Below are 288,358 nucleotides of genomic sequence, written 5' to 3'. Positions count from 1 at the left end.
TCACCTCTTTTGTGAGATTGATTCCCAAGTATTTTATTTTTTTCGATGCTATTGTGAATGGGGTAGTTTTCCTAATTTCTCTTTCTGAAGATTCATCACTTATGTATAAAAATGCATTGGATTTATGAGCATTGATCTTGTAACCTGCTACTTTACTGAATTCACTTATGAGTTCTATAAGTTTTCTGGTGGAATTTCCAGGTTCCTCTAAATATATAATCATGTCATCAGCGAACAGGGATAGTTTGAGTTCTTCTTTTCCAATTCGTATCCCTTTAATTTCTTTGGTTTGTCTGATTGCTCTGGCTAGGAATTTACAAAAAGAAAGCCAGCATTACAGAACATTCTCAGCAAAATATTCCATGAGGAAGAGATGAAAAACAACGATGCAAATCAGCAACAGGAGGCGCTAGCCTAAAGGAATAGCCAAATAAAGGAGAAACCAAATCATGTCAAAAACAAATATGAGTCAATTGACTGGGAATACAAATCATATCACAATAATAAACCCTGAATGTTAATGGCCTGAATTCATCAATCAAAAGACACAGACTGGCAAATTGGATTAAAAAGAAAAATCCAACAATATGCTGCCTGCAAGAGACTCACCTCATAGAAAGAGACACCCATAGACTGAAGGTGAAAGGATGGGGAAAAACATACCATGCACACGGACACAGCAAAAAAGCTGGAGTATCCATCCTCATCTCAGATAATGTGGACTTCAAACCAAAACTAATCAGAAGGGATAAAGAAGGACATTACATGCTGCTTAAGGGAAGCATAAATCAGCAAGACATAACAATCATAAATATCTATGCCCCGAACATTGGCTCATCCACGTACGTCAAACAAATCCTTCTCAATTACAGAAATCAAATAGACCACAACACAATAATACTAGGCGATTTTAACACACCTCTCTCACCACTGGATAGATCGTCCAAACAAAAATTGAATAAAGAAACTATAGATCTCAACAACACAATCAGCAATTTAGACTTAACGGACATATATAGAATATACCATCCAACAAAGAACGAATACACTTTCTTCTCAGCAGCACATGGATCCTTCTCTAAAATAGACCATATTTTATGCCACAAAGCTACTGTTAGCAAATACAAGAAGATAGAGATACTACCTTGTACTCTATCAGATCATAATGGATTGAAATTAGAAATAAATGACAGAATAAAAAACAGAAACTTCTCCAATACCTGGAGACTAAATAATACACTATTATATGATGAATGGATAACAGAAGACATCAGGAGGGAAATAAAAAAAATTCTTAGAAGTAAACGAGAACAAAGACACATCATATCAAAATCTCTGGGACACTATGAAAGCAGTACTTAGAGGAAGATTTATTTCATGGGGTGCATTCAAAAAAAGAAGTAGAAATCAACAAATAAACGACTTAACACTACAGCTCAAAGCACTAGAAAAAGAAGAGCAGACCAATACCAAAAGTAGTAGAAGACTGGAAATAGTTAAAATCAGAGCCGAAATCAACGAAATCGAAACAAAAGAAACAATTGGAAAAATTAACAAAATAAATAGTTGGTTCTTTGAAAAAATAAATAAAATTGATAAACCCTTAGCCACACTAACAAAGAGAAAGAGGGAGAAAACTCAAATTACTAAAATTCGGAATGAACAAGGAAACATCACAACAGACACGAGTGAAATACAAAACATAATTAGAAGCTATTTCAAAAATCTATACTCCAACAAAACAGAAAACCTCGAAGACATCAACAAATTTCTAGAGACATATGAACTACCTAAACTGAACCAGGAGGACATACACAACTTAAATAAACCAATTTCAAGCAATGAAATAGAAGAGGTCATCAAAAGCCTACCAACAAAGAAAAGTCCAGGACCAGATGGGTTCTCAGCCGAGTTCTACAAAACCTTTAAAGAAGAGCTCATTCCAATACTTCTCAAACTATTCCATGAAATAGAAGAGGAGGGAACCCTACCAAACTCGTTCTATGAAGCCAATATCACCCTGATACCTAAACCAGACATAGACACATCGAGGAAAGAAAATTTCAGACCAATATCCTTAATGAATATCGATGCAAAAATTCTCAACAAAATTTTAGCAAATCGCATACAAATATATATTAAAAAGATAGTGCACCACGATCAAGTGGGTTTTATCCCAGGGATGCAAGGTTGGTTCAACATTCGGAAATCAATAAATGTCATTCACCATATCAACAGACTTAAAGTTAAGAATCACATGATTATTTCAATAGATGCAGAAAAAGCATCCGATAAAATACAGCATCCCTTCATGCTCAAAACGCTAGAAAAAATTGGGGTAGTGGGAACATTCCTAAACATTATAAAGGCAATCTACGCTAAGCCCATGGCTAATATCATTCTAAATGGTGAAAAACTGAAAGCGTTCCCCCTAAAAACTGGAACAAGGCAGGGATGCCCTCTTTCACCGCTTCTACAATTTTTAAAAAGTATACTTTATATTGAAGTCTCCCTAAAGTATAGTTTGATATATTTAAGAGATTGGTTCTAAATAAAAATTTCTCTGAATAATAATGTTTCCAAGTAGCATAAAACCAGCTCTTCATTGCTGATCCTGAACATAAGCAGTAATGATTTTCACTGGTGCTCATATTTTGTAATTAATACACATCAGTTCTCACTGCCTTGTCCTGGCTTTCCTAAAAACCTTTGATTTCTTCAACAATAAGACAACACATTATTCTCAACCAGGATACTTTAAGGCATGTTTGTTGTGTATACCCAACTATTTAACATAACCCAGATACATTAATACCCCTAAAGTTAAATCTTAATATCATTAAATATCCTGTCTATATTTATGATTTTCTGATTGTATAAGTTTCTAACATTTTGAATCAGGAAGCAAATATAATGTACTCAATTGCAATTTGCTAATAGGTTTCCTACATTTCTTTTAATTACCTTTTCATTTCTTTTTCTTGAGTTTTTTTTTTTTTTTGTTGTTGTTGTTAAAGAATTTGCTTTGTTCTGCATGATTTCCCACAATCTAGATTTTTCATATTCTGTCTCCAAGGTTTTTCCTTCCCTTATGTTTTCTGTAAATTTCTAGTTAATTCACAGCCTTTATTTTATGTTTCCTTTTGTTTTCTGTTTTGTAAGACTCCTCCACAGTCGGTCGGTATTCTGTTTATATGAGGAATATATTATGTCTGATTGTCACTTTGTGTGATATTAGTAACTGTTGATGATCATTGTCTAGATCCATTATTTCCTTAATGTGTGTCAAATTAAGATGTTGTATCATTCCTTTTTCAGTTTTTAGCTAAACACTTGCATAAATTCTTCTGTAGATGTTTTTGGTTACCTTGAGTTGCAGTTCCTACAAGAGTATGAGGGTAAATGGCTTCTTTTTATTTATCAAGTTTCAAAATAATGTAATTGATGTACTTGTCTATCATCATCTCCTGGCATCCTTCAAAGTAGCCAGTGAAGATTTTTTGCAGTATCAGTATAATGTCATAGATCTTACACATTTGATTTATTTTAACTCATTTCTGTTATTATTCTTATAATAATTCTTTAATAATTATTCAATCTTTGGCCAATTCCCATTGGAATTTGATATGATTTTTGTATTTTTTTATATAACTTAATAATTTTTGATAGTTCCTTGCTGTCTTTACAACAAGCTACTCCAGATTCGTTTTGGATGTTTCCTGGACAGATCTGGAATTAACCATGTCTCCAAGGGAGTTTGGCTGATTTTGGTGCAAACTGACTCTTCACCTAAAAATGTAAGTAATGCTTATGGAGATGGTATTTGGTCATTGTTTCTTGGTATTTAGGGTGACAGTTCCTCTGGTTTCTTCATCATTATCCTTAGTTTTCTACACTTATACTGATGTGTCAAGGGTCCTGCTGTGAATATTGTGTCTTTTCTCTCCATTCTGTCCTGAAACCCCTCTTAGATGTATTTTAGACCTTCTTATTCTACAAATACTATTTATCCTCATTTTAATATTTTTGATCTCTTTACCTTTCTGTACTATGTTCCAAGTCATTTCTTCTGTATTCCAGTTTGCTCATTCTTTTTAACTATTTATCACTGTTCCCTTGAGTTTTTAATCATTGCCAACTTTAAAATTTTTAGAAGTTATTTTGTTAATTTTCTGTTCTGCTTTGTTCATTTTCATTCATGGCTTTCCTCCCACAATTTATCATTCTTTAAAATCTTAATGATTTTGAAACTTTATTTATAGACTATAACAGATAATTGGATTATCTGAAACTCCGAGTGTCTCATCCTGCTATATGGCACCTTCAGAGAGGTTTTGCATGTGCATCTGCCAGTCAGTGTGGGTGAGACCCACCAAGACTACTTTGAGTTTTATTTCTCAGTTTAAGGTTTCCTAAGTCATGTAAGTTGTGTAAATTTTAAACCCTAACCTACAAGATGATGTTTCCGTGGTTACAAATTCTTAGGGGAGAATTTTTTTTTTAATCTTCCCACCAATGCCTAGGTTAAACCCCAAAAGTTTCTGACTTGTTACTTTATGCTGGTGGGCAAATTTATCATTTTGAGGGTCTTAGCCTTATGTAAGGATTTCATCTTCAAGTCCCCACTTAACAGGGGCCTAAGGTTATTAAAACACTGGACCATGGAGACCATGGAGTCTTTCTGCCACCAAGCTTCCATGGGATTAGCCTATTTGTTTATCACACTTGTCAATTTTCTCCTTCTTTTTGACCATTGATAATTTATTTTCATTTTTAATTTATTTTTGTAATCACTATACATTAAAAGGATGTTTTTGTATTTTATCTGAAATTTCTGTGTGTTCTCTATTAGAAGGGATTTAGGTTATATAATTTGGTATGATGCCAGATACAGAAATCCAAACTGCTTTCATTTTTTCCAAAAACCCAATCTAAATTCATAGTCATCTATAGAGGGCAGTCAAAACATCAGGTTTTTGATGGGAAAATATCGGTGTAGGCTGTGGCTCAGATATTCTGACTGATGGTTGATTGCTTCATAAGACATTATGATTCCTTTGTGAAAATAATTAAAGGAATTCTTGAAAGTGAAATTGTTCATTCTTAGCGTGCATTTTACAATCTGGTGTTGATTCTCAAAATATTTATGCTCTTAATAGCATATCAGTACCCGATTTCAACAGACATAGCTCCCAAATTGATCTTTTTGTAGCTACCTTTAGTTCTACTACAGTGGTTCTCAGGCTTTGTTCCCACAGAACACCACTTCTAGCAATCTAAACCATAATGTTCTTCCACTAATATAATGACAGTTTATTTCTAATTTTCAGAAAATATTTAGCTAATGAACATGAATTTCTCAATTTAAAATTTTTTCTCTAATGCTTTTCTAATGATTGTGAAACCATAATTGCTTGTTGGGTACTGCTTAAAAATGGATGAATTAGTATGAAATGTGTACTAATGGAAAAACTCAGAAACATGGTTTGTTAAGGATATTGTATATACTCTTCTTTGATGATGCAGAAAACTGCACAAAATCTTAAATTCTTTGTTTCCAAAAATAAATGTTTACAAAAAACTTGGGTGTTTCTACTTCTTTAATGTATATTCCAGCTCTCAAGTTCCATTGAGCTCTTTCCACTCCACTGATAATTTATTCTATGAGGATGTTTGACATATCATTCTTCTAGGAATTCCACAAAGGGCACTGTGCTTTCCAGATGTTCTGACCCATGAAAATATCTAAGAAATATTATCCCAGAACAAAGTTTCTCAATTTTTTGTCATTAGTGTAATATATTGCAAATGAGTGCACAAAATTGGAAGAAGGTTGGTAAAATTATGCTGTTTTAAACATGTACCTGTCATGTTTATAAATTGGCCATCTGTGTGGTCTAGTTTCAAAGTAGTTTCTCAATCACAGAAACCTAATCAGGCATCCAAAAAAGTCACCCCAAAATAACTCAAGATGTTTACTTCTCTTTTGAGGGCATATTGAACACATACCTCTCAAAATTCCTCCTTCATCTCTCATCCACTTTCAGCATGTGCAGCAGCAACTCCCACAACTTCTTTTCTCAACATTCCCCAATCCTCCCACAGCCCTCACTTACCTTCCTCTTATTCTCCTCACCCTCCATTTTTCTGTCCAATTTTGTACATAAAAACCCAACAGGATGGACCATCAGGAAAGCTGGGACCTTCCTCAGGCGATTATCAAGAATACAAGCAACAACAGGTGTTGGCGAGGATGTGGGGAGAAAGGAACACTCATACATTACTGGTGGGGTTGCAAATTAGTGCAACCACTCTGGAAAGCAGTGTGGAGACTCCTTAGAAAACTTGGAATGGAACCACCATTTGACCCAGCTATCCCACTCCTTGGTCTATACCCAAAGGATTTAAAATCAGCATATTACAGAGATACAGTCACATCAATGTTCATAGCTGCTTAGTTCACAATAGCCAGATTGTGGAACCAACCTAGATGTCCTTCAATTGATGAATGGATAAAGAAACTGTGGTATATATATACAATGGAATATTACTCAGCTATAAAGAATAATAAAATTATGGTATTTGCAGGCAAATGGATGAAACTGGAGAATATCATGCTAAGTGAGATAAGCCAATCTCAAAAATCCAAAAGACGAAAGATTTCACTGATAAGTGGATGATGACACATAATGGGGGGTGGGAGGGGTTAGTGTTAGGGTTAGAGTTAGGGTTGGGGAGGGGGGCAAGAATGGAGGAAGAAAGGAATGTATAGAGGGAAAAGAGGGGTGGGAGGGGTGGGGGGGAAGGGGAAAAATAACAGAATGAATCAAACAACATTACACTATGTAAATTTATGATTACACAAATGGTATGCCTTTACGCCATGTACAAACAGAGAAACAACATGTATCCCATTTGTCTACAATAAAAAAAAATATATTATATATATAATATATACTATTATATATACTTTTATATATAATTATATATAATAGTATATATATAAAATACATAGTTATTTATATATTCTTCTTAGTTATGTACAACACCAGGACATACCCTGGCATTATCGTATAAGTATGAAACACAACCTGCTCCAATTCAGTCCCTAGCACTTCCCCTGCCCCCAACCCTGGCCATGCCTCTCTCTCCACTCCACTGATCCCTCTTCAATCCATTTACAGTTTACTTTTTCTGTTTTTAAATTAGTGTTCTGTGGATACCTCCAATGCTGGGACTCACTGTGCCACATCAACAAGCACATGCAAAAGTTCGGTCAGAACTTCCCACAGTTCTAACCTTTTCCTGTCCCTTCTTCCTCCTCCTTAATACCCTTCATCTACTCTACTGATCTTTCCTCTATTTTGATGATATTCCCTCTCCCTTTTTTTTCTCTCTTTGTTTCTATTTCTTAATGATGTCTTGAAGGTCAAATAAGTTCTCACCTTTATGTGGGATCTAAAAAAGTTGATCTCATAGAAATTGGTAGTTGACTGGTCACAGTAGCACATGCTTGTAATTCCAGAGGCTTGGGAGGCTGAGGCGGGAGGATTGGGAGTACAAAGCCAGCCTCAGCAACTGAGCAAGGCCCTAAGCAAGTCAGTGACGCCCTATCTCTAAATAAAATATTTAAAAGGGATGGCGATATGGCTCAGTGGTTAAGCACCCCTGGGCTCAATCCCTGGTGCACCTCCATACCCCACTAAAAAAAAAAAGTTGAAAGTAGAAGGCTGGAGAGAGTAGGCAGCTAGATGGGAGAGGCTGGTCAGCAGGTACCAAGTTACTTAGGAGACATTAGTTCTGGCATGCAATTGCACAGTGGGGTGACTATATCAGAAAAGCTAGAAGAATTTCAGATATTTTCACTCTAAAGAAATAATAAACATTTGCTTACCCTATATAAACATTACATATTGTTTATATGTATTGGAACACTGCATGGTACCCCATAAATGAACTATTTTTATATGTCAATTAAAAATATAAAAATGAGATCATACATTTGAAGCATTTAGGAATAGCTCATGGTCCACAGTAAAGAGTGGAGAAGTGTTAGTAGTTATCGCACCTTGGGAGTAGTAGTCCACATACATATGCCCATAGTAACGCTGTGAAGATTCAGCTTATACTGGTTCATAGGCAACAGGCAATCCGCTTTAAGCAAAGGTCTGGGAAAATAGCATAGATAAATATTAGGATGGTAATGTTGGCAGTGGGAGATAGAATGGAATTTTACATCCTGCTTTGTAAGGACTTCTTTATTCAAACTATGATACGACTGTGATATACTATTTGCCTATCAGTTGAAACACTGGTATGATAATTTCCCCTCTAATTTAATAGCAGGCAACTAATATTGAGTGTTTACAATGTGCTAGAAATTGCTAAAAATTGCATTGTACTAACATATTAACTACAACAACTGTGAGACAAGTTACTATTATTGTCCCCATTTTCCAGGTGAGGAAACAGAGGCTTCAGAGAGATTCTTTAAGAGCAATGAGGATATTTTTCTTTCTTTGTGTTTCTGTTTATTCCTGGTGCTTCTCACAACCTGAACTTATTGAAGACATTGAATAGATGAGAATAGGAGTTATACTTTACCAGTCTTAATTTTGATCCTGGACCTTACATCTAAATCAGGTTTTCAAAATCAATTATGAAAACAGACACAACCAGACTTTAGGAACAAACCAATTCCCAGTCCATTTCAGGAGGGGAATGGAGGATGAAAGGGTGAAACAATATAAGCACCCTGGTGGTAGAATGAAATAAAATGTGCAGTTATTAAGGTTGCCATGGAAACCACATGAGGATGGATATCCAGAGTCACAGAGGATATCATTCTACTTTCTGAGCTATCAGTAAGGTCAAATTAGAATCAGAGATGCCATCCTGCTTTCTTCATGCTATTCTTGTTTGGAGGACCAGTACCCAGTGGCTTGGGTCATTCAAACTACTGACATACAGGCACACACAGCTCCTGATGCTGTCACTCAAAAGTCTTAGGAGGAGGTCAGGCCTAAAGGTCTGGGTAATCAGTAAGGCAACCCAGGGCTTGTCCACAGGTCAGACAATCCTGTTCCTCAGCCCCCATAGGGTCTTATGCAGTGGGCCCATCCAGTTTATCCACTGCTGGCTTCCTTTAAAGAAACAGATCCTCTTTCCTTGAAGAGCCACTGAAATAGTGATTCTTAAAGTGATCTTGAGCCAACAGCAGGTGTGTCATTGGGATCATGTTAGAAGTAAAAATCTTTGCCGGGCCTCCTGAATCAGAGATGGGGATAGGCCCAGTGATCGGTGCCTTCTAGATGATTCTGATGCCTACTAAAGTTTGAGATCCCCTTTGCTATGTGATTAAGGCCAGGAGAATCGAATTGATTTCAGAAAGCACTATTCAGAAGGGAAGGCAATGGTGATATTAAGAGCTTCTTCCCTAGCTGATCTTGCTGTTTGTTTGAATACATATTTTGGATGGCCATAGACCAGTTGGATAATTCTCAAAATTGCAATTTTATTACTGAGGCTCAAGATTTAAATGAGAGGGAATGAGGTCACAAACTCTAGTGGCCTTTTAAGTAGAGGAGTACGGACTGACATTTTGTTGAAAATCTTGTTAGAAAAAGATCTGCCACTATCTGCATGTTTTATATGACTGCAGTAGAGACTAAAAATGAGACAATTTGTATGAAGATGTTTTGAAATTCTAAAACACCACACAACTGTCAGTGAAAGGCTGTTGAGAGTTTTGGCAAGAGAAAATGAAGAGTCCTATATAGATTATGAAAAAGGGGTCTGGAGCTTTTCATTCATCCACTCATCAACTATTATTTTTTAGGTACAGAATACATACCAAGGACTGTGTCAGGCACGGGGAATAACAGCACAACAGCACATAATAGGAAACTTTCTTAGGTTGGTGGGAGAGGGCATGAAGAGGGACAGAGGGAAGTTCAAGAGGACACAACTGAGACCTGAAAGCTGAGTAAAGGTAAGTTAGGTCTGCCTGGAGGACGAGGGCTCCAGGAGGAGAACCCTTGCAGAAAGGCAGCGTGGTGCCTTTGAACAGCTGGAAGCAAGCCAACGTGGCCATGCTGAAGAGCATGGGGTAAGAAGGGGTGAGAAGAGGCTCATAACCCAGAGCAGAGGCCAGACTACAAAGGGCCTTAACAAATCTTGTATGTATCAATTAGAAATTGAATTTGACTCCAAGTGTGGTGAGTCTAAACATAGAAGGATTTTGTTCTCTCATGCAGAAGTCCAGAAGTGGACATTCAAGGCTTGTGTAGGGTTCTACTTGGTCATTAACCCAGGCTCTTTTCATCTTTCTGCCTTACTACCTGTAGTTTTAGTCTCCATCCTCAGGGTCTCACAATGAAGGCTTGAGTGTCAGTCATCACAACCCAATTCCAAGCTTGAAGAACCAAAAGGGCAAGGATGAAAAGACTCTGCTCATTATTCCATTTAACTGGTTCTGCTTACATCATATAGGTTACTCCTCTCTAAGGGAGGTTAGGAAACATTCATGTGTGTGTGTTTTGGAAGCACACTGCCAGCTCAATAATTAAGACCCATGAGGAGGAAGAAGAAAATGGATATTGTGGAAAGGTGTCTTTGCCACATCTTTTAAAGGATGTGGGTCATTTTTTTCCTGTGTCAAGTGGAAATCACTGCATAGTTTTAAGGAAAGATATGATTTGATAAGCTGCAATGTGAAGAAAGAATGGGGTTAGGAAAACAGAGAGAATGGGGAGGGAGCCATTACGGTGATGGCCATGGAAGGACTGGGAATCATGACTGACTTGAGAGACATGCAGGAGGTGGAAGAGACATGGCTTGATGGTGAGTTAGGACTGGTGAATGAAAGAGGAAGGCATGGAGCATGGTACATGCTGGATGAATATGATGTCGTTCATTGAAATAGGGAACACAGGAGGAGGAGTAGGTTTGGTAGGGAAGGTCATGAACTTCCTTGGACAAGCAGATGAATGCTTCCAAGTTGGAGATTTAGTACATAAGCGGTTGGGCATCTGAGTCTGGAACACAGAGCAGTGATCTGTACTAGAGATACAAGTTGGCATCACATAATTATTAGTGTGATCGATAATGATCACCTGGAGAAGTTGCATAAAGTGAGAAGTGTCTAGGACTGAGATCTGGGGCACACAAGCATTTAATAGAAGTAAGGGGTTGGGGGAGGCAGAAATGGAGAGAAGAAGAAACAGCCAGAGAGGTGGAAGGAAAACTAAGATGTGGTGCCCCAGAGCCAAGGAATTCTCAGCAAGAGGGACCATGTCAATGCCAATGAGAAGTCAATGAGATGAAGACTGAAAAAGGTTTTTTGGACTTAAAAGCACAGAGACAATTAGGGATCTTAGTGTTCTTTGGTGGAATGTTTGGGCTAGAAACCAGATTGTTATGAGCTAAGGAGTTAGTGAGGTATGAAAAAAATGGCAGCAGTGAGTGCATAATTTGTTAAAAGATAGACTCTGAAGAAAAGGAAGAGAGAGAGAGAGAGAGAAAAAACTAATGGATCAGGGACATTTCTAGGCTTTTGTATGGAAATATTAGATAATGGAATAGGCCTAAATACTGATGGGAAGGGAAGGAGCTGATTGAAAAGAGAAGAGGGATAATCAGTCAATATAAAAGATTCTGGAAAGGTAAGAAAATGTGAGATCCAAAGCATGGGTTATGAGGTTGAGGAGAAGGTATAGTGAAAACTGGAGGACAGATAGGATTGGGGACCACAAAGTTGAATATTGCAGTTCACGATGACAATCTCTTTACCATCTCAAAAGTGCATGATCTTGGGGAAACCGAAGTCATGCAAGTATTTTAGTCTTTAGGAAATGCACTTAGATTAAAGTTATCATAAAATGTTAGGTACTTCTCTTTCATCTTTCTTTTAGCCATCTAGTTTAATAAGATCCCATTAAAATACTATAGTAGGAGATAGAATTTCTTGGTCCTTTGTGAAATTATGAAACCCTTATAATATCCCTGTGAAGTGGACACTATTCTAGACTGAACTCTAGAACTGAGGAAACTGAGGTTAGGGGGTTAAATATCTGAACTGAGTTCATTCACTAGTCCATGATAATGACAGGATTCAAAGCTTTACCAGAAGAATAAGATCTGGTGATCCATTGCACAGAATGATGGTTATTACAAACAACAATATATTGTGCATTTTAAACTTGCTAAAATATTTTAAAAGTTCACCACACACAAAAAATGACAAAATATGTGAAGTGAGGGACATGTTAATTAGCTTGCCATGAGCTCTTCACTGCATGCCTCATCAGAAAAGGTGCTGATAGACAAATCAATCTGACATAACCAATGTGAGAAGGGAGGCAAGTGTCATCCCACATAAATGAGAATCTCTGTTTGTGACTCAGAGGTGACTCCATACTAAGTTTTTCTTTTCTCAGACTGTCACAGAGTGAAAGGAAATAATTATGAAATAATAAGGATGAAAACCCAGAGAAATGAAACAAAAAATACCACTTAAGAAGGGAACTAGTTTATTTAAGGTTAATCTACACAAACAGAAGGACAGGTGTCTGTGTGACCTTACAATGCTTGCTCAGGCCCCTTTGTAGCAAATGAAGCTTCCAGGTTTCTGCTTTGGGATTCCCATCCTTCATTGTGTGCCTGAAGACAAATCTCTTGTGGGACAGAAAGGCAATGTCTTTTCAGTGTCATCATAGACTACTTCACTTTCTTCTGTCCTGTGATCTTTTCAGAGAGGTTTGCTTATTTCAAAGAAATGCCATCCATAACCAAGAGGTGACCAGAACTACCTTCTGTTGGATATAGGAAGCTTTCTGGAGAAGCAATGGCTGCCTGATGGTTTTCAAAATGGCAGGTCTTGGGTCATTTTCAATGGACCTAAGTGAAATTTGACCTGTGGGTAGAGGTTACCTGGCTGTGTGCAAGTGTGAGTTTACTTCCCTCTCTTAAAGCTCCAGCAACTTTCCCAGCAAAGAGGAGGACAGAACCGTTGTCATGCTGTGCTGGGGGCTCTCCTGGGGAACTTCAGGACAGTTGCTTTTCTAGGGAGAAAAGAAGCCTCTAGGTTGGGGAGTTTCCATCCCTGCTGTGGGAAACCCAAAAGTGCTTTAAACCTCTCTTCTTCTTTCCTTCCACTCTACCCCCCCAAACAGAACTTTCCCCAAACCTATACACTCTGAAAGTTTTAAAAGAAAATACAAATAACAATTTTGTTGAAGATTCTTCTTTTACTTCAACTTCTGTTGGAAGGAATTCATGGACTTTGCAAATTGAATCAGGAAAATTCGGAAGATGTGTAATTATTCAGAGTGTGCTTTTGTTCAGAGGATGTCTGAGAGTTGACTTTGGGATCCCACAAGGCTGCAAATTTAGGACAATAAAGAGCAAGTGATAGTGACTACCTCACAAAACAATCCACTTTCTCCAGTGCTCTCTACAGAAGGGATATGGAATATGAAATCCCTTGACATCATTTACTCATAATCTTATGAGGTATAAGATGATGCCTGCACTAGTTTGTTCTTCAATTTAAGATTATTGGAGAAAAATCTGGATCTAGGGAGAATGATTCTTCTGACTTCTTGCTTTACAACTTTTTTAAAGCAAACTTTGCTTCACTGAATTCATGAGTCTTTAAGTTTTTTTTTTTTCCTTTAGAAATTGAAATTTAACTGAAGTGAACTGGGGATGAGAGTGATAGAAGTAAACCAGGAACTATTTAGTATTAGTGATTATTGAACACATGACAATACTATTAATAATGGCCTACATTTTCCAACCATTGGGCTAAGATCCTTAAAGGAATTACTTATTTTAAAAATTGCAATAACTCTATAATAGTTGTACTATTATGTGCTTATTTTATTCTGAGGAAACTGAGGTTTAGAATGAAGAAACTTGCTGCAACAACAGGAGCTCCAATCCAGACACTGGGTCTTGACCACCTCACCAGGAAATGTCAGTCCTTTGCATGAATCACCATGCAGAGAAGGAATATGGCCAAGCTCACTGTGGGGAAAAGGGGCAAGGAAATCCTTGAATCCAAAGCTGGAGAGAACCCTTTATCCCATCTTTTTACAATCTCAGAAAACTCTATGGATTCCTTTGTCTCCTTCCTCCATGAAGTCATTCCCAAGCTCTCCCCCTTTCAGGGATGTCTGCCCACTGCCAATTCCCTGCAGTCTTTCCAAGGAATAAAGTTCCTTAACGAATTTCCTTACAGCTTTTAATAACACATTTATGCAGTTACTTCATTTGATCTCCACTGAACCTTGTGAAGTAGGCCAGGAAATACATTCAATTTCTTTTTTAATATTCCTTTTCTATAGACTAGGAAATCAAGTGATTCCAATCACCAGAGAGGAGAGTTAACTTGCCATGGGCACTGAGCTAGTTTGGGGTAGGGCTAAAACCATTACTTGGGACTTCTAGCTTTTAAGACCTTACTTGTTCCATGTCCCTCCCTTCAGCATTAAGAGAAGTTTTCCCAGAGCCTGCTCAGTATAATTCCTGAGCAAAGCACTCTGGATAGGAAAGCTATCCAGATGTGGTTTCTACCCTGGGAAGGATTATTATTCTCTTTGGGAGATGGCCCTAATTCTAACCCAATTAATAACCACATAAGTAGCTCCTTGCTTATTTTTGAATTATTTGGCAAGCACAGTTGGTTTTACACTTCCTTCTATCCCCCTGGGGATTCTGTATGTTGCCCTGCGCCCAGTCGGTACTCTCTGTGTTCGTGTCAGTGAAGGCTGTATTAATGACTAATAGTGGCAGCTTGGTACAAAGAGCTGAGATGTTGGAATCAGGCCAATCTGCACTGGAGTCTTGTCTCTGCACTTTATGGTTGTGTGACTCTAGGCAGGACCTAAGGTATAGTGCCTGGGGCACCTCAACTATGAAAGGGAGGTCACAGTCCCTATTTCACAGAATGAGGCAAGGACACTGAGAAAATGCAGCTTTGGTCTTGAGTACCATCTCTGGCATGGAGTTTGCATGCAGGAAATGTTCACCCCGTCGTTTTTATTGTTATTAGGACGTCTGCCTTATCACCTTCCTAATAGAGTTTCGGCTTATCATCTCAAGTCTGCACAGCTTCCTCTGTGTATTTCAACACATGCTTCTGTTGAATCTGTAATTGCAGGTGGTTCTTTTTTATCTTCAAACAAGGAGAATGATCCCATTGAGAAGGAGCACATTCAAAGTCCAGGCAACTGCCACTTTGCACTGTAACTTCCTCAGCTGAAGGGATGCATATTAATAGCATCAACCTGGGACCCTCTTGGCAGCTGTCAATCCCCACCTTCCAATCAAGTTCACCCAGAACACAGGTTGAATTTGGAACACGAGCCTTTGTATCAGATCCCCCTTGTTGCCATTGGCACCCTTAACCTAAATGCAACTGTTGGGAGAGCTGAACTGTAGTGTTCTGAGGACTTCCAACAAGGTCCAAGACCACGGGGAACCCAGTCGATGCTTGCTCAAAGCAATCCTGGAGCTCCCTTAGTAGAGCACGTTAACATGGACCAGTGATTTCCTGAAGCACTGATCCCCCTACTGCATGCCCAAGTTGGATGTAGCAGCTCCCTGAGTCAGTCTGCAGTCTCACAAGGTGACTGTGAGGCAATGGTTCTGGCTCAGTCACGTCAAATCTGCCTTATTGTCCTAAAGCTGCCTAAGAAAAAGGAAATGGGGCCCATGTTAGAAAGAATTAAACTCAGCTCCACTAAAGCTCAGGGTACTCAACACTCTACTCTCCTCATGTTAGACTCTACAGCAATGAACTCCTCCAGATTTGCTACCTGGAGCTCTATCAACGTGTATGTCTCCAACTTATTTACCCCCACAAGTGGGGGGTAGGAGTGGGCAACAGATGGTCTTAACTTGACTCATCTCCCACCTTGGACTTCGAGGCTCAGAAGCAAGCTGTTTTCCATTTCTTCAGTTTTGTTTCCCTCTTTCCTTCTCCAGTACCGAGAAACTGGAATGGCAGAAGGGTCTATTTCTATTGTAAACTATCTCTAAATAAAATACAAAATATGACTGGGGATGTGGCTCAGTGGTTGAGTGCCTCTGAGTTCAATCCCTGATACCAAAAAGAAAAAACCCCAAAACAAACAAGCAAACAAAACAACAATAGTTATGTACTTAGCATAAAATACTTAAAACTAATTTGACAGCAGCTTAGTTGAACCTGGGATACATCCAGATGAGTCTCTTGAGTCTAAGATGCTTTGTTCCTCCGTGGCCTTTTAAACAATGACTTTTCTCAGTGCTGAACCTACCTGTTGCTAACCTTGAACTTTTATTCTGTGCAGGCTCTTGAGATTTTAGTCTATGCAGGCTCTGCCCTGAGATGTACTTTCATGATCTCCTTTAAGGCAGACAAGGACCTCATGAGGGACACTTGACTCTTTTGTCCATTTTACTGCTAAGAAAAGCAAGGGAGATGAAGTAGCTCTAGGCCCAAGTTGCTAGTCTCTCTGTTACAGTGCCTCGAAGTTATAAAATGCTGGGGACTTCAAGAGAGGAAATCACCTTGAGGGTGGAAACCAAGTTCTCATTTTGTGCCAAGTTCTTAGTTGGGTCCTCACTCCAGGTGGATGTTTCACAAATTAACAGTCAGTCCAATTCTTTTTTTTTTTTTTTTTGTCACGCCTGTATGAACACTCCATCAATAGGTACTACCACAATGCACCCGTAAAAAAGAGGGAAAAAAGAATCACAAAGTCACTGAGGTAACATGATAGGGGAAAGAAAGAACCTCAGAGGCAAGCGGACCAAGAGGTGTGAGCGCCAGTGTGCTGAGCGGATGAGACCTTGGGGACAACTGTGCAAAGAAGACCCTCTGGTGGACGATTTGGCCAGGTAATGTGAACAGGGGTCCCTTGGGGGAAAGTTGGGGGCAACAAAAAGTCCAAATGAATGAGTTTTTCTGGGAAACCGGGGAAAACTTCTTAATGCAAAGGACAGATGGTCCCGGCAAGTCATAAACCAGGGTCCTGAATCACCTACCCTTGGCCTGTATCTGCAAACTCAGGTGATTTGAAAAGAAAACCTCAATTGTTTTTGGTAGGGCAGTGAAATCATGGCCCCAGGAAGAAACGAGAAATGGAAAGAGACCATAAGGAAGGAAGATAAGGATGAATAAGAGACAGGAATCGAGGGAAAGGCAAATCGGGCAAATCTTGTTTTCTCTTTCACATACCTTTACAGATCTCCGTCCTTGGTCAGGGGTACATGTGCTTCTTGGTGCTTACATCTCCTAACTGTGCACTTTTTAAAAAAAATTTATTTTTATTGTAAACAAATGGGATACATGTTGTTTCTGTTTGTACATGGAGTAACAGCATACCATTTGCGTAATCATACATTCACATAGGGTAATGAGGTTTGATTTATTCTGTTATTTTTTCCTCCCCCCCCCCTCCTACCCCTCTTTTCCCTCTATACAGTCCCTCCTTCCTCCATTCTTGCCCCCCTCCCACCCCCTATTATGTGTCATCATCCACTTATCAGTGAAATCATTCGTCTTTTGAATTTTTGAGATTGGCTTATTTCACTTAGCATGATATTCTCCAATTTCATCCATTTGCCTGCAAATGCCATAATTTTATTATTCTTTATAACTGAATAATATTCCATTGTATATATATACCACAGTTTCTTTATCCATTGATCAATTGAAGGACATCTAGGTTGGTTCCACAGTCAGTCCAATTCTTAGCAAGGATTCATACAAAGCCCTTATCTGTTGAAAGCCTTCTAGGTTTATCACAGAATCAAACCCTAAGGTAGACAAAAGCATAATCTGGGGAAGATTAGTTCTTATGAAACGGAGAAATCAATAAATATTTAAACTAAAAATAAATATTTCAGCATCCAGAGATTGGAAAGACCAGAATCATGGGGATTGGTGGGATTTGAGCTGTTCCTTGAGGAAGGAGGCCCATGTCAGGAGATGGAAGCAGGGAGAAGGAGGGATAGGGTGTGAGTGAAGGCAGTCTCAGGGGAAAGAAAACAGTGAGGTGGCCTGTAACGATCTTGTGTACATTGTGATTTCTTTTTACCATCACACCTGGCAATCCCAGAAGACTTACAGAGTCTCTTCTAGAGATTAAAAACAAAACAAAAAACAAAACTTTTCAGTTCAACAAGCAGATTTTCCTCCAGGATCTGGGGAGGGAAGCAAAGGATTTACATGGGATGGGTTCCAGAGACAGACGGGAACCCATCTCCCTCCTGTTCTCCCTTGTCCATCCTTTTGTACTTCCAATTATCTTCTCTGAATTTAGTTTTTGAAAGCTGAATACATGGAAGCTTCATGAGTGGAATAATGCAGTCAGAGCCAGCACCCCAACTCTGTCACCCCCAAGTTGCCTATAGTCTCTGAGGATGATCATCGAAAAGCTTGGTTCAGCAAGTCTCCTGCGAGGGGATGTGCGAGGCGTCTGTGTGTGTTAACTCACTAAATCTTCATGAGAAAGGTCATTCATTAACTATCACCACTCCCCCTCTTTTATAGATACCATGGAGACAGAAAAATTAACTAGCTCCCCAACTGCTGCCCATACCTGAGCTGGGACTCTGCCTGCGTCTGTGTGGCCTCCAAATCTGTGCTCACTTGGCCTTGCTTCCCAAGTTGTAGAACTTTTTGGAATACAAGTTTCTTCATTTGTAAAATATTCAAATATATTTAATAAATATTAAATAATAAATTTAATAAAATATTCATAAATAGTCACCGCCTGTCCCACAGTGGCAAATAGTGAGGAATCCTGTGATAACATGCACAGAGCATCTTGCAGGTCCTCAGATCTACTGGGTGTTCAGAGGGGACATCAATTTGTTTTCACCATTCAAAACCAGTGAAGGTTCATGCTGGCATTCTCCTGTTTTGTGCCCTCGCCCTTCTCTGAGGATTACGTAAGCACTCAGGAAGTACTCTTACATATTCTTGGATCTTTCTCAACCTCTGTGATACCGAAAGGCCACAAAAACGGTCAATTATTTCTTTTCTTCCCTTTTTCTCCTGGTCTTGTTTTCTCTTTCACATACCTTTACAGATCTCAGTGAAGCTGAAACTAGGAAAGTATCTCCTCAGTGCTGAGTCTGTGGTAAGGGAAGGTGGGACAAGTCTCTATTGTCCTCTGATAGGGGTGGGTGAGCCTGGGTGCCCTCAGGTAAGGCATTAAATACTGTTTGACTCAGACGCTCACATACTGGGCAGGTGTTTGAGCAGGTGGAGAGGCCTTGGGGAGGATGCGGGCTGTTGCCTACAAGAGGCTGGTGGATGTATTTAGACCTTTGTAAAATGAATGCTGGACTCCTTCCATGCTGTGTCATGCCTGTGAGGGGCTAAAATAAATATTTTAATCAGTTTCATCTTCCAAAAGTGTATTAGTAGGTCGGAACCTGCCTCCTGCAGGGAAAACACTTTCAAATTCCACCAGCTGGCCACAAATCCCTCTAGAACAAAACCTAAAAACCTGAAATGTTTCTAAATAAATAAGGGACAGTGCTTCTCAGATACACAGCTTCATTTTGCATTGGACAGGTTGTAGTGACACAATCTTGGGCAAAAATGAAACCTCCAGATCCTCTACCCTTTAGCATGAGCTGTTGAATGTCAACACTAAAGCAGAGGAGAAGTCCCAAATCCCAACAGCCCACCCCTTTGGTTTGTTTAAAAACAGGTGAGTCCCAGGGAGTTGAAGCTACCAAAGACAATAACCAACTCACAGTGGATTCCAAATAAGGTCTCCTTTTCTTTTTTTAAGTGTCCACGTGTTGGGTACTCTCATTCACAACTGTCACCCCCAGTCAGGGGGCACTTGTACTCCTGTTCTACACATGAGGTTCAAGGTTGAGACCTAAGCGACTAGTCCAGCATCACAGCTGGCCAGGGATGGGCTTGGAATCCAGTGGACTGAGTGTCCCACTCCTAATCTCTCTAATGTCCTGGGCCACTTCAGAACAATCAAAGGCAAAGTCCAGCATAAGCATTAAGAAAAAATACTTTTACCGAGAAACCCCAGAGTCCCTTCAGGCAATGTCCTCACTTTATTTCTACACAGGCCATTGTCTCTTTAGTTCACATGAAAGGGAAAAGGAATCAAGCACACTACATTTCCACCCATACGCACTCATGGCTCTGCATTCATTCATTCAGCAGATACGTATTAAATAGGCCCTCTTTGTTCCAGGTATGGGACACATCATGAACCAGTTTCTTCTATAATATTTCTTTTAGTTATAGTGACATTGTTTAACTCCTAAGCTTTGGGTTGGGTTTTTTTTTTAATTATTTATTTATATTTTTATTTTTTACAGACTGCATTTTGATTCATTGTACACAAATGGGGTACATCATTTCGTTTCTATGGTTGTACATGATGTAGATTCATACTATTTGTGTAATCATACACGTACATAGGGTAATGATGTCTGTCTGGTTCCACCATTTTTCATATCCCCCCTCCCTCTCATTTCCTTCTACATAATCTAATTTGTATCTTTCCCATGGCCATTCATTAGTATAAAAAATTATCTAATAGAAATATCTTCCAAATTTTCTAAACCATAAGGCTTCAGAAAGAATTTCCTCTAGACTGAGTTTTCCATAGCAGAAATAGTGCCTTATTCTTCTTGTAACATTTTTTTACTGGTACATAATGAACCTTAATAGTGGGTTTCACTATGTCATACTTGTACATGGTCATAATTTGATCAATTGTATTCTAGGACCTTCCCTTTCATTCTCCTCTTACCTCCCCTGATCTGCTTGCTCTACTCTATTGCTCTATTTTAATTAGTGAGTACAATTGTGCATGTGTGTGTGTGTGTGTGTGTGTGTGTGTGTGTGTATGTGTGTATAATACATATATATATTCAGGATTCATTGTGGCATATTCATACAAGGACATAGCATAATTTGGTAGATTTTATTTAAGAGAAATTCTTTAAACATCTTGAGAGGTGCTGCCCAATAGAACTTTCTGGACGATGGAAATGCTATAGCTGTACTGTTCAATACTGTAGTGACTTGCCACATGTGGTTACTGAGCACTTAAAATGTGCAACTGAGGAGCTGACATTTTATTTCCTTTTAATTAATTTAAATATAAATAGTCATATGTGGCTACTCTATGAGACAGCACAGACCCAGGGCAATGAGGGATACTCCTGGGGACAAAAACTTTTCAGTATTCATGGTCTGTCTTGCACAAAGTCCAAGAGAATGCACCATGTCTACAGGCAGAATCAAAGACATCCACAGTAGACACCCTTGTGCATGGAGGTGAATACAGAGTGGATATGCGCAGGGGCACCAACAGCATCTGCTAAAACAATTAGCCTGTACCAACCAATGCTGTTGCCCACATTTAATATTAGGCAACTGACCCTAAAAATACAAGTTTTTGACTTCTTTATAAAAAAGAAAATGATGGTCACATGAAGTCTGCCTTTCCATATGGCAACTATTGCCTGGGGCTGACTCGTGACTGCCACCTTAGGTGGGGAAGAGTCTCTGATGCTCTGTAGTGCCTGCTATGGTTTGAATGTGTCCCCCAAAGTTCATACCCTGGAAATAATCCCCAGTACAACAGGGCTGGGAGGTTGTGCCTAATTGGAGGAGTTTAGGTCATGAGGGTATGAATGGATTCATGCCTTTATCAAGGGAGTGGGTTTGTTACAAAAACGAGTCTGGTCCCCTCTTGTCCTGTTTTGCCCTTCTACTTCCTTCCGTGGGATGATGTAGCAAGAAGCCTCTTGCCAGATGCAAGCTCTTTGGTGTTGGACTTTCCAGTCTCCTTAACTATGAGAAATAAATCACTGTTCTCTATAAATTACCCAGTCTTTGGAGTTCTGTTATAGCAGCACCAAATGGACTAATAAAGTCCCTGCCTGCCCCCAACCTACTTTGCTTCTTTGCATTTCCTTGCAGTTGAATTTTCAATCTGTAACCCCAGGCCTTCTACTAGGTCAATACTTTGGTGTTTCCTCTTCCTTTTCCTTCTTTCTCAATCCAATTGCATTTTCTACCCTCCCAAATTCACTTTGAAAGTTGCTTAAAATGTATCTTCTTTTTTTTGGGGGGGCGGTCTGGGGCCAGGTACCAGGGATTGAATTCAGGTGCACTCAAACACTGAACCACATCCCCAGCCCTATATTGTATTTTATTTTAGATTAACTTAGTGCCTCACTTTTGCTGAGGCTGGCTTTGAACCCAAGATCCTCCTGCCTCAGCCTCCCATGTGCGCCCTGCTAACATGTGTCTTCTTGATGAGACCTTCCCTCACTGCTTTCTTTAGACTTCTGTGGTCACCTAAGAGCTGTGCTGTTTCATATGGTAATCTCTTGCTATTTGTGGCTATTAAAATTTGAATGTAAGAAAATTATTGTTATTAATTGAACTTAAATAAAAATAAAACATCAATTCCTCCATTGTACTAGCTACATTTCTTTTTCTACCACTGAACTACACTCCCAGTCCTATACTAGAAACATTTCAAGTGCTCCATAGCCACATGTGGCCAGCACAGTTACTTATATTAAACAATATATTGATATTCCATAAATTGGATAGCATAGATATCTTTGCATACTTATAGAAATTCTCTTGGGCAGCATTGATCTATAGAATGTACCATAATTCTTAGTTTTGGCATTTCTTGTAGTCAATCTTGCATTTTCCATGGGTATTACCCCTTAAGGTGAAATCCTCAAAAATGGGAGTCAGTGTGTTCTGCATATCTTGTGTTCTTTCTACCATCAGGAACCTAGGCAATTGCTTAAAGTAATAATGTTAATTCTTCTCAAGTTCATGAGTGAGTTTCTGTATCAGAGTTCCCTGGGTCCCATTCAGGGAGACACTGCATACTCTTCTGCCCCCTTCAGGTTCACACAGAAGCCTGAGGAAGTTGTTTAGTGTGAAAAGAAAAAGGGAAAAATCAGGTGTGATTTCAACATGATTTATCTTCTTAGGATTGGAAGAAAACTCATGAAGACCACTTATTGCTTTCCACTTAAAAAGTAGTTAACCCATACTTTGGTGATTTAATATTTTTTTGATTTTACAATTATTGACACAGTATAAGGCAAAACGTTCTGACTTAGGACTTTGACAGACTGGAGTGCGATTCCAGCTCTGACACTTAGCTGTGGGACATTGCACCATTTTCTTGCCTCTATAAGCCTCAATTTATTCTGAGAGGAATAATAGTAATACCTTAACTCATGTCATTTTTTGTAAACAGTTAAATGCCATGGGAATTATAAATATCAGCAAAAGAATCAAATCTAGGAAAATCATCAAGGTAATAATAGGATTCCAATTGTGCACCTTGTTGGAAAAGACCAAAGCAGACTCAGAAAATTCTCTCCATAGAAACATTTACAGAGTTGTGGGGGGTTATTTTTCTTGGAAAATTTTAAGTTATTTCCACTAGTCTAAACAATAGGGTTTTTGAGCAAGCATTATACCCTCCCCCTACTCTAACTCTAACAAAAAAAAGTTATATCTCAAGTGGAAGTTACAATGTGGTGGAGAAAAAAATGATGGACATGGGATTACCAGGAAGAGGACTAGGGGACTTCAATCACTCCATTTTAGGTCAGAAAATACAATTATTATGAGAAATATCTAGTTATGGTTTGGATATGAATTGTCCCCCAAAAGTTCATGGGTGAGACAATGCAGCAATGTTCAGAGAGTAAATGATTAGATTATGAGAGCTTTAACTTAGTGGATGGATTAATAATTTGAATGGATTAATGAGTGGTAACTGTAGACAGGGAGAGCATGGCTAGAGGAAGCAGGTCACTGGGTATGTGCTCTTGGGATTTATATTTTGTCCCTGGCCAGCAGAGCTCTCTCTTTCTACTTTCTGGCTATCATGAGCTGAGCAGCTGTCCATGATGTTCTGCCTCACCTTAGGCTCAGTGCTATGAAGTCAGTCAACCATGGACTGAACTCTGAAACCCTGAGCCAAAATAAACTCTTCTTCCTCCAAGTTGCTCTTGTTAGGTCATTTAGTCTCAGTGACACAAAGCAGACTAAAACATATCTCTTTTTGGTCTTCTCCATTCAAACACTTTAAATATCTAGAAAAAGAACATTCTGGAGGAGATTATTGTCTTCTTTCTCCATCGAGGTGAACAGTGGCTGGAAAGGGCAATGTTCTCAAATACCTCTGAAGCGTAATATCTTCCTCCTCTCACTGAGCTGTGAAAAACATTGTGTTGTCAATAATCTAGTTGAGAAATGAGTTAAAGGAACTTCTGGCTGAACAGAACAGATCATCCTAGGCCAACCTGAGAATGGCATTTTGGCCAGGAACCATGAGGTCATGATGAAACCTGACTTGGGTAGAGGCTCAGATGTGACATTTGATAGATTTCCATTCTTTACTGTACTAATATTTTGTTAGAGAAATCTGTTGAAAAGTAAAACAAAGTGAATTACAAAAGAGAATGTGTGTTAAAAGAATAGGAGACTAGCTAGAGTCTGACGAGAGATCTGTTCACAGTGCACAGGGATTCATAAGAAAAGGAATTTATTGGAGGGACATAGAAATTCATAGAGTATCAGTTAGTTACTACTGCATAACAACTCTAAGCTTAACAACTCTAAGCTTAGTGGCTTTAAACAATCAATTCACTTAGTTCAATTAAACTAGGCCTATCTTTCCTATGTATCCAAGGGCAGCTGCGTGTCTACTAGGTGGTTCTGCTTTTCAGAGTGAACTGATACCCCTGGCACTCTCCAGCAGCATAGGACAGTCTTGCCTTATGGTGGCACCAAGGTTCTGAGGCTTCCAGAAGTCAAAGCTTTGAGCCAGCACACCATCAATCCCGTGTCCCCTTTGCCCCATTCTATTGGCCAGATGCAAGGGGTAAGGAATTATACTCCAACTCTTGATGGGATTCCATCTCTTGCAAAGGGTATGAATATGGAAACCATTAATTGGGACCATCAATGCAATCAATTTTCTGTAATAGAATTAAAGGTAAAGATGAAGGATTATCCTCAGAAGGTTCAGCACCCAGAGATAGTCTAGGTGTCTGGCTGATGAGAGCAAATGGGTGATCTCATTTGGGTTCCCCTGTCAATATAAAGGAAATCCAGCATTTTTAGTCCCTGAAGACCACTTACTGAAACCTAACTTTGTCACTTGTCTACTGCTTTGCCAGTAGAGGATGTGACATTGGGATTGGCCGATTAACATTTGGGCAGGCAGTCCCACTAGAAGTGATACATTCCATTGATTGAGGGACTGTCCCTCCACATACAGGTGTGGCTCTTTGAAGAATGCAGAAGGAATGTTGGGTCATCCATATGCAAGTGCTCTTCTGGGACACTCAAGCATTATCTGTGTTTTGGATTCATGGAAGAGATTTCTCTTTTTGTTTGTATGTATTCCTGAGATTTCTCCAAAGCACACGTATTACTTATATAGCATTCAAAAAGTTACAGAAAATGTTATAAAACCCCCACAATTTTGGGGGCAGTATAGGTATAGAGGAAAGGTGTTACTACTTCACATATTTTTGCCTGTTTCCTCCCTCATGAACGCACGTGCGTGCGCACACACACACAGACACACAGACATACTCTTTCCATCTTATTCCAAAAACGAAACTGCCTTGAGTCTCTTCTTCTCATTTATAAAGTAAGAGGAGAGGAAATTGTTTCCAAAATAACTTTAATTTATGAATAATGGTTGGGTACATAATTCTGATTTTCTGTATTAAATATCTCTATATTTTTCAGTGACTCAGGAGGCTAAGGCAAGAGAATTGCAAGTTCAAGATCAGCCTCAGCAAGAGTGAGGTGCTAAGCAACTCAGTAAGACAGCATCTTACTAAATAAAATACAAAATAGGGTTGGGAATGTGGCTTAGTGGTTGAGGGTCCCTGAGTCCAATCCCTGGCACCCCATGCAAAAGTATTTCTATATCTTACTTGACATTTCCTCTTTGATTATCCCAGTATGCCATATTTTCGCTCTAGAATTTTCATAACTTCTCTGAAAGCACATGGAAGGTTTTTCTTCTGCTTCCTCTTTTGTGGCCCCATTAGCAGATGCCGCTATGATAGGCCCTGGAAGACTACAGAGATCTAACAGATGTTGTTCATTCCTGGGAAGGTTCAAGGCTTAGTCCTTACAGATCAGAAATATGTCCTTGAAAATAAAATCCCTCCTCAGCTTCACACTGGAAACCCATATATAATAAAATGAAAGTTAACCCCTGTTCCTTATCCTGCACAAAAATCAACTCTAAGTGGATCAAAAAACCTAGGAATTAGACTAGAAACCCTGCACATACTAGAAGAAAATGTAGGCCCAACATTTCAACATATTGGCTTCCTTAATAAGACTCCTAAAATGCAAGAAATAAAATTTAAAAATCAATAAATGGGATGGCACCGAACCAAAAATTTTCTTCACAGCAAAGGAAACAAGAGAGTGAAGAGAGAGTTTACAAAATGGGAGAAAATATTTGCCACCTACAAGTCAGATAGGGCATTAATTTCCAGGGTATGCAAAGAACTCAAGAAACTTAAACCCCAAAAAACAAATAACCCAACCATTAAATGGGAAAAGAAACTGAATAGACCCTTCTCAAAAAAAAAAAAAAAAGAAAGAAATACAAATGATCAAATATATGAAAAAAATGTTCAACATCTCTAACAATTAGAGAAATGCAAATTAAAACTTCACTGAGATTCCATCTCACTCCAGTCAGAATGGTAACTATCAAAAAGACAAGTAATAACAAATGTTGGTGAGGATGTGGGGGAAAAAACACACTCATACATTGTTGGTGGGACTGAAGATTGGTAAAACCACTCTGGAAAGCAGTTTGGAGATTCCTCAAAAAACTAGGAATGAAACCACCATTTGATCCAGTTATCCCACTCCTTGATATATACCCAAAGGACTTAAAATCAGCATACTACAGTGACACAGTCACATCAATGTTTATAGCAACTCAATTCACAATAGCTAACTATGGAACCAATCTCGGTGCCCTTCATCAGATGAACGGATAAAGAAAATGTGGTAAATATACAAAATGGATTATTAATCAGCTATAAAAAGAATGAAATTATATCATTTGCAGAGTTGTGGTTGTGGCTCAGTAGTTGAGCACTTGCCTGGCATGTGTGAGGCACTGGGTTCGATTCTCAGCACCACATAAAGATAAATAAAATAAAGGTCCACTAGCAACTAAAAACTACAAAAAAATGATGGCATTTGCCAGTAAATGGATGGATTTGGATGGAGACTATCATGCTAAGTGAAATAAGTCAATCCCAAAGAAACCAAAGGCCAAATGTTTTTGCTGATATGTAGAAGCTGAACCACAATAAAGGGTGGGGAGGGGAAGAAGTGAAGTTCAGTGGATTAGATAAAGGGGAATGAAGGGAAGGGAGGAGGGATAGAAATAGGAAAGACAGTAGAATGAATCTAACATTATGTACACATATGAAAATACCTAAGCGAATTCCACCACTGTGTACACCTAACAAGATTACCCCATGTACATGTGTGATTACACGAATGGTGTGAATCTACATCATGTACAACCATAGAAATGAAAAGTTGTACCCCATTTGTGTATGATAAGTAAAAGAGAATGAGGTACTAATTAGAATAAGATATATTCCATGCTTGTATAATTTTATCTAAATAGATTCTACAGTCCTATGTAATTAGAAAGGACCAATAAAAAATAAAATGTGGTTCTAAATTCAGAGGAAAAATAGTTCTTTTTTCTTGCTTTTATTTTCCCTTCATAAAAGTACAGTTTTTTTTTTAAAGCAACCAACATATGAAGCAAATGAGGAATATAATCTGTCACTGGTAGTACAGGGAGGTCAAGCAAGATGTCTACAGTTCCTTGGATACTCAATATTGGGAGTGTGTAGTCTTGGTTTATGTTACAAATGTTCCATCTGGAAATTGGTAGCCACCTTTATGGAAAAACTACATATATGTCCTGCTTTATGCATCAGATTGTTGCATGTGAACCTCTACAAGCTCATTACTATGTGTCTCATCAATGAATTCCATTGCTGGCATGCAGGGCTGGGAGTTAGATCTCAGAGGGTAGGAGAACATGAAGATAAAGTCAGGACAGAGTCTTAGCAGATTTCCCCTACCCATGTATCTTATGACTTTCTAACATACCTTTCTAGCTTCAGTACATACTTGGACACCTTGACACCTTGGAGAAAAATAAATCAGAAAAAATTTGCCGCTGTGGGTTTTCTAGGATAAAGTAAGCAAGCTATTTCTATAGAGATATCTAGACTGATTAATTAATAAGGGTAGGTATCATTGTTCTAAAATCCTTAAAGCAACGCCAGAAGTAGGTACAGTAGATACTATAATCATTATTTTTACAGATGAATAAAATTAAACCCTAAAGAGATTCAGTAACTTACCTGAGGTCACATAGTTTAAACACAGGCCAGTTTGGCTCCAAAACCTTTTTTCTTCTACTCTACTATGCTATGTTGCTTTTATTTCTATGAATTTCAATAATAACATTGCGTGTCAAATCCAGCCCATGGAGTAATCTGAAATTAGGCAATATTGTCTCCCAGCACTACTTTGTTTTAAATATCGTGACTTTGAATATCCTGAGTCTCAGCATCCATGTCTCATTTTGTCATAGTCACCGCCTCTCTTTATGGTTTTACTTCTGCCTCAGATCACATGTTGATGTTACCTGCCTGGCTGCAGTCTTAGGGGAATGTCACTGTACTCTCAGGGATTTCAAATAGGAGAGAAAGCTATAGAAAATGAAGGAAGAACTTGAAATTAGAAAAGACTTAGTTTGAGGATAATTCATGTTTTGTTGATATGTCTAGCATAGTAAGAATTCTTGTATTAGTCAGGGTTCTCTAGAGGAACAGAATCAACAGGAAGTATGATTATTAAAAGGGGATTTATTAGATTGGCTTATGAGTCCAGAATCTGGATAGTTTCCAATGGCTGTCTGCAGGCTGGAGGGATGGAGGAACCAGTAGCTGCATAGTCCAAGAGGCTGAAGTCTCAGAATAAGAGGGATCAACAGTGCTACCCTAGTCTGAGATCAAAGGCTTCTGAAAATTCCCTGGAGAATCACTGGTAGAGTCTGCTTTGGAAGGGTGAAGGAGCCAGAGTCCGATCCCAGCAGCAATCAAGAACTAGTTTAAGAAGAGTCGAGTTTGCATCTGCTGCTGCTTCCATGTTCTTCCAACTTTTATTCCATCCAAGCCACCATCCTATTGGATGGTGCTGCCCACACTTAGGGAGGGTCTCCACTTCAGTTCACTATCCCACATGCCAGTCATTCCTAGACACACCCTCACTGACACACCCTGAAGCCTCTTAATCATTGGTATCTCTTAATCCAATCAAGTTGACATTAACCATTACAACTGTTTCCTCCAGACTTACAATCTGCCACATGCAGAAAAGTTAGTGATACATTATAGGAGGAAGTTATGGAAAATGTACTCCAATTATGTGCCCCAAATAAACTCCTTGAGATCTCCTGTAAATGAAGGAATGGCAAAAGGAATGGTAGTTGTTTTCCTCTCAGTCACTGTACTTTTGGACAAGATTCAGTGTAGCAGCTACTTGATTTGTTCATGTGCTCCTGACACTAATGAAGGTGGTCTATTTTTGCCTTTATTGACAGGGAGGAAATGGAAGGCAGGCAGGTGGTCACAACACTAACCTATGAAAAGGAAATTCCTTCTGTCTTTGTCATGGGTGGGATGTTTTAGTGATAGAACTCTATTCTTTGCTTATGTTTCCTAAATAGGACCCAACTTAATTGTCAAAGTTACAAGCAGACCTACTCACACACCTCTTGTTTACATTCTTTCCAGCCAGAAAACATGGACTCTAGATCAAGTTACCCCATTTCACTTTTGTTTATCTATCAGTGCTGTTTTAAAATAATAACTCATTTAGGCCTCCTGTTAACTGTATGAGATAGGACCATTATCATTCCCATTTTATAGATGGGGAAACTGAGGCACAGAGTGGTTGAAAAATCTTCCCAAGTCTCAGAGCTGATAAGTGGCAGAGTTGGTACTTTTGACCACTCTGTTCCCTCACCTTGGCTATAGCTGACATAACATATAGCTCTTGTCTATGTCATTGTTAATTCTCCTGATTACTGTAAGAAATACATTTTTCTGAGTGGGAGAGGTAGGAATGGGGGTTCAGGGGAATACATCCTGAAGGTGGAATGGGAAAGGTAAAATAGCATAACAGCTCTGTTAACCTTAGGACAAAGTTGAAATCAGTTGTCGTCTTAAGGAATCAAATTACTGGTTCCCAATTGAAGTTTGGAGCCATTTCAAAGACGGTCAGGCAACCTCAGAGAAGAAACAGCACTTTAGTTGCTGTCTCATCTGAAATTTGGCATCTATGGATCTGATGTTAAGAAATGCTTTGGATTTTGCTGAAGTCATGGATAAAGGTTATGAAATCTTTTTTTAATGTTAAAAAAACTTCCTCATGTGGAGGAGGTATTACTATTGAATGCATGATAAAAATATGGTGACCATATGTATCATAAAATCCAAACTGGGACACATTTATGAGTAAAAGGAGGTATTATTAATAATTATGCAAAGACAATTGGCATTAAACCAAGCTTAACTGGGTAAGTCAGGAGGTACAGTCAGTCACCCTTTGATTAAAAAAGAATTAGAATCTTCAAACTATGACATAGGTTTTACTCTGGGTAAGCCTGACTAAGCTATCATGCAACACTCTTGCTGTTCTTGTCCTGGGTTGGCATCGATAAGCTAGCCAGGTTGTGTGTGTGCTGTGAGAGCTCACCATGGTATTCTGATGAGAAATGAATAGGCATCCTGCACCTGCTACTGGCCAGCCCTGAGGTAGTCCTTCAACAGAGCACCTGACAACCTGAAAAGTAAGGCCAAGTCTGTGCACAAATACCATGGACATGCACTTGCTAATGTTTAACAGATGACCAGCTGCCACCCACACTTCCTGATGAATTTTTTTTTTTCTGAATTCACTTGATACGCTCAAGTGCAGCAAAAGGTGGCAGGATGTCAAGAAGACCTGAAAACCTGCTAGCTAAGTGGCAACTGAAGGAAATGGGTACATTTAGCCTGGAGAAGAGAAACATGGGGATCTGAAGAACTGGCATCAGCTAGCTGACATGCTGCCACAGGCAAGAAGGAGTGGGCATAATTATCCTGGGCAGCCCTGAGTGCAGTGCAAAAGGAAACCCTGGGCAATCCCACTTCAGTTCAGTGCATATGATTTCTATTTGTATTTTTTCAAAATTTTTGAGAAATGTTTTAAATGATTAAAAATAGCATATGCTTTTTTTTGGATATGAGGTAATTTTTAAAAATTTTTATTTATTTTTATTTTTACAGACTGCATTTTGGTTCATCGTATACAAAAGGGGTACAACTTTTCGTTTCTATGGTTGTACACAAGGTAGACTCACATCATTTGTGTAATCATACATGTACATAGGGTAATGATGTCTGTCTCTGGCTTTTTTAAAGAAAAAATATTTAACAAAATGTTAAAGGTGGAAAGTGGGGGCTTTGCTGGGCAAGGTGGCACATGCCTGTAATCCCAGTAGCTCGCAAGGCTGAGGGAGGAGGATCACAAGTTCAAAGCCAGTCTCAGTAACTTAGAGAGGCCTTAACCAACTCAGTGAGACCCTGTCTCTAAATAAAATACTAAAAAAGGGTTGGGAATATTACTCAGTGGTTAAGTGCTCCTGGGTTCAATTCCCAGTACCCCCCCCAAAAAAAAGAAAGTGGGGGCCTCCTTTTCCCCACTTAGTTAGTCCTACTCTCTAGAAATATCTTTAATATTTATCTTCCCATGTCTTTATCGGTATACATACAAATGCACTTTCTGTACAGATGCCTACAATTTTAATTTGATTTGCCTCTTTTTTTTCTTTTTGAGAAGGATCTTGCTATGTTGTCCAGTCTTGCCTCAAAGTCTTGGGTTGACTTTGAGTCTCAGCCTCCAGAGTTGCTGGGACTACAGGCCTGTGCCACCATACCCAGCTTGATTTGACATGTGTCACTAAGAAAAAAATTAATAAGTGCCTCAAGAAATGGAAATGTTTTGTTCTGAGTCTTCTCCAGAGGAAAGAAGTTTAAACAATTTAAAAAATGGATTAGATAGCTAACTAGAAGTTTTAGTCATACCTGTGTGCAGGCAGAAGCTGTTTGACAAGTTGGCTAGGAAGTTGCAGAGGAGATTAAAACCACAGATGGGGAAGTGGAGGGAGCTGAAGTAGGAACTTCCCAAGGTCCATTTCAGTGCCCTGCTTCCCTAACTGACTGCGCATGCTCACCTGGGCAATGAGATTGCAGGTGCAGCCAGCTAACACGAACATCCTCATAGTCTCACTCCCCACTGCAGGAACAGCCAGTGTATACTCAGCCTGGCTGATTCTGGAGGCCACCCATGGATAATGTGGCTAGGTAACAGGAGTGCAATTCTTGTTCCAACCATTCTTTGGGCATTCAGAGTTTCAACTTCAGTACCTGGATTTAGAAAACAAATTCCTCTCTATATGTTGCAAGTTTTCAATTCACAGCAAATAAAGCACATTCTTAAGAGCCTGGTAGGGCAGGAAATTCCACTTTTACCCGTCTCCCATTTTGATATTTCATCAAGATGAAATTTAGTGACTAGAAAAGGTAATATTAAGATATTTTACCTTAAAAAGGAACGCTGGATGAAATCTGCAATATCCAGAATCCCCTCTGCTGGTATTTGGGTTGAGTAGACGTGTTTCTTTCCTTTTTATTTGGCAAATATGTGTGTGTCTATATACATATAAATGTATGTGCAAATATGTATGTGTATGTATATAGAAGTAATCTACTTATATATGTGTATATAATCTCCCCCAGAAAGTTGCAAAAGAACATTAAACACCAGTATACTTTTACCTAAAGTTACCAATTATTAACATTTTGCCACATCTGCTTTATCTCTCTATATAGTTATGTATATATTACTAATATTACCATTATTGCTAGTAACTATTTGAGGTAAGTTGCAGACATCATGATTCTTCCCACCCAAGCACTTTGGCAGGTGTTTCCAAAGAACAAAAATACAGTACAATGATTAAGTTTAGGAAATTCGACACTGATGTGAACCTATTATCAAACATAATCAAATCTAAATGTTGCCGGTCTAAGATTGTCTTTTATAACATGTTTTCCCAGCCCAGGTTTGTGTATTTACACGTAGCCACCATGTTTCTTCAAGCTCTTTTACTTTGGAATGACTCCTCCACCTTTGTAATTTAGTATATTGGCATTTCTGAAGAGCTCAGGCAGGTAGTTTTCCAGTTGGGTTGGTCTGGTGCTTCCTTTTGATGAGGTTCCAGTTTTATGTACACTGTGTCCTTTTCAGAGAGTCACTTTAGGAGCCTCCTCATGTCAGTGTGCCCTATTGGTGGGGACACGAACTGACCTTGTGGCTGAGCTGGTATGCTGAAATTCATGTGATTTCTCCACTTTAGGGGATTCTTTCCCCTTTCTAATAAATCATCAATGGGGAGATATTAGTAGTGTCACTTGGATTTCTTCAATCAAAATACTTCCCATTTGTTGTAATAAATGATCTGTACGAAGATACTTTTTGATTGGGTAAATAGCTTATTTACAAACAAATGGGTTTAGCATTCATTGACACTTGCCTGAGTTGATTATACTATTAGCATGGTGAATGGATGTTTTTGGAAAAGGGAATACTATAATACTGAGTTTTGTCCCTCCCTGTTCCCCTAACACCAAGAGGGACACCCCAGCCAAAGCACTTGAGCCAATCTATGCCAGCTATGACTTAATGATCCTGACAGCACCTTCTCCCCAGCATCCCAAAGTCTGAGGAATATATGGAGGATAAGGATGCTCTGTTGTAGCAGAAAGAGCCTCAGATTGAGAGACAGAGAGCTGACAATCTGGCATCTCCACTGTTGGAGGTTTCTGTAACCAAACAAGTCCTAGACTGAACTCCTTATAGATTCCCTCAGACCTCTGCCTCTGCTAGAGTTCCACCACCATCTACCCAGTCCTTCGTACCATAAATCTGAGCATCAGGCTGAATTCCTTCTTCCTGACTCTCATCAACTAGTCAATGGCCAAGTCCTGTGTGGCTAGAACTTCCAAATAGCTCCTCTCCATCTATATTGCCATCACTTGCTCTGGACTACCATGGCCTCTCACCTGGTCTTCTGCACCAGCCTCCACTTCTTAGATTTTCCATACTGTAATCCATTTTTCTCATGTAAACCAAAGTGACCCAAGTCCCCTTCTCCATTATATCCTTTGGTAGACAGTCATTGCTCTAACGATCATTTGGCTACATGGATCATTATAAACTCCTTTGCATGGTGTACAAGGTCCCCACAGCTTACAGTTGGCTCATGTCACTAGAAATAATTTTCATCATAGTGCCACCTCTCACTTACTGGTCTCGTTTCAAGCCAAACGGATCAAGATAGTCACACATCTGGAATATGTTCTTGCCACTTGGTAAAGTGCACATGCAAAGCAATAATCCCTTAACAATCATGGAAGCAACCTTGACCTGACCATATCCAGGAGTGTATAGAAAGCTGCCCCAAATGTGGATCCTCTTCTGGGTTGAGACAAGCACCTACCAGGCGGTAGTTGCTCTTCAGGGCCAGTGAACCCATTTGAAAAGACGAGCCACCAGAGGGCGCACCATGACCCCATAACAGCTTGAAGAGGCCTGGGCTCCACATGTATTATATCTCAAAATATGTATGTATGTATTGGAAGAAAGTTAAATATATTTGCTTACTCTTTCTGACTACCATGTGCATCCCAATCGTAGGGCAGTCACGTTCCTTTATTTTTATGCTGTATCCATGGTTTCAGGACAAACATGCTAAGAAAAACTTTCCCCATCACTGAATGAAGAGAAAAATATGAAAGTATGGCTATTTTTTTTTTTTCTCCGAAAAGACAGACTGCATTTTAAATAGTCTCTCCTTAGGCCAGAACTGTTGATTCACTGAAAACTCTGTATGACACATTGTTTACAAGTATTAGAAAGTTCTCCAGAATATTGAGGGTCAGGCCAAACGTAAAATGTCATTACCAGCTGCCTCCTATTGGGCATGTGCTGTGCTCCAGGTACTATACTACGACTTTTACTTGTATTGTAAATGACTATAAATGCATTTAACTCACATAATAATCTTCAAGGTTAAGTATGACTGTTTCTGTTTTGCAAAGAAGGAAATGGAGGCCCCAGTACCTCAGCAACTTGACTAAGATCACAGAATTAGAATTTGAATGAGGACTATCAGTTGTCAAAGTTGGGGCTCTTCAGGCTGGGGAGATAGCTTAGTCTGTAGAGTGCTTGCCTTGCAAGCACAAGGCCCTGGGTTCAATCCCCAGCATCACAAAAAAGAAAAGTTGGGGCTCCTTCTGGGTGTACTCTGTGTCTAGGCAGTCTCTCACCTTTCTCTTTGAAGCCCACCTCCTCCATCGCAGGGTCTTTTCTTTCCCTTCCTTCCATGAGTACACATGCTTCTAGTGTCTAGAAGCCATCTACATACTCTAGATCCAAACTGTCCGCCTACTTTCTAGCTTTTACTTCCTATTACCAATCAAAAGAAGCCTAATCTGTGTCTCATTCACCAGATTCTTTTCTCCTGCTACCCAAAGCACAAAAGCACATGTTAAGCCAGAATCTCAGAGACCTTGGGAGACTGAGGTAAGCAGAACCAACAACTCACATAAAACATGTAAGATGCTCAAGCAATTTTTGTGAGGCTTTAGGGTTGTCACTACAGCATAGTCTACAGTGACAGGCCTTATGTGTCAGGTAGATTAGTTACCCTTCCTGAGTTTCCATTCCAAAGTAATTTCCACTTCAGTTTTTATAAAGACTATCAAGATAAGTGTGTGTAAAGCTTTGAATAGGTCTAATACACAGTAGATGCTTAGTATATTCTTCCCCTCCAAAGGGGTAAAGAGAACATCCTAGAAAGAGAATTAAAAAAAAATCATATCAAAGTGGCATCAAACTTTCCAAATGCAACATTGAATGCTAAATATCCAAGAAGCAATGCTTCCCAAATAACGAAGGAAAAGTCTATACTCCACTCAACTATCTATTCACTAGAAAGTCAAACTATCAATCAGGTATGAGGTCATTTTCACGAAATTTTATGTTATGACCCTTTCTCAGGCAGTATTCCACCAAAATGAATGAGTGATTCATTTGAGATCAATTCATGGGTCTGAGAAACAGAAGAATTCAACCCTAGAGGGAGGGAATGCCCAGGAAGGTCCTTCCCAGCTTGATGTTTGGACACAGCCTAGTGAGCAACTGGACAGTCTGGAACTAGAGGATGGAGCTCCATGGGTAGGAACAATATTAATTAGGAATTCTAATGTAATGGGAAATAGTTTTGAGAGGGGCAGTGCATTCGGTTGGTTTGAGAAGAATTAACGACAATATGTGAATAACTAAGGGAAAAATACCTAAGGTAACTATTAATTCCAGGAACAAGAAAAAAATGGAAAAAGAAAGGAAATTAAATCCTATCTACTACTTGACTCAGCAGAGAAGTATACTTATAACGTTGTAATAATTTATTTGCTGATTATTGGTTTAACTAAAAAAAAAATTAACTCCCAAACACATGTAGGATGGGGAAAGCAAAATCAGGGAAATGCTAAATCTTCATTTCCAAAATTATAAAATCAATATCTTATGCCTAAAGTGGATAAAATGGCAAATGTAGTGTCAGCAGATTATTTAAAAATACAGGGACACGTGTCAGAGGAAGCATGTGACAGGTTTAGAAGCAGGTGCTTCTGAAGAGCTGTATCCTGGTTTGAGACCATGGATTTGTTATAAACTATGTAGTGATATTTGGCTGTTTAAAACATGGACATGTATTACTCTGAGAGGAAGATTAATTACTATTTAAAATTAATAAATTCATACCTAAATCCATACTTATACTTGGCCCTGGGTTCCAGTCCACATCAGCCAATAGCAAGTTTTGTGACCCCAGGCAAGTCCTTTCACCTCTGGCTCTCTGCTTTTGCATTTGCAAGGGAAGGTTTGAACTCACTGGTATTTGCACTATTATCAGATGCACTATTTACACTATGCACAATTGGATTAATGCACTATTACCCAAATGCACACTTGCATCTTGAAATAGACCACTCTGCAGTTTCACAAACACATTGTTTTCCTAAATAATATGCTAAAACAAATAAAAGCATTTCATTTTTTAAAAATACTTTTTAGATGTTGACGGACCTTTATTTTATTCATTTATTTATATGTGGTGCTGAGAATCGAATCCAGTGCCTCACACATGCTAGGCAAGTGCTCTACCACTGAGTCACAATCCCAGCCCCAACAAATCATTTTATTACAAAGAAAAGGGAGTAGAAAGTCTGGGATAGCCACATGTCGTCAGGTCATACTTTCAGTAGCCAGGCAAGCTTCCCAGGAAATGTACTCTCCCTTCTAGGCAATATGGAGAGATAAATATGACCTTGAGCATTCTCATTTTCACCTGCCCCATTTTTGCCCTGGGGACAGTTTTAGTAGTTACTAAGCCAGAACCCGACATCCAGATAAGCAGCCAGGGAGCCATCTTCCCACTGAAGAGCCCCTGTGTGTCCCCTTTCTTTATGGAATTAATGAAGCACTTTGATGGTTCAGAAATTTTCACTGGAGAGAATTCATTCTCCACTCACCTCAAGCTTCTTGAGCCATTTCCCCTGCTGTACTTACCCCCCAACAAGGAGCAGCAAAGAGTCTTTTCAACAAAGGAGAGAAATGAAAGTCGCAGCTACTCCAAGGCACCATGCAACCTCCAGTTCTGCGGGCTGCTGCATTCTCTTTCTTCCTTCTACTCTGTTCTCTTAGCTCAGGCCACCCACACAGCCTGTTGCAGATGGACATGGGGTTCCAGTGACTTAACCTTACTTTCTCCCTCTGGTCCCTTTGGTATGATTTGTTCTTTTCAGGAGTCAGAGTGCACTTTTCCAGCACCAGGTGATATGGCTGTGAGCAGGTGAAGTTAGCTGGGTCTAATTTTCAAAGAACCATTTCTTTTTCTATTGAGATCAAGCCCTAGTGATCTATGGGCATTACAACCTCAATTCAGAGAAGTGAATCATATGGCTCCAGACTTGTGGCCTCAGAGATCTTGATTAATTTCTGTGCTTAGAGTTCAAGGTGAGGAGAAGAAACACTCTCCTGGTAGGTTATTGCAGGTACATCTGCAGGCAATTACTAACCTTTCTGCTTACTCAGGTTTGTGATGTTCTGCATGAGCTGGATCACTTAATACCTTGACAAACTTATTCTCATTTTGCAAGAGAAAATACTGAGGCACAAGGAGGTGAAATAGTTTGCATAAGTAGGAACTTGAGTTTGATTTGAACTTGAGGTCTGTGTTGCTTGGAAACTTGTATCTTTGGTATTTGGGTCCTTCTCACATTTCTCCAGAAGTACTGCTTGCTCTTTGCTACCAACAGTGGGCTGAGAGGGTAAATGCGGGTTTGATGCAGAGGGTCAGGTGTATCTGGGCTTTAGGGAAACCTAGAGAATTGGTGAGTGGACGTGAGCCATTCCTGCAAAAATATATTCAATTATTCTTGGTCTCCTCATCTGTTTGAATCCCAGAAATAGGTTGAGAAGGGTCTACAAGTAACACTTTGGATACATCATTCTTAGAATGCCAGTCTGACCTGGTCTAGCTCTGTGTATGTGTGTGTGTGTGTTGCTGAGGTTTTGGACATGTGGTCTTGGGACACAGAGTGACCTTACTGCTCTTCAGTTGTCTGCCTTTTCCCACCTACCATTTTCATCCCTCCATCTGCATCTTCCTACTTGTTGTGGATGTCTCTGTTCTCTGTTCCTGAGACTGGTCTTTGGTAGTGTTTTGGCCCTCTTGGAACCTGGTTTGTGCTGTTCAACCCTCTCTTTTGGAAGAGAACCGACAGGACACAGTCTTCCAAGCAGGAGGGGTGGCCCCCTCAACTAATGTGCTGAAATTTCTGGGTTCTTCTGGATCCTGTGATTCCTGCAGGTGCAAGAAGGCCCCATGTCTTTGGAGACTGCATCAGAAAGGGTATGACCTCTGCTGATTCCTAGGTTGGATCTTATACAACTGCCTGTATTATTTACTTTCTTATAAAAACCCTGTTGAGGGCTATACGTGTTTATTTTAAAGTAACGTCTGAGAATATTTGGAAGAGGTTCAATTACATAGTCATTGTAGAAAATTTTAGAGGTGGGACTAAGGGAGAAAAGAACATTTTTTGAAAAAAAAAAAAAGAAATACGAAAACTAAATATGTCCTAAAATTTCATCCACTGGAGAGAACTTTTTGTTTTATATTACTTTCTCTAGACCTATCTATGTTCACTTTTAGTAAAAATGGAATTATACTGTATTTGCCTGAGGCTAGCCTAACAGGCCTTTCTCTTCCTTCAGTGTTTCCAGCCAACCCTGACTTTGTTCTGGTGTAGGTCAGCCTTGTGCCTGAGGGAAGGTTGGGACTTCTCCAGCCTGAGAGAATAAAGCTAAACGGATCTAGACCATTCTGAATAATGTCACTCCCCTTGTCAGTGATTGACCTGCGAATAAACATGTGACGTTATTTTGGTCAAAGAGACATGAGGGATATCTGCAGGGAAAAATCTAGAAAAAGTGTTTTTCCTTGTCAAAACAATCTCTGGGCTCCAACCCAGACCAAATGAATTATAATATTTGAAGAAAGGGCTTTGGAATCATATTTATTTACATTTTTATTAAAGTTAATTTATATCCAATAAAATTCATCTTTAGTGTACTGTTTTGTAAATTTTGTTAAATGCACACATGAAACTATCACCACTGATACAGAACAGTTCCATGCCCTTCTCATAGACTCCTGGGCTCCTTTGTAATCAACCCATTTCCCCGCCCCTGGCTCCTGGTAATCACTGATCTGTTTCCTCTTCCTATAGTTTTACCTTTCCCAGAATGTCATATAAATGGAATCATATAGGATGTAGTTCAGACTTGTCTAGTAAGTCACGGATGTGCATGCCCTGTGATCCAAAAATTCTATTCATTAGGAGCTACATATTAGACATTCATAACTACATTCTCTGCAGTAAAAACTTGGAAGTAATCTGAATGCCTATCAGTAGGAGAATGAAAAAAATGGACATGATCTACCCTGAGGCCACTTGGCTGTCTGTGAAGAATCCCAGTCTATCCTATTGGATAAGAAGTAAGAAGGCCCAGATATCACCACAACCAACCAGAAGACATGAGTGAGGCCATCTTGGTCCTTCCAACTCTGCCAACTCTCCAGGTGAATGCTATATACCCACAGAGGACTCCTCAGGTAACTCACAGGATCACCACACATAATAAATCTTCCCTTTTGGACTGCCATATGTTAGAGTGGGTTGTGTTACAGCAAAATCTGCCTTAAACTAGAAGTTTTTCAGAGTTACACTGACTTGTGACTTGCAGTTTGATGTGATGTTTTTTGCAGATCACATGACACTGCTATTACTGTATTGTATTCTCTGTCAAATAGTCATTTTTAAGCACCTCCTGCATGGAGTTACTGGCTAGGTGCTATGAAGACTACAAAAAAGGGGCTGTTGGTAGCTCAGTTGTAGCATTGCAAGTACCTGTAATCACATCGAGAAGACAAAATGCAAACTATAGAAACTTAAATAAGAACACACTAAATTTAAAAATACAGTCAGCCCTCTCCTTGTGGGTTCTACATCTGTGGATTCAACAAACTGTGGGTAAGAATATTTGAAAAAATGCATCTGAACATGGTGTTTTTGTGTTATTATTCCATAAACAATGTAGTCTAACATATTCATGTAGGGTTTACATTATATTAGATAATATAAAAAAATTTAGTGGCACTGCCATTTTTAAATTATTTAAATTATTATATAAGAGGGTATGCATAGGTTATATGCAAATACTATGTCATTTTATATAAGGGAACTAAGCATGCATGCACAGATTTTGGTATGGGGGTGGTTGTCTTGGAATTGATCCTCACAGATACCAAGAGGATGACTGACTGTCCATGCTACGCAGAAAATGCTCACATTTATGAAGTTCTTCCTATGTAGCAGGAACTATGGCCCAGTTCATTTAATTATCACAACTCTATGAGCAGATGCAGTGATAATTTCCATTTTACAGATAAGGAAACTGATGCACTGAAGTTAAGCTGCCCGGAATCACACAGACTGGGGCCCACCAGCCTCACTGTAAAGCCCGTGGGCTTACTCACAGTGTGTTTATGGGACTGAATGAATGACAGAGAGAGTCAGAGCTGAGGGGATGCACTGTAGGTGAGGGATGCCATGAAGACCCCTAGAGGAGGTAAGATCTCAGCTGGCCTTGGAGGATAGACACTTGGGGTGGCATCATGATAGGGGGTTTTCAGACAGTTTTGGGGAAAGAAGAGTGGGGGGGGGCAGGTGGAGCATTGGTGGACCCATGAACACCTGTGCCCAGTTGTGATCAGGACCTTCTTCCCTCCCATCCAGGATGCTCATGACTGTCCTTGCTGCTGATTACATCCCAAGGAGACCTCTACTGCCTGACTAAAGAGAGACCCAGGAGAGGGGACTGGGAGGAGCTTGGAAAATGGCAGTGTCACTGGGTGGACTATGGGACAGAGTCAGAAAACAGGGATAGGAGGGTTCCAAGGGCCACCTGAGAGTCTCCCCATCTACTGGGGTGGAAGGAGGCAGGGACTTCGCTGGAGATGTCTTCTAGCTGTCCCATGGAACACCATGTCCATTGACCAGGTTTGGTACCATGCCTGAAGAGAGACGGAGAGGAGGGCCGGAGGACAGCTGCATTGGCATTGGCATAAGGGGACCTGCAAGGTGGAATAAATCATCATGGTCTTGTGTACACTGATGCTTAAACAACCCTTTCTTACTCTTATGCCGCCAGTGTCAAACCTTGTCCATGGCTCTGGAGGAAATGGTGTGCTCAGACATGCTTTTGAAATTGCCGCTTCTCAATAATCTCTGAATTTTAATAAAACATGTTAGTATGTGGCCAGTTCTTATTTGTTGTATGTATTTTGGGTCAAATTATGTATCTTGACCTAATAAATGATCGTTGTACCTTTGGAGTAGAGGTTGCTCACCATTTGCAGATGTGGCCCTATTCAGGAAGACTCTGGGGGCATACTGGGAAAGGTAGGGTGGTTGGGAGGTCTTGTCTGGCTTTCTGACTCCCTCCTTGGGAGCTCCCTCTGGGGAGCTCGGCCTATCAGGCTTCAGGAAAGGCTCTGAGAAAGGAGGCACTGAAAATGGGCAGATGCTGATAGGTGAGGCCAGAAGGAGAAGGTCCAGCAGGTGGTGAAGCTAAATGGAACGAAATCCTGGAGCATGGCACGTGCAGGGAGTGAGGAAGGAAGAAAAGGTCTCATCAGGTTAAGAACGGGACATGGTAAGTAGAGTAGGATGAGGAAAATAAGTTGATCCAAGTAGTGTTGGGAGTGAGGCCTCCACCAAGGACAGTTTGGACACATGACACTTCGTTCTGAAACAAATATGTCGAGTGAAAGCTGCAATTCTACCTGGCTGGTTCTTCATTTAGCCTTATGGCTGTAAGGTAACAGCAAATGGGTAGAAATCATATCATTATGACAATATGCTGTTTGATAAGATTATAGGCTCTATCTAAATTAAGATTTAAATGCAAAAGACAGAAAGTGCATACTTCAGTAGACTTGAAAAAAAAAACAGTAAAGCATGGTTGGGTAGAAAAGTTAAGAATATAGATGAATAAAAAAGAGGGAAAATATTGCTTATAATTCTACCATCCAGAGATAATCACTTCAAGGTATATCTTTCAGACTTTTACCAGTATATGCATATATTTGTGGCAGAAATGAGCTCACACTATTTAAAAACCTACATTAAAAAGCCCAGCAATGTATTGTGACTGTCCTTCCATATCAATATAGTCCTCAGCATTATTTTAAATGACTGCTTATTATTCCATGATGAAGAACATCTTGAGCCTTTTCCAATCCCCCACTGCTGTTTGTATAAAGCCTAAAGTGTATCTATTATAAGGAAGTGTTCTTAGCTACATGCGCTAAAGAAAATACTTGGAAAATAAATCCCTGTGTTACTATTATTGTTATTATATTAATCACTACAGAGCTCTTTTCAATGTGCACACTGACGAAGCAGCTGCAGTCTTCCAGATGAGTCTCTGGGTGGTGCTATTGGATGGTATAGTTCCCACAGATGAGATGACTCATTGGGGAGTGTGTGGGCCACTTGCCTCCAGACTTGACCCCTCCTTGCTGTCTTTGTGTATTTGTATTAACTTCAACTCCCTCAAAAGGAAATGACAAGAATCAGATATTTTGCAGTGTTTGTGATCAACGTGCATTCTTGAAACATGGTTGGCTTTAACAATTGTAATATATTCTGCAAAGTTTTATGAATAGACTAAGCAGAAGAAAATGCCTATCCTACCAGAGCTCTTGCAAAGTCACCTTCTGATATCAGATTGGCCCCAATAAAACAGTAACGCTGATCTGCAGTGTGCCTTCTGGGATTGAAGAGTACAGTCTTCACTAGCACCATCCACACAGCATAAAGTACAGTTCTTAGATATGAGCATCTTTAAAATGATGATGTTATAAACAAATAGAAATTTGAATCTTGCAGAATGAAGCATAGGGACCTCACTGCCTCCCTCTAGTGGTCATGTCATGTTTCATTGGACTTCACTGATATTTGGGTCCTGTCCTGGGAATTTTGGCACCCTCCCATGGAGGGCAGGAGTGGGCCCCTACATTTCTGAGATTGCAGACAGGCTACAAAGAAGCCAGCCAACAGCAAAATGAGAGAAGACAAACTGCACCTGCCCCAAGGACTGTTAAACATCGAATTATCTCCACCAGGGCATTTGGATATTTTTTCTCCCTCAAAGATTTCTTAAAATCAGAATTGAATTCTCACTTACTATTTTATGACGATTGAATCGTAAGTCTTTTTTTTTTTTAATTGACTCCCTTTTCTTGTTCAATTTACCCTGTGACATTGGAACATCCTCTTGGATTTAACTAATTTAAGAAGTATTATATTGCTTCATTTGTCAGATGTGGCCTGTGGGTAACGGGACAGCTCCAGAGAGAGCTGATTGTGCAACACTTGAACCACTCCTATGGATTAAGCTTGATATGACTGGAGCTATCTTGAGTTGTAACTGTCATGATTGCCTAAGAGTAACCCAAGTTGGGGTTCTTGCATAATTTTCCAGAAAACTATAACATAGTATATGGAGCTTTATAACTGAACCATGGAGCCAGCAATGTGCCTGATTCTTTGATATTAGCTTAAGATAACCTAGGCATATTCCACCTAAGATGAAATCACTTTTGTCTTAACCAATATGTACACCCTCCTTCTGATTCAGGTTGCAAGGATATACTTGGTCTTGCCACCACCCAGAATCGTGCTTCGCTGTTAGTAACTCCCCAGATAAACTGTCCTCTGTGCATTTCTAGATCTGTCTGCCTCCCTTTCTTTGGTCTCATACACTGGGATCAGGTTCTTCCAGAATACCATTAAAATGTTAGGTTTCACAGATAGAAATTTGGGTCCTGGGGGTGTAGTTCAGTGTTAGAAAACTTACCTAGCATGTGCAAGGCCCTGGATTCTTTCCTTGTACCCTAAATGGATGAATAAACAAACAAACAAATAAATAAATAGCTGTCAAAGCTGAGCCATACCCAGTGATCAACCTACTTGTTTCCAATGCTGGTTCTATCCTGTGTTTACAGTGAAGCAGACAGGAACCTGACTGAACTTCTCTAAACCTTTCCTGTAAAATGAGGATAATTATGGTTCCTACCTTGAAGGATTGTGGTCAGGATTAGAGGAGAATTTGTGAGGTGGTTAGCACAGCACCTTGCTCCTGGTACTCAGCAAATGTTAACTATCACTATTATATAACTAGGAAGATGAGAATGTTTCTAAAAATGCATTATATTCTTCACTGCCTCCTTAAACAGAGTACAATGTCCGATGATAACTATTTTCTTGGAAACTCAGACTTTTCCATTTAAAAACTGGCTCTGCCCTATAAATAAGAGCTGTAAAGTACTGAGAAGCTGCTGAGATCTGAGTACAGTTCCCCTGGTTTTTTCCACTATAAAGATGATGGTCTAGATGTGAGCCAGCTTCAGCCTGCAATGCTTTCCAAGTCCTCATTGCTGCTTCCATTTTTACCTTCTCTCTCAATAGCTTGCCATCTTCCTCCAGCACCACTCTTAACCCCACCCTGATTGCTAACTTGCTGTGGAATCATAAGTGAGGTAACCTAGCATATTAGAATTCTGCTTTATCCAACAGATTGTATACACTTCAGCCGAACACCTCAACTGTTCTCTTTGCGGAGTACACTATCTTTTTTTCTCAATACATGCATGCCATTTAGTGCCACATACTATATACCCAGTGTGTAGGAAAGAGAGGACATTCAGCTGAAATGACTCAGGCACCTTCGTTCTCTATGTAAGCAAACCAAAACCAAACTCAATATAAACAGTAAAACAAAATCTAAGCTTAAACAACCAGAATCTGTCAACTCATCTTTAACTAGGGACTTTGTACCTTGATCAGCAAACATATTTTCTTTGTCTTGCTTCTGTGAACAACTTATAAAGGCTTCCTCTCTCATTCTTACAGTGAAGCTATGAACCATCTGTGATCTGGTGATGCCCAACTCATAAATCATTGAATGCTTAAATAAACTTTTAAAAATCTTAATGGGCCTCGGTTTATCTTTTAACATACTGTTTATAAGCTCTGGGATATTGTACTATTTATTTTGATGGTCCTACATCCTGCCAATGCCTTTATAGACAATCACTTTATAAAACCGTTCTAGGACTAGGGGTGTAGCTCAGTGGTACAGCACTTCTATAGCATGTGTGAGACCCTGGTTTATATCCCCAGCATTGAAAAAAAAATCCTGAAAAACAAACAATTATTCTCAAATGATCCAGATTGAGTCAATCTTCTCTTGCCTTGTGGGTCCCTGACAGACAGATCATAAGAAAACCATGACGCCTAATGGCATTTTAAAACCTATTTGTTGGCTGATTTGTCCTTTGTAATCTCTTACATTGAGCAGAATCCCACTGTCTGGCACATTAAAGGACCTAGTCTTAGATAAGGTTTCTCAGAAGCTGACTCTGAACCAAAAACGTGATTGCACACGATTTATTTAGGATTGCTTCGGGGTGGGGGGGGCACTGTCATGGGAGGCGGGGCAGATAAAGATGAGGGAGAAGCCAAGCAACAGTGCAGTGTCAAAAGAAAGCCTCAGCTTCAGCCTGATTCACATAATCACTATGCATAAATCACACCTCAGAGTGTTCCTTCTTGAAAAACTAGTATCTTCAATGTCTCATCCCACAATACCAGGCAACCAATAGGAGAGATCAGTGGGGTGGGGTGGGGTGGGGGGACATGCCAGGCGCTTCACTCTCCAAATGGACAAGGTAGCTTTATAAGTCATAGTTAGCACTCTGAAGAAGGCAGAGCTGTGAGAAGTTAGCGGCAAAACACACAGACGCTGCTGGATCTGTGGGGATCCAGGTAGGAACCAATGATTTCCTTGGAGTTCTCATTAGATGTGTGGTAAGTGAATAAATGAATGTTTAAAGGCCCAGAGAATTCCCTTCATGTAGAAACAGTTGTCTAACATGAGAGCATCATTTTTCATTTTATTTGTATTTTCATGCTAATTGCCTTGTGTTCATAGATTAAACATTACTCGAATAGAAAACTAATTTTTCCTTTTCCAGGATACAAAGGATATGAGTTGGGGTTCTCCAGAGAAACAGAACCAATGATGGATAGATGATATTTGATAGACAGATAGGTGATAGAAGAGAATAGATGAAAGACAGATTGATTGACTTAGCATGGGAATTTGTTCACACAACTTTGGAGACCAAGAAGGTCCACAGTATGTTGTTTGAAAGCTAGAGAACCAGGAAAGTGGTGGAGATCTGTTCAAAGCTATAAGAACAAGGGGGCCATTGGTGTAAATCCTGTAGTCCAGGAAGTACAGTTCTAATGTCCAAGGGCAGGAAAAGATGTTTGTTTCAGCTCCAAAAGGAGGTGGCAAGTGAACCCTTCTTCCATCTTTTTGTTTTACTTGGGCATTCAGTAGACTGGATGATGCTGCCCACATTGGTAAGGGTCTCAGTCTACTGATTCAATGTTAATCTCTTCCAAAATCATCTCCGAAGACAAACCCAGAAATAATGTTTCATCAGCTACCTGGGCATCCTTCAGTCTGGTCAAATTGACATATAAAATTATTCATCACACTGGAGTTATAGTAATAAACCCTCTCATAGCTGAAGCAGGAGTGAGTCTATTGCCAGAGTCAGAACTCCTAAAGAAATGGAATAACCACTGCATGACCTGAGAGGGAGGATAATGTCACCAATAAGGTCATGAAGTTCAACTACAAATGGACAGGCTGGAATTGTCTTGAACTGCAGGCCTGCACTAATAAGCTAATGACCAAATGGAAAATGGGACCCTGGGAATCCAGACATAGGGCAGCTAGAAAAAGGTAATCACGAGGAGGACACTGAGGACAACGTGGAGGAGGGAGGAAGAGATCAATGTGAGTACCCCTGTGAAGAGCAGGCCCATCTGCAGCAGGAATAGTCTACAAAGTAGTTTTCAGGGCAATACCTCTTCTACCTGACAATGAAGAGAAGGAATGGACATGTGAACGAAAACCCTCAAACTCAGATTAGATGATGGCTCTGTCCTAGCCACTCAGAACAGAGAGATACATTATTCCCATTACCCTGGTGGAAGGAGTAGAGATTAAAACCAGAATGACTTCCATTCATGATGTCTATTTTAGTTGAAATATAAAATAATATAAAGTTAATTATTAGAAATCTTACACATTTGCCTGTAGGGAAGTGGCTATGCTCAAATAATGAATGTTTTCTTTCTTGAGTTCCTGTCGAAAGACCCTCCCATCTGGTACTGTTGGAGAGATATGTGAATCTGCATGATAACTGCATGTGGCTCTGGTCTAAAAGATTGGGTAGACACTGTTATAGAAATTGCACCCCAAATAAAATCTTGGTATACAGACTTTGTTATAAATCTTTTCTGTTTTAGAACCTGAGAAACAAACAAGGAAACCAAAAATATTTATCCTCATTCTTGGCTATCTTTCCAGTAGTTGGGGGTTCAGGATAAATGTGCTATAAAAGGAACATTTCCTTTCCACCATGTTTGACTCTGGAAGGTCTGGAGGCATCGTGTGTGCTTTCCACTGTGGACAGGTGCACATTGATTTAAAGGATTAAGACAAAGACTGAACTGACCCATGTCACACTCTCTACAAGAAGCAGAAATAGAAGCCCTGACCACAAACTTGGGCTGGCTTTTAAGGTTTGAAAATGTACAGCTAATCCAGACTATTATTACTTCTGACCTTTAACTCATAGTAGTAAAGTGCTATAACTAAGGAAATTTTCAGATTCTAGAGCCCAACCTCTCAGTGTAAAATAATTGGAACTGAAAATGAATTCCACCCACTAAACATTCATCAAACCCTGTGGTATGCCTTGCTCTGCATTTGGGTACAGTGGTACAGAGGCAGGGGTCTGGGATTTTAAAAACCTGTGATGGAACCTCTCTGGTCCTAAGAATATGAGAAAGAACATTTGTGCTAGAAACAAAGGGTGTCTTAGTCCATTTAGGCTGTATAACAAAATACCACACACTGGATGGTTTATAAACAACAGAAACCCACTTCTCACAGTTCTGGAGGCTGGGAAGTCCAAAAAGAGCAAAGTAGCAAGAAGCTGGGGGTCTGTGAAGGCCTGCTTTCTGGCTCATAGAAAACGCCTTCTAGCTGCATCCTCACAAGGTGGAGGGGGCAAGGCAGATCTCCAGAGTCTCGTAAAAGGACATGGATCCCTTTCATGAAGGCTCTGCCCTCCTAATGGACTCACCTCCCAGTGACTCCATCTCCTATCACCATCACATTGGTGACTGGCATTTCAACATATGGATTTGTGGGGACACAAACCTTCAATCTGCAGCAATGGTCTAGTAGGGAATTAAAATCATTATGCAGGCTGAAAGTTTGAGATGAAGCTGTTAATAGCTTTCTAGAAAGAAATTTTCTACATATTCAGAAATATGGTGTGGGTTGGAAAGCCACAACTGAGTTCATCCTAGTCTTCTATATCCTGCATGTGGGTGGTCACGGACCTGATCTTGGGGAATAGTTATCACTGCCAACAATGCTGTTCAGTGAAACCTATAGTGACAACATCTTGAGAGGCCTTGTCCAGACTCTACTCACCAAACAGTGTAGTAACTGTGCTGCACTAACAAAGGGCCCAAAGCAGACTTCCTTGGAGTTGCCCCATGCTTTGTTTCTCTCTATCCGTGATCCCCTAGCACTACAGTCCAACGAAGGCCCATAACACCTACCCATTCTGTGAAAACTACTCCTCCTTGGGAACAGCTGTCATGTAATTAGGGCTGGAGCCCCACTCTGGCCAAAACCTTCTACAAAACATATTGTGACAGCCTAGGTGTTCATCAGTAGATGAATGGATAAGGAAAACGTGGCACATACACACAATGAAGTTTGATTCACTCCACCAGCATCCTTCATCGTGAGAGGAAAACAGGTGCCTGTGTGTCCCTTGTCCTCAGCAGACCAGGAGCTGCGCGAGTAAATGCCTTCAAGAGTTATTTGAGTAACAAATTGTGAAAGCTTGATGTGTACCAGGCCTCTGGAAAAAGCATTCAAAATTAGGTCTGGTTGGTTTGCTTTGTAATCTTTTTTTTGAAAGGAGGTTATTATTTGTTTGTGTTTTGGTACCAGGGGTTGAACCCAGGGGCACTTAACTATGAAGTCACATTCCCAGTACTTTTTAAAAAATTTTTAAATTTTAAGCCAGGGTCCCACTAAGTTGCTTAGGGCCTTGCTAAATTGCTGATGCTGACCTTGAACTTGTGATCCTCCTGCCTCAGCCTTCCGAGTTGCTGGGATTACAGGCGTGCACTGCACCTGGCTGTTTGTTTTAACATTGTGTTGGCCAAGTGAAATATAAACTCAGTCTAAATTCTGAATTCATAGGTCACCAGTGTGTAACCCCGATGTGGCCCTCCTTTTTTTTCAAGGGATAACTTTTAAAGTGAGTTTATAGCATTGATGTCCTAGAGAAGGGATTCTGGGGCTTAGTTGTACATTTGAATCACCAGGGAAGTTTAAAAAATATCCCCATCTTCCCCGAACCAATTAATTCAGACTTCTCTGTGGTAGGGCCTGGGCATCATGTCTTTCAAAATCTTCCTCATTGAGACAACTGTGCAGCCAGAAGGGAGGACCTTAATCTCTGGGCTGACCTCATGCTGCTTTCTAAATTCAGAGAAGTCAGGGCACTGGTGAGAAACAGGACATCTGGAAGAGCCCCACTAGCCTTCCAAAATGCCCTCCCAATCCCCCTGGCTTGCTATGGAGGAGTTGCTTGTGGGTCTTGCAGTTCCTCCAGGTCTTTGCAAACCTAATCTATTTCTCTAGATCTGACTGGAATCAATTTTAGTCTCAGCCTTGAGAACTGTACCTATTTCTTTCCCTACAACATTTCCCCCTTTTTCTAACTACTAACCTCCAACGATCCTATCCACTATCCAAGTCAAATGATGAGCATTAGATCTTGACCTTCAGCAGGGCAGGGATCCAGTCCCTTGGTGGTTCCAGAGAACATGGTTTAAAATGAGTGTGGTCGGGTGTGGCCAGCAGAGGAGAGTTAGAAGGAAGGACATATAAGGAAAGAACAGAAGGACAAGAAGCTTGGCTAAGTTGCAGCTAAGGGCCTAGCTCAACCACAGTTTTAACTTAGACTATAAAATTCCCAGCTTGGTTATGTCCTAACATGGTCACAGTGCATTGTTTATTAGTGTCGAACTATTAATGCTGCTTAATCAAAATAAAACCTGTTATCAACTTAAGGCTTAAAGTGAGTTACTTCTTCTTAAAATATCTGGAGTCCTTTTAGGGCGGACTACACAGAAGTAACTTAGTGAGGAAGCTTAATAGAAAAAGTCCTTTGTATCTTGAATTTGAATTTAAGACTGAAAGAAGTGATAACCCAACTTCCAATTTTTAAAAGTGAGGAGGCTGAGCTTCAAGGAGGAGAAATGGCTTGTTTGAGATTATACTTGTATCAAAGCTGGAGGTGGTATCAGGATCCATCCTTGATTGCTGTATCCACCACCTACTGTTATTAAAGGATTTAAACTGCCATTTCCACCCCAGGTCATCAGTAAAAATCAGAATAAGCTGGGGGTGTAGCTCAGTGGTAGAGAGCTGGCTTAGCACCTAGGAAGCCCTGGGTTCCATCCCCAGCACTGCAAAAATAAAAAATGAAATGAGAAGTTGAAGGCATTTCAATTCCTTCTTCATAGTTCTGGAAGCTCATTCCTAGCCTCTTCATTAGTCTGCACCAGAAGTGCTGCTCTTCAGCTTGGCCACCACCTTGACCCTCAGGGTCAGTCATGGGTTTGCCTCTTCTTTCTGCTGTGTCTTTCTGGACCACAGGAAACAGAAAGCCCATGGGCATTAGACATGATCCCAGCCTCGAAAGGGCATCTCTGCTCCCTGCTCCTCTTCCCAGTCTCTGCTTGATCCTTCCTGGCCACTTGACCTCCTTGATTACGCCCTCATCTCTCTGTTGCTCCTCCCTTGGGTCAGTGTCTCACTTTACTCAGAATCATTTTGTGGGACTGGGGTTGTGGCTCCGTGGTAGAGCACTTGTCTAGTATGTGTGAGGCACTGGGTTTGATTCTCAGCACCACGTATAAATAAACGAATAAAATAAAGGTCTATCAACATCTAAAACAATTTTTAAAAACAATCATTTTGTTCCCTCAAAAAATAGTCCCTATCACATACTTTAACAATTATTGACTTATCTGTTTTCCCAGACAGCTTTGCACTTCCTAAGGACAAAAACTGTCTTTATCCTTCCATACTTTCCGACATCCACTGTTGTTCCCATTATGTGGTCACTAAGTCAGAGAATGAATGAATGACAGAAATAAGGACGAAAATACAACAAGCTGTTTTACCATCTTTGTTTACGCTGATGTTTTCTTTTCTGAAAGGGAAGCAGATATTTTGTCCAACTGTGGCTGTGAAAGCACAATTGGAAACGAAACATTTCAAAACTCCAGGTTTCTTCCTGCTGCTTATGCGAAAAACAAGGACTCAAAGAATCTAAAATTAACGTTGAAGGTGTTGATGTTGAAAGTGTGTTTATTTGGTACTTCTCGGTGATTTCAATCAGCTAACTTCCAAAATACGGGCAGTGGAGTTACATGGAATCTGTTCTCATGAGAAGAGTCAAAAAGAAGAAAATCCCAAATGCCCCCCCCCAAATCTCCTCCCCTGATTTGCCACAGAGCCAAAGTTGTTGGCATTAGTGACTATTTTCTATAAATTTTTGAAAATAGTAGTTCAATAGTCAGATATTGAATGCCCGTGAGTCATTAGATAAGGGCATGTTATGCAGGATCTTTCTCCCCTGCAGGCATTGCATATGGAGTGGCTGGTAGAGTGAAGCAGGTTGTTCACCTGAATAAACACCCCACCAGAGGTGGGCGGGGTGGAGGTGTGTTTCCTTGTTTCTCTGCTGGCCTTCCTCCATTAGTGGGAATCTCCATCCAAACTCTCATTTCCTGATGGCGCCTTCTGTTGTCAAATGTGGGATCTGTACATCTGGAAAAAGATTTTCACCTTCTTTAACAATTCAAGCACATATGCATGGATGTTAGAGTGGAGAAGCTCCCTGGTAGGAGATGTTTCACACAGCCCTCAATGGGAATCTCTCAGGACACCGGACATTTGCAACTCATTCATTAACAACTTGCTTCTTAAAAAGCTTCATTCAGAGTAAATATGTTGTCATTTTCCTCAGAACTATCTAGTTTCTTTAATACTCACTGTGAATTCTTTGACTTCTTTGAAATCCCAAAATAGCCTTGTGAAAAAAATCCCCTTTTCTGATTTGATCACCAGAAAATTAATCCTTAAGCAAGTAATGTGTCTCTTCTTTGTTAATTTTCATACTGAAATGACTCTCCCTACTTTCCAAAGTGTCTCTAAGTAAGTACTATAAGTGTACAGACATATATATTCACAGGCAAACTCACACATGGTATATTAATCTGTCTTCTGTTGCTATGACAAAATACCCGATGTTGGGTACCTTATAAAGAAAATATATTTATTTGGTTCATGATTCTGGTTGCTGCAAAGTTTAAAGAACATGGCACTGGTGTCTGGCAAGGGCCCCCTGGCTGCATCACAAAATAGCAGATGGCATAATATGAAGAGGAAGAAATCAAGAGACTGGGGAGGGGCCTGATTTACTCTAATAATAATCTGCTCTCAAGGAATCTAATACACTCTTACTTGACCTAACCCACTCCTCAAGACCAGCATTAATCCCTCCCAAGTGTGTTGCCTCCATGACCTAATCACCTTTCATTATACCAGGCTTCTCTTAAAAATATACCAGCTCTCAATACTATTGGATTGGGGAGAAGCTTCCAGCATAGGGGATAAACCATATTCAAACCACAGTACATAGTAACTTGCAGAAGTCCTAATCTGCTAATAAATTAAAACTGCTTGATCTACATCCCAAGTATCTCAAATGACAAGTCTGACACTTTTAAACAGTAATCTTGAGAAACCATTTACCTCCTCTGAAATTAGATTATGAGAAGGAAGGAAGAAAACTTAGAAAAGTAAGTGATCACTAGGCCAATTGTACAGATGACACATGTTATAAAAATCACAAGGATATTATTGAGTATGGCCATTGTGGATATTATTGATTTGCCTGCAGAGGGAGTAAATGTCTCAGAATATATGAGGACCTATCCTTCCTTTGTTCTCCCAGCTTTGTTGTCTGAGATATGAGATGGGGCTCTCTGATATTTTAAAATAAACATAAATGTGGTTGACATTTCACAGCATACAGTTCTCAGGAAATTAATACTAACCTCCTTCCCTCCGCCCCTCACACAAATTGTTAACACAGATGAATTTCATTTAAAAAATTTTCAAGTGCTGCTCGATGGGCACATCTGTCATTCTTGCTTCTTGGGAACCTCAGGCAGGAGGATCATAAGTTCCAGGCCAGCCTGGGCAACTTAACAAGACCCTGTCTCAAAATAAAAATAAATAAATAAAAAGGCCTGGGGGATGTAACTCAGTGGTAGAGTGCTTGCCAAGACTGCTCAAGGTCTTGGGTCCATCCACAGTCCCAAAAGGAAAAAAATCTCCAAGAAACAGCACCTCTGCCCAATTGCTTTCTGCCTCCTCCTCCTTATCCTCCTTCAATTGACTTGAATCTTATATACACAGAATGTCACCTAGGCTTTGAAAATCTATTCATTGTCATTTGACTTGATCATCATGTTAACTGAGAAGAAACCTCCCTACAAGGACTACTTCATGGAGATGTACCCACACTTCAATAGCCCAAAGAAATATTTTCCAGTGTTCCTTCTTTAGAAGTTTACCCAGTTCTATATATACAACCATGATCAGCCTGTTTTATGATGGCTGGTACTGACTCAGGCTACAGAAATAAATAATTGTTGGTAACCATGTCAACCTATTGTGAGACTCAGGCTCCACTTGATACACACACACACACACACACACACACACACACACACCCCTACACACACACACGCACACACACACTGAAGCTGGGAATCTTCACTTTGCAGGTTGTAAAATCCTGAGTCATTTAAAGAGAGAAATGTGGTTTTGTAATAACGACTAATGAAATTTTATGTGGCTGATGATTTCATCAGTTACCTCAGTGTTTGACAACTGTGTTAAAACTGCTTTCTAGAAAGGGTAGATTCAGTTCAAACTTTCATCCTCTTAAAATTATAATAAGCTGCTTTGGTGAGCATAGTAACTTTATATAATCATCAAGTTTCTCTATAATGATTACATTTATATTTCTATAAGATTTTTGGCATGAATATGAGCAGTAAGCTTTGAATAGTTTCAGAGGGATTAAGTATACAAAATGAATTCATTCCAGGCAATAATTTGGAAAGATACATTTGAATCTTTAATTAAAACAGTAAATCCTACAATTTATCTCAGCCAATAGCATGCCTTTATATGAATCAGTTCAGGGATGTTGCAAAATCCAATGGTTCTTTTACATCGTGGTCTAGAAGAAGTAAGGTACACTTTTCAACTTCTCACCTTTTATGAGAAAACCAGCTAGTGCTTAGAACAATTTCCCCCCAAATGGTCTTCCACTGGACAGTGGTTCTCAAACTTGGGTGAACATTGGGATTGCCTGTAGGACTGTTAAAACACGGATCTCAGGGTGCATTTCTAAAAATTACCAAGATGATGCTAGTTCCCAGGGATGCACTTCAAGGATTACTCAAAATTCCATATCTATCACCTATCCATTATCTATGCATCTATTGTTATATAGAGAGGTTCTGATGTGATTTCTGAATACATATTCACACACACACACACACACACGCACATTCTGTATGGGTAGTGTGTGTGTGTGTCTGTGTGTGTTTGTGTGAGTGTGTGTGTGTAAATGCAGTGAAATGTTATAATTGGTGAATCAAAATGACAGGTATTTAGGAGTTCTTTACTCTTGATGTAACTTTTTTCTGTAACTTTGAAATTATTTAAAAATAAAAGTTAAAATTGATCTATGAAATTAACTTTTCATACATCTGAAAAGAAAAGAAGAAAGGAGTTTAAAAAAAAAAGAAATACCAGCATGAATGTAGTGTCCTTGGGTACTTGTCTTGGTTTTGAACTTGCCCAATACTTATCAGTCACCTGAATTTCTTCTCAGTGCAAGATTCATAAATTTGAGCACATAGAAGGATTGCTGAAGCAGACGTTTGGGTAGTGATTACAATATAAAATTTAGATAAGACCATCCTGATTGTGATTCCCAATTTTGTCATTCACCTGCTCAGTGAAATTGGGAGTCACTTAACCCAGGTCTGCGTGCAGCATTGTGCACCAGAAGGTTCCATTTCAAAGAAACAAAGCAAACAATGTTCTCTGTATTTGTGCTGTGCCCTGGTATAACCTTTCTGAACCTCAGTTTCCATATCTGTAGAATAGGGATTGGTATGGAGCTTAAAAAACTATGCTTATAAAGAGTTTAACACAGTTGCCTGATCCATAACAAATACTCAAGAAATGGTACAGTATTGAGGAGAAGAATAAGGCCACTATGGATTCTCTTGGAGGAAAAATGGTCTCTATGGTTCCTTCCAGTTCCAGGGTTATAATCCAATGGCTGTTCCATTTAATAGAGTCCATAGACTTTTAATTATCATTGTTATGCTTCTATTACTACTTTTATCTCCTGGAAGATCTTGATGAAAATTTATGACTAATACTTTAAAAATTTTAGTTATTCCACTACTGTCAAAGAAATACATTCTGATATTTCTACTCCATAAATAAAAATGGTGTTTTCTTTGTAAGTGGGTCACATGCCAGAATGGGACCATCAAGACCCAGAACCTTGCTGATGTGCCTCTGCATGCCTTATTATTCCTCAGACATTGTGCCCTGAGGATTTTGAGGAAATAAACCTTTATCAGTTTGCTATCTGAGGAGCAAACAGGTTGTTGTTGGAAAATCCATGCTGGGCAGAAAGTCCCAGCATGAAAATAAAATCAGAGAAGCAAAAAGTTGATGTGAGAATGAAGGTCAGTTTGGGAGTGGGAAAGAAGTTGTTCAGAATTCCATCCCAGCGTGGCAGATGTGTGTTGGCATCCTGTTTCTGGTAGCACACAAAAGCCTGGGTTGTCAGGGACCTTTCCAGACTCAGCTACACCTCTGAGTCCTCAGCAGATCATTTAACCCCTGGTGTTCCACGTCCTCTTCTATAAAATGAGGGAGCTGGATTATATCAGAGGCTTTTCAAACTATTTTTAATTCATGGAGTCCTTTGCTAAAATCAACTTTATGAGACTCTTCAAATGAAAATCAAATAAACTCTGAAGCACTCTGTGGAAGCTGGACTGGTAAGTCCAGAGGTTCACTAGACTCACCTCTGACCCCTGGCAGCTCCAGAGGGAAATCAGAGGGAACCTGGGGGCTCCATAGAGCACAGATTGAAAACCACTGAACTGAATGGAGTGCCTTCCAGCTCAAACACTTCACTCTCTAGCTTTGATCTATTTCCTCAGAGGAGTGACCATACTTAACATGACATTCCATAAAGTTTTATTTCTCCAAATCCTTTCATAGGCACTTTTATCTTCTGACAGCTCTGCATGGAAGCCATTATTAAGCTAACTTTGTTCATGGATGAATTTTAACTCTATTTGCCCAAGGCTTTTGAAGGAGACAAAGGTCAGGGCCAAATTTTAAAAGGAGTGAGTCTTGTCTCTGGTACATAGACTGAAATAAGAGACTAGTTTTGACATCTGTTCCAATAGTTAGCACTGTAACTCATGCTGATTTTATTTGATCCATAGTTTTTTTTTTTTTTTGAGACTTTTAAATTGTAACTTTCTATATAACTGTGTTTCTAGAGCCAGAAAGTATGTATGGTGAGATAGCCATCAAAAATCTCACATGATTTTATAGATTAACAGTAGAAAAGTTGCTGGAAAGCTTGAAAGGAAAACAGATGGTTAAAACAAATACTCTGTCCTTGTGAATTTGAGGTACTTCCTCTAAGAAATCGTAGAGGATTATATTTTCCTTTAGTCAGACATGGCACGAGACAGGGAACAAAAATGCTAGAAGGTTCTCACAGCAACTGCTGGAGACCCTTGGCCCATTTGTTAATGATGAGTAGTGTAATCTCTAGGTCAAAGGTGAGATTATAGGCACTCTTTATAACTACACAACACCTACAGCTTTTAAGCTATTAAACTGGCACCTGTTGAGTCCCATTGTCTCAAAAGCAACCTCCTAACTGGGGGCAGGGGAGTAAGAGATGTCCAGGGAAACAAAGTATTGCCTTTTCTTCCTATACGTTTTGAGTGAAATATGTGTGAATAATATAAGAACAATAATGACCAGTGAATGTATCATTAATATAGGGTTTCCCCTTATACAACATCTATCCGATAAAGTAGTAACAATCCATGTAAACACAATCCTTATAAACCGGGCTAATAATCAGTTCCTTTATTTGTATTCTATATAAAAGTCTGATGGCCCTGTGGCTAAGAGCATGTGATCTGAGTTGGACTGTCTAAATTCAAATCCCAGCTCTGACACTTATTAAGCAGAGTGACCCTAAGTTATTTGACTTTGCTGTTTCTCAGTTTCCTTATCTATGAACATGGGAATAACAAAGTCATTTAGCACACAGGATTAAGAGGATAATGTGAGTTAATGCATGGAGAGGCCTTGGAATGGGGTAGGTGTTCAACGCATGGAAAGTTTAGTGAAAGGTTTAGCCCTTTTGCTATTAGTTAATTTTTGAAAGGTAAAAGTTACCTGAGGTGGAGAAAGAGCAAAGCAGTTCAGTTTTTACTATTATGCAGCTCTAACTCTTTCTTAGCCTCAGTTTCCTCATCTGAAAGACAGAATACTATACCTACCTGTTGTGGTTGCCATGGAGAGGTGGACCTCCTATCTTCCAAATGTGGCAAAGATATTGAGCCTGGGGATGCTGCACAGACACCATGAGGGCATGGAAAAGTTTGTAACTCTCATAAGAAGGCTTTCTGGGGAGTAAGGTTGCCCCAAATAGGTCCAAGAGTGGTGTAAGTTTATGGGGAAAGAAAACTGGTTTTAGGATTTCAGGGAGGTAAGGGGTGGGGCAGGGAAGAGGGTTCCCCTTTGCAGGTGAGGTTAACATAGTTTGAACTTTCTGCCAGTGTGGAAAGAGAAAGTACCAGTCTCTTTCTCCTGCTAGGCCAGATGTCAGGCGGAAAAGGAAGGGCCCACAGGGTTTGAAGGCTGTCAGTGGTGAAACATCAGTAACGAGGTCTGATTCTCTCTTACATCACTTTTGGGAGTTGCATGAGATTACACACATACAGCCTGAGGCTCTGTGGATAGCACACAACAGATGCTTGGTAAATATTGCCCTTTAAAATAAACTTTGTTTCTTTAAAGAAACTTAACTTTTAAAATTCCCCCTAAAAATACAAGAAGCAACACCTGCTTTTTTCTTGTTTCTATTTGTTTATACTAGAGTTTTTTTTAAACCCTCAATATAATCCCCACATGTGAAGAAACAATTAATAGCAGTCCTCCGGCAATGACAAGCTGTGCTTGCTGCCTTCCATTTTAAATTGATGGCCCCTTGGAGCACTCTTTCCCATAGAAACGATGTTATAAATAGAGCTAATTCCCAAAGGGACCTTCACATTCTTCCTAAACTGTAAGACAACTAAAACAGTCCTCAATGGAGCAGGGAACATGGAATCCTACCACACCATCTGGGCCTCTCAGCACCTTGGGGCCCCCAAGTCAAGGTGACCCTTGGTGAGATGGGTAGTTAAGATTTGGGGAGATCCTGTGGGAGGTGCTGCTGAGGAGTAGGAGCTGACCTGACCTGAGCATGGAGTGGATATACTTCCTAACAATCCCTAAATCAGACTGTAATGGGAGTTTTTCAGGACTTAAGGCTGTCCTGTGGGAGTGAGAAGTGTTGGGGCCCAGAGAAGGATACCCCCAAATATGGTATTTTTTTTAGCATGCTAAGTGATTTGATCTAAAAAAATTAAAAGGCCTTAAAAACATTTTTGCTCCTTCACCCCAAGCCAAGGGAAAGGCCCTGTCTGCAATTTCCCTTAACTGCATTATGAAATGCAAAGGGAACAGAATTCCATTCCATCCTCACCCCAAAATCCCATGATCCAGCTCAGAAAAGACAGAGGACTGGATGGACTTCACTTACAGAAAGATGTCAGTCCCTAGGGCACAAGTGGCAAAGAGACTCTCCTGGAGAGTCATTGCCCTAACATTCACAATCCCTCAAAATTGCCCACAGTCCCGTTCTCCCCTCCCCTTCAGAGAAGAGGTACGTAAGTTTCTGAATCACATTAAGTGAGTGATCACGCTCCTGTGATCGGCGCCCCCCAGTAGTGGGGTTCCCCTTTTGCACTTTACTGAATTTGTACGCCTTGTCTCCTACTTGATCCTTTTTTATCCCAGTGAATCTGGAGAAGGCAAAAGGGAGAAATGCAGCCTCCCAAGTCATAAGTCCTGACCTTACGTCCTACCAAAGTCTGTGCACCCCAAGGTGATAGGCTAAAGAAAGATGACCCCTGGAAGAGAGTTGGAATAAACACAGAACTTCGTTTTCTGGTTGTGAGGTTGATGTAGGATAACCAAGGCTTGGCCTATGTTATCAATAATTGGTTGCCATTAATAAGTCATTAAATAGCTGTTATTAGTATTCTCCTTGGGGACAGTGGCTATCTATTCCATGATGGCAGTGATCTTGTTTGTTTTCTTCACTGCAAAATCACAAATGCTTTTTAGTCCAGTACCTGGCACATAATAGAGACTTAATAAATATTGTTAAGTACAAAATAACATAACATTAGGATAACTAATCTACTCATGCATCAGGAAATTGGTGGACATGAGGACTGTCTTGACTTTACTTCTTTGATCCATTTAAGTTCAATTCTTCCCAAGTCCTCATCCTTCACTATCTCCTACTTCTATCCCTATTCTTTCCTTTTGGACTTCTCCTTCTCCTTCTACTCCTTCTCCATCTTCTTCTTTCTTCTTTTGGTGCTGGGATGGAAGTGAGGGCTTTTAGCATGCTAAGCATACCACTGAACAACACCCGAGTCCTAAACTTTTAATTTCTTTGGATTTTACCAAGGTACTCTCTAAGGAGTGTCAGCACTGGTTCTTTCTTGACTAATTGCCCAAATATCAGAAACCACATCCCACATATCACCTTAAGAACACAGTCTAGCCAGGCATAATGGCCCACGCCTGTAATCCCAGTGGCTCTGGAGGCTGAGGCAGGAGGATTGGAAGTTCAAAGCCAGCCTCAGCAAGAGCGAGCAACTCAGTGAAAATACAAAATTAGGCTGGGGAATGTGGCTCAGTTGGAGATGTGGCTCAGTTATCAAGTGTCCCTGATTTTGAACCCTGGTATCTCTGTCCCCAGCCCCAAAGAAAAGAACAAACTCTACCACCAGCCTCACTGATTTCTTCAACGGCATTGCAGGCACTGTGCTGGACCCTGGAGACACATGGTGAGGAGGGCCTGCTCCCTTGCTTTTGTGGGACTGGACTGTCATCACCATGCTATTTGTTCTCTTAATTTATTGATACCCCGAGGTGGGAGGAAACAAAGCCAGTTCCATCCAATGATCAGGCTACAGGGCCACGAGGAGCAAGAGCATGCCCACACTAATGAGGTACCCAGCCCTGGCTTTTGTACAATATCCTTGCCCAGTCAAGGACCCTCCCTCTTGTTGCTTACCTTCCAGTGGTGCCTTCCTGTTTCTCTCCTGTGATTTGTCTAGTGCATGTGTCGTGGACCAAGATAGAATTGCCCATCTTTTCAGAGGGAATTTTCTTTTTTGACAGCCCCAACATTTTGAGTTGCTAAAAGAAGAATCAGAAGGTTGTTATTCTTTGCTCTCTGTATGCTCAACCCTAGGCATCAGGGAACTATGGTTGCCCTAAAGAACTTGGAACAGTAGGGCAATATGGTCCTCCTCTGGCCAAGCAGCTATTGTATTTATCTTCTTTAGGATGCAAAGGCAAGAAGAAAAGAAGCAGCTAATGATCAATCACATGTATTTGTGACTATGGTCATTGTGTGGCAGAATTATTTTTAGACAGTGCAATGAATGAAATGGTGGTTACTTCCTTTCTAAATCTGTGAGTCTACACTGGAGAATCCCCTAGAAGTCTTTCTAAAATGGATGGCTGTGCTCCACCCACAGAGTTCTTGATTCAATAGGTCTGGGAGAATCTGAGAATTTGCCTTCTTAACTGAAAAATCACAAGTGCCTCTTAATCTAGTACCTGGTACCCAATAGAGACTTAATAAATACTTAAATGTTAAATACAAATTAACATAACTTTAAGACAAAGTAATCTACTCAGTCACTGGGCACTTGATGGACACCAGAACTGTTTCAACCTCATTTCTTTTCCTTGATCCATTACATGTCAGTTCTTCCCAAATCCTGATCTTGACTGGCTCCAGTTTCCATTCCCATTCCTTCGTCAGGCGATGCTCATACTGTTGGTCAGGAGATTGCACTGTCCTAGATAATTCTATTTCCAGTTCCTCTCTAATATAAAAACACTGACCTGAATTTGCATATTTTTTGTGCCCTTTGCAATTTTTATACCTTGGTAAATATCAGGGATATTTATTTTCTATTCTGAGGTCTTTGATGATGATGGGATGTGTGTGTGTGTGTGTGTGTGTGTGTGTGTGTGTGTGTGTTGTAGAGGCTGGGGATTAACTTCAGGGCATCCCTGTTAGGGTATGGATATGAGGTGTCCCCCTAAACTCACATGTGGCACAATGCAGGAATGTTCAGAGGTGAGATGATTAGATTATGGGAGCTGTAATCTCATCAATGGATTAATCCATTTGGTGGATTAATAATCTGAATGTGTTAAAGGTGGTAAATGTAAACAGGTAGGGTGTGGCTAGAAGAAATGGGTCATTGGGGGCATGTCCTTAGGGATTATACTATCCCTGGCTCCTTGCACTCAAGTTCTCTCTGCTTCTTGGCTACCATGAATGGAGCAGCTTTCCTCCATCCCTTCCTTCCACCATGATGTTCTGCCTCACCATGGGTCCAGAGCAGTGATGTTGGCCAACCATTGACCAAACCTCTGAAAACATGAGTCAGAAAAACCTTTTCCTCCTCTAATTTGTTCTCCTCAGGTATATTTGTCACAGTGATGCAAAACTGATTTACACTCATACACGCCAAGCATGTGCTCATTGCTGAGTTGTAGTCCCAGGCCTTAAGTAATGCTCTGATCACCAAATGATGCCCACCTGAGAGCCCAGTTGAGTTGTATTTCAATCTCTGAGGACCAGCACCCCATACCAGGCTTTTTTTCCTCAGAAATTAAATGAGGCATTGTTAAAAGTTAATTCCTGTAGAAACTCCACAATAAAATCACAATATGCCCCACAAACCCTTCCCAGGTTTCCTTCGGTGCATTGATTTCAGTTTGCTTTTCTAGACATTGGGTATTTTAGAAGATGGCATCAAAATTCTACCTTGTCATAATTTTACCACCGTGAATAAAATACACGACTAGAATTTTGAAAGCTACAAGTTTCTACTTGGCAAACAATTATTGAAGCAAACTCTGAAATTTGACTGTTGCTCTCCATTTCCTGTGGGTTCCTGTGTTAGGGGGTGGCTAGGGAAGCATGTTAAAAATAGAGCACTTCAAAGACTTTAAATTTCTTATAAAGGAAATAAACACAATTTGAATATTACAAAAGAAAAAGTGCACATTAATAACCATAAATCATAGTAACATTTTCTCTAAACTCTGCAATTTTATAGAATTATATGAAACTAAGTATAGTTTTTACCAATGAATCTGTTTAAAAATGAGATGCCCCTGGTTGTCTTTGCTTTCCCAGACTACCTTTCCTCAGGAAGGGCACAAGAACTAAATGAAAACCTTCTCTAAATGTCAGGCATTTGTACAACACTGTCTATTCATCACATAGAACTTACTGTGTCCCAAGGACTGCTTTATGACCTTGACATAGTTTAACACCCTCACAACAACTTTGGGAGGTCGGCACAATTCTTATCCTGAGGAAACTGAGGCACGGAGATGTTTAGACATGTTATGCAATGTCATACCTTCATGATATTTGGCATAACCAAGTATACCTTGGCTATTAGGCACTTACTTTGTTTTTAAACTTGACTCAGTTTTTTAAAACTTAAATTTATTTTGAAAGGAAACTTAATGTCCCTACTGTAAACGGAAAATCAGTGTCACTTGCCATAAATAGGAAAAGTAACTATGAAAATGAATATAACAAATGCAAAACAATGTTATTAAATTCTGTTTTGGTTTTCTTGCCTGCCAAAGTTGGAGATTTGCTCTCTGTTAAGAGGAAGAGGGGCAATGGAGGAAAAGCTAGTGTTGCAGAGGTGTTGAAGACCTATTAAAACTAAAACATAGGGACAGAAAGGTAAAAAAGAATAAATTAATAAAATAAAATAAATATAATATGTATTAATACCAGAGTGAGACTTTCTCAACGTAGTTATAATGAAGGGAAGATTTTTTAGACATAATAATTTTTTATCATTTGATCTGGCTCCTAAATCTGATTGTCTCTTTCTTGTCCTGTGTTATCTCACTTCCCTGAGCCTTAGTTTTCTATCTGAAAATTAGAATGACTTCTGAGGTCTAGATATAATATACTTGGAGCCTAGTACATAATAGGGACTTGGTAAGTCATTGTGATCAATGTTTGTTTGCTTCTTGGGGTAGAGAAAAGGCATGCCGGATACCTTGGCCAGACACTTTCTATTTGGGATCCTGCATGTTCTTGCTTTGCTCTAGAGATCAACAGAGCAGGAGCAGGTGATGGGGGCGGGATCACAATTCACATTCAGCAGTGACAAAGAATAATAAGGTAAAGACATCTGGATGACTGTTGATGGAAGGAATCTGCTCATCTGCTGCTCATCTGCTCATCCTAAGTGTTTGGTAAGGAGACATGGGAGACTTCAAATTGAGCATCTTAAAACTGTAGGAAAACAAAGGAGATCACAAAATCTAGCCTCTCACAGTTTATGGGTAAAACCCCTGAGCCTACAGGCTGCAAGACCCTGCAACTTCATGATGATCCATAAGCAAAAATAGGCAGTCAGACTCAGTCCATACATACCTTGACTACAGGTGTTGGCCCTCCCGCTGCACTGGGACCCTCCTATCAACCTCCTTGTCATACACCAGGCTCTCTAGACTCTAGAAAGGTGGAAGTCATTAGAGACCTATAATTCACATTTCCATGATCTAGGCCCCAGGATCTCAAGTTACAGAATAATTATTGGCTTTCATGCTATCTACTAATTTGCTAAACTGTTTGTAGTCTTCCTTAGAAAAACAGAAAGAAATGTGACTCTTGCCAAGCGATGATTACATCAATACTCCAAAACACACAGACACACACACACACACACAAATACATACAAAGAGAAAATAGTTCTACTTGGGACTTTGGTGTGCCTCATGGGAATTTTTTGTCCATGAGACAGTGCCTGCTGAGCTGCATGCTGTGGAAAAATGAACTGGCCTTTACAGCCCAGCCTCTCCAAAAGAGAAGGATAAGGACAGCGAAAACAAAATTGGAGCTTGAGTGACAGATTAAAGACTTAGTGCTGAGTATTATAACTAAGGGCCAGAAACATCAGCGAGGGGGGTAGGTGTGGGTGCCCATGGATTGGTCAAGACCATAGGAGGAAGACTTCTTCCAGTAGGAACAACATAATGAAGTGGTGTTTGCTGTAATTCAAAGTTTGGGAACTTAAATCCCTAATACTTATTCCTGAAGCCCTTTATTAAAAAAGCATTTGGAACCTTTTGGTGGAATTTTTTTTTTTTTTTTTTCACACAGAAGCAGCATATAAAGGCCCCATTGGGAAGGCCAGTGATAGAGAGCGTATTAGTCAGATTTGCATTTCTATGACCAAAATACCATATAAGAATAATTTAGAGAAGGAAAAGTTTATTTTGATTCATGGTTCAGAGGTTTAGTCCATGGTGGACTGTCTCCATTGCCATGGACCCAAGGAGAGGCAGAACATCATGGTAGAAGGACTTGATGAAGAACACCATTCACGGTGACCAAGAGACAGAGGGAGAAAGGGGATGGGAGCACAGGACATGACACCCCACCTGCCTACAGTTACCACTCAATCAGTCCATTCAAACTAAGAAGACTAATTAGCTACAGCTCTCATAGTCCAATCATTTTACCTCTGAATATTTCTGCTCTAACACAGGAGATTCTGTGTTACACCTCACACCCAAATCCTAACAGAGATCAGTCAGGCAGGGAAGGAATGAACTGAAAGGCACATGATCCTTTTAAAAGGCAGCACATGTGCAGTTCCTGCTGATTATTACCATGTGTGAACAATTGCCAAATGTGCTGTTGTGATCCTGTCATCTACTCTCTACCTTCTACTCAGTGAGCTTGGGGCCTTCCTGTTAGTTTCTGCCACTAGGTAGCACTAGAGGGAGAAGGGATGGCAAAGGTCAGGAAGAAGGAACTCACTCACTCCTTCCTATTTGTTGGACTCTTCACCATCACTTCAGTAATTACTTTCTCCCTGGCAGCAACAACTGGTTGGGTTTCCTGGTTCCCTGCATGTTCCCAGAGCCAGCCTTTTCACACTCCCTCAAAAGTACCTGTCACTGTCAGGTGGTTCCACCCCATACCCCTGGGGCCTGAGTCCCAGCTCTGCAGTTCCACCAGGCACTTCCCTCCACTGAAGAAAACTACCTTGCTCAAGAACAAGACCCTTCCCAAGGAACAACCTGTGCCCAATGACTGGTTGATGCCGGGTGACAGAGGCCTGGCCCTTAGCTACAACCTGGGACACATCTGGAGGACCATTCAACTCAGAGCTTCCTGTAGGGTTGACTAAGGCCTCTGGGTTTCAGTTCCATTATGGGTCAGCTTGCCCCTTGCCCAGTTCTGTCTTTTCACCACCCTGTTGGTGTACATCTCTAGTGCACTCCCCAAGAAATCTGCTGCATGCAGCCCTCCCATCTTGGACTCTGTTTCCAGGGAGCCAAAACTAAGCCAGGCTTGCTGTAGTTTGATGTATAGAGCCTACTCTCATACATGAAGTCCATAAAGTAACAGAAACACAGCTAAGTTTTTAAAAAAATTCAACTGGAAAGAGGGAGGAAAGGAATGAGGGTCAAAGAATAAAGGGAAACCAAAGAGAGAGGAAGAATATTTGGGAGTCTTCATGAAATATTAAATGGTGATGAAACAAAGAGTACCTGGAAACAGAACAGCCTCTAAGGGCATAATGACTTCCCTGGAACTTTTCCGAGAACCTCACCGTGTGTCATTCCTCAAAGCCAAGAAGACACAGAAGCCATCTCAGCCCTCTCCATCTTCCCAAGGCAGACAGAGCAGGGCCTTGCTTTGACTGACACTGAGATTGGCTCCACCAGCAGAGGCCTCCTGTGGCCTAAGTGCTTGTTTTGCTTCTGCATCTGGTCAGTGACATGAGATAGCAGCAAACTGGCCTGTGCTCCCTCCCTGTCAAGCAGTGTTGGAGTGACAAATGACATGGGTCCTGCTGAATTCCCAGCTTCTAGGGAGGATGCCAGACTTTGTCCTCTTTGACACCTACCCATGCAAGCTAGGAGGGAGGACTGGCTGCAGCAGGAAGCAGTCTGTACTCCCACTGTTGGCTGCATTGGTTGCTGCAGAAAAGGAGATGGTTGCTGGGAAGGGTCGGTCTTCGTGCTTCTCACAGGATGCAGCACATGAACCTCAGTAGCCCTTCCCAAGATAGTTCTTTGGGGAATGTGCAACTGCTTTTTTTTTTTTTTTTTTTAACAGTCCCTTTCCCTGCTACTTCCCTCTGCAGCTCAACCATGTTTGTCTGATCAGCAAGACTGATCAGCACAAGTCGGAAGCACGTCATAAGGGTAGGAGCTGGGAGGCAGGGTCAACCACGCTGTAATATTTAACTATATTACTTAAAAGCAACTAGAGGAGTCTCATTTTAATATTCAACTTCAAAGAGAGGCCAAGGCCAAGGGGATTATCATAATATCTCCTGGGGACGTAATGGAGAATAACATGTTAAAGGGCATGAAAATTTTAAAAAATGAGGCCTGTATAATCAGAAGCCAGTGGCTTTGCTGGCCCCTGTCAGTATGTAGGTCTAGCATGGGTCCAGGAGCAGAAGAAACAGATACATAATGAATGGCAATAAAAGTGTGAGAGAAGGTCACACTACTTCAGTTGGCACTATGTCACATCTATGATTGTATGTCCTGACTAACAGAAAAACAGATATGTCAGATTGAGAGTGAACCCTTGTAAGGATTTGATTTGCCAGGATCTCACAGTTACGTGGTGGGAAAATCAGACTCCTAGTGAAGACATGTGAACTTCAGCCGGAGTTGATAGTCCTTATTGGAACTGTTAAATAGGTCCAAATATCCCTGAACATTTTAAATGGCAACAGTCCATCAGGTGTCCTTCAAAGATATAAAATTACTATTGCCCATTGTAATGATATAAAGAAATGTCTTGGATTCCAATACCTTCATTTGTCTATTCACTGGGTGATTTCAACACAACTCTTTCACCAGTAGATAAGTAATCCAGACAAAAAAATCAGCAAAGACTCTTCAGACCTATTACGATTTAGATGTGAGGTGTCCCCCAAAATCTCACATGTGAGACAGTGCAAGAAGGTTCAGAGGAGAAATGATTGGGTTGGGAGAGTCTTAACCCAATCAGTGAATTAATCCCCTGATAGGGAATAATTGAGTGGTAACTGAAGTGGTAGGGTGTGGCTGGAGGAGGTGGGAATTTGGACATGATTCAGGGGTATATATTTGTATCTGGCCAGTGGAGATCTCTCTCTTTCTCTGCTTCTTGATCATCATGTGAATCATACTCTTCCACCATGATGTTCTGCCTTACCTCAAACCTCGAGGAATGAAGCCGGCCTTCTATGGACTAAGACCTCTGAAACCATGAGCCCTTAAATAAACTTTTCCTCTTCTAAAATTGTGCTGGTTGGTCATTTAGTCACGGCAGTGAAAAAGCTGACTAAAACAAGACCTAAAAAAATACTATAAATCAAATGGACTTAACAGACAGCTACAGAATATTTCATCCAACAACTGCTGAACTCACTTTTTGCTTAGTTGCTCATGGAACTATTTCCAAAATAGCCCAGATTTTATGACATGTCTTAAAAATACAAAAAATTTTACATAAACCCTTGTATCCTATCAGTTCATAACAGAATGAAATTAAAAATAAGTAACAAGAAAAAACATAGAATTGCATAAATACACAGAGGTTGAACAATACATTTGCCATCAAGTGTTCTGTGAGCTATAATCCCTAGAATTTTGAATGATGAATGGATCGGAGGGAAGATTAAGAGAAAAATCTAAAAATCCCTATAATCAAATGATCAGCAGGATTAAAGAAGAGAGATACAACATACCAAAATTTTTGGGTCTCCATGGAGGCAGTTCTAAGAGGGAAGTAGATAGCAATAGTACCTACATTTAAAAGAAATCAAAGACAAAACAAGAGAAAGATCCTAAATTAATGTCTCATATTACATCTCAAGACCCTAGAAAATCAAGAACAAATTAATTACAAAACCAGAAGAAGGCAGGAAATAATCTAGATCAGAGATGAAATTAATGAAATAGGGAATAAAAAACAATACAAAGGATCAACGAAACAAAGATTTGGTTCTTTGAAAAGATAAACAAGATTGATAAGCCTTTAGCCAAATCAATCAGAAGAAAAAGAAGACCCAAAATTTTGAAGAATTCCTGGAATATAGAATGAATATAGAATTGGATAGATTGAGCAATGAAGGCAGAAGAAAAAAGAGCAAAGTACAACTGTCAAGGTCAGTGCAATCTTATACACTAATGTGCAAGAGGAATTCCAAGCTCATGGTTAACAGGTGCAGTGTTGCCAGGGGCCTTGTCAATAATTTTGGTCAATAAATGTAAAGCTCACACTGTCAACTGCTGGGCTGGTCATGGATCCTCCCATCTCCCTCTTATGCTGAACTTCTAGAAGGACTGCTGTTTATTCTCATGTGAAAACCTCAATAACTGCTTTAAACCATGATCCTGGAGGGTCTCCTATCAAAAGGTCTAACTCTGAACTGAGAAGCCATGGAGACCTTGACTCCATGCAAAAAGAGCTGGGGTGAGGAGAGGTTAGAAGGGAAAGGAACCGTGGGTTGCTTCTGACATGAGGTTCCGGGCCTCTTATTCTCGGGAGAGCACACTCACATGCCTAGGTATTCTACTGCACACCTGCAAGATTCTACTCTGTACACGCTAGAAGCTGGCTCTTGGTCAGAATTAATTCACAGGAATGACCATGACAGTGAGGAGACAGAAAAACAACCATGTAAAAGTAACTACCAAACTTCCAAAGTATTGAAAACCTAATCCACTGTTACTTAAAAATTGGACTGAATATACAAATGGACACAGATGAATATTAAATTAATGAGCTGGGACACTGGGCTGGGAGGCTCTTTCAGAATACAGTGCAAAGAGAAAAATGGATTTCCAGAAACTCAAACATCCATCAAAACAGTTTGGAAGGAAGGGAACGAAGGGAACAGTCAAAAGGACATTCAGAAAATTAGAGATGACTTTCTCAATGCTGAAGAAACATTATGAACTTGGGATTTTAAAATGCATTGTTTCCATTCATTTCAGTCTTCAAAACTTTGGCACTCAGCTTATCTCACCTTGGGCCTGTGCAAGTTTCTCAACCAGCGGCAATTTTGAGTTCCAGAAAATGTTGAGCAATGTCTGGAGACAGCTTTGATTGTCATGATGAGACATCTAGTGGGTAGAGGCCAAGTTTGCTACTAAACATCATACAATGCACTGGAGAGTCCCCCCAAACAAAGGATTATCGAACTTCTATGTCAATAGTGCTGAGTTTGAGAAACGTAGGTGACTGGGTACCTTCGGCTTGACCCCTTCCCTTAGGCATGACCCTTGCAGTGTGTGTTCATTTCTTTGCATTTTGGATGCTCATTGTTTCTCAAAAAAATTTTAGTACTAGGTTATATGCACTTTTCAGAAAGAGAAATAAATCATGAATTCAAAATGTTTTTAAAACAAATTTAAGACTATGTAGATTTTACTTAAATTCTTTTATTTGCACCTTCTTACTCTTATGCTGAAAATCCTGGTACATGCTCATGTTGGCCTATTTGGTTTATCCTGCACAATATATATAACATTTGAAAATCATGCTCTACATTCTTGCTAACAGTAAGACTGCTGAAAGCCTATTAGGATTTATTTGAAATTTTTGTTTTACATTAGGGTCTTTCCCACTAAGTGAAAATACTGTGTTTTAAATTTGCTTCAAGTAATTATTTCCTTTGTGGTATATAATCAACCTGATAAAGGTTAGGTTTATTTGTTTCCTTTAAAAAAAAAAAAAAAGAAAACATTTTAGGGATTGCTTTGGTTTTTACACTTGATTTAATGTTTTAATTATTTAAAATATGTAGATAGTTTCAGTGTGAAAACTTTTTTTATTTTTTTGTTTTTTTGGTACTGGGGACTGAACCCAAGGGTGTTGTACCACTGAACCCCATCTCTTTTTGTTTTGTTTTGTTTTGTTTCTCTTTTGGGGGTACCAGAGATTGAACTCAGGAGCACTCAACCACTGAGCCACATCCCCAGTTTTATTTTGTATTTAATTTAGAGACAGGGTCTCACCGCTTTCCTTAGTGCCTCACTTTTGCTGAAGCTGGCTTTGAACTTGAGATCCTCCTGCCTCAGCCCCCTGAGCCACCAGGATTACAGGAGTATGCCATCATACCCAGCTGAAAACTATTTTAAAAGTCACAATTAGACAAATCTATCTTTCAACCTCGTTCCTTCTACCCTGCTCTGTTTCTCCTAAAGGTAACCATATAAAAAATTAATTTTGTTTGACAACTAAGTTGTTTCTTTTTGAAAATATAGGCATATGTTTGTATCCCTCCTTTTTTTTTTTTTTTTTTTCACTATAAACTTTGTTGTTTACTTTGCCTTTTTATGTTATCACTGTATCCTGGAGGTCAGTCTATGGTCATATAGAGATATTGTTCATTCTCTTTTACAACTATATAGCATTCTGTTATTTGGATGGACCTGAGTTTATTATCTGGCCCCTTATTCTTGGCCATGTGAGTGTTTCCACTCTTGTGTAATTACAAACAGTACTGTTGCAATGAGAAGATCTGTACATTTATAATTTTGTATTTTGGCAGTTGTCTTTGGAATAGGTTTCCAGAAATGTGATTTCTGGGTCAGAAAGAAAATGCAAATATAATTTGGCTAGACATTGCATTCCCATCAACAACACAGAAGGGAGAATTTCCCCCCCCCCCAGCTTTGCTAGCCAAGCATGTTGTCAATCTAAGAGTTTTGCCAATCTGATAGGTGAGAAATTATGTTTTAATGTGAAAAATTATGTTTTAATGTTTCTCTTATTGCAAGTGAACATCTTACCTTCTAAAGGGTTACTTTCATTTGTTTTTCTGTCACATCTTTGCCTACTTTGCTCATTTTTATGTAAGGTGAATTCACTTTTGGGGAAGGAGGGACAATGGGAGAGCGCAGCATATAAAAACTTGTGGGATTTGGGTCAAAGTGACACAGGAGAAAATGTGTGGCTCTAATTATATTTATTAGAAAAGAATTGAGATCAGAAATAAACATTCCACTGAAGAGTCTACAAAAGAATGACAAAATCAACCATTAAAAGTAGACTGAAGAACTCATTAAAGATAAAAGCAAAAATGATAAAACAAAACTAATAAAAACAAAACCATTAAAAAATTTTCTGATTTGCAAGAAGATAGCATTAAAAGAATGACAACAACAACAAAAGACTTTCAAAGTAGACTAGAGGAATTATAAATGATAAATGCAGAAATTGTGAAATGTGAACATATAACAAAGTTCTTTTGGAAAAAGGCCTGAATAATAATACCAAATACTGGCTCTTAGAGAAGAGCAATATGTGAACAAGCTTTGAAAAAAGCTAATAAAGTAGTTTTGAATAGTCTAACCAAAGAAAACAAGTAAAGGCAGTAAAGGTAATGTTAAGAATTGGAAATTTGACATAGGAGTTTGAGGAGACAAACATTTTTGTTCAAGACTACATATAATATTATAAATAAGTGCTACATTTATATCTATATAGTATACTATATGTATATTGTATATATTGGTGGGTAAAAAAATGGAATATGTTATGGTTTAGATGTGAGGTATCCCCCAAAAGCTCATGTGTGAGACAATGCAAGAAGGTTCAGAGAAGAAATGATTGGGTTAAGAGAGCCTTAACCTAGTCGGGGAACTAATCACCTGATATGATTAATTGAGTGGTAACTGAAGGCAAGAGGGGTTTGGCTGGAGGAGGTGGGCATTAGGGGTGTGGCTTTGGGATATATGTTTGTATTTAGCAATGGTGATCTCTCTTTCTCTGCTTTCTGATCATCATGTGAGCTGCTTCCCTCCTCCATACTCTTCCGCCATGATGTTCTGCCTTCCCTCAAGCCCTGAAGAATTGAGCTGGCTGGCTAAGAACTGACACCTCTGAAACTGTGAGCTCCTAAATAACCTTTTTCTCCTCTACAATTATTCTGGTTGGTCTTTTAGTCACAGCAATCAAAGAAAGCTGACTGAAACAGAATGTTTCCTAGGAAATTGTAACTCATCAAAATCAATAGATGAAGAAAAGCTAACCTAGAAAAATTTGCAAAAGTATTAAAATTTACTCAATATTCCACTTCTTTGAAGAATGCAGAAAGTTGAAAAAAGCATTACTTTAACTCGAATAGTAAGAAAATCTATCAAATCATAACTTTCCTTGACTCTATCAGAAACTGAGGTAATGAGCAATCAAATATTCTGAAGTCTATGGAGCCTCCAAGAGAGGCTGGGACAGAAGCCCTGGCCAACAGATGGCAGGGCCCAGGAAAAAGAGATGTGTCACCACAGCCAGTAGGAAGAATTAAGCTGAGATTTTTGAATGAATAGTTAGATGCCAAATGTGGGCTAACATGTGTGTAGAACTACTAGGAGCTGCAGACATTTCTAGACAAAGGGAGTTTGTACCCATTTCTATACTCTTCTCCATGAATCTCCATCAAGCTGTTAGGGATGGGGTGGGGGAAGGGGAACAAACTTTTTTCCACCAGTGCACAGGTGAAAACCCATGTGGCTGGGGAAAAGTGAAAACAAAGAACCCTCTGCTTCTAGAGGAGGGTTAGGAAACCACTCTGAGGCCTGAATACTAGAGGCAGCTGGTTTTGGATAAAGAGTATGCTCACTGAGAAAGGAACCCCAAGACCCAGGATCACAGGGCCCTTATAAGACTGAGGTGGACCAGCATAACAGAGAACCTCCCTTCCCCTACTACCCAGCTAGCAAGTATCAGGCCACAAAAGTCTACTCCTAGGAAATGGGCAAGTGTGTGAAGATCCACTCCTGAGGTACAGGTACTCAGTGAAGATCCAAAATTGAGAGTGGAGGAGGAACATTGAGAAAAACCTTCCATCAAGCCAACCCTCCCCTCAAGTACTAGTGAACACAAGAGAAACTTGAAGCTGGGAGAGTGTTCAGGCAGATCATATGCACCATGAGTCAGTAAATATCACTCACCCTGGCTCAGCCAGAGGTGCCCCCTAATTTGGTCTACTATGACCTCTGCATGGGGTCCATGGTCAGCAACTGACTGATGTAGCTCTGCACTTCAGTGGAAATGTGAGAGCAAACCTAACCCCTTGCATGTGGGACCTGCTCCTTCAGCTGCCAAGCAGTTGTCCCTTTAAAAGGGAGACACATCATGACCATAGAGAACGAAACTCTGTCTCCAGATGTTCACCATGGGGTGTTGTATTCTTCCTGCCAAAAGGTTTTTGGGGCACAGTGTGGTAGTGCTGCAAAACATATTCAGCTCTGCTTAGACATGAACCTGCCACCCAGGCCAAAGTCACAGAGCTTAACGTTTCCTGGGCATCCATCAGGATGTTCGCTGACTTCAGATCTCTGTGCATGATGCCCTTGTGGCAGTAGCACATGGTGCATATGATCTGCCTGAACACTCTCCCATCCTCCTTTCTGTCAGCTACCTGGCTGCAGGATGTGGTGCAGTAGCTCTCCCCCACCTGCATGCTCCATTACGAGGCAGATGTTTTCAGTGGATTCAATAACATGAAACAGTTGGATCACATTTGGGTGTTCCACAGTCTCCATTACATCCACTTCAGATGTGATGATGGGGAAGTTCTGCTCTGCCTGTGGCAGGACTTTCATGGCTACCTCTGTCCTGATGAAGATCTGGCAGGTCAGTTTCACCTGGGCAAGTTTCCCTACCTGATGTCACTCAGGACACTATCATGATTAGTGAGGATCTCCTCATAGTAAGAGATGGCAAAGAGGCCCTGCCACACTCTACTCTGACTACTCTCACTATACATCCTAAGCAGTAACACCACCTAAAGATGGTAGCTTAAAAAATAAATAAAAACAAAAATACATTAAACAAACAACAAACAGAAGAGTCCCAAATCAAAAAAGCCAATGTCAAAAGAGCAAAACCAGAACCACCAAACCATCTAACTAACTATAAGTCTGACAGGTTACCAACTGAGAACTCCCCTTGCTTAGAGACAAAACCCCAGTTATAAGCAGGGCCTTATATGGGTGGCTTGCAACTTGCTCACGCTGGCTCCTTGTGAGGTCAGGTAAGAATAGTCCAGTCACTGCTGGTAATAACTCACACTGCCTCAATTTTTGACCCTCAGAACTTTTCCATTTTAATAGGAAGAATAATAAAGGACTCCAGTAGTTTTTGGCTTTAGTGAATCATGGAGCCTGATGTTTACTTGCTTAAAAATTAAAACCTGTAGGAAGCTTCAGTGGCCTTTTCATTTTAAGTATGAAAATCTATAACTTTGGCTTCTAAAGAGCATAGCTACTCTCAAGGTAATCAATTCCTCTTTCTTTCAACTTGGAATGATTGGTGTCAAAAGGATGGTAGCCTTTCATTCAGGTTGTGATTCTATGACACAATTCTCTGTTCCCTAAGATATCATAGGGGCTGTTAATACCTATGGGGCTCAGAGGAGGGGAGCTTTCATCATAATTTCCCTATAAGCTCCTCTTTAGATTTCTCATTAGAAATCCTGGAACCCCTAAGGCAGAGGGTTGATATATTTAAATTGAACAGGACAAAACCTGTCAGTCAAGAATCTTGTGACCAGCAAAATTGTCCTTCCCCATGGACCTACCATTTGACCCAGTTATCCCACTCCTCGGTCTATACCCAAAGGACTTAAAATCAGCATACTACAGAGATACAGCCACATCATTGTTCATAGCTGCTCAATTCACAAGAGCCAGACTGTGGAACCAACCTCGATGTCCCTCAATTGATGAATGGATAAAGAAACTGTGGTATATATATATATATATACAATGGAATATTACTCAGCTATAAAGAATAATGTAATTATGGAATTTGCAAGCAAATGGATGAAATTGGAGACTATCATGCTAAGTGAGATAAGCCAATCTCAAACATCCAAAAGAGGAATGATCTCACTGATAAGCGGATGATGACACATAATGGGGGGTGGGAGGGGGGCAAGAATGGAGGAAGGAGGGACTGTATAGAGGGAAAAGAGAGGTGGGAGGGGTGGGGGGAAGGAAAAAATAATGGAATGAATCAAACATCATTACCCTATGTAAATGTATGATTATGCAAATGGTATGCTGTTACTCCATGTACAAACAGAAACAACATGTATCCCATTTGTTTACAATAAAAATAAATTAAAAAAAAATTGTCCTTCCCATAGGAGGAAGAAATGGAGGTATTCCCAGATGGCTTGGTCCCTTTGTGTTGCTGTAACAAAATACCTTAGACTGGGTAGTTTTATTAACGACAGAAACTGACTTCTCACCATGCTGCAAGCTGGCAAGTCCACGGTCAATGTGCCAGGAAATTCAGTATGTGGAGAGGGTGGGTCTTCTCCTTCCAATGTGGCACTTTGTTGCCGTACCCTCTTATGGTGGAAGGCGTAAAACAGTTGAACTTACTATTTCAAGCCCTTTTCTTTCCTTTCTTTTTTTTTTTCTTTTTTTGGGTGCTATTGGTGATTAAACCCAGGTCCTCCTGCATGCTAGGCAAGTTTTCTACAACTAAGCTATATTCCCAATATTCTCAGTTCTTTTTACTTAAAGACAGGGCCTTGCTAAGATGCTCAGGCTGGTGTTGATGTGGGATCCTCCTACCTCAGTGTTTCAAGTAGCTGGGGTTACAGGTGTGGGCCACTGCACCTGTTAATAAATGTACCTCTGTGTGTGTACAATGCTGGGATCAAACCAGGGTTTTGAGCATACTAGTACTCTTGTGTAGTACTCTTTTCTAAAGACTCATATCCCATTCATGAGTTTGGAGTCTCATGGCCTAATCACCTCCTGAAGCTTCTATGTCTCAATACTATTGCATTGGGGTTCAAGTTTCCACAGGAATTTTGGAAGGATACACACATTCAGACCACAGCACCAGATAAAGAAGAGTTGCGGAAGGTGGTCACCAGGAAACATGCCCTGTGTAGTTGAACTGAAGAACTTTAGGCAGGAACTCAGAGGTCAAGTTCTGGGTGCTTTCTTCAGTTTTAAGGACTTGCATGGGCACCTGGAAGGCACAGGAATGGTGGTGGGCATGCTGAGTTTATGGCCAGGGAAGAGGGGACACTCTCTGCTGTAGCAAGTAGGGGGGCTGCAGGTTCTGCTACTGCTTCCTGTGCTCCTGCATCTACCTGTCTGCTCACCCATGGTCTAACAAGATAAGTGAGGTACTGGAGGAGCTTATTGGAGGCTTGGAGGTCTCTGATGCCCCCACAGAACTGCTCTGTTCTCTCAAGATGATCTGCCCCTGATCTCTGAGGCAAAGTGCTACCACAGCCATCCAGAGCACTGGGACACAGGCTAGTGGTAATAGACACGGCCAGCTCCTCAGATGGCCCCCACCAGGTGCCCTGGGGAGAAGGGTGACTCTTCAGTCCTGGGAGGTTAGAGGGCTGGGAGGGCTGGGAGCAGCAGTGGCCTGCTGCCCTTTGATCCCTGGCACCAGGGCTCCTCCACAGTCCAGGACTGCAGGAAGTGAAAAGTCTGTGCCCTTCCTGGCATCTCTGTGTGCCTCTTCAACCCCACTGCATGGACTGTTGTCTGCTGGTACATCCCTCCCAACCTGATTTTTTAAACATTACTTGAAAATATGATCTGTCTTGATTACTAAATTTTTGTCCCTCTCCTCCCCCGACATTTTACATTCTGAGCAAATGCCTCAGTTCTGTCCTTGCTCAGAATCTGTTCTAGACACCTGCTGGGCTCAGGGCAGGGTGACTGGGGGTCTCGCTGACTGTCCAGCACCCCTCCCACCTTACTATGCTTGGTGCTTTCTGAGGAGCTATTTGTGCCTTGTGAACCTCAAAATCTCTTCACTTATACCTTCTCCTGAATCAGGGAAGGGGAGAAGAGAGGTGACGGGAAGGATTCAAAAGCAAAGAAAACAAGAGAAGGAGGAGGAAGTGGCCAGTGTTCAGTGAACCTTCAAGTGTGAAAGGCTAATCCAGAAATCACTCAGTGATCACCACCATGAAAGCAGATGGGGGTAGCCTCTCCTATTACGCAGATCCTCGCCCTGCCCACCTGCCACAAAGTTTCACTTCCTGAACCCAAATGACCTTCTGAAATCTGCCACTTTGCCTCAGTTCTTGGCCCTGTGCCTGGCCCATGACACAGCCTCTGCACACCATTAGCTTCCTTCCAAAGTCCCCATTGACTTCTCATTCAGAGACCTGTGCTTTTCCTGTTTTTCAAGAGAGAGGCATTGGCCCATGTGCCCGGTAAACAGAAACAAGTGGAGAGGGCTGGAAGAAGTTCCAAGAAGGCATTTACATGTTGCACTGGAGAGTTTGAAAAAAATGGTGAGGTTTCAGGGGCTCTGATGTGAACCAGAGGCCACACCGTGCTTGGAACTCAGTAGCACACAATGTTCAGAACAACGCTCATGGGTCCGTTATGCTCAAAGAAACGGTATTGAAAGAATCCTTATGTTTTAAGATGTTGTGCTGACAACTAAATAGCACATTATTACCTATGACCAAGTCATACACATTTTTGTTGATTGGAGAATTTTCTTCTTCTTCTTTTTATTTTTTTTTTTTTTTTGTATCAGGGATTGAACTCAGGGGCACTTAACCACTGAATCTATTTTTAAAATTTTATGTAGAGACAGGGTCTTGCGGAGTTACTTAGGGCCTCACTAAGTTGCTAAGGCTGGCTTTGAACATGCTTCTCCTGCCTCAGGCACCCGAGCCGCTGGGATTACAGGTGTGTGCTACCATGCCCGGTGATTGGAGAAATTTTAAGAAGAAGGAAAAAGACCGATCTAAAAGTAAGAAATCATTTCCTCGTTGGATCTCTCATGGAGAGACTGGGAATAGGGATGGGAGTTTAACTTGACCCCCATTAGTTCCCAGAATGCCTCTCTCTGGGGGGATGAGCAATACTTTTCCCTAGGTATCCCATTTGTGCCCTGCTGTTTTTGTGGGCTCCAGCAAGCCCATCTCTCTCCTGCCGTTTCCCCACCTTGCACAGCCCCTCAGTCTGTCAGCAGTGCTGGGTATTTGCAAGGAGGGCAAGAACAGGAATGCTGGCCTGGGAGAAAAGACAGGATAAATCTAAAGAAAGCACTGCCAAAATGCCAAAGCTCTCCTGAAATGGACTCTTTATGGCAACTTCTTGGTGCTGGGGTCTTTATTGAATCCTCTTTATTTTACCCATCCCTGGAGATCTGGCTGCGTTTCTCTTCAGTCATCATAATTGCTCTTCCGCTTGGGGTTTCTTCTACTCTTTCAGATGTCTGAGGAACAGGTGCTTCCTCTCAGTGTCTGTGATCGTTCACTATCATTGAAGTCAGCAGACATCTGCTCCCAGTTCTTTTTCAAAAATATTTTTCCTGCTAGTGACTGTGGGGAAAGAGAATATACCATAACATAAACAATAAGAGAATGCCAAGTAATAAGAATTTTGCATTTCATTGGTTTTAGTGATCCTTGGTAGTTTTTGAGGGATGAGTGGGGAATAATGTTTATAGAGCAGTGATCCATTGTGGTTCAGAACTGACACAGAATCACAGTAAAAATATGTGTGTATAATTATTTAATATCATATTAATAATAATGAACATAAATACACAAAATGACCTCAAAGTCACTAGCATTTCTTAGTCACATGTCTCCAGTGACACTTCATATTTTCACTCGTTTTCTCTTTTTCCCCTGTACTTACTCATATTCTGCTCTTTCTCCTATAGCTCCCCTCTTGATGCCCCTCCTTACCTCAAATAAACTCCTCACATACCCCAGCCTGGGAGCTTGCTCTTTATTTTATGTAAGTTAAAACTGAGTTCTTTCTTCCATCCATACTTCCTAGATTTTGCTCTTTCCTACTGAAGTTCTCAATAAAACACCACCAACACCATCCACAAAACACTGCTCTGAAAGACTCCTTAAGGGTGCTGGAGGGGAAGAAACCTACCTGTCAAATTGTTGAGTCAGTGGTTATAGTGTCCCTTACTAGTACTGGAAGAGGGAAAATACAGAGACACTTATCTGCTCATATGGTCACATGATCACAGGAAGGCGGCCTGAGTTATCATACTCCCCAGTCTAATTTTTCCCCCATTTTGGTCTGAAACAAAGATGTCAAACTTCCTGGGTTCTCTTCAAGAGTGCTTGTGCACCTTTATTCAATGTTTAACAGTAGCTCTGGCACTTTATCATCTACCTGTCCTTGGGACCCAACTCCTAGTACAAATCTTTCAGTGAGGAATTTTGGTTCTTTTGTAGCTTTTTGGAATTACGGCAATGATGATAATAATAATGGTGAGGACATTATAGTTAACTTTAACAGGGCACTTGCTCTGTGCCAGGTACTGTGATAAACACTTAACATTGATTATCTCCTCTGATTTCCAAGTGCTAACAGAATTGTTTTATTTGTCTATTGCTATCTAACAGATTGCCACAAAACTTAGCAACTTCAAGTAATATATATATTTATTATCTCATAGTTTCCGTGAGTCATGAATCTAAGCATGACTTAGAGTTTATTTCAGGGTCACTCAATCAAAGTGTTGCTTGGGATTATAGTCATCACACGTCTCAAATGGGTGAGGAGTTGATCCAATTTCACATGCTTGTTGACAGGGTACAGTTCCTCTTGGGCTGATGAACTAGCGTTTCTGCTCTTCACTGACCATTGGCTAGAAGCTGCCCTTGGTTCTTTGCCGCACAGGACTTTGTAGTATGGCAGCCTCTGTCTTCAAAAGGAGCAGGCAAAAAAAAGCAATGTAAGGAATCTGTAAGCAAGAGGGAAGTCACCACTTGGGTAAGCGAATCACAGAAGTGACATCTCATCACCTTTCCATATTCTCTTGGTTAGAATGAAGTTAGTCCACACTCAAAGGCAGAGAATTACTTGTACATGGATATGGTTACCCAGAGGCATAGATCATCAGGGATCATCTCAGAAAGGTGAAATCTAAACACTATTTGGAGAAGAAAGGAGAGTTGTTTTAGGACTGTAAAGACAACATCAAGTCCAGAAGATGGAAGTAGTGCGGGGTTGGAATTGAAGCTCATAAAGGGAAGGGTTGGAGAGTGGGATATGGAGAAGTGCCTTATAGGATTCTTGATCCTCAGTGTCTTCCTTTCTTAGCCCTGAAATGAAGGTGGATCTAAGGAGATGGCAGCTCTGAGACTAAAGAGTATACGTGGAACAACTAGGGCACTGTACAAAGAACCCTTGTTCCCACGGGGTAAGCAGATGGAAAATAAGGCGAAGAAGTCGGATGAAAAAGAAGAAAGAGAAACTGAAGACTACATCTCTGGGCAAAAGTGACTCAAAGTCCTTCTGGGAAGGAGACTTTGGGCAGGGATATGCCAAAGCATCAAATAAAAAGGAAAAGCATCAGGGAATCAGCCAGGTCTATAATAATGTACCTGCAACCAGAGACAGTCAAGATGAAGGTCATAAATCCCAGACAGAGAACAGAAGCCTCGTTCTGGAAAGATTTCTTAAAGCAATGTTACATAGCACAGAGATAAGGGAAAGGGGCCAGGGAACAATTTTTTAAAAATATTTGGGGAGTGAGAGAAGAATGGGGGAACTTTAGATTAGGTAGAAGGAAATGAGAGGGAGGGGGATATGAAAAATGGTGGAATGAGACAGACATCATTACCCTATGTACATGTATGATTACATGAGTGGTATGAATCTACACCATGTACAACCATAGAAACAAAATGATATACCCCATTTGTGTACAATGAATCAAAATGCAGTCTGTAAAAAATTTAAAAATAATTAAAAATATTTGTAGTTATAGATGGACACAATATCTTTATTTATTTTTGCTGAGAATCAAATCCAGTGCCTACAATGTGCTAGGCCAGCACTCTACCACTGAGCCACAACCCAGCCCTTAGGGAACAATTGTTAAGCAGCATCTCCTAAAGTAAGTTTCATCTAATATGTATTTCATTAGGGGAAGATTGCAGGATTTGTCAGAAACTCAGAAGTGGGCAGGAGAGAAGGAGGCGACCCAGTAGTCAGCGCTTCTGACATGTGTTTGTTTTGCATGGAGGTTGCAATATGCTAGGCACTTTAGAGAATGTTCTTTTATCAAATGCCTATGGCCTCATTTGAGAACAGGAAAGGAAGAACCAGGTTTGAATACTTCTAGCAAACCAGAAATGGCAGCCAGTGCTTGAACAATTGGGGAAAAAATATTCAACCCACACCTAAGTGTTCAACAGAAGTGACTGTGGGATCACAATATTCATTGAGGGAGGAAAGACAATGATTCCAAAAGCCTTGAAGAAATGTCTTTAAGTATAGAGGAGAAACCATGAAGGAAATAGTCCATGGAGGAATGCTAATTTCTTTAGCTTTTAGTGGAATATTACCCACTGATTAAGGGAGGATTAAGCGACCAGTGCCCTTGGAATCCAAAGACAAAAACTGGATGCGGTGGCACAGGTCTGTAATGTCAGCCACTCAGTAGGCTGAAGTCAGAGGATGGCATGTTGGAGGTCAGCCTCAGCACTTTAGTGAGAGCTTGTTTCAAAATGAAATGAAATAAAATAAAATAAAATAAAATGCAGCCCACTGGTAGAGCACTTGCCTAGCATGTATGAGGCCCTGGGTTCAATCTCCAGTACTACAAAAGAAAAAGAAAAAAAGATGAGGGACCTCTCTTCAATACCTTGGATCAATTGAGGGTCCCACCCACCAACAAAGAGCAAAAGGCTACGTGAAGCCATTCCTCCCTGCAGTACACAGTGTTGCATTTTTAGGTTCACCCTCTGTGGATATTACAGTAACTTTCAGTGGTTAATGAATAGCTTCACAGGGCCTGCTTGGTTTATTGTCCAAAGGCCAGTTGGTCCCAGAGCACATAAAGCTGTGAGCCGGGTAATGAGCACATTCTCTTGGGGCAAGCCTGGAAGCAGAGGAGTGGCAAGGTCAGGGTGCTGGATCCAGAGGTGCAAGGATGCAGAACAGAGCTGGCCTAATTCTCTGCACTCTTGCCCTCCTGACAGGCTTCCTGATGATCTGCCTGGGGGCCTTCTTCATTTCCTCCGACTCTATATTCCATTGTCAAAGAAACCTGATCATGGCGTATTCACTTCTGCCTCTGGGCTTTGTGATCCTTCTGAGTGGAATTTTCTGGAGCACCTACCGCCAGGCCAGTGAAAACAAAGAGGTGTTCAGCCATGCACTCAGACGATACCTTGCTCACGGGGACCTGCCCCTGGCCACAGTGGACAGGTAGGTGCTGAGAGTTGGAGGGAGCAAGAAAGGCTGAGGCTTGGAAAATTCTATGGTGGGGTCACTTACATGTCGTATGGGGATGTGTGTCTGGAACCAAAGCTTTATTGTTGTGAAATTACTCTGGTTAGTCATTAGGAAGATGCTGCTACCTCTGGGGAAAACCATGAAGGAAAAGGAATTTTCTTAGAGAAACACCACCCTCACCCCCACCACCACCCCTGGTGAAAACCCACCCAAGCCAACTTAAGAGGTCCAATGGCAAAGCTCTTTTGTTAGACCATGGGGGTGTCATGAGTTAGAGGGAGGAGATGATTCATTTTTCCCTAAAACCTGGTTACTAAGTTATAAGGAAAGTAAGTCCCAGACTGAATGTAGCCACACAATCAGTGAGCAAACAGATATAAAATTAGTTCTATAACCTCTGTGACTGGGGCAGTCCCAGCTATACTGTTCTTTGAGGAGTTCTGGTCTCACCTCATATGAAAGAGTCATTCAAGGCAAGAAGAGAATGTTCTAGAGTAACGTTCAGTTAACCTTATCACCTCACAGGCAACTGTTATCAAAAGAACAAAACAAGTATTGACAAGGACAGCAAGACATCAGCACCCTTGTGAATTGCTGGCAGGAATGTAAAATAGTGCAGCCACTATTAAAAAGAACAGTATGGAAGTTTCTTGGAGTAATGTATATAGAATTGCTATTTAATCCAGTGCTTCTATTTCAGGTATACACACAAAAGAATTGAAAATAGGGACTCAAACAGATGCGTATCTACCAATGTTCATAGCAGCATTATTCATGATAGCCAAAAGGTGGAAATAACCCAAATGTCCATCAATTATGTATGGAGAAATACAATGGAATATTACCCAGCCTTACCAAAGAAACGAATCATGGCAACTGCAACAAGAATGAGCCTTGAAAACATAATACTAAGTGAAATTGGCCAGTCATAAAGGACAGACATTGTGTGATACCTAGAGGAATCAAATGTGTAGAGACAGAAAGTAGAACAGTGGTTATCAGGGCCCACTGGAGCTGTGGTGGAAAATGAAGAACTATTGTTTAATGAGAACAGAGTTTCAGTTTGAAGTGACAGAAAATTTCTGGTGTAGGTTACACAACAATGTGAATGTACTTAATCCCACTGAACCGTACAGTTAAAACGAGTACATTTATGTTATATGTGTTTTACTATAAGACAAAAAAGATTCAGTTAAACTTATAATTAGTTACCTCCTAATTTTTGGACAGACAGGACCACTTAGGGATAAAATCTCAGGTATCATTCTGAAGGCACAGGCTGCAAGCATCTATAAATTCTTTCACCCTCTTCATGCAACAGTGGGGAATAGTAAAGTGTTTTAGTGATTCGTGTGCCTTAGATACATGTAATCTTAACTACGACAGTGCATTTGTGACATCCTTTATACAAATTAATCAGATACTAATTACAACAAGAAAAACCTATTTTCAATGCTCATCAGACTAACCAACCAGCATGGTCTCTGGGTTTGATTAAAAATTAAGATAACTGAAGTAAGTATAGAAGAGGCTTTCACAGTGATGATTTTGGGTTTTGGATAAATGTTAAGTGACTAGCTCTAGAGTGTGAGTTCTGATAGAAGTGACCATGTACCTTTAGGGTATAGTTTAAATTTGCTAACACGTGCATAATGTCACGCTGTGCTGAACTACTTGAAAGTCAGTCATGAATATCATGACATCCTAGTTTACTGCCTTTTCCTGCAGCACTCTGAGATGCACAGCTCACTCAGAATGGACAGCTAATCAAATCACGAAGTTATGTTTCTCAGAAGCTTTGCACTCAAAATGGGTACCTAGGTAGAGGGATCAAAGCACATTTCTCCAGTGGTAGAGTCCAGGGCCCTGGGAATGTGAATGGCAGCGCAGGGAGGGCGGGATGGGGAAAGGCAGATGGGATCTGCGGGCTGGTGGTAATCATTCTGGAGCCTCTCAAATCACTCCAGGGGACAGTTCACCTTTTTGTCCTCGGCACCCTTACGTGTACGTCCCATGACTCAGCCATGGCTATTCCAAGCTAAGGCTGAGATTTATGCCGTACAGTAGACAGCTTCTTTAGCTATTTGGCTTTGGGCCTGGTAACATTTTGGAATGGAGTTGCGGCCACAAATGGCAGTCCCAGTTCTGTTGTGGTTACACACCATAAACACTCCTTGTCGACACTGGACAGACCCGCTCTATAAATACACAAGTCAAACAAGCTCAACCCATCTCTCTTCCTCACCTCACTCTCAGCCCCAATCCCATTCATGTCAGAGAAGCCAGAAGGATTTAGCAATTAGCAAAGTTGGGAAGATCACCAATGAGACCTGGCATGAATGGCTCCTTTAGCCATTGGCCTATTGACATAGAAAGGACTGTAGCTGAAATCTGCATAAAGTTGTCAGTTGGAATGGTTTGAGAAATGAGTGAGTTTGTATGCTCCTTGGGAACTAACCGCTGAGACTTCAAAGGGTGTCAGAAAAAAAAAGTGGTGGCATCTGGTATAGTTAAGGGACCTGCACATAGTTGATTTTCATTCATTATTTTATTGACTGTGAAATTCTGACACAGCAAGGGCAGTGGAGTAGAAGATAATGGGTGTGAATAGGAACAAGGATGTGAATGAGCAAGTGCTGGCTTGAAAGAGGTCCACCATCAAAGTCCCCGTGTCCCCTCCCACTGGTAAGGATCTCATAATGAATGGCCCTGATTCCATGAGTGACTGAGCAAGAGAGAATTCATAGCCTGGAATAACAGGCTGGGAAAAAGCCAAATGAAGGATGCATTCAATGGCTGATAAAGAGAATCTTCTGGAAGGGCAGCACATTTTTTTCTAAAATGGGTGATGCCAGAGGAAGACCATCTGTTTCAAAAATCAATGTTTCTTAGCAGTTTAGTTTCACACAATGTGAGTCGAGAGAGGCAGACCTATGTCTCTTTGGCATTAAGGCTTAAATGACATGCATTACAATGTTTGTGGCATTTTGTCCCGCAGGCCAGACTTTTACCCTCCAGCTTACGAAGAGAGCCTCAATGCCCAGAAACATCCCTGTCCTGCAGAGGGAGAGGCCTTGGACATTCCTCCACCTCTGTACACAGAGACGGGCTTTGAACTCCAGGGTGAAAATGATGCCCACCCAGAGTCCCCACCATCCTACCAAGCGTCTGTAGCAACATCAGAGGATGCTGAGAGGCCCAGCCCAGCGCGGACGGCAGGACACACCCTCGTGGGAATCAGCTGCTAAGGAGCAAGGCAGCCTGGTTCAGTGGGAGGAAAAGAGGCACCGTCGGTAGCCAGGCAGGTGCATTTTGGGGCCTCTGGCAGAGTGTGGCTAGCACCAAGCAGACATTTCAGAAAACTAACTCCCACTCATCCCAAACCTTGGGAACCTTGGGGCCAGACAAGTTAAGGTGGTGCTAAGACATTTCTGCTCAGAGCAGCAGTTTGGTGGGACTATTCTCTCAACCTCAGTCCCAGAGAAGAATACATGTGGCTTGTTGGGACAGGTATCACCTAAGAATCAGAGAGGGAAGTGTGCTGGGAAGGAAAGAGCATTGTCATTTAATTTTTGGCTCAGCAATTTTTGTTAGCTGGCTTCACAATGACTCCCATGGACCACCAGAGTGACACAGTAATTCACACTGTGGGAGATAAAGCCTTTGGAACTCGTGACTCTGATTTTGCATGATTTTATTTTAACTTTGTGTATTTTTTCTATATGAAAGGAAAGCAACCAGAATACTCACTTTCAAAATGTTCAAACACAAAACGTTAAGTGAGTTATTTTTAAAAGAGTTTCTCATAGAAGCAGATAAATAAGATTTCTTACAGACTCAAATTGAATAGAAGAACACTTAATTCAGAAAGCACAGAGTTGGGGGTGGGGTGGGAGAATTTGTACCAGCCATAGATGGTATTAATTACAAGTTGATATAAATCTTGTGAACTTTTCAAAATATTGATGTGTAATCCAAGGAATTCCCCGGTAAATCTTCAGAATTTGAAAGATCAGAGCCTATACTGACACACCAAGATTACCAGGAAATTCTTTGTGTCTAAAGACAGAGATCGTGACTTCTAGGCTTGGGACACTTATTTTAAAACCCAATAATTCCTCCTCAGCTTCATTATATTTTATGGTATTTTTGATCCAAGAGGATAAGTCAGGTGGCAGAGTGCTGGAAAGAGACACAGCCTGATGCTTTTGAATTTGGATGAGGATATTGGTCCCTTTGGGCCTCAATTTTCCCTACCATGTGAGGTTTTTGTGCTGGGATTAACCCCTGACAGTTCTGGCATGCTTTTTATATGGCAGGCTCTGCTATGAACTCTTGTGTGTTATATAGCCCTCATTCCATCCTTGAGAAATAGGTGCTATGATTATTCCCATTTTACAGATGCATAAAACTGAGTCTGTGAGAAGTTAAGAAAGTTGTCCAATAATACACAGCATGTTCCAGGAGGGAGGGTGAAGGAGAATCTACAGAGAAAAGTGGGAGGAACTACTCTCTTTAGACTTCTGTGCCAGGGTAGCTGTGTCTTCTTTCTCTCCTTCCAGAGTACAGTTTGGATTTCTCTTCCCATTCAGAATATGGGCCATAACAGAAAATGGAGCTCTGGGGACTGACTGCAGTATCTTCCAGCCCTGGTAGAGGCCTCAAATGTGGCTTTAGGGTTAATGGACTTCTCAATTATAAAGTAAATAAGACTGCCTTGTTTTCTGCTGGGACCTCATCCAAGTGTGGTTTTCCTTCATCTGGTCATTATGCTAATGACGAAGGATGGCATCCTGATGGGTGACAGCCATGGTTACTGGCACAGGAGAGAGAGGCTTTGGATGGTTGAAAGGAAAGATGTAGATCTTTCAAGGAGGAGGGTTGGCAAGATGGGATGGCCAACCATGGCCTCCTTGTCCCCATCATTACCAAGTACACAGGGCAAGTATATCCTCACAAATACACAGGAAACCACAGAAAAGGAAACACTCATCCGTAAGGCATGGAGGTGGGACTGCGATTTGAATCCTTGACAACAATGGCGTAACTAGACATGAGGGTCATTCATGGTTGTCCAATAGCAAAGCAATTTATTCTTTCTTTCTCGTCATCTCTTTCCATCCTTCAACTAAGGAACTTTCCCTGAGAGTCTAAGCATGTTTACTGACCTGAATAAGCAATATCACTGGGCTTTTACCCACAGTTTGCATATATAATAAAGGATTTTTTTCCAACTATGGGAATCAGATGGAACAAATGTTAATATTAGTTTACAAAAGAAATTGTTTTAATCTCTTTATGGCTATAGATTTTGTACTCATTTTCTTTTTTGGTATTTTTTTTGTATCAGAAAAAATTCAGTAGAGGAACATAACTCAAAGTGCCATTCTTCATGTGAAACTAACACGGTATCAAGATGAGTTAATCAGTCTGCAAATCCAAACACAATTGAACACCAACTGTTGATTCGGAAAATAATCTGGATGCTTCTATTTCAAGAGAAATACTACAAGATATTTACTGGTATTTAAAAACATATGTACTCTGACTCAAGTGTTAAGAACATGAGTATCACCTAAAGCAAATCCAATATTTGTGATGTCTAATTATTAAAATCCACTGGATAAATCAGATGAAGGTGTCCTATTGTGGTGGATAATAATACTTTAGTCATTCCCTAATGAACTCACTCAGGGGTAATAGATATTGTATCTAGCTTTCCTTCCCAAATTTTTGATACAATGCCTGATGATGGATTGGGAATTATAATTCCATGAAGGGCATTTAGACTGTGAGAAAATGGAAAGAGGAAATCTCCTTATAGAAAATCTTTGCTTGTTCCTCTTCTCAAATGTGAATGGTAGGCTCTCTGGGCAATGGGAAAGGACAGTTTTCAGAGCTGATGATCCTCCAGTATTATAATCTCATGTTTCTTTGAGGAGCAAGTTTAAATAACTGCCACCACTACTCAGAAGTCGAGGATGACAAGATCAGTTATAAACTATGCTGTATCTTTTGCAGATCTGAGATGCACTGGGTTCACCTCTTCATGTGAAAACTCATGAGTGCTTCTACTAAGAAGCTTCAAGATTCTACTTAAATATATTATCTTTGATGAAGCAGTCCTCCTGCTCTAGCACGCAGGAAACATGCTAGGTGCTAAAAGACAGAGAGAGATGATCAAGACTTGGATTTATATTTCATGTCTTCTATCAAGTTCCATGACAACCTAGGCTGACTCACATACCAGTGAGTTGTCAACTGCATGAAATATTTCTTCTCCAGCTGGTTGGAGTGGAATAGGCATTCTGCTAAGCTCCGCTGCCTTGAGTAATCTCTTGCTCTTAGTAACTGTTGAAGGTCCAAACACTGATTTATCAGCAGTTACATTACATCATTTCCAAAGGCACACAGTTTCTCAGACCCTTCTACACTCAGGAATGGAAATCTCCTCAAGGCACAGGTCTGGGATTTCAGCCTCCACCTGTTTTGAGAGTACCCAGAACATAATCCAGCAACGGGACTGAGTTATCTGCTATGTCATTACCCATTTCTGCAAGTGCTTTCCAAATTCCCCACACCTGTCATAATTAATGAATCTGGCTGCCAAAGCAAATTTCATGCCTTCAGTTGACCCAGGGGTGGCCAGTCAAGTCACCATACCATGATCCTTGTTGTGGCTCAGCATAGCCAGCTCTTAGCCCAAGGTGCCAACCTGGGATTGTACACCAATCTGAAGCTTCCTGTGCAGGAGGCATTCATGGCATGTCCAAGCCCTTCAGCCTATAACATGTAGTATCATCCCATAAATACTGTGGATGTACCCTGTACCTTGGATCTGTAAGATTTGACAAATGATCTCACTTTAATGAAGGCTACCCATTTTTTAAATGATAGTTAATAAACTCATGAATCCTAGGTAAGGCAAAACTCCTTTTGTTCTGGGGAACTAGCTGACACACAGCAGGGTATTGAATGTCTATGGTTCCCTCTTGCACACATTGCATTTCCAAACCCCTCCTGAGTGGGTGGGGATACTGCCCTGATAGAGATTGACTACATTATGTATATTAGGGCTTGTCACCTTTCTGGAGGCACATGTTATAGTGAGTGAACACTCAGTGTTATTAGATCACCAGTGTGGCCCTAACAATCACCATGTTTCATCCATAGTCTCTTCTGAAATTGATTCTTGGGATTCACACAAAATTTCTTGGATCTCTCAAGTCATTTACTCATAAAGACTAGTGGTTGGAGTTCCATCTCTAAGAACACAAATAACATTATGCGGGGGACTGATTTCCTGTCTTCCACCTCTCCTGAGAATAAGGCAACAGAAGCTTGAATTTTATGTAAGGCAGAAATAAAAACTTGGCAATGTGATATTGAGTAGGTTCTAGAAAGAAGCTGTCATCCTAAAACCACTGAAGGACCTTCCCTTTGGCACTATAGCTGAGAAAAAAACTTTGTAAAAGTAGATGGTTATGGACCTGCTTCTTTCTATGGCTGCGCCCAAGTGCTTGCTCTCCGTGACACATCCCCGGGTTTACCTCAACCCAGCCATCCAAGCCGATCTCCCACCAGACTCAAAGCAAGTCTTCTCTCAACCAATCCTAGTTCCCAGTTCTGGTCTTTCTCCTTGCTCCTTTCACGCTAGTGATATTATATAAATAGTTACAAATCCCAAGAAGCCCTCTTCTTCAGGAAAACACTCATTCCTTGTGTCTTGTCATCTGTGAATTCCCACAGAATGCTTCATATGTCTCTATTATAAACATCTATGTCTACCTGATTTTCTGTGATTGTCACAGCCTCTTCTTCCTGACTTACTAATTTATAAGAGCAGAGTCTTATGCATCTCCCTACTGCACCTTAACCAGGGGTCTGCCTGAAGTTGTTGCTCAACCAATGCTTGCTGAATGAATGGATGAGTGAATGAGTGAATGAATTGAAGGGTGGACATATATTTGAGAAACACAATTCCATGTTGAAGTAAAGGAATAGAATATTTGAGTGGAGACTACATTTGAACTAAAAAGTTAGAGATGATCAAAAGTTCATCTTTGAAAAAAAAAAAAGTTTCTCACCCAGAATTCCATATGCTTAAGAATGCATCTGCCTGTCCTGATCAACACAGCACAATCACAATGAATGAATGCATAGATGCTTATTGGGAAACTGAAGACACAATAGGAACATAAGCTAAAAGGCAAATTTTATTCTATTGGTGTATTTCGTAACTGCTTCTTTTAAATCTCTTTTCTATTACTGTGAAATGAAGGCTGTTACCATGAAAGACTAGAGGCCATCTTAGTTTTTGCTGACTCCCAAAAGCAATCTTGAGCAATTTGCTTTTGCTGTTCCATTTATTTAATAAATTCCCTAGGTCATAATGATGAAAAGCAACCCTTGTAAGTATTCCAGAAGACAGATTTATCAGCACAGGTGACCACTCTTGGAGTTTCTCAATGGTGAAACAAATGAGCTGAAACCCATAATCCTTGAATAAGGTTAAAATAAGAATTTCTTTTTTTATTGGCTACTAAATGTCCTAGCAAGTTTTTGACAAAAGCACAGATAGAAAATGGAAACAAATGCCTTGCTGGGAATGTTTCCTTGCTCGCACTAACCTTGACTACAGCAATAACACATTGCTTAACAGTCAAAGTGCACTAGGTCACCTCGGCAAGTGACACCATCAGGATCAGTGAGCGTGCCGTTCCCAAGGAAGCAGATATACGCAAACAGGTCCAGGCCCAAGTGTCCTGGCTGAGTGCAGAGGCGCCTGCTAGACCTGCAATATTCTTTTCTCAGGCAAAGGGAGCCAGATGTGACCCTGTTTCCCCAGAATCCCAACTCTCTCCTCCATCTCATCAGGCCATACTGTCCACCAGTGACATTTTCTTCCAGAATCCATTTCACTTCCTACTTTTATAGCACTTCATTCTCTCTCTTTTAATAGCCATTACAAGTAAGATCAAAACTGGGTTTAAACAAATACATTAAAATAGGCCCTTACTGGGAAAGCCAGAGAGAGCATGCACATGGTGTGGTGGTACTTTTGTCTCCTTGGGAGGAATTTACGTAAACTCATGTATTAACCTCTGATGTCATTGGCAATGGGCCCCCCAGATTTAAGTATCTGTTTGCAGAGTCTTGTCAAGAAACTCCTTGCCACCTGCACAACAAATGACTGCATTCGAAGGAATGCCACCAGCTTCATAACTAAAATAACATTATGTACAAAATGAGAACCACCCTTTGATATGTTTTGTTGGAAGTGTGCCACTGTGATTTGTAGGAAGCTCTAGAAGATGTGAAAGGTGTGCAGGGGTGTTGGGGAGCATGCGCCATTAGGTGTTTGGTAGGCGTGAGGTGGGCTGTTAGGAGTTCTGACACCTTGTCTCCTTGTAGATCTAACCTGGGATGAAAAACTGACCCCCGCCCCCAATGCTGAGGAGGTCTTCTTCCTGCCCAGGAGCCCCAGTGGCTTAGGGTCAACTTAATTCTGGCACTGCTCTTTCTTGTGTGGTTTTATGACCTGTTCTCACATGGCACCAAAGATGTCAAGAGTTGTGATTAATGGGTTCCTTGTCCGCTTATTTTTTTTTTTTCTGCAAAGGGGAGGCCCCTTTGTATGATAAGATATAGATTCCAAATGATAACATGGCTTCCACAGACCACTAAAGATGAATTTGGAGGAATTGGACAAAACCAAAATGAAATGAATATTTTTTTCTTTTCCCACTCACCCCTTACCCCCCAACAGCAAAATATGTTTGTTTGTTTGTTTCCAAAGTCATAAGAGGCACAAACAGGTAGCAAGAAAGCATCGTGAAGCATCTCCGGCTGAGTGCTCTCTTTGGCCCTGGTGAGCGATTTCTCCTCCACTCAGGTGATGACAGTGGGTCCTCTGCGGCCAGTTCGCTCATGAATCTGGGATATTTTCAGTGCGATGGCTATGAGAGGGCTCAGCACTGCCTGGAAAAGAAGCAAGGACACTGTGAACAGCTTGAACCAGTCACGAGACAGAGTCTTGGGATGGATTTCTATAGCATCTGGCTTCAAACTCCAATTTGCTGCTCACAGGCAGCCATAGAGGGTAGGACAGCTAGCTGCCCCCTCTGGATCTTTGTTTTCTTCACCTGCAAAAGAGACTGGACTACTCAGAGCAGAAAATTAGGGTCAGAAGATGATGACTCCCAAAGTTTTACCAGCTCCAAAGAAAATTTACCCAATATAGGGAAGTGCACCAGCCAACCCTTAGAAGAACTTGAGAGCATTTAATGAACAGAGGATTGTGAATAAAGGAAGCTCAGAAAACTCCAGTGTACCTCTGGTATGACTCCTTCCCAAGTATATCCCCATCCTCCAGCCTCCACACACATGCAACTTGAGGATAAAAGTTTATCCTTCATCCTAAGGCCATCCTAGTAACCCAATGGTTCAAAGAAGATGGGCCAATGCATTGGCTAGTGCTACAGAGCTTACTGATCATTTCTTCCCATATTATAACACATGGCTCACGAGGCACCTTTATGCTTCCGAAGAGGAGGTGGGGGTGATATAGAAGCCTAAGGACCAGGTTCTTACATAAGCAAAGGACATAAAGAGGAGTAAGAATCATTTCTTGCCCTTTAGTGCTAATCCTACCATGGGAGTGAAGCACTGTTTTCCAAAGTGTGGGGCAAATACCACTTGTGATGATTTTAGATGGTGCATGGACACAGTGTTACTTGAAAAAGAGAGAAAGTTGGTCTCTTTTTCTTCAATCCTTTGCATTTCAACAAGGAGAAACTTTTTGTTGTCTTAGGACTTGCAAGACAATGCATATCTCAGGCAAGAATTACCTAACTAGAAGATCCTGTCAGTGAATATTTTTATTGAATTTGGCTTTATGGTGTGCTTATATTTATCAAGCGGTATTTTTTCCACGTAGAGCACTGATGTAAACATTCTACAGTAAATAAACAGATTGAAGTGAAGATGAAGTGAGTCAATATAAAGACAAATACTAACAGTGATGGTATTGATAGAAAAGAAGTTTGGGTATTACAGGGTAAGGGAGCAAACAGAGACTCCATGATTCCAGAAAATAAAGCCTGTGCTGGGAACTGGGGTTCCACCCATTTTCTAGAAATCACAGTACATCCTTAGATTTTGTATGACCCAAAGGAGTCTTGGGGAGAGGGCCCTCAAAATGCCCAAGACTGAATTTTTGCTAGCCTTGTGGAATGGGAACTTCAAGTTAACCTTCTATTTCTTTTTATTTTTTAATTAAATATTTTTCTTTTTTTTAAATTTGCTCTAGTTATACATGACAGTAAAATGCATTTTGACATATTATACATAAATGGAGTATAACTTCTCATTCTTCTGTTTGTACATGATGTAGAGTTACACCAATAGTGCAATCATATATGTGTGTAGGGTAATAATGTTCAATTCATTCTGCTATCATTCCTATCCCCATTCCTCTCCCCTCCCTTCACTCCACTTGGTCCAATCCAAAGTACTTCTATTCCTCCCTAGCTACCCCCTTTATTGTGAATTAGCAACCACATATCAGAGAAAACATTTGACCTTTGGTTCTTTGAGATTGGCTTATTTTGCTTAGCATGATATTCTCCAATTCCATCCATTTACCAGCAAATGCCATAATTTCATTCTTTTTTTTTCTTGTAATTCTTTTTTAATTTTAAAAAATTTGTTCTAGTTATACATGACAGTAGAATGCATTTTGACACATAGTACAAAAATGGAGCACAACTTCTCATTCTTCTGGTTGTACATGGTGCGGAGTTACACCACTGTTAGTGTAATAATACATGTGTAATAATCCACCGTCCTTCCAACCCTGATACCCCTTCCCCTCCTGACACTACCCTCTGCCCAGTCCAAAGTTCCTTCATTCTTCATCCCCCATTGTGGATCAGTATCTGCTTATCAAAGAAAACATTCCATCTTTGGTTTTTGGGTTTGGCTTATTTTACTTAGCATGATATTCTCCAGCTCTATCCATTTACCTACAAATGCCATAATTTCATTCTTCTTTAGAGCTAAATAATATTTCATTTTATATATATACACATATATACGCATATATATACACATATATATACATATACATACATATATATGTATACATATATATACATATACATATACGTATACACACACATATATATATATATGTATGTATATCACATTTTCTTTATCCATCCATCTGTTGAAGGGCACCTAGGTTGGTTCCATAGTTTAGCTATTATGAATTGAGCTTAAGCTTCTATTTTTAAGGATGTTAAAGCAGAACACTTTTTCTTCCTCAATCACATAGCAAAGTAAACACACATGTGTTGGAATGTGTGACCAAACATGAGGGCAGGAAATTTGATCCACTTGGGGCTAAGAATAGTGTTCACTGCTTAAGATATTCAGTACATATTTGTGAAATACATGATGATACATGAGTTTGATGTAAAAATGGCAAGGCAGATAGACCTCTACAGACACTCACGAAGGACATTCAGGACGTGTCAGAGGCATGGCCGTACTGGACTCTTACTGTCACAACTTTGATTCATGTAAATCCCTCACACTTCTCTCGCGTCATCAACCAGGCCTCATGGGAGGCGGTGTTGATTTTCCTGAGGTGACTGGAGAGACCCTTGGAATGGGGTGAAATAAGAGGGGTTAAAGCCTTCACATGAGAGTCTTCTCAGGTGAAGTGGGAAGTAAATGGTTTGAGAAACAGAAAAGTATGTGGGATGATCTAGTTTGTTTCCTTCATGTCAGACAAGAAAACTGAGATACAGAGAGGAGACAAGAGTGACTGAGGATGACACATCTGCTTAGTGGCTGAGCTGTGATGAGGTCCCCCCTACTGTTCTTTCCATGGTACAATTCTGATACAAGTTCTGTGAGTGACAAAGAAAACTAGAGAACACAAAAGAACCTAAGGGGAGGACTTCGAGAAACACCAGACAAGTTCCACGTTGGCTGCAGAGTTGGCTAGGACTGAGCAGCCAAGCATACTGACCAAGAACAGATGGAGAAGAGGAGTTCCCAGGTATGTGGGTCATGGTGAACTCACTGAAAGTTCTAAGATGATTCCCATGGATACAGGAAATAAATTAAGAGACTTTAATCAATTATGTTGGGAATAAAGACTTTTTTTTCTAATTCCAGTGCTTCTTAGAGACCATAGTTCTTCCACATTCAAGAATAGAAACAGTGAGTTTCTTGCTCCAAACCAAGGGACAATATACCCATTCAACAGTATTTACAATGTGACTCCAGGGTCCTTCTTCCATCTTGCAGGGTTTGTCAAATGCTTGCTGTCATCTCTAATTTATAAGCAAATCAGGCCACAGAGGGAACTGGATTCTATTTAAAAATTTGATATTTATCACAGATTTTTTTGTACTGTTTCTTAAATACAATATCTAAAAATATTGTATTGGGATATTTATCTGATTACTGAGCAATTTGATGCCTCTTCCCTTTATATTTTCCACCTAGCTAACCTCATCTGTTGTGGTTTGGATCTAGAAATATCTCCTGAAAAGCCTGTGTTTGGGAAGCATGATCCCCAATGCAGCAAGGATCAGGGATGGGACTTCTAGGCAATGATAAGAGCTATAACTTCATCAGTGGATTAATCCCTTTAATGGATTAACAATTTGGGTTACTGGATGGTAACTGTAGGCAGGTGGGGCAAGAGTGGAGGAACTGGGTTGCTGGAGGTGTGGCTTTGGGGACTGTATCTTGTCCTAGCTCCTTGCACTCTCTGCTTCCTGGCTACTATGAGCTGAGAAGCTTCCGTCTACTGTGCCTTTCTGCCATGATGTGCTGCCTCGTCTGGGGCCTAGAGCAAAGAAGTCAGCTATCTATGGCCTGAGATCTCCAAAACCATGAACCAAAATAAGCTTTTCCTCCTCTAAGTTGTTCTTGTTGATTATGTTGGTCATAGCAATGACAAACTGACTAACACATCATCTTAATCCTAGTCCTATATTAGGTTTTAACTTGTTCAAACTTCCTAAAAAGACAGATTTCTCCTTTTTACCTTTTCTTCATCTTCTCTCTTGTTGATGTCTTAATCTATAGTGGTCATGTCAATTAGAGCCATGAAACAAAACTGACAAACTGAACTTCTTATTCTGACAGCAACAGGCAGGATGGATGCAAATGAATGGACCGTCACAAGACTCAAAGTAAATAGTTTAGTGATTTAGGGGAGAAAAACAAAACCATACACAGAAACATAATCACTTACTTAAGCAAGATTTGTCATAATTTGTGGAATGTAGCGCTAAGCTGGTCTCCATGAAGAAAGCGCACTTTGAGGACCAGGGAAGTATCTTGATGGGGAAGAGTGGGTAGGAAATGGTGATGAGAGTGGAGAATGGGTGGATAGTGATGGGAGTACTTATCACAGGATATCTTTGAGGCAGGTAATATAACCCAGACGATGCTGATCTTCCTGCAACACAAAACACTGACATCCCAGCATCTAAAAACTAGGGCTTTAAAATAAATGCATTTTCCCTGATCACTAGAACTGAGTAACATCAACACTTGGGTTCAAACCTACTAAACCTAGCATGCCAGATTTTCTCTCAATTTCATTCAAATCTTTGGTTTTTATCCATATGATATTTGCTTAGTTTAAAGCAGTGGTTCTCAAACTTGGATATGCACCAGGATTGCCTTAGAGGGTCTCTTAAAACGCAGATGCTAGGCTCCTCTTCCTGATTTTGTTATTCATGAGGTCTAGGGTGGGGTACCTATTGGCAATTCTAGCAAGTTCCCAGGTGATCCTGATGCTGCTGGTCCAGGGACCAAACTCTGAGGACCACTGCTCTAAGGCACTGGGTATTCCAAGGGTACTATGCCTGTGAAATGCTTTGCTCCAGGTAAAGTCTAGGTTTCCCTGTTATAGTTCATGATTCTAACCTCCTGGTCACAGCTGACTCTCTTGAGTTATAGGCAGCCAACTCATAGGCCAGGTAGCCACCTACAATACAGCCTGGGCAAAAACTTGAACTAGATGATGGGATTTTTTTCCTTCATGGATTTGAAATGGTAAGAAATAGGAGGTTAGCAGTGGGAATTAAATTGTGAAGTTACAGTTACTAACCATCATGGCACAAAGTTCCTTGGCAATCCAGGCATACATACACGAAAGGAGAGACTGAGAGAGACAATAAAAATTACAAAAAAGGAGAATGAAACCAAGATAAGTTAAGAATTAAACAGAGCAGAGAAATACTGGCATGAATTCCAGTAATCTCTAAGGTAAAAATCCATTAACTCCTGCTGTGAGGGCCTGAGTTGATAACTATGCCTCAGGCTAGTCTCTATGACTTGGTCCAAAATTGACCCACTCATGGATTTCTTCAGCTAACTTTAATTTCTTTGTGCACTGAAATAAACCATCAATTTAAAACAAATTAAAATAAAATTGAATAAAATAAACACCCAAAGTGTGTTTATTATTATTATTTTGAGGAACCACCACTCTTTTTTACTACCAGTAAAGAATTTTATTTCCCTTTTATAACCTCTTGCAAAACAAAATTAACTTCCCTACCAACCCAATTCATGGTACTATATTCTCTTTTCTGCTACAGGTTAAGTATCCCTGGTACAAAAAATGTTTGGGACCAGAAGTGTTTCTGATATCAGATTTTTTGGATTTTGGAATAGTTGCACATATAAGGCCAAGTTTAAAGATAAAATTCATTTATAATTCATATATCCTCATAAACATAGCCCGAAGGTAATTTTGTACAATATTTTTAGTACACCTTTATTTTGGCTCCAACCCATCACATGAGGTCAAGGTGTGGAATTTTCCACTTATGGAATCATGACATGCTCAAAAGGTTTCAAATTTTGAAGTATTTTGAGCATTGGAAATTTGGATCATAGATGCTGCACCTGTCCTAGTAGATCCCACCAAGCTCTCCATCAGCTTGGCTGGAAGCCCTCTGGTGAGTCTTTCTCTTTTCCACACATCCAAGTAGTTGCCAGAGCTTCCAACTGTGTTCCCACAATGGCTGCCCATCCACTTTCTCCTTCTCAGTCCCAAGGTTTTTTCCTTAACACAGTGCTCTACCATCTCTGGTTTGCAGGAAACTGCCAACTTCTCAGTCTCAACTGTGTAAGCCTCTTTTTAAAAGGAAGAAATTCATGTGATCCTCTGATGTTGAAGTTTTGGGTGGCTTCCCAAAACTTATGGTCAGCCATGGTGAGCAGGGTTGTCAGGGTCTTGAAACTGGATTTATATCCAGTGGGTAGGAAGAAAATGGCCACCAAAGATATTGGGTCCTAATCCCTCGACCTTATTGGGACAGAGATTTTGCAGATATGATTAAGTTAGGATTTTGCAGTGAGATTATTTTAGATTATCCTGCAGGGCCTAAATGCAATTACAATGAGTCTTATAAGCTCTGAGGGAGGTCACATACACACAGAGAGGAGCAGACCATGTGAAGATGGAGCCAGAGGTCAGAGTAATGTGGCTGTAGCTGTGGGATGCCCGTGGTCACCAGAGGGAGGATACTCCACCAACCCCCGGGTCCTATGCATTACTGCAGAGGGTCCCTTTCACTGTTTTGCACAAATGAGCCCTCTAGGCGAGATGCTGCCCAGATCCCACATGGCAAAGATAACCAGTGATTTAAAATCCATTTGGGAAGCACACAGAAGACAGACTCACTGAAAACAAAATTAAACACATTTTCGCTAATGCAAATGCTAGGTACTGCTAAAGATCTTAATTGTGAGATGTACAACCCTGATTGTAACTTTAATCCCTTTTCTATGTCACAAATCCAAAATGATCCAAAATGGATCTAAGATGGATCTATCTTGATCCAAAATGGATCTAAAATTAACCAAAACAGACAAATTGAAAAATGTTCTCATAGATAAGCCAGAAATCAGAGGCCAACACTGGGAGAATTGATCTATCCTGTCAATTAAAAACAAGGGGTGGAGCCTCTACAAAAACTCTCTTGTAAGGGGGAATAAGCCATTCCAAACGTACATAGATGAAAGTGTGTGAAATATTACCAAAGGGGTTCATCAAAGCAAAAACAAGCCAGCATCTTGGGGCGGCAGTGCCCCTAACAGAAACCACACTGACCAAGCAGGTTCAGTCTTCTTGTCTACTACCCTCCCCACTTCTATAACTGATTCAGCTTTTGAGAAGGTGAAGGTGGCATTTAGATGGCACATCCAACATGAAAAAGAGGAGTCAGGAAGTCAGTTTCCTATTTATTCAAACGTGAGCTTCACTGGGCTCCATACACAGAAGTCTCATGAGGGGACAGGGCATGGGAGTGAGCACATGTGGGGGCCAGCCTCCGTAGGCACAGCAGGGAGGCATAAGGAAGAAGCTCTGTGCCCTTTCAGTGTCCTACTGTATAAGTACAAGCCAATGTGCAAGAGTTCCCAGCTTAAATTTCATAGAAATGCTTCCCTGGTCACCATTTGCCTTTTCCTCTCTTCTCTCTGTCCCCACAGCTCATTCCTTCTACCACCAAGAACATTGCAAAAGGTTGGGGTGCTGCTAATTGGTTGAGAACCCTGTGTCACTCAAATGTTCCTGACATGTCTTCACATTTGTCTTCACTGGGTATATCCACAACAGACTTTGAAGGTTTCCTTCATGTGGAATAAGCTTGCTAGTTTAATGGAAAATCAGCGCCCCCCCCCCACCCTCCACTTACAAAATTGTTAGCAGAACCAGAATGGCAAGATTGAAAACAGAGGTTAAAAAAAAAAAAAAAAACTAAAGAACTATTGTCTTTCTAGTTTGCGTTACTTGGAGAAATTTTCATTCGCCTCCTCTTATTCTCTTTGTTCCCTAAAAGACTTCTAAAGTCAAGATCTAGATTATCAGTCATCACTGTCCTGAGTTCCTCCAGTTGGAACTACAATGTGATTTAGCTTGTCTGACCACTTATGGATCCAGAAAGTCTTCCTCCTTAAAGATGAAGTAAAAACATTGACAGGTTTTCCAAAGAATGGAACGATATATGCTACCTGAGGACCACCAGGAATCACACAAGGATACTGGTTGTGGGCTCTAGCCACAGAGATGGAATATTCAGTGTGCCTGTGGACCTAGCAGGGAATGGGTAGGTCTGACAAGATCCACAAAGTGATTCTGATTCTTAGTCTGGTCTGGGAACCACTCTTTCAAAGTGTTGTGCTCCTTATTCCAAGTCAGGCAGTATAGGATAGTAGTTAAATTTGTGAACTCTGAAGCTGAACTTCCTGGGGTAAAAGCCTGGCTGTATTCCTTAGGAGTTATACAATCCAGTAAGCCACTTGAGTTAGTCAGCTTAGCATGACTATGACCAAAATACTCAACAAAAACAACTCAGAGGAGGAAAAATTTATTTTGAGCTCACAGTTTCAAAGGTTTAGTCCATGGTCAGCCAACTCCATCACTTTGGGTCCAAGGTGAGGCAGCATATCATAGCAGAAGGAAACTACTTACTCATGGTGGCCAGGAAGCAGAGGGAAGACGAGAAGGAAGATGAATCCTTCCAGGTCATGTCCCTCCTCCTCTAGCCATGCCCCACCTGCCTACAGTTACCACCCAGTTAGTTCATTCAAACTAGGATGAACTGATTAGGTTACAGCTCTTGTAGTCCAATCATTTCACCTCTGAATATTCCTGTACTAACACAGGAGTTTGGGGGTTGTGGGGGGGACATCGCATATCCAAATCATAATACCACTTTGTCTCTTTAAGCATTAATTTTCTTTACATGAAATGGGGACCACTTACCTCAGAGCAGTTGTAAGGATTAAATTAACTGGTGAATAGGAAACAGAACAGTCTCTGGCACATGGGCAGGTATATAAACTTCTGCTATTATCATACAAACCAGTGGTGGGATGGAGCCAACACTTGGAACATCTTCATTGCCTCCCATAAGGCTAGCTCAGGGCATACGAATTGGTAGTCTAATGGCCACAAGGACCATCCTTCCATTCTTTATTTTGGCTGTTATAAAATCAACACATCCTTCTTCCAATGTCAGACCAAATATCTTTAGAAAGCACTCCAGTTTAAATGAATAACTTTCTATTCCAGATGCCCAGCTGACCTCTTATCTCAAGTGTGTTATCAGCCTGTCACTTGAATTTTTGACCCCCAGGGTTTACCATGGGTACCATGCTTTGCAGTCACCCTGGCATCTTCGTGGGAAGTTAACCTGTGTGTGATGTGGTGGGTGATGTGTGTCAGTGGTGCAGGGGTGATACACACCCATGGGGCTGCTCCAGAGTGGGTACCAGAAAGCTCCTGACCAGAAAGCATCTGAGCTTCTAGGTGGCCTTGAGGCAGATGTTACACCTTCCCCAACTGGAGAGGCAGTTGGGTTTTATGGAGACACAGTTCATGATTTGGTGTGTATATTATTTGAGTTTGTATGCCCAGGGTTCATGTGTTGAAAGTTTGGTTCCCCAGAGTGATGATGTTGGGAGATGGACTTTTAAGAAGTGAAGACTAGTGGAAGGTCTGTATTTCAAATGAAGGTGTGCCTTTAGAAGAGACTGTGGGACCTCAGCCTCTCTAGCTTCCTGTCTGTCTATGTGATACCTTCCTCTTGTACATACTTCCACCATGATGCCCATGAAGTCATCCTCCATTAGGCTCTTGCCAAAGGCTGAACCAATGAACAAATTTTGGATTTTCAGCCTCCAAAATGGAACTAAATATATTTTTTATTTCATAGGTAGCCTGCCTCAGATATTTTTGTCATATTGAAAAACTAACTAATATAGCCTGGGATCCAATATGGAACCTGTACAAGGACTATGGGGTATCCCTGAGGATCAGTGATTCTTACACAGAGGCAGTCATGGATTTTTCTCAGAGTGTACTTCAGGATCATAAAACCTAGCTTGGAACTACAGACAGGCCTCCCCATATTTCCTCAAATGTGTATTATCTATTTGACTTCATAATTCAATTTGTGTAATAGAAATTGAACACATTCACATACTAGTTTACATTTATCCAAATTAACCCTCCAAAAGATGAGTTGCAAATATTAGTTCCACAGCTCTTGTTGGGCTCAACTTAGAAAGACTATTCAAATAATAAATGTGGGCTGGGACTGTAGCTCAATGGTAGAGTGCTTGCCTTGCATATACAAGGCACTGGGTTTGATCCTCAGCACCACATAAGAATAAATAAAGATACTGTGTCTATCTACAACTAAAATTTTTTTTAAATAATAATAATAAATGTGAGCTTCCTTTCTTTCATGGCATTACCTAATCTCTGTGATAGTCATGTCTAGTTTTCCTCTTGACGAGTTTCTAGGCCCTCCCATGGCCAGAGTCCCTATGACCATTTCTGTCTAGTGAGTTAAGAGTAGAGAAGATGTGATTATTTTCAACCAAAGTTCTTCTTCTCCTTCTGCACAGTGATTGGCAATGTTCCAGGCACTTGTTTCATGATCCTGGAACCTGGGGTAAGAGCAACATGGAGAAGAGCACCCACCCACAGTGTGATGATATAAATTGTGAACCAGAACTAGACAGCATCCTCGGCAGTTCTGGGCTACTGAAATTTGTGTGTGTGTGTGTGTTTTGCTTGTTTGTTTTATGTTTTGGGTACTAGGGATGGAACCCAGGATCTCACACATTTTTACCATGTGCTCTGCCACTGAGCTATATCCCCAGCTCCTTGGCTGTGAAGATTTTGGGGTTGCTGGTTTCCATGGCATTATTTAGCTCACACTGATTCATGAAAACACTACTTACTAATACTAAGTGGGAAAAGTCATTTCAAAAAGATTTTCCAAATCAGAAGGTATGAAGAATGAGACTATGCCACTCTATGCCACTAAAGTATCTTTTGCTTTTAGACATGGAGAGTTAAGAGTAGTGTGTTGGAGTTAGGGTTAGGGAGGGGGGCAAGAGTGGAGGGAGGAAGGAAGGACTGTATAGAGGGAAAAGAGGGGTGGGAGGGGTAGGGAGAAGGGAAAAAATAACAATGAATCAAACAACATTACCCTATATAAATTTATAAATACACAAATGGTACGCCTTTACTCCATGTACAAATAGAGAAACAATATGTATCCCATTTGTTTACAATAAAAAAAAGAGTAGTGTGTATTGGATATACTGAAGTCAACTGCCAATTTATATGTTAAATGACCCCAAAGATCTATGTATTAAAGGTTTGGTCCTGAAGGTGGCACTATTGGGAGGTGGTGGAAACTTAGGGAGATGGGGCCTTGTGGAGGACATGCACTTCAAAGGGACCCTGGAACCCAGCCCCTTCCTTTCTTCCTCTTGTTTTCTGAAAATGAGGTGGGCAGTTTGCCATATCATGAGCTCTCTGCCATTGCCATCTGTACTCCCACCGGGGACCTAAAAAACAATGGATCCATCCCAATCATGGAACTTCCAAAACTGTGAGCCAAAATAAACCTTTTCTAAGTTAATTATCTCAGGTATTTTATTCTAGTGATGTTAAACTAACTAATACATTAAACAAAATGTTAAGAATAATATAGCAGTTTTAAAACATGACTGCAAATTCTTTGGAATTATTCTTATCAACCGATGAATGGATAAAGAAACTGTGGTATATATACACAATGGAATACTATTCACCCATAAAGAATAATAATATTATGGCTTTTGCAAATAAATGGATGGAATTGCAGAATATCATGCTAAGTGAAATAAGCCAACCCCCAAAAACCAAAGGTCGAATGTTTTCCCTGATAATTGGAGAATGATATACAATGGGGGTGGGTGGGTGGGGGGTGAGAGAAGAATGGGGGAACTTTAGATTTATGTAGAAGGAAATGAGAGGGAGGAGTGTATGAAAAATGGTGGAATGAGACAGACATCATTACCCTATGTACATGTATGATTACACGAACGGTATGAATCTACATCATGCACAATGATAGAAATGAAATGATATATCCCATTTGTGTACAATGAATTAAGATGCAGTCTGTAAAAAATTAAAAGATAAATTTAAAAAATGATATATATACACACACACACAAAGAGTTGGGGTCTCTTCCCCTTCCCCTTGAATATTGGCAGGTTTTATAAATACCAACCAACACAGTTTAGCAGAAGTAATGTTATATGACCTCTAAGATGGGGTCACAGAAAGTCATGAAACTTTTTGGGGTTCCTGGTTTCCATGGCATTATTCTGAGTGTTCTGAGCAGCTATGCTAAGTCTAACTATCCTTAGACCAAAAGGCATTAGGTGTGTGAATGAAGAAGCTTCCAGAAGATTCTAGCTGCCACTGTTTGAGTCACTCCTCATCTTGCTAGTTTTCCATCAGATCCCAGACATCATGGAGCAGGGTGGTGGGGTAAATCATCCCACAGAGCCACATCCAAATTCCTAGTCAAATACCTTGATTCATGAGCATGCTACAATTGTTCTTGTAATGCCACTACATTTTGAGGCAGTTGGTTAACAAGAGCAAAAGGTAAGTAGCCTAAATAGTACTTCAGGGGGACTTATCGCTTGACTATTTGCTAGATGGGGAAAGAGCTAAGGGTTAAATGAAGTGAGAAATCCTATAATATGCTGGTTGAATGCATGACTTTCTAGCACCTGGGTGTATTTCCATCTCTAGTACTAACTAGACAAGGTTCCTAAACATCTTGATGTCTCACTTTTGAAATCGGGAAGCTAATGATAGTTTACAGGGTTGTCATAAACATAAAATGAGATAATACATGTAAGCACTTACCGACATGCTGTCACATAGTAAACACTCAGTTAATGGTAGGTATTAACAGTATTATTATTAAGCAATCCCAGTCAGTTTTAAATCATGATGTTTTCACTGCCTGACTATTTATAGGCATCAAAGCAACTCTCAGACACAGAATCTGTTTGCTTGGCTTTTTTCCCTACAGACCAGCAATTAAAATTCAAATCTGAAGGCCATACCCTGTCTGCCCTTAAATTGCCACCAAGCCACATTTCTGAGCTGTTCTTGCAAATTAGTGCTAATGAGCATAGAAGAAGGGATCTTTTCTCCCTCATATCATCACATGGCAGGGGCCCTCTTCATTGACACATTCCACAGCTGACAGCAGCATTCAGAAACAGGCGACACAGTGGTTATGAGGCAGGCAGATGTACAAACAGCTTGGCCCTCAGCGGCATCCCCAGCCTACATTTATGCCTGTCATGGAAGGCGGCTAGGCAGCCTACTCTGGTAAATATGCAAATATGTAGCATGCACACGTGAACAACGAAGACATTCTCCCTTTTGCTCAAGCAGACCTTGCCATGTTTTCTGACTCGTGGTAGGTCACAGGCAATACAATTGACTGCACAGTAAGATAGAATTGATTTTCTCACTGGCTTGCCAAGTCCTAGGAAGAGGAAATGCCTTTTCTTGTCCTCTATGCCTTGGGTCCTGAAGCTTTGATTCTTCTTTGGCAAATTTTATTAGATGACACTAAATACCAACTTTGTGCCAAGCAATACTCCAAATTCTTGTATTATGCTAATCTTAATAATAGCATATCAGTAGGTGACATCATAGCCATTTTAAAGATAAGGAAACTGAGACTCAGAGGCATTGTCAGAGGTCACATGGTTAACAAGCACAAAGCGGGATCTCTGAACACAGTCAGTGCTGATTTTAGCTACTCTTGATGGTTCTTATATAGAGAGAAAAGTCTTCACTTTCTGAAAGTTTAAATATTTGTCTTATTTTTGTTGTAAAAGGTTTCTTGGTAAATTTGAAACTGCCTTTTTAGGAAGTGTGAAGTAGGTTGGGTGCAGGGGTACGCAGCTGTGATACCAGCAATTCAGGGAGCTAAGGCAGGAGGATTGTAAGATGGAGGCCAGCCTCAGCAACTTGGCAAGACCTTGTCTCAAAACAAAAAATTTAAAAGGGGTGGAGCTGGGGATGTGGTTCAGTGCCCCTGGGTTTAATCTCCAACACTACCAAAAGAAAGAAAAAAAAAGAAGAGGAAAAAGAAAGAAAGGAAGGAAGAAAGCAAGTGATGTTTTGGGCTGGGGGCATAGCTAAGTAGTAAAATACTTGACTAGTATGTATAAGGTCCTGGATTCAATTCTCAGTATGACCAAAGGAAGGGGGGCAGGGAGAAAAAGAAGTTGAACCAGAATAATCACAGGAAAGCACATACATACTTGACATATGCAAAAATGATGCTGGTACTTCTGAAAACAGCCTAGTAGAGTTTTAAACAAACCCATCAATTTTTTTTTCTTGTTAGCAGAAATACAGTCAGCACGTATTGCCTGCATCTAAGAATTTTTATCAGAAATCCTACGTGAGATTGAAGGACTTCTCTTAATTCCTTTTGGAAGAATTTTGTCATGAATAAATGTTTCATTTTGTCACATACTTCTTTGTGTTCATTTTGCCTTTTACTTTCTAACTTAATAATTCTTATGATAGCATCCTTTATTATATCATTCCTTACTAGATAGTTAATTTTTTTCTTTTTCTTTTTGTTATATATTTTGATATATTTATACAAGCACAGAATATATCTTATTATAATTAGGATCCTAGTCTTGTGGATGTACTTGATGATAAAATTCAATTAGTACAACCACTCTGGAAAGCAGTATGGAGATGCCTCAAAAATCTAGGAAACGAACCACCATTTCACCCAGTTATCCCTCTCCTCGGTATATGTCCAAAGGAGTTAGATAGTTAATTTTTATATATATTCCTTGTGGCATGAAAATAATTTTACACTGATGTTGCTTGGTATACTATCTATATGTCTATTAAGTCAGATATTTTAGCTAGCTGTTTAAGTATTTTTAGTAATTGTTGTGTCTGCTAGTTAAAATACAAAATATTCAGGAATTATTGAGGATTTCTCTACTTTTCTCTTATATTTTTGTCAGTTTTTGCTTTCCAAATTTGAATGTCTTCTGAAGGAGCTAAACCTTTTATCATCTTGAAGAATTTCTCTTGATCTTTTTTTTTATTTTGGCACTGGGGATTGAACTCGGGGCACTGAACCACTGAGTCACATCCGCAGCCCTTTTTTTGTATTTTATTTAGAGACAGGGTCTACTGATTGGCTTAGTGCCTTGCTAAGTTGCTGAGGCTGGTTTTGAACTTGAGATCCTCCTGCCCCAGCCTCCCGAGCAGCTGGGATCTCTCTTGATCTTTAGCAACACTTCTTATACCTTATTGAAATTAATAAAGCTTGTTTTTTGGTTAAAATTGTGTATATCTTTCCTCATTTTTTGAACTCTCAAATTCTGTACCTTTTTTTTTTACAATATCTTTTACATCAAGCTGATAATTGTTTTTTCTTAAAATCCACACTGTCTTTTCCCTGAACCATTTAGTTTAAAATAATAACCAATATATTTTGAATTTAAAATATATCTTATATTATTTTTATATTTTCCTGTCCTAAGAGTACATGTTGCTTTCTTCTATTTTGTTGTGGTTACCTAGAGATTACAACGTGAAAACTTGGTCCAACAAAGTGTAATATTTATGTAGACCTTTATTTTCCTCCAAATATGCAAGATATGAGGGTAAGGATCTTACCTTATCTATGACTACACTCAGTGCTTGTAGTTATTGTGTTTGTTCATTTACTTCTCTACACTATTAAAATGATACATATTCTCAGCACCTCAAGACATAAGTATTAAAGTTTTATATAACAGATATTCATTGAACTCAACCTCTCTTTTAAACATTTGTTTTTATTCCTTTCTGACTTTCTTCCAAATACCCCTATGGGATAATTTTCCTGCTATCTGAAGACAATCCTTCAGATTTGTTTTTGTGTGAGTCTGTTGGTCAACTATTCTCAGTTTTTATTTGTTCAAAAATGTCTTTTCTTTCATTTTACAAAAGTTTCACTAACTTGAGAATCCTAGGCTGTCAGTGGTTTTATTTCAGTTCTCTGATTTTTAGTGCTGCTATTGAAAAATTAGTTGTCCATCAAACTAGAGCTTCTTCATTTTGGATTTTCTGTGAGTTTAGTCTTATGAGTCTAGATGCGAAATTATTTTTTTCTCTCTCACTTGGCCTTCTAGAGTCAGTGGATTGATTTGCTTTATCTGTTCTGGGAAATCTCAGCTATTACCTTTTTAAGTTCTGCATGTACTATAGTCTCTCTCTCTTCCCATTTAAAGATTAAAATTAAATTATGTTAGACCTTCTCAAGCATCCCTCAAGTCTCTTATCTTCTGTTGTATCTCCCACCTCCAGCTGCATTGCATCAGTTTCTTCTGACATATTTTAAGTTCACTCATACTTTTCAATTGCTATTAAACATATTTATTATGTTCTTAATTTCAGTTTTTTTCAGTTCTTTAATTTCACATCATGATATCTTTTTATCATTTTCAGTTATTTGCTGCTGTCTTTTATACTCAGTGTTTTATTTCCATGAACATAGTAAAAATATCTGTTCTGTAGTCTGCACTGAATACACTTTTTCAGTATCTGTGGATCTCTTGGTCATATATGTTTCTGTTGATTCTGGTATATGATAACTTGTCTTTTCAAGTGCCTTGTAACCTTTTATTGTTTGCTGGCCATTTTGTTTGAAAAATTACTTTTGGAAGTAACTTGAGATGAAGAATATTGTTAGCTTTGCTCATTTTCCTTAGACTTCTGATGGAGTTAGTAGTTCCTAGCCAGTTGTTCATAGATTTATAACCCTTTGGATGTAGTCTGTACTTAACCTTTAGAGTGGTCCCCTTTGGGTTTATGATCTAGGACAGAGGTCGTTATGCCAGGGTCTCTACCTTCGGTGAATTCTTAATATTAATGATGCCTGAACCTGCCACACAGGTCTGCCTCTCAGTGAGTCTTTGGCTAATCTTCTGGGCAGCAGAACCAGTCCTCCACCTGCACCCACTGCTGATCACTACACCTGTGTAGTTCACCAAAAGCACATTCCTGGACAGGCAAATGTCCTAGGGTAGAAAGTGCCCTGGATCATTTCTCTGAGCTCCATCCTCCTTCTTGGTCTTGTTACTATTTCATTAGATCATTGGTCCTTAGGCTTTTAAAAAAGATGTGTTTATATAGTTCTGTTTCTTTTTTCTTTTCTGTAGAAGGTTTAGTTTGAATCACCTAGACTACCTTTACTAGAAGTCCTTCACATAGCGTTTGTTTTATTTTATAATTTTATTACTAATATTTAAAAATAAAATTTTATGTGAGAATCCAAGTATTTGCTTCTTTTAAAACCAGAAAATTTGGCAACCTTGAGCCCATATATTATCAGCAAGGCAATAACTGGAGTGAGCTATGTCCCCAAAATGCCCATTATGTTCCACTGTCCTACGCTCACCCCAGTCTAGATTTACTGCCTCTCCTGGTGGGCATCTGAATTTATAACCACTGAATAAGCAATATTTCTTAAGATTACATCTCCAAAAATCTAGAACATTCTAATTTATCTTTTTTGGATACAGAGTTTAAACACCACTGGGGAGGGCAGGCAGATTATGTAAGTAATCCAGAAATCTTTTGGAGAGGAGAGGAAATGGGATCCCAAGCTCTATTCCCAGTGATGCAAACCCTCAACATGAACTGGACTGACCAAGACTCAGGTACAGAACTAGAATCTAGGAATGGTCTGCACTCAGTCCAGCCTTCTTGGAACACATTGCAGCCTGCAGAACAGCCATGTGAAGGAGGCTTCAGAGCAGAGATGCTCAGGGCTCAGGCCCATTTTGACAGGGAGAACTCCGGGCTAAGTGGATTCCTGAGAGTATGGCCTCTTCTCCTCCCTCCCTAAGGAACCACCAGCGCCTAGACTGGACCTCCAGTGGCCAGAAGGTGGAGGCCCAGCACCTCTATCTCCTTTCAGACCCACTCAGGTTGAGGCCCACTGGAGGGGTCCTGTTTATCTGGGGAAAGAATCAACAGGCTACTGGATGATTACAAGTAGCTCTGTGGCATTAAGCTTCCAGAGGATACAGCCTTCTAAGTGAAGGCTAGCCCTGTGGATGGGATTTGACGACATAAAAGGGAGTAGAAGGTTTGAAGAGAGACCTGACTTCCCTTTGGTTGGAAATTGAGCAACTTGAGGATTACATCTGAGAACAATCTTGAAGGGTGGGTTGTGTTATGTAGTTTATATGCCAGACTGAAGATGACCACCCTGGGTACTCTAATTTATTTTCTATCTTCAAATAAGTTGACCTTTGGTAGAAGGCAACGATCCCTCTGGCTTCAGCTCCACTGTCCATAAAATCAAGTGTATATCATCATTTCTGATGGAAGATAAAAATAGATTAAGAATGTCAGTGTGTTCTCAGCTCTTTGAGTGAAAGCCACCCGAAGTCACTAAAATGAGAGGCAACTCCTTTCTGCATCAATGGGCACTATCAACTCAGGAGAGCAGGTCTTCATGTTTGTTTGTGTGCACTGGTCCCCTATATCCAGCTAGAGGAAACGCAATCAGGTTCTGGTGGGATCAGACAATGCTGAAAACAGAAGGAACAGACGTCACTGCATTTGGAACACATTTTAAGGGCACACCAGTTTCTAAAGCAATAGCCAGGACTGTCACAGGGAGTGGAATTAGCAAGGACTGCCACTGTTGAGCACAGAGCTGAATAGCAGAATTGAATAGAAGAAGCAAATTGGAAAGAAAGAGAACTTCGTTTGCAAGGGCCACCTTAGTCTTGTGAAGGAGGCAGTTCAACAGGACAGTCCGTAATGCCAGGTATTAAAAGCTGGAAATGAGCCCTCCATAGGAAGAGAGCTTCTCCCCTGCAATCTAAAGACCATTAGTGGAATTCACTGATGGTTAGTACACATTTTCTGAGCGCAGTTTTGCCAAAAAAGCATGTTCTCTCATGTTCTTTGCCTTTCAGATTCAGTTGCCATGTAACCCATAAGTGTTTTAAATAATTGGCCTTTTCCTGTTGTGCTAGACAGTCTACCCACAAATTTAGAAGGCTTCATGTCTTGGAAAAATCAAATTAGAACTTCCTTTACTTCATCCAGGGGTTATTTTGAATCTCTCAGCTCAACTAGGATAACTGTGTGAAGAAAACAGTCTCACACTGCTGAGTTGGTAGTGAGGTAGGGTTTCTATGGAGATAAAAAGTGAAACAGATTTTTTTTGTTTCCCTTTTTGTTAACTGACCTGAGAAGCAGGAATAGCCTTCTGAGGTCATTTCTTTGGGTTATTTTCTATATTTTTGGTGATTTTCCAGGAGTGGGAAAGAATAGCAGAAGCCAAGTGCCCCAGTACCCCAACTGCATTCCAACTAGTTGGTTTGGCATTAGATTTTTCTAGTTTGGAAGGAAAGCCAATCCTGAAAAGCACAGATAGAAATGAGGATACCAAAGTCAGCTCCAGCAAGATTTCTCAAACTTTAATATGTACAGAAATCACCTGAGGACCTTGTTAAATTGCAAAATGTGATTTTGCAGGTCTGGAATGGGGCCTGGAATTCTGTATTTCTAGGGAGCCACTAGACCATGCTGATGCTGCTGATCCAAAAACTACTCGTTAGGTAGGAAGAGTTCAAAGTAGTGCTACAAGTAATATAAAACCACTTTAAAACTTTTTATCAGATCATAGTAGTATAATGCTTTAAAACTTTTTATCCAATTGTATCCATTAAAAGGAAAACGAATTTGTAATGATTATAAATTCTGAGTAATATTAGTATGATATATACCCTGCTAACATGAGTGGGATCAGCAACTTGATTTGCCAATATAGAAATACCCATTGTTCAAAGACAATGTAAAATTATTGCTGGAAAATCTTAGTACTTTATCATCAAGGCATCTTCATATTTTTTGGACAACGTGCTGACCCTCCTAACTGTAGTTCCTGAGGATGACACTAAAAGCAAAAAAAAAAAAAAAAACCAGAAAGCACAATGGACTTGTTGCTTCTAGGGAATGTGGTGCTGCCTTGGAGGGTGAATTTGAGGGTCAATGTTATAGCAGGTGACATGCAATAGTGCCTTGGCACCAACTCCTGGAAGCCCCATTCACAGCAGAATACCCTGGCTTGGGGTACCTGCTTAAGAGGTACCTATTTGCTTCCCCACATAGTAAATATTTACTGGAGAGCACATTCATACTTTTATTTGTTCATCCCATTTATTTCCTTTTCTTCAGGCATTTACCTTTTATTTTCAGTGTTGCTCACCTGAAAATCATTTGTAAGAACTGCTTTAATTTGGAAAAAGAAAGAAAAAGAAGAGAGAAAGAAAGAAAGAAAGAAAGAAAGAAAGAAAGAAAGAAAGAAAGAAAGAGAAAGAGAGAAAGAAAGAAAGAAAGAGAAAGAGAGAGAGAGAAAGAAAGAAAGAAAGAAAGAAAGAAAGAAAGAAAGAAAGAAAGAAAGAAAGAAAGGAAGGAAGGAAGGAAGGAAGGAAGGAAGGAAGGAAGGAAGGAAGGGGAAAGGAAAGGAAAAGGAAAAGAAAAGAGAGGAGGAGGAGGAGGAGGAGGAGGAGGAGGAGGAGAGGGAGGGAGGGAGGAAGAAAGACATCTGAAAAAAAATGATCTCATGAATAACAGTCATACCTTAAGACATTTTCCTTTCATGTTTGGTTATAATCGAAAGTTAGAAATTTCAATCTCAGAAGGCCAAATCGGAGATTTCCAGAGATGTTTTCTATTTTTTTCCTAAAACCTTGAAACACATCCATATAAACAAACACATTTGAAAACAAATGTGATTCTACCTTTTACAAAATGACTGTTTGGCCAAACTCTTTTTATTTAATTTAATGTATGGATCTCGGAATGTAATGAGAAATTGTACATAATGTGTCAGTCATATTCAGAAACATGTAAGGCAACTGTTAACATGTTAGAGTTCTTGGACCAAACCCAGGTCTCCACTTGGTTTGTGTACAGTCCATGAACTAAGAGTAAATTTTATGTGTTCAAATGATTAAAAGGAAGAATCTAAAGATTTTTGTGACATGTTAAAATTATTTAAAATTCAAATTTTAGTGCCACACATGTAGTTGTATTGGAATAAAGCCTCACCAATTAGTTCATGTAGTATCTGTGACTGCTTTTGTGCTACAAGAGCAGTTGAGAACTTGCAACATAGGCCATATAAATAATGTTATAGATTAAATTGTTCATTCTGCCCTCAACTTTTTTATGTCGAAGTACCAATTGCCAGTATGTCAGGATGTGACCTTATTTGGACATAGGGTCTCTACAAAGGTAGTCAAGTTAAAATAAGGTCATTATGGTGGACCCTAATCCAATGATTTGTGCTATGCTTTGGATCTTAAAACCTCCCTTCCCCCATAGGCCCATGTGTTAAAGGCTTGCTTGCCAGTCTGTGGTGCTATTGGAAGGTGGTGGAACCTTAGGAGGTGGGGCCTAAGGGAAGGAAGTTAGGTCTTTGGGGTCATGCCCTTCAAGGGGATATTGGTAATTGAGCCCCTCTCTCTTTTTGCTTCCTGCCTGCCATGAGGTAGGTGGCTTTTTTCCATTATGCATCCCTGCGATGACTGTCTCACCATAAGCCCCCTAAAGGGGCAAACTGACCATGGACTGAAATGTAAATGTGAGCCAAAATAAGTCTGTCCTCTTTATGATCTGATTATCTCAGGTTTTTTTTTTTTTTGTTTGTTTTTTTACAGCAACAGAAAACTGGATAATACAACTGATGTTCACCAGAAAGGGGATATTTGGACCCAGCAACACATTTAGAAGGAGGAAAGAGGAGAAGACAGTCAATCGCAGATCAGGGAGTCCTGGAGCAGAACACCTAGTTTTCAGACTTCTCTCCAGAAATGTGAAACAGTAAGTTTCTGTTGTTTAACCCACCCAGTCTGCAGTGCTTTGTTACATCAGCCCTAGCAAACTAATATAGTCAGCAAAGCCTAACCTATTTATTACCTGGACCTTTACAGGAAAACTTGCTAACCCCTGCTTCAAGGGACTGATTTTTGTGTTCAACACTTTGAAACTATTAAGCACACACCTCATGGCCAGCAACAGAGACTCCAGAAATCCTTTTTTCAAGGAACCTGTTCTTCATCTCACACCTACTCTAGTGTTTAAACAACTCCCCTCTGCCATATGTCCCTGGAACAGTCTGGAATTGCACATTATCTTGGATAAAACAGGATCATGAAACAAGCCCAACTCAGTGCATCTACTCCAAACCAGGAAGAGAGTGAATTTATTCCATATACTCCACGAACAGGAGTCCTAAAGGATGGGAGGAGTGAAAGAAAAAGGGAGAAGGGAGAGAGGTGGAGAATCTTTAGCTCATTTTTGAACCTTTCAACAGTTTGTATATCTAGATGCCATAGCACAAAAGACCTGGCAGCCTGCTTAAAAGGCCCGGGTATTTAGAAGCTGTTAGTTCTGCTGGTAATCGTCCCATAGATTCAGTGAGCTTAGATGTTAATGAGAGAGGAACAGATAAGACAGGTTAATTCTATTAGTAGTGGCTAATTAGTCTGCAAATCTTTTATCCTCATGGGAGCAGAAACTGATCTACATTGTTAGTAATAAAAAGAAAGGCAAGAGCAATAATATTAATGACAACCAACATGTATAAGTATTTATTCACAGGCCAGAGATTGGGCAAGGCGCTTTATATGAATGTGATTTAATCATTACAAAAATCCTATAAAAGTATTTTTAGCCTCATTTGACTGAGTCACTGAAGTTTGGAGAAATTAAGTTGTTCAAGACCACAGAATTGGAAAAGTGGCAGAACTCAGGCACAAAACCAGACATCTGATTCCAAGCCCAGAGGCCATCAATCCAGCACTGATGGTATGTGAAAAAACAAAATCTTGTTGGTTTATCCTCCTAAATGTTAGCCACCAGAAAAACTGGCAGTGGTTTTATCTTTTCCTCTCTGTATAATCATGTCTGTCTCTCACGATGCTTTCACATGTTGGGGTCTTGCTGATTCTAGAAGGAACCAGATCTGGAGAGTTAGTTAATTCTTAGAGGTAGCCAATAATTCACCAGGAGAGGGAGGGTGCTTTTCTTATGAAAACTAACCCCTTTATCAAGTTCTCGCTGGGTTCTCACACTTGGGTCAATATTTTCCTCCCTAATCCTCCCCAAGATCAGGTACCGACAATAAGAGAAATCCCCTGTGCCCAGACCCTGCTGCAGTTGCTCTAATTAACCAATCCTAAGCCTGCCTTCCCTGCCTCTGCCTAGTTTTCCCCTCAGAAACCATAATAAAGGCTTTGCTCAAAATTTGCCCTTGCCTTTTCTGCCTCCTGGCTGACCCTGGTGCTTCCTCAAGTGACCTGGTGGGGTATGCCATGCCGCCTCCTCTTGGGAACTGAGAGTAACAATTATTTTTTTAGTGACAGTTACTCCCTGGCCTGCTGGCCTCACCGTAGCTGAATAATATCAAAACTTACATTTTAAGCCATTCTCACAACCTCATCCTACTTCCAGCCCCACATCATAAAGTAGGGAGTACACAGGCCCCAGCTGATCAAACAGATCTCACATGGTGATTTCTACCAACAAAAATCACTCAGAAATGAGACCCTCAAAAGAAAAATAAATGCAGAATTTCATCAACCTTTCACAGTTCCCCCTTCTGCCCAAAGTTCAAGCATCCTGATATGGAAATGCAGCTCTCCCGAGTCTGTCACACCTGCCAGCATTCCTGGGATGCAAAAACTAAGGACAGGGCACTCTCTCCGACCTGCATCATGAACCAAAGTTCTCAGGGTGGGACTAGGACGTCAAACTTAAGACCAGCTCAGAGTAGACAGGAGAGTAAACACAGCCAAATTCCTCCCCAGAACAGCCCACATTCTGTGTTCCCCCTGCAAATGCAGCATGACCATGATAAGCAACCCAGGCAACGTCGCTCCAGATGCAGCTGATTGCAATACGAGTCCAGGGCTTCTGACCGTCATAGCCAGAGTTCACATTCACTGTCAGTATTCATTTGCTAAGATACACTCTTGTTTATGCGCAAAGCAAATGATTTACTACCCAACAAAAAAGGGCACTACTTCAAAGAAAAGCCTGAATCACTACCAGTCAAGAGACCAGAGTAGCTCTCTGCTGAAAGGCATGGAACCTTGGTTGTGCATCTGGGATGGAACAAAGAGAATGCTGGAAAAGCAGACTGTGCTGGGTACAGCTTGTCAAGTCCATTCTGCTGGCAAGAGGAGTTGTGAGCAGTGGCCCTCTGTACTTGTGTGACCAATGCAAAATCATTCATGCTCCCTTTTCAGGCTGAGTAAACAAGATCCAGCCAGACTTGGTGATTTGTGGACATTATAGTGCCGAGTCAACCAAGAGCTGACTGTGCATGTGTTTTAGACATAGGAAAGCGGAGGTTCCACAATAAAATATTTTGGTAAGAAATTGATATTTAACATTTTAGAAAAGCAGAATAGCACCATAAGAAAAAAAATCAAAATATTACATTTTATTACATATGTTTTTAAAGCTAATTTTGTTTTTATTTTGAATTACATCAAGGACGTAGGGAAGGGAAATCAATTTTTTTCAAGGTTTAGAGTTTCTAAGTCTTAATCTGAACTCAACCCCAAATCAGATCAAGGTATAACTTCTAGCTTCTCACTGTTCTGTTCTTAAGGCCACTAGGTTGTAGGAGAAGTTGGTGATGCCAAGATATTCTTACAAGATTTGGAATAAGGGTCCCTTTTATAGATAGGGTCCTAAAGGCAGATTTGAGATGGGTTCTGTCTGTGAAATGGACATGAGTGGTTTACAGTGGCAGACACCTACTTCCTCCCAATCCTGGGAAGTGTCCGGTGTGGTGGACAGGACGGTCCACACATTGCAGGGAGTTCTGCTCACACCCACCAGCTAAGGAAAGGTCCCTAAATAGCCCTGGTTGCAATAGACACTGGTCCCTGGGAAACAGGTGCCAAATTCTCAGCCCAAAGGAGTTTTCCACTCATCAATAGAGGATCCACTACCCCAGGGAGTATCCTCAGCTCAGTTGAAAGCAACCTGCACAATGCAGACTGGGAGTCCAGGTTTCAATATCTAAGCAAGAACAAGGAGGACTGTTGTCCTGTGGGGGTTTTTCAGGAGGTAATTTACTTAAATGAGTAGACATATGGAAAACCTGTGCATGTTTGTTGCTTTCCCAAATTTAATTCTGCTAGAATTTGTGAAAACACAGCTGTACTGAGTTCCTTTCTGCACCACTAGAGGGAAATCTAACCCACCTGACTAGAATTTGTTCCTTTTTTTTTTTAACATTGGCAGTATCTACATTTTTTAATGTTCTGAATACATACAAAGTCATATTTTCTTATAAACACTACTTGTTTTACCAAAAGGAAATTGAATTTCCATTTTTCTTCCATTTACTATTAGTCTTTCTAGATAAGAAAAAAAATTATAATCACAAAACTCACATTTTAAGGCTAAAGTATTTTAACCTTAAAATCCTTTCACCCTTGTCTATTTTTTAAAAATTATTTGAATCTATGTGGCCACAGAACCTTCTAGAAAAGTATAAACCAGCTATCCTAAGGGATAAGAAGCCTTCACAAATGAGAAACTGTCCTAACAGACACTCTGAATCCCTTCCAGTTCAGCTTGAGTTTATTTCCTCAAATTACATATTCATTAGCTATGGAGAACAGCTGGTCATCTTTCTCCACCTCGTATTCCTTTTTAAATTCCTGAAGACCTCCGGGTCATGCCTCTTTTCCAAGCAAAATGAGCCAGCTCCCTAACTTGGCCATAGAGTTTAGAGTCCAATCCTCTTGCCACATGTTTCTTTTCTAAACTCTGTGTGTATCATTCCAGATTACAGCAATACAGACTAAATTCTAAGGAGAAAAATAAAACGAAGTATTTCCTCATGGTTTTCCTCGCATATAGAGCTATAGAGATATTCCTGTGCAGGTTTTTTTTTTTTTAAAGAATATAACAACGTTTTTGATATATATTTAGCTGGTATGACTTCAAAATGATGCTCACTCTCTCGCACATGTAGACGTACATATGTCCACATACATGTACATATAAGCTTTCCTCTTGTCACTTGAAAATGGAAATACTAAATGAATGTCCTTATATGTGTCACTTCTGAACTCCATTATGTTTCTAACTCTTTCAGATCACATACATTGTTTCCATTTCTAATTCTATTCTCCAAGTTTTTGATCTATCATTTCAGATACCTTAATTATAAAACGTAACCAGTGGGCATTTTGAACTTTATTCTTTTAACATTTTTTAAACCTATCTGTTGCTAATTCAAGTAAGGAAGACAAAACTAGTCATTTATTCCTTTTTATAGGCTTGGAATAATAAAAATATATATTTGTTTTTGGCACAAATCAAAACTTTTGAAACTTCCTGAGTGATGAGGGTTTTTTTGTTATTCATATTTCAAACATTCCTGATTTATGCTAATGAGGTGACTCCTAGTGAGTCCCTCCATGGCTTCAGGTTGGTGGCTGTCTGACCAAGGATCCACCAAGGTGGTCAGAGAATTGGAACTTTCAGTCCTATCTCCTGGTCTTCAGGGAGTGGGGAGAAAAATCTGGAGACAGTTCAACAACCAAGGACCAGTGATTTCATATTTACATAATAAAAATTCAGTAAATCCCCCTAAACAATAAGGTTTGGACAAATCAAGGATCTGGGAGTGTGTCATGCTGGAGAGGATATGGAAATTCCACATTCCCCTGCCAGAACCTTGCACTGTGCATCTCTGCCATTTGGCTGTCTGGGTTCTGTTCTTTATAATAAACCAGTAATAGTTTAGTAGTGCCCTCTCCTAATTTCTGGTAGTTATTCTAGTGAATTATTAAACCTGAAGAAGGGTCATGGGAATGCTGGAATTTGTAGTTGGCCAGGCAAAAATGTGGGTACCCTGGGCATTTCATTTGACATCGAAACTGGGGCAGTCTTATGGTACTGAACCCTTAACCAGTGGGATCTGGGTTAGCTCCAGATAGGGTCATAACTGAACTGAAATGACCAGAGTTGTCAGACACCCAGTTGATGTCAGAGACTCAAAGACGTGGTTAGATGAGAAGAAAACCTCTTAACAATAATGCTGAACTAAGGCTCCAAACGTAGCCTTGGACTCAGACTCTGGTAGGAATAAATTCTTTCTCCTCTGGACCTTAAATGTTATTATGAACAACATGGGTTTTATTATAAGAAAGACCTAGTGTAACCCTCCAATGGGTATGAATCACTCCCTCACTCAGCTTCTTTGCCTACCTTGAGGACCATGGGAATGATAAGAAAATAGATAGGTGTGAACTACCCAGAATGGAGTACAGTACATTGTAAGTACCTTAAAATGGCAATTTATTTTATTCAGCTCCCCCAACCCCCGCATGACAGTAGGTTCACACCTACTGTCATGTTCATACCAAGGTTCACACTGAATACAGAATATTCCAGTTTCCCATGTGACATAATCAGTCAAGGGCATTCCAAAATATTTAATACTCAACATTTCATTCATCAGGCAAAATTTTAGTGGGCATTTACCATATGCCAGCTGCTATTCTGGGCACTGGGGATATAGTAAGCAAAATCAACCAAGTCCTGGCCTCCTGGTGCTTTCATTTTACAGGGTAGAGACAGACTACAAAATCCATAAAGAAGTAAATATAATGGGAGATGAGAATAAATGCTATAGAGAAAAGTAAAACTTGGCAAAAGAGATAGAAGTGCCTGGGTGGGAGGGTTATTTTATATATGGTGACCAGGGAAGCTTCATTGAGAAGTGGGAGAAATACCATGCAAATATCAGAAGGAAAAGATTTCCAGGTAGAAAGAACGGCCACTACAAATTCTATGAGGCAGAGTGTTCTTGGTGTGTTCAGAGAACAGACTGAAGTGGAGAGAGAAACGAGCAGAGAAGTAGGAGATGAGGTCAAAGGTCATTTCCAGTTGACTGTTCAAGGACATGTGAGGGTTTTGTCTCTTCTTAAACTGAGATGACAGGGGGATTCTAATAGAGCAGTGAGGTGTTCTAACCCATTTTTAAAAAGTCACTGTGGTTGCTGTGTTGAGAACAGGATAGAGTCAGGAATGGGCTAATGTGGCAGAAAGGGGACATTTAAGAGACTATCCGGAGGACAGAATAGTGGGGTGGCCCCAGGTGAAAATGGTGGAGGTGGTGAGACAGGGTTGGATTCTCCATGTGTTCTGAAGGTCACATTGATGGGAGTTACCGCTGGAAGTGGGGCATGGGGGAGGGAGAGCTGTCAAGGACACGTCATAGGGTTATGTACTGAACCAGTGGTGGAATTGCCACTGAGTGAAGTGGAGATGACATCAAAAGAGGCAGAATGTTTGGTGGTGGTGGTTGTTTTGGAGGGGTAGCATGAAGAGGCAGATGGTTCAGTTTTGCATGTGTCAGGTGGTGCTGCCTATGAGACACACAAGTAGAGTCAGATAGGCAGTGGAGATTCCAGTCCAGGGGAGAGACCAGCCTGTGCAGACACTAGAAACAGGTGTCCCTCATTCCACAGTTCTCATACAAAGTCCTGATGCTAGGACTTTGAAGCTCATCTAACTCTTTACTCTTCAAAGCGTGACTCCTGAACCAGCAGCACCCCTCACCTGGCAGCTTATGAAATGCAGAGCCTATGGCCTTCCTCATGCTTGAGTCAGAAGGGCACTTTAGCAAGATCCTCAGGGGCTTAGTACAGAATTAAGGTTTGAGAAGCCCTGGTTTAATTAGGATCGTCTGGGAAATTTTAAAAATTAATCTCCAGGAGGGGGGACCTAGGGCTGGGTATTTCTATCAATCTCTTCAAAAGGTTCCGATGTGTGTTATGGGCTGAGAAACACTAAGAACTCTTTCACTCCTTGCATGTTCTCTCTTCCTCAGAAACCCATCTCTAAGGAGCCAATGAAGTTCTACAAGAGGATGAAGGCATGTAACCAGAATAACCAAGTCTCCTGGTTTACTGGGGACAGTCTCAGTGTATTCACAGTGCCCTTCCTCACTAACAAAGGTATCCTGGTTTCCAGAGTAAATTATATATTATCCCTTCATGAAATAAAATGGCTCTCTGTACTTTCCATTTCTGGATCGTTAAGTCCTAATAAGAACAGGTAGAACAAGATTGCAGATACCCTTAGGACTAACAGATGAATCAACTCTAGAAGAACTTCTGGTACTTAGATATTGGTACTTAAAAGTCTTCTAGGTATAAATTCCTCAGTTGGAAGGAAGGTTGGGGAGAGTTAGGCTTCTCCCAAAGACTGGGGTTGGATGGGGTGTGGTTTTATTCTACAATGAAAGTATCAAAGCCAATAGTTGATTAAACCCATGCTGATTATCAGTCTGTGATTACCCTAGCCCTGAAAAAGAAACAAAAACAAAAACAGAAGCAAAGTTTCCTTCCATTTCTCTTTGGATCTTCTATTGTTCATTAGCTATTCTGCCCATGGGCTCAGAAGTACAAGAGAAAAAAGTGAATGAAAACTTTATTTAGTAGTGCCACTATTCAGTTGGGTGGGAAAGAAGACATACCCAATCCTGCTGTTTCTGGTTACCTGTGAATTTAAAGCATTTTGGCTCATCCCTTTTCCCAAATTACTACCAGGTGTTTTGAGAGCTCACTGAAAAACCTCCTGATTTCCAGTAAAATTAATCTTGTATTTTTAAAACTATGAAATCTTCTAGCAGTTGGCCTTTGGATACTTCCTTCCTGATTTGCCTAGAATCCAAAAGGAGGGCAAAGCAAACACCTTCTTATCTCCTCCCCTTACCACCATGTCAAAGGTAAATATGGATAAAATATTTTTAAAAATGTTTTCATGTAGTGCTAGGATTGTGACTCAGTGGTAGAATGCTTGCCTAGCATGTGTGAGGCAATGGGTTCAATTCTCAACACCACATAAAAATGTAAATAAATAAAATTAAGATATTGTATCCATCTACAACTGAAAATATTTAATTTTTTTTATATAGGTAAGAAATTACTTGACCTCAACTTATGGAATATTCATTTACACAAAAGGACACAAATGGAAAGTCCACATGTAATTGATCCAGGTACATATTGATTATATCACAAGTTTTCCTAGTTGAATCACTAGGTTAGTTCTAAATATTTCTGCAAGGCAGCCAGTGTAAATGTCTACAACATGCTCTGTTCACATGTGTTTAAGATGTCTGGAAAAGAAATGATCCATGTTTAAAATAAAATAGCCAGATGCCAATAAGCCAATTGACAGGAACTCTATCCTTTTGCAAAATGACTAGGATGTAGATGGCAATTTAGTTAGGTTGCGCAAACATTAAAAACTACCTATTGAATTGGGATAAGCTTATCAATGGAATCTCTGCAAAGTACAGAGTTAATTTAAAAGGTGTCTGCATGTAGGCATATGCACAGGGTGGGAGCAGAGTGGGTTGAAGGGATTCTCTCTGCAGCTGAGAAAGCAACACAAGCTTGTCTTTCCCTGTTGGGCCTGGATCAGCAACAACACCAGCAGCCTGAGAACATGTCTTATCTTTGATCTCTGTTAAGAGTTAACCAAAGGTCTTTCCTTCCAGAGCTCTTGAATGGGAGAAGTAGGTGGTCTTGTAAAGTAACTCTTAAAGGGAGCCCCCAAACACTCCAGCGCAAGGATCTAGGTAGAGCTGAGCAATAATTAACACAGGGAGGCCTGCTGAGAGAAACTTCTTCCCTTTTCTTAGGTATTTAGATTTCTTATAAAAATTTTACTCCATCTTACCTTGACTTATGCAATAGGACTTAAGTGGGTGAGTCAATAATGTGCAGCACTTTAACAAGAAGTTCTATTTTAATATAAAAATTTTAAGTACATCATGTGCTAAAAATTCTGAGGCATAAATAATTAGGCCTGGGAAAACTCTTACTCATGATTAGAAAGCAAAGTAATATCAGCAATCAAAAGAGCAACATCAACGAAGGAATTCCCCAACCATTCAATTTGCAAACAATTTAAACCAACAAGATGCAATAGTTTCAGTAGTGGGGAATAAAATGGGCATTATTTAGGTTTTCTTTACCCATACAACCTTTTAAAGACAGCCTTTGAAGGTTTTGGCTTCAAAAGGTAGTACATTGCTTTTATGGACCACCTCATAGAGAAACTCATCTGAGTATAGAATTATTTTTATGCATGTCTAGTGGCCTGGACTCAGGGAGGAAGGTAAATAGAAGTAAGCAAGTATCATAACCATTTATCCTGTGCAAATAGGGAAAAGAATGTTGAGAAAAAATAGCCCCAAGTCAGAATGAGTCAGAGTGGGGAAGGCCAGGAATATCATTCCTCACCCTGTACGTAGCTGTGGACTTCCAGGCCTTGCTTCAATCTCCCTTCCCAACATGGGATGTAGAAAAGTGTTTTATTCGGAAAGAGAGGGTAAGCCTCTATCTAGCTCTTGCATGATTTGGTACTATCTTGGGCAAAATGTACTCACCAGCAAATTATTTTGGCAGAACATGGCCCCTCCGCTGCATGGAGAGCCTGTGATCCTGAGAGGAAGGGCCAAGGGTTTAATGCTGGCAATGTGTCCTGCCCACTCATGTTCCCAGTGACCCTGGAAACAGCTCTCTGACCTTCCTTCTGCATTTGGGATTAGTTTATTCCAGATAAATGTTTGGGCGATAAGCTCTGGTGCAAGGATCTATATAGCACCATTATTACCAAGTTCCTTGAGATTCTCCAAAGACACCATAAAAAAACAAATGAACTCAATGAATGACAAAAAAAGAAACCCCTCCCCACTCTCTTATTCCATCCAAAGCATATTATAGTTGGAAATTCTGAGCAACTCCTCAATGAGAAGCAGTATTTCTCTGTTTCTCTACTTTTCCACAAAGAAGTACTGCAGATGTTTCAGCTCAAAGAATCATCTCACTGAAGACACTACAAAACCCAAACTGAAGCATAGAACCAGGAGACAGGAGCAGTCAGCAGCAAAGCATGTTCCCAACCTCACAGTGGGTTATTTCTGGTACTAATCAATATTTTCTGGCACGTATGACTATGGGAGTAGGGAAACTTATGGTTGAGCTATTTGTGATTGCTGCAACAGCCTCAGAGAGGAAGCTAAGGGTTGCATCTACACTGGTATTTCTAGGTTATGGTCCAACTCAGAGTTTTCAAAACACACAAAGATGCATAATTTATACAGCATAGTTAGGCATTCAATTGAGGAGTTCAACTAGTTTGCCTCTACCTCGAAATTTTTTTTTAACATCTATATGAAGTAACTTCTGAATATCACCCCAATTAAACTGCAGAACAGTCAAGAGAGGCAAGTTGTTTGAGAAATAGTGGTCTGAACTCAAGATACTAGAAAGCAATTTTTCTGTTTGCCATCACCTGAAACTTTCAACATGCCTTCCCACTAAAGGCCCACAGGAGCTCTTTAAATTTGTGAGGAGTGGTGAGACTTGTAGTATGGAGAGGACAGCTCTGCTTTTGTACCTGTGGTTCCTGGTCGTGACCGCTGGGATCCCTCTCGTAGCTCTCTGCGTACAGTCTGATGGTGGCTCGCACGCCACTGGAGGAACTGAGCCTGAAGATAAGCCGAGATGCATCCGAGAAAATGATCCTCAGGCCCTGAGACCAAGGACATCCAAAATGGATCAGTGAACAGACGATCAAGCAGATAATAGGTAACTCAAACCCACTGTGGAAATCATCATGCTTCTATGATCTAAAACCATCAGGGTCATGACAACTGCTAATTGGCTTTGCGTGCTTACTCAAGTGGAACAGTATGACAAACCTAAATGCTACCTGAAGTTGTCCATTTGCCTCTTTATTCTATTTCTGTTGCTCTGTGGTTAACATTGGTGAGGGATAAGGGCAAAACTATGAACAGATACTTAACTTCCCCTGGTCTGGTGATGTGAAAATCAGAAAGAAGTAGGGGTAACAAGGATAGGATGATATTTAATAAATGTTCTTGGGGCCAAAGTGCATCTTTTACCAATCTTCTGGATGCAGTGGGGGTAGCAGTAGGCATTTTACCTATTTCAGTTAGAAAACTTGCCCATGTTAAGGTTACACCACATAATTTTAGATTTTGCTTTAAGCATGTCTCTTTGTTTTGTTTTGGTTTTTTTCCTCATACCCACATGCTTCTGGTAGTAGTGGAACCCCAAAATAAAATGCTTAGGGCTGGAGCCTCAGCTGGGCTCTGAGGGTTGCTGAGCACACCTTATCCTCATGGTTCTGTCCTTTCTTCTCACTTCTAAGTCCTGGCCACCAGGGTAGGGTAGGGACCTAGTTGTATCCACACCTACTAGTGCTGCCCAACATTAGTTCATTTTTGGTTCAGAATGTCCCTACTGTCTGTATTTCCTCTTATTTTTGGTAGGAATATTTAAAAATTATGACCATAAGATCACATTTTGACTTTTGCTGAAGGAAATTTGTTCTCCTAAGACAACTGATACATTATTGTTAATAAGCAGGTTGACAGAGGCCAGGGAATAAAAGAGGAGGGAACAAAATGGCAACTTGCTGCTTCTTAAAATGTGGCTGTCTCAGCAATTTTGCATCAGGCTTTCTCCCTAAACAACTTATCCTTGAAAACTCTGGCCTCAAATTATGCCTGTTAAAAAAAATAAGGCATTATTAAAATTATATCATACCTGCTGCACAAATCTGATTGCCAACTCCTTACCCTTGGCCCCATTTGGTGATATCTGATGCGGGGGGTGGATTATAGTTCCATCTGAGTGGTTTTCTGCTTCTCTAAGTTTAACAAGCATATTTTGTTTCATCCCCAAATAAAAAGCTTTAGTTTCTTTTAGAGAGGTTCAACAAAACCAACAAGGAACCATCTCCCTTGGTGGCAACCAATTACTCTATTGACTTTGCAAGCAGGGTAATACTGTCTAGGATTCACTCATTTGGAAAACCTGTTAGGGTGGCCTCTATGGATTAGGTCCTGAATTAAGTCCTGAGTATATGAAGATAAAGACACAGTATTTGCTAGTTTATTAAAATAATTATACACAGTTTTCTTAACTACCTTTTGTAGCTAGAATGGTAAATGGTCAACAAAATTCCAGTTGAAGCAAATAAACTAATTGTCTATGATCCTGAAAACATCACATATCATATTATATTCAAACTGACAATAAAGTTCCAAAGGTTCACAGTTGTGTTCACACTGATCTTTTCACAAACTGGTTTGAAGCTGTTATTTACTTTCAATCTTACATTCCCATTGTCGCTATGTATGGAACTCACTAATATGAAACTCACTACTTGGGACTATGGCTTACACATCAACTGGTTTAAACAATTCTAAAGCTGAAACCCTAAAACATCTGTTTTTGCAGATTCCAGGTAACTTGGATCCACTTCTTCCAGTGATCTCCCAGATACAACCCTTTAAGGTCACTTTCATTATATGATGAACCTCTTAGATTAGTTTATGGCCACTGGGAGATAGTTAAGAATTCAAGTCATAACAAACCATCCACATGTGTTATCTGCTCAAAATGGACTTTACATGATGATATCATCCTATTTTTTTCTCGAGGGTACCCATAATAACCCATGGTTATACTACATGGTGTACTCATAGAAGATCCTTAGAATCTACATCTGGTAGGCAAGAATAGATTTTGCACTTGAAAAAATAAATGAGTAAATAGCAGACATCAGCCTACCAGAGATAGTTTGATATCTTCTCTCTTTCCTAGGAAACCAACATGAGATCTAAATTGAGAATCCATGTTGTTTAGGAGACCATTTCAGGTGAGGAATATCACAGTTCTCATTCTCCATATGGAATGCCAAGTTTTTTAGATCCAGGCCATTCCTGTGCTGCAAAATCTCATAATTATGTCTTTGATGTGTGATTAGTTGAATAGGACTGCTTTGAGACTGCATGTTTCTTAGATGAGTCTAATAGTGTAACCCAAACACAAGCCATGTTCTTTCCAGTATGAGTCACCACCTGCTATCCCTTATGCTATGGGGTCAAAGTCACCACTAACCAAGACTTGTCAGGTTTCTAACTCTTAATTTCAACAAAATATCAATCATATAATTTGTCTTTATTTTTGAGGTTACACCGGGAGTTGGCAATATACTAGCTGGAACTGGAATTTGACCTGTCACCTATTTCTATAAATCAAGTTTCAGTGGAACTCAACCATGCCCATTCAGTTATATATTGCCCATGGCTGCTTTTGTGCCACAATGGCAGAGACCAACAGTTGTGACAGAGGGCATCTAGGCCAAAAGACTGAAAGGTACTACCTAGCCCTTTACATAAAATGTTTGCTATCTCCTGGTGTAAACTATTACATTATTCACAGCATAGAATATTTAGCCTTCAACCCTACACCAGACAATAGAAAATAGGACCATTTTCCTTATCAAATCTCAATAGAGAGAAATTGTGTTTATGACAAATATTATCAGGGTATCTATTTCCTCTATTTCCAGATATTCTACTTCCTAGCCATAGGTTCATTTGGACTATATTTGGTCAGATCAACCTCTGATCACCTACTTTTGACTAAAATGAATTTATTAAATTGCATTTTAGTTATATATTCTCACTTTTATTGCAAGGTGCTGCAAGGCACTGTCTTACAAAATTCACTTTCATAGTAACTATAGGAAGATTGTTAGACTATGTGAAGCTCTATATAAGATATTTCCTGAAGAGCCAAGTGTTAGGAAAGCCTTTCCTTCCCTAAGGAACTGGTCTTCTTTTTCTTTCTGATGACAAGTACTTTGTAATTAACCATATTTCCCTTTTCAATATGGCTGCCAGGATACTTAACACTGAATTTGAGGTTCAGTCCAAGTGGATCCTTATGACTTGCATAACTACAAGCTTTTCTTTTTCTTTTCTTGACTCTCTAATTTATATATTCCCTAGTCTTGATTTCTATTTCTTGTTTACATTCTAACAACTTCATTATGTTTTTGCTGCCACAATTCCTCTTGATGAAACAAGTCCCACAGTAAATGAATAAAATGAGTTCCCATTGCAGCCTTAACCCTAAAACGTTGGAATTGCTCAGTTTTCTCTTTGGATCTCACCTCCACTTTACCTGCCTAACCTCACACAATACCTGGCACACAGTAGGTCCTCCAAAAACACTTGTTGAATAAACATCACTGCATGTTCAACACCTGGTGTGAGTGCACAGAGGCCCCACTGAGGCAGTCTCTGAAGGCCTCCCTCCACTTTTAGCAAGGACTCACAGGCCAAATGAAAACACTCATGTTTCTCATGGTGAATTGGGGCAAACGTACCCACCCCTGAAAGGTAGTTGTGGACAATAAAATCATAGAAATTACATGGCATATCATTATGGCAGATACTCTAGTATATCTTCCCAGTCTTTGTTTCTTAAAATGTCCTGAAACAGGTCAGATTGAGCTTAAAACAAAACAAAACAAAACAAAACAAAACAAAAAACAATGGAAGCTGAACCAAGTAGCTTCCCATTACTGGTTGCATGATCTCAGACAAATTGCAAACTTTGCTGGCTGCACACTAGACTTAGCCAGGAGGGTATTTTTTAAAATGGTGCTGCCAGGCTTTTGCCTCAGGCATTGAGGTCAATTTGTATGGGGAAGGGGTATGGAAAGGGCCCATCAGTTCCGGCCCATCAGCATTCCTTTCCTTTTGAGTGCCTGTGGTGTATGCCTCAGTGATGAGTAGGCTTTACCCACCCTGGATTTCTTGCAATGAAGAACATAGTTAAAGGAATCCCCTGTCACCTGCAGCTATTGCCACACAATGACCCTCAGGTCTGCTTCCAGTTGTCACTATAGCAATTCTTTTCTTTCCCCTCAGATTTTCCACTCTTTGATTTACCATTTATGGACAGTTTGAAAGTGGTACAGGAGTAGCAAGAAGATAAACCAGGCTAGGATTCTGACTCAGACACTTATTAACTAGTGGTCTTGAGTAAGTCATGTAAGCTTTCCAGCCTTAGTTTCCTAAAAATCAAATGAAAAAAATAATTTAACTTAGCTTGTTGAGTTGCTGGGAGCATCGGATCAGAAAATGTATGTGAAAAGTTGCCTTGGAAAGTTATCAATCACTATACAAATATTATGATTGTTCCTTTGCTAAACTTTTAATGAAAATGGTGCTATGTTCCAAGTTTTCCAACCTTGCAGATTTTGCATATGTTGCTAAATAAAACCTCAAGGCTGATGGTTTATGATGCAGTGGTGCATACTTACTTTAAATTAGGCAATATAAGATGAATTTCACCTTAGGAATGTTGTCATGCCCTCTGAAATCACTACTGACCTCATGGATCTCTTACCATTTTTCTTCTCTGTCCCTGCCACTGAACTGACTTCCTAGGCAATAAAGATCCTGAAGCAATGGACCCAGACCTCCATAATTGGTCAGTTTAGACCCTGAAGTTCCTGAAAGAAGGATCTTTGTGTCAGCCAGGCCATTACTGAAAAGTGTCAAAAACACTTATTCAATGAAACATGTTTAGTGAACACAGGATCTTGGTCTTCTGTTTAGGCTTGTAATCTGATGTTGGTCCATATGAAACTGTTGAAGTTCATCCGTGGCCTCTCATGTGAAATTGAACAATATCTTATGTGTTTCATGGTACCCAAAGTTGGTTCTAAGCCTTATGTAGAGTAAGTATCTGATAAATGTTTGATAAATGAATGTTAGGGTTTTTGTTGTTTGGTTTTTTAAGCCCCTGTGTAAATCAACGCAGAGAAATCTGCAAGTTGCTAAATACATGCAGTGCTGCCAGATGTTAGTTTGGAGACTTAGGACATGTTGCAGCCAGGCGGGAAGGAGGATCTGTACATTACCAACAGTTACTTGGCAGCATCTGACCTAGTCAAATACCGATGTAGGATTAATTCCAGGGGAAAACAGCATATGGCCCTGAAATCTGGTATAATGTCGCTTATACAGTCAGTTGGCCACACCAGGCATGTGAACCTGGAGACAGGACAGCCTTGGAAGAGAGAAACTCTGTGAGCCTAACTTGGATATTTTCTCCCACAGGAAATCCCAACAATTTATCTGGAAAGCTTCAAGGTGAAAATATTACTATGTAACATCTGAACCATATTTTGTAGAAGAAAGCATGCAGCCCATAAGGCAGGGGATTTGGATTGAACAGACACATCTCTCCACACACACAAAATTTTATGTAGAATTGCCCATTTTTCTTTGTTTAAGTCATAGAATTAACTGCAAGCATGAGTTCAAATGCAGTTGAGCAAGGGAGCAGTTAGTCCATGCAGAAACTTTGTATGAATTACAAAAAGGTACCTCCTCTGGGTGGACAAATTACCCAAAATCATCTTTCCTCTTAGCTAGCCTGGACTTCAGTAACTCTTCCCCCATTAGACTAAGTGCCTTTGTGCAGTGCACTAACTGCACCTCCATACCCAGCTGCCCTGCTGTTAGGAGATTTTTGTAATCGTTTTTTTGTCACAACCGCCAGCTCTCTTGTGGCCCAAACTTAGAAAGACCTATCTGGGGAAATCAAGCTTTTAAAATGTTCTTTAAAAACATATACCTAGCAAACAAAACAAAATAAAACACACACACAAAAAAAAGAAAAACAAAACAAACTTTACATGATGAGAGGGCTACTGAGGAAATAAAGACTTAAGAGTTTATTCCTTATCAAGATTCCCACTATCAAATACGGAACAATGGAAAGAGGTCACACACATTCTATTTTCCCATTTTTTTTTTTTTTCACCAAAATGACTTCAGAATCCTGTTCACATAACACCTGCCCCAGTTCTGGGATATTCTGGATTCTGACACCCTTGACCCAGATGACAGCACAGCTTCCTCTCTTAGTTCCTGTGATAGTTTGCAGCTTTTTCCTTTTATATTTGTATTTCCTGGTGATGGTTACCCTCCTGACTACACAGACATGTTAGCATTTCAGTAGGAAGTAACTGATTGCAGAAGGCTTAGGTAATTACTAAGATAGTCCTTGAGCAATCAACTTAGGCCAAGAGAACGTAATTCATTACAATACAACTCCAATTAATCAGAAGCAGGGGAATTAGGACTTCCCACTTAACCAGAAACAGCGTCTCCATTACTCCATTTTCAAATCAGTCAGTGGGCCATTATAAAGCACTGATTATGTGTTTGACCCTTAAAGGATAGACAGAAAAATAGTGGTTATTAGAAAATTTTTTTAAATCCAAGGTTTTCAAGATGTCATGCCAAGAGGAATATTTAGTACAACACATAACCTAATTGTCTTTATTTACCAATTGAGTAGACAATTATAACCATTTCTATCATAACATGCCCTGAGAATGCCTATAGGAAATTCTGGCTCTTTATCTGGAAAGCTGAACAACCACATTGACCACATTTAATTTTGGAATAGTAGGTAGCCTGATAAGGTGGTTTCACCTGGACCAGCTCCTCCTTATTGTTCCAGGCACAATTCAACTATCACCTCTCCATAAAGAGCTCTCTAGAAATCTGGTCTGGATTAGTTCCCCCTGAAATGCATACCCAAGTAAATTCTTTCTCTGAAATACTGTTCAATAAACTCTATAGCAATTATAAGTTTAATATCAGTTTGTTTTCCCTGCTAAACTGGAAGCAGAGGGCAAGAATCTCAACCATTCTGTACGCTGTGGATCCTCAATCCTAGAGGGCAGACTGTCTTATAGTAAGTGTTTGATAAGCACTTAGGTGAACACATAAAAGAGTCGACCTTCACCATGTTATCCTACATTAGAAAAGGAATGTATATTTATTACATAATTTTTTTCAACATCACAATTTGCAAAAGAAAATGAATTTTTTAAGCCCACATTCATGCATTCAATATGCCTGTGATAACATCCCACACCCTAAACATTTCTGTTTTTCAACACAGAAGGACTTTATCTGGGTACTAACTTTGGGATTTAACTAAACTCAATATGGACTAATCAGTGTGACCGAAATGACTTCCAAATTTCTGCTTCTAGATGCACAAACCACACACCAGCAAATGGCACATGATAGAGACAATCATAAATTATTACTGTGCAGTCTCTCACTCGGTTCATTGATTAAGATGTGATCAAAGTTGAGGGCTGATGGTTGACCAGTGAAGCCTGAAGGGAGAAGACTTCAGCCTTGAAGACCCAGACTCCCCAGCTGACCCCATTTGGTGGCCTTTATAGGATGATGACACCTCACTCAGTGAGCTTCTCTGTATCTGCTGACCAGGAATTGGTGGCACCAAGACACATGTTAAAACACCATGTGCTGAAACTAAAATGTGATTTCCAGACAGCCGACTTACTTACTTTATTATTTCTAAATAGTGAAATTAAAAATTGCAGATACCTTACTGCATATTAAAACAACTCCAAAAGCAAACAGGCTTTAGCATGAGTCTTCAAAGTGTGCTTTTTGTTTGAACTCGTTTCAAATGGTTCTTTTTTTCCAGGGTGAGAACATCAGAATGTTTCCATGCGGTCCGCATAACTTGAAGAGGTATTAATATGCCCAGAGTTAGCCTGACATAATCAAATTGGACTTGGTTTTCCACATCAGCTAACTGGCATGCATTTATTTTCGTCAGGTTTTTTTAATATCAGCTGAACTGTTACTTTGCAAATGATTTAAGCACTAGTGGGATTTCATTTTCGAGCTTGCTAAAAAGAAATATAGGAGTTGGACTAGTCATGAAAAGAGACTCAATTACTTCACTTTTGCTCATGAAATATCGAGGTTTCTCATTTCAAAGCAAATTTTCAAGATATAGGCTATAGTTCTGGATTGATACCATTATGGTGATACTAGGCCATCTCTCAGTGTGGTACCACTTCTGTCAGACTGTCCTTCATTCACAACAAGATTAGAGGGCTCCTTCTGTAAGAGCTGGGTGAGTCTCATAATTGTGGATGTTGAGTAGAAATTCCAGGACTTAGGCTCCAAGAAGGAGGTGAGAAGGTGTATTAGTCAACTTCTTGTTGCTGTGACCAAATAGCTAACAAGAACAACTTAGAGGAGGAAAAGTTTATTTGGGGCTCAGTTCGGTCCATGGTTAGCCAATTCCATTGCTCTGGGCCTAAGGTGAAGAAGAACATGATAGAAGAAGGGTGTGGCAGAGGAAAGTTGCTCAGCTCATGTGGCTGGGAACAAGAGACAGCAAGTGAGGTACCAGGGATGAAATATAGACTCTGAAGTCACATCCCCAGTGCCTACTTTCTCCAACCATACCCAACCTATCTACAGTTACCACTCAGAACAATAGTCTTTTCAAATAATTAATTCATCAGATGGATTAATCTACTAATTAGGTTATAGCTCTTATGAAATTTAATCATTTCATCCCTGAATATTTCTGCATTGCCTGTCAAATAAGCTTATTGGGGTACACCTCATATACTAACCATAACATTCCACCACTGGTCACCAAAAGTTCATGCTTATCTCATAATGCAAAATGCTTTTTAGTTCATCTCTTAAGAGTCCTGCAGTCTTAACAGTTTCAGCATTACCCTGAAGTCCAAGTCCAAAGATTCCTCTGAGACTCAAGGGAAGCTCTTGGCTTAGAGCCCCTATAAAAATCAAAGCAAGATACATATATCCAGCATACATCAGAACAGAGTAAATATTTCCATTCCAAAAGGAAGGAATATGGGCCTAGAAAAAAGGAATGAGAACAAAACAAGACCTAAAACCAATTGAATAAACAAGTCCTATATCTCCATGTCCAGCATCTAGGGCACATGTTAGTGAGATGTGATCTCTAAAAGAATTAGACAGTCACGCCCCTTTGACCTTGCTGGTTGCAGCCCACATGGCCTTTCTCTTAGGCTGGCTGTGTATGCCACCAGCAGCTTTTCTTGGCAGATGTTCCTCTTTGCTGGCATCTCTTAATCCCTGCAGTCTCCATTTTAGTCTTGAATTCCTTCTCACAGTTTCACCCATGCCCTCTCAAGAGGCTGCCTGCAGGTATTTTAACCTTGCTATACTTCGTCTGGTTCCCTTAATCTCGTTTTGAAATCTCAGTGGAAGCCTCTATGACTTCCTAACTCCAATACCCTGCATTCATGCAGAACCAGCACCACATGGACAATGTTAAGATCTGCAGCCAGTTTAAGCAGTAAGTTGGTCCCCTTGGGCCACAGATGCAGTGGCCTCTGAGATCCCAGGCAGCCAAGTATAGTGAAACAAATCCTGGGCAAACAATTTCCTAGCCCTTCCCCCATGTAAGTAGGGTTTCCCCATGGTTTCTTCTCCAAGGAGTTTTAACTTTTCCACCTGTAAGTCTGTCATGGATGTAGTCTTGCTGATTCCTGAGATGCACACAAGGCATCTTTTCTATTGTTTTTGGGTGAAATACTTAGCTTCTCTTCAGTGCTGATAATCTCTTTATCAACCACAAATTCCTTGGCCCCAATATGACATGTGCTCCTTTTCAGACCAAACTTCAAGTTTTAAAAATCTTTCCTCTTTGCTTTTTGCTCTTAATTTTCACAGTAAACCTTGCTGAAATCTAGAACACCCATGCCACTGTGAGAGCGCTATGTTGTCTTGAAATTTCCTCTGCGATTTTTAATTTGTCCATCACCTTTAAATTCAGCCTCACAGAGGTCTTAAAACATGGGGAAAATGCAAGTAAGTTCTTTGCCAGAATATAACACATTTCCAATAGATTCCTCTACCCATCTGAAATCTGATCAGTCTTTATTGTATATATTTTTATTAGCATTTTAGTTTTCTGAGTCCCTAAAAGAATCACCCATTAAGTTCTGCTTACAACATTATAAGGTTTCTCCAGCCTGCATCTCCAAACTTTTCTAAATTCCTTCTACAAACCAGTTCCAAAGGTTTCTGAATCATATGGTCAGGTTAGTCACAGCAACAGTCTCAGGCCTGGTATCAATTTCTGTGCTAGTCAGTTTTTTGTTGCTGTGATCAAAATACCTGACAAGAGCAACTTAGAGGAAAAAGAAAATAATTCTTGGCTCACAGTTTCAGATGTTTAGTCCATGGTCATCAGACTCCTTTGTTCTGGGCCTGAAGTGAGGCAGAACATCATGGCAGAAACTACTAAGCTCATGGCATCCAGGAAGCAGAGAGAGCAAGCAGGTACCAGGGACAAAATATAAATCCCAAAGGCATCCCCACCTGCCTGTAATTACCACCCAGTATTGTTATCCCTTCAAATGATCAATCCATCAAATGGATAAATTCGTAGGTTACAGCTGGCATAATCTAGTCACTTCCTATATTGTCTATCACATGAGCTCTTTAGGGGACCCCTCATATACAAACTGTAACAGGAAGGGACAATAGTAAGGGATCACCTTGGTATTGGTAATGTTTCTTAACATATTGATGGTGGAGGAAGTGAGAGACTACCTGGCACAAAGGAAGCCCAGGATGTTTGTACAACTGATTCACCCTTGAAGAAAGGCTGCCCTTCGGGTCCCATGGAGTTTCCTAACTTCCCTTATCTTTTTCATCTTGTTACAAGGCATAACCTGGGAACTTCTTAAAGTAGTCAGAGATTTGATCAAACTATTACCCTACTTTCATATAAGCTATTGGCTTATTTTTCCCACTCATTTGGAGCATCAGCCACTCATTCAGATTTTACCTGAGAATAAACAGTGAAATATCCTCATAGAAATAAAGAAATACAATGGAATCAAGCCGTGTTAAATTGCTATTTCTAAATCAGTCTCTCTTGCACCCTATTTAACGGAACACATGCATCAACTCCTCTCTGGCTCCCCAAGGTCACCCAAATATCAGACACTTGGAGGCAGTCGTGGTAAATGCCATGAAACCCAACAAGCCACAGTATAGCTGGAAAGATCCCAGGGAACTCACATCAGGGGTTGAGTACTTCAGGGTTTCCTTCCTGCTCCTTGAATGACCCTCATAGGGTCTCGCAGGATAGCCTTCCCTGTATGTTTCCATGCCAGTGGGGTTAGCCTGGGGTTTATCACCAGGACAGGATTTTAATTTCATTTTTGTTGGAGAAGCATTTCTGCTTTATCTCTAGAGATGTATGTGAACCAGCCTTTTCCATGATCAGTTTCCTGACTCTGACCTCAAATTAAGGACAAAAGAGAGACTAAGCTGCCTTAAAAAAACCTTTCCCTTTCTACATCATAGTGTGTGTGTGTGTGTGTGTGTGTGTGTGTGTGTGTGTTGGTGGTGGGGTGGTGAGAGAGTGGGAGAGGGTTCTATGGGGAAGACAGGGAAATGTGAGTTTGAATCAATGCACAGATGAGTCAGAAAATATGAGGTCTTCTCATATCTTCACATGACAACTTGCAAAGTTGTATATTTCCCCCCTGCTTTACTTATCATATGAAGTCCATTAAATGCCAGAATCTTTCTTTCCCAAGGATGCTCTTTCAACAAACTAATTTTAGTTAACCACTTACTCATATTTGTTATGTGCCAAAATTTTCTGTATGTATTTGTTATTTCACTTAATTCTCCCAATGGCTGTAAGAGCTGGCCCCAATTATTATTGCTCTTTCCTCAGTTAAGGACAAGATGGCACAGGGAGGTTGAAGGACTTGCCCAAGAGGAGCAAGGAGGTGACAGAGTTGAGACACATAGCCAAGAATTCCTGACTTTAAATGTGTACATTTAAATGTTGCTCCCAAACTTTGCGGTAGCACCATAAGGCATGGGATGCTCTGGAGCAGAATGTTATGCTTAGAGATAATTTCTAGATAAAACAGGAATATCAAAAAATTGTTTTAAAAAATTGTCACTGAAAATCCTGTCATCTTCTCTTTTTTTTTTTCTGCAGTAGATAGAATTTAAACTAAACAAGAGGTAATTAGGATTCTCCCACTACCTTGAGACCATAAATCTGAAAGTCGAATTTCACTGCAAAGTATTTTAAAGATAAAATAAAAGATTTGGGGGGAATATTTTCTAACAATATGGTATATAGAAGACAATTTTCAAAAATGTATACATGTTGTGTGTGTGTGTGTGTGTGTGTGCGCACGTGTGTGTGTGTGCGCACGTGCGTGTGCGTGTGTGTGAGGGGGAGGGGCAAAATGGGAGAGCAGAAGAGAGAAATTTACCCTCTCATCCTTTCCTGACACTGATAATCAAGCTAAGAATCCCGATAAGGGGAAGGAACTAATATTTCCTGAGCACTGGTTAGGTGCCAGCCACTGTACCTGGGATTTTCTAGAACTTTCTCCTCAAACCTTCCCCATTACCCTTCATGGTAATTATTACCTCCACCTTTCAGGTTGAGGTTCAGAGAAAAAGTTGCAAATCTAGGAGAGTAACAAAGCCAACCTGTCTGATTGAAACACAGCAGAACACTGAACTGGACCAGAGCAATCAGTCTCCAAAACCAACCCAGACCTGTGGTCCTCTGTTTCCTTTTGGTTGTGCTAACAGAGAGGCAGGCTTCTGTTTTTCCTTGTGGAGATTAAATTTCCTTCTGTCTTAATTTAAAAATAATTCATAATTTTGTGTGTTTTTTTAAAGTAACAATATTCTACAAAAACAAAATAACAAGACTTAGCAAAGGTGTGGGAAAACCGAAATCCTCACATGCTGCTGGTGGAGATCCTCAAATTGATTATGTTGATGTCCACACAATTTTCTAAATATAGAAACCATGAAAGAGTACCCTTTAAATGGGTGAATTGTATAGTGGGTAAATTACATCTCAATAAGGCTGTTATATATTTATATTAAAACTGGACTATGGAAAAACTAAAATTACATATTTGCTAGTACTTGTCAATGAATGCGCCAAGGTAATTTATAACTACTTTGAAATGATCCTAATAAATTTAAATTCAGATATGTCTTTTAGAAATCCATAGTCAATAAGTGTGTGCTTATTTGCACAATATTACCTATGGTATACCCCAGACTATCCCTGGGATTGGTTACTGATACTACTGATATTCTGAGTGCCACACATCCTCTTTATGCAGTGTGTCCCTGCCTAGGCAACAGCATCAACTGTGGCGTAAGAACCATCTGTGACTGGCTGATCATGGAGATGCTGCTGGTGTTAATTCACCCCTTAACACTCTCAGTGAGCCAAACCCAGACCTGCAGAGGAGCTCCAGTGTGACTCAGGACCACCAGCCAATGCAGATGTCACTAGGGTCCCAAAATCTGGAGAGATAAATAGCGAAAAGGTCCTGATAACACTTATCTATTTACAGTCGCATTTCCACTCAGATGAAGGAGTATGGAGAGGAAAACAATTCAATGAATTCCAGAGTTAAAAATGGAAACCAATCTCCATGGTTGCGGAGACAAAGGGGAGTGGAATAAACTGATGTCAAAATTTGAGATTCAGTTGTGAAATTAGCCTGATGTGAATGTTTTAAAGAATATCCTGGGGGAAAGTATCTAAATACTGATTGTACTGAGGAAGATAAAAGGTAGAGTGATATTGGATTAAACAGCAAACAAATCATCTCAACATACAAGCTTCTCAGATAAAGTCCAGAACCTGGCATTGACTAGACCAATCCCTCCAAGGGATGGTTTCCAAGTTTTCCTCATCAGTGAACAAAAACTTCCCAAGGATACTTTAGAAAACACATATTTTATGTCTCTTGAATCCTGCAGTTACAAAAACAAAGTGAACCTTGGATTTGGGGGAAGTTTGTCTGGAAAGCCCTGTATAAAATGGAAATGGGAACGTGGTACGCAACTGGAAAATCCACATCTAAATACAGGTTCAAAGATGCCAGCTAAGCTCCCAACTCTCCAAAGATTGATTCACTGATGTTATTTCAGAGCAAATGTAATCCAGTCCTTGAATAAAACACAACAGAACTATAAAAATGTATTGAGTACTTTTTATAGAAGGGATAGCTAGGGGCTTTTGTGTATTTTATTTCATTCTATTTCTAAAACAATTCTGTGAGGTAAGTACTCTATAGATGAGGAAGAAACTATGGCCCAAAGAAGTTAAGCACTTTCCCAAAGTCACAACTAGTAGATGGCAGAATGTGATTCTGAGTCTCCAAGCTACTTATCCATTATTTTCTCTACGACCCTCACCTTTCCAAAGTAAGGTGGCAATCAGTTTGCTGCATCATCAAAGGGCTTCTATAATGAAAGACTGATATTTTCATGGAGACAAAATATCACTATCAAACTAAGTAGACCTTTGAGAGTACCCAGAGAATAGCAAGAAGGTATCTGAATTTACTGCAAGTTGGGAAATCATATGACGAGGAGGGTATAGGGAATTCTCATTAAATTAAAACAGCAGTAACTACATTATATTTAGTCCCCAAAGACCTGCAGTTTCTGCCTTGTTTTATTGTCTGTACTTATAATGAATGTATTAAAAGCTAAGATTTTAGGAATTTGGAGGCTGCACTTCTCTTAACATTACTCAGGGTGTAATTATAAATGTTAATGTCTATAATGTGCTCCCAGAGGGGACAATATTTGCCATAGCCAATAAGTAAACAAAACTGAACAGAAAAATAATTGTAGTAGCTATCAATGTTTCTTACACATTTCACAAAGAGGAGTCCACAACAGAAGTTGTGGTTGGTTTTGCCACTTATCTATTATAATCATTCACAAACCTTCCTTTTGGGAGGTTTTCTGGGCAATCCTTTCTTTCCTTTGAGGGGTGCCAAATCCATCTGGCTAAGTTCCTGTGAGTCCTCAATGACGTAAGGCAATAGAAGGTGAAACAACCCTGCACTCGGGGGTCCAAAGGACAAGGTTTTTTGCTCTTGGAAACTTCTCTGCATCTATCACCAATAATGGCACTGCATAGGAAGACCTCAAGGCTGCAAACATCAGAGTCGGAAATGCTGGGTCTGTAACCTATTTGAGGCATTGAACCACCAGTTAACAAGTGGGAAGAATACTGGACGGAGAGCGTGCATACTCTGGTCCACCTCTGCCACTAACTAGTAAGGTGACCTTCACCAAGTCCACCACCTCTATCCTGGATGCAGAGTTCTGATGTATATGATGAAGGGCCCAGAACAAATCATCCCAACACACTTCTGCAGCTCTAGGACTTTGGCCACCAGCTCTACCCAGGTTATGTTTCAGGGATTCTCTACCAAGTACCTGTTTCTTGGTCACGGTGCCATCCACAGGGTCCACGTATTCAAAGCTGTCTGTCTTTGCCACACTGTAGATATGGCTCCCCACAGCAAACTGCTGGCCAATGAAGGACTTGTCTGTGACCAGGGCCTCCAGGTCCCTCATGATATAATATGTCGCCTTGGGCTCCAGCCCCTCATAGTCAAACCTAGTAGGGGAGGGCAGGACACAGGATGAACACACAATCAGAGAACCAACCACCAGGTGGATCCTTCAAGCTCATCTGATCATGGCTTCTGATTTCAGGAGAGGAGAGTGCAGTTCAAAAGGGAGACCCACTGCTTATACCCTTGGTGGGTCCCCCTTTTGCCTACTGGCCCTTACAATCCAGTTCCCACATAGAGGCCAGAATGGTCTTACAAGAATCAAATCGTGTCACTCCTTTTTTTGACTCCCTCCTGAAACACTTATCATCTTGAGAACAAAACTCAAAACCACAGCCTATCAGGCACTGTGGGATCCATCCCTGCTCCACTTGACTTGTTCCACTTTTCACCCTTGTCACTTGCTACAGCCACCATGGCCACTTCCCCAGTCTATAAGGCCCCTTCGACCTCTCCTGCCTCCAGGCCTTTTGCCTTTGCTGTTAGCTCCCTCCACCCCATGTGCTCATACATGCCTTTATACCTGGTGTTCAAAGAGCTGGTTTGTCCTCTTCCTTCAATCTTTCTTTCTTTCTTTATCTACTTTTTGAGGTACTGGGGATCGAACCCAGGGGCATTTTAATGCTGAACTATATTCTCAGTCCTTTTCATTTTGAGACAGGATCTTCCTAAGTTCCCCAGCCTGGTTTTGAACTTGCAATCTCCTGGTTCAGCCCCCCAAGTTGCAGGGATTACAGGAATGTGCCATTGTACCCTGCTCTTCCTTCAATCTTTAAACCTATTGTCACCTCCAGAAAATGACTTTCCCTGACCATCCATCGAAAATAGCTTCCCCTCTCCCCTTCTCTCATTATCCTTTACATTTTCTTTTGATAGTTATACAATCTGTATTTATCTGATTGGTTTATTTATTGGTTATCTGTCTTTGTCCACCACAGGGACTCCAGGAGGGTACAGACATTTGCTTTCCTGTTCTTTGTTACTTCTAGAACATAGGAAGTGCTATGCTAGTAGTCTGGAAAGGAAATGGGGAAAAGGAAAGAAGCAGTAAACAAGGGAGACGGGGGAAAGTAAACCAAAATACTATAAAACTCTCTCAGAAACATGGAAGAAATATCACAATCATTCCATTCAATAAGTTCTCCAAGCCAAGAGTATCAAAGGTAACAACAGGAACAGAATGTGTTTAGAATAAAAAAGGGGCTAAAAGTAATACTTAATCTCATTTGTTATTGTGGGGTTTAAAATATAATGTATACTGAACAGTTGGCACAGGGCCAGGCACCAGAGCTTAAAACTGTCAATTACTTTAATTCTCAGTGAGTATCATAAATAAACTGTGTTCTCTCTCCCAGCATCAGACAGTCTTGACCAAGACCTACTGGCATAAACATCTGTTTAAGGAGGAAGTCCAAGGAGGGGCAGCTCTGCCCCAATGGCTGTGCAGGGATCTCACATTTGGGCTTCCTGTAGCAGAAGAAAGATGTGAGTTCTCAAAGCAAACTGAAAAAAAGGAAGCTCTGAATAGCCATTACTGCTTTTTTCCACTGAAGACTTTTTAAGACTCCCAGTAATCACCAGCATATTAACAGAAGGATACCATGTCTGGCGATGGGTCTCTATATTGATATAGCCCTTTCTTTTATTCTCTTCCTCATACACGAGGTGTTTTTTCTCCAACCTCAGAAACAAACAACAGGGACCTCTTTAGAATATTCTCAGTACATGTGTTCTAAGACTAGATTCTCTTAAAAAAAAAAAAAACAGTCATTTGGGGAAGGAAAGACACAGCAAGCAGAAAGAAGGAAGATTAGTAGGATAGTCTCATAGAAGTTATGGAGGCGTTGAAAGAGATTCAAGAGTTGAGAAAATCCAGTAGTAGGACATATCATATTCAGTCTATGGCTGAGATCATGTTCAGACCAGCCTGCCCAGATGTCCATCTTCATTTACAAGGAGGATGCAAGTCCCTCCACCGCCTTCCCCTCAGTTCCCTACATGCCCCTTCTAGCCACCACCATCAACAGCAACACATTTCAGGGAACAAAACCTTTAAATAGAGAATTTCTTCTGGGGTCAACTCAAACAAGGAAAATTGAGCTATTTTCTCAATACAACTTCAGTCTCAGTATTAGTTAAACTGAAATTGTTTTATTATTTCCTCCTTGCCAAGAAAATTGTCTGGCTAGAAATCATTTTATTTCACAAACACCTTTCAACTTGCCGTTTGCTGGGGTTAAAGGAAATGTTTATCTTTCATTCTACCTATTCCCTCTTCCCTTTTTCTTTATCTCTGTGATCTTTTTGGATAGAAATCTGAAACATAATTCAACATCCTACAAGAAATTAAATTCCCATTGCATATTATTCTCTAATATGGTATTTGTTATGAAACAAGTGATTAGCATGTAAGCTCTTAGCCACAAAAAATGAGCTATATTATAAATACACTTATCATTAACACCATTTCTTCAAAACACTTGCAGAAACCTAGATAATCATTCCACAAATCATTCCAAAGAGAAGTACATCTCTGACTCAAAGCAATCTTATTAAACTAGAGGTTGGCAATCAAATGTATTTTATCTGGTTGAACTTTTTGGGAGAGCTTTATGCAATAGTAAAATTTCATGTGCTGATTAATGCCCCCAAATTCCACAAGAATGAAGGGGTTAGGGCACTTGTTAGGAATACTGACAAGTAAAACATGTTCCCACCTGTCCTTGAGAATCCTTATTTGAGGACACAATGAATAATTTGAGGTGGTACAGGTTGTCAGATTCCCCTTTCTTGACTAAACAGGGACACAGAATATTATGGTGTTGTCTACATTTCCCAGAACATTGCAATCTCTTTGACTTTAATAAATACTAACACAATCTTCTTTATTCTCTGATATTTATCTAAGTAGATGGCTTCTTGAGAGAAGAAGCAATCACCTTATAAGGCTAAAATCTAAAGCTCTCTCTCTGTTCCTCAAGCTCTGGAAGTAGTTAACCATTCAAGATTAAAACAAAATGAGCCACAATCTCTGTTTTTAATACATAGAATCTTTAAAACTACCCCAAATTCCCTCCCTCCACCTTGAGTTCTCCATAGTTAACATTCTTTCCTATCACCCCTGCCCCTAAACCATGGCTTGGAACTAGGTTCACATACCCAGCAAGCAACCATGCCCCGAGAATATTCTTACCCTCACTTTAACAATAAGGAGATAGAGACCACCTGCCCTAAGATTCTACCTACTATCTTTTAATCTCCTTCCTTCTTAGGTAATAGTTCCATTTTGTGAGTCTCTTCTCATTGAGAGCAAACCTCTAGCAAAATCTCTAACTCCTGAACCATTTGGCCCCTTTGAAGGGTGCCAGCTTGGACATTGTGAACATGGTTTGAATCACTGATGAGGAGGTAAAGGCAAAGGTAGAAAGAAGATTACAAAAGCACCCAGACTGTTTCTGCCCTGCTTCCTTCATAAGTATGGGTGAACAAACAATAAGAAATGCCTCCATTTGAGGGCATGATTCTCCCAGCCACCATGGTTACCAGAGGATTTTTCAAGCTCTACAGCTCAGATAGCCTCTTAGATGACTGCCTACCTTATAGGCATCGAAGAAAAGATTAGAGAAGGATGTCATCAGGAAAAGTGAAATTTGCATCTTCCAGTTTGGTAATCCTTAGCACCACCCCAACCACCTATCAGCTTGATCCAGTTCCAGCCTCTGTGTCCCGCAGATCTTCCTGAAAGATGCCTCCTTCTTAAAGTTCTAGCCATCGGTTTCAGAAAACTCTGAGTAGCTCCCCAAGAGGCAAGCTACTTCCTGCTCACCTGCAATAGTAGTGACGGCCATATTTGGCCCAGTGATCCCGAACGATTTCCTCCACACTCTGCTTCCTGGCAGCAATGATGGACAGCCAGACCAAGACAGCCCAGAGGCCATCTTTCTCTCGGAGGTGATCAGAGCCTAAGGGAAAATAAAAGATTCTGTTGAGAATTAATTCCTGGGGGAGAAGCAAGAGCAAAAGGAGCTAACAAGATGAGTTAGTTAAAAATTGTCATATTGAAAGGGTTGGATATATTTACCCACTGTGTAAAATATATGTCCATAATATATTTGCTTTTCCAAATAACTGTTGACTGAAATCTAACAGCATAACAGCAATAACAACAAAAATAATAAAACCCTGAAAAATGCTGAAGGAATCAAAGAGCCAAACTGACATTACATTAGACAACAATATACTTAATTCAACCATTTATTCAATAAATATTCAGTGATCCCTACAATATACAAACATTATTTTACATCCTGAGGATACAACAATGAACAAGATAGCTCTTTACTTATAAAGTCTGAATTCAAATAGATAGAAACAGACAAAAGAAGACATATAAAAGAACAAGTTGCATCAAATTAGGACAAGTTCTTTGAATAAATTAAAGTGGATGCTGATATCACAGAGCATAATTACAACAAAGTTTACTGTACCTAAGGGAATGTTGGCCCCCAAAAGACACATCCTTGTGGAGCCTCTGGATGTGACCATATCTGGGCAAACGGTCTTTGTGGTTATAATCTGGTTAGGGCTCTTAATGTGAGATCATCCTGAAATATACAGATGGGCCCTAAATTCAATGACAAGTGATCTTATAAAAAGAAGAGAAGACACATAAGAGGAGAATTACAGAGACACACGTCATACAAAGACAGAGACAGAGGTTGGCATCAACTGCCACAAGCCAAGGAATTTATGGGTCCACCAGAACTGAAGAGGCAAGGAAAGATCTTTCCTTAGAGCCTTCAGAGGAAACATTGTCCTGCCAACACCTTGGTTTTGGATTTCTGGCCTCCAGAACTATGTCACAAAACATTTCTCTTGTTTTAAGCCAACCAGTTTGAGGATTTTTTATGGCAGCCCTAGGAGACTGATACAGATCAAAAGGGTCATTCCCACTGAGGTGATGACATCTGAGCTGATACCTGAGAAGGAGTCAGTCATGCCAAGGTCTGAGGACAAAGGGTTCCAAGCTGAGGGAGAGCAAATGCAAAGTCCCTGAAGCAGGAACGAACTGGAAGCCAAATCCTACAGCTATTTATGTAGAAAAAAAGAGGCAATTCTTACTGTGTCATTCACACAAATAAAGAGTGCAGTCTAAACGAGTAACTTCCTGTGCAAAAGAACCCAGAAGAATGTGCTGCAGGCCCACTTAAGCATCTGTCTCTGAGCCAGCTGTAAGCTTTCTGTGAAGTAGGATAAAGACCTGCATTCAAAAGAATATGGAGAGTGAGAAATTCATGAAGAAGGCTTTGGAATTGGGATGGTGATCAATCTCTGCTTCTTCTCAGGTGTGTGAAACATGATTGCAATTAGTAACCTCTCTGAGTCTCAGCTTCTCATCTGTAGAATGGAGACACCATCACCAATCTTGTGGTCTTCTGGTATTAATTAAATCAAGTTAAAAAGCGGGACTCAGTGGTAGAGCTATTGCCTACCATATATGAGGCCCTAGGTTCAACTCCAAGCACTGCAAAAACAAAACAAACAAAAGAGCAGGCTCTGGAGTCAGATTGTTCATGTTCAAATTCTGACTCAGTCACTTACTTTATTTGCTACATTATCTGAAATATGGGGGCAGCAATTGTCCCTACATCCTTGGGCTACCTCCAGGACTAAGCAGTTATAGATGCCTAGGTAAATCTCAGAGTAGTGACGGGGACAACTGCATGTAGTTGTTACTATTGACTTGTTGGCAATTCACAGACAGCATCTGCATAATGCTGCTGCCTCATACATGTTTTGAGACAAACCATTCTGTTATCTACATTTATCTACATTTGGGTGTGTGTGTGTGTGTGTGTGTGTGTGTGTGTGCGTGTGTGTGTGTGACTCTAGCAATAACAATGTCTTAAGAAACAAGATTAGAACCAGAGGTGGACAATTTCTTCTTGGAACAGGGTAATGAGAATGGAATACAGAAATCTTGGCTTCAGGACAATGAAACACACACAGAAAATCAACAAAGGAGACCCATGCTACAGAGCTGTTAAAACCTTAAAAAGGGATGAGACAGTATGTTGGTTAAGTAACACATCTTTGGGAATTTCTCACTGAAGCTATGGCCCATTTGCCATTCTTGTTGTGTTTAGTGTTAAAAGTCCAGTATTTCCTCAAGGAGGAAAATGTATAACCCTGAGGGAACATTAAAGGTACTTATATGGAAAGGAAAAGGGATCATGTCTTTAATTCTTCATATACACTGATCAATGGTCTGCTGATGATACTGTTAGTTGTCTGGTTGTGGCTACCTCTACATCAAGGGGACCCTGGGCATTAATCATCACACCATAAAGTGACTCTGGTCTCAGCTAGTGAATTCTTCACACTACTACAAAAATGGAAGATGTTTGGAAGACTCAGGCTTAGCTCTATGGCCCACTGCCAAGAAAACAAGTCTAGGAAACCCTGCCCAGTGGGATCATTTCAAAACCTCTTGTCCTTTTATAGCTGAAAAAGTCACTTTTGCTTACTGGTTAGAGAAAAATACCCTTTTGTTCTAAAACATGAGCTTTACCTTGGATCTCCAGCTGGATCACATTATCTAGAGATAGAACCATTAGATCCTGTTAAGTTTGTGAGATAAGATGCCATAATTCAGTGGTAGAGAGACATAGAGTTCTTTTAGATGGATTTGAAAAACACCTCAATCATTTGTAGCCAACCACATAGTAAACTGTGAGTTGGCTTGGATACCCTCGCCTACAAGGAAAATATTTGCCAAGATTCATAAAGAGCCAATGATCAAGTAAAATTAATTGTGTTCTTCGGAGTTCTTTGAGGTAGTCATAAGGACATGAACAGTGCTGCCATTACACAGATATTTCCACTGGATGACCACAGTGTGCTTTGGAGGAAGTTTTGAGGATACAGCTTTCCTTTTATTAACTCTTAATTTTTTCCTTTTAATAACTCTTTAACATACGTGAACTCTAATGTCCTTATCAGTGCCAGGTAAGTAAGAAATGCAGAAAACACAGAAGTATTGAATGGATTTTTAAAACCCCACTATAAACAGTCAAAATGGAGGAGAGAAATGTTCACACTACATGTATGTATTTATGACAGGGCTAATAGTGGGTTGTGGCCAAAAAAATGTTTTTATAAGTTAATAAGAAAAAGAGGAACCCCAGGAGACAACTGTGTGAAGGGGCACAAACAAGCAATCTTCCAGAGAAAAATATTAAGTCAAAACGTGTTTGAACATATGTTCAGTCTCACTGTGGCCAAAGAAAAATTCATAAAATGGGATACCATTGGGGCCTATCTAATCAGCAAAAGCAGGGTGGGGGGTGGGGGAGAACAGCTAGTATTGATAAAGCACCGGTGTACGTGAGTACAGTTTGTAGACTAATTTGGCAGTGATGATCAGTAGTCTCTAAAAATTCCTTAACTTTGAACCCAGTTATGTTATTTCTTAACTTTTAGTCAAAAGGACATTCACCGAAGTAGCTAAGAGGGAAAACCTGGGGGGGAAAATGTTAATTGTTTAACAATAGGATAATTGTGAAAAAATCCTCACAAAAGTTTATTGTGTGGATGAAAGTATTGAGTAAGAATCTTTAGTAACAGAACAAGGCTCATCTAATTTTAATAAATGTAAAAGAAACCATTTATCATTAACTCAGCACAAAAAGAGGAAGTGCATTTTTTGTCCTCAGAAATAGCACTGTCCCTTTTCCACTCAAATAAGACTGAATTTCCTCAAGTTTTGAAGCCATGCTCCTAGAGGTAGGCAGCATACCAACAAGTATACTGCCCTCACAAAAGAGGGCAATAAATAAAAGGAAAAAATTTAAAAGTGTAATAAAAGGGGAAAATAAAGAGAACACTTAATCATCTCAAAGGAATATGCTTCCAGTAGAAATTCCAGTGTAGAAAATCAATAAAACCTTATAGGTATTATCAACATATCAAATCATCACAGCTGAAACTCAGGGAAATTCTAAATTTGTCAATTAGGAAAATATAAATCATTTTGCACCCATTGGTAACTAGATAGCACATTAGAAATGTCCCCACCCTGTCCTTAATACAAGGGATTGAACCCAGGGCCTTCCACACACTAGGCAAGCATTTGGCCATTGAGCTACATCCCCAGCCTTTGAAAGAGAGAGAGAGAGAGAGAGAGAGAGAGAGAGAGAGAGAGAGAGAGAGAGAATGAATATATTTTGAGACAGTCTTGCTAAGTTACCCAGGCTGATGTTGAAATTGTGATCCTCCTGTTTCAGCCTCCCTAACAGCTGGGATTACAGAAGTGCAGCACCACCCAATGGCATTCCTTTTTCTAAAAAGTTCCTTGGGTGATTCTTGTGGACCACTAGGGCTAAAAGCCCCTGCTTAAGAAGGGCACTCCACGTAGTCTCATGTTAGGGTTAGTGAGTTAGGGTTCTTACCCTTTCTGCTCTAATTTGTTATTAAAGGATAGAGTCTGTCCATCTGTAGCTCAATGGCTGCCACTGGCATTATTCACATGGGTGGTCCTCACCATAGCCAGCTTCAGCATCATGCTTTCTTTCTATGCTCTGAAAAGCAAGGACTTTGCCAACTTTGGAGTGACCTGGTTTGCTTCAAACTTTCTCAGTTTTAGCACTAAAAGTCTCACATCCCAAGGATCCTCCTAGTCCCAAGCACAGCAGGATGGCTGGTCATTCGATAAGAAAGGCCACTGACTCAGAGTTTTCTAGTAATTTTTAGGAGCTGTACACATTTAGCACATGCCTCAGTACACACATTCCATGGAACCAGAAATGATAGATGGCATGTACATATACACACTCTTGAAGCAAGATTACAAGCAGGATAAATTCCCATCTAAGAATAATAATGAGGCACCAGTCACTGTGCTCAGCTATTTTACCCATCTATTTTCTAATTTTCACAATTTGATAGCTCCTTTCCACCGATAAGACATGGAGCTTAGGTCATTTGTATGAGGTCGCATGGCTACTAAGTGTTAAAAAGAAGATTTGAACCTTTGCAATTTGGCTCCAAAACCCATGGATTTCATTGTTACTGAAATAACCCAGTGGTGACAGCAGTCCCCAGGAGTACAGCAGGCACAGTGTCCCACCTGGTGAGAACCGAGGCAGTCCTCCTAAAGAGTAGGCTAATGAATGCGCGCTTGGTCCTTCTCACCCCCGACAGCTGAGAAGGCGCTACAAAATTCTTTTTACTTTTCATCTTCTGTCAGTTTATCTTTTTCATTTGCAAATGATTTTCATTATTTTCCAATGAAATTCTTTCCATGCTCTTTTTATCAACCCAAGACAGGAATTTGTTCTTTTATTATTTTTTTAATAGTAGAATTATGAGGTCAAATTGGGGATTCCCCTTCCAGGTGAATCAGAGATTTGAGAACATGTTATAGAATCATGATAGGTCTTTTTTTTTTGGGGGGGGGGTTGTTTTTCCACTTCTTAAACCACTTATGTTCAGCTCTTTAACATCTGGCAGCAAAGCAAGGTTCACTGAAGAACTGTCACTTTTCTATGCTTAAAATAAACTCTTCAATATAGCAAATGCTCATCAACGGAGCACAAAGCTTTCCTGCATGTAAGTGGTCCAGACCCAGCTGTGACCTCAGAAAGGCCAGACAGCAGCCACTGACACATGCAGTTCAATCTAGGTTGTCAGCTATGTGGCTCCCTATGAATGACAGCATGTGACAATACATTTATCATCATTAAAATGACAACAACATTTGGCACAATTATGCTGACCATAGCTATACCCTGCAAACAATAGGAGAAAACAGACTGGTCTGAAATTTACTCCTCACTCTCTCCCAAGCTGGCTCAGAGGTGTGTGGTCAATGTTTACCAAGTGAATAAATGGATAATTGTATGAAACTCTAGTCTACATGATGACGTAGTCAATCCACTTTGCTCTGCACTGTGAGGCTAACTAGAAGTGAGCTAAAATATCAAAATGGGAAAAAACTTCACAGTTCACCCTATCAAACAGATTGGTCAAAGATCAGGAAATTGAGGTGCATAAAGTTAAGCCATTTGTCCCAAGAAGTTAGACCACATAGAAGTGGTGTCCAGATTAGAACAGGATCTGTTGACTCCTGGTGCTGTGCTGTTTCAGGACACTGTCCTGCCGAGTCCCCAGGACTCATTCCACCTTCTTACAAAAGAATCAGAATGATGTGTGAGTATCCCCTTAAACAGCAGCAGCAGATGTCAGGAAGCCACGAAGATTCGGGTTCAATCTGCCTCAGTGAATGTGACCTTGGCCGGTGGCCTCACCTTCCTCCCTAAGCCTCAGTGACTTCATCTGTAAAATAGGGATCATTATGGTCCCCACCTCACTTTATTTTTGAGAGGACTGAGTGAAATAAAGTACAGGAAGTGCTAAGCATTGTGTCTACCTCTTAGGAGGTATGCAATAAACAATACGTATTAGCACTACTTTATTAATACAGGACCTAGGCAATTGATCACCATGCTAGATGAAAGATCACCTTAACAACTTCATGGTCAGCCAGCTCACACACTTCCTCTCCAGGAGCACTCCAGGATAGAAACTGGGGTCTCCTAACTTATGTACCCCATTCCATTCCTGTGTCACTAAGGCTGATAGGAACAACAAAACCTACTAAGAATTTTTCCCTGATAGATTATATGCTGAGTCAGAAAGCTCTCCAGGGGGTTTCAAGGTAAAGACCTGTTACTCTGCAGTCATTGTACTCTATTCTTAATGGGGACACTTAATGACTAGTCATTTCCCAAAGTGCAAGTTAGGAAGCCTCCAAGCACAATTTTAGTGATTGCAATTACATTCCAAAGGACAGACCTTCATATTAAAAGTTCTTTAGCAGACTGTGAAGAAATGCTTAGTCCCTTTGGAAGTCCTTAATCTGTAACCAACAGCCATGACCTTCCAGGGTTCCCGGTCCCAGAAAGCACTGGTAAGAGTTGAGTCTCAGAGCCCCATTCCTTTGTTCGTGCTCATACAACATTCCCTCTTGCCACTTTTCATTGACTTGGAGGATTAACTGAAAGGTTAAGGGAACTGGAACCACGAAGATCCCAAGAAAAGGATTACATATGATGGAGACATTCTTCCCACTCCAGATGGGAGCTGTTTCCCAGAGCAAGGGTTGATAGTTTGCAGAGGGTTCAGAAAGGAGTTTCAGTTTTCCAGCTTTACAAGGAGGCTCTTGGGGATGTCAATCACAGCAACTCTGCACTCTCACCCAGCCTAGATTGAATTGCACACGTGCACACAGCCCATTTCCAAAAGCCCCGCAGAGAAACTGTTCTCCCCGTGCTGATAATGCTGTCATCACGACCTCCTCACCCCACTTCTGCAACCCAGCCAAATTTACACACACTGGCCACAAAGAAGGAAAGGAATGTGGCAGGACCCCGATAATCTGAAATTCACAGACCAGGCAGAAGTGAAAAGAGCTGAGGGTAGATTAATGACTACCAAGATAGGAAATAAACTTCAGGCTTGCTTTCTTTTTTTTTTTTTTAACTTTGAAAAATAAAAATAGCTGTACAAATAAGAGGAATTTAAAGCTATTTAATATTTGTGCCATTGCACTAGTGTGAAGCCAATCTTGAGTTAGGATTATATAGTTCACATAGGAAATATAAATAAAAAGGCACAGGCCTGGGAGTGTTGTAAACTGTACAACTACTGGGGGAAATAAAATGTTCTTTTACAAAGTAACTGGACCTTAAGTCAATAATAAAAACTATAAGACAATAGAGCACAGAATGACTGCACTAAAGACAGTAAGAATTTAGTACATACCAAAAAAGAAATCGCTGAAGCTGGAACCTAGCCCACTGTCAAACATAACTACTTCCAAGTTAACGTCAGCAACTACAGAGAAGCCATGAACACGGTAAAACCACAAGTTGCAAATACTTGAAAAATGTATTCATTAACACTGGTTTTGTGAGAAGAGATCTTTCTAGAAGTACTTTGTTAGCTATTAATTTGTGCCGATAGCTATAAGATGATTGAAAATATCAAAACTTTCTTTTTAAATTTTACATAATTCTGATTTTATCATAGTTCCCAACATCCCTCCCTATCCCCTTACAACATGTCTATACTTGGGTGATTTTGTTAGTATGAATCCTCCTAAATCTTAGCATGCTCAAATGCCCAGATTTTCAGAAACACATCCATTTGGGAATAAAAAAATAACTGCTAATAATGCAAGAAAGAAATAAAAAAATGTAAGTCTTCCTCTTTTCCTTCTTCTTTCCATCTATTCTACAAATACATACTCAGGGTCTACCCATATACCAAGGAAATATATCTGAATAAGATAGACATGGCCCATGTTCTCAGAGCATTTACAATATCTGCATAGTGAGCAAAAGAATCCAGCAGATATTAACATTTTAGAAAAGTACTCAAGACTTCTTATGACATGGAATACACACATACTCTGGGCCTCTTCCTATTGTGCAAAAAACTGAGAAGACATGAAAACAGACAATGTAAGAACACTATACTATACTCAAGAACTCACAGTGAAAATATTTGGTGTGATAATTATGGACAGGTTGTTAGTGTCAGGAGACCTACATGCAATTCCAAACTTCTAGAAAGAAAAAGATTGTATACAAAAAGCACATATGAGATGCTCATTTAAACCAAAAATTGTTATTATGGAAAACAACATAGAATACTTTCCTGGAAACAATACACATTTTTGCATTGCCTGATTTTTTTTGCGGTGGGGGGAGCAGATTTGTAGGGCTATTGACATTAGTTTGTTCAAAATACATAATAAATATAGTAGTACTTCAGAAGATGGTGGCCAAATTTGGAGATCTTCCAGTCATTCACAATAAATAAATAAATAAATAAATAAATAAATAAATAAATAAATAAATACCAATTCCTCAGAGTTACCTGTAAAGGGAAAAAGTCTGGACTACGGCAATTCATATACTCCCCAAATGGTGTGACTTCTTATAAAACTGATGTTAGTAATGAAACCACTGGAACATTTTCAAGAAATGCAAAAAGAAAAAAAAAATGCAAAGTTTTTGGTTTCTTGGGTCTTAATTTTAGTATTTTAGTGCATCCTCTTTGTGTATGGGATCAAGTCCAGATTCCTTGAAAATTGGAACCAGAACGCCACTTAGACAAGCAGTCTTCTATTTAGATCTGATGATTTACAAAGCTTTCTCCTTTCTCCCATAAAGCAGTTTTCCAAGGCCCTTCCCAGGAAGTGGGTGAATACCTGGTACTGGCACAAAAGATCACTTAGCTTCTTAAATGACCTTGGTTCCTTAACCGTACAATGAACACAAGTTTCCTACTGTCTGGGACCTGGAGCTTTCCATAGCAAAGAAGCCTGTCCTACCACCAGCCTGTTACCTCAGTGCATTATGGTAGTTCAAGATGCTGCCAGGGGAAGTTTCCACCCCAGAGATATCTCACTGCTCCTGGACCTAACCCTAGGCAAAGGTTTGGTGTTCTTGAGCCTGAGGCAGATTCACATTTTGAAGCTTTCTTGGCATTATACTGTGCATTTCTGGTTGGTACACAGCTCAGTGCCCAAAGGATGCTGGAAAATGCCTCCACATGGAAAGCTTGGATATATTTTAGAAGCTTCTTCCCCAGTCTTGGGGCTAGATCATTTCCCATCTCTTCATTTCTCCTACAATTATCTCATTTGATTATGAAAACATCCTAAGAGAGAGAGAGAGCCCCTATGATCTGCTGACTTTTACAAGTTGGAAATGAGTGTCAGAGAGGCCATCTGGCTGGACCATGAGTAGCAGGCAAGGGTCCTGAATGTGGACCTCAGCCTCCCATTCCTGTCCTTCTGTACTGCCCAGATCAAACCTGGTATGGCACCCCAGGCACACTCCTGCTACAATCCCACTGAAAAGCAAAAATACTGGTTTTCACTTGAGCAGTGTTTCCTATTCCTGGCTGAACATCAGAAATATTTGAAGACACTTATTTTAAATGCAGATTCTCAGTCCTACCCTGCAGGTATTCAAAGTTGGGATAGGATAGAAAATCTGTACCTTAACAAGCTTCTCTGTGATTCTGACACAGCCAGCTCAGAGCCTATCCAGGATCTGGCATTAAGGAAGCTGAGTGTAAGAAGAGAATGAAGCCATTTATCTTTCTGAGTCTGAGTAGTCTAGTTCCTTCAGGCTTTTGAGCAATCATGTATTGCTGAGTATTGGAGAGATGGAAGTTGTCACTGCTTTCGTCAGAAAGACTCATCAGTGCCACACACTGCAGAGCAGGAGACCTGTCTTTTAGTTCTGCTGTAATTTAAGCACGTGCAGGCCTTTCCCAAGTTCAGGAACCCTGGGAGAATCACTGAACTATGCCTTGGGCTCAGCGGCTTCATCTATCAAACTAGGCTAAAGTTACTTTAACCTGCCAAATGGTAGAGGAGGCAATACTTTTAAAGCTAAATACACTGAAAAAAAACTTTTGTGTTCCTTGAAAGGAAAATGATAGACAACTATACAAATAAAAGTCTTTCAAAACTCTCTTCCAGTTCAGCCTGCACTGCAGTCAGTATAACTGCCTGAATGCAAAGCTTGTTGAGAAGTGTCTGCGAGATGAGATGACCTTCCCTTCTCTCCGTTGTAAAATGTGCCTACTGCTAGTGGAGGCGGGTTCAGTGTCTAAGTTACACAGGCAAAGGCTTTCAAAATCCTCCCCCTCACCATATTTCCAGCACTGTTTCTTGATGCTCCTTCTAACTATCCCACCCTACACATCAACATTAGGAAACTTCAGCCCTTGGACCAAATCTGGACTTATGGGCATTTGGGGCATTACTGTTTCATTAGAACACAGCCATGGTCATTTGTTTATGAGTTGTCTGTGACTGCTTTTGTGCTATAATGGTAGTGCTGCATAATTATGACAGAGACTGTATGTGGCCTTTTGGTCCATGAAGCCTAAACTATTCACTATCTATCCTTTCATGGAAAAAGTTTGCTGATCCCTGCTATAGACCCATATTTTTCAGTCTTCTTAACCATAATCTACAATAAATACATTTGCCAAAAGACCTGCTATCTACATGCATACATACACAGGTGTGTGTGTATATATATAATCTTTATATACATATATTAAATCCAAATTTAATGTGTACACATTGTGTATATACATATATACACATTGAATTTCCAAAACATTATCTTTACTAAATGCAATGCACTCTGATAGTTTCTATACTATTTCTTAAAGCAGTTCCAGATATTATGTTAATCTCATGACCCCCAGAAGAGTCTCAATCAATCTTCAGAAAAAACACTAGGAAAAATCAGGAAAAATCAAGTACCTGGTTGTTTACAACACATGTCTTGTTCTCCCACCTCTTTTTTTTTTTTTTTTTTTGGTTGGTACTGGGATTAGCTTTGAATTTATAATCCTTAATTTCCTGAGTCACTGGGATTACATGGGATTACAGGTGTGCACCACCATGCCCAGCCCACCCCCAGCCCTTTTTAATATTTTATTTAGAGACAGGGTCTCACTGAGACTAAGTTGCTAAGGCTGGCTTTGAACTCAAGATTTTCCTGCCTCGGCCTCCTACTCCTACACCTGGCAGCCCACCTCCTTTCTTGACATCACTCTATCTGGCAGGGCCTTGTGTGTGTATAAATCCTTCCCCTTCCTTAACTTCCATTTCTTTATGAAGTCTGCTTTAAACCTCCAGTCTGAAAGCACTTTCTCCTATAGCATATTTTCTACTTTTCTGTTGTGGCACTTTGAAGTTTTTGCTTTGCAGAACAGTCATCTGTGCATCTTTCCTTATTATTCTTAGGAGTGTGGTCTTCACTTCATATTCTCCACACTATACAATATGGTACCTTATATGCTGGAAGCACTAAATAAATGTTTATTAAGTAAGCAAATATTTACTACTAAGGGTATAACATGGTTTGAACATGTAATATTTTATCCCTTTAACTGAAGAGATTATAAAGTACATGACATAGTTGATGTACTCAAAAATGATTATGAAGACAGAGAAGAAAGGATAACCTGGACTCACAGTGTTTCCCTCCAGTTGCTAGATTTGTGCTAGTTCACTAACTGGTGACCAGAATTATTGTATAGAATTTGTAATTTTTGAGTTTTTGAGTTATGGCCTCTGGTGTAAGCACTTGGAACACCAAAGAGGAAGGAACTTGTTCTATTTGTTAGGTCTTAACAGAAAAAGGGCTTAGCAACTTCAGTTGTCTGAAGCTAAGCTGCCATCTGCACATTCTGAGTTCGATCGGTGGTACTTGAGAGAGCTTAGTGTGCTCTCTTTTTGTTCAAGGAAACAAGGATGCATGAAGCCACTCTTGGACTATTAATGGTAATGCTGCTAAGGCCTAATGGAGTTTGGTGACAGAAGAAAATATTCCATGAGCTCCTTCACGTAGTCCAATATGATTGGAAATACCATCATGTTGACTGTTTAAAGTGGTTTCACTGTAATTTGATTTAGCACAACCAAAGAGGATTTGTTCTCAGGAATTCAAATATAGTTTGATAACAAAAAATCAATCTTGTTTCATTACACTCACATAATCAAAGGGGAAAAACATTAATATGTCACTAAGTCAAACAGGGCACATAATAAACTAACAGCTATTTCTAAAAAGACTCTGAGTAAAAAGAGAATAGAAAAGCTAATCTACATAAATTTGATAAATACTATTCCAATATTAAAAACAAATGATCAAAATAGATGGCAAAATACTAAATTCATCTCCATTTAAATTCTGAACAATCACAGTTATTATTCAATATTGTTTTCAAGATAGTTATGTAGTAAGAATATGAAACAAAAGATATCAATATTAAAAAATATAAAAAAGATCTTTTGGTCATAGACTATATGATTGTATACTTTTTTAAAAACCCACAATAATGTGGAATTTTTGGAAAATAAATTACTATAATAACAATGTACTAACTGGAGAAAAAGTATATTAGTAGTTTATTAGTGGCTTTTCTTTATATAAGCATTAAATGAATTATAAAGGAAAATGAAGATAGAAATATCAAAAATCAAAGTTATTGTAAAGTTCTTTAGGACATGTAACCCAGTTTCTTCAATGAATAATTTGTAAGGAGAAAATGTGTACTGGAGAAACACACATTGAGAGAGACTTAAAGAGACATATTAACAAGTTACACAGTAAGATCTTTGGGTTCCTAATAGGAACAAACTGTTGGGAGTTACAGGAGAAAAAGAATGGAAAAAATAAGAAATTATATTTGCAGTTCCATTTCTGTGCTCTGTTTTGGATACAGAAATTTGCAAGAGATAGTTTTGCAATTCTAGCAACAAGAGAAGTCCAGGAAATCTACAAAATTTTCTTAAACTCATCAGAGACCTAACATCAAAAGGCAATAAAGTAAAGTGAATTCTAAAACAGTGACAAGCCATTTCACAAAAACCATCTCACCTTTGGCAGAGTACAGGAGAAAGAGGAGGTGACCATAACAAGCAGATTATGAGGAATCACATAAGAAGTTAAAAATGCATAAAGGTCAAGTGTAGCCTATTATGCTAGTTTAAATCACTTGCAGTTCCAGAAACACTTCCAAGTTCTTTCCCACAGACTTCCATTGAGTGCTCTCAATAAAGATTAGGAACAGGAAGGGAGACTTGTTGGTGCAAGCATTAGGCAGTAAAAGATGACCAGCTGGTGTTGGAAGACAAACACCAAGACTGACTACTTCCCCAAACCCTTCTCTCTTATGAAACAAAAGCTTCAAGCCCCTGGCTAAAAACCTCTCATCCTAAGGGTCCAGGCAAGGATCCATTGCTGCTGGATGAAGGGTAGAAGTAAGAAAACTATCTGTCCCTAAAGGGAAGGTTAAAATGGAAATCTTCTTGGGCTCAGCATCCTACACCAAAACCAAGCAGAAGTTGCTGCCAGGGTAGAAAGCTCAAGAAGCTGGTGATAGAGCACTATTTTGTGTTACAGAAATGCAGTAACTGCTGTAATTTGAGAATGAAACAGGAATGTCTAAAAACCTCTGTAGCACACTGTCCCCAGTTTTAGTATACAGTGAAATATTCCACTTCTGGAGAAATTTTAAGCCTGTAGTTCAATAAAGTTTATAACAAAAGCAGTAAAACCCAAACCCAGTTCAGTTCCTGACTAGATTAACTTAACCTAACTAATACCGCAAAAGAAAACTAATACCCCAAAAGAAAAGGTGCACCTATGTCTGGGCATAAGTACTCTTTACTGGCATATATATCTGCTGTTCTTACCCACATATTGTCCAGCATTCAATAAAAAATAATGAGAAACACAAAAAGCAAGAAAAGGCAAATGATTGTCAAGAGATAAAGCAATCAACAGAACCAGAGTCAGAGATGAAACATATACTGTAACTATCAGAGAGAGTGTGTAAAATAATCATGTTTAATATGTTAAATAATATAATGGAAAAGACAAACATATGCAAATATATGTTTATTTTCAGTAGAGAAATTATTTGAAGAAATTAAAGAGAAATGCTAGAAATAAAACAGTATCAAAGATGAAGAGTTCCTTCAAAGGACATATCAGCACATTGTATACAATAAGGAAATTATCAGAGCCGCCATTCTCCAGATCCACTTCTGGCTTTTCCTCCTGTGCTCAGGAGCCCCAGGTTTCTGTGCGACACAGGGAAGGAGAGACTCAGAGGAAGAACGCGGGGCAGAGTGAACAGCAGGAAATGGTTGGAGAGTTGGAAGAACCTGTAGCTGTGCAGTCCAAGAAGTGGAAGTCCCAGAACATGAGGGAGCAACAGTGCTATCCTAGTTTGAGACCAAGGCTCTGGAAACTACCTGGAGAATCGCTGGCAGAGTCCACTTTGGAAGAGTGAAGAAGCAAGAGTCCAATATCCACAGACAACTGAAGCCGCAATCAAGAACTCATTCAGGATGAGTCAAACTTGCATCTGTATCTGCTTCCTTGTTCTTCCAACTTTTATTCCATCCAAACTACCACCCTATTGGGTATTTCTGCCCATGCTAAGGGAGCATCTCCACTTCAGTAAACTATCCCACATTCCAATCACTCTTATACATGCCCTCATGAACACACCCAAATCCTCTTAATCATCTTCATCTTTTAATCTAATCTAGATGATAATTCAAATTAACCATTACAGGAAGGCTGGGATTTTTTACTGTTATACAATCCTCCCATTTGAATTTACCAAAAATTTTAGAGCATTGAATATGTATCTGACCATTCACAAGATGACAAAAATGAAAATCAAATAAGATACAACCTCTGAAAACTGCAAGATGAGGTAAAAATGAGAAAATATTACTATGACACATGATAAATTGTTTGTACCAAGGAGTAAACCTAGGTATGCTTATCCTCTGAGTCAGATTTCCAACCCTTTTTATATTTTAATTTGAGACAGGGTTTCAGTAAGTTGCTGGGATCCCTCAATAAGTTGTTAAGGCTGAATTAGAACTTGTGGTATTCGTGACTCAGTCTACATATAAATTTTTTTCATCTTTGTCTTAAGAGGTATTTATTAAATTTCAGATGACTATTCAGCATCTACAAAGACTTCTTTACATAGATATGTATTAACAGCTTTTAAGACTATTATGTCACTCATTTAACAACCTAATATCTCTTATTAGAAAGAAAAACAATCATATTTTATAAAAGATAGCATAATGTGCTATGATGAATCTTGCTTAATATTTGGCCTTTACCAGATCTTCAGTCTTTACTGTCAGTGACCATCAGTGTGCTAGGTACAACCAAAGCTTTCAGAAAGCCAAGTCTTTGGAGGAGTGTTGGAATGAGCTCTTCTTTGAAGGTTTTGTAGAGCTCGGCTGAGAACCCATCTGGTCCCGGACTTTTCTTTGTTGGTAGGCTTTTGATGACCTTTTCTATTTCATTGTTTGAAATTGAAATACAAAACATAATTGGAAGCTATTTCGAAGGTCTATACTCCAACAAAACAGAAAACCTTGAAGACATCAACAAATTTCTAGAGACATATGAACTACCTAAACTGAACGAGGAGGACATACACAACTTAAATAAACCAATTTCAAGCAATGAAATGGAGGAGGTCATCAAGAGCCTACCAACAGGGAAAAGTCCGGGGCCAGATGGGTTCTCGGCCGAGTTCTATAAGACCTTTGGAGAGGAGCTCATTCCAATACTCCTCAAACTATTCCATGAAATAGAAGAGGAGGGAACCCTACCAAACTCGTTCTATGAAGCCAATATCACCCTGATACCTAAACCAGACAGAGACACATCAAGGAAAGAAAATTTCAGACCAATATCCTTAATGAACATCGATGCAAAAATTCTCAACAAAATTTTAGCAAATCGCATACAAATATATATTAAAAAGATAGTGCACCACGATCAAGTGGGTTTTATCCCAGGGATGCAAGGTTGGTTCAACATTCGGAAATCAATAAATGTCATTCACCATATCAACAGACTTAAAGTTAAGAATCACATGATTATTTCAATAGATGCAGAAAAAGCATTTGATAAAATACAGCATCCCTTCATGCTCAAAACACTAGAAAAAATTGGGGTAATGGGAACATTCCTAAACATTATAAAGGCCATCTACGCTAAGCCCATGGCTAATATCATTCTAAATGGTGAAAAACTGAAAGCGTTCCCCCTAAAAACTGGAACAAGGCAGGGATGCCCTCTTTCACCGCTTCTATTCAACATCGTCCTTGAGACTCTAGCCAGAGCAATCAGACAAACCAAAGAAATTAAAGGGATACGAATAGGAAAAGAAGAACTCAAAATATCCCTGTTCGCTGATGACATGATTATATATTTAGAGGAACCTGGAAATTCCACCAGAAAACTTTTAGAACTCATAAGTGAATTCAGTAAAGTAGCAGGTTACAAGATCAATGCTCATAAATCCAATGCATTTTTATACATAAGTGATGAATCTTCAGAAAGAGAAATTAGGAAAACTACTCCATTCACAATAGCATCGAAAAAATAAAATACTTGGGAATCAATCTCACAAAAGAGGTGAAAGACCTCTACAATGAGAACTACAGAACACTAAAGAAAGAAATTCAAGAAAACCTTAGAAGATGGAAAGATCTCCCATGTTCCTGGATAGGCAGAATTAATATCGTCAAAATGGCTATACTACCTAAAGTTCTATACAGATTCAATGCAATTCCAATTAAAATCCCAGTGATGTACCTCGCAGAAATAGAGCAAGCAATTATGAAATTCATCTGGAAGAATAAAAAACCTAGAATAGCTAAAGCAATCCTCAGTAGCAAGAGCGAAGCAGGGGGTATTGCAATACCAGATCTTCAACTCTACTACAAAGCAATAGTAACAAAAACGGCATGGTATTGGTACCAAAATAGACAGGTAGATCAATGGTACAGAATAGAGGACATGGACACAAACCCAAATAAATACAATTTTCTCATACTAGACAAAGGTTCCAACAATATGCAATGGAGAAAAGATAGCCTCTTCAACAAATGGTGCTGGGAAAACTGGAAAACTATATGCAATAGAATGAAACTAAACCCCTATCTCTCACCCTACACAAAACTCAACTCAAAATGGATCAAGGACCTCGGAATCAGACCAGAGACCCTGCATCTTATAGAAGAAAAAGTAGGTCCAAATCTTCAACTTGTTGGCTCAGGATCAGATTTCCTTAACAGGACTCCCATAGCACAAGAAATAAAAGCAAGAACCAATAACTGGGATAGATTCAAACTAAAAAGCTTTCTCTCAGCAAAGGAAACTATCAGAAATGTGAAGAGAGAGCCTACAGAGTGGGAGAATATCTTTGCCAACCATACCTCAGATAGAGCGCTAATTTCCAGAATCTATAAAGAACTCGAAAAACTCTACACGAAGAATACAAATAATCCAATCAACGAATGGGCTAAGGAAATGAACAGACACTTCACAGAAGAAGATGTACAAGTAGTCACCAGATATATGAAAAAATGTTCAACATCCCTAGTAATAAGGGAAATGCAAATCAAAACCACCCTAAGATTTCATCTCACCCCAATTAGAATGGCGATTATCAAGAATACAAGCAACAATAGGTGTTGGCGAGGATGTGGTGAAAAAGGAACACTCATACATTGCTGGTGGGGTTGCAAATTAGTGCAACCACTCTGGAAAGCAGTGTGGAGATTCCTCAGAAAGCTTGGAATGGAAACACCATTTGACCCAGCTATCCCACTCCTTGGCCTATACCCAAAGGACTTAAAGTCAGCATACTACAGAGATACAGCCACATCAATGTTCATTGCTGCTCGGTTCACCATAGCCAGATTGTGGAACCAACCTAGATGCCCTTCAGTTGATGAATGGATAAAGAAACTGTGGCATATTTATACAATGGAATATTACTCCGCAATGAAGAATGATAAAATTATGGCATTTGTAGGCAAATGGTCGAAATTGGAGAATATCATGCTAAGTGAGATAAGCCAATCTCAAAAAACTAAAGGACAAATGATCTCGCTGATAAGCGGATGAGGACATATAATGGGGGGTGGGAGGGGCTAGCATTAGGTTTAGGGTTAGGTTTAGAGTTAGGCTAAGGAGAGCAGTAAGAATGAAGGAAAGAAGGACTGTGTAGAGGGAAAAGAGGGGTGGGAGGGGTGGGGGGGAGGGGAAAAATATAATAAACATCATTACCCTATGTAAACGTAAAAAAAATAAATAAATAAAAAAAAAATAAAAAAAAAATTAGGACAAGGAGGAAAATAAAACTTTAAAAAAAAAAAAAAAGGAAAGAGAGATGGGAAGAAAGTAGAAGTGGAAGGAGAGGTAGGCACAAGAATTCAGTAGTCCCAGAGAGGTCTCTCAGAGTCACAGCATCTTACTTGTCTTATCAGCAAGCACCTGGCACAGAGAACCGTGGGTGTTCCAAACCTGCACTTTATTTGTTGAAGGAAATGATGCTCTATTATTTGCCTTGGACTATGGACTTCATTCCCTATACTCTTCCGACTGACATCTGTCCTGGGTTCCTGTCACTGCCCAAACTTTTCTCTAGCCCTTCTGTCATCTCCAATTCTCTGTCCTTCATCCCTCTGGTCTAAGTATGAACTCAGTGCTCATGTGCTAATAGAATTTCTATCCTTCTCCAGGACTTTACTTTTACAAATATCCACTCTTCTGTGAATTTAATCTGCCTTTCTACTCCTTTGTTTATAAATATATTCCAGTCTCAACTATCTTCAAAATAAGTAACAAAGCACCCCAACATAATTCTACCCTTATCTGTTTCTCCTTTCTTCAATGTCATCCTATGCCCTTCCTTTCCTTCACAAACCAGCTTCTTAAAAGAGTTTCTACCTCATTCATTCTTCCCTGTGCTCACTCCTGTCATGATTCTTTCGCCATCATCCCCTTGAAACTGCCTTGCTGATGGTAACAGTCACCTCTTGTCTCAGTCTATTTGGAAAGCTATAACAAAATACCATAAACTGGGTGCTTATGTATTTTGTTTTCTTGACTGGGTGTGGAACCCAGGGCCTCATGCATGCTAGGCAAGTGTTCTACCACTGAGTTACATCATCAGTCCACTGTGAACTTATAAAGGTTAGAAATTTATTTCTCACAGTTCTGGAGGTTGGGAGGTCCAAGACCAAGGTGCCTGCAGACTTGGCATCTGACAAGGACCTGCCTCTTTATTGATGGCACCTTCTTACCTCTTCTACAAGAATGCTGATCCCATTCATGGGGGCTCCACCCTCGTGACCTTTTCACTTCCCAAAGTCCTCACTTCCTAGTACCAACACCATGGGGGTTAGGATTTGAATATATCAATTTTGGGGAACACAAATCTTCAGACCATATCACCTTCTAATAACTAAATCTAGTGACTTAACCCTCAACTATCTTTCTCTCTCCATGACATCTCATATTGGCAATCACTTTCTCTTTTTCTTCCCTCCACATTTTTAAATTGGTGCATTATAGTTGTATACAATGGTGGGATTTGTTGTTAACTATTTGTACATGAACAAAACATAACAAAATAATTTGGCCAATATCACTCCCCAGAACTTCCCTCCTCCCTCCCAACCACTTCTTGGTCCCTTTACTCTACTGATCTCCCTTTGAGGTTTAGGAGATTCACTCCCAACTTTCTTTTTCCGTTTTCCTCTCTAGTTTCCACAAATGAGAAAAAACATATGACTCTTAACCTTCTAAGTTTCACTTAACACAATGATCTCTAGTTCCATTTATTTTTCTGCAAATGCCATAATTTCATTTTTCTTTATGGCTGAATAAATGTCTGCTGTGTATACATACTACATTTTCTTTATCCATTCATCTGTTGATGGATGCCTAGGCTGGTTCCACACTTTGGCTATTGTGAATTGTGTTGCTACAAACATCTTTATGCATGTATCACTGTAGTAAAATGACTTTAATTCTACAGGGTAAATACTGAGGAGTGTATACCTGGGTCACATGGTGGTTCCATGCCTAGTCTATTGAGGAACCTCCATACTGATTCCCATAGTGATTGTACTAATTTACAGTTCCACCAACAGTGTAAAAGTGTTCCTTTTTCTCCACATTCTCTCCAGTGTTTAATATTATCTGTGTTCCTGATGACTGCCATTCTGACTGGTGTGATATGAAATCTCTGTAGTTTTGGTTTACGTTTCTCTTAATTGCTAATGATGTTGAACATTTTCTCATGTATTTGTTGACTATTTGTGTTTCTTTTTGGAGAAGTGTCTGATTAATTCATTTGCCCATTTGTTATTTGGGTTATTTGATTTTTGTGTGTGAAGTTTTTTGTGCTCTTTATGTATTCAAGATATTAATCCTCTCTCACAACAGTGGCTAATAAAGATTTTTCTCCCATTCTGTAAAAAAAAAAAAAAAAAACAAAAAAAAAAAAAAACAAAAACAAAAAAAAAAACAAAAAAAAAAAAATAAGGAAATTATCAGTAAACTTAAAAACATACCAGTGGAGATTATCTAAACTGAACCCTTCCCCACCAAAAAAAAAAAAAAAAACCAAATCAGTGCACACAAGAGTTCCAAGGCAACTTCTATGATCACAAATTTTATGACCTATTGTGTAATTGGAGTCTGAGAAGTAAAAGAGAGAAAGAATGGGGAAAGAGAAATATTTGAAAAGACAACAGTTGAATATTTTCTAAAATTAATAATTGATACAAATGACACACCCAAGAATCCAGGAGAATCCCAAGAAGGGTTAAGCACACACACACACACACACACACACACACACACACACCCCTTGACATATTAAAAATACATGTTGAAAATCAAAGATACAAAAAAGACATTGAAGGGAAGATAGAGCAGTACTTTATACAGAGAAATAAAGATAAGGATTATATCATACTTATTAGAAACTATGCAAGCCAGAAGACAGTAGAATTATATCTTTAAAGTACTACAAATAGAAAAATTTATTTCACATTTTAAGTGGTGTTATGTGGTCTTCTGAAGAGCCTTTATATTTAAAGAACCACACTAATATATTCATGGACAGCATAGTAAGGCATGGGGATGGCTTTGCAATAACCAGGGAGATGGGCTTCCTGGGTGGATAAGGGCAGAGATAAAACAAGACTGATCATGAGTTGATGATGATTGAAATTGGGCAATAGGCACATATAATTTTTTTTTAATTCCATAATAGAAAAAATTTTAAAGAGGAATGTTTAAAAAGAACATAGTGACCAGAAGAAATGAGTGTATCATAGCATACATCCTACTGTCTGATTTTTTTTTCCCTTCTAATTAACTCTTCTTCTAGCCTTTGATTCACAGTTCTCCAAACTGGCGTCGCAGAGCTGCAGCCCCCAACCCCAGTTACTTCAACCCAACAAAGCCTACCAGTGCCAAAGCTCTCTTCTCCACACAGAGAGCACCGTCCTGAGTCCATCAGATTTGAGAAGAATCTCCATCCAGCTGGAGTCTCATATACAGGAATCTTCATTGATTTGGCCACTCTGAAAAATGAAATTTGAGACAACAGTCAATTCACACACCTCATTTTTTTTCTTTTCTCAGCACAATAGGTAGGCTTTAAGATCTACTAATTCCATAACTAGATTTCAGAACAACTTGGGCAGTGTTGACAGTTCTCAAGATGTCAAGCTGTAAATTAGAGAATGATAAATAGCTTATTCCAGTCATTCTCAATTTTGTTTTCTCCAGGATACAGAAGACGTTAAGATATGAAATATTCTCACATTTGATTTCCTCTTATGAATTTTTCTTTCTTTTTGGTAAGAATCCCTTTAGGGACATCAGGATCTAAATTAAGATAATTAAGATGATATTTGGATATAAACATATTAGAATATAGTTTGACGCTATCCACTAAAGATAAATGTACCCACATCCTATGAAGTACCAATTACCTAGGAATTACCAATGGTGTGAGTGGTTTGCTGTGGTGCAGTGCTCAGACTCTCTGCCAGCACACACATAAACACACACACACACACAATCTCTTTCTCTTTCAGCTCTCTCCACATTTTAGTGATGGACTACTCATTACACCAGCATCTAGGAATGTCGATGGTTGACAGCTCACAGATGTGTCCTCTAATCTCTGCCAAAGAGAGAATGTCTCTCCCAATGTCATTCTCCCATCCCTATGTCAATGAGAAATGGTCAAAGACCTTGCCTCCTTGCCCGCCTTGATACAACTCTGTAGAGCCATTTTGGTTCCAGAACTCCCCACATACTCACTGAGAACTCTGTTGTGACTACAGAGCAATCCAACTTCTCTTTCTGTCTAATCCTCCTTTCTCACTCTCCTATAGGTATATGTTATAGTTTGGATCTGAAATGTCCCCAAAGGTTCATGTGTTAAAATACTGGTCCTCAGTGTGGAGTTATTGGAAGGTGGTGATAACCTTAAAGAGGTGGGGGTATGTCCTCAAAAGGGGTTGTGAGATGCTGGTCTCTTTCTTTTTTCCACTTTCTGGCCACCGAGGCAGGCAGCTTCCTCCGCCATGCATTCCCACTACGATATACTGACTCAGCACAGGCACCAAAGGCAACAGAGACCAATCAACCATGAACTGAAACCTGTGAAGCCAAATTAGTCTTTTCTCTTTTTAAACTGATTATCTCAGATATTCTGTAACTGCTGATGAACAGTGTTGAAAGCAATTTTGATCTTGAAGGTAGAAAGGAATAAACTTCCTGCAAGCAAATTTCTCTCAGAGCTGTTTCCTAGGGAACCCAGTATGTCATGTTACTTGAGATTTTATGAGAATCATTATCAAGAAATGATTTATGATAACTGAAACAGCCCAGTTATAACTTGTGATATATAATGTAATCCTATAAATTCCATGGGAAAAAACCCTTTTGCTTCATGAAACAAACTTGAAACATTGAATAAAAGAAGTCAATAATATCTCAATAAAATTCATAAACAGCCAAAACCAATCTATGCTGTCAAAATTCAGGCTCAGAGACTCTGAGCAGTTGAGAATTTTGTTGAAGATTCCACAGAGGTAAGAGGCTGTACTAGAACTTGGACCAAGGCCTATTTAATTTCTGTTCATGTTATATCAACCATGTTCTCTCTCCAAATGTGTTAGTGCTTCAGGAGGAAGATGAATCTTAAAGCATGCTAGGGTATATAAGCTAGTACCACAGGCATTGGTCTGAAGAGTTTTATCTTCCCAGTGTGTGAGCAACTGAAAGAGACAAACGTCAAATACCTACCAGCTGTAAGGCTTCATTCTTGGAAGGCTGTGAGGACAGTGTGTCAGGGAGGGAATTAGTGAGAGTGTTGATGCAGAAAAGGAGAAAAGCAACACACAGGTTTAGTTTGGGGTCAGCTAGAGGTAAAAAGTACCTATAAACCCTTGCTCCAGGAAACTAAACACCTCCCTTTCCACAAACCCCAAATATAATGAATGTGCTCAGGATTAAAAAATTGTATGATGAATCTCTTTCAAGTTTGTTTTGAAAAGAAGAACCTTTTAGTGGGTTGCATATTACTTCAAAGATTCCATCTTCTCTTTTTCAATGGTTTAAGAAAAATACAGAATCATGCTTACATCCTGTTGGGAACAATGAAAGAAACCCTCTCCAGACTGTAGAGCAAAGGTATATTTTCAGAGTCCTGAATTTTACAATCAGAAGCTCAAGGCAGGAGGAATAGATCACACAGAATCCTTCCAGGAGCAGTGCACAGAAAACCTGGGTCCAAATTAACTTAGCAAGTGTGAATGCATGTCCAGCACAGGGGCAGAGGTGAGGGTGAAAGAGAGGGTAGAGGGTGTGGGGACATATATTCTCTGATCAAAATATTCTTGTAGGTTCAGAGCCAAGTTGGCGGGACTGAAGGGAGGGGAAAGGATTTCCCCAGTTCCCACCCTTTCCAATTAATCACTGTTGGGAGGTCATTAGGCTGTAGGCTGTGACTGGATTTTTAAGGGCATACTTTTATAACTATGAACCAGAGTTGCAGTTTTGTAGGCTAAGATAACACTGGTAATGAAATTCCCGGATCCTGAGCATGTGTTCATTTATGTCCTAGGGTCAGAAAGGAATTCCCCTTCCTCCTCCCATTCCAGAACTTGGGATTCATCCCAAACACAGTATTTGGCAGACACCATGCATTAGACTGGTTTCTGGAAGGAATTCCCTGGAGCCTCTAAAATCCTCCAAGAGAAAAGCTCAAAATGAAGCTGCTCCTGCTGAGGGTCTGAACCCCTCTCTCTCGGCTGCTGGAGTCAAACATGGGTACTCACTTCCTAGGAAAGGCCAAGGGATGAAGGAAAAATAAAAATAATCTGGCCCATAATTTTCCTGAAGGAAGAATGAGCCCTGGTAACCAAAAGAACATGCTGGAAGTAAGCTCCTCTGTCTGACTTTAAAAACCTCCAAAAATGTGACTTCAGGATGGAACCAATTCAACCTCACTTTCTTCCATCCTACTCCCTGTGTTCTATGCTCCTAACAGACTGAACTATTCCTTATTTTCCAAATATGTCTTATATTTTATTATTGTTGTATACTGTTTAGTCCCTTTTTTTGTCATTCATTTTGTCCAAGTTAACCCTCCTTTTCCAATCTCTGTCAAAACCTATCTTAAATGTCCTATCATCATAAAGTCGGTCTTGGTCCACTTTGTGGTGCTATAATAGAATACCTGAGACTGGCTAATTTATAAAGAACAGAAACTTACTCTTACTCTTCTGGAGGCTGGGAAGTCAAAGATCAAGGAACCCACATTTGCTCTTGTGAGAAACTTCTTGTGTTTCCTCACAGAGCAGAAGATGGGGAAGCAAGCTAGCCAAACACAGCATGAAGCCTCTTTTATTAGGGTCTTAATTTCATTAATAAGGAAGGAAACTTCATGCCCTAATCACCTTTTAAAGACCCCACTACTTCATCCTATCACATTGGCAACACCTAAGTTTTTCAATATGAATTTTGAAAGAGACAAGAACATTCAAACCATAGAGAAGCCTGGGACAAAGCCTTCCAGGTGGTCAACATCTCATCCCTCTCCTCACACAGCCCGACTGCTTCCCACCCTCCCTTTGCTGTGAGCTGTGGCCATATGATGAGTTCTAGCCAACAGAACTCCAGTTTCAGATCTGGCTATAAAATCTTGCCAGCTTCTGGGGGAAGGAAGAATAGAAGTTCACTGTATTACACAAAGGGGAATGAAGGGAAGGGAGAGGGGATGGGAATAGGAAAGGCAGTAGAATGAATCAGACATAATTTTCCTGTGTTCATATATGAATACACTACCAGTGAAACTCCACATCATGTACAACCACGAGAATGGGAAGTTATACTTCATGTTATGTATGATACGTCAAAATATGTTCTACTGTCATGTATAACTAAAAAGAACAAATTTAAAAATTTTTTAAAAACTTTTCCAGCTTCCACATTCTTTCTCCTGCCAGCTCAATGTGGACAAATCCAGCAATCTTAGAGCCTTGTGTTGAATGTGGCCAGCCCAGAGATGAAAAGATCTAGATCTCTGAATCACCATTTGAGGCAGAATGTAGGGGGCTAAGTGTACCTATTTTATGATCTGTAGTTTCCTTAAAAATATAATTTGTTTCTGTATGTCTTATTTAAATTATACATTTGGGGAAAGGAGAATTTCTCTAGGTATTCATTAGTGAGGTTATTAGGGTGAGACAAAGGTTTATTTTAGAAATGAAGAACTTAGAAAATTAGGGCAATGCCTAAATGAGAATTGAATACTTAAGAACCAGGACACTTTATTTTACCAGTCTGAAGATCACCTTACTCTCATGTCATCAAATGGGATGACAGACATAAAAACACCCTAAAGTACTCTGAAAGTTCACTAAGTGTGAAGATGCTGGTATCTCCAACTTTGTGCCTCCAGTGACCTGCACAATGCAATCCCATGGTAGGTAGTCAAACATTTATTTACCCAAAGTACTATATTGTTATGTGTGATAATAGCATTTCATACTAATACATATTAATGACTCAACTGGAATAATTAAATGAACACTGATCATACCAGATGCATGAGAGGCACGCCCTGCTACTCTTGGAATGCTACTTCAAGAAAGCTGTGATAGATTTAAGATCCAAGTCCCCCTTCCTTTGCTCTGTCTTAAAATGTCCCCTTTCTTTTTTTTTTTTTTTTTTTTTTTTTTTTTGGGTGCTGGGGATCGAACCCAGGGCCTTGTGCTTACAAGGCAAGCATTCTACTGACTGAGCTATCTCCCCAGCCCCAAAATGTCCCCTTTCTTAAGCATCAAGAAGTGACCACGATACTAAGAATTTTTTTATGCAGAGAATTCTCAGCCCCCTTTAAAAAGCCCTCATCTGCACAGTCTTTGGAGAAGATATTTACATATTTTGTATGTCCTTTACATTTTAAAAATTCCTATAAATCATTTTGAAAGGGCAAACTTTTAAAAAGCACTTTATACAATTAATGAATGAAAAGATGCTCAATACCATTAAAGGTCAGGAAATTGCACATTTTTTAATGTGCAGTAAGAGATCACCACATATCCTCAATCCTAGTGGGAAAGAGTGGTATTGCCAAGTGCTGGTGAAGATACAGAATTCTCATGTACAGCTGAAGGAATGCATTAGTACCTATTGCAGTCAATTTATTCAATGTGGTATATTCCCACATCCACATACCACAGAACAAAAATGAACAAACTTCCACTATGTGAATGAATGTCATAAATACACAGAGGAATATATATATGCTATATGATTCCATTGAAATACAGTTCAAAATCGACTAATCATTGGTGATAGAAGTCACAATAATATTATCTCTAGCAAAGAGGGAGAGAATAGTGTTCAGAAAGGGACAAGGAAGTTCCAGGGGTGCTGTTCTATTTCTTTCTTAATCATAGTAGTAGTTACATGGATGTGTTCATTTTGTGAAAATTCCTTGAGAAATATACTTATGAGCTAAGCCTTTTTATAAGTATGTTATACTTTAATTAAAAGTTTATTTAGAAGAAAAAGCCCTTTGCAGTATTTATGACTAAATGCATGTTTGAATTAGTCACGTTTACATAATCCCCAGGAAACAAACTACTGAAGATGGAGTTTAATAGCATCCTGATATGCTGGTTAATGTCTAGCAGACATTTAACAAAACAGCCCTCAAATTAGTTCTTCAATATTTTCACATCGATGAGTTCACTCCCAGATCTCTTCTTTGATGTCTGGCCCTGCGGTGGGGGCTGCTCTCTGGCAAAAGGCTTATATGAACTTGCACTTTGAAAGCCTTTTTAAGGACGCCTGCCTGGCTCATAAATATGAATGAAGCAGAGTTCAGATAAACCTGTTTTTTTTTTTAATAGCAATCTTTTTTTTTTTTTTCAGTGCTGGGGATGGAGCTCTGGACCCCACACATGCCAGACAAGTGCTCTACCACTGAGCTATACCCACACCCCTCTAACAGCAATCTTAAAGTTTATTCTTAAATCAATTTTTTTGGATGGAACAATTCATATTTTCATCTAAAATAAACAACAAACATGAGGCTATCATTATAAGATGACTACAAAAGTTTTTGAACCACATATAAACTTTAGCAGAGTACTGCTTGGTCCTGGGGCCTATATTATCTCAGCTTGGTCTAACCTCAAAACTCACATATTAAATAATGCCTTCCCTGACTGTTTTACCAGAGAGGTTGTAAGGATGGAATGGGATCAGACATAATGAAAAGACCATACTCTAACAACTGCAGAAAGCCTGCAAACTTACAACATTAACACTGTTCCTAGTATTGGATCTTTTATTTGACTCCAAGGCAACTGGATATATCATCCACAGAATATTTAAAAGGAAAAGCAAAAGATAACTGCATGTCTCATGCTCCCTCTAGACAATGAGATATTGACCAATTGTGAAACACAAAGGTGGATCCCAAGCCCAGAGGCCTTTGTCACCTTACCTGGACACATCTGTGCCTTTGTTAGGTAGGTATCCTAGGGGGAAGTAGGGGATCTTTCCCTGTGAGATTTTAAATTTTGTCAGGCAACATAAGGCAGGAAGTTTTTTGAAGATTCTGACTTTACTTGAAGGAAAAACCTTGGTTTTAGGAAATTGAGCAAAGATCCAGGAGAAAAAATAAGTATAATTGAAAACTATCACAGGTTCATTGTCGTAAACTAGTAAATAATCTGGAACCTGGTACATGGGAAATTAAATGTCTGTATTCATAATCTTGATGCTTGAGCACTTTGATGCAAACTATTCCTGGTTCTGGTTATTTTTTTTTTGAAAGTTACTGAGGGGCTAGCGTTAGGGAATTTTAAGTCCCAAGACCTCCAGCTAAACTGAGAGATATTCAGGAGACAATTATCCTCTGTCCTTTAGATTCCTATGAGACTGTGCTCAGAATGGGGGAAAATGAGTCATCTTCTTATCATTTTGTTTTGTTTTGCTTTGTATTTTCTAACTTATGCAGGCCTCTTAGCTTTTAAATAGCCTATATAATATCTTTAGAAGATTGAAAATCAGCTCATCCACCTGTAAAGACTGAAAGTGATCAGAACTGAATGACAGCTTCAACCCAGGAGATAAAACATTTCAGTAAAACAAAGCATTTTTAAGTTTTTAGAAATATTTTTACTTGTCTCTGTCCTTGATTTAATCAGCATTTTGTCCTGAATAGTATCCTAGGAAACTTATGGAGTCTGCATCGTAAGACAAGAGGGAAGGGAAGCCCAGGCATTGGATAATAAACAGATACACAGCAACTATAAATAGACACTCACTGCAAATGAAGAACAAAGACCAGAGAAAACTAGTGTATATATAATGCTGTGTCACCATTCTAGGAATAGCAGAGTAATTCCATGAGGCAGAGTTTGCACTGAAATATTGTGGCATGATCTGTTTCCTCAAAGCAAACATCTGGTCCTTGCTCTGCTGTTTCATATTGGATTAAGTTTCAGTGGGTCCATAGGGACCTCAGTGTCTGTCCACAGTACTCGATGATCCCGCTTCCGGCTTAAAATTATTAATTTAAATCCTTTATTAGTCTAAAACTTGACAGAAGAAAATTAGCTGTCTACTCCCATGGGCAGATTAGAGTTAAGACTTTGAGAGGAAAAAAATAAGGATGAGTAGAATATTCCATGAGCTGAGTCTAAACATGAAGGGAAAACTGATAAATATCATTGTATGAAAAATTACAAAAATCTCCATTTGTCAGACTCTTTAAAAGGAGGTAAGCTATAGATTGAGAGAAGAAATTGAAGTATTCACAGCAAAACTAAATGAAGTCCCATGAACCAATAAGAAAAATTCAAATGACCTAAACATTTCACAGAGGAGGAAGACTGATTGGTCAATCTGGAAACAGTAAATAAAGAAATGAAAATCCAAACAACAGCTAGATATGATGTCATACCCATAATGCTAGGAATAAAGAAAACAAGAGAGAAAAAGTGAATAAAAAAGAAGAAAAAAATCTAATAGTATCAAGTGCTGATGGAATGTCATGGGAAAAGAGAAATGTAAACATTGGCTGCAAAATCATAACTTGGTACATTTGTTTTACAGAGTTTTTTGAGAATTTTTAATAGAATTGATTATGCCCTCTGACCCAGCAAGCCCACCTCTGGGCATCTGTCCTAGAGAAACTTGAATGCATGTCCCCAATCAAATGTAGCTCAAAGATGTTTATTACAGCAAGTCAGAAAGAGAGAGAGAGAGAGAGAGAGAGAGAGAGAGAGAGAGAGAGAGAGAGAGAGAGAAACAGAGAGACAGAGAGACAGAGAGACTGAGACAGACAGAGAAAGTGAAACCTGAAGCAACATTATTATCCATCAGAGGGGGAAGGGACAAGCTGGACTTCATTCATACAGTGGGAAATAAACAGCCATGGTTCAAGGGTACCAAAGTATCAAATGCAAAAAACAAAACAAAAAATGCTACAAAGAAGAAATTTTATATTTTCTCTTGCAATAACATTTAGTTCCTTGTTATTCCAATGACTTTTCCTTCCTCAGTAGTCCAAACTGAAAACATAGTGGCATTTCACTCCTACTAATAACAGTTTTCAGATATTTGCAAATCTGAAGAATCAATGATCTTTAAAAAAATGATATGACACTATTTGGCTCAACATCCTTTAGCTCAGAGAAGCAGCCAGGACCCAGCAATGCCACCAGTGCCACACAGAAACTTGGAAGATCTACCCTGTCCCATAGCTATGTCTCTCAAGGTGGAAGGCATGTCCATGCATGCATGGTAGATGGAGCCAGCTGTAATTAATTAGCCTGGGCACTTCTCAAGGTTCTTGGCCAGTGCCTTCCACTCGCATGGCTTGAAAACTCTAAAGCTTTCCCTCTTTTTTTTAAAGCCAAGACATGGTGGCTGTTTTCTGTGTACTATGAGCATTTCCCCACTCCTTTCTCCTGCTAACAGTTCACCAACATCACAGAGAAGAATTCATCAGTCCTGCGTATGGTTTCTGGACTCATTTTCAGCTCCTTTAAGAAGTTCCTATTTGACATAAATAAGACTGAAAATCTCTCAGGGCCAAAACTCTTCACATTCCAAGAGGAGATGCCCTGAGCAAGTTCACATGCAAACCTTCAGATTCCCTGGAATGGAATGCAAGGGGTATCTGTCCACACTGGTTCTGGAATGTCATGGACTGGACACCACATTCCACCTGACCTTTCATTTCATCACGGAACTCTGATCTATGTCCTAATGGATGACTCAGAATGCTGCTTCCCATGATGCCAGATCAAGTCACCAGGCAGCTATCTCTGTGGGGGTTCCAAGAAATTGAGTTTACAACAAGGGATGTTCAGGCAGCTGCTCTGCCTGAAAGGTCCCACATTCAAGGTTGCACTTAGCCTTCCCAGGATTTCCTTTTTCCTCTCAGGATTGAGCTTAATTTCACCAGCAAGCATAAGGAAAAGTCATGCCACATCAACTCTGCTCTGATATTAACTTATCTTTTAAAAAACAGTTCAGTTTAATGATTCAGCTACGAGAAAAGGCAACATTGAAAATGTTGATGTGGGAAATGGGAGTTGTGAAAGGTAAAGCTGAGTGAACAGGAAGGGCAGGCAAACATGCAGGGCCTAAGGAAACCGGTCCAAACACCTTGGCATGGGTGAGCGGAGGAACCTGAGTCCCTCCCAGCTCCACCCCTTCCTTGCTGGTGACCTTGATTAAGTTACTGAAACCCAGTAAAGCCAGCTCTTTCACCTTCAAAATGGGGTAACAAGACATGCCCTTGCTCAGTGAGGACCAAGTGGGATGATGATTTGGGAGGCCTTGAACTCACAGTCTTCCATGGACATGAGCAATGGTTAGGAGCATCACTATGCATCCTCTTGCTACTTCCTGCCTCACACTCTCACCTCTGCCGTAACACAAGGCTCTTCTGATGGATCTTCCTTCAAACACCATGTAGTTTCAGATCCTTGCACACATCATTCACATAGGTGTGGATGGTCTTGTCTCAATGAGGGTCCCAACAAGAAGAGAAGATCTACTCCATTTAAGTAATTTGATCAAATTTTAATCCACGAACCACATATATAGGTGTGTGAGTGGAGATGTAAAGTAAAATGGACAGTCCACTACCCTGAGACAAGCACTGTCGGGTCTACCAGTCCCCACCCCAACATTCATTATTGGAATCAGAGACAACTATATGAAGGGCCTTCCTGGCAAGAGCCACCAGCAGAGGCATACTGGCAGCCCCTGAAACCCTGTGGGGAGAGAAATAAATACTGAATTTCCTCCCTTGGATATTCAAAGTGTTTCCAATTATCCAGATTCGAAATCTGGGGGGAAGTTTATAGGGGTCAACCTGCATACCAGAGGGCTAGGAGAAGGACGGGGATGGAAACTTTGAAGCAAATTGAAGATACCAGTACACTCTTCGTCCTTTCCCACTGAACTCTGGTTCCTTTTTTACTTCCCTTCTTTGTGCAGCCCCACAAATTGCAGTTGTCAGGAACTTAGCAAAAGGTACTGCATTCAGGACATCTGACTCCCTCTCCAATCTGGGAGGCTCCCGAGGGTAAAGACTCTGCTGGACACAGAGTAAGTGCTTAAAGACACTTGTTCATTTCATGCAAACATCATGGGGCCCATCAAACACATGGGTGTAAAATGTGATTTAGATTCCTAAGTAGATCCCTAAAATATCAGTGGGTGCAAAGGAATGAGACAATGGAAAGTTTAGGACAAAATTAAGTGACAGTAGATGAATTTCTAAGTGGAATGTGTATCAAAGTTTGAGAAGGTCAGTAACCTTACTTCTAATTAGTACAGTCTATTTGTTAGTTTACTAACTCCGGCACTGTAAATTTAGTGTGAAAAGGTAGGAGAGTATGATAAAACTGGCTTCTCTTGACGTTTGAAGGATTTCTCAGAAACAAATGCTCATTTTGCTGTAAAACTTCACAAGAAGGGTATGGAACGTATTTCTCAGATTTACAGGGAGCCCCTGTAGATTTGTGGTTTCATTTAGCACTCATTGGAAAGCACTGGAGAAGATGGACATAGCATTATATTCTTTATGTGACTATGGCAGGGGTGTGGCTCAAAGGGATTTATTCCCATTGAACACATTTTAACAGCAAGGGCAAAGGGAAAATACGCCAAATGCTCCCAGTTCACATCAGGGATTCTAAGCAAGTTGCCTTTTCCAAAGAAGTCAAGATACTCCTCCTCCAAATCCTGAATTGTAAGAAGCTCTGAGCTCAGAAGAGACAGGCAGCCCAGTGTGAAGGCCCACCCCAGACCTGGCCCAGTGAAGTCATTCAGGGGCATGATCGCTCATGAGGCTAACAGGAAGCCCTTCAGTGTCTGAGTGACCTTGGGGTGCAAACCCCAGGAGGTGGTAGGGGGAGAAAAAGAAAGTGGGGAGAGCAGCTGTTTGCAGTCAGGGTGACAGTTCTGTCTGCAGCAGAGATAGATCCTCTCTCAGAGGGCTTGTCATCTCTGGGGGACAGGGACCAGAACAATTTGGCAAGAACACACAGTTCCTAAGATTAATTGGAGAAGCAGACACTCCCCAGCAAAATAAGAAGCCTCTTCTACTGTCCTGTCCTCTTTTTCTGGAGACCAAGACAAGGACACAGTTGATCTGCGTGGTCCTATTTCATGTGGAGGCTCTTGGTGGCTTTGGAGAAACTTCCTAAGAGAAGGGCAGGGAGTTGATGCTTTAAGAACTGACAAAACAAGCAAGTCTGTAAATCTGAGGAAGTTGAAAGGCAGGAAGAAAAGCAAACAGAAGGGTGATAGGGTTTCTGGCCTTGGGAACTGCAGCAGGCTCACAGGCGTGTTGGGTGAACAGTTGCCTTTAGGTCAAGACCCCACAGCCTACAGAGAAGGGATGGAAAAGAAGGGTGGAGCAGGAGAGGCACCGCTCTCTACCGCAGGCCAGGGCTGAAACACATGCCCTCCCTTGGTGCTAAAAGTAGCCCTTTGCTATACTTTGGATTTTGAATGTCCTCCAAAGGCCCATGTGTTAAAGGGTTGGTGACCAGCCGGTGGCACTACTGGCAGGAGGTAAAACCTTTAGGAGGTGGAGCCTGATGGGAGGAAGTTGGGACATTGGGAACATGCCCTTGAAGGGGACGCTGGAACCCTGCCCTCTCCTTTCTTTCTTTTGCTTCTTGGCTCTCATGAGGAGAACAAGCCTTATCTACCCCCACACTCCCACCATGATGCACTGTGCCACCACAGGCCCAGCAACGTGTCCAAAGCAACAGGGCCAGGTGATCAGGGACTGAAACCTCTGAAACATGAGCCAAAATAAACTTTCCCTCCTTTAGAGTTGATGACTTCAGGTATTTGTTCCACTGATAGGAAACTGACTGACACACCCTTCTTCAGGACCTAATAATTTCCAGCCATGCCAAAGTGTGCGCACATGAAGCACTTTAGAACAAATGGATTAATGCCATCTGCTAAAACATTATCAGAATAAATAGTCAAATGCAGGGTGTCCTCCATGTGAATATCGATCCCTTGGTAAATAGTGCCTTTACACAGTGGGCATCCCACCCAACTGCACCGCAGCAGCTCTTCATTAGTCTCACCTAAATACAGAGTAGAGATGACTGCCTCCGGTCCCTTCAGGATATAGCTGCTATAGGGAAGAGAGAACCACAGCATCCTGAGATGGTTACACAACTGAGGGTGAAAAGCTCTTACTGCTTTGAACTGTTGAAGACACAGCTTTGAATGGCACATTTCATTTTTTTTTCCAACCATGTGCCCTGCCTAATGTCACTGGGTTATGGGGAACTGTGTGTGTAGGAGAGGCCCCACCCCATATCATACCAAACACATTAAAACGCATCCACATCTCACATAAAAATCTTTACTTCTTGCTCCAAAAGCATCTTGAAGGGATTTTTATGATTTTGCTTTTGAAATGATGAGGATCCAAGTCACTCATTTAATTAAGTATTGGCAATGATCTCCCATCCCTCGTGCACACTTGAGAATCCTTTTCAAATGAGAAAATATATCCTACAAATTATTTTCAAGTGTTGTGATGATTTCTTGAACACTGAATTTAATAATAAAGTGACAACATGTTGCATTTTATATGTATTCCATTAGGCAGTTAATCATGCTGGCATTGCAGTTTTCTTCATTTTGAAGCTCACAACTATGAGTTCAGGTGTCCTATATGTGTGGGTTTGCAAATATTAAAGGCCTGAGATGAGGAAATAAAAGTGCCAATTGAGTAGTAAAAAGCCCTGGTGTGTGTGTGCACAGGCAGGGAGGTATGTGTGAGGGGGCAAGGGAGTGGGATATGACCCTTATCAGACCTTATCTCTTGTACAGAAAAAAGTTTCAGGGATAATGTTGCATCCTGTTGTCCAGTATCGCCACAACATTCTGTATATCCTCTACTTATTTTCAGAAGGTCCTACAAACTTATTGCTGAACATTCCATCCCAGAATTCTCTGACAGCTCCCATTTCCTCTGCCAATATCCAATGCAGTTAATGATACTCATCTGGAATACTAGAGACAGACACATGCAGACCCAGCACACCAACCTAGCACAGAGCTATTGACAGTTTCACCAAAAACTCAAAGCAATGCTCCAAGGGTCAGAACAAGAAAAGATCATTCCCTTGCAACAGATTTTCTAGCTGGATGAAATAAGACAGTTGGGTTTATTTTCTCTCATGAAACCAAATGTGCAAATCCAATCCAAATAAAAGTGGCAAATTGACTTCAGATGATGTAAACTTTGGTTAAACTTAAAGTAAAATTACATCTATGACAACTCAGATGGTAGCCTTCAGGGTCTCACCCAGCACACAAGCTTAGGCAAGGTTTCTGTACTCTTCGATCAGGCTGGAAAATGTCCTTAGAGAGGGCAGCTGCTGGAGCTTCATCATTGTGCTTCTTGGAAGAAGACACTGCTTCTCACTTTCTGGATAATAAACATCACCTGAGAAGATAATTAAAATGCAAATTCCCAGGTCTCCCTGTTAGAACATACTGAGTTAATAGAGCTATTAGAGCCCAGGTCTATACTCATAACAAGTAGCATTCTTATTTCTGCAGATTCACCTTCCTAGAAGAATTATAAAATACTGAGTTAAGGCAAACTACAGTAGTCCCCCTAATCAGGGGATATGTTCCAGTACCTCAAGAGGATGCCTGAAACCTTGTATTGTACCAAACCCTGTCTATACAGTGTAATGTTTTTTTTCCTATACACAAATACCTATCATAAAGTTTAATTTGTAAATCAATTATAATAATTGATCCATTGTAAGAATACAATAGGACAATTATAGCAATTGAGCATCTCTACTCTTGTTCTTTGAGGCCATTATTAAGTAAAATAAGGGTTATTTCAACATAAGCACTGAGATACCCTGACAGTAGATCTGATAACAGAGACAGCTACTAAGTGACCATGGGCAGGTAGCATATACAGCATGGATACGCTAGACAGGACAGGACAAAGGGGAACAGCATCAGATTTCATCATGCTACTCAGAACAATGTATAGTTTAAGGCTTATAAACTGTTTATTTCTAGAATTTTCCACTTAATAATTTTGGAACATGGTTGACTATAGGTAATTGAAACTGCAGATCAAGGGGAACTATAATAAATGTAAATAAATGATAATGATCTATGCAATAGTATATACCTATTCAAAATTTTAGCAACTGGATTTTGATGTACATATTACATGGTATTTAAGAAATCCTCAGAGGATATGTGTTGTATGGGGTCTAGTCATAAATTGACATTGAACGTGAGTGCTGTCATGAGAGTCTATCACGTGAGAATATGGACTATGATAATCAAAGCGGGCAAGGTAGGATCTTCACCTTGGCATCTTCCATAAATGTGACCTGCACAGCCCTGTACTTACATATTTTACTGGCGTTGAAATCTGACCATCTGGCTTACATTATTTTAGGCCAGTCATTTATCCTCCTTTAGTTTCCACATCTAAGAAGATGGACTCAACAATGCAAACTGGTAGGAGAAGTTGCTTTTTGTTCTTCTCTGAGTCCCCATGTGGTGCAGCAGAATGAAATGAGCTTGGGCTTCTTGGATGGCTTCAAAGCCTGACTCTGTCTTTCCACGGGGCGATCCAAAATGGTGGACTAGAGGGTGACTGCATCTCCAGTCGCTCCAGAACCCAGGAGTCAAGAAGGAGAGGCATTGAGAGACTTGGACTAAAATAGAGCCACGGGTGAGTCTGCCCACTGGGTAAAGCTTGGCCTGGGCTGCAGGCCCGGATAGAGGTGGCTTATCGGAGAAGGGCAGGGCAGCTAGAGTCTTCCCCAGGCAGCCGTGTGCACTCCGGCAGTGGGCTCCTCCCACACGGCCAGCTTCTACAGCATCTTGGAGCAGGCCCCCCAGTGAGAGCCTTTCTGATCAGAAGCAGCTCCAAGTCCCGGAGCCAGCGCAGTGAGCTCTGGCCCGCAAGCAGCTTCAGGGACCAGGACGGGGCAGCCAGGAACTTCCCCAAGCAGCCTGGCCCCCTCCGGTGGGAGGTGCCTTTCCAGGGTAGATTCTTGGAGCAGACCGCCCAGTGAGAGCCTTTCTACACAGAGCCAGTCACAAGTCCCCGAGCCAACGGAGAGCTTCGACCCACAAGCAGCCTCTGGGATCAGGGCAGGGCAGCCAGAGACTTCTTCAGGTGGCCCTGACCCCTCTGGCCACAGGCTCTTTCCATGGGGCGACCCAAGATGGCGGACTAGAGGGTGACTGCATCTCCAGTTGCTCCAGAACCCAGGATTCAAGAAGGTGAGGCATTGAGAGACTCGGACTAAAGTAGAACCATGGGGTGAATCTCCCCCACCGGGTGAAGCTCGGCCTGGGCGGCAGGCATGGATAGGGGTGGCTTATCAGAGCAGGGCAGGGCAGCTAGAGTCTTCAGCAGGTAGCCTTGCATACTTTGGCGGTGGGCTCCTCCCACACGGCCAGGTGCGCGGTGCAGGCCCCCCAGAGAGAGCCTTTCTGCACAGAGCCAGCTCCAAGCCCTGGAACCAGTAGGGGGCTAGGGGCAGCTTTCTTCGGAAGCACTGCATTATCAAGTTCCTCCAAGACTTCAGGTTACTGAAGGCTGGGAGGTGATACACTGGAAATCTACAGGGACACTATAAGCCAATAGAGGAAATCTGCAATATCTCAGGGTCCCACTGACATCTGACCAATATGAGAAAACAAGGGAAGAAAATGTCCCAAACAAACCTAGATACTATATCAATAAAACCCAATGATAGCACAGCAGAAGAAATGTCAGAAAAGGAGTTCAGAATGTACATAATTAAAATAATCAGGGAAGCAAACGAGGAGATGAAAGAGCAAATGCAGGCATTGAAGGAGGAGATGAAAGAGCAAATGCAGGCATTAAATGATCGCACCAATGAACAGTTAAAAGAGCAAAAACAGGAAGCAAGAGATCATTTCAATAAAGAGTTAGAGATACTGGAAAAATAAACAAACAGAAATCCTTGAAATGAAGGAAAAAATAAACCAAGTTAAAACCTCCATAGAAAGCATGACCAATAGGATAGAACACCTGGAAGACAGAACCTCAGACATTGAAGACAAAATATTTAATCTTGAAAACAAAGTTGGCCAAACAGAGAAGATGATAAGAAATCATGAACAGAATCTACAAGAATTATGGGATATCATGAAAAGGCCAAATTTAAGAATTATTGGGATTGAGGAAGGCTTAGAGAAACAAACCAAAGGAATGAACAATCTATTCAATGAAATAATATCAGAAAATTTCCCAAATCTGAAGAATGAAATGGAAAACCAAGTACAAGAGGCTTATAGGACTCCAAATATACAAAATTACAACAGACTCACACCAAGGCACATCATTATGAAAATACCTAACATACAAAATAAAGACACAATTTTAAAGGCCGCGAGAGAAAAGAATCAAATTACATTCATGGGGAAACCAATAAGAATATCAGCAGATTTTTCAATCCAGACCCTAAAAGCTAGAAGGGCCTGGAAAAACATTTACCAAGCCCTAAAAGAAAATGGATGCCAACCAAGAATCTTATACCCAGCAAAACTTACTTTCAGATTTGACGACGAAATAAGATCCTTCCATGATAAACAAAAGCTAAAGGAATTTACAAAAAGAAAGCCGGCATTACAGAACATTCTCAGCAAAATATTCCATGAGGAAGAGATGAAAAACAACGATGCAAATCAGCAACGGGAGGAACTAGCCTAAAGGAATAGCCAAATAAAGGAGAAACCAAATCATGTCAAAAAACAAAAATGAGTCAAATGACTGGGAATACAAATCATATCACAATAATAACCTTGAATGTGAATGGCCTGAACTCATCAATCAAAAGACATAGACTGGCAGATTGAATTAAAAAGAAAAATCCAACAATATGCTGCCTGCAAGAGACTCATCTCATAGAAAGAAATACAAATAGACTAAAGGTGAAAGGATGGGAAAAAACATACCATGCACATGGACAAAGCAAAAAAGCTGGAGTATCCATCCTCATTTCAGATAATGTGGACTTCAAGCCAAAACTAGCCAGAAGGGATAAAGAAGGACATTACATACTGTTTAAGGGAAGCATAAATCAGAAAGACATAACAATCATAAATATCTATGTCCCAAACATACTAGGTGATTTTAACACACCCCTCTCATCACTGGATAGATCTTCCAAACAAAAATTGAATAAAGAAACCATAGATCTCAATAACACAATCAACAATTTAGACTTAACCGACATATATAGAAAATACCATCCAACAAAAAACTAATACACTTTCTTCTCAGCAGCACATGGATCCTTCTCTAAAATAGACCATATTTTATGCCACAAAGCTACTGTTAGCAAATACAAGAAGATAGAGATACTACCTTGTACTCTATCAGATCATAATGGATTGAAATTAGAAATAAATGACAGAATAAAAAAGAGAAACTTCTCCAATACCTGGAGATTAAATAATACACTATTATATGATGAATGGATAACAGAAGACATCAGGAGGGAAATAAAAAAATTCTTAGAAGTAAACGAGAACAAAGACACATCATATCAAAATCTCTGGGACACTATGAAAGCAGTACTTAGAGGAAGATTTATTTCATGGGGCGCATTCAAAAAAAGAAGTAGAAATCAACAAATAAATGACTTAACACTATAGCTCAAAGCCCTAGAAAAAGAAGAGCAGACCAACACCAAAAGCAGTAGAAGACAGGAAATAGTTAAAATCAGAGCCAAAATCAACGAAATTGAAACAAAAGAAACAATCGGAAAAATTAACAAAATAAATAGTTGGTTCTTTGAAAAAATAAACAAAATTGATAAACCCTTAGCCACACTAACAAAGAGAAAGAGGGAGAAAACTCAAATTACAAAATTCGGAATGAACAAGGAAATATCACAACAGACACGACTGAAATACAAAACATAATTAGAAGCTATTTTGAAAATCTATACTCCAAGAAAACAGAAAACCTCGACGACAATAACAAGTTTCTAGAGACATATGAATTACCTAAACAGAACGAGGAGGACATACACAACTTAAATAAATCAATTTCAAGCAATGAAATAGAAGAGGTCATCAAAAGCCTACCAACAAAGAAAAGTCCAGGACCAGATGGGTTCTCAGCCGAGTTCTACAAAACCTTTAAAGAAGAGCTCATTCCAATACTTCTCAAAGTATTCCATGAAATAGAAGAGGAGGGAACCCTCCCAAACTCATTCTATGAACCCAATATCACCCTGATACCTAAACCAGACAGAGACACATCGAGGAAAGAAAATTTCAGACCAAATCCTTAATGAACATCGACGCAAAAATTCTCAACAAAATTTTAGCAAATCGCATACAAAAATATATTAAAAAGATAGTGCACCATGATCAAGTGGGTTTTATCCCAAGGATGCAAGGTTGGTTCAACATCCAGAAATCAATAAATGTCATTCACCATATCAACAGACTTAAAGTTAAGAATCACATGATTATTTCAATAGATGCAGAAAAAGCATTTGATAAAATACAGCATCCCTTCATGCTCAAAACACTAGAAAAAATTGGGGTAGTGGGAACATTCCTTAACATTATAAAGGCCATCTACACTAAGCCCATGGCCAATATCATTCCAAATGGTGAAAAACTGAAAGCATTTCCCCTAAAAACTGGAACAAGGCAAGGATGCCCTCTTTCACCCTTCTATTCAACATCGTCCTTGAGACTCTAGCCAGAGCAATTAGAGAAACCAAAGAAATTAAAGGGATACGAATTGGAAAAGAAGAACTCAAACTATCCCTGTTCGCTGATGACATGATTATATATTTAGAGGAACCGGGAAATTCCACCAGAAAACTTTTAGAACTCATAAGTGAATTCAGTAAAGTAGCAGGTTACAAGATCAATGCTCATAAATCCAATGCATTTTTATATATAAGTGATGAATCTTCAGAAAGAGAAATTAGGAAAACTACCCATTCACAACAGCATCGAAAAAAATAAAATACTTGGGAATCAATCTCACAAAAGAGGTGAAAGACCTCTACAATGAGAACTACAGAACACTAAAGAAAGAAATTAAAGAAAACCTTAGAAGATGGAAACATCTCCCATGTTCTTGGATAGGTAGAATTAATATTGTCAAAATGGCTATACTACCTAAAGTGCTATACAGATTCAATGCAATTCCAATTAAAATTCCAATGATGTACCTTGCAGAAATAGAGCAAGCAATTATGAAATTCATCTGGAAGAATAAAAAACCCAGAATAGCTAAAGCAATCCTCAGTAGAAAGAATGAAGCAGGGGGTATCGAAATACCAGATCTTCAACTCTATTACAAAGCAATAGTAACAAAAACAGCATGGTATTGGTACCAAAATAGACAGGTAGACCAATGGTACAGAATAGAGGACATGGACACAAACCCAAATAAATACAATTTTCTCATACTAGACAAAGGGGCCAAAAATATGCAATGGAGGAAAGATAGCCTCTTCAACAAATGGTGCTGGGAAAACTGGAAAACCATATGCAACAGAATGAAACTAAACCCCTATCTCTCACCCTACACAAAACTCAACTCAAAATGGATCAAGGATCTCAGAATCAGACCAGAGACCCTGCATCTTATAGAAGAAAAAGTAGGTCTAAACCTTCAACTTGTTGGCTTAGGATCAGACTTCCTTAACAGGACTCCCATAGCACAAGAAATAAAAGCAAGAATCAACAACTGGGATAGATTCAAACTAAAAAGCTTTCTCTCAGCAAAGGAAACTATCAGCAATGCGAAGAGAGAGCCTACAGAGTGGGAGAAAATCTTTGCCACTCATACATCAGATAGAGCACTAATTTCCAGAATATATAAAGAACTCAAAAAACTCTACACCATGAATACAAATAATCCAATCAACAAATGGGCTAAGGAAATGAACAGACACTTCACAGAAGATGTACAAGCAATCAACAGATATATGAAAAAATGTTCACCATCTTTAGTAATAAGAGAAATGCAAATCAAAACTACCCTAAGATTTCATCTCACCCCAATTAGAATGGCAATTATCAAGAACACAAGCAACAATAGGTGTTGGCGAGGATGTGGGGAAAAAGATACACTCATACATTGCTGGTGGGGTTGCAAATGAGTGCAGCCACTCTGGAAAGCAGTATGAAGTTTCCTCAGAAAGCTTGGAATGGAACCACCATTTGACCCAGCTATCCCACTCCTTGGCCTATACCCAAAGGACTTAAAATCAGCATACTACAGAGATACAGCCACATCAATGTTCATAGCTGCTCAATTCACCATAGCCAGATTGTGGAACCAACCTAGATGCCCTTCAGTTGATGAATGGATAAAGAAACTGTGGCATATATATACAATGGAATATTATTCCACAATGAAGAATGATAAAATTATGGCATTTGTAGGCAAATTGATGAAATTGGAGAATATCATGCTAAGTGAGATAAGCCAATCTCAAAAAACTAAAGGATGAATAATCTCGCTGATAAGCGGATGAGGACATATAATGGGGGGTGGGAGGGGTTAGCGTTAGGGTTAGGGTTAGGTTTAGGGTTAGGGATAAGGAGGGTGGTAAGAATGGAGGAAAGAAGGACTGTATAGAGGGAAAAGAGGGTGGGAGGGGTGGGGGGGAAGGGAAAAAAAATAATGAATCAAACATCATTGCCCTATGTAAATTTATGATTACACAAATGGTATGCCTTGACTCCATGTACAAATAGAGAAACAACATGTATCCCATTTGATTACAATAATAAAAAAAAAAAGTCTGACTCCACCTTTTACTAAACCTATAGACTTGGGGACATCTCTGCATTTCAGTGAGCTTCAGTATCCTGAAGGTAGAGATGGGCTATTGTTTTGACACACAGTCAGCACTTAGTAAATGAAGCTTCAACAAGTTGGTTAAGGCCCAGGTCTGTATTTAGAACAAGTAGCATTTCTTGTTTCTCGAGAGTGTTCTTCCTAGGACTCTTCCTAGGTCTCTTGGAGATTTCGAAGAAAAATGATCTACCCCTTGGTGACAGCCTGCAAGGAAATGGGCTGACAGAAGGGTTATATTTGAGAGATGGCTGTGTGGGACCAGGATCACTTACTCCTCATCAGCCATGTGAACTGGGCACAATTGCTTCCTGGGAAGGTACCGTGTGGGAGCTGAAACGGTTCTGATCTTGCGGGCCCCAGCAAAGGGCATCCATAGCTGAGCTTGATATTGAGGGAAAGTCTGTCATGAATTGAAAACTTCACCTTTCAGTCACTCCAAAGGCTTGCAGTTCCCAGACAGGCCATGCATCTGCCCCCACCACTTGGTGATACAGCTTCCCCTACCCCAGTAGTGGACTCTTTCTTGTCTTTTAGTCTCAGCAACTGGGAAGCTTCTCCAGAGCCCCAATGCTATAGACTCAAGATCTGTGTGCCGCGAAAATTCATTTGTTAAATCCTAACTCCCAAAGTCATAGATGTGTGCCTCTGGGAGATAATTAGGTCATAACAGCAGAGCCCTCGTAAATAGGACTAGTGCCTTTATAATAGAAGCCTCAGAGAGCTGCCTCCCCTTCGGCCATGTGAGGACACAGAAGAAAAGTGGCTATCTGTGAGTCAGGAAGCAAGCCTGTGAATCTGCAGGTACCTTGACCTTGGACTTCTCAGTTTGTAGAAGGGTGAGAAATTCCTGTTGTTTATAAGCCACCCAGTCTATGGTACTGACTAGATCAAGATGCTCAGAATGAGAGAAGACCCTTCCTGAAGTTCCTCTGAGTAAACATGATCACCCTTACACAGGTGACCTCTTCGATTCTCCCACAGAATTGCAGAACACCTCTGCCATAACTTCTAGAAGGACCCTGTGCATCTCTAGCAGCTTCAGGAAGAGATGGGCTGTATCTTTCTCTAAATGTCAACTTCTAGTGCAGGGCCTGGCCCTGAACAGGGACTCAAGGCACGTCTGCTGACTGAACAAGGATCTCTAGACCATATTCCAATGGATCAAGAGGACGACTGGAAACTGCAGAGGTGGGGAGAGTCTAGCCTACAAAGCCCACCTTCTTTGAGAATCACTGCAGGTGCCAAGAGGTTCTGCTGAGGGAAGTGTGCTGTGCCTGGAACAGCAAAAACGGCTTGGTTCCCTGACCTAACTGAGATGAAAAGGAAGATCTCCTCTGACCAGAGCAGGCCCTTAATGAAATGAGCACAGGACCTTGAGTGCTGGATAGAAGTCTCTGGGAACAGAAGTCTTCACTAAGGTGAGGGTCTCTCCAGGGAAGGTCAGGCTTCCCTCAGCGTCCCTCCAGACAACCTCGTGGTTTCAAAGATGGACGTGAGTCTAGGATCAAATACAGCTGAAAGAGACAATCTATCTGCCTACAACTAGAAGTGCCTTCTCCCCCTGGGGCCCCTCTTACTCTTCCATCTTCCCTATTTTGTGAAACAAATCATAGTTCGTTTCAGTGAAATTTCTATAGACTTGCAATAAACTGTGTCTACATCTTTGTTCTAATTCAATTTGTTTCTGTCCCTGGAAACCCAAATGTCTGGATTTAAACAACTATTATCACTAGACTAGCAACTATAAAACTAAAAACTAAGGACTAAGGACTCACAAGATTAAATAGTTTGTCCCATGCCATAAGCTGATAAGAGGCTGGGTGGGGATTCAGGCCTTGTCCTGCTTGATCCCATTCTCTGTACACTGAATTGTGTCAAGACATTCTTCAGAGACTCTAAGAACAGTTCTGGATGCATTTTGCATTTAAAGAAAATTTGTAACAAGTGTGCTAGACTGGAATGCTGAAGTTATGGAAAATACTTGCTACAAAGATCAAAGCTATCACTCTCTTCTGACAGTAATCATAATAATCATAGCAGCTAACATTTATTAAGAATTTACTATGTTCCCACTACTTTACCAAACTCTTGGAATATATTTTATTGCATTTATTTTCCCTATTTTTTAGTTGAGAACATTGAGTCTCAGAGAGGTTAAATGACTGATCTAAGATCTCGGAGCCAGTGAGAAAATTCCGTAAATCAAAGAGCTCTTTCTATGACCCTTTAAGACCTTTTTCTACAGAAACTATTGCTGCAGCACAGACATAACTAATCTGAACCCTTCAGGAGGCAGTGGTCACCTCATCGCAGCCATGATAACAATTCATAACGGAGAGGGAGTGGCCCAGTAAAGGTTAGGATGTGGAACCTGTGAAGTTTTCACTGGAAGTCAGAAAGTCAAGCTGTGAGACGGGCTCTTAATGAAAGCTAAGATGCTAACTGTGCACATGGTCTCTCAGATATTCTTCCCTCCATCGTGGCGCCAGCAACCGTGTGATTCATGCTTCAGCTCACTCAGAGCTTGCAGGCATCAACTCTGCAGTAGCAAAGAAAATGGATGGACTGCCTGGGGATGACTTTCCTACATGCACCACATTTCCTTAAAAGGCCTCCAGTGTATATACAGTTTTGACATGAGGGCAAAGCTAAATCACAGCTGGGCCTCTCTCCCCCCTTATATGGTCAAGTATTACAATGGCATCCTCCCTTCTGATTTATGAAGCAAAGGAGTAGAGGAATGTCGATCAGGAGATGTGGGGATGTTTCACCAGAGAGAAGATATAAAGCTCATCAAACTGGCAAATGACTTGCAAGACCAACTGGAACAGAATGCATACTTGCTGAAATTTTTTTTTTCTTTTCAACTCTGAAGAATAAACATTTTCATTCCTCTCTCAAGCATCAACATTTCATGAAGCCAAAGAATATGCAGAACTCTCCCCAAATACTGGAGAAAGTGATAAATAAAGCAAGAATAAAAATTTTTAGGTTTTATCCTTCAAAAATGTATCCCTTTCCTACCCTTGCTTTGTTTCCCCCATTAAAAACAGAGTTGTACATACACATAGAAATACACAGAGACACACAAAACACACACACAGATAAACACACAGACACACATGCACACACATGACAAATTCACAAAGACATATACAGAGACTCACACGGATACCCAGAGAACTGTGTAGCACATACAAGGCCAGTGAAGCAACTGAAAAGGGACAATTTTAAACAGAACACAGAAATAGCACAAAGAACGGATCCACTAAAAGAATTCTTATCTTTAAAGAGCCTTAGCCATGTTCTTAGAGATTAATGAACAAATTTTCCCATCTAATCTCTATTCTAAGATTGGAAACAATAAGGACAAGAGGGTATATCAATGAAGATGTGTGGGAAAGTGCTTTTTACATGGCAAACAACATAAAACCCATAGTTATTTTAAGGACTGTGGTATTATCTTTCTGGAATTGACAAAATTACTCTCCGTTTTAATACACTAACTGGTTTCTTGGATGTAACCAAATGTAAATTATGTCATTATTTAAACTATCTTCATCCTTGTGATGATTCACTTTCACTTGGTTAGGATTTGAATTTATTTGAAGTAAATGCTGGGCCAAAGACCAAACTCTTATCCTGCCTCAAAAAGCCAAAGAACCCTAGGGTGTCCACTCCACGTTTTAATGGTACATTGTCAAGTCAGCGGTCAGAGAAAGATGTGGGCACTGTATACACATAGTGCATATTCCTTTACCATTTACAAATAACATGTATTCAAGAAGCATCTTGATGTGAAATTGCAGTTGTGATCCCAAGTACACCGTACAGTACAAATAATAACACTCGAGAAAGCAACACACCAACCCCCCACCTTTCAGGGCAACACCCCAAATGGAATGCATTGAATATCAAGTTCAGCCTTGAGGTTCAACTTCTTAAAAGCAGAAATTTACTAAATCAGACACTGCTAAGCCTAAACACAGGTCTTTACCTGAAGACATTCTATTTCAGATCCTCATACTATTAGAATAACAGACAAGTTCTCAAAGCACTTGTGGCAAACTACACTCCACACTATGGCAGACTAGATCACACACACACCAGCTTTATTAAATGGCCACATTTGAAGTAAAAATATTCGGTGAGTGTTTGGAGAGAGTGCACAATCCCTGGGTAGTCTTGGACCAACATGCAGGGAATGGAGCCCCCTACCCAGCTGGTCATATGATTCCTACATTCACACACTCTCTAAGGGACTGAGAAGAAAACTTTGGAAGGGTATGCTCAGTTGTTCAACCCTGAGGGAGTTTCCTTACAGGGATTGGGAACCCAACAGGTGGTGTGCAGGTCTGCTGGCTTTACTACCTGTGTGAGAATTACCTGACCATATTGTTTAAAATGCAGATTATTGGACTCGATCAGAATGACTAGCTCAGAATCTCTGGGGTAGGCACTTGGAATCTGCATTTTTACAGGCTTCTCTACCTACCTAACTCTCATAAGATTCTCATGTACTCTTAACATTGAGGACCACTGCTATAAGCATTTTCAAAAAGAATACTTCTCTTAAAATTTATAGCAAGTAAAAGAGATTATCTTAGTCTGTTTTCTGTTGCTACAACAAAATGATGAATGCTGGTACTTTATAAAGAAAAGAGATTATTTAATCCCCAGTTCTGGAAGTTCAGGAGTGTAGCACCAGCATCTGCTTGGCTTTGGTGAGGGCCTAAAAGGTGGATGGTGAGACAATGGTGAGAGCATGTGCAAGAGCCGGGAGCAGAGCATCTAGGAAAGGGATTCAAGGGAGGTGCCAGACTCCTTGCAATCCACCCTCATGGAAGCTCTTCTGGTGCCACAAGACTTGCATGGATCCCTTCTGAGGGTGGTGCCCTCATGATTTAATTATCTTCCAATAGGCCTCACCTCTTCAAGGTTCTTCCTCCTCAACACTGTCACAGTGTGGACCAGACATCTAGCACATGAACCTTCAGGGAATATGCTCAAACCATAGGATGTTCAGGTACAGTCAGTCCAGACTTTTACATCTTTTGATGAGAAAAACAGAGGTCCAGGCAGAGTAACTGATGTCCCCTGGGGCCTTATTGCCAGCTTATGGCAGAACCATAAGAGTTCTCATCCAGGTCTAGTTCCTATACCATTGCTCTTTCTGTCATAACACCCAACACCCTCCACAGACTTTCCTGTACCACCCCCCTAGCTATCTAACACCCCACAGAGCTATTAATATAAAATGTTGAATAATTCACCATGGTGATCTGGAAGTTATTGTTTCTGCCTGCACAGTACCCAACCTCTGCCTAAAGGACACAGACGTTTGTTTTACTTTTGTAGAACTTCTCCCTCACTCACTGCCTGTCATTCAAGGTGATCTCCTCTTCCCTGACCAAAGAGTGGGCATGTGACTCAACCTGTACTAAGCAAATGTTGAATTTTGAGTAAAGTGAAAATGGGGGGAATGTATGAAGTTGGATCTGGTAGACAATTCTCTGAAGATTGCCCATACATAACTCCTGCCACCGTGTTTTATTATTTTTTTTTCTGGTGCTTTGCTGGGGGTTGAACCCAGGGCCTTGCATATGTTAGGCAAGTGCTCTACCACTGAGCTACATTCCCAGCTCCGCATTATTTTGGGGGGGGAGATATTAGAGATTGAATTCAAGGGCACTTGACCACTGAGCCACATCCCCAGCCCTATTTTGTATTTTATTTAGAGACAGGGTCTCACTGAGTTGCTTAGCATCTCGATTTTGCTGAGGCTGGCTTTGAACTCATGAACTCCTGCCTCAGCCTCCTGAGCTGCTAAGATTACAGGCATGTGCCACTGCAACCGACACCCTATTATTTTTGAGACTAGCCTTTCCATTAGCTGTAAGATTTACTCCTTATCCTTCCATTACTCCTTATCCTCTAAGTAATCTAAAATGGGTCTTCTAACTTAATATCCCAACAACCCTACTTGACCGTGGCTTCATTACCTCATTAACCATAAATGTGCAAGTCTTTGATCCAACCTGATAGAAAGAGAAGCTGGGATAAAATATCTCTCTTTCGGAAACATTGTGGGTGTTAAGGTCTTGCATTTGGGTGGGTGGGGATGAGCCAGTACTGGAAACCCAGTTGCCTCAATACCATCACTCTATTATTCCAAATAGCCCAGTATTTCTGTCTTTGATTCCAAAACATACCATCCCCAAGCTAAAAGCCTTAAGATACTATCTATGTAGTTGGAAAGAGAAATGGTCACAAACCCACAACTGCAAAGTGATCCAAATGACTCTTCTAAGTAGTGGAGGCAATCTCCTCAAGATTCAGTGCCAAGAAGCTGTTGGGCTCTGCCTCATTTGCACAAGTAGATAGATGGTCCTCCTTGTCAGTCTGGGTTTTATCTTTAATTATTTCTCTCTCCCTGGGACAGCACCATGGTCTCTGACATACAGTACATCTGCATGCAATTTCCACATAATGGGAGCAGGGCTCAGTTATTTTAAAGCCACAAGTGGCATTAAGAGGTCCTTCTGCCAAAACCCATATTGCTCTTTTGTTACAAAGCTATACAAATATTTGTGTTTTCTGTTTAACTTGGCAGCATGGCAAGCTTTCAGACTCTCTACTGCTTTTGCTTTGAAATGACTGACTGTCTCTTGCTGGAGGTTACTTACTATTTATTGTGTTTCTCCAAAATAAACTCTTAATTTTTTGGAGCAGAGTTCCAAACCTCTGTTGTTCAAGAGGTCTATCACTAGTAGTTGCCCAGAGAAGTGGTATGCAACCCAGACAGCACATTAGCATTAAGAGGGAGATTTAAAAATGTATTTTAACTTGTAAAATTAACCTAAAGGGAAACTGACTTTGAGACGTGTTGTGATTTATGAATTTTGACATGCATAGATTCATGTGTCTAGTACCATGGTCAAGATACATCACCTCAAGGAACTCTCTTGTATAGTCACACCTGTCTTCCAGCTCTAGCATTGCTGGTTTTTGTCTCTATAGTTTTGTCTGAAAACAATAGAAGTGAACTCAAGAAGTATGTGACATTTTAGTCAGTTTCCTTTCCCTGAACAAACAAACAAAAAAATTCAACTAATCCATCATCAGTTCTGTTGGATTCTGGAGCACTTAGTACTCTATTGTATAGCTATTGTGTTGTTTATACTCATGCACCTGATGAATGGCTTTAGGCTGCTCCAGTTTGAGAGCTCCTAGTAATAGGAGTGTGTTATAAATATTTGTATACATGTTTTATATAATATTTTTAATTCTCAAGGACATATACATAGGAGCAGGATGCTAGGGTCATATGGAGAACACCTGTTTAACGTGTAAGCAACAGACAAAATGTTTTCCAGTGGACTCATGTCCCATTTGCATTCCCACCAATACTGTGTGAGAGCCCCAGATATGTGTCCTCATCAGCACTTGGTATTAGCACTTACTTGTAATTTAGCCATGCCTATTCTAATGTAGTTTTGATTTTCATCTCTTATGGGTTAATCATGTTAAACATCTCTTTATGAGCTTATTTGGTATTTATGTATCCTTTTTTGGTGAAGTGTCTATTCAAATCTTTTGCACAATTTTAATTGGACTGTTTTAACTCTTAAAATATGTTGAAAATATACTTTCTGTTATGGATTTCTTTGGTACCACTATCAAAACTCAATTGGCCATATTTCTTTAGGTCTACTTTAGGACTTTCTGTTCTGTTTCATTGATCTAAAAATCAATTCCTTTGCCAATGCTTTCCTCTTTTTATTTAAAAAGGTTGCCTATTCCAGTTCCTTTGATTTTCAATAGAAATTTTAGACTCATTTGTCTATATCTACCAAAATCTTGTGGGCACATTAATTGAAATTGCATTGTCTATAGGTCAATTTAAAAATAAATACATCTTTACTCTGTTGAGTTATCCAATGCTTGGATACGGTAAGTCTCTCCATCTAGGTGTCCTTTGATTTTTTTTTTAAATCAATGTTTTGTAGCTAGTGTGTGTGTTTCACTAAATTTATAGTGACATATTTCATTTTTGAGCAATTGTAAAGAATATTTCTTTTTTCATTTCAGGTTCCAACTGAACATTGGCAATACATAGGACTATAATTTTTTATATTGACTCTGTATCATGACTTCTCTTTATTAGTTTTAGAAGATTTTATAAATAATTTGAGATGTTATATGTAGACAAGCTTGCCATTTATGAAGAGGAGCCATTTTGTTTCTACATTTCCACTCTGTATATCCTCTAATTCCTTTTCTTGCCTTACTGCATTGGCTAGAACTTCCAATGCAATGTTGAGTAGTAGTGGTGAGAGTGGATATCCTTGCCATGTTCATGATCTTAAAGAGAAAGTACTTAGTCTTTTCCCATTTAATATAATCTTACTATATAAGGTGCCTTTTATTTGGTTTTATCTTCTGTTCCTAGTTTCAATGGATATTGAGTTTTTCTCAAATGATTTTGTTTCAATTGATATGATCATGTTGCTTTTCTTCATAAACTTCTAATAAATATTTTGATTAACTTTTAAGTATTAAGCCAGTTTCACATTCCTAGGATAAATCCCCTGATATTTTTATAACTTTTAGGTTTATTATGTTAGCATTTTGATAATGGTTTTTATATCTATGCATATGAGAGATGTTAGTTGTACTCTCCTTTTCAATACCATTTTTGTCTAGTTTTAGTGTTAGGTAATGCTAACCTCATAAATGTCTTTGGAATTATTCCATTCTCTTCTTTATTCTGAAAGATATTATGTGTAATATTTTAATGTTCAGAATAATTCACCAGGGAAGTTTTCTGTACTCAGAAGTTTCTTTTTCTGGATGAAACTAATGATTCAGGTTTTTTAAAATAGTCCCAGAAATATTTAAATTATCAATTTCATCTTGGTTGACTGTAGATAATTTGTTTTTCAAGAAAAATAGTGCATTTTGCCTAAATTATTGAATTTATTCATGAACAGTTGTTTGTAGTTCCACCTGTTATGCTTCTAACATATAACAGGTTCTAAAAATTATTGCTGAATTATTGGGTAATATAGGCTCAGAACTGCAATTTTTCAATGACACAACAATCTGAATTTTTGTATAAAATTTCCCAGTTTTTAAATGTTAGCAAAATAATTCAAGAGTAAAACTTCAGGGCATTAGTTTTCTGTTTTGGGTTAAGAAAGCAACTGGTAGTGTCTCTAAAGTAATTTCTGTGTGTGTATATATAGTGTGTATGTCTATATAATGAATGAGTGTGTGTGTGTGTTCATTTGAAAATGAGATCTCTATCCTTGAGATGCCTATAGATTCCGTATACATAGTTGTTATTTAGAAACTCAATGGTGCAGTAATGTGTAGAATATAACATCATTCAGAAAAAGATATTCACCAACTTGTAGACTGTGTGTTGTCTATGACTGGATTCCCTGGGCATTACTCTGAACTCCTTTCTCTTTAAGGCATATCATTTCACAGAAGTTTCCAAACTTCCTTTCCTCCTCTAACAATGTCTTTTATCAGAGCCTCTTCCTTCAATTAGAACCCAGAGGAAATGAAACAAGAGGAGAAAATTAGTGAAAGAGAGAAAAATCTCAAAAGTTATAATGAATTCATGTTGTCAAGAATTTTTTATATACAAGTCACTGAAGAGTGTGTGTCATGTCTCATTTGAATTAAATTTCAAAGTGAGGTGAATTGATGGGGATAATGAAACTGACTAGTTCTTAATCACTGTCAATAATGGAAATCATGAATTAGTTATGCATAAACATGAAAGTATTTTTATTTTTGTAAAGAAATTCGTTAACGTAGATGAATTTGTAGTTACTACCAAGCTGACTCACTTAGCTAATGAGAGTGAATTGCCGCCAGAAATAACTCAAACACCTGATTGGGCCAGAAAATACATATAAGTGCATGGAATAGGGTAAAAAGCTTGAGTCTTGGAGCCAGATAAACCTGGATCTGAATTACAGCACCTTCTTTTTCTGGAACATGACCTCTAGCCTTGATTTAATCTTCTATAGAATATGGTTAATAAGGGAAGTGTTTAAATCAGCTTTTCTAGGTGCAAGGAACAAAGTCTCAAGTTACCTCGAACGAGGGGGTAGGCTTTTGTGGGATGACAAAGAGGATGCACAAATTTTGATCACAGAGCCCTAGAGCACTTCAAGACACACAGGAAGTGCTGAAGAGCCAGGCTGTGGTAAGTAGAAGCCTTATGTCGTTCGGCATCTAGGGAGTGTATGCAGCTGCCATTGGCTTGTTGCCACCCTGACCCAGGCACTCCTCACTGACTTGCTCGTCTTCTTTTATGCATGTACTTATTTTTATCTTTCAGGTTCTGCTTTCTCCTTATTGTGATTCCTGTAACTTCCACTCATTCTTCACCATCATGATCCCAACAACTTCCCTCTACTCCATGGCCGTCCAACTGCCCTTGCTTTCCTTCATCTGTTCGTATATATTCAAATTACTAAGTTCAAGATTATCAAAAGCAAGAATCTCATGGGCTTGGTAGTTCCCTGTTTGAGCAGAGTACTTTGCTTGATCTCAAAGGACACTGACCAGTGTGTAAATAGCCTACACCTCGCTGGTTGCCCAGCTGGGGGCAAATCCATTACAGCTCAAATCTGGAGTTGTGCTTTGGGGGAGGTGAGTTACATAGGATGAAATTGTCAGGGGGGTTGCAAGGCTAGTTCCCTTAGGAAGTGGGCAGAAGTTGGTCCTGGGGTTGACGTTTCTGGCACAACCTCTCTTTCAGGTCATATCTGATATAGACATCTAGCACATGCCTGAGGCCACACAGTCACAGTGTGTATTACTTGAGTCACAAAGTTACCAAGTACTAATTGTGTACCTATTATGCAATGAAGCACAATTTTAGGTACTGGGACTATAGCAATAACAAATCAGATGTGGTCATTGCTCTTATGGAGTTTATAATCTAATGAAGGAGACAACGAAAAAATATATAAGCAACTCTGCAAGTCCACTCTTAGGTATGTAATCAAGACAAAAGAAAATATTTATCTATACACAGACTTGTTGGCATTGTTCCTAACAGCCAAAAGGTAGAAAAACCCAAGTGTCTCAATCAATAGCCACATGGATAAAACAAAATGTGGTATGCCCATATAATGGAATATTATACAGTCATAAAAGGAGATGAAGTACTGTTATACATTGGACATTGAGGATATTAGTCTAAGTTAAAGAAGCCAGACACAAAGGCCTCATAATATGAGTCCATTCATATGGAAGTCTAGAATGGGGAAATCAACAAGAGTCAGAAAGCAGATCCATGATTGCTTGGGGCTGGGAGGGTAATGGGAGTGGGGAGAATGATAGCTAAAGGGAATAGGATTTCTTTTTCCTTTTTTTTTTTTTTTTTTTTGGCAATTTTCATTACCTCAAAAAGAAACATTTGTGTATATGTATGTGTATGTATATGTATGTATACATACATATATATATATATATATATATTTCTGTGAATATACTAAAAAACACTTGTATATTTAAATGGGTAAATTATATGGTATGTGAATTTTATCTCATTAAAGCTGTTAAAGTTCTAAACATTAAACATATATATGCAGAAAATTAATGAAACAAATATACATGGACTATAAAAAGACACAAGAGATTGAGATAAAGAATAACAGAAAGAAGCTCTCTTTTCAGGTAGAGTGGCCAAGTGAGGCTTGTCTAAGGAAGTAAAATGGAAGTCGAGAAAAAAGGGTTGAAGCTGGCTGTGAGAAGATCAGTCAGGCAGAGAAAATGGCCTGTGCAAAGACCCAGAGGCAGGAAAGGACTTGACAGTGGAATGGGCAGCCCTTTCTCTGCCCCTTGGGATGTAAGTGATTAAGAGTGATGTTGAAATAGAGACCATGTTCAGTTAACTCCAACATATTTACAAAACCAAGTTAATACCACTCTTTGGCACTTTAACTCTTAGTAGTAATAATCCACTTGTGAGGTGCCATCTCCTGATTAGGATCCTATATCCCAGAGAGATCGATATTCTTTTTTTTTTTTTTCTGAGAGATCGATATTCTAACACCAGATTTCACACCTTCAATGAACTACACACACAAAATTATTTACAAGTAATATGGTATATGCAGAGTAGGCCTAAAAGTATCCTATCAATGCAAAATTCTAAACCACACCTGTATTAGTTTGAATAGATCTCCAATCTGTATTTTGATATTTGCTGTGTTAAGCCAGGATTGTGTCCTTGAGGGTCTCTTAGGAACTGCTGACTAGTCCCCCCTTACATGCAGTTTCCCCTTCCACTTTCAGTTACCTGAGGTCAACCTTAGTCCAAAAATGCCAAACAGAAAATTCTAGAAATATTTCATAAGTTTTAAATTGCATGATATTCTAAGTAGCACTGTAAAGTCTTAGGCTGACCCACCCAGGATGTGAATCATCCTTGATCCGGCATATTCACGCTGTATTCACTACCCACTGTTGGTCACCAAGCAGCCATCTCTGTCATCAGATTGTTGCAATATCTCAGCATTTGTGTTCAAGTAACCCTTATTTCTTTAATAATGTCCCTGAAGTAGTAGAGTAGGGATGTTCAATTATTATAATTATTCCATTTTATTAGTTATTGTTGTTAATCTCTTACCATGACTAATTTATAAATTAAACTTTATCATAGGTGTGTGTATAGGAAAAACCATACTATGTATAAGGTTTAGTACTACCTGGGGTTTCAGGTATCTGTTTAGGGTCTTAGATGGTATCCTCCACGGTTAAGGAGAGATGAGTGTATTTCACAGAGTCCAAGCTCTCTGCAGACCTGTTCTGCCAAGTACAGTAAACAGTACTTTCCTCTCCTACTTTCCTCTCCTTTTGACCCTGAGCCCCGAGTAAGCAAAAGGCTGAAAGAAACCAAATCAACATTTTCCCAACCTCTTCGTTTTATTTATGTTCTTGATTTTTACAAGGTTCAATGAGCAAAATGGGGCCTTTAAATGGAAGATCACTATCACATGAATGCTATATCGAACTTGGAACTTGATTAAAACCAAATCTTTTCATTGGCTAACAGGTCAAACATGTCCTGTCCAAGTCCTGGGGAACATTTATAAGCATGCATAAACACACAGTCATCAAACTGACTTGAATTGGTCAAAATAAACATAATCTGACCCAAATGGGAGTTTGCTCAGTACTGACTCTCAGCCTTTAAAAAGCTCTGAAAGAAAAATTCACAGCTTGAATGTCTCAAGAGAATCTTCCAGAGGGGTTAATAGATTTGTTTACAAATCAAAGCTAAATCAGAAAGAACTTAAATTAGCTCTGCTGTCAACAACTTTAAAGAGAATATTTTCCTGTTGATTTGGAACTGCCCTATTCTATGAAATTGGGTAACATCAGTTTTAAACATAAAGATTTGAGGGACACTGGAACACAGCAATCACCCCCTCTTCCTCTTCCCTTATTACACAGAGAAGTGATGAAGCAACTTGTGCCAAGCCCACAACTAGGCAGCAGCAGAACCAGGTCAGAACCAAGGACTGTTGGGGCAGAGGTGTTTTCTTGGGGGTACGGGAAATAAGAGCAGCAATTAAAATCTTAAAAGCACATTCTCTTTGATCTAGAAATTACAGTTTTATAAATCTATAGGATAGAAACTCTAAGAGAAGTAGGTAAAAGTGGTATACACCAGAACGTTCACTGCAAATATTGTGTACAGAGTGAAAAATTGGAAGCAACCTACATGTCCAACATTAGAGGAGTTATTGAGTACAAGATTCAGTCACGATGCCATGGAATAAAACAGCTGTTCAAAAGAATATGGTGCATTTATTTAAATGTTCTGGCGTGGGTCTTGATGACAAACTGTAAAGGGGAAAAAAGCAAGTTCAGATCAAAGAGTGAGCATGACCTCATTTCTTTGTTTAAAAAACAAATTAAAACTCCGTGTGTGCTCGTGTGCGTGTGTACACGTGTGTGTGTGTGTGTGTGTGTGTGTGTGTGTGTGTGTGCGCGCACAGATGTGCCCAGGAAACATCGGGAAAGCCCATTCCACTTTTAATAGTGGTTATGTATAGGAAGAGGGGTTTTTAAAAATGAAAAGTAACACGATCAAAAGAACTCCACAAGATAATAAAATAATCCGTTTCCCAAGGCATACTGCATGCAAGAAAGTGTCACAGTCACTGAACAACTTAGGCGTGGGCAGTGGTGCTCCCAAGGACATTGGATAGGGGAGGCTTGGGCCCTGCATTGATCTCCATCATCGCATTCCTTGAGGTAAAAACTGATGTTCTCTCTATCTTTCATGAAGTAATATTCAAACCCATGTTTCACTCTCCAGCAACCCATTCCAGCCAGCTGCCTCCTTTAACTACTCGGAGAAGGAAATTCTCAAGAGCCAGAGCATAGGGTCCAGGCAAATCCACCATCCTTATGCAATGCAATAGACTCAGACTCTGAAGAGTGTATTGTGCCCCTCTGTTTCAAGATAATTATAGAAGATGAATCTGAATTTATTATCTGAGGTTTCTTGAACAACACATTTCATTGCCAATGGTTTGAGAACTGTGTTCAGGTTGCCTCTTTTGGAAAGTTTAACCTAAGTAAAGTAAATTTAATAGCTGCATTAAATCCTTGTGTTCTTTGTAAAAATGCTTTTGTGACAGAGACAAAATTTATTATTATCTGAGTATCTCAGCCTCACTCTGAACCCCGCTGGATCTCATCTTCCCAAAAAAGATGGTTTTTCTCTTTGCCTGCTCGGCTTCTCCTCTTTGCCCACCCTCTAAAGAGACGTCATCTTGCTAACTCGACTCCTGGGTTCCTGGAAGTTGGAATTAGGAGAATGGAGAAAAGGGAGTAGAAACAAAAAGATTGAATCCAAGAGCTCAAAAGAAGCGAAGAGCTTTGGGAACAGTAGGAAAGAAAAAGTAGAGAACAAAGGCTCCGTATAGGCTCCAGCAACACAGAAATGGAAGAGGAGGGTAGTGTGATCTTAGGTAATATGACCAGGTTCTGTGAATTAGGTCCCCTTTAGTGGGTTCTAAGAACTGGAGGCAAAATTTAGTAGCCCTTTTTATCTTCTTTGAATGTCATGCTGCCCTGAGACTTGGTCACATAAGGCCAAGGTTTATTTGGTGATGCTTTATAATAGGGACAAGGCAGGTCCGATGCTCCTAAAACTATCTTTGAAAGAGTCAAGGTGTTAATGTTGGTTGCTGAGCACTATTTATTGGGAAAACACAAATAGTTGATACATATTATGATAACTATTCTAATTTCCACAGAAACTTAGGTTCCAAAGAAAGAATGAAGAAGAAGAATAACCTTCTAATTAGAAAAAAATAATCATCTGAAAGTTTTCAGACTTTCTGTTGATCCTTGTTTCTGATCATTAAAGACAAGATACAGTGGACTGATGCACAGATACTTAGAGATATGGAAAAGGAAACTGAATATTTCCCTTAATCTGAGAAAGTTGAAGCCATTTTTATACCTGGAGGAAATGGCTGCAAGATTCCACATGAGAAACAAGATCCAGGGAGATGTGATTCCAGAAAAGTTACTGGATCAGTTTAATATCCTTGAGCTTAGAGAAAATCAGAATTCAATAAAAAATTTTAAAAAAAAGAAAATATGAAGTTCAATGAGGAAAGTACAAGGACTTACATAATTCTCTTATAGTTTTGCTCTGAATTATTTTTTATGTTAATAATGAATTTTATGTTAATGATACAATTATAAACAATGATATATCTGTAAGTTGAGTTTATTTTAGTAGAATAAACATCCTGAAAAGGAAAGGCATGAAATGAGTTTATTTAGTTATCCCAGAGACACAGAGCTGTTGAGCCCCAAGGCCATGGCTCATGTACATCCACCGTAGGCATAAGAATTGGGAACTAAAACAAAAACAGCCACTCTTAGCTGGGATGGAAAACTCAATGGGATGACAAATATCCCATGGATAAATTTCAAAACTATAGAGAGGACAAAAAGTAGCTACATGTTTTTAAACATATTGTTTTTAGAGCTTTTAAATAATATATACTTATTTGGGGGGTGTTTCTAAATGTCAAGTGACATATCCAAAGACAAGAGAATTTTTAAAATTAGATTTTGTATTTCAAAGCCTGAAAGTATCCAAAAATATGGCAACCAATAACCAATCTCAGATACCCAGAAACTGTGCTTCCTCCCAGCAACACAAATACTTGAGTGTTACTCAAGGTCATTGGCAGCAGAAGACTATGAGGTTCAAGGTCATATATGACTATTATTCAAAGGGTGAGTGTGGAAGACAGGATAAAAAGAAACTGTCTTAGATTGCAATAACAGAAATTATCTCTAAGAGAGATTTTTTTTGTCTTTAAATTATTATTTTTTTTATTGTAAACAAATGGGATATATGTTGTTTCTGATTGTACATGGAGTAACAGCATACCATTTGCATAATCATACATTTACATAGGGTAATGATGTTTGATTCATTCTGTTATTTTTTCCTCTCCCCCCACCCCTCCCACCCCTCTTTTCCCACTATACAGTTCCTCCTTCCTCCATTTTTGCCCCGCTCCCACCCCTCATTATGTGTCATCATCCGCTTATCAATGAGATCTTTCGCCTTTTGGATTTTTGAGATTGGCTTATCTCACTTAGCATGATATTCTCCAATTTCATCCATTTGCTTGCAAATGCCATAATTTTATTATTCTTTATAGCTGAGTAATATTCCACTGTATATATATACCACAGTTTCTCTAAGAGAGATTTCTATACACTAATAGCTGTTAAACTCCAAGATGGAGGCTTGAGAAAAACTCTGGCCTGTTCTCCAGTTGTTAGGACAAATAGAACGAGTGCTCCAGTCCTAAGCAGGGCAACTGGTAAGAACAAAGGACAAATAGCATAGGAGGAAAATTTCACCATGTCACACGTATTTCATTCCAAAATATATTTGTTTTATTTAACTTCCCAAAACCAATGATGACATTGTCAGGTGGTATGTGTTTGTCTTTTGAAGGATATAAGAGTAACAGCACTTCCTGAAGTGAGTTGGTGGTTTGGACTGACGCTTTAATATAAATTTGTGTTTCATGGACTTCGCATTAATGATAAATAATACAATTAAATGTCACTCTATTGCTTTAGAATCTGGATTCTAAATTCTGATTTTGTTGTTGGTGGTGGTTAGATGGTCGGTTCGTTATTTTTAACATTTGATTGTATTTACTGCCCTAGAAAAAAGTAAACTTTCCACAGTATGCTTGCATCTGGTTTAATTAGAGCTCTGTGTCACGTCAGAGGCAGAGAATTCATCTTTCCTTGAGCTCTCTATGGTAATAAAGGCACTAAGGCATGCTGAATACTCTTACGTGCTAGGGACTGTTCCAAACGCTGCAGAGGGTTACCTCATATAATATTTACAACATGACTGGTATAATCCTTATAACTAGGTACTATTATTGGAGTAGACACTAAAAGTATTCCATCTACCTACCTTGGACCACTGAAAGAATCCAAACCAAAACTGTTTTCATCTCCATTTTTCAGATGAGGAAAGCAAAGGAAAGGTTTATGTATTTGTCAAAGCTCACCCAACCAGTAAGTCACAGAAGAATGGTATTCAAACCCAGCATTGCACCATCAATACCGCCTCTCCAGTACAAGTTCACATATGGCTGTTGTTCAAAGAATGAGTGTGGAAGACAAGATAAAAAGAAACTGTCCCGTTATGTGGCAATAATTCTGTGCATAAAATCTGAGCTATGAGGAACATTCTGCAATACACAAATGCTCATATAAGTTCTGTAAGTTTCATTGAATGTATGTGCATATGAAACTACAGAATGTGAAAAATAGAGATAGCAACTTCCAGGACAACTAGAACTCCTGCAGCTGCTCTGAATTAACATTTACATTAAGACATGAGAGGCACAGAGCAGAGTTTCCTCCAACAGGCACTCCTAGAAATCCTGATTCCGTGCAGAATCACAAACCCCATATATATATTTCCATACTCCTGACAAGCTATTAGCTTGCAGCTGAAACACAATATGTGATCTTGGCTCAGGGGAAACAGGCATTCACATGTCTGCTGAAAACCAGTCAACAGAGGCAAAGTAAAAAATAAACAGAGGCAAGTGAAAAAGTTTGAAACAATTTGTTCATCAATATGAATTTGGGAAAATGAAACTATATACAGGCGGTTGAAAATGAATCTAACACCTCCAAAACCTCTGTATGCAAACATAGGAAACCTTCCAAACCTCTATATGCGTACATATAAAATTGCAGTCAATATCCCATATAACACAATTGTCCTAGATCCATCTCCCCGTTGACATTTAAAACTTACAGATCATTAATACTCCATCTGAAACTTAGGAAAAGTCCTCAGTCCCCAAGAGGATCACTGATTAAGTGGCAGTTTGGGACAGATAATATATTTCTGGTCAAATTAAAACAAATATTGCAATGAATATTACCAAATGGAGTTTCATCTGTTTGTAAATTCAAGGGCACTTATTTTTACTGAACTGGATAGATGATTATACCACAATGCATAACAAAAGAGTGTATCATTTTTTAGCCAAATTTGGAGAGCTCTTTAACAGAGTGTTGTAAAAGGAAAGCCACAGCATTCTAATTCATAAAGAGAACTCCGAGTCATTGCTCCATGGTGCAGTATTTAATATAAAATAACATGGAGCCTGAGAACCTTGTCAGAGTTCTCCGAGGGTTTCTGCAGAAAAAAAGTAATTAGAAGTCCAAAGTCAAGCTGCCCTCTTTGACAATCTCTGTTTTTAGAGTTCAAGCTAAGCCAACCCTGCAAGAGGCTTCATGGTAGACCCAAGATTAGTTTCCAGTCAGCCCTCAATAAATTACATGGACTCCCATGGAATTGGTTGCAAAACAAGCCAGTCTGAGGCCAAGAGAAACTTTCTACACCCCTTTTCAGAACAATTTGCTGAATTTCTGCTCCCTTTATCAAATTTTCAGCAATAGGCAAATGGGAATCATATGATATTTGGATACATTTATTCATAAAAGCATCAAAAGCTCAGCGCTCCGATCTTTCCTGAATTGGCCAGCTTTCTCCCTCACCCCCACATCCATGCCCACAGCAGGTGGCCTTATGATGCTCAATAGGATCAAACAGGGATTTTCTGCTCCAGAGGGGATTTGGAAATCCTCTCCAGCCCTGCTGTGTCAAGGAACTCTGTTCTCACATCTTGGCTCTCACAACAGAGCTTGGGGTTTTTGACACAGGATATGGTTATTAAACAACATAGCAGAGGCTCCTTCTGTCATCTCTCTCTCTGTAACCAGATCTGTATTGCAGAATGACAGATCTTAGTGGATGGGTGATTAAAATATTTGACCAGAGCAGGAGCCTTCCCTGCAGTCACTTTACATGGGTCAGGTCAGCTTTACCACTGAGCCCCTTCTCAAGGAATTCACAGATGGAAGACTAAGTTCTTCCGCTGCCAGTGGGGGCTTGGCTTGCTAGGTTAATGAGGCCACCTGTGTCACATATGCCTCTGTCTCCAGTTTCCAGCACCAGTGCCTGGCATTTTTAATAACTCTTCAATGAATGAATGTTTGGACAAGTCAGGTGACAGCAAGGATCCTATCATGTATTAGCTGTCTTCTCAGTTTATTTCCATTGAATAATCAATTAGCCACTGAGCTCTTGTAACCAGTCAGGTAGTGCTTCGGTGCAAAGACAGTTAAACTTCGCCCTGAAAAACTTGCAATCCAGAGAGAGGTCTGACAGTCACATGGTTCTGATGAAGCCTAAAGATGGAAATATGACCACGGAATATAGATTCTGAATCTCGCTGGCTGCCTTCAAGAGAGCATTTAAGCACTCTGTGACGTTCTAGGAAAGTTACCAAAGGGAGGGGTATTTGGATAAAGTGAAAAGCTCAAAACACAGTATAAATAAAAAATGTTCATTCACTTTGACTCCATAATCTGTCTTCTGGAACGAGTCCCAGAGAAATTGGTTGAGAGAAAAACAGAGAGAGTGGTCTAAATGTACAAAGATGTTTATCACTGTACTATTATAATAGAGAACAACTGTAAACCATTTAAATGTCCATCACTAGGGAAAGAGATAACAAATTATGGTATAACCATAAAGTTAGATGTAAAAGGTAGAACACAAATTCGTATAGATACTGTGATTGGATGGATATGTATATATGTGTGTGTGTGTGTGTGTATACAGATACACACACAAAGGTCAGAAAGGAACTAAAAACAATTACATTAATGCACAAGGAATCCAAAGTTATGAGTTCCTTTTATGATTTTCTTACTGGATACTCACAACCACTATGGGAAATAGATAGTATGATCATCACTTTTATTTTTTTGGTACTGAGGATTGAACCCAGAGGTATTTAACCACTGAGATATAGCCTAGCCTTTTCTGATTTTTTTTTTTTTTTTTTTTTTAGCCAAGATCTCACTAAGTTGCTTAGGTCCTTGCTAAATTACTGAGTCTGACTTTGAACGTGCAATCTTCCTGCCTCAGTCTCCTGAGTTGCTGGGATTACAAGGTGTGCCACCATGCTCAGCATCTGACTTCTTTTTAATGCATGAGAAATTCAGGTTCCAGAGGATATATGATCACCCAAGGTCAGAGCAGAAAACTAAACACAAGAAAGAATATGTTCTCAGATTCCTTCTTTCTATTATCCTCTTTATCTTGAAAGAATGAAAATAGTTGCTGGCCAACTCCTGCAAGTTTTTAATCATCAATATATTTCTTGAATTTAAAGTGATAAGTTCAATTTAAAAATTAATAGTTGGAGTAGCATAGAGAGAGCTTTGACACACCAAATAACATCCACCACTACCAGAAGCCAGAGGGTCTCTTTTTTTCCAAATAAAATTGAAAGTCAGAAAAAATGTGAAACGAAGTGTGCTTTCAATACAAATTCACTTTGATCCCTTTTTATAAGAAAGTCACTTTGGGCATCTCTTGCAACTTTCCATGTCCTGGGTTTACTGACAATTAAAGTCAAATCTTTGCAATAATTTATTAATCAATAAAATTAATTAGGTGTTATACCGTTAGGCCAATGAACATAATTGCTTCAAGATGGTTTCCTTTCCCATGTGCCAAGCCAAAAAAGAAAGAAAAAAAAAAAAAAAGGTGGGGGGGGGGTAATAATAAAGGAAGAATCATTTACCCAGAATATTTAGCTCCTGACCTATTTTAGATTGAAGATATTTCTGGGATTTAGATGTCTTAGTTCCAAAATAGGACAATATTTAGGATAGGATTTGATCCAAACCCAGCATCCTCTGGCTATACTCTCTTGATTCTTTCCTCCATTATGTACAATGAAGAATACAAGATACATATTTGTGAATTTCCAAGTCTACCTCCTGTTATACATATGAATAATTAAGAGCCTTCACAACTGTCCATTATCAGCACTAGCTCCTTGGAATCCGTTACCCTGATCCTCACTCCCCTTCCCTTTCATGATGGCAAAACTGTGAGGACATCATCAACCAGTGGGACACTTTCACCGTAAGTCTTGCCATGTTTTAAAACAATTCAGGTGCATGGATGCTTCTTCCATGTCACTAAGGGAGGTGCCTCTTCTGCCTTCCTCTACCTCTTCTTCTTCTCCTTTTTGTAGAAGTATGAATGACTCTGGCTTAATCCTAGACTCGTTGTTTTGTTTGCCAGGGGCAGAAAGTGTGGTAGAGATGACCTAGACTGGAAAGGTTATACAGAAAACCCTCCCAAAAAAGATCTCCCATTATAATTCTCTATGAAATCATATATTTGGAATTTTAAAATTCTTTTTTATTGAATTGCAAATGAATAGCTAGAGGGTTACACCAGATTTGTCTTTAAAAAATTTGTTTAATCACGTGATTATGTTAATTTCAGAGAAAGAGAGAAGGTCAATTTTGGACATCAAGACAAATCTGAGTAGGAAGAGCAACTTCAAATCATAGCATCAGATTTTGCAATTTTTAAAATCAAATAGTTTGACCCCTCTCAAATATAAAATCCCTTCTGTAAAATCTTTGACAATGAAGAGTTAACTTCTGGAGTATTTCCATGTTTCTTTGTCAAAGACTTAATTCCTTTGCCTAGAACAATTAATAGTTTCTCTTATATCAAGTCAAATATGTCATTTTCCTAAAACTTCCATTAGTATCTGCCTTCTGATGAAATACAAAATAAAGTCATTGCTTTTCTATTTTCTGATTTAGGTAAAGATTTTTCCTAAGTGATTCCTGATGAACACACGCACCCTAAGAGATGATAACAGGTGTACCTGAGATGGGATTCTTTGCTCGCCTAAGTTTGGGAAATAGCACATTCTGTAGCCCTCTGATGGAGAATCACCACAGCCTATCCAAGGTTGTGAAAAGTGAAGAAATGATGAAAACTGTTCTGTTTGTTTCATCCTTTTCAGACTTATTTTGCCCATGGAGGAGAACAGCTGCTACCATTTCTCGTGGATAGTGATTTAGTCTGAATGTTTGTGTTCCCCCAAAATTCACAAGCTGAAACCAAATCACCAATGACATGGTTTTAGGAGGAGTGCCTTTTGAAGGGCATTAATGTTCCCCAGAGATCTGCCTTGCTCTTTCTTCCACATAAGGACACGTTTTGGAACCAATCAATGCTATTAAGCTTTTTCTTTTCAGGCCAAAACATTATTATTTGGGTTTTTTTTTTTCCTCTTACTCTGTCAAAAGTTAGAATTGCAAGAAGGTCTATTGCTACTATAGAGTTTATAAAAAATTTTTTCTACATTTAAGAATCATTGCTTTGTATATTTTGATGCTGCTTTTGATAAATAAACATTCATGATAGTTATTTAAGTTATCGGTTATTTAAACTATCAGTCTCTATGTTCTGCTTCCTCATGAATGTTTGAATGTCATGGGCATAAGATATATGGACTCTTGCACACCACATATGGCCACAGACTAATAAACAAGACTATGCAAAATTAATTACAAGTAACAGCCTCTCTTAATTACTTTATGCTCCAAATTACCCATTTTAAGGAAAACCCAATCCCAGTAGTAATTTGTATAGTATATGACAGCTTTCAAAGTGCCTCCCTACCTCCTCATTTGATCTAATATTGCTGAAACACACCATGATAAATTCCCATATCTGACTTGCATGCATCCTAAGCAAATCAGCTCAATGACACTGGATCGTTTTTGTATTCCTCTTAGATAATATAAAACTTGTGGCTTCCTTCACAAATTCAAAGAAATCTATTTCCTTCATTTGTTCTAAAGATCACAATTAAAATTGTGACAAGATTCAAGATGGCGGACCAGAGGGAGGCTGCGTTCCTTGTCGCTCTGTAACTTCGGTTTCAAGCAGAGGATATGTGTTTCTTGGTAAGGCAGTTTTTGCTGCTTATCGATCCCCTGCTGTTTACCCCGTTTGTCCGCTGTGATCTTCCAGCAGTCTTCCAGCATATGGATGCCTTTTTTGAGTGCAGATTGCTCACTGTCAGGCACCTATCATCTGCCATTTGCCTGCCTCTCGCCTGTCCATCACCAGCCTTACACCTATCCATCACCCGATGCACAAGGTTCACCTCCCGATCGTCCAACAACAGTCAGCAAACTGATTGCCGACCACCAGTGGAGCACCAGCTGCCTGCTGCTGCCTGGAAGTTCACTGTTACAGTACCTGCAGGTTTGATTACACATGGCTGCCACCATTTTGAAACAACAGCCAGGCCCCGTAGAACCCCTGGCCGGCAGACTGCCTGAGACCCGTCTCCAGGATCCCTCAGCCCGACTGATCACTCCCTGCCTCTGGGGCCCTCACATCGACTGACTGCTCCCTGCCGCCAGAACCCCCAGACCAACTGACTGCGCCCTATCACCGGGATCCCAGATCGACTGATTGCACCCAGCCTCCAGGATCCCACAACCACACCAGATACACCCGACCTCCAGGACCCCCGCCTGACCAACTGCATCCTGCCTCCAGTACCTCCTGCTGACCACGGCCACACCCTGAGCTGCAGCTCCCCATTTGCCAACACATTTCGAAGCCAGAGCGGCCATCTTGGATAATCCTGGAAGCCATAGCTCCGATCTTTAGGTGGGTCAAAACCCATCCTGAGATGCCGACTGGAAGCTTGAAGCTCATTGTCAGGGGCTATTTGGTCTAGGATTGCATAGTGTCTGAATCGGGTACTGCTAATATTATCTCCCCTTAAAGAAAGGGTTTTGGAAACCTATAGGGCCACTATAAGCCTATAGGGGGAAATCTGCAATATCCCAGATCTGCACTGCTACAGGGAAGATACATGAACAACATGAAAAAACAAGGGAAGAAAATGATCCAAACAAATCTATTAATATTAATAGATTCCAATGACAGTATGTTAGAAGAAATGTCAGAAAAGGACTTCAGATTATACATGATTAAGATGATTCATGAAGCAAAGGATGAGATAAGAGAGCAAATACAGGCAATGAATGATAATACCAATAAGCTGAAAGAGCAAGTGCAGGAAGCAAAAGATCATTTCAACAAAGAGAGATTCTCAAAAAAAAAAAAAAAAAAAAAAAAAAATGGAAATCCTTGAAATGAAGGAAACAATAAACCAAATAAAAAACTCAATGGAAAGCATCACCAAAAGACTAGACCACTTGGAAGATAGAACCTCAGACAATGAAGACAAAATATTTAATCTTGAAAATGAAGTTGCCCAAACAGAGAAGATGGTAAGATCCTGAACAGAATCTCCAAGAACTATGGGACATCATGAAAAGATCAAATTTAAGAATTATTGGGATTGAGGAAGGCACAGAGATACAAACCAAAGGAATGAACAACCTATTCAATGAAATAATATCAGAAAATTTCCCAAACCTGAAGAATGAAATGGAAAATCAAATACAAGAGGCTTACAGAACACCAAATGCACAAAATCACAACAGATCCACACCAAGGCACATTATAATGAAAATGCCTAACATTCAAAATAAAGATAGGATTTTGAAGGCCGCGAGAGAAAAGCATCAGATTACATATAGGGGGAGACCAATACAGATAGCAACAGACTTCTCAACCCAGACTCTAAAAGCTAGAAGGGCCTGGAACAACATATTTCAAGCTCTGAAACAACATGGTTGCCAACCAAGAATCCTGTACCCAGCAAAACTAACCTTCAGATTTGAAGATGAAATAAAATCCTTCCATGATAAACAAAAGTTAAAAGAATTTACAAATAGAAAACCTGAACTACAGAATGTTCTCAACAAAATATTCCATGAGGAGGAAGTGAAAAACAACAATGTAGGTCAGCAAAGGGAGGAACTACCTTAGAGAAAAACCACTCAAAGGAGAAACCAAGCCAACTTAAAAACCAAAAATAAGCCAAATGACTGGGAATACAAATCATTTCTCAATAATAACCCTGAACATTAATGGCCTAAACTCATCAATCAAAAGACATAAACTGGCAGAATGGATTAAAAAGAAAGACCCAACAAAATGCTGCCTGCAAGAGACTCATCTCATAGAAAAAGACATCCACAGACTAAAGGTGAAAGGATGAGAAAAAACCTACCATGCACATGGACTCAGTAAAAAGTGGGGGTTTCCATCCTTATATCAGATAAAGTGGACTTCAAGCCAAAGTTAGTCAGAAGGGATAAACAAGGACATTTCACACTGTTTAAGGGAACCATAAATCAGGAAGACATAACAATAGTAAATATTTATGCCCCAAACAATGGTGCATCCCTGTACATCAAACAAATCCTTCTCAATTTCAGGAATCACATAGACCACAACCCAATAATTCTGGGTGACTTTAATGCACCGCTGTCACCACTAGATAGATCTTCCAAACAAAAACCAACCAAAGAAACCATAGAACTCAATAACACAATCAATAACCTAGACAAATATAGAATATTCCATCCGTCAACGAGCAGATTCACTTTCTTCTCAGCAGCACATGGAACCTTCTCAAAAATAGACCATATGTTATGCCACAAAGCAACCCTTAGGAAATGTAAAAAAATAGAGATACTGCCTTTTATTCTATCAGATCATAATGAACTGAGAATAGAAATCAATGACAAAATAAAAAACAGAAATTACTCCAACACCTGGAGACTAAATAATATGCTATTGAATAAAACATGGATAACAAAAAACATCAGAGAGGAGATAAAAAAATTCTTAGAGGTCAATGAGAACGACAATACAACATATCAAAATCTCTATGAAAGTGGTACTAAGAGGAAAATTCATTGCATGGATCGCATTCCAGAAAAGAATGAAAAGTCAACAACTAAATGACCTAACATTACAGCTCAAAGCCCTAGAAAAAGAAGAACAGAAGAACAGCAAAAGTAGTAGAAGACAGGAAATAATTAAAATCAGAGCTGAAATCAATGAAATTGAAACAAAAGAAACAATTCAAAAAATTGACAAAATAAAAAGTTGGTTCTTTGAGAAAGTAAACAAAATAGACAAACCCTTAGCCACACTAACAAAGAGAAGGAGAGAGAAAACTCAAATTACTAAAATTTGTGATGAAAAAGGAAATATCACAACAGACACCACTGAGATCAGAACATAATTAGAAGCTACTTTGAAAATCTGTATTCCAACAAAATAGAAACTACCAAAGACATTGACAAATTTCTAGAGACATATGCTCCTCCCAAACTGAACCAGGAGGACATACACAATTTAAACAGATCAATATCAAGCAATGAAGTAGAAGAAGCCATTAAAAACCTACCATCCAAGAAAAGCCCAGGACCAGACGGATTCTCAGCCAAGATCTACAAGACCTTAAAAGAAGAACTCATTCCAATATTTCTCAAAGTATTCCAGGAAATAGAAAAGGAGGGTACCCTACCAAACTCATTCTATGAAGCTAATATCACCCTCATACCCAAACCAGGAAAAGACACATCAAGGAAAGAAAATTTTAGACCAATATCCTTGATGAATATAGATGCGAAGATCCTTAACAAAATATTGACAAACCGTATCCAAAACATATTAAGAAAATTGTGCACCACAATCAAGTGGGGTTCATCCCTGGAATACAAGGATGGTTTAATAACCGTAAATCAATAAACATAATCCATCATGTCAATAGACTTAAGGATAAGAATCATATGGTTATTTCAATTGATGCAGAAAAAGCGTTCAACAAAATACAACACCCCTTCATGCTCAAAACACTAGAAAAAATAGGGATAGTGGGAACATACCTGAACATTGTAAAGGCTATTTATGCTAAGCCCATGGTCAATATCATTCTTAATGGAGAAAAACTAAACCATTCCCTTTAAAAATGGGAACAAGACAGGGATGTCCTCTTTCACCACTTCTATTCAACATTGTCCTTGAAACTCTAGCCAGAGCAATTAGGCAGACTAAAGAAATTAAAGGGATACGAATAGGAAAAAAGGAACTTAAGCTGTCACTTTTTGCTGATGACATGATTCTATATTTAGAGGATCCAAAAAACTCCTCCAGAAAACTTCTAGACCTCATCAATGAATTTAGCAAAATAGCAGGCTATAAAATCAACACACATAAATCTAAAGCATTTTTATATGCAAGTGACGAAACAGCTGAAAGGGAAATGAGGAAAACAACTCCATTTGCAATAGCCTCAAAAAAAAAAAAAATACTTGGGAATCAATCTAACCAAAGAGGTAAAAGATCTCTACAATGAAAACTACAAAACATTGAAGAAAGAAATTGAGGAAGACCTTAGAAGATGGAAAGATCTCCCATGTTCTTAGATAGGCAGAATTAATATTGTCAAAATGGCCATACTACCAAAAGTGCTATACAGATTCAATGCAATTCCAATTAAAATCCCAATGATGTACCTTACAGAAATAGAGCAAGCAATCATGAAATTCATCTGAAAGAATAAGAAACCCAGAATAGCTAAAGCAATCCTTAGCAGGAAGAATGAAACAGGGGGTATTGCAATACCAGATCTTCAACTATACTACAAAGCAATAGTAACAAAAATGGCATGGTATTGGCACCAAAATAGACAGGTAGATCAATGGTACAGAATAGAGGACACAGACACAAACCCAAATAAATTTTCTCATACTAGACAAAGGTGCCAAAAATATGAATGGAGAAAAGATAGCCTCTTCAACAAATGGTGCTGGGAAAACTGGAAATCCATATGCAACAGAATGAAACTAAACCCCTATCTCTCACCCTGTGCAAAAATCAACTCACAATGGATCAAGGATCTTGAAATCAGACCAGAGACCCTGCATCTTATAGAAGAAAAAGTAGGTACAAATCTTCAACTTGTTGGCTTAGGATCAGATTTCCTTAACAGGACTCCCATAGCACAAGAAATAAAAGCAAGAATCAATAACTGGGATAGATTCAAACTAAATAGCTTTCTCTCAGCAAAGGAAACTATCAGCAATGCGAAGAGAGAACCTATAGAGTGGGAGAATATCTTTGCCACTCATACTTCAGATAGAGCGCTAAATTCCGGAATATATAAAGAAATCTAAAAACTCTACACCAAGAATACAAATAACTCAATCAACAAATGGGCTAAGGATATGAACAGATGCTTCACTGAAGAAGATCTACAAGCAATCAACAAACATATGAAAAAATGTTCACCATCTTTAGTAATAAGAGAAATGCAAATCAAAACTACCCTAAGATTCCATCTCACCCCAATTAGAATGGCGATTATCAAGAATACAAGCAACAATAGGTATTGGAGAGGATGTGGGGGAAAAGGTACACTCATACATTGCTGGTGGGGTTGCAAATTAGTGCAGCCACTCTGGAAAGCAGTGTGGAGATTCCTTAAAAAACTTGGAATGGAACCACCATTTGACTCAGCTATCCCACTCCTTGGCCTATACCCAAAGGACTTAAAATCAGCATATTACAGAGATACAGCCACATCAATGTTCATAGCTGCTCAATTCACAATAGCCAGACTGTGGAACCAACCTAGATGCCTTCAATTGATGAATGGATAAAGAAACTGTGGTGTATATATATATATATATATATATATATATATATATATATATATATAATGGAATATTACTCCACCATAAAGAATAATAAAATTATGGCATTTGTAGGCAAATGGGTGAAATTGGAGAATATCATGCTAAGTGAGATAAGCCAATCTCAAAAATCCAAAGGACGAATGATCTCACTGATAAGCGGATGATGACACATAATGGGGGGTGGGAGGGGGTCAAGAATGGAGGAAGGAGGGACTGTATAGTGGGAAAAGAGGGGTGGGAGGGATGGGGGGAGGAAAAAATAACAGAATGAATCAAACATCATTACCTTATGTAAATGTATGATTATGCAAATGGTATGCTGTTACTCCATGTACAAACAGAAACAACACGTATCCCATTAGTTTACAATAAATATAAATTAAAAAAAAAAAACTGTGACCTATTTCTGACTATTTCTCAGACCCACAAAACAAACAACAAAATAGCCTCTGTATTTGGAACATGCCACAGCTCTGCAGTTTGGTTCTGGGAGGAGCAACTTCAGGACCTTCGAGAGCCCTAGAGTGAGATTCCTTCTCTCACCCTGTTCAAAAGTCAACTCCAGATGGGCATGGTGTTGCACACCTATAATCTCAGCAATTCAGGAGGCTGAGGCAGGAGGATAGCAAGTTCAAAGCCAACCTCCGCAACATAGTGAAACCCTAAGCAACTCAGTGAGTTTTGAAACAGCAACCCTGCCTCAAAATAAAAAATAAAAAAAGAGAGCTGGGGATTGTGACTCAGTGGTTAAGCACCCCTAGGTTCAATGTGTGGTACCAAAACAGAACAAAAGTCAACTCAAAATGGATCAAAGACCTAAATGTAAGACCCCAAACTTTGAAACTGCTAAAAGAAAATAAAGGGAAAACACTTTAAAATACAGGTGCAGGCAACAATTTCCTGAATAGGACTATAAATAGCCCAGGAAATATAGCAAGATTCAACAAATGGGACTGTGTTAAATTAAAAAACTTCTGTACATCAAAGAAAACAATAAAGAAGAGATGGTCTATAGAATGGGAGAAATCTTTGTCAGTTATTCTTCCAATAGAGGATTATATCAAGAATATATAAAGAAATCCAAAAGCAACAGCAAAAAACAACCCAACCAATAAATGACAAATGAACAGAATAGACACTTCTCTAAAGAAGAATTAGGAATGGCCAATAACTTTATGAAAAAAAAAAATGTTCAACATCTTTAGCCATCTTTGATGCCAATCAAAACTACATTGAGATTCTATCTTACCCAATTCAGAATGGCTATCATCAAGAACACAAATAGCCAGCCTCAGCAACTTAGCAAAGCCCTATGTAACTCAGCAAGACCATGTCTCTAAATAAAATATTAAAAGGGCCTGGGGATGTGGTCCAGTGGTTAAGCACCCCTGGGCTCAATCCCCCCCCCCCAAAAAAAAAACAAAGAACACAATTAAGAAATGCTGGTGAACTCTTATACGCTGCTGGTGGGAATGTAAATTAGTACATTCACTATGGAAATCAATATGGAGGTTCCTCAAAAGACTAAAAATAGAACTACCGTATGATCCAGGTATGTCACTCTTGGGTACATGCTCAAAGGAATCAAAGTCAGTATACTATAAAGATATCTGCATACCCATATTTATCACAGCACAATTCACAACAGCCAAGTTATACAATCAACCTAGGTGCCCATAAACAAATGAATGGATCAGAAAATCTACATATATACACAAAGGTGTATTATTAAACAACAAAGAAAAGTGAAATTATGACCGTTGCAGGAAAACAGATGGAACTGGAGATCATAATGCTAAGTGAAAAAAGCCAGACTCAGAAAGACAAGTATCACATGTTTGCCTCCTATGTGTGGAATCTAGCAGGGAAAAGACAACATGAAAGTAGAAGAGGAAGAGGATGAGGGGGAGAGGGCAGAGAGGATAGGAGAGGGAATATGATCAAAGTGTGTTATTTGCATATGCAAATATGCCACAACGAGCCCATTGTTCTGTTTAATTAAAAAGTAGTAATAAAAAAAGAAAGAGCCCCAGAGGGAGGGCCAGGATGAGTCAGTACGGCTCACCAGTACAGCAGGAATGGGTGATCCCATTAAGTCGTGGGGATTCCTCTTGATGTACATTTGTAGCCAGGCCTTGATGTTACTTTGATGTGGCCTGAGAGCAGGGTCAGCTCCAAATCCTGGGTGAAAAAGCATTTTCCACACACTTGGCAAGCATCCTGAAGTGAGCCTACAGATCAAAGACGGCCATACAATTCAGGGGGCAGCATTCAAGTCTGATTGAAATCCGATTTTAAGAGTATATTCCAGCAAATTTGACGCTCCCGCATGGAGAAGATGAGGACTTCTCACAGAAGTTCAGCCCTGACAGAGTTCTCACAAGGAGAGAAAAGGCCATGCATTATAAAGAGAAACACATGCTACTCTGCATGTGACAGGAAAGATTTTCTAATTCCTACAGAAAATGTTCTGTTGGGGCTCTGAGAATATGCAGAGAGCATCTCTAGGTTCCATATGGATGACTGACGTTGCCAGGCTGAGAGAGTTTAAATGCTAAGTAAAAAGAGCAATAGATACTGGTTCCACAAAATGCTTCTGAGGAAAACGAAGTCTCTGTGATGGTTTGCAGAAGAGCAGTGAGATCCTACCCAGGCCTACTCTCATCTCCAGCTCCTTCCCACTAGTGCTTCTTCATATGCAGCATCAAAATGCCCCAGCTTGAACCTGGTGTGTGGCACACGCCTATAATCCTAGCAGCTCTGGAGACTGAGACAAAAGGATCACAAGTTCAAAGTCAGCCTCAGCAATGTAGCAAAGCCCAAAACAACTTAGTGAGACTCTGTCTCAAAATAAAAAAGGGGATGAGAACGTGACTCAGTGGTTTAACACCCCTGGGTTCAATCCCTGGTAACCCCCCCCCCCAAAATAAAAAGCCCCAGTTTGGCCTGACACAATATCCACTTTGACCACAACCAAATCTTCCCCACAATCAACTTTTCCCAACTAAGATGCCACTCCTGTTCTAGACACCTAGCTGGTGGTGGAAATGGCAGAGGAGGAGCAAAGTTGGGCTGGGTACTAATCACTAAACCTATTTCCGTTTTGCTCATAAAATGTCCAGTGAGGGGTACTCTACCTATTCATTGAAAATTGCCAGTCAACAATTCAGGAGGCTGAGACAGGAAGATCACTTGAGCCCAGGAATTCAAGACTAACCTGAGCAACATAGATCTAGTCTCAAAAAAACAAAAACAAAAACAAGACATATTATCATCTGTCTATCTCCTTTTACAGACAACTGAATGCATATGTCAATGCCTAGTTAGAACAAAATAATAAGCTATGGAATTCAGATCAATTGTTCATTATATTTAACCAAATGAACCTCTCAAAATTCTAAAGCAGCTGTTTGTTTCTATATATACCTTGGGGCAGGGAAGGGGCACTTGGTAAAGGATAAAGAAAAGTTACAACTATTGTGAAAGAGGTCATCTGACCCTTACCACATTCTCTTTTTTCAATTGGCTACAAAGCTCACATAAGCCTGGTCTCTTGCATAGTATTGCTTTACCTTCTGAACTTCATTTCCAATACCTCCTCCTTTTTTCCTCTGACTCTGACACCCAAACAAGAGGCTATGGGGTGATGGGGAGCTAGGCTGGCAGTCTGCAGGAAGAGTCTTGAGGGAAGGTGGAGAGAGACCCGTCAGGGGTGCTGTCTACCAATCCCAACACAGATGGCTGATAAGACCGACTCCTCTGGGCTCAGACGGGATTAAGTGAGGTGCCACCATGGGCTCAGTGGCTCTCAGCCTTGCTGACTCCCCACATGGGCCAGCTAAGAGCAGGGAGCCATCTTGCCAATGCCAGGCAGAGGTGAGGTGAGAAAAATAAAAGTCTGCTATAGCAACTACAGAACCAAGTTTTCCTCTCTCCTGAACACAAAGCATCCTTTCTCCTACCACCTTTTCAGCTTAGGACACACTATCAGTGACAGGGTCTGATTTCCAAAGCGCTTCTCTCTCACACCCTCAACACTGCAGGATGTTCACTAAAAGGTCTGTGAGCTAAAAATAATAGCACTTGTCTGTACAGCTGAGCACAAGGCAGAGTCAGGTTCCAGTCCAAGGATACCTTTGTCTAAGACAAAGCAAAGTAGGAGGAGACAGGAACCCCATGCAGCAAATTCTCAGGAGTTCCCTTCCTCTGCATCCACAGAGGCAAGTTAAAATGCATCAGGGTTGATCTGCTCAGCGAAACAGGGCTTGTTGGTTTGGCAGGCAGATAAGACGCTTGTTATTTCAAGGAAGTTTGAGATGTCATTGGTCAAACTCAACAGACACAAAGTGGGACCATGCAGGCAGGTGGTCATCAGAAGACTGCTCCTTGAAGAACAGCTGCGGCTCTGGTCAGAATGGAATCAGAGCAGAAAGGAGAGAGCAAAGGCAGAAGAATCACATTCCCTGCTCCTTGGTGGTATTAGAGAGGACTCTGGCAGTTGTGTATGTCAAGTGAAGTGAAGCCAAGCTGGGAATGGTTACTGTTAGAGGTTTCTGTAACACAGTGAAATTAAGGTAACTCAAGAAACCAGTGGCAAGGGAGAGACACAAACCATTTCCACAGTCTAGCATATACCATCAAAGTCCAGAAAATTAGGGATGCAACAAAGGGTAATCTTTCATGACAACCAAGAAAAGGAGTAAGGTTTCAGGAATAGTAAACAATTTTGAAGGCAGGTGCTACTCAAAATTTAGCAGCATTTGTATACTTTCTGGCCTCTTCCTGCTTATGTATGTAATGTACTATCTTCCAGCATCAATTTTACTTTTACCAACATAATTTTACTTCTATTCAGTATAATTTTGTGATTTAGAATGCCTACCCTGTTTTGGATATTGCCCCAAATGATGGAAATGAGAGATTATGCAACTGGGTGGACCATGAAATGGACCATCCAGAGTAATGGATCAACATCCTCCACTATTGGAGATGCTATACAAGCATTCCACACATTCCCAAGGTCCAGGGGTGCGTGCTCCCTTGTCTGACTCTCTTGCTGCTTATTCTCCAAGATATCCTGAATTTAGCAGGATCCTGGAGGGAAATGAAGAGCTTCATTGGGCCTTATCACATGTGCTTATTAGCAGGATTAACCTGAAAGCTGAATGTGTGACCCACTGTCAATGTGAGAACCTCTAAATACAATCCTATCATTATGTCTCTTCATGTTCTGAAAGGATTCTGTTTTCTGAGCCCTTCTGCTGAACAAAACTTAAAAGCTGTGCCTACTCACTCCACAGTGCTGTGCTGTCACTAGGCCTAAAGAGCCCCATCAGGCCTGTATCTGAGACAGAGGCTGGTGATCTTATCTGGGGGGATGGTTTGGCAGCAGGGTGGCATTCTCCTGTGATCCGAACTTGCCAGTCTTTACACCTTCCATCTGTATTTGATCCTAGCTTTCCAGCTAACCTGATGCCCCACTGGCGGCTGGGGGTGTGGGGCTGTCAACATTCAGAGCTGAAGAGGAAATTGCATTTTGGAGATAAAATTCCCTTTGTGACAGATGTATATTTTATTAGCTTTATTAAGTCTCTTTACTCAAAAGAGTTCCATAACAGTCAATTTAATAAAACAACAAAATCATGCATAATTATCAAAGCTGGAGACACTCCTTTAGGATCACCTGCTCAAAAGGGCCCAAGACAAAACCCCAGGACTGGGCACATTTCTAAGTTCCACTATGGTAATTATGTAAAGTTTGCTTGCAGGCCTTAATTTTTTTCTTACCTACTTTTCATAAGCCAGGCACATATAATTGGATCTGTGTATCTAAGTGAAATTATTGGACTTTAAAAAAATCTCAACTCCAAATGAGAAGAGAGAATAAATGCCCTTCTGTCTTAGTGTGAATTTCCCAGTGGCAGACTTGAATTCCACAGGGGTTCAAGTGCACATAGTATAATCTGACAGAAAGGAAAGTGGTGAAAAGAACACAGGTAGGAGATGAGAGAAGTAAGATAAAGGAAGAAAACTAATAAAGGTTAAGATCTTAAGCCAGGTACTATGGTAGATGACTAAAACATACTTCCACATGGGCCCTCTGGAATCCTGTGAAACACATATGCCTCTGGATCCTCTAAGGAGCAAGGAGTTGGGAGTATTTTATACCACTTCTTCTGAGGTACTTCTGCAGGAATCCCCACATTCATTCACAACCTCTTGCATCAATTCCTTTTGACCAGAAGCACTTCACCTGACATCTGTTTTTCTCTTGCAATTTCAGTTTCTCAAGGATTGTAAGTCACTGACTAACCAATAATCAGATAGGTGAGCACTTGCAGAAAGGATTCCTCCAATCCCTATATCTTCCCATATTTGGATAATTTATCTTATAGCATCCACTTACTGATAACTTGGATTTCATTCAACTCACACCAGTCCATATCAGAATTGACCAGTCATTTAAAGATCCAAATAATACTGATTTTCTCTGCAATAGTTTCTAGATCTTAGAATTTCTAATTGGAAAGAGGATGAGTGTAATTGAAGTTTAATTTAACAAAAATGTATTTATGTGTTTATGTTTGCTGAATCTAGATGCCGTATAAAGTAATATATAGTCTTAAGGTCTTCCCTGCCTTAAAAACTTAAAAGAGCTGAGACAAAAATATTATAAAATGTACAAAAATACTATAAAACAAGGCATGTTGTAATTATTAAAAGTATAAATTGTGCTCCATAGCACCAAGGAGCAAGCAATCAGTTTCAACCAGGTGAAAATGAAAGAAATTTTATGGAAAAATGAACTGGAAGTGTGTCTAAGCTAAATCAGCTACTCTCTAAAACCACAAGCTCTCCACCCCTGGGCAAGGTCACAGCATCAGCCATACACACTCTGTGAGCAGGCTCAGAGGATTCCTGTGGTTTCCACTCTGTGTTTGGAATACCCCTGACTGTGATCAGGTGTCCTGGATTCCCTTGCTAGCCTTTGCCCTGATGCATGTCCACCTCCAGCCTTTAGCTTCAGGGGCTCCCTGCACACTGCCTCTCAAAGCAACTGCCTCGTTTCCTCTTCCAGCAAGCGAGGGCACAGAACTCAACCTTGTTCTCTAGGTTCAGCTTCGATCTGGCCTAGGTTTTCCATCTGCATGGGAGGAGCAAATGAATGCTGGACAAGGATGGGTCCTAAAGGACTAACAAGTGAGTAGACAGGAAGCTAGAAGACTTTATAGGAAGATCCAGAGAAGAAGTGGTTCTCCACAGCATAAAGGATCAGGTCCAAGAACATACATAGTACCTCTCCTATATCCAGTCTCCTGGCTACCCTTTGAGCATCATTACTCACCACTGGTATTTACATGTACCTCCATGGCTCCTTAACAGATGCTCCAGAAAGATTGTACTCCTCATTCTCCTAATGCATCTTAATTTATTTCTCATGCTTCTCTGCTGGTTCCTAACCACTGGTTAGAATATCCTTCTGATTCTCTTTCCTATCCACCAGATAAACTCCTACTCTCTAATATTTCTATATAATCTTCAACAACTCTCCAAATACCTCTCCTTTCTGAAGTTTTCTTTTCCCAGCCTCCTCTAATCTTAGGCCAGGCTGAGTCCTCATTACTTTGTTATTAATGTACTTTAACTGTTACAGTTTGAATGTGAGGTGTCCTCCAAAAGCTTACCTGTGAGACAAAGCAAGAAGGTTCAAAGGAGAAATGATTGGGTTGTAAGAGTCTTAACCCAATCAGTGATTTCATCCTGAGAGGGATTAAATGAGTGGTAACTAAAGTGGTAGAGTATGGCTGGCAGAGATTGGAATTGAGGTGTGACTTTGGGGTATATATTTTGTATCTAGAAAGAGGAAACTCTTTACTTTCTGATCACTTTGTGTTATGGTTTGAATGTGAGGTGTCCCCCAAAAGTTCACGTGAGACAATGCAGAAAGGTTCAGAGGAGAAATTATTGGGCTGTAAGAGTCTTAACCCAATCAGTGAATTAATCCCTGATGGGATTAATTGAAGTGGTAGGGGATGGTTAGAGGAGATTGGAATTGGGGTGTGGTTTTGGGGTATACATTTTGTATCTGGAGAGTGGAGAGTCTCTCTCTCTCTCTCTCTCTCTCAATCTCTCTCCCTCTACTTCTGCCTTTCCCTCTCCCTCTCCTCTCAGTGCTTCCTGATGATGCAAGCTGCTTCCCTCTGCCACACTCTTCCACCATGATATTCTGCCTCACCTTGAGCCCCGAGGAATTGAGCTTGCTGTCTATGGATGGAGACCTCTGAAACCGTGAGCCCTCAAATAAACCTTTTTCCCTCTACAATTGTGCTGGTCAGATTCTTATAGTCACAGTAGTGAAAAAGCTGACTAAAACATTAAGTGTTATTTCTTTAATTATCGGTTGACTAGACAAGTCAACAAATAGTACCTCTTCCTGCACTATGAGATTCTCCAGGGAATAGAGTGTGTCTTACCATTTCCTTGCGTACCTTCCTTTCATATCATGCATACTATCTGGCCCAGAGCAGTGGGGACAACAAGCATGACCAAGGCAGAGATATTGGTAAAGAGAACAGAAATGAGTTTGTCTACACTGGATGAGGCCAACGTCTGGGGCACACATGCACTCAAGTCATTAGGTAGGGAGCAGAAGCAACTAGTAGCAGATCCTTTTATCATTTTTCCTTTGGACAAGTAACCAGGGTTAAGGACAAAGAATTTGGAAGCTCCCAAATTTATCTAACCTAGTGATCCAAGTGGACTCCAGTGATATAATGCATGATACATGGCACTTTCAATTTCTTTTGATTGATCAATCTTCCCCATACCAGAATGGTTATGACTATGGTTGTATTTAGGACATCAACTCCCATATCTTTCGTTAGTTGTTCACGAGAACTAGGACATGACAGACACCGATATTTAAAAAATGGTAGTGGAGGAGTAAGGTAAGATCTGCGCCAGGAACCTACATTTCACATTTTATTAGAAGTGTGATAATTTTTAAGTGATTAGTATCATTGATGTAAAAATGCCTAGAATCCTTTGAGTTCTTCAGGGACACCATTTAAGCATCAGGCATTAACTTTACTTTCACAAATAATGAAAAGTGAAGCAGGTTTCTCTAAGGCAATAATATATCTTTAATTAATTCCTGATAAGTGATTCTGAAGTTGATGAGAAGAAGCAGGCATACCCTAGGGTGGCAGATAATCTCCAAGATCTCATGTGCATGTGCGTGCACACATGTGTCCGCACATCTCAGTTTGCACAGTTGTTTCTCAGATATTTCAATATTCTTGGGGACAGTCCTCCTCCATTGAGAGTCACCACCATAGAAACTTTTCTTACTCATGAATGAGGGTATGGTGGTAGAATGAAGGTTGAGATGTATGTGCTCATAATTGAAATCCAGAATGGAAATGTGCTGAGAAAAAAACACAAAGGGAAAGAGAAAGAAGTGAAGATAGCCAGACAGTTTAGAAGGAAAACAGTTCCCTTTAAATAGAAAAATAGCCACAGGATGTTCTCAAATAATGCTGCTTGATACGTCCATATTTTGACAAACGGGACCACTTTGTGTTGCCTGTCCAAACAGCCCCAATCCTGGGCCAAGCCCTGGCTTGAGAAATGGAACCCACACTGTAACAACAGGTTTCCTATCACATCCATCTTGTTGATGTTGGAGCAGATTAAAGCAGATGTTTCCTGTCAAACTGTGGTTCTCTCCCCAAAGAGCACATTAGCATCCTCAATCTCTTCAAGCCACACATTAAGACCAGGGGCCTCCATGCAACTGGATTCCCCTTAACCTCTCTGTTCCATTCGTTAGGTCAGTTATCCCCCAGACAGCTCAACATGCTCTGGAATACTGTGTTCCTCTGAAAATGGAATATGGACAGAGTTCAGTAAGAGAAGGAAACTGTTAAGAAAATGGCCCCTGAAGCCAAATGGAGGAAATACAGTCTCAGACATGTGGCGGCCATGATCAGCTGAGCACTGATGACTTAAACATACTTAGCATTTGTGGTGGGGGAGGGGATGGACCCCCAGCACGAGCCCTGAGATCCAGAGCTTCCAGTGGAAATGATTCATGGACACAGTGTGATTTCATGAACTAAGGGAATCCCAGGCACTTGTGGAGAAAATGTAGCAACTTTTCAAACCCTTTCTCTTTTAGGAAGTAGGGAAGACTGAGTAAGGAGAATGGAGGAAATATTAGCATGCAATGATTAGAAATGCCTTTGTAAATTTTATGACTCTCGAATCAGGCACCATGGAGCACATTATGTGTACAGTTCACCTCCAGTCGATTTAGAGACAGCATTTTAATAAACAAGTCAATAAAAATAAATTCCTGGAGAAAAAACAAGGCTGACTACATGATATAATCATAACAGCTAGTATTCATTGCTTCTTCTCTGTTGAGCACTTCACATTTACTGTCCCATTCAAATTGCACAACAACCTCTCAAGGTTAAACCCTTGATTTCCACTTGACAGATGAGAAAATCAGCAAAGAGAGGTGAGGTAATGGTAGATCTCAAACTTGAACTTGGGTCCCGTGAAGCTATAGCTGGGGCTCTCTGTCATTTCTCTGTAACAATTGGTTATTCACACTGGACATTTTGCCTCAGGATATTTTCTCTCTTCCTGCTTTGACTAATCCCTGCTACCATATGGATCAACTACCACAGTCAAAGCAAGAAAAGGAAAAGAAAGAAAGAAAAGGAGAAGAAAAAGGAGTTGTTACTGTTCTCAAGAAGGAGTTTATTCAAGGGTTTCCCATGAGCAACATTCATAATCTAAGAAAAGAAAGTTGATTACAAGTCCTGATCCTCTAGATCAACGTGAGTGATTTTCTCTCAGCATTTTTGCTGCCTCCATTTTTTTTTCTTTTCTTTTCTTTTTTTTTTTTTTTTTTTTGGTACTAGGAATTGAACCCAGGGGTGCTTAACCACTGAGCCACATCCCCAGCCCTTTTTAAATTTTTTTTATTTTGAGACAGGGTCTTGCTAAGTTTCTTACGGCTTTGCTAAATTGCTGAGGCTGTCTTTGAACTTGTGATTCTCCTACCTCAGCCTCCCAAGTTGCTGGGATTACAGTTAAGGTGGGCACCATCATGCCCAGCCTTCACTGCCTCTATTAAGGATATTCCTTACGTATTATTAGAAGTGTTGTTACTGATTTCTGACTCAATCACTAAGTCATAAATTTTTTTGACGTTAAGCATGAATTTCATTCACTCATAACACTGTATCTGAAGGAACTCAATAAATGTTTGCTGATGAGTAAGTGAGTATGGTGTAATAAACAAGTGACATCGAGGGCAATGGCATCTTTAGGGAAACACTCATATAATTCTCAAATGTCCTTTAATGATGGACAAATTTAAGTGAATTGGCAGGCACTGACAGTTACCCACTTGAAGTCATTCCCATGACTGTCCTTATTAGCAGAACCAGGTACCCCCACTCCTCAACAAAGAATTTGTTCCTGAACAGGATCAGTACCACACAGGAGGGTTTCTGGAAAAGTTTGCTTAACTCTAAAAAGATGCACAAATAAAAGGGAGTCTTTCATCTTTCCTAAGACCAGGTCATATTTTAAGAGCCAGCACTGCTGGGGCCTTTTCAAGAAGCAAGTTGGCCCAGGAAGACCTCTCCCTGAGAGTGACAGAGTCAGTTCTTCCATGACATTGCTGAGGCAATGAATCAACTGCTCTCTGGAGCTGCCCCTTCTGAGATGTGTTGATATGTGAGAGATGACTTCCCCTCACTGTTTATATCACTGGGGTGCAGATGTTGGTTACTCATTACTGAAAGCCGTCACCTTGCCCCAAATCCTTGTTGTCAGTCAGGACTCCCTGGGTCAGGATTGGTTGGACTTGAGTGCATTTTTCCCACTGAGAGCATCAATTTACCTACTTGTAAAATGAAAGAAATTAGACTTTCATCTTGAGTTGTGAGTCACTATATCCTGTAGCCTGAAATCCTTTCCCTAGAAGCAATTCTTCTTCTTCCCCCTCTTCCTCCTCCTCCTTATTACTAATAACATCATAATCATAGTTTATGTCATCCTCCTAAATTCTTTAAAGAATTTTTTCAGCAAAAACTAAGAATATTATACCTACATGGACTACACGATTCTGCACAGAATGTTCAGGACACCATCTAAAGCTATGGCAGAGATCGCTTCTTGTACCTGTATGACCATGCTCCCCTAGTCTCTTCATGAGAAAACCCCCGAGTCCTAGCTGCCCATGTGGCCATTCAGAATGGAGCCTGCCATTCCTCAGCTTCCCTTTTGAGATAGGTGTGGCCATATCGTTACATTCTGACCCCTAGGATAACCAAGTGTCAACTCCTTCTGTGAACCTCCTTCAAAGATCATGTAGGTCCTCTGCCCTTCTCCTTGATGCTTCTCTTTATGATTTAGTTGCTTACTAAAATGTAGATGTGGTATTTGGAGCTTCCCTTGAACCCTGAGAGCAAAGATTACATCCAAGGGAAGTAAAACTATGAGCTAAGAGGAATGTGGGTGCCAGGGGGCTCTGTAGAGAAGGGTCACCATCCTAACTGTGACTACTTCTCTTCTACATGGAGAGAACAAGGTTCTGAGAAGTGGTAAGGGTCAGCCCGAAAATCAGCTATACTCCCCCATTCACTTCACTTCCATGAGATCTCCCTCCAGCCAGCCTTGCAGCTATGGTTTGGATATGATCTAATTCTTTCCCCCAAAAGTCCATTGTGATTAAAGGTTTGGTCCCCAGGGTGGCACTACTGGGAGGTGGTGGAAACTTTGGGAAATGGGGCCTAATGTGAAGTTCTCGGGCCACTCAGGATGTGCCCATGGAGGGGATTGTGGATCCCAGTCTCAATTTCTCCCTGACATCCTGTTTGGTAATATAAGCATTTCCCCATATACTCATGTGTGCCTTCACTATGACACAACAGTAGCTGTGAGGGCCTTCACTAAAACGGAACCCATCAGGTGCCATTCCTCTGAATGTCCAAGGCTGTGAGCTCAATAAACCTTTTCTCTTTATATAATTAACTGTCTCTGGTATTTTACTATAGTACTAATGCAAAGCTGACTCTCACCCAACCTGGCTCAATGTCATGCACAATCAGAGCAACAACCCAGCCTTTGGTCTCTGAAATACTCTGACAGTTGGCCATTAAAGAGTTTCCTCTATAAATTTAAGTGGCCTTGTCTGAATCAATCTTCACTCTCAAATCCAGTTTGATAAAATTCATATAAAGAAACTCCAGTTTGTGGGGAATACCTACCCTTCACCTCCCTAGTCTATCTCTAGGGGATTTGGCTAACAGTTTTGCAGATAAAGAGACTCTAGAGAATCTTGTGAATTGTTCTAAAGTCAATATAAAATCAGAAAACAATCATTATAACAATAAATTAAGGTTGAGATGCTGTTAAGAAAGGAAGTAGACAGTGTTATGTTACTAACAAGGAAAACCATTTTTACAAATCTCTTCATATCACAGAGTGATTCATTTGGTTATGGGGGTTTCTCTTCTTTTGCTTTTGTAGTTTTTGGCTGAACTACTAAACAGATTAGGAAATGGACAAATGCTTACAATGTGCACACAAATCACATAATGTTTTCACGGGATGTGCAATGCAAAGTCAAAACCCTATCATCACAATTAGTGGTGGGGATAATTGTTTCAGGTCTATAGGGGGGTTTAATGGCTTTTGGTCAGCCTACAGACACAGATGTGTTTTAAAAGCTAAAAAAAAAAGAACAAGAAGAAAAGAAAGCCAATATTTTGCAAAAAGTCAAAAGTCAATTTTTCTAAAAAGACAGGGTTTGTAGGGTCCAAAATGTTTTCTGTGGAAGCACCTGATAGAGTGAACAAGGAATTTCTCATCTGGAACCAATTTATAGGACATTAATTAAAAGGCAAGGATCAAAAGATAGTGGATCTATTCTTGGGTTACTAACTAAAAGTTTGATAAACATATATGGAACAGTTAAGGAAAATTATTACTTATGAGATAATATGAAAAACTACAAAATATCCCATGACTCTCTGAAGTTCACATGATAGGCTTCACAAAACCTTGTTTTGCTGTGGAATGTGATGAACCCACAGCAAGGATTCCTACACAGTCCCTACTTTCTACATGAACAGTTCAGGATCTGATTCTAGTCACTGGCTCAGGTTTCATCCATAATATAGAAGAACTGGAAACTAGTCATGAGATTAGTCTGTCCATGTTTCAGTTTGAAATCTAGAAAGCTCCATCATCTAATAATAATAGCAGACTCTCACCAAGTTCGCACTGTGGGTGGGCACTGTTGTAAGCATAGTCTATGTACGTCCTCATTTAATCCTCAGTGAAAATGGTGCTATTATTATTCTCATTTAGGAGAGGACACCCTGAGAAGGAAAGTAACCTAGTCCAAGAACAAAGAGCCAGAAAGCAGAGTCAGAATCCACACAGAGATAGTCTGATTGCAGAGTCCAACATAGGTAAGAGAGGACAGCATCATAAATGCTTGCTCTTCTCAAACTTCTTCTCTCTCCCTCTCATTCTTTCTCCTACCCCAAAATACATGTATAGAATCTTGTCTTTTATCTGTAGGATCCAATGCCATCATAGTTTGAAAACACTCCCAGGTCTGCTCTTGAGGTTCAGATTGATAGACCTACTGAATCTAGCAGAATATCTTACACAAAGAAAATTAATAAGTTTTGTTGATGGTAAAGAGAAGCTTCATCAGGAGCATTTGGAAGCAGGCAATGTGCCTGGTACACAAGAGGGGCTAAAACTGTTTCTTTCAAAAATCAAAACATGGAAGACAGGTAAGAAGGGAGGGAAAGAATGGAGGAAGGGAAGGCAAAGAAGAAGAGAAGAGGAAGCAAGGAAGGAGGCAGCGAGAAACAGATGGAAGGAGGGAGAGGGAAGAAGGGAATAAAAAAGATGGAAAGAAAGGACAGATGACAAGTAGATTTTTGCATATGCAGAGGTCATAGGCAAGCACCAGAGTTGCACTTTGAATACTATGGTGAGTTATTATTGAGTAGCGAAGAGTTTGCAGAGTTATGAAAAGGTAGAAGGAAGAGGGTCCTAGATATACTCTCCAGAGCTGCACCCTAATACAGTCAGGCAGCCCACATCCCTTTGCCATCTGTTAGGTCCCAAACTGCTGCATTTATTCCTTCCAGAATGGATAAACTCATTCTCTGTGTTGGAGAATAAATGCATCCAACACCTATCATTTGGTTTGAAAAGGAATGATCCTCCCTTTGCTCTACCTAATGAGGGGAAGGGGCTTGAGACTGTCAGCCTATCCCATCCTTCATGGCCCCAGCAAATCAATAGGTTGGGGATGGTAACTCTCACAAACTCTAGGTGCAAGGTGATGTTTTTAGTTTCCTTTTGGAAAGAAAAGCTTTGTCTCCCATCCCTCTAGACAGAGTGGTTCAGGATCTGTGAGGTCTGGAAATCCTGCAGACACTAGCTACCTGGACTCTAGCCTAGAAAGGCAGAGGCAAGGAGTCTGAAGATGAGAATGACACCTTCTAAGACAGAAGAAATGAGAGGGAGTATCCAGGTCAAATGTTAGTAGCATTTGAGCTGCTGGATCAAGGTTTACCTGAGGCCAAATCTATTGTAGTTATGCAGGCCGATACATTTCTTTACTATTCAGGCCCCATTTCAGCTAGTTTTCTCTCATTCACTGCACAAAGATTCTGGCTGATATAATCTTAGTCCTGGTTGCAGATCTTGCATTCAGGTACAGGTCTCAATTTACCAAAGAGTAAGTTGTCCTCTGGGCTGGACTATAAACCACAGAACCAATCGGGACTGTAAGAGTTTGGAATTCCAAATGACAAACCTCGGCAGGAACATTATCAAAGAGGAGATGAATGGCTCACCAGATCTTGATTTCACCCTCACCTCTGTGAATATAGACAGAAGCTGGCAAGTTTTACTTTTCTAGGCATGACGTCTCACAGCCTGCTGCTAACGCATTACTTACTAAAGGAACCCACTGTACTTAATCGATGTCTTTTATGTTTCAGGTCATCAGTGTCGTCTGTCTCAGATTTAAGGATCTTGGAGAAAAGAAAGAATCTGTTTAACCCACTTCACAGAGAATATAGCACAGCAACCTGATAAATGTTCTTTGGTGCTGCTGCTGCTGCTGCTGATCTTACAACGTCAAGCAGATCTTCCCACGAGGGTATAAAATTCAAACTTTATCTTGAACTCCACTCAATTTCCCTGGAATTCTTAAGTTAAAGCCAGAAACTGCTTCTTCCAGTGCTTTACTAAATAGTAGAGACATGTTCAGAGTCCAAATCACAAGATGTCTTAAGTTGAAATGCATTATGCTTATCTGATATCATCCACCACCATTTGGACAACGTAGGACCCTCTTAACCCAGACCCCCACACCAACCCACATAAGTGCCTATCCCTCAAGGAATAATCAGAATTCTTCCTGCTCTCAACTACAACAATAGTAAAGAGATTATGAGATTTGAGTCAAGCAATCTTATGGAACCAGTCGCAACTGCATCTTTATTGCTGTGTGACCTTGGCTAAATTACTTAACCTCTCAACATCGTATTTCTTCTAAAAAACACAATGTCCATAACAACAGTTTTCTTAAATATTTATAAGGGTTTGTGTTGATAGTCAAATAAGGTACTATAATAGAGTTCACTGTAAATAAAAATGCATTCACTCTCTTACACTGTTTAGCTGATCAGGCAAAACTTCCAATCTTTAGATTCACCTTGCATGCATCTCTTAGATTCCATCCTCCCTTGACCCAGGGAATGAAGTGAAATGGATGATGTTTAGCAAGCATTTAAGCAGTGCTCCAACAGGCACAGCTTACCACTAACCTAGGAGGTCAGAGCGTTAAAATCCACTCTAAAACATCGTTTTAAAATTAATGGAGTGAAAAACTACATTGCAAGATATGAAGCACACACAAAAAGTGCAACTCTTTCCCTCTGGGTGTGTCAGCTGGCCCCAGACGTCTTATCAACGTCCCTCATTTAGAAGCAGTGCCAAGCGCCAGGCTCCTCTAGTGATTGGACAAAGAGGACGGATCAGAGTTAGGCTGGGCTCCCTGCCTTCCTCCCATCCTTCATGTCACTAGCAAGTTTGACTAATAACCTTCAAAGAGTAAAAGCTCCAACCCTAAAGGTAAGTTAAGTTTTTTCCAAAGAAGACAAGATGACAGATGGGATTTTTATGTTCTGGCTTGCCACAGAGAGGATGACAGTGGACAGGGATTCTGGAGGCCACACCCCTCTCTGGCACAGGGCCAGTTTCTTGATGGTCTAGTATATGCAAAACTATACTGGGATCTGGGACTACTCAAAAAGAGTGACAATTCCAGACTCCAGTCATAAAAGAAGATCCAGGAAGGGGCTTTGTTTTATTTTTAAATAAACAGGGTTTGAATATTTTATCACCTTTATCAAAGTATAAATCATAAAAATAAAATTCATCATTTTTTATAACTTAATTGTACAGTTCCATGAATCTTTACAAATGTACATAACTGTGTAACTACAAAATATGGGATGTTTTTATCAACCAGTTATTCCTCTCTGCAGTAACCAATGGGATTGCTTTTTAAAGTGGGCAAATATTTTAAGTCACAAGGAACAAAAGAAGATCATTTAACCAGATGGACCCAAAAATTAAGATTAGAAAAGATGCAGTCCATGAAGTCAACATTCCACTGGGAGCACACCATTTAAATACATGCTCTAGAGTGGATGGCACCAAATCCTTGGCTTCAAATGGTCTTTAGTCCCCAGTCACACAAGGTGATGCTAAGGGGCTTTGTCCAGCATGGCAGAACCCACCAAAGCTCAGAGTGACTTGCAAAGGTGAAGGGGGGCCAAGTCAGTGAAAGGACTGAGAATTGGATGCGGAGTACCTTTGATAATGACAATGTCCTCCAGGGTCAGCATCAAGGGAGTAGCCAAGAGTCCTTGCAAATGAAGCTGATGAGAGAGAGCTGAATTCCAAAATAGTTCATCTTTCAGTTCACATGGGAGGGTGATGATGACTGTATATTTTGGAACCGAGGTCACCTCATGTTCATCCAAAAGCTTTTCTGACCAACTTAGAAAAGGTAGCTCTGAGAAACAGAATGAAAGATGATGCTTTCTCCAACATCCCCACGTCTCCTGTTCTTCTGGTCTTAAATGTGCATTTCTTCTTCTCACTCTAGCTAGCTAATACATAAATGCCCTCTGCCAAGTATAGGTTCGAGATCACTCTCTCATCAGATGCCAACTCTTAGAAACACTGAATAATGGATTCAACCGTTCTCAACATCCTTCCCAGTAGGTGAACACAAAAACCACACAGGAGGGTAATGTTAGGCATCCTATAAAGGTCCTGTAACAAATCCATTCCTCATCCTGTTTATCAGAGTAAGAAATAAACCATTCTAAGTTCAGGCTGTGGGAAGCCTGAACCTTTTAATTATTGACTAGGAAATAATTGCTATGTGGTTGGTTCCTTTTATCTCAGCTTGATAAAGTCATTTGAGCTAAAGGCTTCAATATTTATCTATCATTACTAAAAATCCAACTTGCTACAAAGTCACCTAACTGTAAATGAAAATCAAGTCAGACACGATTTTACTACACCCAAAAAGACTGGGTAAATAAGCACCATCTATTTTCTTCTTATCATACAGACATATTTTCCTCTGCAAACAAGTGGTAGCATTTTGGTAGTTCATAGAAGTTAACTTTCAGAATTATGTGATTAGATTTTTGGAGCTTTAGTTACTATTTCTTCAAATAAATAAAAAGTACTCATAAAGGGAAGAAATCTCATTCATACATGTTTTTTGTCTGTTTGTTTTGGGGGGACATTTTTGTTTGTTTTTATTTGTGTGTTTGCTACCAGGAATTGAAACCAGGGGCACTTGACCTCTGAGCCACATCCCCAGCACTTTTTATATTTTATTTTCAGACAGGTTCTCGCAAATTTACTTAGGGCCTCACTAAGTTGCTGAGGCTGGCTTTGAACTCATAATCCTCCTACCTCAGCCTCCTGAGCCACTGAGATTACAGCTGTGTGCCACTATGCCCAGATACATGTTTATTAAGATCCTCCCTGAGCCAAACACTAGGTAAAACCAGAATGTGAGGAAACAGACGAGTTAGTGTTTTCAATGCTTGTGACAATTGAGATGAAGGGATCCATGAAGAGTAAGTTCCCTGTGCTGCTCTGGGGTGGAGGGAACAAAGGAGGACTTACCGAGAAAGCGATGCACTTGCCTCAAACTTTAAAAGAGAAGGAAGAACAAAATGGCATGGCAGTGGGCAAAGAGAACGCATTTGTGAGAGGTCAAGGAATGTGGGAAATGGTAAGTAGCACATGTCCAGAAGGCAGGGGAAGGAATGTAGGCAAGAAGGAGATATTCAGAATCAGGGGCTTACACAGGTCGTAAAATCAGGAGCTGGGATATTCTTTTGCAAGCATTCAAAGTCACTAACCAATTTCAAGCAAGGGAGAGAGATGTGTGACTTTTCAATAACTGTCCTTGGGCAGGCCAGAAAATAGTCAGAGATAATCGGAGGAGGGCTGGACAGTTCACTGACTACTGCAATAGTCCAAAACAAAGAGTATGAGAATCAGAAGTAGCAAAGTAGGAATGGAGAGAAAAGAATGACAAAGAAACATTGAATGGATTTTTGTAACAAAATTCTGATTGGTGGGAGGGAGGAGTAGAAGCCTATTATTTCTAAATTTATTATTAGAGTGGTAAGTGAGTCACCTAGATAGTAAACTCAAGAAGAGCAATTTTTAGGGAAAATTAGAGAAGTTTCTATTTATACATGCCACATTTGAGTTGTGTATGAAATCCATCTGCTGATATCAATTTTTAATACAGAACTCAGAGACAATTTTTTTTTTTCCCAAAGAAAGAAGAAGAAGCCAGGCACAGTGGCACATGCCTGTAATCCCAGTGGCTCAGGAGGCTGAGGCAGGAGGATTGTAAGTTCAAAGCCAGCCTCAGCAACTTAGGAAGACCCTAAGCAACTCAGCAAGACCTTGTCTCTAAATAAAATATTAAATAGGACTGGGGATATGGCTCAGTGGTTAAGCACCCCTGGGTTCAATTCCTGTAACCGAAAAAGAAAAAGAAAATTAGAAGTGCCTAAAACTGGCAAGGGACTAATATCCAGAGTGCACAAAGAATTCCTGAAAATTAATCAAGGAATAAAAGAACCCTAAATAGAATGCAAAGGACAGGCACAGACAGTTAATAGAAAAGGAGATCCCCCAAATTGCTCAAGCATGTGAAGACATTCTTAAACTCACTAATAATATGAGATGTGAAAGATTAAAACAGCAATGGTATATTACTCTGTATCTACTTACCCTGAAAAAAAATAGAAAGCTAAACAACAAAACGTGTTGGTCTGGATTTAAGGATGCAGAGACTCAGAACTGGTAGGGAAGCACACTGGAGAGGACATTCTGGAGTGTTACCTGACTGCATTGGGTCAACACTGATTTAGTATAGACACCCACTCTGACCCAACAATTCAGCTCCTGGATACACAACTCAAAGAAATTCTCACACGCATTCACAGGGGCCTGTGCAGCAGTAACGGTCGTGGCAGGTAGCAAGAGACAGTCTGACTATGTATTGCTGAGGAAGCTGAACAGCAGTGACATGGCTGGCACTGTGGGCTGCTCTTAGGTGTGGGCAACACCTTAGGGGCACACACAGTCACCAAGAGGGTCCTGAAACACAGTCTATAGTGGGCAAAAGTAAAAAGAATTTAAGGATCAAGTACAAATTACATAGCACTAACCACAATAATTGAAGTGTATATGCAAATGAAACAATATACACAAATAAAAAGATGCACAATAAACAAATTTTTGTTGTCGTGTATGGTGGGTAAGTCAATCAGAGAAAAGAGGAATACATTAATTTTTTTAGATAATAAGAAATGGAATGTCTAGTAGATCAATTATGAAAGGACTGGTCTATGATTAACTCAACTCTGCCTGATGTCTCCCAAAGAAGGAAGAAGATGAGACTTGAAGAGAAAAAGAGCTCCAAAACACAGGCCCCTGTGCTGGTTACACTGGCTGCTCCTTGGTCACTCCCCCACAACCACCACCCCTAACCCCTAACCCCATTTCGCTCAACCCCTGCTCTCCTGCCCAGAGCAGAATCCCACAGGCTATCTGCTGGCTTCCTGGTTTGGTCAATAGGAGGTACCAGTAGGAGACTGAACAGCAAGAAAAACAAAACAGTGGGGTGTTCGACCCTCCCTGAGAAGTTCAGCTCCTTCTGAAGGCCCATCTCCCTCAAGCCAGACCTCCCTGGGCTATGGCCACCTGATCCCTCCCCTTGATCCTTCAGTCCTAAGGGATTAACAGCTTCCTGCTATTGCTAGTCCCAGAGTGCTCCCCAGTCCTTCATAATTTTGAAGGTTTCCTTAACCTCATTCATACTTGTTATAGTACAGGTTTTTTAAGTTTCTATTACAAGGTCCTCATTTGAAGCTGCCATCTCTTTCCTGCCCTGATTCTGAGTCAACTGTGACATTTGAGGACAATTAACTACTATGATAAAGGGTTTTTCTTTGTTTTTTTCCCTGTCATTTTAATAAAGGAGACATGAGCATGTGAGGCAAATTAATTCCCATAATTCTATAGCAGACGCAATGAATGGGAAGCCAGTAGTTAGACATTAACTCACATCACTGTCTCCCATTACCACTGTGCATCATGACTGATCTGAGAGATGAAATAGTCCAGATCTAAAGGATGTAGCAAGAACCAAGGTCACCACAGATCAGAAGATACTTGCATACTTGCAGGATTAACAGTGTCTGAATTCCAACAACCAGATGAGTATGTTCAAGATCAAACTACGGTACATATTTTCGATTAGAGATTGGCAACAAATAGTTATAAACTACAGTCTCAGGAATAAGTATTTTCACATGTGTTATATGGGTCATTTCTAATCCCAGCAGCATAGCCAGATCCAGCTGCATGATTTTGCTCTTTGGTCCTAATCATGACCTCCTGGGATAGTCCTTCCCTGGCTACCCTATCTAAGCAGGATGCTCTCTCCCCATCAATTATTACTGCACCAAGTTCACTTTCCCCTACCCTGTGTTACAATTTGCATTTCTGTAATTTTTCTTTATTTTTTAATTCTTTGTCTTCCCCATTAGACTAAAAATTCTACCATGGTAGGGGACCATGTATAGGACACAGAAGGTTCTTGGTAACTATCTCCTGAGTGAATAAATGGTGGGAAACAAGGTTGGCACAAAGAGCAAAGAAAGGGTAGGAGAGAACCTATTCCCTCACCGCCATGTTTATGGGTGTGGACCTTCCATGGCCTTCCTCAGAGTCAAAACTCTTCTTAGATCTGGCTCCTCTGGATATCTCCAAGGATGCTGGCCTTGTTTGAGAGTGCAAATATCCCCAGTGAGCAGGGTTCAAGCCTGCGTGTTTGCCTTGTTTTGCACAGCATTTGGCACAGCCCCAAGCACAGATGGGTGCTTCATAAATATTATTGAAGGATGATGACATAGAGGATTATTTAATACCTCTACAAGGGGTGGAGACAAACTTCAGGCTACAAATATACTTTGAATGAGTTTTACTTCTCAAATCATGTGAACCAAAATACTTTCTGCAACAAAGACTCATCTGCAACCACAAATCAGACACATTCAGAATGACAAAGCCCCAAAAGAATGCCATTTTCAGGGCTGAAACTTTTATTATTCTGGGGTAAATGGAATCCTTGTTCTAGTGACACTGTAAGAGTAGAACTAAAAGACACAGAAAGTCTTCCCTCTGGGAAACAACAATTATCTGTGAACAATGAAAGTTTGTCTGAATAATTCATCAGTTTCAAAGGTGCAGACCCCCCTTATTCTGGAATCCCAGGAGATAGGCAAGTGGGTCATTTAATGTGTCTCAGCTACTCAATTGTTATTCTTTGGGGGCCTGCCATTTGTGGACATAATCCTATGATTTTATTAATTTAAAAAATACGTTATCTGGGAAACCACTGACAAGATCGACATATTGAGACTGCATTTATTTTACCTAGGAAGAATACAACTTATGAAGTGTCCATCATGAGAATCCACTTGGGAGTTGAACAACAGATCAAATACCCAAAACAAATCACCACGTCAGAGCCCCACAGAATTCTGAATCCCAACCAGCAAGCATGAATAATCCTTTTAAATGGTCACTTACATATCAGAACAGGTCCTTTGTGAGATTTCTAAGCAAGGCCTCTGGTTTCTGACTGACACAGAGATTTATAAGGAAGGGGGGATAAAGTGAAATCAAGAAGTACTGGGAAATTTCCACAAGAAAAGAGGACAAATGGTTTTTGTTGTCAAAATAAAACCAGCCTCTCTTGGCCATGGTTAGAAAAGTTGCTGGCTACCCCACAGGAGGGTTGGGCAATATTCTCAACTGTTTTTTTTTTTTTTTTAATAATTTTAGTTGTTGATAGACTTTATTTTTTTTTTATGTATTTATATGTGGTGCTGAGAATCAAACCCAGTGCCTCACACATGCTAGGCAAGTGCTCTTCCACTGAGCCACAACCCCAGCCCCTCTCAATTGATTTTTCAGGGATCAGTTGTAATTCTGGGCAGATACATTAGAAAACTACATCAGAAGACCTAGTTTCAAATTCTGTCACTTTCTAATGAGCTGTGGGACCTTGTACAAGTCAACCTCTCTGATCACTGGTTCAACATCATTAATCTAGAGATAAAATTATTACTGAGATCTAGTGAAATAACTATGAAAATTCTCTCTACATTATAAGATTAGGTATACATGTGCAAGGTATTATTATTAAATAAAATTAATTATTAATATTAATATAATATTAATTATTAATATTATTAATAATATTAAGTAAAATATGTAGCACTCAGGATCTTATATGACTAAGTTCTCAATTTCTAAAGATGGTCCCATTCTTTGCTTCATTCTGTACAATTTTACTGAGCTTTTTTTAAAAATATGAAGGATATAAGCAAAGGCAATTGGACTCACATGCCCTGCTCTTTAGTACTAGTATGCAAGAATCTTAAATTGTGTTTAGTTCACCATTATGGGCCTGATGTCAATATCACTCAAGAAGAAAAGTAGAGGCATCTGATGAAAGAATATAAGTTTTTTAAATTATTAGTAGCCAATAGTTAGAAAATTATATTTATAAAACCATTCCATCTACAATCACATCAAAATGTAGAAAATAGAAATATATTTTCACAAAAATTGTGAGACTTTTGTACCAAAAAACACAAAATATACATAAAAGAAATTAAAGAAAATCTAGATACAGAGATATACCACATTTATGGATTGAAAGACTTGATATTATTAAAATGTAATTCTCCCAAAATGGTTCTACAGATTCAACAAAAAATCAAAATCCCAACAGGTTCTGGTAGAAATTGACGTGTTGCTACTAAAATATATGTAGAAATGCAGAGGATCCAGGAGGGATGGATGGATGAGGGAACACACACACACACACACACACACACACACACATACACACACACACAACAAAGAAGAAAAAAGTACTGGTAGATTTGCCTGATTTCAATGTAATATAAAGATAACAAATAAATAAAGATCAACAAATAAATTCAGGGAGCACAATAGAGAATCCTGAAATAGATACACATATATATGGCCAACTGATTTTTTAACTGCTACCTCATACCATATGTAAAAATTAATAGGAATCATAAACATAAATGAAAAGTTAGAACAGCAATGATTCTAAGAGAAAAAACATCTTTCTGATGTTGGAGTAAGTAAATATTTTTCATAGAAGATGAAAATATACATAATATAATAAAAATATTACTAAACTGGACTTCATAAAAATTTAAAACTTACTCATCAAAAGACAAATAAGAAAATAAAAAGCAAGCAACAGGCAGGGAAAATATTTGCAACATATATATATGATAAAAGACTTGTCCAAAAAATATAAAGAACCTCTACAAATCAATAATAAAAAAACCCAATGATCTCAACTTTAAAAATGAGCCAATACATTCTCAATATATGCCAAAAGAAGTTACACACATGGCCAGTAAACATGAAAATGCGCTCAACCTCACTAGTAATTGAGACGATGTAAATCTAAACAATAATGAAATAATATTTTATGCTTTCTAGAATAGCTAAAATAAAAAGTCTAGCCCCACCAAATGTTGTTAAGCATATGAAACAACTGAACTTCTCATAAATAGAAATTAAGAGTGTAAAATAAAAAACAGGTATTTTATTGTAAAACTAAATATACATCTAGCCTATGACTACCATTCCACCCCTTGATATTTACTCAGGAGTAATGAACATGTGCCCACAAAAACACTATCATATAAAAGTGCTATAGCATTATGATTCGGAATAGTTAATAATTGGAAACGGTCAAAATGTCCATCAATGGGAGACTGGAAGAACAAATTGGGATAAACTCATGTATTCATATACCACACAGCAACAAAAAGAGATGAATTACTGACCCATACTATGGACATGAATGAATAAAAATGTATATATTAAGTGAAAAAAGTCATCAACAAAGAAGTACACAGTATATGATTCCATTTGTGTGAAATTTAAATCAGGCAAATACACAGTGATAGAAACTGCAGCAATCATTGTCTATGGGGACATGGGTGATGGAAACCCAGGTGGTGGCTATATGGGTGTATACATTTCTCATAACTCAGTGAATTGAATGCTTAAGGCCATGCATTTCACTCATACAAATTTTTACTTGATAAATGATTAAATGAATAACATTATGAGAAAAATAACCACACAATCCAGAAGGTGGGATTCTCCAGGACAACTGATCAAGTCTCTTCAAAAATCACTGTCACTAAATACAAGAGAAAAGAACTGTGCTAGATGAAGAAAGGACGTAAGAGATAAAACCAGAAGCAACAGGTTGTCTTGGATGGAATCCTACCATAAAGACATTTTGGGGACACCCAGGGAAAATTCAATACGATCTTGGTTTCAGAAGCCACAAAAATGAATTAATAGAACATTGGAGATTGTTAATGGACAATAAAAAACATCTTACAAGCAGTATGTTCTTTCTGAGCTCCTTTTGGCACTGAATAACATACATACATACGTATTATGTATATTACATTATGTATTTTAGTTATATGTGTACAATGTGTATTATGAAAGATATTCCATAAGGAATATAAATTTTCTTATTTGTTTTTCTGTGTTCTCCAACTTTTCACCATGCATATGTCCTGCTTCTGTAATAATATATGCTGTTTTAAAATATTAGACTCAAATTCACGGTTTCATAAGTCATGGTAAGAGATGCTAGGAAGGGTAGGGAAAGGAGATTCACTTCACAGGGGTCAACTACGTTGATCAGTCTCCTGTTGGGCAATTCCATCACTATTTCATATCATTCTCACAATCAACCATGCTGTTTTTACAGAGCTAACGAAGGTACAAGCAAACTTTTATAAATAATTTGACCTCAATCTCCATCCTCCTTACTACTTCACTTACATATACTTTGATATTCAGTCAGTAAGTTCTTTTACTAAACATTTGTGAAGTACTTACTACGTACCAGGTGTTCTGGTAAATGTGTTTCATGAGTCACCTCATTCATACCTCATAATGATCCGTGTCGGGATGATATCATTATCCCCATTTTATAGGTAAGCAAAGGAAGGCACAGAGATCAAATAAGAAATAAGAAACAAGTTCAGGCCAACTGCTCTGCATGCCTACCCAGTAAACCGTACCATGCCTCTAAGTTCCTATGCTTTCAACATGCTCACAGGTGGTTAGGGGAGGATGAGTGCCAGCTGCTGACAGAGGGGATGTTAACATCAGAGGTTCATCATAAAGTTTTTAACAGTGACATCCTTGCTTACCTGTCGAGGGCTGTGCTGGTTGGCATACTTCTCCCGAACCCTCGAACTCCTGTCTGACGGAAATATGGAATGCAAGCGAGGTTGGCAGCAATGATAGCCAGGGAGTCAGAAGGACTCACAAAGAAGCCATTTTGGCCTAGGATCATATAACGGTCCTGTGGGAAGGAATGTGTGAAAATTATCAGACAGAAGCATCTGCTGCGAGCAGCCCAATCCCATAATCATCTCAAGCCACTTTACTGTCATCTTGCATTTAAACATCCTAAAACAATTTGAATCAGGTCAAAGAGAGCATGGGAATCCTTATAAATCCCTGAATATCAAGGGTCCAGAATCTTGACACAACGAGCAATGTGTTCCACCTGTTGAGATGTGCATGACTGCTTCATGCTTCGGTAGCCTCCATAGCTTTAACTCCAGCTTCCTTCCAAATGGAATGGAGAGCAGAGATTATTGCTGAATAGGTTCCTAACAGGGTGTTTTCAATAAAACCAGCTATAAATAAAGATTTATTGTATAAATATTTTATAAAAGAAATAACTTCTTTATAACATATGTTAATCTGAAACTAAAAAAAGTAGTGACTGTTTAATTGCAATATTTAGCCATTAAAGAGAACAGATGCAGAGCCAGTTAGGGTCCAGATGCCCCATGCATGTCAGCTCCAGATGTGTTCATTAATTCTCTGGTTTTCAATGCTTGACTCAAAACATGTAAAAGAGTCATTAGACAGAAAACTTTCCTACTTACCCCATCAGCATCAAATGCAGCTCCAAATCCATATTCTCCTCCTTTCATGGCTTCCAAAAGGGTTGTTGCATATGTCAGATTTGGGTCAGGATGCTGCCCTCCAAAGTCTTCCAGGGGAACACAGTTTATTGCAGAATTGGCTGGAGCTCCCAGCTCATCACACAGAACTTTTCTTACATAGGGTCCCATAACTAAAAAGAAGAAAAGGAAAAAGACATACAATGATGTGAAATATCTGCAGAATCCTCTCCCCTTGGTATTTTTGTGCTGGTAAGAACAAGCAAGCCCACTTAATCACACAGAATAAAAAAGATAAATTTTATAGGCTTTTCTAAGACACAACAGAAAATAATATTCACTTTTATTACATTTATTGAGCATCTATGTGCCAGTGACTGTGTTTGGTATAAAGAAGATATAGTCAATAATTCTGCAGACAAAGTTTTTCTCCCCAAATTTTTCTAATATGTTGCCTGAAAGAAATCAACCATCTAAAAATGATTCATTATCTGCTGTTTTTCATGCATTAAATGCTTTAGCCGAATATAGGCAAAAGCACTAGTAGGTTCTACAGTGTCCTTTGTGTAATCGTTGAACATTGCCAAAGGCATAATTAAACACTGTAAACCACTGAAGTAATATATAAAAGTAAGCACATTTTGCAAAATACGTGCAAGGAATAGTATTTCCCTGTTCCCTGGAACGGAATGCCTAATATAGAACTACTATCCTAGGTATTAAAGAGATAGAGGCAAAACACATAATTTGTACATTCCTGGTCCCTTAATCTGATTGTGGAATGAGTCAGATCTACAGATGAGAGACTGGGTTGGTAAAATTAAAGAGGTGCCATTCCAAGCACATTTATAAAATAATTAGATCCAATGACTTAAGAGAAGCAATGAGCTCAGGTAAAGCTTCCAGGAGGAAGCAGCATTGCTGAGGAAACTTGAAGAAGAATATATATTTGACATGGGTGGGAGAGTTCCAACCAAATGGAAGGAATGTTATGAGTTGGGGAACAGAACCTGCAGTAGCACATTAGGCACAGTTGAGTACCACCATGTAATCCTGTTAGCTGAGATGTATGTAAATTATCATTTTCATATATTTTCCACTAACATAGTACAGTCCTCAAATAGTAAACATTTTTTGTTTTTGTCGTTGTTTGAATTTTGATTGCCTAGTACACATTTCTCTTCCTCTCCTAGCAGTATTTTGGGGTTTCTTCTGATAAACCACTTTCTTCTCCATCTCAATTAATATGGTATGAAAGCAGCTAAATTCCACTGCACCCAAGGCTAAGGAGGTGACCTAGGTCTACCCAATTGATGTCCTTTGTCCCCCAGCCAGAGTGATTGATTCAGAGATTGACATCGCATAAGCCTGCTAATGAGGCTCAAAATCAGAAATATTGTTCCAACTCTTTGGAAAGAGGAGCTATTTTCTCTAGGCCATGTAAAGCTAAGGTAAACACCTAGAAGATCTTTTTCTGGGGGAATTTAATCAGCTCAAAAGGAAAGAGCAAAGCAGCCCAGTCAGAAGCCCTTAGACTTAAGCCCATAGAGGATCCAACCCTCAGGGCTCAGAGCTCTCAGCCAAGAACCACTGAAATTTTGAGGAACACAATTAACATAAGTGTGAAACCAACAAAGAGTAAAAAGAAACCTAGAGGAAACAAATTATACAGAGAGAAGAAAAGTTTTAAAAATCCCACTCCTCGGCTTATACCCAAAGGACTTAAAATCAACATAGTACAGTGATGTAGCCACATCAATGTTTATAGCAGCTCAATTCACCACAGCTAAACTATGGAACCAACCTAGACGCCCTTCATCAGATGAATGGATAAAGAAAATGTAGTATATCTACATAACGGTACATTACTCAGCCTTAAAGAAGAATGAAATTATGGCATTTGCAGGTAAATGGATGGAATTGGAGAATATCATGCTAAGTGAAATAAGCCAAACCCAAAAAACCTAAAACTGAATGTTTTCTCTGATGATGCCGATCCATAATGGGAGGTGGGGAGGATGGAAGAATGGAGGAACTTTGGATTGGGCAGAGGGAAGTGGGGAAGGGAAGGGGTGTCAGGGTAAGAAAGATTGTGGAATGAGATGAACATTATTACACTATAGACATGTATGATTATACTATCAGTGTGACTCTGCCCCATGTACAGCCAGAGAAAAGAAAAGTTGTGCTCCATTTGTGTATAATGTGTCAAAATGCATTCTACTGTCATGTATAACTAATTAGAACAAATTTTAAAAAGTGAAAAAAATGAAAAAATATATCAATCTTATTCTAATAGAGATGAACAAGATAGAGTAGAATGGCTGAGATTGAAAAGGCTGACAATACCAAGTGTTGTCAAGGATGCAGAGACATTGCATGTGGTATAAATGGTACATCTACTTTGGGGAAAAGTTTAATAGTTTCTTACATAGTTAGACATACACATGACATCTGACTCAGCAATCTCACTCCTACAAGCTTACCCAAGACAAATGGAAACATATGTTCCCCAAAAAGACTTGTTTGTAAATATTCATAGCAAGGTTATTCAAATAGTAAGAAACTAGGGATAAAAGTCTCATTTCCATCAACCAGTGAATGGATAAACAAACTGTGGTACATCAATACAATGAAACACTACTCTGCAATAACAAGAAACAACTTCTGATACAACACCATGCCTGCATCTCAAAAACATGCCCAATGACAGAAACTTAAAGTAAAAGCCTACAAACTTTATGCTTCCCTTTCTATGGCTTTCTGGAAAAGGCAAAATTATGGAGACAGAAAGCAGAGGACTGGTTTCCAGGGGCTGGGGGTTGGGGAATGACTGCATAGGCCCGTGAAGGGAACTTTACATGGTATGAAGTCAGCGATGGTCATCAGTGAACAGTCAACCTGGAGTTGTGTATTCATATTTAGTGACAGGGTAGATAAATACCCAAAGAAAGAAGAGTTGAAAAGTGTTGAATCTTGAAAGGAAGAAATTGAGAGGAGAAATGAGAAATCAGAAGATTTTCTTTTTCACAACAAACTTTGAATTATTGGATTATTTAAATTATGGCATGTGCTGTGATCACAAACACATACATAAATACAGTCATAATCCACTCCACACTCTCACAGACATAGCCTCCAACTCATTTATTCAACTGCTGTTCTCATTTACATTAAAAGAAAGAAATTAGAGTCCTGAAGTTTTCCAGAGCCTTCCAAATACCTGAACATACACAAGTTGTGTGATTATTGGTGAATCCAACCTTCCTCAAAATCTCAGAAACCCAACATGTGGAGAGGTCCGCTTAACATTTCTCACTCACCAATTTGTGGAAAACCACTAGCTCACCTCCATGCATTGCATCAACGCGGATCTTCAGCTGGCCGGGCCCAGTCAGCAAACTCTTGATGGCATTAAAGTCAAAGATGGTCCGGAGGAGGTTGAGATAGATATCCACAGGGTCCACAATCTCCACTGACATAAAAAAATCAAACAGGGATGTCAATGACCATACCCAGGAAAAAGACTTAGAATCTAACTACCCTACTTGCATGAAATCCTGACCTCAATTCCACAATAATCCCATGTGTTACCTGGAAAGTACAGGGTCCCTTTGTAGACAAAAATCACAAATCCAGGTATAACCAAGATGCTACAAACTTCTCAGATCATCAATGAGTAAAATAATATCAAATTATAAATTCATATTTACAAGTGAAAAATTAACCATAAGAATAATTTAAGATAAAAATGTGCCCTGTCACCAGCACCCTCAACTTCTTTTCACCATCTCTCTCCCTCAAAATGCACACGTATCAATGTTAACAGGCATCTTGGCATATCCAGTAGCCTTTCCTGTGGGGACTGGCCAAATAATGACTCAGCTGGTGTGAAACAAATAACAGAGTGACCTCAATAATGACCCCTATTTTCCAAATGCCATTGTGCCCACCAGATCAAGTGCAGAATTAATGATGACAGTTATATTCCTGAGTTTGCAGGAAATGTCTTTTGTACCCAATCTAGCAGCCAATTTTCAGGTAAATACCAAATATCTGAAAGTCCTCACTAAACACAAATACTTTCCAGGGTCTGGCACCACCCAATGACCAGAAATTCAGAACAAGTCTTTTCCACTTATTTGAAATCTGAAAAACCCAGAACACACCATATTTTCCACACTCAGCATCAGCATATAATTCATTCTCACAAAATACATTTTCTAAAAGTAATAAATAGCTGACTCTTGAGGAACTAAAATTTTACCCAGGGGTCTTGCTTTTTAAATTTGTAGTTAAAATTTAAAACATATATATATATATAATATTTTTTTTTTTTTTTTTTTTTTTTTTTTTTTTTTTTTTGCGGTGCTGGGGATTGAACCCAGGGCCTTGTGCTTTAAAACATAGGTATATTGTTTTTCAATTTTTTTCCAAATACATAACACTTTGGAGCCCTGACATGCTTAAATCTGCACTGGAGATGTTACCAGTTCACCTTCAATCATTTTCAGAACAATCAGATACAATATTTAATGGATGAGATTTTAATATGTGATATGAAATTTTCCCTTCATTTAGTCAAATACATATCTAAAAATTCTTTTCTTTACATTTAAATCAAAGTATATATGTCCATTAAAATTTAATGTAATTACTTTAAGGAACAAGGCATGTTTTTAATTACCTTTTGAAATGAGGGGGATATTAATCTAGAAAACAATTAAACATTAATCCCCATGAACTATAGACCTAAAATGGTTAAAATGGTTATACTTTATGCTATGCAAATTTTATGTCCTATGTTGCCACAATAAAAATGAATCTACAAAATAAAATGTATGCTCTGAGTATTTCAGAAGTTTTACTCAATAATATAGGATAGTATTTTTGGCAGTTTCATTCTGGTTCTTTAATTCCTGAACTACTTTCCTAAAGACATTTGGTATTTACAACAGCTAACACATAGTACCAAACAGATATGTGAAAAAACAAGGAAACAAGAAGTCCTTGAAAATTCCAAGTTTATATCTAATACTTCATGTTCTTGACACATTAAGGTGACACACCAAGGACTAATTTGCTTCCAATTAACTCAAGTCTTACTCAATGCTTCAAACAGCAAGAATGTAGTACACAGATGATTTCAAAAGATTATCTCCAAATGCTCCTTGGAGCCAGGAAAGCCTCCACAGGCACCCTAATTAGCAGCAGCACTTTAGAAAAGTCATCCAACTCACAATATGACTGCAGCAATGAGCTCAAACCCTAAGCTCACCAAAGACCTGGGACTCTTCAACAACTATAAGCAATACCAAAAATATTTTGACAATACCAAAAATAAATAAACTGCTTCCCAATAGTAATGCCCAATACACCTCAGTCATCTGGTAGCCCAGTCCCTCCAAACATATGTAGTCAACCATATTCAAATCTTTTTTTTTCCTATAACATATCCCTTGTCCTCAGTTGTCTAGCCATTCCAAGTGTGTGCACACCTGTCCATGCACTTACTCTTAACTAGATTAATAAAAACAGGCACATGGTTTCAATGAATTTCTGCTCACTAGCTGAGCAAACCATTAACTCCAAATTTTTAAGAAAAATTTGGTAACATTGGCCCAACACAATGGCCCTCTGGACAGTCCATTTTAAGCTTTTCCTTGTCTCTAAAATATCAAGAGGCCAAGAACCAAGAATTTTTTCTTTTTTAGCTAAGTTAAATGACTTGTACATGGATAGCATCTTAACACAAACTGTATTGAATCTTGTAGGGTCACTAAAAGAATAAACATGTTAGTTTTGATGCTACTTAAATGCCTTCTGGGGAAAAACAGTAGGATAATATAAAAGCAAAAAATGATATACACACGGTACTAATGTTGCTATATGGTTCAAAATTAACCTATTAAATAGGTTATATTCTGAGTACTTCAGAAGTTTTATTTACTCTGTTATTTATTATTTATCAATTTCATTCTAATTTTTGAATTCTTGAACCACTTACCTAAATATATTTGGGAATTAGTGAATTTCTTTGTAAAATCTCCTAACTATGCTTGGTATAGAGTCAGTGATCAGTTATTGTGCATTAAATTAGTTTGAACAGTGGTGCACGCCTATCATCTCAGTGGCTCTGGAGGCTGAGGCAGGAGGATCACAAGTTCAAAGCCAGCCTCAGCAAAAGCAAGGCATTAAGCAACTCAGTGAGACCCTATCTCTAAATAAAATACAAAACAGGGCTGAGGATGTGACTCGGTGATCAAGTGTCCTTGAGTTCAATCCCAGTACTCAGGGGAAAAAAAAAAAAAAATCAGGCTGAACAGCATGCTTCTGGCTTGCAAAATAAACCTGTGGCTCCCATAGGAAATTTAATGAACTGATTGACTTGTTTGTTCTCTTCTTAAGTATATAAGGTATTCTAGCACCTTCACCCTAATTGCTTAGAAAACCAAAAGCAGTTTTTAGCAATTTTCCAGGAATGATATGATGACGTCAACCATAGAACTTTACCTACACAGAAAATAATAGAATTCAGAAGCAATTTTTGAAAGTGTCCAATTCTGGCTATCATGGCTGATTTCATATCTCTCTGTACTACATACAGTTGCCACATGTTTATCCACAGTCACTCTTTAGATTGATAATTCAATAATTTTCCCGAGTGTACTCCCCTGCAAAACCACTGATCACCAGCTAGGACAGCCCTACTCCAACCATGCACACCTGGACTCCAAGGTATGCACCCCACTTGGAAGGTACTCCCATCCATGGGGCTTTTCTGACTTCTTCAAAATATATGTAATCTGTATATTACCTCTGAATGGTTTGAATTTGTTCTCCAGGTCAAATTCTTGTCTTCCTAGTCGAGACAGGTCAATTCGAAGATCAGGACATATGGCATACTCCTCAATCGTTTTGCTGATCTGATAGATTTTGTCTGAGACAACATCTGGTGCAGGACCTATAATTTGAACATCCAAAACACATTTTTTTTACGTCTCAGGAATTTCAATCAGAGAAATATTACCATCCTCCTCCAAGATGGAGAAAGATTTATTTGGTCTCTAAACAATGAACAATCATTGACAGTTCAATTATCCTGAGTGTTTCTTAGGCTGTATGCACCCACTATGGAGGAAATTTGGTCAACCTCACCTGCTCTATACAGACAAATAACCCACGTTTGTTTGTTTTAATCCACTTCTAGGCAATGATACATCTGCCCTAAAAATAGTTTCACACCTGCTAGGGAGACCCGGTTATGTAATCAGCTTTATTCAGGATATGAGACACAAACAGGATATGCATCTGACACAAGTGAGGGATTCCAGATTCAAATCACAGCTTCCCAAGTGCACCTAGAGAAAGAAAATCTGATTTCTAACCCCAGTTCTGCTCCCTCCTTGATGTGTAAGCTTAGCCAGGTGAATCATTTCCCCCAGTTCACACTCCTGGTCACACCTCAGCAGGCCCAGTAGACAATTAAGGAGTGATAGACCTTAAATGCATCAAACATGGAATCAATCAATAGTTGCTCTCTCCTTGCTTTTCTTCTTTTAATATGCATGTCTTAATGTAAGCCTCTTTGGGTATTTTTTACAAGAGGGCTGGGAGTTAAAAAAGTACAGTGAAATATCTAATATATTAAAGAAATAGTTTTATATAGAAACATTATTTACAAAGTTGCTTATTATAACTTTCTACTAGACAGAAATTGTTTCTTGATTTGTTTTAGATGTCAGTCCTTAGGGCTGCACTATCCAATACAACAAGCATGAACCATATCTGGCTATTGGACATTTGAAATGTGGCTAGTCAAATGGAGATGGGCTGCAGTTACAAAATGCACATCAAAATTTTAAGAGTTGGGGCTGGGGTTGTGGCTCAGTGGTAGAGTGCTTGCCTAACACATGTGAGGCACTGGGTTCAATACTCAGCATCACAAAATTAATAACTAAATAAATAAAAGTATTTTAAAACTACAAGTTAGTATAAAATACAATAGTTTGCCCTCAATTTTATATTTATAACAAGTTGAATATTTATGATATAGCACATTAAATAAAATATACTATTAATTTCACTTATTCCTTTATACACTTTTAATGTGGCTACTAGTAAATTTAAAATTATACATGTGATTCATAATATATTTCTTTTGGACAATGCCACTTTTGAGTACAGCCCCATTACTATCTCCCAAAAATGTCTGTAAAAAGGCATGGCAATGGACAGTCTGATAGATTTCACCAACAACTATCTCCTTGTATAGGAAAAGTGAAAATCTCAAAGTGTCCTTCTCCTTCACTCCTTATTGCTTTTTATCCTTCACAAAACATAAAAAAATGCAAGTAGCCCTAGCATTTTTTTTATGTTTGCCAGATGTATGAATATGCCCTTGCACCCTCTATGCCTGCAGCATCACAGCATGATCTCTGGTTGTGTTGATCATTTTTAAGAAGTTCCTGAACTTTAAAAACCAAACACAGTGGTTCTAGAATACTACATAATTCTCTGTGGTGCTGCACAACCATCCATGTCGAAAATCTCATTGTTCAACAACTTCTGAATTCCTTGGCAACTGCCAAGTCCCTTATAACACTGCCACTCCAATGACTTTCCTCTTCATTTTACTTTAATCGCTGCCTGGCACAGTCATAACTTAGCTGTTTATAGCTCTTAAAAATCTTTCTTTTGAAAATATCAAATTTGAATCTCTGCAGTCCATAAATTCTTTATCATTTATCCACCTGACTCTGAATCCACTCCTCACTCCTATACTAGTGGCTGTCATCACTTGATCAATCTCAGGCCATCAGCCAATTCTAATTTCTTGTCCCAGATAGGACTCTGTGATCAACCATTTGAGCCCTGCCTTTATTAGCATCAGAACTCAAGGCAACAAGTATGGAAACTTGCATAGAACACATTTCATACTTCATATGGAGTTTAGCACTCAAAAAAGCAGAAGAAGAATTATTACCTTCTTTTTCCAAATGGAGAAACTGCAATTGGAAAAGATGATATGACTTAGTGAAGGTCACATCACAGAGGCTACGTTGGAATTGTGAGAGGCTGATGTTAGCTCAGACACTCGTCACCACCCCCTGATGCTCCGCCATGCTCACAATGCCTTTTGCCACTCTCAATACACCACCATCATCTGCCCCCATCTCTACCTTTCCCAGTCTCCCAGACACTGAAGGAAGTTGTGAAATCACACACACTGGGTTTCTGTAAGTATGAGGCTGCTTACCAGGATCCTCACAACTTCTCAAGACTCCTCAACAAATTTCCCAGAGCATATTTACAAAACATCACCAGTTATCCCAAGTTCCTTCTCTGTTCTTGCCCAATTATGTTGGAAATGAGCTTTTCTTCATAATTTTTTGAACAGATGCAAGCCAACTACTTCCCCAAATTTCCATTCTGCACCTTTTAAAGCTACATCTGTACCCATTTTTGTCTTCTCCTTCATAAGTCCTCTGCTTGCCTAGAGACTAGATTTTAAACTAGCTTCACAACTTACTTCATGCTATTGGTCAAGTAATTTTTAATCATTCAATTCTCTATCAGTTTGTTATGAGAATTCAATGAGACAACATATGGAAAGTACTGAGCCTGGTCACTGACCCATTATAAGTGTTCAAAACATTGGCATTTTTTTCATGGTTTCCATTTCTCCTCCACTTAGAAACACGCTTTAAATGGTCCTGTCCTCTGAATATGTTTTAAAAGCCATATAACTCCAAATATGTCCCATTTCCCTGTGCCTATTAATGTTACAGAGAATTGTTTTTTTATCCACTAGATTTATCTACATAACACACAATCTGAAGAGATGATTGCCTGCAACTTCAGAAGAGGGATGCTATAGTAAAACCAACTAAATCTCTCTATACCATTAGGAAGGTAATTTCATGAATGATGCCAATACATGCGAACATGAAGAATTCAATGCTAGAGCCTAGGACTTAGGCTAAAAATCATTTGTCTGTCCCTGAGGAACAGTATGCCCTTCCACAATAACGCAGCCTCTCAGGAGTACAATTACATCTGTAAAATAAAAGGAATGGTCTAGATGACCTTCAGATTGTATTCCAACTTTAAAATCCAAAGGCCTCCCATATCAGGTAAGCATCAACTATTCACTATAGCGCAGGAAGCAAGCAACCAACCAAATGGGTCCAAAAGCCCAATACGTCACTTCCTCATCTCATCATCTTGGGCACCTCACGAATTTTCTTGAGGCAATTCCTCTCTGCCTTGCTCATCTACCATCAGAGGGTCCTGGTAAGTCTATGATAATATAAGAGGAAAGAAATCGCACTTGTGGAATATTCTGAATCACATACCTCCATTGGCAACATTAAACTTCACTCCAAACTCTCCCCCTGGTCCTCCAGGACAGTGGCTAGCTGTTAGAATAATTCCACCAGTCGCCTTGATCTTCCTGATAATGCAGGAAACGGCAGGAGTTGATAAGATGCCATTCTGGCCAATAATCAGTCGTCCAATCTAAACCATTCAGAAGAAAGAAAAAAAAAAATCAATCCAAGTTACATGGAATTGAAGGCATTTAATATACAGTGCCCAAGACTCTGTTAACATACAATCAATCACTTAACCGAAGGAACTGAATGGGCTTTAGGTTGGGGTGGGGGGAAGGGTAGAGAGAATTTGGGGCCCTGTCCAAATCTAGTAGTCCATTATTAGCCTATAAATAGGATACGGCTCATTGATCTTCAGTAGTTTAAAACATCTGCTTTAGATAACCAAGGGATTCATTGGAACTGTAAAAGTTCTTAGTTTGGTCCAGACTCAGAAGCTATGCCCATGAACATGCTAGAAATTACAAGGACAAAGAAAGGGAATACTGCTCTCTTCCCCAGCTTCCTGGGCCTCTGAGCAAGCTCATACAGCAGGGGTGCTAGCTGACTGCAGCTATATCCTCAGCAGCCATATTTTAGCAGTACTCATCAGGGAAACCACTCTCCTAAAGGTAGGAATTCTATTTCTGCCACTATGTGACATGTGCTGGGGACATAGAAGGAATTATCAAGTCATACTAAGTAGTGATCTGGAAGTCATCCATGGGTGAGACCAGACTCTCTAGCTTTTTAAAAAATAAGAAGCACATCCCTGAAGAGCATTATTCACTACACTTTGTCTTAAAACAATGTTCAGTCACCCAATCCAGTCATTCCCAAAGCTTTTTTCAAACTAGAATCATTTAGGAAGCTTTAAAAACAAATTCTTGAACTGAATGCCAGATTAATTAAATCACAATCTCTGATGGTAAGATCCAGGTAGTAGCTGTTTTTACAGCTCCACAGGTGACTCCAATGTTCCACCAGGCTTGGTGGGCAGGCCCCTTGTGACACACAGGACCTGAAGGGTGGGTACCACCAGTAAGCCTGATAGAAATGCAGAACCTCAGTGCCCACCCAAGACCTACTGAATAAGAACCTGTGTTTCAACAAGATCCCTCCTCTACCCCCAGATAATTCATTTGAGGAATACTAATGCAGCCTACAAGCCAAGGCAAGCTATATCCTCTAGCTCAACAGCAAAGCTATCCTAGGGTCAACATTTCCAGATACAGGCTCCCACCTACAGCCAGCACTAACTTGCCATCTCCACCTATGAGGCATCTTGTAGATGATCCTGCAGGTCCCAACAATTCTTCATTTGACAGAAACCTTACCAACACTGGACTGTGACCTCCTGAGACTCCCCAAAACAAATCAACTCATCTCCTTTCTAAGGGAAACTTAGAAAGGGTAAATATGTGTTGCAGTCAGGCACATTGACATTCACCTGTAATCCCATTGACTCAAGAGGCTGACGCAGGACAATCACAAGTTCAAGGCCAACCTCAGCAACTTAGCAATCCCCTGTCTCAAAATAAAAATTTAAAGGTCTGGGGATGTAGTTCATTGGTAAAGGGCCCCAGGATTTGATTCCCAGTACTCTGCACCACCCCCCAACCAAAATACATATTGCTGTTTGAAGTCACTAAGTTTCGCGATAATTTCTTAAATGGTAATCAATAACTAGTACCAAAGCAAAGAGCAAAGGAATCAGAACATAACTCCCAGTTTTCACCAGCTACCTGGTTGCAGGTTGATTGATTTGGACCCATGGAAGAGATGGCATTTTGTAGTTACTAGAATAGAGAGAGAGAAGAGAAGACACAGAGAAGAAGAGAATGTGAAGACAGAGGCAGAGATTGGAGTGACGTGGCCCCAAGTCTGGACAGCCAAGGAATACTGACAGCCACCAGAAGATAGAAGAGCCATGCAATAGATTCTCCCCTGGAACCTCAGGGAATGTGGTCCTGCCAATACCTTTATTTCAACTCATGGTCTCCAGAGCTGTGAGAGCATGATTTCTGTTCTTTTGAGATACCAAGTCATGGTAATTTGTTATGGTAGCCCTAGGAAATTAATACAAAATCTGTAATCTAACCCCAAATCTGTATTCATTTCCTAAAACTGCCATAACCAATTCCCATAAACTTCGTGGGTAAAATAACAGAAACTTAATCTGTTGAAGTTTTGAAGACCAGAGTCCAAAATTAAGGTGTCAGCAGAGCCATGCATCCCCAAAGGCTCCAGTAGAGGATCCTCTTGGCCTCTCAATTTCTGTTATTGGGTGGCCCTGTGGCAACACCGCTCTACTCTGCCTGTCTTCACATCCTATACTCCTTTGTGTGTCTCAATTTTTCTCCTCTTATGTCAATCTTCCTTCTTCCAATTAGTCCAAGATTTTTTTTAAAAACTAGTTTATAGTTTTCAAGATTTATTAATTGATAAAGAACACAGAGTTTTTGGAGGCCCTGCTGTTTCAATACAAATCACTCAATTTGAAGTAAAAAGCCTTGATACAACTCTTGGCTCTAACCCTGACCAAGCAAGAACAATTTCCTTTCCCTGGGGCTCAAGAAAAGCCTCAGAGGCAGTCAAGAGAGTATAAGGTGGTAAAAATTCACTTAAGATGAAACTCTAAATAGAAAAACTCTTTGTAAAATTAAACATGACACAGATGATACTACTGTCTTCACAAACCCTGCACCCCCAATAATTAAAAGGAATATTTTCGAGATAATAGATTCTCTAAGTACCATTTCACTTTCTGAAAAAGTCCTAGAAATACTACCCTCTGTCAAAGTAGCAGACGGCTACCTTACAAGGAAAAGTTGTTCTACTCACATAACCTGTTTTGGTTTTGTTTACAGCAATGAAAATGGGCAGCATCTGACTTTTATTCCTGAGTGAACCCAGACCACAGCCCAGAGAGGGCAAACTATGGCATCTGCTGTCCCCTTGCTGTACCTACCACACCGTGGGGTCTGGATTTGGCTGGAAGATGGGCAACCCCACCTGGCCCTAGAGAAAGGGTGCTCACCTGGAGGGACTTCACTGCCACCGAAGAGCATTTCCTTCAGTTCCCACTTGGAAAGGAGCAAGGTGGACCCTAACCCACTGTCACTTGCACACATAGGAAGCATACAGGTACAGATGCCACAGGTAGACACCTGACACTATGACATGGGCCCCTGCAGACACAAACATGTCACACATGCCTTCCCAGATCCACAGATAGGTAGACAGACAGCAGGAACTTGTTCCTATGCTGTCATGACGTCAAATGCTTGGGGAAGGGGGACTCAGGAGAAGGCATGTTTGGTTACCACCATTTTCTTCATGCAGTTCCTTATGATCTATTCTTCTAACCTGCTGCCAATGCCTTCCATTGTCCTTAAATATTACCTACTAAAATCATTTTCTCCCAGTGAAGGGGCATGGCAGGTGCTGGGGGAAACATTATGCCCAGCCACATGCCAAAGCCCAGTGTCTGAGAAAGAAAACACGAAAGTTTTCTCCCCAGTACTTCTATTCCTTTACATCAGCTCTTTTTTTTAAATTATTTTATTTCTGGTGACTCCCTTTTTTCACAATGTTAACAACTGCTCTTGTAAATTAAATTTAGTATGAGCTCAGTTTTTAATCAGTTCAAATTAAAGTCCTAGAGAGCAAAGATTTACAATTAAAATCCTCAGTCTAACAGCTCAGAGAAAACCCAGAATTTCATACGCATGTTCTCCTTCCCCGGTAACATGATACCAATGAAAGCTGGATTTTTTTTGTTTTTTGTTTTTTCTGGTGTGAACTGTTTATTGGAAGGTTTCATTCCCTATTATACTTAGGTGAGTTTTAGAAAGTTAAAAGATTTTTTTTTCTTTTTTTTTTTAACCTCTCAAAACTCATGTGTGAATTCTCTGACAGAAGATTGCCCTTTGATTCTCTTTTAGCTTTAAATAAGTCACTCTTGTTTTAAAAAGGAAAAGATAAGTATGACATTCCTTAATATCCTTGGTTTACTAGGTCATATCCCTGTAATGGATTCATGTCCCCATAATGAGATTGTACCCCATAGTGAATCAGGGAGAGTGAAGAGAACAGTAAACAGAAACACTCTTGATGGTTCACAGATAGTGTTCTACAGGACCACACAGGCTTCACCATTTCCACCTACGAAGTTCTGTGGAGAGCCAGATACACAAGATGCCTGTTTCCTGTAGTCTCAGTTTAAAACCCAAACACCTTCACACACACTGTGAAAGGAAGCCCCAAGCCAAGCTGCCATGGACTGCAGGGCTTCACTGTCAGTCCCAGATGTCAGATAGGGGTACCAGCTCTCAGAGAGTGTTGCATGTGAACAAGTGGGAGATGGCAGTGGAATTTTGAGAAAGAACAGACTCAAGACAAGGCATGGATATGGTTATTCAGACATCAAGGGACTTCTCCATTTGCACATGGATGATTGTGCAGTTATATGCTTTCTTACATGGAGACCAGATGAGAGCAACAAAGTTTACCCTCAGCTTCCTGTACCCCTGGAAGTCTTTAAAAACACTCGAGGGCTGGAGGGAGGGCTCAGAGTTCATTTGAACCAAGCCAACATGGATTTCACATATGATTCCCAATAGCTGAACAAGTGTAGAACACTCACAGACATCTACAACTTTGGCCCAGTCTGTTCCTCAATCAGTCCACCCAATTTTGAAGATTTCATTAGAAGATGAGGATATCTAATTTTCTTCAGCTGAAAAATAAAGTAAAAATTGGAAACTCTGTCCCTCCTAGTAATTAGATAATTCAGTGCTTGGAAAACACTATGGAATTTTTGCCTTAAGATGGAGGGCCTGACTCAGTAAAACTAGAAAAGGCTTTGCTTGCTGTTATTTCATGAGACAATGACTCCAATTGGATAAGAAATGAAAATATTCCTTGTGTTTGCCTGAGTCAGGAAAACAGAGCTAAGTGTTCTGAGACAAGATGGTGTCCAATGGAAAAGGATATAAAACTGATTTTGCTACCTACTGCCTATGTCATGGTGGGCATGACCCTGAAGTCCTATCTCAGTTTTGTTGTCTGGAAAACCTAAAAGATCATTTGACACAGGGTGAAAGAAAGTAACATAGCCCAGCCCAGTTCACAGTGTCCAGCACCCAACAGTTTCCCAGTACATTTCATTTGCCTTCCTTGCTGGTATGTTTTGTTCAGAGCAATTGTTATTTTATTAACTTGAAATACTATTATAACTAAATGTATGTGTGTTCTTGCTTGAACATGTATGAAGTACACATAAGCAAGAAGAAAATAAAAACCAATCCTACCACCTAAAGATGTCCACCATTATCACTTCTCTGTACAACCTTTGTCTATGTGCCTTGGTATCCATCTGTTTCATTTATTTGTATATTTTATAGAAAGGATTGTTGTGTAGCCCACATTATGTACTTAAAATGTCTAGCCTTTCCCTCATGTCTGTCTTCCTGTGTTACTGAATATTCTTCTATAACATGATTTTAATGATGTAAAATCTTCCATTCCTAAAATGTACTAACATTAATTAATCAATATAAAAGTATTCTTCTACCTCAAATATTTATATGTAAAACTAAAAAGTGTTTAAAAACTAACCCCACACTGTGGTATAAATTAAATTGGATGTCATCTGCCAATAATTAACCAGCAAATTACTGCATAACTACAGTGTCTTTCTTCTTCAGCTACCAAACCTGCTAAAAAGTTGCCTAGGCTCAGTAACATGATACTAATGAAAAGTAGATTGTTTTCATGTGTGAATTCTCTTTCATAAGAATCCTCTTTTTTAGCTTTAAATAAGATGCTTTTTTAAAAAAAGGAAAAGTATGACATTCCTCAATATCTTGGTTTATTGGGTCATATCCCATGGTAGGGAGTGACAGGCCCATATCTGCATCCTCGTCCTGACCAGAACCTTCTTCATTGTCCCCATTTGTGCCTCTGACTGGCATTTGTATGTGCATGGCCTGCTAACTCTTCAATGCCATTGAGTTCACTGCACAAAGCTGTCCTTGCAAAATAGATCCCTGCCTAGAATAGTTCGACTTACACTGCTTTTATTTCTTGCTCTTGCTTCATCCAACTCAGCATAATTTCTGTTTATTGTTCTAGAAGCAGAGATCATTGGGAAGCCTCATCTGTTCTATGTAGTCTTCAAACATTTCTGACACATGGTCCTCTGTTCTAGTCTCTTTTTAAATATATCCAGGGAAGAAGAGAGGGCTTTGTGGGGTATGGAGAAGGAGGCTAGATTCCTGTGCACATACATATGCTACCTATTAAACTAAATGCCACTTTTATAAGTGATGGATATTATACATATATATGAGATAATATTTGGGGAATACACACATGCACACACAAAGCAACAACAAAACCTCAGGATCTTCAGCACCCTCGCAGGTGCATATTATAGGTAGAGCATGTATGTAGATATTTTTTTAAAAATTTCTTTAGAACTGTATGTTTTTCTGAGTAGTGTTCATATCCAATTAAAATACATTTATACAGATTTTTAAATAAATCACATCAGGCCAGCTTCTGTCTGGTTGGGAAATAAGAGCTGCCCATTTGCTGAGTGCACCCACCCCTTATACTATGTTCCAGTGACCTACGGACCTCTAGCAATCATAGATTTACAACTCAGCAAGATTCAACAGTTTACTGTTATTTATGACGGCCAAGCTGGGTCTTCCACATTTGCATCTGTCACTTTACATTTGAGAGATCCTGTCCAAAAAAAGATTATGCCTCCTAACCAAACACTCAGCAGGGCTGCAGGAACAGGCCCCCTGACAAACATCCTGACAAAATGCTTGAAAGCGTGGTGAGCTCCCACAGCTGTGCATTTTCAGAACACTCAGCAGATTAGTGTGGAGTCTCTGAGCCTCTGCTCAGTCTCTTCCTCTCAGTAATCTCTCACATGGCCCAGTCCATTAGGACTGGAAATCCTCATGAAATGAGCAGATTAAGATCTGGCTTCGGTAAGGGGCAGCAGGCAGGCATGGGGGCAGGGCCCTGAGCCTCAGAAAGGTTTAAGGCACAAATGCACCCATTGACTTGGCCCAGTCATCGCAGGAGATCAGGCACAGACCATGTTTCAAAGCCCTTCACATGGAGTTAAAGTCTGCATGGCAGCAGCTGCTTCTACCTCAAGGGCCACGGGACGGTGGGTGTGCATGTGCATGCAAGCATGGGGGCAGGGGTATCATGCCTCAGCAGTCATCACCCCAGCTTCGTCAACAACATGGAGAAATGCCAAATGTCCTGAGGAAGCTGCACTGAAGCAACTGTGATCACCACTACGACAGGCGCCTCCTGGCTAGAAAAGCAACTAAACTGAAAAACACACACATCCTTTTTTAATTTTAATCAGTGCAAAATATTTTGGTAATAATTGTGTTCTATGGAGATATAAAAATAGATCTTAATAATCTATTACTTCATTTAATCCTCCCAACAACCCCGGAAGATGTGGGGGCAAGTATTATTTCCCTAATTTTTAAAAAAATGGGCAAACAAACCCTAAAAGACAAGGTCTCACTATGTTACCCTGGCTGGACTCAGACTTATGGGCTCAGAGATCCTCCTGCCTCAACCTCCCCAGTAGCTAGGACTACAGGCTAATGCCACCATGCCTGGTTACCTTCATCATTTTTCACTGATGGGTTTAATAATGAAAGTTATGCATGTACATGAATGATTGTTTCAACCAAGAGGAGTATATGATGTAATAAGGAAAAGGATTCTCTTTCTAAGACCACAATGTGCATGTGCAGACACACACACACACACAGAATTGACTGCTTGGAGTATGTTCTTTCAACCCTATTTTCTGTGCCTATGTTATACACACAAAAATGGGATCATGCTACATGCCCTATTCCACTTACTGCTTTTATTTGTCACCTAACAAGCTCTCATCCACATCTTTCTCATACCACATACAGATATAACCCCTTTGTTTATAGATTTTCATGATTTTGTGTGGTTGTGTCAATCATTTATCTGCTCTCCACTATTGAACATCTGATTACTTCTGGGGTTTTCCTTAGCAAAATGCTGCAGTGAGCATGCTTGTTCATATAGGTTTGTATATTTGTACTAGAAAATCTACAGGATAGATTCTTAGATTAAGGGACAAGCTGTTGGATAAGTATTCTATTAATTTAGATAAACACTGCCAGTTGCCTTACCAAAAGTTGTATCTATTTAACTTCCATCAACAGTGTTACAGATACAACCTTCCAATAGCCACACCAATTCTGGGTATTTTCCATTAAAAAGAAAAAATCAATGATTTGCTTTTATTTATATTTATCAGATTATTAATGGGTTGACCACATTTTCATTTGTTTATTATTGATATTTATATGAATTGTTTGAATTTTCTTATTTATTTGGAGGAGATTTTTATGTACTGCAGAAAAGAACCATTTATTGTAAAAATCTCCTCCCAGTGTTTTACGAAATCTTTTGTCACATAGAATCAACTCTGGTCCTCAGTTTTCAGATTTTTTTTTTTCCTTTTTAGAGATCCCTAAATGCAAAATTAGATGCCCCTAGCTAAAAAACAGACTCTTATTAGAGGAAAACAATACAAAGGCAATAATTAAATATATTTGTGCAAAATTATTTCATAGTACAGAATCGGAAAGAGAAAGGAAAAGTCAAAAACTTCTATGACTTCAGACCAAGAAAAATAACTTTTTTGGAGGCTGAATGTTTCTGAAAATGTTCTTTTCATATAAATACAGACATTATTCCAGAAGTTGGTGTCACTAAAAAACATAAAGAATAAAAGATATTTAAAGGCTCAGAGAATATAGATTTTCATTTCAACAAATTTTGTATATATTCAACATACCCTCTTATTCATAACCGAGTCAAATCAGATAAAAGGACCTAAAACTATCCCATTGGTTATGCAAGTGTAAGCAGTGGCAGTATACTGGCAAAATCTTGAGTATTTTCAAATTAACTCTCATGGCATCAGTTGATGCATGACATTGAAGCCCCAGCTTTCTATCTTCAATTTTTAAATCCCTGTTCCATTCAGACCTATTTTTCCCTGCCTATTAGTCACAAATAATCTGGTCCATAGTTCATACAGTGTTTCTTCACATTATTGTCTAACAGAAGGATGCACAAATAGGACTGCAAATTGGTGCAACCATTCTGGAAAGCAGTATAGAGATTCCTCAGAAAACCTGGAAAGAAACCATTTGTCCCAGCTATCCCAGTCCTTTGTTACCCAAAGGACTTAAGATCAGTATACTACAGTGATGCAGCCTTATCAGTGATTATAGAGTACTGCTATCAGTTCACAATAGCTAAACTATGGAACCAACCTAGGTGCCCTTCAACAAATAAATGGATAAAGAAAATGTGGTACATCTACACAATGGAATATTACTCAGCCTTCAAGAAGAATGAAATTATGGCATTTGCAGGTAAATGGATGGAACTGGAGAATATCATGCTAAGTGAAAGAAGCCAATCCCAATGAACCAAAGGCTGAATGTTTTCTGTAATATGCAGATGGTAATTCACAGTAAGGGGGGCAGGGAAGAATAGAGGTACTTTGGATTAAAGAAGGGAGTGAAGGGAGGGGAGGGGGCATGAAGGTAGGAAGAATAGTAGAATGAATTGGACATTATTACCCTTTATGCACACCTAATTACATGACAGGTGTGAGTCTACATCATGTACAACCAGAACAATGGGAAATTATGTTCCATTTATATATGATGTGTCAAAATGCATTCTAATGTCATGTATAACTAATTAGAACAAATTTAAAAAAAAAGAAGAATGTGCAGGATCCAAAAATGAGAGTTAAAGTTGATGAATCCAATATCTATGCTTATACTTCCCCAAAAGTGGGTTCCAACTTCTAGTCTTCAAGTCTGTACAGAAACTAACAAACTTCCAGAGTTCACGAAGGGCCCAAAGAGAGCAGATGTTTTATGAAAGAAAGAGAGAGAGAGAGAGAGAGAGAGAGAGAGAGAGAGAGAGAGAGAGAGAGAAAGGAAGGAAAGAAGGAAGGAAGGAAGGAAGAGAGAGAGGGAGGGGAGAGAGGGAGGAAGGAAGGAAGGGAGAAGGAAAGAAAGAAAGAAAGAAAGAAAGAAAGAAAGAAAGAAAGAAAGAAAGAAAGGAAGGAAGGAAGGAAGGAAGGAAGGAAGGAAGGAAGGAAGGAAGGAAGGAAGGAAGGAAGGAGGGAAGGAGGGAAGGAAGGAAGGAAGGAAGGAAGGAAGGAAGGAAGGAAGAAAGGAAGGAAGGAAGGGAGGGAAAGAAGGAAGAAAGAAGAAAGAAAGGAAGGAAAGAAAGAAAGAAAAAGAAAAGGAAAGAAAGAAAGGAAGGAAGGAAGAAAGACTCAGGATAAGTTTCACACATAATGTTGCTGGTGTGTATCTGCCTTTTCAATAAACATCATTATGTTTTATCACAAGATTTAATAAAGCAGCTTAGTTAAAAATGCCATCTGGGTCTCTGGACACATTAAACAAAGCTTAAAATAACCACACCAGCAACTGGGAGAGCCCAGCTGTTCTCCAAAGCTCTCCCACTCCTTTGACTTCCCCATAAAAAGAGTGAATGAAGACTCAAGGCTAAAAGTATCAAGAATGCACTGGCCTGAACAGGGAGATGGATGGAGTCACGGGCTGCCTAAAGTTTGCTGTTGTTCACATTATAGATTATCTAGTTCCATGGCTCAGGGACAACCATTCAGCAAGGGGAACAAAGTAAAGAAAGAGAAGACCCTTTAGATTTTACTAAGGCATCATAATCCTGCCCTTGCCGATGTCTAGATATTGGTAGTTCATTATGTCCTCCTATTCTGTAGTGAGCACCAGTGGAAATACAGCACAATCACCTCTCAGTTCTTTTTTCCCTCCTAGAGACAAGTCTCAAGCCACCCAACCCCAGATTTCCAGATCCATTCCAGGAAAGACAAGCTAGGTGTTGGAGCACAGGTTTCCCTCTCTTACTTCCCTCTTCGGCCCTCCCAACTTCAGTCTACCACATCTTTGCTTCATTTCTAAATCTGTGCTCCTTATCTTTGGAGCCACACCAAGATTTTACCCTAGATGGGTATAGTAAATGCCAAACTAAGAGTATTCTCATTCTTTGGAGCAACTAGCTTTTCATGGCCAATCAAATCAAATACAACTCATGCAAGCATCTGTCTGGAGGGCATTAAGTCCCCAGCTGATCCACCTTCCTTATCCCACTGTGGTTCAACTTCCACCCCTAGATTTCACTAATATTGATAAGTCCTTGAAATCTGTAAGTTGCCCTGTTAACATTGATTATCATTGCTGGCATCATGTGACCAGGACAGTGAGCAGCTCATTAACAAATAGATTTTTCTTTTGGCTAAAACTTGCAATAGAGGTAAGCCTTGTAACAGAAATGTAAGTTGTTTGTCAAGGGGCATATTCAGTCTTCATTCAATACATAGAGTCATAATTATCTGAGTTATATTCAGTTGTCAATACTCCTTTGTTCCTATTAGTGTTATGGATGTTACAAAGTACTTTCATAAATAGTGCTTCCTTTGATTCCTTGAATAATTCAGTGATACTGTCATACCAAACTCATAGATGAGGAAACAAGTGGTTTCTAGGTATGTCAAGAGGTTAAAGCATCTGTCCTCCAAATTGCATGGCAGAGCAAGAGAAAGAAGGGCAGCCCTCTGACTGTTGCTACAGAGCTTTTTCTACTATACCTATTACCTCCAAGGCTGAAGGTCAAAGAGTCTGTGGTTAGCACATGAAGAAATCTGGTTTGGACTTGTGGATGTGTGGATGTGTGTTGATAGTGTTTGGTGATGTGCCTTATTTAGCCCATGGTTACTTTTGGTTTTAACAGTTCAGCTCCATTTTTTAAAACAAGCATACAAACAAGTTTTACATGCTCAGTTATAGAGTTGTGCTGTCTGGTATAGTAGACACTAACTAGTGGCTATCTAATTTGTCTGATTTTATTAAAATTAAGTAAATGCAAAATCCACTTCTTTAGTCACACCAGATACTTCCAAGTGTTGAGAGGCACAGGTGGCTAGTGGGTAGGGCCATGCAGATAATCAAACATTTGCATCATTAGAGAAATTTCTGTTGGACAGTAATGTTACAGAGTGTCATTGCCAGAGTAAGAAGACTTTAGAAAAGATAACAGTATTGTTATCTGCCCAACATTAAAGACAGTTCAGTGCTAACAAAGATTTGAACAAGGAGAAATTGAGAGATTGCTCTTAGTTGCAGGGGACCAACCAGAAAAAGGAACATTCATTCTTGTAACCATTGTGTCGCACTAAACTCTTAAAATTCTCTAAGACATTGGAATAAATTGATACATAGAGGATCTAAGCCACTGAAGAGGGTCTGAAGCAGAAGAAAATATAGCACACACTAGAAAACTGATGGGTTGCTGGGCATGGTGGCAAAACACCTATAATCCCAGAGACTCAGGAAGTCCCAAGTTCAAAGCAACTGAGTGAATTCCTGTCTCAAAAATGAAAAGGGGGCTGGAGATATAGCTCAGTTCATAGAGTGCTTGCCTGTCAAGCATAAGGCTCTGGGTTCAATCCCCAACACCGCAAAAAAAAAAAAAAAAAAAAAAAAAAAAAAAAAAGGGCCAGGTATACAGCTCAAGTAGAAAAGTACCTCTGGGTTCAATCCCCACTACCAAAAAAATCAGTTACAAATTAAAGCTTTGTAAATTACTTAAATTATAAATGATACTAGTTATTTGTACATGGTGGTTATTTTTCTTCCACTTTACATGGTATGCCTTAGTTTATATATTTAAAGGTGAATTAAAATAGATAAGTTTACAAAGCAACATAAAAACTATTTAAAAAAAACAGGTAAAAGTATCTTTTATTTATTCACTAATCCATTGAAATTGAAAACACAAAAATCCAAGTATCCATGCTGGTATTCAAAAAAAGCAAAAGTGACACAAAACAAAATCCATTTGTCATAAAACCTGTGGATGTGGCTATTTCATCAAATTCTTACTCTAAAAATTCTAATTAAAAAGAGGAGAGAGAAAGAAACAAAAGAACTTTGTGTCAGGATGACCAAATAGTGCAGCTGTGAGGAAAATGTCCTGTTGATAAGAAAGTATCAGCTAACAGAGTTAGTGAATTAGAAAGTCACTATTTTGAAATCCCTAATGAAATAATCAACTCAAGAAGTGATTATTAATGAATAATAAAACACTTGGGTAAAGGTTGATTAGGAACTGTCTATGCACACAGCGTGAAGTTCACCCCGTGCTGCTGGCTCCACTCAAGGGGGCAAATATGGTAGGACAGGGGCAGTGACCACCATAGCTCTGCACCCATCTTGCATCTCTCATACTGGGACAGTCAGAGATTATGATTTCTTATAATGAAATATCCTTATTTTAAAAAATCAAACCTAAAGCTGAGCAAGCCTTATAATGGGGGCTGAATGCTATGTCCCCTCAAAACTCACATGTGGAAATCCTAAGCCCCCAAGGTGATAGAATTAGAAGGTAAGATCTTTTGATGATTAAGTCATGAACATGGAGTGTAATCCCTCATGATTGGAATTAGTGTCCTTCTAGAGACCCCAGAAAGCTAGCCAGTCCCAACAAGACAAAGCAAGAAGGGACCATTCTTTAAACCAGTAGATAGACTTTCACCAGACACCAAAATTACCAGTTCACACCTTGGCCTTGGATTTCCTTGCCTCTAGACCTATGCAAAATATATTTCTGTGATTTATGAGCTATCTACCTTGTGGAATTTTGCTCTATTGACCCAAAATGGACAAAGACCAGCCTTTAGAACCAATGTCCAGTTAACAAGAAAAACAAGGGAGAGTGTGAAAATTTAAGTGACACCATAGAGAGCAATCTGAAAATTCCAGAAGAGGGAACCTTCAACAGGACAACTGACCTGGTTCTTCAACAATCAATTTCATAAACAGATAAAAATAAATATATACATACAATAGTTACTTTCTAGGTTAAGAATCTTGAAATAAATAACCCAATGCAATGTGTGTTCGTTGATGAGTAGAATCAAAACATCTAAGATGTTTCAGAGTAACTGAATAAATCTGAATGTGGACCAGGAAATAAAGGACATAAAGAAAACATTTTTATTTCATTTGGGATTATATTATAGCTATAAAGAAAAACATTTTTAAAGATCCACATTGAAGAATTTAGAGGTAACTGGCATTTTTAAAATATACTTGAAAATACTTAAGCCATAAAGAATCATGCAACTATTGTAAAATATGTACAATCTAGGTTATGGACCCATGGGTGTCATTAATTTTGTTTCCCCACTTTTATCAAACCTTGAAATGTTCATAACTTAAAAATAATGATTTTTAAATCCCAAGTAATGCAGGTACATGTTTGAAGTAAATCTACTACAGACTTTACAATATTAAAACATAAGTGATATCATTCAGCAATTTCGTTCTTCTGTTCTCCAGAACTTATATTATCAAAGACCAAGTACGTTCTTTCATAGGAAATTTCTTTGTAAAATTAACTTTTCAATCAAAACCAAAAATTTTCAGAAAGAGAATGAGGTTCAATCAATCAGATTTTCCAATTCTACGAATAAATTCCAGTTTTCCATTATTCTTCTATCCTGTTTATGAATATTCAGTAGGAAATCAAAGAGGCCAAATTATTTGGAATCAAGGTACATCAAATCAGAAAACAAGTGCACTTCCACTAATTTTGTATCATTCAAGACCAATTTTGCTTGTAATTTTTCAGAATTTCTAGAACATGTTTCTCCTGAAGCCAACCTTCTGCCTATTCACCTCAACTTCAGCACAAGTCCCAAGATGGTGAACAAAATGAGTAAAAGATTGGTTAAATTGGGTTGCTTGAAATTCTGAAAAATATCTACCATTCCTTCTCCCACATCCACCCCTCTTAGAAAGAGTACTTTCAGATTATGTTATAGTTGGTGCTTCTTGTGAATTTTAGTCATTCTGTCCTTCAAAACAACTGTTTGGTTAAATTTTAAGCATATATTAATAAATGTTATCTCCTAAAGTGAACAACTCCATCTTTAATGTTAAAAAAAGTGTTGATCAGAGAAGACCCATCGATATAAAAGGTTAAAGAGTCCTTATGATAAAGTGTATCTTCAAAAACATCCTGATTAAATATTGAACAGTCTATACTTCTCACACTCCTTGAAAGAGTTGACCCGGGAAGGAATAGATTGCTGTCATAGCTCTCCCAAGGCTCATTATCCTCCATGATTTCATGGGAATAACTTTGTCAGACAAGAGTGAAAGATCATTTTTCAACCTCTGTCCAGTTTTCTGACTTTAGCCAACTTTCATCAATCCCAGGAGTCAGAGACAAACAAGGACCTCATATCTGCAGCAGCAATATCTGCCAAATATCACAATTCTATCACCCGTCCCAACACCACTGGCCCTGTTTTTCCTAATTGCTTTTGGTTATTAAAAAAAATAATAAAATAAAAAGTCTTTTTTCACTATTCCTGAAACACTGAGAAAGGAAAACCCAAGTAGACAAATATGAAGCATGAACAACCGTATATGGTTAAAACATAAGAAGATATAAGAAAAAAGGGAAAGTCTGGAAAAGAAGGAGAAAAATCTAAATGATAGATAATTATTTAGTTTCACTTTTAAATATGTTCATGCTCATTTATACATTTTCAAAAGAAATTTCACTCAAGGAAAAGTTCTATGGATGTGGGTCTGGTTGCATTAACAAGGCTCATATTAACTTTTTAAAAGCAGTGTGGAATTCCCACAGATAGTTCAGAGACCCTGAAGTTAGTCATCCTGGAGATGCTGCCAGATTTGGGTGGAAGATATTCGGGGTGTGGGGGTATGTCAGAAGGTGCTTCTAACTGCTATATAGTGAGGAGGAGGCAAAAGGAGAAAAATCCAAGATCCGAAAATTCAAATAGTAAAAGAAGACTGCAGAGGCAGCAGGAGACAGGAGCAGAAATGAGGATGAAAACTGAAAAGAGGAAGAGGTATGAATTGTCCTCATGTGCCAAAGGCAAATGGGAGAGGAGTTGGGAATTACTTTAAGAAAGTCATTAACCTTCTCATTTCAGACTACTTAGAAATGTGCTTCTCAGGAGCTGAGAGTCCAGGCTGTATAGCATCAAATTGATCTACTGGATCCCTACCCCAAACTAGTTAATCATTAAATTATTACTGGGTTGAAGAACCAATGATCTAAAACAAACAAAACTTTGGGGTCCTCTTGCCAAATGTGTAGGGGATGGACGCGCTGTCTCTCTCTCTCTCCCTCTTTCTGTGTGTGTGTGTGTGTGTGTGTGTGTGTGTGTGTGTGTGTGTGTGTGTACACATAATAGAATTAAATTTGGCAGAGTCAAGATTCAGGGGTGAAGAGAATGATTACAAGCAAAAAGGACACAGAGTGGGAAACTACGTTGGAAGCCTTGGAAAAAAAGTCTGTGCGGGTAGTGAACATGGTTGGGACAACTTTAAAACCCAGACCTGCCTGAGGTGAAATGAAAAGGAATGAGGAATAAAAGTTTGAAAAGAAAAACAAGCAGGTGCAGGACGTGGGCAGAGGCGAGCAATGCTCAGCACAGCAGGTTGAAGATGCCTGGAAGCTCAAAGAAGGGCGAGACCCCTCAGGGTTTCCAGGGCGATGGGTGACTGGGGATGTTTCAGGGCAATGATGAGTTTGCGTTCGGGGCTGTGCCCGGTAGTCCACACGTGCGGTGATAGTGTGAGGTTGGAGGGAGAGTGGCCAGGTAGGGGTGGGGCCCCGCAGGTCATGGGGGACCCGCGTAGTGAGCATTGGTGAGCATAGCAGCAGCGGTGCAGTCAGGTAAGGGGCATCCCAGTCACTCACCCCATTGGCCGCGGCCATCTGCACCACGATCTCTGTGGCCGTCCTGCTGAAGTACCTGCCGTCACTGCCCACCACCATGGTGCAGCCCTGGCGGTCGCGCAGGTCGATGGATGACAGCACGCTCTGGATGAAGTTGGGCAGGTAGTTGCGCTGACCCTCGAAGAGGCCAGTGGGCCGCCGCAGCCCCCCGCCGCCCGTAGGCCGCTGGTCCTCGAAGGGCGCTGTGGGCACAGTCAGCACCGGGATGGGGCTCCCCTCCATGGCGCCTTCTGGCCGGTCCTGCTGCGGCTCCGTGAGTTCCTGAGCCGCAGGGAATCTGCAACCCGCCAGGCCCCCACCAGCCTGGCGGTGAGCCCGGACTCCGCCTCGCGCCCAGCCCCCTCCCCAGCGGGCCCAGCACCGACAGCTCCTCCTCTTTGCCCCTCCCTGAGCTGTCCCAGCAGTTCCACTTCCACCTTGGGACAAAGCTTACTCCTGCCCAACTTTTTTGTAGCCTGATCGCTTGAACTGTCCTGGGTTTCTTTTCCCAGCTGGTCTCATGTTTTGGAGTGTCACAAAAGCTGGGTTCTAGTGCCAGCTAGCTACCCAACCCACCAGGGACGCCTTGTCCTGCGTCTGGTCCCCTGCCATCCCCGAGATTGCCTCTCTCCAAGGCACACACTCCTCAAGAAAATAGCCTGGGGTGAGAGTTTGAGCAGGGTTCAGTCTGCTCCCGCACCCTTGGCGCCTTAACCTTCCCACTCCTGGTTTCCCTGCGAACGAACAGAGTACACTCACAAGTTTCTCTCTGGAACAAGGACTGGGAGGGAGTTGGGAGGGGGCTGAAACCTTTTGCCATCAGCAACAGCCCTAGCCAAAAATAACCTTGGAAAGGCGAGCTGAGAATTGTTATCTTCTGCCAGCGGTGAAACTGGAGGCTGGGCGCTGCATGTGTGTCTGTATGTGTATATACACACCCATCATGACCATTTGTTGCAGGGAATCACACACTGTCAGACCCTTTTAATCCAGTAGGACCCGCCCTAGACTTCCACTTTCGCCAGCCTCTCTCAAGGCAATTTGCAGTATGGAAACTTTTTTTTCCCTTGTTTGTTTGTTGTGGTGGTTGCAACAGCAGCAATACAGATACATATTTTCTTATTCTTCATACCTTTCTCATCCCATGCTTCTGCTTGGAAACACCCTTGCTTACACTGTATCCCTCCACACTTTTGAACTGTACACCCCCCTTAATCATTTCCAAGAGGAAGAGGCTAAAGCCCTTTTTAATGTCCTATCAGGAATGAACATAGCCAAATTAAAAGAGAACTGGTTACCAGTTACTATACTGGTTCTGTATTAGGTCTTTATGCATCCTATAATTCTCCAGGGGTTGGAGATATTCTCCCTTCTCTCCATAAAATTCATTTATCTAAAATTCAAAACCACAAAATCTCCATTGAAAATATGAATGAAAAGAGAAAAGGATAGAATCTAAAGAGGGAAGAAACAATTCTCAGTTTTGCTTCTATCTCCCATCACCCCTCAAACATTTTTACACTCACTAAAGCTGCTGTTCTGAAATCTCCTGCTGCTCTCCTTTCCCAAATATTGTCCACATCCTGAGAATATAGTTGACTTGCTTGTTTCAGGATTATAAAATGTTTGATCATAGTAAGATGAACTGCGAGTAATAACTCATACTTGTAATAAAGGCTTTGCATCTGTTTTTTTCTTTGGAGGGTAAAAACAATTTAAAGAGATAAGTATGGTATTCATGTCCCTCACCAGTTTTTCAAATGATAAAGAAGAGGTTTTTGTGAGGTCAGTAAAGTAAACAAGGTGGCACTTTTATTGCCAAATTTTTGTATTGCCCCTCCTTTTTAAAAAATTAACATTGAAGTGTGATGCAGAAACTGAAGTCATCAACTGAAACCTTTCTAGCCATTCTCATAAACAGTAACAAATGGATTTCTTGGAGGAAAATAGGTAGTGGGGAGATGTTGGTCAAGGGGTACAAATTTTCAGTTAGGACGAATCTTTTTTGAGATCCATTGTATAACATGGTGACTATGGTTAATATTTCAAAATTGTCAAGAGAGTAATTTCAAATGTTCTCACCATGAAAATAGATATTTGAGGTGACAGATATGTTTGTTTAATTTGATCATTCCACATTGCATGCATATGCCATAACATCACATTGCATACCATAAATATATTCAACTCTAATTTTTCAGTTGACAATTGTTAAAAATAATACGTTAAGGGGCTGTTTTCCTCTATTCTGTCCACTGTCTCCCAGAAAGTTTCTAACTTCATATTTGTGTGTTTGAGAGACCTTCTGCTTAGCACCAAATAGAACCTCACAACTTCTAATGATCTATGCACATCTCTATGGCCTAAGGTCTTCTAAAATTACTTTCTAATGACAGTTCATTTTGCAAAGAATAGTGTCATTCTCAGAAGAAGAATGGATGTGGTAAGTGCTGTGTCCTAGTAAAGACAAGGACACTACCCACAAACCTCAGAGATACCCACAAGCCCCCCAGAATTTCATCTCCCCATTTCCAGCTCTTCCCTCTCTCTGGTCATCACCACTGTTCTCTCCTACCACAGCCCAGCTTCTGCCATGATCCTAGGCAAAAGGAATGGATACCACAAAACAGACTTCACTGTTCTACCATCCAGGAAGTCATTCTCTTGTCTTTGGGCAATTCCAAAATGCAGAAATTCTGGTCAGTCAGTTTGAAGCAATGTACCCAACCACACAGGCAGACTGCAATGCAAAAATAAAAAAGTTTCTTTAAAGTAAGGGAGCAGTGTTCCCCCAAAGGAATGAGAGATGGGTCAGTACACAGAAATTGCCAAATAGATGCTTGAAATTCACTGATCAAGTCTTCGACAAATTATTTTTCTCCTCTCTGAATTCATATAGTGCTTGCATCTCTCCTAAAGAATATTTCACAAGCTGACACACATATACATGTTCATATGCGTTTCCTCCCCACTAGCTACATGTGACCTTGAAATGATTCCATAACCTTTCCTAACTTCAGTGTCCTTACTATGAAATGGAGATTATGGTAATCTTGGCCTCATAAATTGTTGGGAAGATCAAGTACTTAATATAAACAGAAAGATATTCAACAAATTCTACTTGTTCATATTTATTGCCATCAAATTTATATTCTATTATTATTAATCTCTTATAAAGAAAAAATTACAGTGTATTTCTTTGTAGATTATAACAGCACCTTTGGGCATAGGTGATATTCTACAAAAATTGGTTGAGTTAATCTGTGGCTTTTGAACTATGAAAACTTAAAATATGTGGAGTAAATTCTCCTTGAAATGTGCAAAAAGGGTTTGCCAGCAACAAAAATCTCTTCAAAGCTGCTGTCAAATTTCATCAAGTTAATTCCAATGAATTTGTCGCAATGATGGAGAAAGGAAAACTAAGAGGGCTTCCCAGATAAGAAATGTCTTGCCCATAGTTGCTCATTGGTAAAATTAGATCCATGTTTCCAAGGGGTTTTCTTCAGAACACTAGTGCCTCCTAAATGTTGCACAAAGCAAGAACTTCATGGCCAAACACCTTTTTAAATCCCACATATTCCATCCACATTCTTGGAGCTTCACAATGCACATTTCATATTAAAAGCTCTAAGAGGGTCTAGAAAAATGACATCAGCTTAACTTTAAAACTAGTATTTCCAACCTGAACTTTTATTTCTGGTTTGCTTAGGGAAAGAGAACCCGACTAGCTGTGTGACCAGAGCTGGTGACACCTCCCTCAACTCATATCCTGCATAGATGGGGTCAGGGATAAATATGGTCTTGGATTCCCATGCTCATTCACAGCATATGTCACAACGCAGGGTGGCCCTGTTGGGCAACGATGCCTTTCAGACTTCTCTGAGCATCACACTGAGAATTCTTGGCATGAAAGAGAGCAACTGACAGTTTTCCTTCCCCTGGGGACTCCCTTACCCTCAGGATGTCATCAGCCCCCAATCTTCATGTGGACGATATTCTAGCTGGCTCAGCTAAACCAGCATTTCTCAAATGAGAATTTGGGATTAAATACTTCATTTCTATCCCTTCTCATACATTCACAAAGCATGTTAGCATATTAAAAACTCTGTAAAGCTCTCCAGGAAAGAAACCTATTCAGTTTTAGCCAAGCATTTCCAGGTTTTATTTGACCATGGGTCCTGTTCCAAAACACCTAAAAACAGATCAAGGACATTAATATTCCTTGAAACACTTCAGATCTCTGAGGTTCCTTCCAGCTACATCATTCTGTGATTCCTTTTATTAAATTTTTGAGACATTAAAAGATTAATTTTTATTAGGATTCTGTGTAGGATCTTGTCAGAAGATGCAAAAAGGAACAGGTAAAATTTCCTAATTTAAGAAAAAATACCCTTGAGTGATTTTGAGACATAAACTAATATATAAAGATATAGATATACAGAACAGAATATAAAATCATATATATGTAACATGTAATTATGCATATGCATGTAATTTTATATTATATATTCTGTTCTTCTTTACTCCCTGCCTCTGATTTGCTGGCTGGCAGGAAAGCCCATGTCAATTTGGCCCATGGTAGGAGTATATGACTCCTATTGAGTCACAGTCCACTTTTGTGCACAGAGGGAATGCTAAAAACATGCTGTTGACTCATTGACTCAAAGAGCAGAGAAATGCCAAAAGTACAAGACAAGAGGCAGAAAAGCAGGTGGAAAAATGTCACAGGGCAGTCCTCCAAGGAAGCTCTAGGTCCCTTTTTAATCTGCCCAAACACCTGCTGGTGATGGAAAAGTCAAATATATATTTCAAACAGCTCCTAAAATACTTCTACTAAGCCTTCTGTTTCCCAATAAGTGAAACAGCATGTGGCAATTCCAATAGAACCGGCTGCTTCTCCAATTCCTTCACTACAAGGCAGCTAAATGCATGCTCAAGCAATATAAGGTGCAAATGTGTGTCTGGTAAATGCTTGTGCACTCGTCTCAGGGACTTTGTATCTCAGGCTTCAACTGTTTCCCACCTTCATCAATGACTACTTGTATAGCCTTGAACAAGCTGGCTACCCTCTCTAATGTTCAGTTTTTGCATCTGTGAAATGTACATCATAAGGTTGAGAATCATATTTAAAGAGACAGTATGTGAGAGTTGCTTGCCCAATGCGAGTCACAAAAGAGGGCTTTAATAAGTGATGCAATTATTATGATTATTATAGTTGCTAAAATAAATACTTCTGTTAACTAGAACCATTCCTAAAATATTATTAAAATAGTAATCATTGATATACATATCATCATTACTAATAACAATGATTCTTTTTCTCCATTTCAAAAAGTATTGACTTTGAGGGCAGGCATGTAAAATGTTTGTTTGACCTTTTTGACATAATACTGAGCATGAAATCATGTGACAATTAAGGAATTGGTGCTATTAAAGATTTTTAAAAATCTTATTTACTGATCTTTAAATTCTCTTTAAGTAATGGTACAAAAGAAGCCATCAGCCCAACACATGAAAAGAAATCCAATTCCTCTGCAGTTTGTTTTTGAAGGTAGCCACAGGATGCCTACAATAATGAAGTACAGTTCATAAACATCCTGAGGGCAGCACAAGGGACTGATGGGCAAAACTAATGTAGGTGTGGTTTCCTGACTCCTGGATGCACTGGATCCAACTTCGAAAAGTATTTAAAGTTAATTGACTACCTTGAAAAACCTGTGGTTTTTGGAAAGCAAAAGATTTCATTTTAATTCAATTTTACCAAAAGATAATACGCTACTGATCTGCTGAGGAAAAAGAGGCAATTTCTCAGTGTCCCCTATAGTACCTAGAAGTCAATGGTAAAGAGCAGTAGATTATTTAAATGTGTTAGAAATAGTCTCATTAAGGTTCTTCATTTTAAATAAGACAAAAAATTTTATTTTCTAAAGGAATCTCCATACTTTTACAAATAGTTGGACTATTTCAAAAGACTTTGAAAGGAACATAAATTAGGTCTTTATTAAAAAGGAAATGTATTTTGCATGCTTAAATTGCATTTATTAGTCATTTGTAATCTCATCTTACATAGAATTTTTCTTCCATGGTTTTGATGTTTGGTTTCTGGAAAGGGGCACCCAGTATATAAATGTGTATGTGTGTATGTGTGTGGGGTGTGTATGTGTGTGGGGTGTGTGAGTGTGTGTGTGTGTGTGTGTGTGTATGCAATCTCTGTGATACAAATTTTAACATTCCTTTGTACTTTCCAAAAAAACTATCAAATTCATCTTTGTCACGGAGTTGAACAGCAAATATATATATACCATACAAGCTAGTGTTCCTGCCTTATGAATGGATTTTTTTTCTTTTTTTTTAGTGTGAATTCTGAATGAATTTGCATGACTGAAAGTGAAATAATACGTTAGAATCTGCCGGTTTGGAGAGCTGTGAATAGATGCCATCCTCACTTCCTGTAGCCCAACCCAGGCTCAAGTTTTAATCATCCATTTGTCAGGAATCACTGTCCCCAGAGGTTCCCTGTGCCCTGCTGGACCCACTTTCTCTATCAGATTTGAACTTTCTTTAATTCATTCTCTCAGAGCACAGCTAAGTTAGGCCACACTAATTGAAAAATTAACTTGAGCTAATAGAACCATGTACCCAACATATTGAATTTCAACCTAAAGTTTTCCAAACACACTCTTTTAACCCAGGAGTTGTACCAGTTATTGGGGAATCATAGGCTAAAATATGACTATTACTTCAAAGGCAAGCTCTTGAGCATCTTTATTGTTTTCTAATTTAATTTTATACTGTTGCTGATTCCTCTGAAGCCAGAAAATACAAGGTATTTTCCAGCAAGGTGGTCATTTTTCATTTATCATGGGATTGATTTTTCCAACTTTCTGTAGGAGCTGAAATCAACCAGATGTTCCCAGAAGCAGCAAAATCCCTTGTGAATCACAGATGCTCCCAACAAATGTGACTGACTTACTCCTCAGTGAGAACAGCTCAGAGCTCAGCAATAATGTTTCTTCATTAGTGTTACCAGGTATCCAACATAAGATGCTATTCCCTTCCACAATTTGGTATCCCTTTTGTATCTGGCAGATATTAATCATTGAAATTTGGGACTAAGGAAATGGAATGTCTAACAGTTACTGGTAATTATTGAATCCATATGTTATTCTTTAATTTTCATAACACTTTACATGTTTTTGAAAAATATTAAGTGACCATAATAATAAACAAGATATCATTTTTCTGCAACAGGATTATATAAAAAAATGTAGTGGTTTTCTGCTGAAAATAATTAGTAACAAATGCATAACTTATAGAAGCATACCTGATAAGTCAGAAGTGAGATACCATGTGTGTTCAACATTGGACTAGAAGTTCCAGCCAGTTAGCTCAATATGATAAAAAGTAAAAATTTTAAATATGGTGGTAAAAGACATAACTTATCATTATGAACCAGCATATTATGAAAAGATTATAAAAATTAAAAACATGTTTTAAAAAAGTATCTCTACCTGGTCCATATGTAAGATAAAAAGAAATGAACATTAGCACAAAAAAATGCTAAATAAAACATTTCAACATTGGAAGATACTACAAATATTTAATATTTAAAGTAATCATTCTTTGAATTAAATTCTTAAACCCACAAAGCATCAACTGTCCTCACCAATAGTATTCAAATAATATAATGTTTGGATCTCCTGGCAAGGTAAACAGTGCTACCCAGAAGCAAATGTCAAAAGTGCCAATTTAAGGACACGTTTTGTTTCCAAATTCAATAGTTCTTAAAGCACTAATTACAGAGTTTGTAAAAAGCACACCATGTCTATAAACATATTGTTTACTTTATTTTCACAAATGACTTGCTGTTAGCTGCTGGCAGCGCCGTGCACACACGCACACCCAGGGCAACAGACCCAAGGAAATCTGACTAAAGTTTCTCTTCTGCTCCTGTCCTGATTCCCAGCAATGTTGACCTTGACCTTCATGTCAGCATTTCCTGATCTTACTTTAGACATGGTGTCAGTGGATTTCATCAAACTGGAAAGGTCTCTGTATTGGCTAGTAAGCTATAAGTCTCACAAAATAAGTGATCATAATAAATAAGAAATCATTTTTGCTGATTTCTTAACTGATTTTTTCTCAAAAATCATAATTGGAAAATCCATGTAAATTGAAATGCCAGGAAGGAATTCCCTAATGGAAAAATTTTTCTTTTGTTTTTTTTTTTCAAAAGAATCCATACATAAAATGTTTTCCTTCTGCTCTCCAAATTTTCTCCATTCCCATATAACTGTCATCTTTTTAAGTGCCCAGAACAAATACCCCCTCCTCTAGGACTGGCCCCAATACAGTGGGTGGACTCTAAGTGATTGTGTCCTTACTACATAATCCTGTGTCCCTGACAGGGAGAATGGCCCAGGAAAGAATACTTGGCTCTGGAGTGTGCACGTGGGACCTTGACATGCAAAGGCCAGGCACGTGGCTTGGCCACACTGACAATGAGGGCGGGAGAGACTGAATCTGTAGCTACCTGTTGATCATATCCCTGGAGCGACCCTGAAACTCCTCTTTCCCAGTCGTGAGATACTTGATACACTCCAGCACTCTTCATTAAATCCCTCCAGGTTTAAGCTAGCCAGAATTATACTTGTTTTCCATCAAAAGAACCTTAATAAATACATTATTCCCTGGCCCTCTTTCTTTAATGATACCATCTATGCAAAATTCAGAAACACAGAGGAATAGTCTACTTTCTCATATACACATATGTAATATGGGCATAAATCATAAGCAGTATATCAACTTCATGGTTTCCATAGTCAGTTTAACACAATGAACATGTGTATTAAGATTGTGGTTTCATGGGCAGGCAGAGGGAACATGGCCCAGCAAGAGGCACAAGGGGGACTCAACAGTTACAGTAGTGTTTAATTTCTAGGGCCAATTTTTAATTTCTAGTGACCCAATTTGCCTAGGGCTGTTCAGTTTAAGTGTTATCTTACCATATTTATCAGTGGCGCCCCCTTTGTCTAAGAATCCCAGTTAGAATGATAAATTCTATGGCCACCCTTTAAATTTTTTAAATAATTATACGGGGCTGCTCTTCTGTGTTTTCCTATGTGTTTAAAAAAATTTGTTTTGGTACCAAGGATTGAACCTAGGGGCACTTAATCACTGAGCCACATCCCTAGCCCTTTTTATTTTTTATTGAGATAGGGTCTTGCTAAGTTAGCTAGGGTCTCACTAAGTTGCTGAGGCTGACTTTGAACTTATGATCCTCCTGCCTCAGCTTCCAGAGTCCCTGGGATTACAGGCATGCACCACCATGCCTGGCTCTTGTTTGAAAATTTTTATAACAAAAAATATGTTTAAAGTTAGTGCACATACAGAATATGGTTGCTAAAAGCTTCTTTCTTCATTGTTCTGTGAGTCCCTTTAGAGCACCTTCCTTACATAGTACCACTGAGGATTAAAGGACATGATCTGTGAAATGCTGGACAGTGACCTGCCTTGAATGACAGACACAGCCACCCTTAAGGTGGCATTTCTTGACATTTACCTAATGTGAGTTGTTTACTGATTTTTTTATTTTGATATTTTATAGTTTGTATATTCATATAGTTCAAAATTCAAAAGGGTATATAAAATGGCAAGTTTCCTATCTCACCCTCCATTTATCTCCCTGGAGGCAACTAAATGCTTCCAGATTTTTATTTTTATTTTTTGGCAGTGCTGGGGTTTGAACCCAGAGCCTTGCACATGCTAGACAAGTGCTCTACTACCACTGAGCTACATCCCCAGCCCTGAATTTTTAATATTCTTACAGAATATGCTACATAAGTAAGAAAAAGGAGTTATGTGTGTATGCACATGTACACATTACCCCCATTTGAAGCTTACAAAGACCTTTTGAAGAGGCTATATTTTGACTTCCAGTTATATGATGAAACTGAACCTTGAAAAGGTTAAATGATTTGCCCAAGGTCACACAGTTAGTAAACAGTGAGATTGGGATTCAAATCTCTTAATACCACATTGTATTGTCCCAAAGTTTGAAAAAGAGGAATTAACCTGCTAAAATATAGATATAATTTAAGCATAAAAGAAGCAGACATCTGCAAGTCCAGTTCATCTGGAAATCCCATTTTTCCAAAAATGCACCTGCTAGTCATATAATTTTTCACCACTTTAAATTTTTACTTTGGAACTTAGAATGGTCTACTCTTTTTTCCTGAGTTCCCTAATTAAAATAGAAAGAGAAATCTTGAAAAGCTAAATGTATACTAATACCAGAAAACTTGTTAGCAAGGCACTAAAGGAGAGGGTCAGAGAAGGTCAATGGAGGCATCCTTAAGGAGTGGAGAGAAAAAATGAAAGTCTTGTGACAAGATAGGATATAACAAAGAAATCCATCTCATGATTCTTCCCTGAGCCTCCCTTTGTTCTCTACCAGGTTCAACCACTGACTTACTATCAGAAGACCACAGCCAATTTGAGTTGTTAGCAGTATGGCAGTGAATATCCACTTGGTCCCTTCATTCAACATCCTCATCTGGCCAGCAACATACATTACCAATCACAGTGGAGACAGCTCTGAGTTAATCAAGACAATCACTTTAGTACCTGCCACTTTAGATCCTAAATCCTGAGCAGAACCCTCCTTTTCCTGATGCCACAAGTCCTTGTTATTAGCATAAAACCAGAAATGAAAGAAGTTTTATGTCTTGAATTCCTGATGTCATAGGAATCATAAGAATCAAGCCACACACAATTATATGCCAAGAAACTGAATAACCTAGAAGAAATGGATAAGTTCCTAGACACATAAAACCTATGAAGATCGAATCATGAAAAAAAAAATTTTAAATCTGAGCAGCCCAATAACGAGTAAAGACATTGAATCAGTAATAAAAATTCTCCCATTAATGACCAGAACCTCACAGCTTCACAGCTGAATTCTACCATTTTAAGAAGTAATATTAATCTTTCTCAAACGTTAAAAAACTCAAAAAGGAGGGAATAATTTTTACAAGATCAGCATGACATGACACCAAAGTCAAACAAAGACATTACAATAGATAAAAATTACAAGCCACTATTCCTGATGAAAATAGATGCAAAAAATATCAGCAAAATACTAGCAAACCAAATTCTGTAACACATTAAAATAATCATTTACCATGATCAAGTAGGATGCATCCTTGAAGCAAGGATTATTTAACATACACAAAGCAATAAATTTGATACACCACATTAATAAAATGAAGGATAAAAACATATGATCCTCATGATACATGCCACGAAAGCATTTGATAAAGTTTTATATCTCTTCATGTAAGAATTTTCAACAGATTAGGTCTAAATGGAACGTACCTCAACAAAATAAAGGCATATAAGAAATCCCATAGCTAACATCATATTCAACTGTGAAAATTTATAAGCTTTTCTATAATTTCAGGGATTTCAAGGATGCTCATTCTTGTTCTATTCAACATAGTACTGAAAATCCTAGCCAGAGCAATTAGACAAGAAATAAAAGACACCCTAGTAATAAAGGAAGTGAAATGGTCTCTGCTAATGGCATGAATTTATTAGTATAGAAAATTCAAAAGACTTTACCAAAAAACTGTTAGATCTGATAAATGAATTCAATGAATTTGCAGAATACAAATCAACACACAAAGCCTTTAATACAGCAACACCCACCCCTCTGGCATGAAAATCCCAGAGGAAAGAAAACCTGTATGTGAATTTTGGAACAATAAGCCAAATTGTATTCTTGTATGAAGGCTGTTACAGGCAGGTGCGGTGGTGCACACCTATAATCCCAGGGGCTTGGGAGGCTGAGGCAGGAGGATCAAATTCAAAGTCAACCTCAGCAATTTAGTGAGGCCCTCAGCAACTTAGAGAGACCCTGTCTCTAAATAAAATATAAAAGGTGGGAGCGGACTGAGGATGTGGTTCAGTGGACTCAATCCCTGTTACCAAAAAAAAAAAAAAATTATCACTTGTGCCACAGGAGAGCCAGTCTGCAGAACCAATGGGCAATTTACGTTCAACAATCAAAAATGATGCAATGGAGGGCACACATAGGCCAGGCCTGACCTTGGAAGGGCTGTCTCTTAGCTCAGTGTGGCATGCTGTATTTGTGCCTGAGCCAATGTTTGTCTAATAATTTGAATATTACTTGCACTAGCAGAAAAATCAATCATCAGTGAGGATAATGTGTTGCTGTGTCTTAGGGCTGAGCTATCATAACAAGAGAAGATAACATTTTCATCCAGCGTATTTTTTGTTTGTTTTGGCTTGTTATTTTTAAGTCAAAAGACTCAAAATAGTGTTGAAGTTCATGATATAAGCATCTCTTGCTCTGTCTTTCCCACTGCTCCCAAGGGATTTTGGTTGCACAGAATCCCCCACTAACAATCCTTTCTGCTGAAATCTGGTTTTCCAAGGAATAACCAGAAACAAAAGACACAGATCCGAGGGGCTCTTCCTATTAGAACCGCTGCTTCGGTTTAACTTGAAAAAGCCCACGCCCAGTTCCTAATGACAAACATCTGAACCCCCAGGTCCTCCGGCAAGCAAGATTCTTCCTGCTCACTCAGATCTATATGCAACCACGGAGAAATGGAGCCTCCCAGGAGAGCAGCATTCCACCAGACCTTGATTTAGCAAGGCATTTCCATATCATTCTGCCAACCAGCTGGAAATCCTCCACTTCTCTTGTGTAAAAATCTAACCCATCTTGCTAAATTTCCTGATTTAGAAGTCTAACTCATTTCACCACAAGTGTGGCAGAAGGAAGCCCAGAACACCAGCTCTCTCCTGCTGCTCCACACACTGCTCCAGGCCAAAGCTATTGCATTTTCATTCTGGGGGAAAGAAAAAACGGTCCAAATCTGTAAAGAAGTTGGGGGGAAACAGCCCAGTGTTATCTTCTTCCTAGTGCCACAGGACCTTCATTGATGACACTGGAAGAAAAATAAGTTTATTGATCACATCAGTCACCAAGCTCACTCCCCTATGAAAAATAATGTCTAGATCAATGCCTCTTGTGTAATAAGCATTTAAAAATACAAAGAAGTCACAATTTTAATGTGTGACATACTTTCTCTAAGCAATGTTTATACTGATAACACTCCCGGAGCTAGGGTCATGAAGCTCAGCGGTCATTTGGTACTCTGGGATGAAACAGAGGTAGAAAAGGCTTTCAGGGTTCAGTGTCTATGAGAAGGAGGCTATGAGAGAAAAGAAAACAAATTTGCTGATTGTAACACACACACACACACACAAATACACAGAACTGTATACACACAAACATGCACATAAATTTCCTAAAACAACTTATGGCTTTTAAATATGTAATTAGCCCAAAATGGCCTCTCCTGGTTAATCTTCAAGGCAAATTTTCCTTTCTCCTGTTCCGTGAACCATGCCAGACTCCCTTTTTAACTTCTTTTATATACAAATGATCAATTTACATTCTGTAATTTTTTGTCCCCTCCCCCATCTCCCCTTCACTGTTCATTATGCCATCAGCTGTCACAGCTGCACGGCATCCTCAAACCCACCAGCTTCCCTTTAAGGTTTTAATAGACAAACTATGCAGCAGATACCACTGTATTATCCGAAATGCTTCGTTTTTACTGCACCTGAGAGAAATCTCAGATTTGCAAACTAGAAAGAGGCAGAGCTGCATCCATGAACCTCAGTGGGAAGAGAGAATCATGTGAAGAAGTTAATTCTACTAATCAAAAGGAAAAATCCTTTTGCTCTCAGACCTTTCCCTGAAGGCACTTCACTTCAGTGAAGTTTATGAGAAAATGGTCAAAGAGCGCCACTTACCGTCAGAGTCAGTAAGTGCAACAAAGCTGTACCGTGTCACCAAAGAGCAACACACTGGGAACAAGCTCATCCCCCTCCTCTCTCCTCCCCCAGTCTCTGCAGAAAGAGTGTGCCAGTGACAGGAAGGCAGAGCAATTATTTTGTCACCACTTGAAGACAACACACAGATACCAGCATACATTGAAAAGGAAATGTTAATATCAGGCTCTGCTGAACAACAGGGAAAGGCTCCCAAGTGAGGCAAGTGATATTTACCTGGTGTTCCTGATGCCTGAATTGACAGCTGGGGGAATCGTGCCTTACATCTGGCACACGTAGATAAAGCACTTCTTTGTAATCAAAGCACCACCCAAAACTCAAAACAAATCCAGACTTTAGGAACTGCATTTTCTAACACCTAACTAGCTGGTTTTCGGGGTCTTCCAGTCAAAAAGAAACTCAGCACAAGGACACTTTATCCTTAAGGATCATGCTCAAATTCATTATCTCTTTCCCACATGGAGCATCAAAGTCATTGGGCCTGCCCATATCCCCTCTTTTGGCTTATTCACAATTAAAGTAAGATAAATCTCGAATCTTCTCCAGATGGCAGGCTTGGACAGAGATGCTTGCTTGAAGAAGTTTGCCCCGTACCCCTACATTTGAGCAAGCTCAAGGTAAAGTCTTAAGCAATTAAAGCTGCCAAGCAATTCCCCAGGTCCTACAATTAAGAAGAGAAATATTTGTCCTTTTATATATGTGTGTTGATGAAAGACGGAGAATTGAAGTTCCCCTTCTAACTGGCTGTTGTTTAAATGCATCAGACATTGATTCCATCTTCATTTTACCTGGGTAGATT

At 39.6% G+C, this 288,358-nt stretch overlaps 2 protein-coding genes and 1 long non-coding RNA gene across 4 annotated transcripts; 1 reads left to right on the top strand and 2 right to left on the bottom strand.

The window, feature by feature from the left end:
- Positions 1 to 52,554: 52,554 nt before the first annotated feature.
- Positions 52,555 to 67,359, bottom strand: LOC124964017 (uncharacterized). Its single transcript, XR_007104879.1, has 3 exons — positions 67,223 to 67,359; positions 61,671 to 61,795; positions 52,555 to 52,936 (listed from the first exon to the last, which is right to left on the bottom strand). It is a non-coding gene; the product is annotated as an uncharacterized LOC124964017 (long non-coding RNA).
- A 16,173-nt stretch (positions 67,360 to 83,532) lies between these two features.
- Tmem252 (transmembrane protein 252) lies at positions 83,533 to 91,886 on the top strand. 2 transcript variants are annotated; one of them, XR_007104929.1, is made up of 3 exons: positions 83,533 to 83,887; positions 86,913 to 87,215; positions 89,265 to 91,886. XR_007104929.1 is itself a non-coding variant. In XM_047524437.1 (2 exons), exons 1-2 carry the CDS (start codon positions 83,610 to 83,612, stop codon positions 87,160 to 87,162), a joined length of 528 nt encoding a protein of 175 aa, XP_047380393.1. In that variant the 5' UTR covers positions 83,533 to 83,609; the 3' UTR covers positions 87,163 to 91,886. The 2 variants fall into 2 exon arrangements, 1 of the variants encoding a protein (XP_047380393.1); XM_047524437.1 differs by having other exon boundaries at positions 86,913 to 91,886.
- A 529-nt stretch (positions 91,887 to 92,415) lies between these two features.
- Positions 92,416 to 274,392, bottom strand: Pgm5 (phosphoglucomutase 5). The gene is made up of 11 exons (XM_047524436.1): positions 273,652 to 274,392; positions 256,726 to 256,888; positions 253,185 to 253,331; positions 249,717 to 249,842; positions 246,350 to 246,540; positions 245,600 to 245,754; positions 168,017 to 168,132; positions 145,915 to 146,050; positions 141,949 to 142,132; positions 126,348 to 126,482; positions 92,416 to 93,895 (listed from the first exon to the last, which is right to left on the bottom strand). The coding sequence occupies exons 1-11, from the start codon at positions 273,910 to 273,912 to the stop codon at positions 93,806 to 93,808; spliced, it is 1,704 nt and encodes a 567-aa protein (XP_047380392.1). The 5' UTR covers positions 273,913 to 274,392; the 3' UTR covers positions 92,416 to 93,805.
- Between the last annotated feature and the right edge of the window lie 13,966 nt (positions 274,393 to 288,358).

This window comes from Sciurus carolinensis, chromosome 14, assembly GCF_902686445.1.
Source record: "Sciurus carolinensis chromosome 14, mSciCar1.2, whole genome shotgun sequence".
Classification (NCBI taxonomy): domain Eukaryota; kingdom Metazoa; phylum Chordata; class Mammalia; order Rodentia; family Sciuridae; genus Sciurus; species Sciurus carolinensis.
The sequence above is the reverse complement of the archived record's forward strand: the minus strand, read 5'-3'. Positions and strand labels throughout refer to the sequence as shown.

Excerpts from the sequence above, each read along its gene's own strand:
- Tmem252 (XM_047524437.1), top strand. The coding sequence starts at position 83,610 with ATGCAGAACAGAGCTGGCCTAATTCTCTGCACTCTTGCCCTCCTGACA. Across the intron at positions 83,888-86,912 it reads CCCCTGGCCACAGTGGACAG|GCCAGACTTTTACCCTCCAG; the intron begins GTAGGTGCTGAG and ends TTTGTCCCGCAG.
- Pgm5 (XM_047524436.1), bottom strand. The coding sequence starts at position 273,912 with ATGGAGGGGAGCCCCATCCCGGTGCTGACTGTGCCCACAGCGCCCTTC. Across the intron at positions 146,051-168,016 it reads AGAAGAGAGCTTTGGCACTG|GCTCTGATCACCTCCGAGAG; the intron begins GTAGGCTTTGTT and ends ATTTTCCCTTAG. Across the intron at positions 126,483-141,948 it reads GCACCGTGACCAAGAAACAG|GGCCTGAGGATCATTTTCTC; the intron begins GTACTTGGTAGA and ends CCTTGGTCTCAG.